The sequence below is a fragment of the Drosophila rhopaloa genome, unplaced genomic scaffold (genome assembly GCF_018152115.1).
Source record: "Drosophila rhopaloa isolate 14029-0021.01 unplaced genomic scaffold, ASM1815211v1 contig_2, whole genome shotgun sequence".
NCBI lineage: Eukaryota > Metazoa > Arthropoda > Insecta > Diptera > Drosophilidae > Drosophila > Drosophila rhopaloa.
In genome coordinates, this window is record NW_025335083.1 from 13,955,797 (window position 1) to 14,238,838 (window position 283,042).

A 283,042-nucleotide genomic window follows, 5' to 3' on the forward strand; every position below is an offset into this window, starting at 1 on the left:
AACATTTATTGTCTAAAGAGGAGCTAAATATATCTACAATATTTGGCTTACTATACTTTTAACCATTATTTAATCAATTATTTTATCTAGTTAGTCAAAATTTGGAATAACCGAAATTTTGGTTCCTACCACGTCCAAATTATCATAAGCTTATTTAATTTCCAAATGATCAGATAAATATATGGTGTCACCTTGCTAACTGCACTGCACTGTCACTGTTAGAACCAGCTTAGAATACATTTTTAAAACTTTTATTTAAAATGATTTATTGGTTTTTGGATTTTTCTCCTGTCGTTTTTTTTTCTTTGAATATAAAAAGGTATCAAATTTCCCATAATTTACGTCCCATATATTTTGGTAGACCCCTTGCAGAGCAATCATTCTTCGACTCGATCAAAGTGCTATTGAAGCTCCTCCCCCTGCATTGTTGTTATTGGCATTTAAGTTGACATTCCCGCCCACGGATGCGCCTTTCCCCCCATCCAAGCTCCACAAAAGAGCGACTGTACAAGGCGCGTGGCTCTAATGGGCCAACTTGTAAGCCTCCAATGCTGCCCCGAGGGCAGTACTTCCCTCCACTTTCGGAAAACCCCAACCTGGAATGGATCCGAACTGCTCTATATAATTGTCACCATGGGTGTCGCTTGTTTCGTTTTTTTTTTTTTTTTTTTGGTTTTTTGGCAGCTGCAGGCGCTGAGTTGAAATGCCAAAACGTTTAAGCGCAAATTGTGGCAATTAAAAAAGCGAGGCTGAGAGCTCTGCAATTGCTTTTCCGGACAGATGCCAACAGGCTGATAAGCACTTGACATGGCCGGTGATGGTGAAAAAATTTGGAAATTATAAGTGGAGGGAAGTTCGGCAAACAAACGATGTCAAAAGCAATTTATATGCAAATCGAGCCACACAGTGTCAATGCCAACTGAGGCGTTGACGGCGAGTCGAGTCAATTGATGGGTTTTCATTGCATTTATTTGGGCATGAAATATCAAATATGTTTCCTGAACCCCCTTCTGCTTAACCCTTTGCTGACCAAGGACCGCAAATTGGGCAGCACTTTTGAATAATGCATAAAATACGAATTTGTGAAAATGAGTTCAAACTTTACAAGAGCATTTGAATATCAAAGCGTTGTAATTTTACAATCTTTTCCACTTTGTTGTTGTACTACATTACTTTTTTGGCACGCTCAAAATTCATTTAAATTATAATCGAAAATTTGTTATCTTTTGATGCTCCAACTGATAAGAGAGAAAATTCTGAAGGTATTACTAAGGCCGATAGGAAATATAATTTGTTTATGTATTTTTATAAAATTCTATTGGCATATTTTTATTAAGTAATTAACAACAACATTTCTGGTAAAGGGTTTGGTTTTGATAACTATTTAAGTATAAGAAACTCAAAATGTTCAACTTCAATTACAACTCAGTTTTTATTAAATTTTTACCTATTCAATTTGTTTATTAATTCGATTTAATAATTATATTAATATAGATCGATTAGAAGCACGGAAATGTTAATAATTTAAGTCACATCAAAAGGGAGAAAAACATTGCAAATGTTGAGAAAAACAAAACAAGCTCGGCCAGTATTCACTCCAAACCTTTCATAAATTCAATTATATTCCATAAATATCTCCCATTCTTTGGGGATCAGCAATGCGACGTATGCTAATAACCAAACTAAAACATGCGATGGGCTTTCCGCAACCATCGACCCTCAATGCCCTACCCCATTTCGATATTGTTCCACCTCGTGGCCATGAAATTGCTTTCCGCTCCCTCCATCCCACACTTTCCGGCTCGAGACGAGGCCAAAGCCGATTCCTAGAGCCACATCAGGATTCATCTGGCTGCCGCATATTATCCTGGATTGTTATCAACGGCAAGCGACCCATATAACTGCAGGCCCTCGGGGTCTCAGCCAAAAAAGAACAGCAGGCCGGGGGCAAAATGAACTCAAACGAAAAAAAGAGCGCAAAAAGAAAAACAAATTTAAAAACCAGAAAAGAAGCTCACTTTAGCTTGCAGAAGTTTATATACCCTTTATAAGATAACAAAATTGATCTTACTTAAAATTGGCCATTTATTGCTCTTCAAATAATTATTAAATAAATAAGGCGATGTGAAAAACAAGATTATAAATATATTATATATTATATATATATATATTTATTTTTTTATATTTTACAGTAAAATAATTATGTATATTCTTTATTTTTATTTTACAATCTTTGTTAATTTTTACTTTTGCTTATCTGCATTGGTATTCCTATTATGTTAGTTTTGTTTACCTGTGTTTCTTTAAATTTATCATTTACATATCCCTTTTAATGTAACAACCATTTAACCAAAGCTTCATTACCCTTAGAAAGGGTATATATACAAGTTTGACTGAATTCGAAAGAGGGGGAGGATTCAGTTTCTGGGTTTGGGGTGCGCTTTCAGGGCCGGCGCCTGCAGATAGGCACAATAATTGTATCAAAAGCATATTTTCCATTCTGGTAGAACGAATTTTATGCTTTTTCAATAAACATTAACCGATTTCGGTATTTGTTCATACATAACGAAAAAAAACGAGAAGAAGTAATGGCAATGAAAACGTTAACTGGCAAGCAGCCGAAAAGTATGCAATCATTCATGCGTTCATTATTTCATATACTGAGCTACGATGGCATACTGTACAGTGTATATTCATTTTTTTTACACAAATATGCAAACAGAGGATTTTCAAGCAATCAATGAGTTGGAAACATTTTCGTTTAACGTTTTGCCATTGGCTTTATTTGTTAGATCCAGCCACTTTTTACTCCCGATTCTTTTCTTTGGGCACTTTTTAATTCACCATAGAATTGTTGGAATTTATATTGAAAGAAATATTAATGCTTTATTTTTTCCACTTTTGAACTCATATTTGATAAATAATTTTAAATTCCAAGAGTTAGCAAATACACTTTTTAGTTCAAATATTTCTTTATTTCTGCATTTATATTAAAAAAACGAGTATTTTGATTACAATTTTTAAGCCTGACAAACAAAATAATGTTCGGTTTCGCAATTGTCATTATACATTAGGGGGCCGAACATATTAACACAGTGCTTCAAATTGCTTAAGTTGTCGGGTTGGTCGGATCTCCAGTTAATAAAGGGCGCCTTCAATCCAGTAGTCAAACTCGAGAACTCGCCTCTCTTCACCAAGTCGCTGATGTCCAGCCAATATCTACCCAGCGTCTGTTTTTCATAAATGGAATTCATCTCAGCTTGATTTTCGATTACCGCCAATTGTGCTCCCATATCTCGGCAGGCCCTGACAGCAGCGAACCAATTCCGCTTGTGTTGCTTCTCAATGTAGAAGTACCGGTCTCCGATCCTTTCGAAATTTTCCAAAGAAACTGATCGCTTCCTCTCGCCTTCAATTTGATTGGGCGGACTAAGGTGGTCACTAGCCGTTTTCTTTACCATTAAGTCCAATGTAAGCATGCAGACTCCTGCGAGTTGTCCCATATGTTCCTTCGATAGACGGGGAATTTCAGGAACACTGCTATCTGGGATAGCGAATCCATATGCCAATTGGCAAGCAACAGCCAAAATTATTACGATCTGATGCATTTCGAGTGCTCACAACAACTGACGGCGAATGTCTTAAATCAACTGAATCCGAATATGCCAGCAGTCTTTCGAGAGCAATGCCTTTGATAAGCTGGACTTATATTTAAGACTGCAGAGCGGAGAAAGTGAGTCAAATTTAAACGATTGGGTTATCAGTATTTACAGTGAGTCATAATAGTTTCGGTTTTTTTTTTAAATATTTCCAGACATAATTGGCAACGCAGAAAAAGGTCGCTAAAAGTATATTTAACAAATTATTATAATTTTTAAAGAAAGTTAACAGCTAACAGTGTGTTTTTTAAGAAGCTATGTTGGGACTTTCTTATATAAAAAGTTTATTTTTAAATGAATATATAACTAATTTTAAAGTTTTGTTATCACTATAACAACGAGTTTATGACCTTTGGTTTTCTTCTTCATTCTACAAATTAAAAGTGATAATTGGCAACGTATCAAGAGGAAGCTCTCTTTTATTTGTATATTATCAGCATGCTTCCGTTTTCAGTTTTAAAATTGTGAACCTTTCTAGCTACATTTTTCATTGGTATATTGTTTTGATTTCTTGCACATTCCTGGTACTCTCATTAGTGACCAGAAAAAACCCAATCTTCTCTCCTTTCCCAACAAATCGAGCCCCATCTTAAAGACCCAGCGAGCATGAAGGTCACAGCGATTGAAGCGACAACATTAGCATTAACATGATGTTGCTGGCCACTTGTTTGACTCAATTAGATTCATTAGGCGAAAATGGCGCAAGTGTCCAATCTAACTTTGACCATTCGAAGGACTAGCCACACAGGACGAGGGAGCAAGTGGGCCAGGGATAGGTCAGCGGAAATAATAAATGTTTGGGTACATTAAATAAATGATTATTACTTAGGGGGATGGTCGTGAATGGGACGACTTCTTGGAACTGAAACTGATAGGAAATAAAAGCGGGGCAAGAATGTATTTTATTTGCACAGGAAATACCCAGTCAAGCTATCTCGCGGAGCAGTGGGAAATAAAAATTATCAACGTGCGAAAATAAAAGTCAAGCCGATATATGTACGGGGTATGTGCAAAAGTTATGATTGCCCTGGCACCCATAAAAACTGATTATGTCACTTGATTAGATGGTTTTTTTTTTCTCAGACATTCCCTTTGGAATGACAATCGCATAAAGCTGAATATTCCATTTAGTTTATTGTTGCACAAACACATCACTCAAATCGCTGAATTTATGATCTGTCGCAATGTCATAAATGTATCGAATTTTTGTCGGTTATTTCTTGGGGCGTTCGTTGCCCTTCCTCAAATTTCCACCCTCGCATTTCCTGTGGCCCATAATTAAAATAATAATTTTCACGAAAAACTTAAGACCTTGTAATTATAATTGTCAGTTGTGCCAACCCCAGAAGATGCTGGGTCCGCGAAGTTCGGGGTTGCTGCTCATTAAACATAATTTTTGTGTAAACAAAGGCGAGTGTAACTTGAGAACAAAATCGATGTCGGGTTTCATTTGCTGCCCCACTGAAGTGAAGTGGGTGGTGCGGGTGGTTTTCCAAAAAGTCTTCCAGTGTATACTTTTGATCGCCGAAAATGAATTTTTCCCCACACCCTAAAAAAATGTTGTTGTATTTTTTAATTGCACATCTCAGAAAATTACTCTGGAACTGGTAGACTGCATATGTAATTATGATAACTAAAATTTGGTTTACTGGGATAGACAAAAAAAAGTCAATTTAACCAAGTATTTACTTTGTTTAATACGTATTTGAACAAAATTTTGTGTTCTTATCATTTTGACGAGCACTGACCTTTAATAATTCAGATTACATATTAAAACTTACTTATATTTCATTTAATTATTCGAAACCATTAATTAAAAAAAGATGAAACGATAGCAGTTGGTTTATATAAATGATAAAGAAAATCTAAATTCAACATCGTTAGCTCTCTTCTTAACTACCTAACCGTAAATTTTAAAGCCACATATTATGTCAACGCGAAATAAGTTTGAAACCTTCAATTATATACACTCATCAGAGGCCTTATTCTTTTGTGACATCTATGCCAACTTAATTGAAAAGTGGAGGTCAACAACTCAATGCCTCAGAACAAGCAACTCATTTGCATGTCAACTAAAGACAGAAGACCGTCAATAAGTGGATAATGGCAGAAAAGAGCAGGGTTCTGAAAAATATAAAGAAAAAACAATTGGCAAATGAAAGTGCTGGCGGGGATGTGAGCTAAACTGGTTAATTATAGTTAACCCCTGGGCGGAATGATGCGGCAGAATAATTTAACCGCATAGAACTTATGTCGTCATCATGTCAACGGCTGTTCCTCCGAGGGTTGGGGTCACCTGATATGAGGGTTTTTGGGTTCTGGTCCTGTTCAGTTGACCGCAAGAGTTGGAATATGCCATTGCTAAATTGAAAAACCAATTTTATTGACCCTCTGGCATCCAGACTGAAAAGCGAAGAGTATTGGAAATGATTGAAATGAAATTGAAATTTGATTGGAAGGAATTGAAAAAGGCCCCAGACTTAAATCAAATAAACATAACTCGGGGGTTATGTAATAACAAATTTTTAAACATCTCCAAAAATAAAAAAATATGTTAAATATTTGTTCGTAATTTAAGAGAAAAGTTGTATAGTTATTTATAATTTATTGCAACACAAATATAACTCATTCTGCATTAACATAGATATATTAAATATAGTTAGTTATAAAAACTTTTAAACGTAAACAAATTTCAATGCAACTTTTTATTTTTATTTTAGAATTTTATTTTTCAAACTGTTCTCAGTTATTTATAAATGATAACAAGGGGGTTGTCATTTTATCTAAAATAATTAAGACAATGGGCTCCAAAATTATTGTTTTGACCAGGCATAATTATAAAGTAAGCTTTTACGAAATACCGAAGACTTTGGGCTGCAATTAAATATACATAAAATGTCAGCGACTTGGCCAAATAATTTCAATAACCAAAATTGGCTGCAAAACAGTTTGTGGGTAGATCGTTATATGGGGAGTGATGCTTGCGGTCGTTTTAAACAAACCGCAGGTGTTGCATACATTTGCCAGCTTTGCATTAATTATGATGTGTGTCTCGGGAAAAAGGGTGGGAAAGGGAAAAGCGAAAGGGGGGCGGTTAGTGTCCAGGGGGCGTGGCGGCAAAACTATTTGCCGCACTTGCGACCAAAAGCTAGGAGCTCGTACGTAAAATTGTACCATACTTATGGGCTAAAGTAATTTTATTGCCATGCACAGGAAGCTGCATAGACGCCGTCGTCCTGCAAGAGGTCCTGCGGAGAAGGAGGCAAAGTACGGATCCCCGTAGAGCTCCTGGCACATCGTGTGACCCGTAAACTTTGCAGTTTCTTTGTTTGGACTTGGCCCAACGTGCCGGCCCCAAGTTTGTTGCCGCTCTTATTATTTTAGTTGGGTAGTTCTCGCTAGTTTCTCCCGTTTGCTGCTGCACAAGCAAAAACTATGTTATTTTACATGATTTAAATTCTATGAGTAAATATAGCATTTGCTTCATGATTAAATTCAAAAATTATTTTAAGACGCAGCCTTGCATTTAGATATATTTTAAGTTAAACCATTAACCTCTCATGTTTTTTATAAAATATTTGAAATATGTGTTTCGCTTATTTTAGCCGAGTAAATACAACAGCTTTATGAATAAAAGACTAAACTTATATTTTAGGATCAATACCTAATATCGTTGTAAAAGGTTTTTTTTATAAAGCTTCATATTACTAAATATTTAAGTCCTCATTGTTTTCTCTGTAGTGTTTTTTCCAACTACCGTGGAGAGTGGATGATGTTGAGATCCTGCGTCTTGGGTATGCGTCCGCACATAAAATGTTATTGCGAAAAACTATTAAATTTCTCTAGAGATGAAAATATGATCAGAAATTTAAATCGATTTATTAAAAGCCGTCGCAGTTGTTCGTTCAAGTGATTGGAGTTGGTTCGTTACTTGGCCAAAAGGGAAAGAGGACTTTCAACGACGAAAAGGAACATGTGTTGCCGTACAAAAGTTTTGTGGCCGACCACCGAAAAGGTTTCCAATGTGAGACGATTCCTGATTGATGGGAGTGGAGTTAATACAGTGGGGTGTTTTCAGAAGTTCTTCTTAACTAAAAGTTTTATAAAAATCTAAATGGGTACTGAGTCTTAACACACATATTGGGAAAAACGAAATATATGTAAATTAAACAATTTGTCGGGGAGTGTAAAAATAAAATGTATTTGGTAGCTAAGAGTAAGCCTATCCAATTAGCCCACTGTGCCGAATGACTTTCCTTAACCCATAGACTTCCTCATTGGCAGTCATATTTCGGTCAAAACTGGGGAAAACAAAATTTACTATGTACACTTAATGTCTAGACAAAGCTTCCCAATTACCTTATCCGATTACACGAAGATTTGCCCCACGAAGTGTTGGACGTTGACTACGAACCCCCCGAACCGAAAGTGTAAACCCGATCCCAAAACCCAGGCCCAAAAGCATTGCTGTTTGGAAACCCTTGACCCGGCATGCCAGGAACTCTTCGAGGGAAATCTTCATATTACTGTTGTACCTTTTTTTAGGATTTCTCCCACCCATCTGGAAAGGAAAATGTTGAAATAATTTGGGCAAAAGAAACGTTCTCACACCTTTCGCAGGGGAACGGACTAAAAAGCACTTAAGTGCCTTGGCCAGGACTCGGGTTTTTAATTGAAGTGCAGTCCAGAGTCCTTGTGTGTGTGTGTGTCGTTTTTCAAGCAGGTGTAAAGTTAAATCATAAAATGAAATTAAAATAAACCAAAGCCAAACGTAATGAAGTACGGAAACACTCCACAAAAAAGGAAAGAAAAGGATTAAGCGTGGGCTAACTCGACATCCCAAAGGGTTTCCGGTTGCTTCCCCTGGTGCCCATAATTAGCTGCAAGTTGGCTAACAAATTTTCCGAGAAATTTTTCTACAATTTTTTTCGACTACATTTTTTTACGAAAGTAACATTTTGTTATTGAAATATTAATGAATCCATGCCTAGAACATTGACACAAGGACTCGATGGGGCAGGACAGAGGCGTGTATTGTAAAATCTTATTTTAGCACAAAGATGTTTGGACGCGTAAAATAATTCATGAATTATATGATTATTGAATTAAACCTACCTTGCAAAAAGATAAAGTAAATAAAAGTATTAATACTTCGCATGTTAATATTTTAAGGAGCTTATAGTATAAACACCATTATTTTAATTATTTATCAATAGTTCCAAGCGTATTAAACTGTCCTGAATCAAAACTCAACCCCTTTTTCAACACATAACGCTTTATAATGCATACGCCACTGCCGACAGTCTGTGCAAACGTTTTGTCATATTACAATATAATTTATTAAAATTCTTATTTGCAGCGCAAAGGACAGCAGGAGAAGGATAGCAAGAGTTGGCCAGAAAGAGACAGCTGAAGAGGACTTGGCTATAAAAACAAAAGCGCCTCGTTAGTGTTGAATTTTTAATAAAAAGCCGCACATGATACCGAGTCAAAAAGCAAATTACAATATTCCTTCTATAATTTGTTATAATGAGGCACATTTCTCGCTATCTCATCCTTCTTTGCATTTTGATATTTTATGTGTGTGTGTAATTGCCTTTCGGTGGGCATTAAATAGATAATAACCCGGCAAGCCTCGGTTTTTGGAGCTGTCCCTTTCACATTTGCATATAGAAAACGCAATCAAAACGCCAGAAAGTCAACAAAACCGCTAAGTAAACTCAAACAGAATGGTCAGTGGAAAGTTGGGAGGAGGGGGCATGGGGGTAGGGGAAAACCCACCTGAAAATCCGAACATTTCATTTCGATGGCGACGCATTTGTTTGAACTCCAGCCAAATGCACACGCCCCCTTACAGAAACACATACGTGCACCCGTATATACACGACATCCGCCGACATTCAGTTCCGGTATTCGGTGTTTGTTTTTGCGGTTACGCCTCCGGAATCGACTGCCGGAATTGGGTGGGTCAGCGCCTATAAATGCTGGGGTCAGCAGATTGCGCATACGACTGATGGGCACATATAAACATTCGTTAATTTTTCAGGGGTATCTCTTCCAAACATAAAAACATTAAAATCAAATTTTCAAATTCCCCATGATTAAATATTTCTAATTATATGTTTTCCCCAGAATTTGATTCTTGATTTGCTGATAAGTAAATCGAAAATACTGTTGTTATCAAATTCCGAAAAATTTCCCATTGGGGAATTAAAAAAAAAAACTAAACGAAACTGGAAACATATCAAGATGTAATTCCACACAAATAACAGAAAAGTGAAGTTAAATATTAAAGCAAAATTATAAACAAGCGAAATTAAAAACTTGTTAGCAAGCAGACAAGAAGTATAAAATCAATGGGCGCATCAATGCAGCAAACACAAAGTAAAAATTAAATTAAATAAAACACAAGAAAGACAAAAAAAAAACTCATTAATAACTTGAATTTTAATAAATAAACAGTTCATAATTAGACTATACAAAATCATGGATTGGGGACTTTTGTGAATGAACTCCCAATTGCCTGGAAGCTAGACAAACTCACGCTTCAAAAAAGCTCTCCCGCTAACAAATTCCACAACAAAATCTAACATACGTAACCCAAAGCGGAAAAAACTAAATGAAACTGCAAACATATCAAGATGGAATTACAAGCAAATCCAAAAAAACAACAAAATAAATGACCCATAAAAGTCAAGTTAAATATTAAAGCGAAATTATGAGCAATCAGAGAACTTTTAAGCAGACACAATATAAACAAGAAAGGAAAGCTAACTTCGGGCGGAGCCGAAGTTGATATACCCTTGCAGAATACTCTGTAAATTATATTCTCCAAAATTATTCATATGATGCATTCTTAATACTCATAAAAAATCCGAACTTCCTAACTTTAACAACAACAAAGTTATGGCATTTCCAATCGTTCAGTTATATGGCAGCTATAGGATATAGTCGGCCGATCCTTATGAAATTTGATAGGTCGGATTGATTGGCCAAAAATAAAATCCATAGAAAATCCCAACTTCCTAACTTTACAAACACCAAAGTTATGGCATTTCCGATCAATCAGTTATATGGCAGCTATAGGATATAGTCGGCCGATCCTTATGAAATTTGGTAGGTCGGATTGATTGGCCAAAAATAAAATCCATAGAAAATCCCAACTTCCTAACTTAACAAACACCAAAGTTATGGCATTTCCGATCATTCAGTTATATGGCAGCTATAGGATATAGTCGGCCGATCCTTATGAAATTTGGTGGGTCGGATTGATTGGCCAAATATAAAACCCATAGAAAATCCCAACTTTCTAACTTTACAAACACCAAAGTTATGGCATTTCCGATCAATCAGTTATATGGCAGCTATAGGATATAGTCGGCCGATCCTTATGAAATTTGGTAGGTTGGATTGATTGGCCAAATATAAAACCCATAGAAAATCCCAACTTCCTAACTTTACAAACACGAAAGTTATGGCATTTCCGATCAATCAGTTATATGGCAGCTATAGGATATAGTCGGCCGATCCCGGCCGTTCCGACTTATATACTGCGTGCAAAGGAAAGAAGGGTGTGTGCAAAGTTTCAATCCGATAGCTTTAAAACTGAGAGACTAGTTTGCGTAGAAACAGACAGACGGACAGACGGACAGACAGACGGACAGACGGACAGACGGACATGGCTATATCAACTCAGGAGGTGATCCTGATCAAGAATATATATACTTTATAGGGTCGGAGATGTCTCCTTCACTGCGTTGCACACTTTTGACCAAAATTATAATACCCTCTGCAAGGGTATAAAAACCAGTGACCACATAAAAGTGAAGTTAAATATTAAAGCGAAATTATAAACAAGCGAAATTAAAAATTTTTTCGCAAGCAGACACGAAGTATAAAATCAATAAGCGCATCAATGCAGCAAACACAAATTACAAATAAAATAAAACACAAGAAAGACACAACAAAAAAAAACAAAAACTCTTTAGCTAGTACCGTAACTTGAATTTTAATAAATAAACAGTTCATAATTAGACCATTTAAAATAATGTACTGACAAATAACTTACTGTCTCGATTGATAATTAAAAATCATTAGTGTTTTGTGCCAAAATGCTAATCCTGCCTTTACAGCTAATTCGAGTCAGAAGAATTTTTCCTATTGTTTTTTCCAATCCAAAGCACAACAATTTCCGCCGAAATCTTTCAAGCTCGAAGAAAATTAGCCCCAACAAATGATGCAGGAAGGAAAAACCGAAATGCCAGGAACAGGCAATTAAAGAGCAACCAATAGAGCAACCCCCACCCAAATCCCAAAATCCCCCGACTTTCGGGACGGGCAGCCAAGCAAACGGAAAATTCATTACAAACAAATTAACAAATAAATCAAATTTCAATACGAAAATTTGTTTGCGAAAACAATTTTGAGACGGGTTGGTAAGTTCATGGGATAAAACTGGGGGGATATATACAAATCGCATGCCACGCCCTAACGCGGAAACCCAGAAAAGAGGGCGGGAATGGGGAAAATGTAGAATCCATTTGACTGACAGGCGGCAAATCGTCTGAAGCCCAGCCAGCGCACTTGAGAAATCATTTATCTAAATTAATTCCTGTCGTTTACATTTGCCAGAAACAAAGAGGGGGTGATTTCAGGATGGGCCGGAGATTTTCTGTGGGGTAAGTTGGTTTTAAATGCGAACGAAAACAAAAATCAAAGATTAAGACAAACATTTACTACTTTGCGGATTGGGGGATTCTGTGGATGAACTGCCAATTGCCTGGAAGCTAGACAAGCTCACGCCTCAAAAATGCTCTCCCACTGATAAATGACATGAATGCGCATTTCCGTCAACATCGCGTTAATAACTCATTTTGAAATTCCACAACAAAATCTAACATACGTAACCCAAAGCGGAAAAAAACCGTAGAAACAATTAAAATTGTTCTTAGTCTGAAATGGCTACATTTTCAACCCTTTCAACGGATCCTAAACTGGGGTTACCCCCGTATTTTAAACGCAACGGGCGGTTTTCGTCTGAGGAAAAGTTTTGATACACCAAAATCGCGAGGGAAACGCGCGGTTTTTGACGTTAAGCTTTCGGAAAGATGAAAAGTTCTACGGAGAAAGAGAGTTAACCCCTTACAACTATATTTAGTACTCGAATGAGAGGTAGAGTGAGAGAGAGTTACAACTGCTGTTGGAATAATTGGATCTGTCAAAAGCAGCAATTATAAGACCTAAGCCTCTCTATAAATGATAAATCAAATGGAATATTTGATTACATATTTCATTTATAAGCCAGTTTAAGTGTTATTATTTAAATGCCTGACAATAGTGTTGAATCACGTTATAGGGTGAATAAAGTTGAATAACATGGAAATAATATAGCTATGTATGTTCACTACGTTCTATAATTTATACGAATTATTTATTACAATATAAAACAAATAATTCAAATGATATGTATAAACAAAATGTATATATAACAAATTCTAGGATATTAAAATTATGTTGAAACATTTCATGGATTTTACAAATCTAAGTGTAATAACATTTCATACGTTTTAATGTTAGCTTTTTATTACTGTATATATGTATTATACATATGTGTGACAACTTCTAGGAACTTTGTATACCTATTAAATATTAAGTTAAGTACATTATTTGGCATTAATAGACTCTGAAAAATTCAATTATCTCTGATTCCTTACTAGGCTAACCAAAACGACTAATTAATTCCCCTTAACATGTTTTGATGTGGCGATTCCAAGAACACCTTATTTACAAATTCTGGAGTCTTGCGAGCATAGGCTACAACCAGTTTATAGGGAGATAAAAACTTTTGATCCTCATTCTTTTCGCCTTGCTGCAAATTCATGGATATCACAATGTCTACGAAATCGTCCAGGAATTCTTCGTGCAATGTGGAAGGCATGCGCTCCAGAAAAGGACAAATGGCTTTCACATTATCTTTAAATCAAAAATATTAAAATTTATTTGACGGCTATGAAATGTTAATATATTTTTTCTCACCTTTTAGAGTCCTGACACCTTCGTAGACAAATACTTCATTCCGGATTTCCACATTGTGTTGTATGAAACCCACATCGTTCAGCAACTTGCTGAATTCCTCGCCGGGATTTACACTATAGTGTAACGGCGATATAAATTGCTCCACATCCTGCATATAAGCCGACCACTTTTCGTTTAATTTAAGAATCTTGTAGACTTCGTAGACTGGATTTGAGGCCAAGAAGGCCAGAAGACAGTCACCTCCTTCGGGTTTGAGAAGATTGTATATATTGCCGAGGGCTCCCTTCAGGTTTTGCACCCAGTGCAGGCAGTAGAACGAGGTGACATGGTCGAATCTGCCACTCAGCTCCTCTGGCAGCCTCTCGCAGCCTATGTCCAGAACTTGGAACCTGGTGCGTTCCTCCCCCTGATAATGCTTGCTGGCATAGCCCACCATCTGGCTGGAGATGTCGGTGCCCACTAGTTGGCCTCGTATCGGGAGCAGGGGCTTTACGAAATCCATGAGCACATTTCCGGATCCTGTACCCACATCCAAGAGGGCATCCTCACCATCGGATCGCCACTGCAAAGTGGATGCAAACTCGTCCAGAATCAATTTGGCATCGTGCCGTTGCACCTGGTTGGCGTGCTGATATAGAGAGGCCTGGTTCATGTCGACAACTGATTGACGATTGGGGCCAATCTCCAGCTTTATATAGGGCTCGGTCGTGATGTCATCAGTCGCAGATTCTAATTTTTTCTCTCTCATAAAATATCTCTCTCCAGTTTATGACGTCGAGCTAATTACGTACCGAGTATTATTTATTTTTAAAGCTTTGTTTCGTGAAGGGGAAAGCGATAAAAAATGAGAGAGCTGTTAACAGCTAGGGTATACACTGGTTCACAAAATTTTTTAACGAAAAATGTGGTATCACATTGAAATATATTTTTTTCAAACTAAGATACTACAGATTTTAAATTGTAAATTTGTTGAATATTAAGGCTTTAAAAATTAAATACTTATTAAAATTTGAATTAAATTTGTATAAATTTCCAAATATTCAGAGTTGTCCAAAAAATCTGTTTCAACCAAATTAAACCAAAAGTCAAATAAAAAGATATCAAAATAAAGTTCAGAGAATAAATTATGATAAAATAAATAAAATGTAATTAATTTTTTTAAAAATTTGTACTGAATTTAAACAAAATGAAAATGTAACATATACACCTAAATTACATTTTTATTTAATTATAAAAATCTATTCAATAATAATAAATTACTTATTTAATTTCATACATACAGTTTTAAGTTAACCAACGCTCCAATAAAAAAATGCCAACAAACCTCGTGCTCATTTTTATCTTCGGAAATCGGGCATGGAAAGCTCAAGTTCTAGGTCAATAGAGCTTAGCTAATGCTTCCTTCATAGAATTATTATGACTTGAAGTACGTAACCAGGCATAGACATGCAAATTGTAAGTGAACTTGAGCACACCCCTGGAAGTAAATTCCACACGAAATTTACATAATTTTCATGACCAGTGTACCAGCCTCCAATTGTACAATGGAGATAAGGCAGAACAAATGAATGAGAATGCCCGAAAAATACTTATAATTTTCGGATAGCCCGAAAGTGCAGAAGTATAATATTTTTGAGGTACATTCAACTCAAAAAAAGAAACATTTCCAAAACTAAAGTTAGTTCAACGACCTACCCTAAGAAAGATTTGAAAATAGTGCCAGAGAAATGACTCTATTTTTGGATATCCTATCAATAATGATATTTCCAACTAGAAATAGACATAGACATTTACTCCGTTTGTGTGGGAGACACCCTTCTCCCCCATATAACGGTAAATATAAATTCATTAAAAACATTCCATTTAGCTGCAAATTACATTTGTGTAATTGCTGCCAGGCCCAGAAAGCGAAGCTCATGATATTTCAAATATTTCACATATGAGCAGAACGGCCGTTTGATGTCCCTGGGATATGAATACATATATTCGACTCCACCTCACGTTCACATTCTGCATTCTCCAACACTCGGCACATCACATCCATATAAATTCATTTGCCAAAAGTGACATCAAAAGCCGTCGCCCGGTTTCTGTTTCTGGCTTAATGTGTGTGGGCGTTACGGCTGGTTAATTGCATTTGTCGCAGACTCTTTTTGGGAATATAGCAAAAGGCAAAAGGGGTTATTCGGCTTGCAATTACCGAGAGCTGTCGATTGGCTCGAGCTGTCACAGAGCCACGGAAATCAATTAAATCGGACGAACCAAACCGAAACGAACGGAGCCGAGGTTTCGGATTTTGTTGGGAGTAGGTTGAGTTTCTTGGCTAAGGGTATTTTAATGCATTTATTGGGCATAATCCAATTATTTTTGATGAGAAGGGAGCAAGAAGTAAAGTTAGAAAGGTATTAACCATATATAAAACGTATTGGTTTGTCAAACGACAATTTATTGTGACATTATCGAATAGTATAGCTCAAAACTGGCAAAAAAACAATATTATTTTTTATTCAATTCTAATCGTTATCAACTTTTGTTTTTTGGGCAAAACCAGCACATTAGAGCACTGTTGCGACGACACTTCTCCCAGAGATTGCGAAATTTAGAACAATGCTTTTTTAATGGCAATTATTTCTTGGGAAAAAATCCCTTATCAAGCAATAAATAAATATTTTAATATTTCGCGTTAAAGGCACGAAATTTCTAATAAAACATATTTTTTCAGAGTAAATTTGTATTATGCAAATCAAATCAAATGTGTAAAATATGAGGAAAAAACTTACTTCTTTGGTAACTACCTTAGGCACTTTACAAAACTTAGCTACGTTCGTATTTTACTAACATCGTACTATAGTAATCTTAAGCCAATTAAGTCAGCTCACGCCAACTTTATCAACCCCCTTTGAGAATAAACAACAGAAGGAATAAAGAACCAAAAAGGTAAAGTAAACAGCATCTTATAGTTTTTTATGTGATTTCTAATGGATTCACGAACACTTTTAAGCCAACCCATCACCCACTGAACATCCCTTAACCTCCAACTCCACCACCTTTGCACTCCTTCCCAGAAAATCATTCGCACACACTTGAAAACTATTTAAAGTTTATCTAACTGAACAGAAGACCGTAGAAGTCGGTTCTGGTTATTTGTACATGTGGTATGGGGGTTGGCAGTAGGAACAAGAACGACTTTTGCATATGTTGAAATATCAAAATAACAAACAAAGCTAGAAAATCTTATCGAGAGGAAAGGGTTAAGAGTGAGATGCGGTTCTTCACGGGTGGGGAAATGAGTTTTTAATGTCCCAAAGGGGAATACTTTGAGAGCTCTAGATAGCCACACATGCACACAAACAAATATTAATATTATTTGATTTAATTTAATTATGCAATTTTTATATTCAATACACCGGTACAATATTTTACAGAACTATCATTTTTAACTTTAAAAAATATAATATTTTTATTGAAGTTTATAGAACTGTATAGAAATCAAAAGAGTAAATTTTTCTGAATTATATTATTTTAATAAAATAATACTTAAAATAGTTTCAAATTGGTAAAAAAAAATTTTGGAAACATGAATTCGTTTGCCTGTTAGTGTTATAGTTGGAAAATCGTAATTTTTTGTACCGAAATGTATAAGAACAAATTATGAAATAAAAATACTTCAGTGCATTTATTATTATTATTATTTATTATTATTATTATTCATTAATTTTTCCAATATTCCATTTACAATCCCAGATTATCTGTAGTTAAAAATCAGCAGTTTCTGTTTAATCCACTCCGCGAACATAGCCACATTTGTGTACGTTCCAGGGACATTTTCCTTGCCGCACTCGATGCCCCAGTTCACGATGCCAACCTGCACGTAGGTATTCGAATTGTGACCTCCGATGGGGCAGAACAAGGCTGATCCGCCGTCGCCGATGCAGGCGTCCTGGTTAAGCTCTGCTCCGGCACAAATTAAACTCTTGGGAAGATTATACTCCCAGCCCAGCTCTTCGGTTTGCTTCAAGCGATGCTCACATGTTCTTGTGTTCACCAGGGGTAAGTTGATTTTCTTCAGAATGGCGGAATTGTTTCGATCCGTGAATTTCGTCCTCCCCCAACCGGCAACAATGCAGCCATATTCTTCGAACGAGCTTTTGATGCTAGGCAAGCAGATAGTTGCGATTTGGTACTTCAACTGGAACTTTGATTTCAAAAAGAGAAGGGCCAAGTTGTTGGCCCCGGTGGTAAAATGGAAATCTTCATGAGACACTATCTTCTCCACAAGGCGCTCTTCATACGGGAACGGTTCTCTTTCTGAGTTCATGTCCCATTCCGCTGCCCTGACTACCATTTTCGTGGCGGACGTATCCATTAAGGGGTCAGCTACTGTAAGGACAACTCCAGGGGCAATCAGGGAACCGCCAACCAAGTATTCTCCTTCGTAGAACACAGCCACAACCCAAGGAAATTCAGCAGGCGTCGCTTGGTTCCCGGTGACCTTCCATTGATTATTTGCATTTCTCATCCCGCACTGTTGATCTTGTTTTTTAGGTTGCTTCGTTGTCGAAGTAGCATTCAAAGATCTATCTATCGCATAAACATTCTGTGAATATTAATAAAATACTTATCATTAAATCTTTCGCACAAAATTGATTTGATGACTTACCTCACTGCGTTTTACGCAACAAATTTTACCGGGAAGGCACTTATTCCCGCGGTAATTAAAATTTGGTGCCCGTTGTAAGCACTCCTGCTCAGAAACACATTGATATGTACAGGCATCACCCAAAAGTACGAATCCTAAGAGAAAAGCTCCGAATGACCAAAATCGTCCCATGATTCAAGAAGATTGACTGGCAAATAATTGCGCTGCCTTAATTTATACCTTCAAATCACTTAAGTACAGGCTTATCAGTTAAAAAGAACAATTAAATTAAACTTGCATTATCAGTTGTGGGTCAATGGTTACATCCTGAGATTACGAAAAAGATGACGATACGTAAGCCAAGCAAAAAGCTATCATACATATATATTATTGAAAAAAAAATACAAAAAATAGGCAAAACTATGGTAAGAGGTTAAATTGCAAACGAATCAAAGAACTTTAAAATATCAAATTTTACTTTATCTTAGCAACCTATATAATTAGTATTGAAAGTGTGTAAAAAAAACTATCCTCTTATTTTTAATATATTTTCAAGATAAAACTATCGTCCTTTTTTTAATATATTTTTAAGATAAAACTATCCTACTATTTTTAAGATTAAAACTATCCTACTATTTTTAAGATTAAAACTTAAAAGTAGATTAAAATTAATAGGGTAGTTTTATTTACACATTTTCAATACTAATTAGATTGTTTGCTAAGATAAATTGAAAATGGATATCTTAACCTTTAATAATTATTGTACTATTTTGAACTGTGTATAAGCTATGCGAGAAGAATGGGCAATGCGGATTTAAAATACAAAGTAAACGGCGATTTGTTGTTATTGATTAGAGCGTGCAGACCCAGACAAACATATGAGCTCATCCTTGGCTTCATCTTCTCGGTTTGCAAAAGGCGATTTTCTTCTCTCCCAAGACGACGATGCCCGCAAACTTGATGAGTATTTAAAAGTTTTCCATTGTGTGTTTGATGAATATTTAATTAAGCATAAAAGAAGCGGAGCAAGAATGGGAAAAACTTCCGCAAAGGGTTGCTTCTGTTTCACTGTGTTTTTCTTTCGTTTTTCATTTCCTTTCGCCGAAAACATCCTTTCCCATTTTCCCCAGCATCGTGTGGCGAGCTTAGAGAGTGCAAAAGAATAAAACAAAATCAATTAACGCTTCCCTGTTCCGTTTTTTTGCTTTTAGCTGGTTGTTATTTTCGAATACTCTTTCTATAAGGAAATAATATTTTTTGGCGAGCAATAAGTTCAACATTTTTTTTTCATTCAAAAATAATGCTTATGAAGTAAAAAAATAATATGCTATACAAATGTAATAGTGAAAATAAAACCAGTCTATTTTTTTTTATACAAAAAACATTTATGAATCGACAAAGCTTAAGATGCCTTTTAAAAATAAATAGACAAATATTAGATATAAGTTTAAAATTAAAACGTAACATATTTGAAGTAAAATAAATTTCTGTTTATTTTCTACCCATTTGTATGTTTGACCTTTTTCTCAGTTTTTTATAAAAAACATTAATAAATCAAGTAAGCTGACTTGCAAAAACATTTAAAATCTCGATTTACCATTAACATTAGAGTACCCAACATTCATGTATCAGCAATTTCAAGGTGCTCTTTGTCTGTTTACATAATATTTATTATAAGTATTTTACAAGTTGTAAGCAAAAGGCCAGGCTCAAAAGAGCAGCGAAAATAATTAAATAGTAAAGAAGGCAGCCCGCCAAAGAAGCCCTCGACCCCCACCCGAAAATCCAGCCCACTCAACCCTTTGTGCCAAACACATTTCTTTTTTTCGAAAGTCGGGGGCCCGAAGAAGCCCACAAATAGCCAAAAGCTAGCGAGTGTTGATGGCAGCCCAACGAAATCCCTCCACATTTTATATATATATGCATATTCCTTCTTATATTAATTTGTTGTTCTTTTTTTTTCGATTTTTTGCGGGCGTTGGGAAAATTAATTAAAAGATAAATGAATGAACGAACGTTGGGATAATGAGCCCCTAAGCTGATTTTGCGCTTAAAAGTATGCAATGGGAAAAAATTGTCGAGCTGCCCGAGCATGGCATTCAATAACAATTTCCACCCCATTGCCACGCCCACCATTGCTATACAGGTATTTCGCCCCCACCGCTCCACAGCAACAAAGAAAGCAAGAACTTGCAATTTTTTTGTCGCATTTTTTTGTTGTTTATATTTTATTTTCGTTTAATATCGACAAAGCGCCAACGGAAAAGAAATCAGAGGGGCGTGGTGAAGCAGTAAAAAGAGCAACAGAGAAAAATGGTAAAATTTTCTTTAACGTAACAAAATATTTTTATAAAATAATCAAGTTTTCCTTTTGCTCTGTTTTGTTTGCTGCAAATTATTTTTAGCTTGGTGGAAAGCGGACGAGGAAGCTGTAGAGCGTTTTATGTGTTCGGGTGTAAATTAAAATCATCCGCATTGCGCTTTTTTATAATAAGCGAATGGTGGATGGTGGAAACTCAATATTGAAAGATAGAAATAAAAATTAATTAATAATGGCAAAATATTTCAATGGTAAGCTCACAAAAGGACAGCAAGAATCGATGATTAAAGAAAACCATTTTGTTGGGTAAGGGAAACCCAAAAGAAATTCGTAAAATGATATTCTCCTCAAATTTTCTTTTGACTCTCTTTTGGAAAAGGTTCATATTTTGATGCAAGCAAATTGGCATTTACCTTAATAGTTAAAAATTAATACATTTTTTAGTAATTAATGGTTATTTCTTTATAGAGGGATTTCCAACTTTTGTATTTCATCTTACAGTTTTTACAGTTCGACCCGTTTTTTAGAATTTCTTTTTTTTAGCTTAAAATTAAATCTTAAACTTAAACTAGTAAACTAGTAAACTGGTAAACTTTACTTAGTAATTTTTTAAGCTCAAGATACGGTTTCAATTACGAATTTGCTTTGTCACAAGCCATGACCTTATCCCAGAGAGACTGAAAGTCAAATTTATTGAAAAGCAACCCCCTAACCGCAAAACATTTTAACTCCCATTCAACGCCAAGTGCTTAACTATATGAATATCTCCCCTTCTTTGAAGAACAAACGAAGACAAGGACAAGAAGAGGGAACACTATCAAAAGTCAATTACAATGCAATTATTGTTTGCCCCTGCCAGTGGAAAAACAGAAAACATTTTCAAAAGCCATTGAAAACTTTAATTGAAAATATCAAATTATTTTCGAGTTAGCGTCAGCATAAAAAAGTCGAAAAACTCGTCTTGAGTTCGATGAGGTTTTAAGGAAAACCTGGGATATACATAACCAAAGATAGACTTGTGTGTATATAAACCATTAATTACGTAGCCAGATTGCAGTGTTCGGGGGAAAGAAAGTTGCCGCAGAGTCAAGAGTCAGGCTAAATTGTAATGAGTTGGCATTTTGTGAAACTCCCTGAGACACAGGCGAACCCCACTGAAATATCTCGTTGTAAAGTAGCTGAAATGACATTAAAAAGGCAAAACCAAGCAGAAAGGATATACACATCCTTATGGACACTAACCAGCCAGAAGAAGGGCACACACACATGGGGTTTAGCCCGAGTTGGGGATAATTCTTCTTCAACCCTCTGCCCATCGTTTCATAGTTTACAATCTTATTATCTTTGCTTGGCATCTCAAGGCCCACACACACACACACATTTTCCTAAGGCAATTAAAAATCTTCACACTGTCGTCGATGTCCTTTTCCTGCTTTTCCTCAGTTTTTGTCTGTTTTGTTATCCCCTTGGCCCAACTTGATTTTGTTTATTAAACATATTTTGCATAAAATTCACTTTATTTGCAGTTTATTTCGTAAGAAAATTATAAGGCTCTTCACTATCCCCCTTTTCGTGTGACACGCTTGATAGTTTTTCCTCTGGGGGAGAATTGTGTTTTAGTGGAGGGATAGTGTACCTTATTCTTTGATTATGTTTGATCACGTTTTGTTGGAAAGTTTATTTGCTGGTAAGAGGGGATTGTTTGCCTTGTATTTTAGTAGTTTGAGGTGCATTTTTAAGACTCGATGAGATATAGTTCGACGATTTTGGTCATGGGTGCACTTTGGGGATTAAAGAAACATCGGTCTTAAATGGATATCTTTCAAGCAATCGTTTTTTATTTGAAGTCTATAATGTTTTATGTTTAATGTTTTAACTATTATAAAATTAAGACAATTGTAAACATCAATTCAGAAGTATTTTTTAATATTTACTGCATACTTTTTCTTGAAGCTTGTCTAAGCAGAAGCTATATTTTTTTAAGCAAATTAACTCCAAAATATTTATCTCCGTAATCCCATCACCCCCGTTCATCAAATATTCCCTTTTTGGCCACCCCGCACCAACATTTCACGCTATTCTTATCTAACACATTCACTTCAACATATTCCTCCAGCACCCCGAATGCAGTCACACATGAAAATCCCATAAAAATTGACAATAATAAGCCACATATCATCATTTCACTCTCCACACATATGCACAGACGTACGTTCCACTCGATAAGAATTCAGCAAGGCCTGCAAATCAACCAGAAATCGAAGGCTACTCCGCAGACACTGCCACCCTTCCGAAACCAAAAGCCGAATGATGAAGAAAATCCCATAAAAAACAGTTCAATGATATAGAAAAATAGATAAAGCTAAATTTGCAAAAATAACAACAAAGGGACTCGAGAAATGACAGGGGAAATGGCAAATGGAAAACGCGTGGCAGCGAATCAACTTTAAACTAAGCCGCACAAGGCACTTGAGAATCTAAAAAAAGAATCGAAGGGCACTCTGATCTCCGTGGTGTTGTCAAGTGAATAATGGGACAAATCCGCAGAGTAAATATGACACGTTGCAAAATGGCATTCGATGATAAAAAAAAGGAATCTCAGGGTTCACAACCACACTCGAAAACATGAACAGAAAATTGGCATAAAAAGGTAATGTACAGACTATATTTTTCAGATATAACATTTCGTAATTGTTTGTTTCTTGTAAAATGTTTTTCCAAATTTTGAATACATCATTAAAAAAAATATGTTTCATCTAGTCAAAAATTATGGTCTTAATATTTAAAATATAAGGCGAAAAGAAAATAAAACCATTATAAGCAACAAGAGATTCCTTCTTTTTTGTTAGTACAAAACAAAAAAAGGCAACCCATAAAAATTGTCAAAAAAATCTTAATATAATAAGTTAAAAATAGCATCGTAAATCATTTTTAAAAACTTTTTATATCAAAATTGAACACAAAAAATCCTCCTTTTTGTGAGTGCACTCACTCATAAAAGCCCCACATCTAGAAGGTTGATGTCCCTGACAGACGCACATCCTTCGGGAAAGGTGTTTTGACAGGGCGTCAGGGCAAGTAAGAAGTGCAGACACAACAACAGGAATAACAACAACCAGAAGCAGTGGCAACAAGGGGTTAATATTTACGCCGCACCCTTACCGTAGCATATCAATAAAAAGATTGCTCCGCTGGGCATACGAAATGTTTGTTTGATAAGACAGTGTGGAGAAGTCTGTGCACTGAACGAATTTACAACAACGAAAAAGAGAGTATTGCTTTTGAAACATTGTTTTCCTTAAGTCAATTATATTAATATTTAAAATATATAAGATTTACCTTTTTTTAAGTTACAACTTTGACTGTGCTAAATTTTAAGACTCACAGCATTTGGTTGGTGCCTTCTAAGAATTTTTTTAAGTGTTGTACATTTTTTCGGGGGGCAGTTTTTTTCCCCACTGAACTTAATACAAATATTACGCCTTTTTATGCTGAAAGCAGAAAGTGCAAGCCAAATGCGGCATAAACATTACTTTTGGAAAAAAGGGTTAGCGTCACCCACAATTTTTTCACTCCCCCCAAGAAGTTATGACTTTGTGTCATTGAATCTTTATGTGTGCATTCGATATGCATTAAAATTCAATAATCATAAAAATAACACACTGAATAAGGGAAAATCCAGCCCCCGACTGGACGACTCCCCCCAATTAACCCTTGAATGTAAGAAAAGGAAATTGTTTGCCTCTGTCTCTCTGTGGCAATATGAACGTCACATAAATCTTGGCAACACTACTACTAAGTCGCTATTAAGTAAAATTGACCACATATTTTATCTCATATGCGCACGCAACGAACGTAGACCAAAAAGGGGAAGGGTCAGGGTTTATCGGGGAGTTGGGCAGTGGGCAGTGCTGGTAGCCAAAACAATAGGCAAGTAAATTAAACCAAAGCTCCAAGAAATCACAAATTAAATACTTTTAGGAAAAAAAAACAAAAGAGAATTTTGGTGTGGAGCAACAATAACACACTATACTTAATAATATTAAAGGACACAACTTTAATTTTGTTATTGAAATATTTAAGGTATTGTAAATATGTTTATAAATATGTATTGTTTATAGCAATCAAAGTTTTGTTAAATATTTTTTGCTTTAAATAAGTTCTGATCAACGCTTTAGTTTAGCAGGGAACAATATGTCGATCATGTACAAAGACAAGTGCGCGACGAAGTACTATTTTCTTTGCCAATCAGGGGAAGAAAATTAATAAAAGTAAATATCCAAAATTAAAATGGAAAAATATTAAACTGTATTATCTTTAAGGGAATGTAGGTACACGGAAAGTCGAGGAAATTATTAAAATAGTTTAGTTATTAAATTTGTTTATTATTTCAAACAAAGGCATTTAACAATTTTAAAATTCCCTCCAAAAGAAAAAGGGACTGCCCACAAATGATTAAGATTTTTTCTCGAATCTGGCAGCTCTATGGTATTTTTTAGTATTATCCAAAAATACCAATAGCTATTAATAAAACATATCGATAGGGCGCTTAAACTTACGGGACATTTTTATTTGCAACAATTTCGTAGACCCTTTGTATTTCTTGCATTTTCAAAATAGATTTTAAAAAAATATTATTTTAAGCAAAAAAACACTGCTTTTCTACCATTTATTTATCTATCAAGCTTTCACTAAAAAACGTAGGACTCTGGTAGTCATTTTAACTGGCAAACTTATTTCGATTAACAAATCTTTAATCTAAATGTGTATTTAAATATATAATTTTTGGTTCGCGCCGTTTTAATCCTAGAGATGGAAAATTTGTTCACGAGGAAGGTTGCTTATCGATAGTCACGACCGCAGCAAAGAGCCCATTGTTTTATCGCGAGTACGCCGCATTCAGTGACGTGTACTCTTTTTTTTAGCAAAATAAAAGCCGCATCGCATCTGTTCTGTACACTTAGTTTAGTTAAAGAAGACAAGCCGCGTTGATTAAGAAATTCGTCAGATAAACCCAGGGCGCCAGAGACACGTAAGCTGCTAAAAGAGAAACAACAACAACAAAGATGAGGCAACTTGGTAAGTTCTATAGCTGAAAATTGTTAATAATAAATTATGTTAATATTACCTATTTCAACGCCCCCACAGCGAGCATATTGTTGCTGGCTTTTGTTGTGGCCAAGGCTAATGCCTTTTATTCGCCCACCGATGGCGTTGTGGAGCTGACGCCCTCGAATTTCGACCGAGAGGTACTGAAAGACGACGCCATCTGGATTGTGGAGTTCTATGCCCCGTGGTGTGGCCATTGCCAAAGTCTAGTTCCCGAGTACAAAAAGTTGGCCAAGGCTCTCAAAGGAGTCGTCAAAGTGGGTTCCGTAAATGCCGATGCGGATAGCACGTTAAGTGGCCAGTTTGGTGTACGTGGCTTTCCCACTATCAAGATCTTTGGAGCCAACAAGAAGTCTCCCACGGATTACAGTGGTCAAAGGACGGCGAAGGCCATTGCTGAGGCGGCTCTCGCGGAGGTCAAGAAGAAGGTGCAGGGTGTCCTGGGCGGCGGTGGATCCTCCGGAGGCTCCAGCAGCTCATCTGGCGATGAGGTCATCGAACTCACCGAAGACAACTTTGACAAACTGGTCCTAAACTCCGACGACATCTGGCTGGTGGAGTTCTTTGCCCCCTGGTGTGGTCACTGCAAGAATCTGGCACCAGAATGGGCCAAGGCCGCCAAGGAACTGAAGGGCAAGGTCAAGTTGGGCGCCCTGGATGCCACCGCCCATCAGAGCAAGGCCGCCGAATACAATGTCCGCGGTTATCCCACCATTAAGTTCTTCCCTGCCGGTTCAAAGCGCGCTAGCGATGCACAGGAGTACGATGGCGGACGCACAGCCTCTGATATTGTGTCCTGGGCCGGGGATAAGCATGTTGCCAATGTGCCAGCACCAGAACTTTTCGAGATTACCAACGAGTCCACTTTTGACACTGCTTGCGAGGGCAAACCGCTGTGCGTGGTCTCTGTGCTGCCACATATCCTGGACTGCGATGCCAAGTGCCGTAACAAGTTCTTGGACACACTCCGCACGCTGGGCGATAAGTTCAAACAGAAACAGTGGGGATGGGCCTGGGCTGAAGGTGGCCAGCAATTGGCTTTGGAGGAGTCCCTCGAAGTGGGCGGTTTCGGCTATCCCGCCATGGCTGTGGTCAACTTCAAGAAGATGAAATTCTCCGTGCTCAAAGGTTCCTTCTCGAAAGACGGCATCAATGAGTTCCTGCGCGACATCTCCTACGGTCGTGGACACACGGCACCAGTTCGCGGAGCCAAAAAACCGGCGATTGTTTCCGTGTCGGCATGGGATGGAAAAGATGGAGAACTGCCCACCGAGGAGGACATCGATCTAAGCGACATCGATCTGGATAAGGATGAGCTGTAAGGCTGTAAGAATGGGAGACCAAGACTGTGCGGCCCAAGCTCAAAATTCTACTTATTAAACTTTTGCATTCTGAATGATATTCATTAGTCAGCCAACGTATCTAAATATAAATAATTCATAGTTATCTATTAGCTTTTTCTACCATCCTCACATAGATCTAAACAAATTGAAACCAGCGAACATATGAACTATGTACCATAAAATGAATAAACTGTGCAACCAATTGTGTGAATTGTGGGCGTGTGTTAATCGCTTTCACGAAAAAGCGCGAGTAGTTGTTAATTGCTCAAATGCAATATTAAAATAGGCAATTCGGGATATATTTCATAATGTATACCATTTTGTTATGCATTTTAACATTTCTATATCAAATATTCATTATACATTTTGCATACTTTTCGAGATTTAAAATGACGCATCACTTTAATGTCTTTATTTTCTCAAAATTTTATAGTAATTCGAATGACTCATAAAAATTATTTTTTTTGTTTAAATTTTCAGTTCCTATTTATATTCCCAAAGTCTGGTTTATTTTAATGCTCATGATGAATACATAATTAACTTCATTCTACAAATCAACAGGTTGATTCAAAATTTACATATAAACCATTTCATATTAATATGTATTTTCTTTTCACCAGTGGTTACGGTAAAATCTTTTATTTTTTGTAAAAAATCGCATAAAAATGTCCAAAAAAGATTTGTATAGATAAAATTTGATAGGCTTAACTCTAGGTAACGTCTAAAAACGTATTTTGACACATTGTATAGAAGGATACTTATTTTCGTCTAAATGCACAAATTGAAAATTGCTTAAATGTATTCGTGGTGGCAGATTGGCGCTTATTCTATGATTGGCATGATATATTTATTAAGTACTTGGTTTCGACTTAAGTACAACCTGTGTGTTTGTAGGGACGGGGGATCGGCAAATTCGCGGCATCACAAAGAGTACGTCTGTTAATTCGATTCTGCATGCAAATTAGGCCGCAAGAGGGTTTACATATAAAAAGATTGCCAAATTCCTTGAGATTTCGAAAAAAACAAACGGGCAACGTGACTCAATTGCCACACTTTGGTTTTGTCCAAAAAAAGAAAACGAAGACAAAGCGGTGTGTAAACGGCTAAAACTACCTGCATAAAAAGAAATAAAAAGGGCCAAAGATGCACGAGGGACAGGGTAAAAAGGGTCGGAGGACAGGCCAAACTTGTTGAGTCTGGGATTAAGAGAAACAACAGATAAAGAAACGGTCGGGGATGCGTAGGAAACCCAATTTACAATTATGAATGATTAATTTCCTTTCCAGCGAACTCCTCAATTGGTTATTTTTATATGTAATACTATAGTCCTAAGTGCAAAAGACAGGAAATATTAAGGTATAAATTATAGAATTTGAGGAATTTTTGAATGAAATGTTTAAAATTTTAAACACATATTAGCAATATAATGGGTAAACTTCTTGTGGTATAAGTATATGCAAAGAGATTGTAACTGTTTGAATCAAGTTTCCTGTGTAAATTAGTTAAATAAATCAAAATTTTCGAGAGATATTTCTTGTCGGTTTCGCTCAGGACTTAAATCTGAATCATACTTATGGATTTTCGTTTCTGGCTGCCATTGAAGTCTTTTTCGAGTTACTAAATAGAAGTTAAACTAAACCACGATCCTTCGGATGGTTAGACCTTAAATCAGGCCAACTGATGGTGGTGTTTCTGGTCGGGATAATTCTCTATGGACTGAATGGAGCGCGAAGTGGCGGCGGTAATAGTCGAGGATACGTCCATAAACCGATATTTCTTCTCATCCCGGCACAGTAAGGGGTAGCAAATGATACCGTAGTAAAATATCAGGCAAAGAACGATAACGGTGAAGATAATGGCGATGATGCCGAAGGTGGAGATTCCAGGCTGACTGTCCAGATATTCCTTGGGCGTCTGGGGTGGCGCGATCGTGGTCGTCGTGGTGGTTGTCTTGTAACCCTTTCCATAACTCCGCGCAGCACTCGCACTAAAAACCAGGCAACTGGCGCCTGTAATAACGAGATTGGTTGGATTTGTAAATCTCTGCTCGCGATTTCCCCATTTTTCTCTTATTTCCCCCACTCACCTAAAAACAGCACACACAGCAGGTACGCACTGTGAGACATTTTTGTATATTATTTCGAATTTAAGATAAAGCACGAACACGGAGCGAAATACGTTCGCTTGCCTTTCTTTCTTTTTAGCCACAAGAACGGGACGCAGACGCAGAACAGATCGCACAAAGCAACAAGACAAAAACCTTTCGCTCTGGCGTAGGTGGTTAGGGATGGCACAACGCGGTGTATCGATAGTTGCGATGGGTAAAAGCCGCAACATATTAAGAGGCAGCCAAAGCCAACAAAAACTGTTACACAAAAAAATTAATATATTAGATAATTCTTACATAACATATTAGTTTTTTCTTTTGTCTTTAATTTCAATATATAAATCTATTCCCAAAATTAATAATTCCATAATAATATTTCGTTTATTTACAGTGTACATTACAAAATGATTTTTATTTTTGTTTTGGAATTTAAATCAATTGTTTTATTGCTTAAGCTTGAGTTATATTTAACAGGCTTGTACTTATTAACCCGTTATCAACCCTCTTAACACAACCAATCCACGACTCACTCACGCACACCTTTAGCAATATAAGTCATCGGTAGCCACCAGTGTTATCGATAACTCGACGAAAAATTGGTTGACGAGCGTGTGGCTCAGTTCGTGTACACTTTATTTTCAATTGGTGAAAATTGTTATAAAACTAACGAGAAAATATGTGAAAATAGGAAAAAGCCCAATCCAACGCTCGAACTGTGTGTGCACAATCGATTTGGTGACGCCCACAACGCGAAAAGCAACTAAAAAGCATAAAAATAACAAAGGCGTTAGCGAAGGGACGACGGGCGAAGTCAAATAGACGCTTCACCGATGGTTCCAATGCAGTTGTGTACATTTAGCCATTGCAACTAATTAATTTGACGCAAGTAAATGCAAGTATGAAATAAAAAAGGCCAACGCAAAGCAAAAGTACAGTGAAAATTGGTCGATTGTCGGCGCACGAAGACGAACACGAATAAGAAGAAGCGAACGAAACAAACGAGAAAGAGAAACGAAACGGCAATTTCGCTGTATGTGTGAGAGTGCGCGCGCGTCAGTGTGTGTGTAGGGTGGAATATAAACAAAAAATTAACAATACAAAAATCAAGAACAATTGCTCTACTTGGCGAAAAGTAAAATGTCACATTTGCCACTGGATGCACGGGCCATTCTACAGTATCTAAATGATTTGGGCTATAGGAATATATCAGCCGAGCAACTCCGTGAATTTTTGAAAGGTAAGCAATCCGTACAAGTGTGATTGTGTGTGTGTTTTTTTGGTTTGTTGTTTTTTATGCTCAATGTTTCTTGGTTGCGGCTTTTCGGCTGAATTTCAAACGATTCGTCACAATTTTTATTTATTTTTTCCCCCACAACGAACGTTCATGCCAAACGCAGGCGAGAGAAAGAGCAGCGGCACAGCCAGAAATACGGTGCAATGGAAAAACAGAAAAAATAAAAACGAGTATTACTCGGAAATTGTGAATAACACACTCGTACAAATGTATATACACATGGCACAGTGGTTGCAGCAGCAACAAAAGCCATTCGGACCACAAATTTAGAAACAATCGAGTATAGACCGGCAACGACGGAAAACGACATTTCCAAAACGCATGTACTATGGAATATATTATTTGCTAAACACATGGCTTTTATGGGGCCCACTGTACAGTGTTTTTGAGTTTTGCTTGTTGTCATAGTTGTTGTTGCTGCCCTGGGCTAGCTTTTATACATGTGTGTGTGTTTGTGTATTTTGGCCTCCACCGCATTGTCAGCTTCATCCGTAACTTCACATAAATTTTTCCACAAACATACACATACAGCTGCGGGAAAAATAGTAGGTAGTCATTCTTGATCATTTTGAGTTGTAAACGTATTAACAAACAACATTTTAATTAGTTGATGAACTTTTATTTTTTGTTAATTAATAGCAAAGATAAAACTTTAAAATCATATTTTAATATTGTGCCAATATGAAAATATTTATTTTAAATATCAGCGTTATTACCTTTACTCCAACTGTATGCTCTTTTGTGTGTGTTTGTCTGTTGCCTACCTTTTTCCCTGTCTCCTCTCCCTTACTCTCTTTTGCGTTTTTTTCGTGTTATTTTTCGCTTACGCCTTGTGTGCTCGTCCTCTTTTTCTTATTTTCTTTTGTTGTTGTTGCTGCTGCCGCATGAGGGTTGCCACTAGGTTCTCTCGCATTTTACTTTGCGCCAACGCTTCGAGCTGTAATGGCGAATAAAAAGTCGGAGACAGCAAAAGTGCCAGCGCAGCGTGCTGATGTGCTCGTTTTTCAGGTTATATTAACGCCCGTCGGTATACATTGGAAGTTGGGCAGATAATTTATTTACGATTGGGTGAGTGCTGTGCGCGGGGGGACTGGCAAGGTTGCCGGACTAAGTGCAAATCTGAGTTTAATATCGGTCATCGGCCGTTATGCCTTTGCCAGCTCATTCGCATTGTTTTTGGTAGACGTAAAAAAATCAAAACAAAAAATATGAATGCGATAAACAACAAATTGCGCAAAGGGAGCGAAGATATTTAAATTATATTTTAATAACAAAAATTTGTAAATGACGAAATGTAAAAAAAAACTTTATGGTCTTTAATTTTTTTTTCTAATTTATGTCAAAACTAAAGCGTTTTTACTTGTGGACAAATACTTTCAAAAAGTCAATATGTGGTTTTACAAAAAAATAAAATGTAGGGAAACAAATATTCCTATAAAATTGTTCACAGTTTTTTCAGATAGAATGTTGATTACACTACAAGATTAAAATTAGTGGTTTACAATGTACTCGGAAACAACTGTATATTATTTTGTTTAATCCCTTGCACGTTTTTATCGGGTCTGTTTGTACCATCAAATTAGAGGTTTACAATGAACTCGGAAACAACTGAATATTTTTTGTTTAATCCCTTGCACGTTTTTATCGGGTCTGTTTGTACCATTCCCAAAAAGAGATTATAAATAAAACTGGTTTTTAATCCAATGCAGCGACTTGGTTAAATGTATCAAATGTGTCATCACTAGTTTTTCGTCGACTTGGCAACACCTGGCCCACCTGGCAACCCTCTGTCATAGCACAGCTGCTGCTTCTTCTTCTTCCACCCGCTTGGGTTGTGTTTCTGTGGTCCCATTTTAGTTTGGAATTAAAATAAATTAACCCACACTCGTCATTTGATGGGCTTTTAGGCTATACATACCGAAATGCATTCGAATGCAGTTATTGATTTGATTTGTGTGTATCCAAATCCAAAATTGCATAACACACGACGCCCACAAGGAGCGCCAAGAAGAAGACCAAGGAGTAGGATTTCCAGGCAGTGATTTATTTGTTTTTTAGTTGATTTTTTCGTGGCAAATAAGTTTTAAATGCGGTTGGTGCTGGTTCTTTAACTACAGTTGAACCTCAATTAGCTCAAATAACATTTGATAATCAAACTTTACAAGATTAAACTGGTATAGTTCGACCCACTAGAATTGGAGGGAAAAATAATATGGCGTTAAATTATTTTCATTCTTCATTGTTTTTTAAATAAATATATATATATATACTTAGTGCAAAAATACTAATCAAGAATTCACAGTAACAAACAAGCTTTGATATCCCTAAAAATTTTATTTTTTAAATCTAGGTTTTAATAGCATAAATATTTTTAAATATTACAATAATCAAAACAACCCAAAATTGCACAGACATTAAAGCCCCCATAATGTTTGCCAAAAAAAATACTTTTTGTGATAAATAATTTGGATTTATCTCTTGAAACCCACATTTTAAATCAAGTTTCGTTTCGTGCCAATGTTATTAAACAATGTTCGAAGTGCACCAAATAAATATCAAACATATATCAGTTTATCTGTTACTTAAATCCTCTCTTAAGTTTTATAAAATTAAATTATTTCCAATTTGGTTTTGAAGTTCGACTGTAGGCTAATCTTTTATGATAACTTGTAATTAATGGCGTTTTCTCCACTCTCTTTTTCTCTCAATTCTGGGTCCTTTGACTGCAGCTAATTTGCGCCAGAAGGTATGCAACCGCAGTCGGACAAACAAAGCGCCAGCAGACTTGCAACAACAACTAGCCACACAACAGCAGCAACTTCCGCAGCAGCAGGCACAGGCACTCCTCCAAAAGTAAAGGTCATCAAGAGCAAACGCCCTCTGTGCCACTTTAAGTTCTATCTGGACATTTGCGATCATCAGCTAGCGAAACGCATTGAGTCCGATATCAAAGCTTTGGGCGGTCATCTCGAGTTCTTTTTGAGCGACAGTATCACACACTTTATCACCGATAAGCCAGAAGCTAGCAGTGGAACACCCGGAACACCAGGCACACCCAGCACACCCACCAATCACTATCATCAGGATGATGGTTCGGCAAGGAAACCGAATCAAAGGCAATCGAGAGCGGATGCTATACTGAGCCGCGTGCGAAGGAGCACGGTTGGGGCAAACAGCAGCAATAGCACGCCTACAACATCCTTAAAGCGAAGCTATACCGTCTGGCAGACAGATTACGCCCAACGCTTCTTTAAGCGCATTCAGACCGAGCTTAAGCAATACCTCGAGGGTAAGAAGGAAGGCGGAGCAGCAGGAGCCTCAGCTAGCCCCCATCACATTCAGCTAAAAAAGCAGTATGTGAAGATTGAATCCGTCAAGCGTAATTATAGACCTTACTACCATCTCATCAAGCAGCCAGACGACTGGCCAAAGATCGATTTAAGCAGCGAAGACTGCGCCTTTCGACTACTAGCGAAGTCGAAGACCAAGGAGAAGGAACAGAGCATGACCCGCAAGTCTTTGGGATCTCGCACATCCCAGAAAGAGAAACCAGTAGCAGGTGAAGAGAAGCCACCCCAGCATCCAGCTTTGCAGCAGCTAAAAAAACAGTCAGCAATCCCGAATAGTCCGCGATCCACTTGTCGCGAGCCCAAGGATTCGAGTGAGAAACAAGGTGGAGTGTGTGAGATCTGCAAATTGGAGTACGATATCCTGAATATCCATTTGCAGAGCAAGGATCACGAACTGTTTGCCAAGAATTCGGAGAATTTTCTGGCTCTAGATACACTAATTCGTAGTTCAGCGAATGTGAATCGGTTCCTGGAAGAGGAGCCCGAAGAGAGTGAACTGGACATGGATGTGGATGAATCGTTGAGTAATGAGGAGCTGCAGAGTCCCCGTCAGAGGCCATCGCCTGCATTGCGCGAAAAATCTAAGAGAATAACCAAGGGAAAACATTCATCGGAGAAGTTTCAAGCTTCAGCAGTTGCCTCACCCCAAACGCCTTCTACTGGTGGTAAAAAGGTTTTGGGAAATCTGCCCGGTAGTCTTTCAGAGCTCCAGCGCCAGGAGCATCCAACAACAGCTGCGGCAACGCCCACAACGAATTCGGGTCGTAGAAAAACTCAGAACTCTGGGCTATCACCGCCAATAAGAGCCATGTTGCCACCTTCTTCGCTTTATAAAGTAGTGGAAACAAGGGAAGAATGTGCAACGCCTCCCCGAGGGCGAGGAAGACCGCCAAGCCAAGTGGACTCTCCATCTTTGATTGTTAAGTTCCAAAAGATCCGGCAAACGGAGTTGCAACGGCTCAATGGGGAGGCGGAGAACTTTATGTTCCCTAGAACAGCAGTAACAACCACGAGGAGCAGCAGTGATTTGCCCACAGATGTGGACCGGCAAACCACCTCAGATGTGAGGGGCAGATACAGCATATCCTCCGCCAGCCTTGACACCAGCACCAGCGAAGCAGAGGCAAAGGAATCTTCAGGATTACCCACGTCTAGCATACGTAAGCGAGCTCAGGCGGTGGGTAGGCGGAGAAAAGTAGGAGGAGCACCTCAGGAGGTACTCCAACGCCAATTGTCCACCGGGAGTAGCAGCAGCAATAGCAACCAGCAGCGCTTTCCGAGCGCCCCCATCCAGCCAGAAGAAGAGCCTCAACCGCAGTCACAGCCGCAGCTAAAGATGAAAATAAAGCAGGAGCAAGTGGTGGCCACCAGGAAAAGCAGTCGCACAGCCACGGCCATTGTGACAGCGGCCACTGCTAGCAGTCATCAGCAGCAGCAACTAAGGCAGACCACCAGCCGGAAAATGGCCAATAAACTGGAGGATCGGATGGGGGAATCAGTAAAGCCCAAGATTAAAGTAAAGAAGGAAGTTATCGAAGTAGAGGAAGAGTTGGAGGATCTGGAAGACCTAGTGGATGATGATTTAGACGAGGAGTTGGTCAGCAGCTTATCGTCTGGCAGCGACGAGGATTACATAGCAGCCAGTCAGCGAAGAGCCACAGCAACCAATCGCAAATCTACAGATACTCGAGAACAGAGAGCAGCTAGGCGGCTTTCCAGATTAACCATAAATCGTAGTGCCGGAGAGCTGGAGTTAGCCGAAACTAAGTCCTCGCCGTCACGAAAAAGTCGTGGAAAGAGCCAGAAACCGTCGAGTCCCTCAAAAAACAAGGTCAAACAACTTAAGGTGGTACCACCAGTGATGGATTTGTTCTTCGATTGTAGCAAAAGTGAAAGGCTTCAAGAAATGCAGTATACTTTTGAATCGCTTCCAAGTGGGGAGCTTTGGAACCGGGTGTTCCTGCGACAGGATGCGGGTGAAGAGAACTACTACACATACTACGGTAGCACTAACTATAGGAAACTGCCCTATGAAATGGGTCCCATACCCATGGCCAGAACATTGCCAGCACACAGTTGTGCTATGTGCCGCGAGGTAAGCGATGGAAAGCAGGAAAAAAAGGAGCAGCTAAAGCAGGAGGATTCAAAGCCAGTTCCCAAAAAGGAAGTTAAGAAGGAGGAGGAACCTCAATCATCATCATCCGCAACCTACAAGAACAAGAAGCTGCATCTACTTCAGCGGTATCAGCAGGAACAAGAACAACTTCAGCAGCTAGAGGGGAATTCCCTAGCCACTGCCATAGCCAAATGTGATAGCAAGGCCAGCACCCCAGAACTGCTGGAAAGGGAGTTTGCGTCGGGTTCGTTGGCAGACCGAGTGCAGTTGATAGAGAGAGTGAGGAGCACCTCCAGTTCCAGTTGCAGCAACAGCCAGCGGAGTGGGATAACCTGCAGGAATAAACAACTGGCGCGGATTGCCGAGTTGCCGCCACGGAAATCTCCGAGAGAACATGCTTCTACACTGGCTTTAGTCAGTTGCATTATAAGGCAGCGTCAAGACTCTCAAAGCAAAACGAACTCTGAAGCGGAAGAGCCACCTCCCCCTGTGGTTGTCCCAAAGCTGAAAACCCCTGTGAAACAGGAATCCATAGCACCTTCATCGCCGCGAACTACTCGTTCCCAAGCTGCCACTCCTGTCGAGGAACTTAGATTCGCCACAGAGATAAGCGAGACGGTCAAGAGGATGAGGCGTGGTCAGAACAAATACGATCATTCCCCGCCAGCACCAGCCCCAAATCCCCCGCCAGAAACTTCATCACCAGCTAGAAGTCGTCGCCTGACGCCTGCCGCACAAAATCTGGGTCAGACTTACTCACGACGTTTGCAGTTCTCAACCAGGGAATCCTCTGCGAGTGCCCTGTTGGGCAAGCGCAGTAGAAGGGCAAACAAATCGGTCGCTGGTACAGTGCGTCCCAATCCTCAGCAAGCTTCCGGAATGGGTGTCTTTCGAGGAGTTCGCAAATTGCCCAGCAAGAAGGGTCTGCTTGAATACGAAATGGAACCGTGTGCTTTTAAAGCTCTGGATCAAGCCGGCCAATATTGTAATCCAGGTTTCGTTGCCTGGCAGTTGGATAAATATCTAGAGCTAGCTGGCAAAGAGTATGATCTGGAAGATGACGAACTGCCAAGTGAGAAGGAGACTGAAATAAGAGAACAAAGGCTTGCCAATAGTCCTCAGACTCCTCCACCCACTGATTGCTTCACCAGCGAATTCGACCTGTGCGATTTGATCCTGGGGAGCGCAGGGAGTGGAGATGACGAAGAAGATTTGGCCAGAGGAAACCGACCGGGCTTCAGTCGACGGATCAACAACCTCAATCTATATGCCAGCTATTATAGAAAGAAAAAGAGCCTAAAATCCAATCGCACGGGTTGGCCAAAAGCTCAAAGAAGGCGCAACGCAGGTGGATTGGGTGGTAGTCGATCCCTGCCAGATGACCGAATTAATTTTCAAAAAATTGGTCTTGCCGAGCTTCATCCGATTAAGCAAGAACCTATGGAAACTGAGGAGGAGCAGACCACTACAACAACCACGACTACATCTGCTACGAGGGAAAAACTGCTGAGCAAAGAAGATGAAGATGATGAAGGTGGCGGGAATACGGGTAAAGGAGATGGCGATGAATCGCCGGACGATGATAAACAGAATTCCCGAGAAGATGCCGTGATGACTCCGCCAGCCACCGATGTTGATGAACAGGTTGAGCAGGAGGCGGATGAAATGGAAAGTCTGCCCGAGGAAGATGAAACTATGGCGGATTCTGTGGATCAGCAGCAGGATGATGAGGCTGAGATCGAAGCAACCGATGCGGATGTCGAAGAGGAGGAAGAAGAAGAAGAGGAGGAGGAGGATGAGGATGTCTTTGAAGATGCGTACGAAGAGCAGGATATGGGCAAGAAGAAAGACGAGGCGCCGGAAAAACGATCACGAATACCCTCCATATCCGTCACCACGCCATCTGAAGAGCACTCTACGCCGGGCAAGAAACTTCTGCTTACTTTGCACAATGGCCAGAGACTGCAGGCAACCTCCACACCAAGTTCCGGGCAGGTCCAACAGCAGCAGAGGAGGACTCCCCAGCTAAACGGTAGCCTTGGCAGCTGCATTTCGCCCAGTGAAAAACTGGGTGATAATTCGGACATCTTCACCGTTTCCTCTGATGGACTGGATACCGATCTGGATCTGAGTAATACCCAGGCGGGCGATTCCCATGATCATTGCACACACCAGACGACGCCGAAGCGCAAGTTCGACATCTCCAAGTATGCGCCACCCAATAATGGCAAAGCGGCGAGCAGTTGCGCCGCCGAGGCGGCCACGGCTGCCGTGAAATCTCTGGCCATCTCGCAGTTCCTGAAGAAGGAGGTGCGTGTCACCTGCCGGCGGCTGAGGGCGCCATTCCGACGCTTTCGATACCGCCGCTGAGCACCTATTGTCATCATTATCATCATCCAGATCAAGATGTGCATCATTCAGCATCAATCACGTTTAGCTTTTAGTGTGTACAGCGACGATGAGTAATAAGTTTCAGTTTTTAGGTATTTTTAGGCCACAAATCCCTCCAAAACCACAAAAAGCGATTCGGTCATCTTTTTAAATTTATTTACCGATTAAATTTGGCGAAATACGCATTGAATGAATAACTATTTGTTCGTTTGAAACTGCCAAAATTGTTCAAAGCAAAATGTATAAAATTGTTTTCGAAGGATTCCTTCCATTTGATCAAAAATTTATTCCGACAAATTTAATCGGTTTGGAAATTAGGAAGATCCAAACACATCCATCAACTAAATGTAGCATAATTTAAACTCGCACACAAACCACACACGAAAATACGTACATAAGTCTTACTTTAATCTTAGTTTAGCTCAAATTCCCTTACCCTCAAAAACTCCTCATCAAAAATTTCGGACTATTCCAAAATCTCTCATTTTCAATATAGCTTTTAAGTAGTCAAGATTCCATTTATCGTTTTTGTTTTTAACTGTGGAAATCACCTATTAAACTGTTTTCATTTTCTTAGCCATGTACTATTATCAAGTCAACGCTCAAGCAAAGTAAAGAAAGAAAAAAGTAAACTATGTAACGGAGATAAATTAAATTTAAACAAAAAACCAAAAGCAAATGTAAAAAAATATTAAAACAAAGAGTAAATTAAATTAAATATTCAATTAAACATCACAGTTTTATTTTATTGAACGCATATCGAAAGGGATGAAATAATGAAGGTTACTAAATTGATAGATGCATTTTAGTGGATTTGGATAGTTGTATTTTCATTTTATTTTAATGATGAGTTCCCTGTACTTTTTTTGTACTTAGTCGTCAAAAAATGTTGATGGGAACTTTAATTTGTTCTTTTAAAGGATGAATGATTTTAAAATATTTTCGAAGTTAAATTTAGTATCTGTAAATAATGCTTAAATAAATATTGAACGGAAGTTAAATACGTACTTATCAATCAAGTAATTTTACTGATCCATTATCGATTTTTAGTTTTGAAGCAAAAACTAGATCGGGTGGCAATATTTCAATACTACCATTTCAGCTAGTCGATTTTATATATTCCTCAAGATGAAAGTCATACCAAATTTAGATTATGCAATTCTTATCCGGAAACATACATTCTGCACCAATCACATGCCAATGACCAACCACCATCCCCATTTCCCTGCTAATGGCCTCTTCTTTGATCCGATTCCCATTCCCATTCCAATTTAGACTTGCGGAAGCTTATCAAATATGAGGAACGTCTGGCGGAGAACGCAAAGGAGGGAAATTTCAGGGGCCTGCATAAACGCGGCACCGTCAGCTCGCGTGCCAAATTAAGTGGAGAAAAGGATAAGGAGAACGCCGCCCCTTTATGTCCATGTTCATCTGCCAAGGAGAATGAGTCCAAGACTGACCAGGATGACGACCAGCAGCAGCGTTCAGGTGGCGGTGCTGGTTTTGCGGACTTAGCTCGCCTTTTCAAAGAGAAACTTCTGTTGGAGGCATCCGTGCCTCCGCCGGCGACTAAGGCTTTACTTCCCGAACAATCTCAGTCTAACGGAAAAAGACGCAGTCGCAGTAAGACTCGCCAGGAAAAGGAACCCCCAGTGTCCAGTGGCGAATCGGAAGGTAATGACCGTCCGATTCAGCGCCGTCGTCGCAGCAAATCGCATCCGCGCAGTGCCGGTAATAAGTCGCATAAAATCATTTATATAGTTATTATGACAGCTTTCTTCTCGTTATCAGTTCGCCGCCGTGGCAAATCCAGACATTGCGATCCAGTGGCATTGTTTCAGTACTACCAGAAGGAATGGGCCCATTTCCGCAGCCAAATCCCCGGCGAAAATGCACACATGCGCCACAAGCTAATGGATCTAAAGAAGTAAAGATATATTACCGATGCAGCTATTACTTACTCAATCCCGTACTTCGACCGATTCCGCTGTTTGCAGTCATTATTCACATTTATAAATCATTATTAAAAAACTTCAAAAGTCGAATAAAATAGAAATTCTAATTTGGTTCTTTACCCAATAATTTTTATGAGAAATTTTTGAAAAGCATTAACTGCTTCAAAACTAAGCATTAATCTTACTCTTTTTTTTAATCTATCAACGAAATTACCCTCAGTTTTTAGGTTACCTGTCAAAATTGTATTTAAAAATTGTAAATATTCACCTTGGCTTGGACAAGTTAAAATTTTTGCCGAGATAGCCATTTTGAAAGACTTTTGAAAATGTTGGAGCGGCGTCGTAGATCCCAGTTAAGACTGGAACCCCTTGTTCCTATTCGAACAGGGACTACCACGATGCGAAGGACTCGTCGAGTGTGCGTTAATATCGAAGCGAATGGCTCCGGGCCTCTTAGATCTCGAAGAAGACGAAGAAGGGAACTACTTAATCCATACTTTATGACCTATCCTCCGATTTATGACCCAATGCAACTGGGACATCAATGGGGCTTTGATTTCTGCCCTAATGAATTGCCCAACAGTTATGGGAGTTTATTTGATTCGTCTAACCGCTTAATTGCGGGAGATCAATATGAATATGATTCGGCTGGATTTCTTCCGCCGAAAGAAACGAACAATACTGTTCATGACCTTAAAGATATTTTGATGGGGTTGGATAGTCATTTGCAAGCGGAAAAGGTCAATCTGTTGGGGCATGATCAGGAAAGGCAAAATTCCAGTGAAAACCATGAAGACCAGAATCCAAATGCCCAGGGATGCCAGCTCACAGTACTAACCGATATAATTTGTGGAACTATTGACAGGTTAAACAACTATTTAGACAATCAGTCCAAGCAACAGGAATTGCCCTCTGCTCTAAATCAAATAAACCCGTGGAGAGGAAGAGCGCCACCTGTCCAGGTCTTTCAGCTACCTGTGCAACCGCTAATTCTACAATCTATGCCTCCCTATCCATCTTGTGATTATTATCCACCATGTGATTCCTGTTTCCAAAAAAAGTCCCATCTTCAACGCTTGCCTTGGTTAAAGGAGAGAAAACGTAAACGTCCATCTAAACCCGCTGCCTATATACATCTGCAAAATCAGGGAAGCAGTACTAATGATTTGGAAATATCGCCAAAGATCTTAGAGGCCTCAAATTCGCCAGAGAGAAGCAGGAAGTTCTCAGTTTCCATGGAATCCCCCAGTCAAAACATGAAGGATGCTGGCACAACCATGTGGTGTTCTATGGAATGTTGTAGGGAATGTTGCGAATCGGTCAGAGGTCAGGATAACTATCCTGCTATGCAGAAAACTCCTCCAGAGGCTTTAGCGTTTCCATTTTCACGTATACGAACTGATGTGTTTCCGCCCCCGTGTATCAAGGCTCCACCACCAAGTATTATATCAGAGGACGAACTGAACGATTCCGAAAAGATTTATCATCCGAGGGGTGAACCCGTTTACCTGCTTGGCTCTCCTCAAACATCTAGTTATAGCTCCAGCTGCGATTATCGTCACGAAGGTGGGAATTTGACATACTCCTATATAGAAGAGGAGGAGGAGGAGGAGCATATGGATGGGGATGACTGGTATCAAAGCGCTAGCGATAAATTAGCTCAGTTAGAAGTGGAGCAGGACTACTTCAAGCAAATGAATAAGCAAAGCGAAATGACCACTGAATATCAAACACTTCAAACTGATATGGAGAGCATCAGTGAAAATAGTTTCATTAACGTAATAGCCACTACCGATGAGGCACTTAGCACCACGGAACTAAATACGCAAAATACCCGAGAACCAATGAAAATTGAAAGGATTTGCAAGAAGTCCTCTTTAAAACAGCGAGACAGGCTTATAAATGGGAGCCAAAAGGGAAATAAAGTAAAGTTTGAAAAAATGCAACACACGGAAGGTGTACAAGCTCAGCCAGAAATTAGAACCATTGGGACCGATCCGATGGGAAAAGAGTCCTTTACCACAGTTCCCAAGGTAAAAATCCACGCTCCCAATGAATCTGTAAAAAATCAGGAGCTTTTAAAGCCTAGAACCAGGAATAATCAGAAACGCTCCGTTAGGCGTTCAAACTGAACGAACAACAACAAATGACTTAAGACAAATTGCCTTAAAGCAATCTTGTATTGCCTAATCAAATTTAAAATTTGAAATTATTTTTCTACACTTTTAGGCTTTCTCACATACATAGCAAAGGGCGGGGTCTCGGATTAAGACATTGGGGTGATGACAACTAGATTATATTATGTTTTGTGACGAGCCTGCGCCAGAGCCGGAGAAGATCATCTGTCGCTGCAAAAACTGTGTACTTCGCCACTCGGATATCCTTCCCTGGCCAGAGCCCCTGGGAGTAATGGCTGAACAGGACGGCAATAAAGATGGTACTGCAAGTCGTCGAATGTCCACCCGTACAGTTCTGTCGGTGGATAGCGAGTACCCCACTCGAGATGGCGATGATAAGCAGAACAAAGATTATACTCCAAATCGTTATGACGCAACTGCCCCTGGCTCTCCTGTTCGGGAAATTATCCATGAGGGATATACTCCAAATCTCAGAGGGGCCAATAGTACTGAACGATTCGGAGACAATACGCCAATGCGGGTTCCAACTCAGGCTCCAGCTCAACCTACTATTCTGCTGATTGTGGTCAAGTAAGTAATGAGTATCTCTAATTTTTGGTCAATTGAGAAATAAATAATTTTTAGCAAGAACGATCCACCACCGTTTCCAGACAGAGGGTATCCGGGCGCAGGAGCAGGCCGGGGATATCACGGTCAAGGACCGGTACCTAGGGGTTTTCCAGGTCAGGGCCGATGTCCACCAAAGTAAGATTAAAATAATTTCAAACTTAATATTCTGGATTATGAAGTTTATTTCTTAATATTTCTAGCTATTATCCACCACCTCCGTCAGGACCTTCAACCAGACCAAGACCAAGACCAAACTACGGCCAAGAGCATTTTCGCTGGTGAGTCATCAGATTAATATTTTTGAGGATATTATAATGTTTTTAAATGTCTGCTTAAAAATATTTAAATACAATTTTGAACTCTTTTTCCCCACAGTGACAACCGGCGATTCAGGTGTGTATAAGATCTATATATTAGATTTGTCCACAAGTATTAATTAAGTCCTCATTATTTACAGCGACGACTACCGGAATAATCGATTTGGGTAGAGTAGCGTATTTAATATTCTTAATAAAAACAACTATAATTTATTTTTGTATGCCATATGTAGATACTACGATGACTGGAGGAGACAGCCAAGAAGGTAATGCGTTTCTCTGCTATGCTAAAATATTTTGATTAAATCTTGAACCAAACCTAATTTTAGATACTCCAACAATGTCTACGCCGACCAACCACGTATTTATCGCCATCCAGAAGCGCGACGCGATTGTCGGTGCCCCAATGTGGAGAAGTCTCAACCGGGAAGTCCGCCAAATAAGATGGATACTGATTATCCCAACGACGATTTCCTTCAAACATTCGGTAATAAAGCAAACAAAAATCGTCTCGTAGGAAGTGGAAACGGAAAGGGCCACTCATGTCATTGTAAGGGATCCGATTCAATGAGACCTCCCAGAAATGAACCAGAAAACGAAAGAGATGAAGAAATGGGAACACCACATAACACAATGGAAAACTTTTTGGAAATGGAAAGCCCGGAGGAGATGCAGGAAGTCATTGTTACCGATGCCAAAAACAAGGCCTACAAATGCATACAGGTCAGGGATAAAATATTGTTAGTTAACCTTATTTAATCGAGGCTTATCCCGAGAACAGGTACCCATTTGCATATCAACAGGAGAAACGAACACCTGTCGCTGTTGCAGATGTGCTCAGGAATCTCCGGATGCTGACGAAGAGGAGTTTGATGACGAGGAGGCTGAGTGTATCTGCAATCCACAGGGCAAATGCACCTGTGTTCCCGGCCAAATGTTCCAGGATGACTTTGGCTGCGAGTGTGATCTTACCAATTTGGAGCGTACTCTGCGGGATCTCATACCCAATGCCGATTGTATTTGCTATTTGAAGAAGAAACGCCGCAAACGACGCAAGAAATGGGCTCCTAAAGTCTACTACGATCGCTTTGCAAATCCTCCGTTTGTTCTCAATCCGAAACCCAGATGTTTAGAATACGGCCGCAGTCCTTATTGCAATCCTTGCTATAATCCTTGCTGCTGTGCACCTCTTGCAAAGAGCTGCTACACCTGTGACTATGGATGTGGAGGGTGTTGTAGGTGTTAGAAACGGATTTCTACTATAACATCTTATCTCTCCGACATATTTAAGATATTCAAATCCTCATTATTTTGTCAGCTTATGCCAGAAAACTTCTTAAAATTAGTTTTCTGACGTTCTCTGACAATTTTTGAGGATCTCATATGAAACAAAACAATTTTTTTTAAGGGGACTATAATGAGATCATTCTATACAGAAAAATAAATTAAATTAAAGCAAAAAGATCTTCTAATGGTTGATATAAATAATTTGTAATATATTTTAACATTTAAGGAACGTGTGTGATAAATGGGCTATTGCTAAACATCTCAGAATTCTAGAAGATGCACAGATACTTATTTTGGGTGCGTTTCCAAACATGTGTGAAAGTCTATGAGTTCATGTTTTTCGGAAACCCAAAAATAAAGTGAATAGTAACATATTTTTAACTGTCAAATTTGACCAGCAATGTAACTTAACCTCTGAGCTGCCTTTCCTGATTTCCGCTCCTTTGAGATGACTGACCTTACCAGAAGACGGCGCACCGCCCAGCAAATCCTCCTGCGACGAGCTTTGAGCAAAAGCGTTGGCAGGTGCCAGGCTGCCACTGAATTGGTCCCGAACAAGGGTGGCATCGTGGTACCTCCTTCTCTGACCAGAGAACCTCAACTGCTTAATCAAATTAGGGAGAGATCGTCGTCGAGAGCGGTAAAGAAAGTGCACAGGTTTTTGGCAGCTAATCCTTTTAGGATTTTGCAAGAGCGGAAGGCGGCAGGGAAACTATCAGGATGTGTGCTTCAGAGGAAAGACTCACTTTCCTGGAGAAAACTGAAGCCAAGTGGTGCGTGAGGGAATGCAGAATATTAACTGAGATGAATACCCATTTCTACTTCTTTCTTTCTAGACGCTGACCCAACCATCAGTGGTCACAATCTTAAAATCAATGAACGTTCTAGGGGCAGCACAAGATCTCGACATAGTTCCTCTACTTATCCATCTACTTGGCAGCTGAATGTGAGTAGAGCCAAAGAGGAACTTCAAGATAATTCTCAAGGATCTCTGGAGGAGATCATCAATTGTTCGATTCTAAATCGAACACCCTATGATCACCAGCTTAGTATGCCCCTCAAGTCGGATAATTCGTGCCAATGCACTATCAATAAGAAATCACGACGAAGGGGTAGGAAAACCAAAACAGTTTCTGTGGCTCAGGCCCAGACCCAGACAATCAGAGAAAGCGGGAAAAAAAGAAGCTTAAGCAAAAGCAGTGAAGTAAGTGTGCAGTTCCAGAGATTAAAGCAGAGGGTGTACAGCGGCGAGGAATTCAGTCAAGAGCGAAAGATTTGCATATCACCATCTAAAATCAGCGGCAACTCTAAGGTGTCTTTCAAGTGTGCGAAAACTTGCCCCGGCAAATCCTATAAAAATTTTGGAGGTTACAGTCCTTCGGAAACGGATATCGAAACAGAAGCGGAATACCATCCGAATCTGCAAGGTCCATCTGCTTATCTAAATAAAATAGAGGAGATAAGCAAACCTGCATCAAATGTTGATATGAAGTGGAGCCATAACATGCCTAGCAAAACGGAAATCCAACAATCTATGGCCAGAGGTAGTCAAGAAAGCGAACGTATGTATAAAGATCAAGATTGGGAAATTCAAAGAAAGATAGCCAAATGTTATTGTACAAATGCACGAACAAAGGAAAACCAAGCTAGAAGTGGTGGAGTCAAAGATATTAAATCTATAAGACATGGTGAACTTCAACAGAGTATACCAAGAATCGGATCCGAAAACAGACGCATGAATAATCCAAACTTTCATGATAATGATCAGAAATTTCAGAGAAAATACTCAAATTGTTTTTGCACGAATCCACGGAGGAGAGATAACTTAGTTGAAAATGCCAGAGCACAAGAAACAATGTCAAAGAAAAGTAGTGTTGATAATTCATTTAATTCTTTAAATGGATATTCAATGCAATCGGAATCTTCGCAAGTTAGCTTATCAACTTCTGAACAATTTGCTTATGAAGCTAGTGAAGATAATTTTAGCCATGATGAATTTAGAGCACAAAATGCTTATCAAAGTAATGTTTATCAAACGAACGAATATTCAACTAAATCAGGTCCTTCCGTTAAAAGCATAATATACTATTCTGATGATTCAGATAGTCAAGAAACAAAACGTGAAGGTCAAACCAATAACAATCAGATGGTTAATGCATCCTCCAAGTCCAAATCTTTTTTAAATCGGGAATTAAGACAAGGTATTGTTACGCTTACGACATAACTTAATCAAGGGCTATTATAACTTATTTACTTTTATCACAGCTAAAGCCTCAAAGCGACCACCTAAAAGAGGTACTCAAAGTTTTAATACTGAGGAATCATCTCCAGGATTCTTGCAAATGAGAACCAGACAAGAAATAAATAGTGGTGGTGTCATGCGCACTGAGGCCATTACGCAGACATCTGAATTATTAATATCAAAAAGAATATATGCAAGCTCCGACAACTCTCAGGGAATGCCTTCAAATAAAGCCAACCAGGTTGAAGAATCGAATCAAGGGCTAAAAAATTCAGTAAAACCAAATCAAGATAATTTCAAGCAAGCTAAAACAGATAAAACAAAATTAATGTCCAAACAAAATCAAGATATGGAGGTTCAAGAACAAAGTAAAGTATTGAAACTAGTACAATCCAACTCACTAATAATTGATTCAGACATAGGGCAATACCAATTAGTACAATCTAACTCGGTAGAACTTAAATCGCTCCCAGAATTTGTTCCAAAAACTAAAAAGGCAAACCCTACTCGGAAACGAAGAAGTAGTCGATCTTGCTGTCGTTGCTGCAGTCGATGTAGTACTCGGAAAAGATCTTTAAAAAAGCCTGTCATTTCTGAAAAAACAAAAAAACGGGTGTGCGAAAATTGTGAATGCAATCCTACAGTTGATAAGAATCAAAAGGTAATCGGAGGAATGCCCAATAGTGGCAAATGTAACGTGAGGGAAATATTAGACATTTTGCAAAAAACTTTGGCAGGACTGGAAAAACAAATAAATATAAAAAAGGGATGTAAAGGCTCGAATAAAAAAAAAACAGTTAAAAGTACGAAACCAAAAAGCAGCAAAGGACATGCTCAACACAACAAGATTCCAAATCAATATGTTAATCAAGTCGGTACCCAAAATATCCCTTACAAGCAAGGTAATTCTCTTTCAGACCACGATCAGCCTTTAGATACTTTTCAAAATCATCCCTACCTACACAATAAAACTGTTCCTGCCAATGTTGGAGCACCAACGAATATATATCAAACTAATGCTTATGGAACAGCAGGTCCCGCCAATGTTGAAAACCCATCGAACATATATCGAAGTAATTCAAATACAAATTTACCGAATTCTCCTTTTTATAAAAATTCAGCAAGTCCAAAAAACGTTGGAGAAAATATTCATCAAAACAACACAATTCAAAGGACAGCCCTGCCCGAAAATGATCCTTTAAAAAATGGATCCAATCCAGCTCCTGTTGAGGTGCCTTTTAAAAATGAAAGAATAACTAGAAGTACTGAAAATAGTTATCGAAATCAGGAAACCTTGAACGAACCCATTAAATATATAAATGAACCCCATGAACAAAGCAATTACTCAAAAGAGGATTATAACAATCAAATATTAAGTCAATCCTTTAATCAAACATACACAACTCCTCAATGCATTAGAAACAATCCTCAAATGGATGGTTTCCAAGAGAGTGCTTTCGCTAGAACACCAATGACGGATTCAGCATACAACCAGGGTTCAAGAGACACAACAAATTCTACAAGCCAGAATTCAAAGAAAATGTGCAAAGGTCCAGAATGCTGTCCATATCGAAGTCTTTATAAAGTAGACGATGGCTTAATAAATCGAGGGGTTGTTACCTTTCAAGACTGCGAAAAAATCTGCAAAGAAAGCTCTAGCCCCAATGACGTGCCCAATAAGGGAACAACAAATCAAGGACCTTTACAAATATGCACAAATTTTGCTTACCCGGAAAATTTAAAACAGTTCAGTTCGTGGGCTAATCAGACCAACTCTATTTCAAACAAAGCTCCATCCTATCCAACGGGAAATGATTCGCCCAGGATCAATCCTGAGTGTGCATGTGGTTATGAGCAAAAGGAGAAAGAAAAAGTATGCAATGGTCCCGAGTATTGTCCGTATCAAAGTAGATTTAGGGCAGATGTCGCACCAAACAGTCGCGGGGGAGTTACTTTCCAGGACTGCGACAAATCCTGTATAGAAATGTCAGGAAGAAATTATGAGGATCCGGTAAAAGTATGCGAAAATTACCCTATCCCAGAAACTATACTATATTTAAAGTCATGGGATAATTCAATTTACCCCATTTTGAACAGGACTCAAGTTTTGCGAAAGAAAAATGCCATAACAGAGTGCGATCCAGAATGCTTTTTTGAACAAAAGCAGCGGCAAGTTCCTTTTCAAAAGGGTGGCACGGCTGATAACTATAAAGACTTTTGTGAAAATCCCTATTGCCCAGAAAACAATTCATTTAAAAATGTTTCAAGATCTGAGAGGGGACAAACTTGTCAAGAACTTAGGAGCTCTAAGTGGGAGAATTCAAACCGTCCAGAAAACGAATTAGTTTACAGGACTTTCACTCATTACCATCAGGAAGAACCACTTTATCAAGAAGAACTGCATGAATCTCCTGAAAGACAAGTTATTTGTGAACTTGGATCCGAAGAAGACTCCAATTATTCAGATGCTCAACAATGCTTTAATAGCTCCAGCTATATAAAACGGTCTTACTCAACAGAAGAGTGCTCACCAAACTGTCCTACAATACCAAAGATGTCAAATCAAGATGATAAAAGGAAAGAAAGTCCCCGAATTACTAAAGTTTCTACTTCCCGAAGAAGCCGGAATTCAGATCGAGTTACAAATAATAGATTACATGGGGCTCCCAAAAAAGACAATTTGTGCAACAATTCTCAATTTGAAAATGGAATTTTTTCAGACAAAAAAAAAACATATAGATATAATGAAAGGCAACCAAAAGTAGGGGACGAAGATGTTTTAGATATATGCCCGCAAGAATGTCTCAATCAAGGCTCCTTTAACTATCTCAAAAGTCGTTATAAGCAATTAGCTTTGGAAATTGTCGATAATTGCAAATGCCCAGATGGATTAAATAGAGTTTCCAGTAAAGATAATTTAGGAAAAAATTCGCAATGGCTCGAAAAAAGAAAAAAGTACAAAACTGAAAGGTATGAAGAACCTGATATCAAAGTTTGTGAGAACCCAAACTGCATCAACCAAAACCGTGTGATTAGGGATCAAAATAAATATCCAACTTATGCCGACAACTCTTATAGAGCCGGACCTAAAAGAAAATACGATAAACAATTGTGTGAAAATCCAAAATGTCCTGATAAAAAAAGTATATATATTGCACGGAACGAAACTGGATATATGAATGTAACCTCGCATAGAGTCCGTTCTGAAAGAAAGTCATCGTACAAGGAAAGCAAACCAATCGCTCAGGGAAAAATTCCAAGTGATATTTCTTATGATCCCAACTGTCTAGAACGGAATGTTGAATACAAGGACATTCAGTCTGAGGAAGATTCAGACTCGTGTCCTGATGATTGTTGTAATTGCCAACGTTATCTTTCTATCACCGATAGAAGTAATCGTGTAAAACAAGAAGATAATGAATTTAAGGCCTGCGTTAATCAAAAATGCCCAGATAGATTAAATACTGTGGATCAAAACAAGTATTATAGAAAAAATGGATATGAAAAACAAGTTCATGGAATTCCAGATTGCCCTGGTGAAACAAATGAAAATGGGAATGCAGCCTATGGCCATAATAGGGTGTGCTCTGAAAAAAATTCAACAAAAATGGAACAAAAATCAATGGATCTAGATGAACCGTATTTATGCTCTGTAGATTGCCCCAATCGTCAAAGAGTTCTCTTCACCGATCTTCGTCGATTTAAAATAAAACAAAGAAATACAAGTCGTCAAAACAGTGGAAGATCAGATGAATATGCAGACGGTAAGATCGTAGCAAAGGCCTGCAATAAATGTAAGAGATATGTCCCTCTTGAAAGCGATCGTCAGGCAATCAAGAAATATTGTAGACCCTGTAAAACTAAAGTAAAAAGAAACACCGGATCGGTAGAAAACATAATGGTATGCATTAGCCCTGGTAAGCAAGCACCTATTTTTGTTAAAAATAGGCCTAATCCACTTGTAATAAACCCCATTTTGAATAGCTACGACAAGCATATTTTGAAAAATTTTCAAAAATTCAAAGCAGAAAAAAATATACGACGGAAATGTTCTGAAGGTTGCCCTTTTATTGGTCATATCGAAGATGAAATCCCATTAAAAAACCACTCGTCCAGCTCTAGAGATAAAAAAGCTCCTCAAGAAAAGCCCAGTCCGTGTTATTGTGAAAGTGAAGAATTGATAGAGTACAAAGATCAAAAAATAAACAAATCCAAAATTTCATTTATTACTTGTGAAAAATCACCGAAAAATGAAAGCAAATCAAAGACAAATTTTGAGTCACCTTCTCGGGAGAAGGAACCCAGCCCTATGGGAAATAATAAATCGAGTGGATTTAGCTGTCTTAAGCAAACGGAAAAATATTCCCAAGAAAAGTCGAAGCCAAACGAGAAAACTCCATCAAAATCAAGTGGATTTGCATGTTTTAAGCAAAAAGACCAAAAAATCCCAGAAAAGAACAAACCAATCGAGAAATCCCATTCAAAATCTAGTGGATTTCTAAGTTTTAAGCAAAAGGGAAAAAATCAACAAGAAAAGCCCAAACCAAATAAGGAAACACCTTCATCAAAATCTAGTGGATTTCTTTGTTTTAAAAAAAAAGAAAAGCCTCCTCAAGAAAATAAACCTGAAATGAATAAAAAATCAGAATATGGAATTATTGAAAAGCCATCAGGTCCAGGGGTCCAATACAGGAAAAAAAAGGACAAGGAAAATAATGCAAAAATCAAAATAGAAGAAAGAAATAAGAAATCCTCGAAGCGTAGCGGATTTTTCAGTTGGTGCAAGAAACATCAGACTGCCAAGGAGTCTAGTCGAAAAGTTGAGAAAGTTCCCTCGAATATAACATGTACTTGTAGTAAATATGCCCAACCAAAAGATCAAGAGATACCCATGCTTAAATCTGAAATGCCTTTTCGCTGTCCATGTGCTCCCGAAGATATCGAGGACGGCGAGGTTAAGGTCCTATATGACTCCAGTTTCCGTTTCCAAAAAGAAAGTAGCAGCTGTGCCGAGGTTGCGAAAAAAGTATATTGCCATAATAATCCACAACAACCTGCGCAAGATACTTCAGATTGGTATGAATCATCGCGTGCAACTTCAACAATATCCTGCCGCCAAAAGTTCGGGGATCAGGAGACCACATACTGTCCATGTGCCAGTGCCAATGGATTCTACAAAATTGTGCGGTAACTATGATTGGGAGTTTCAACAAAAATACCAACATTTTTGGAAAGCTCCCAATCATAAGTACCCAAAGTAGGCAATTCAAACGAGTGGAAAACGTACAGTTAAATCAATGCCAAGGATTCAAAATATCATAATCGAATAACTGTTTTAAAACCCAATTAATTCTAGTAAGATTGCTGACCATCAAACTTATTCCAGTTAAAAAAATTAAATTCTAGATAAAGAATAAAAACCGGTTTTCTTTTAAATATTTTCTGTTTATTATTTTTATTACTTATCCTAATTCAAAATAGAAATATGAAGAAATAAGTTTGTTTATTTGTAATACAGCCCATTTGGTGTCCATATAAAGTATGTTGATATATTATATTATCCATTAAACCCCTCACCTCGGCGGTAAGCTCCTTCGCTGATCTTAAGGGGTACATATTCGATGAGCATTTTTGGATGCTGCAGCCTAAATTGATCGAAACCACCAAATGGGGGAACAGCCGACGAAATGGCAAGCAGAACAAACAAACAGGCAATCTAAATCTAAATTAATTTAAAAATGATTAATAAGCATGAAATGGTTTCTAAAAGTTAATCAGGACTTACCAACAATTTCATTTTGCTACTGTGATTGGCTCCTAATTTTGGAGTACGACTATATGAAAGTTTCTTTAAGGCATTCCTGCAACTAAGCTATTTCCCAGCTTGTCTAGCTATTTACAGCATGCGTTAAGATACATAAGAAATCAACAGTTTGTTACCTACTTCTACATTTTCGAAGAAAACATCTAAGAAAGGATCCTTAATTACCATTTCTACCTAAGTCTGTTCAAATGCAGGAAAGCAGGTAGTTTAAATATTTGCCCAAGATCGCTCGTTCTGAAAAAAATAAAAATCTGAAGGTCATCCCATTCACAAAGGATTTTTATTACAAAGTACAGCTTAGTTATTGGAATTATAAATGTACAATAGCTATTCTATGTTTAAAAGACAGTAATTTAACTTTTGATCAGCATACTTAGCAATATCATAAAAAGTCTATTATAATACAAATATCAAATTTATTTCCTCAAACTATAGTATTCCAATATCGATTAAATTAAAAACCTATTTGGGTATTAATATAAAATGACTGTATCACGACCTACATTTATTTATAGTAAGTGGTCTGTAGGTTTAAACGTTTTATAAGTTGCCTTAGATATATGCCCTGATGAATGTCTCAATCAATCTTTTACACATCTTAGTAGTCGATATTTGCAAATACCCAGATGGATTAAAAACTGTTTCCAGTAAGCAGAATTTGGGCAAAGATGCATAATGGCTTAACAAGAAATGAGATACAAAACTGAAAGGTATGAAGAACCTGATATCAAAGCTTGTGTGGTAAATATGATTGGGAGTTTCAACAAAAATTCCTACACTTTCGAAAAACTCCCAATCATGAGAACCCAAAGTTGGCAATCCAAAATAGAGCAAAACATACAGTTAAATCAATTAGTAAGAAGATACAAACCATCAAATAGAATAACTCCTTAAAAAAACCATACATTCTAGTCAAACTGCAATCACGGCCTTTAATTATAGGCCATCAATCTAATTCCAGTTAAAATTTAGATAAATAATAAAAACCGATTGTCTTTTAAATATTTTCTGTTTATTTGTAATTTTGTTTATTTGTAATACAGCCCATGATGGTGTTCATATAAAGTTTGTTTGCTATATTATCCATAAAACCCATTAAATCGGCTGTTAGTTTCAAGCTCCTGCTGTTGCTGCTGCTATCCAAAATAACCTCCGACATTTTCCTGCTGTTGCTGCTGACCAAAAGGTCCAAAAGGTCCGCCGAAAGCTTCTTGCTGCTGCTGTTCATATCCGCCGAGACTTTCCTGCTGTTGCTGCTGTCCAAAAGATCCAAAAATACCTCCGACATTTTCCTGCTGTTGCTGCTGACCAAAAGATCCACGTCCGTCGAAACTTTGTTGCTGCTGCTGTCCAAGATTTCCAAATCTGCCGAAACGTTCCTGCTGTTGCTGCTGCTGTCCAGATCCACCGTAATTACCCCAGGGACTAAAATGGGGACGCGCCGACGAAATGGCAAGCAGAACAAACAAAAAGGCAATCTAAAGAACAAATGGAATTTTTAATTAGCTTAATAATTTTAAAATAGTTTGAAAAGATTCCCAAATGTTATTCAGGACTTACCAACAATTTCATTTTGCTACTGTGACTGGCTCCTAATTTGGGAGTACGACTATATGAAAGATTCTTGAAGGTATTCTTGCGACTGAGCTCTGTTCCATTGGGTCTAGCTATTTATAGTATGCGTTCGACTACTTTCTAGGGTACTTTACCTGCTTCTAAATTTTCAAAGAAAATATATGAGAAAGAATCCCTAATTACCATTTCTACCTAAGTCTACCTAAGTTAAAATGAAGGAAGCAGGTAGTTTATATAACAGAACTTTTTGCCAAGATCGCTCGTTCTGAAAGAAAATAAAAGGCAGATTTGGTTGCTTCTAATGTACAGTATAGTTATTGGAATTATAACAAGAAAGGAAGCAAACTTCGACAAGCCGAAGTTTATATACCCTTGCAGTTAGAACAAATCGACTGCATTTCGATTTATGTGCCTATATTATTAAAAACAATGAAGCTATGTCGATTTAGCGCTGCATTTTCTCATCGTTTCTCTGGCAGCTATATAAGATTGTTGTCCGATTTTAATTTAATTAAAACCGTAATTCAATAATATTTAAATAATGACAAAATATAATGATTAGAATTGTGCTACGTTTTTATAAAATATTTAAAGTGTTCCGTTAGTTGGTGTAACCATCTCGCTTTGCGGCTGGTATTTTTACCACATTCTTTGCCCACCTTTGATGTCGGTATTTCTCAACTTTTCAGATTCGTTCACACTGAAGCACGCCGCCGGAAAATGTTGAAAAATATTTTGATTAGATCCAGGCAGTTGCTTTATCCCGTGGCCAGGCCTTTTGGTCGAAGCAGCAACCAAGGACATGCGGTAACCGAATCCCCAGAGGCGGTGACCGCTCCTCTGGCGACCAAATCTCCGCTGATTCTGGCGCAAGATTACACGGAGTACTCGCCAGTGAGCAGGAGCACGGCCCGGCAGGCGTGGATCGAGAATACGGATGAGGTCGCCGAGCGGAAGATCGGTCTGATTGAACTGCATCCGGATGTGTTTGCCGCCCAGCCCCGGGTGGACATCATCCAGGAGAATGTGGAGTGGCAGCGCAAGTATCGTTATGTAAGCATGGCACACACGAAAACACGAGCGGAAGTGCGCGGTGGCGGACGGAAGCCATGGCCCCAAAAGGGAGGAGGACGTGCTCGTCATGGCTCCCTCCGTTCGCCCATGCTCAAGGGCGGCGGAGTGGTGCACGGCCCCAGATCGCCCACCACCCACTTTTACATGCTGCCTTTCTACAAAAGGGTCTTAGGACTGACCTCAACGCTAAGCGTTAAGCTGGCCCAGGATGATCTGCACATCATCGATAATGTGGACATACCCACTGGGGATGCACAGTTCCTCAAGGATCTGATCGCCGAACGGAACTGGGGACCCTCTGTCTTGATTGTGGATGAGTGAGTATTATAACCATATCAACAGTGATGGAAAAAGTCGGATTGTACTTAATAACTTTATAATTTTTTGCTCTTGAATGAACTATCTAACAAACCAAATTATGTACCTAATGATACATGTAGTATTTAGGTAATGGAACCAAATACCTTTTCCATAACTGCTTTTATGATTATTTATGTTGATAGCTTAATTCATATATTTTAATCCGTTCCCAGAGACCACATGTTCCCAGCCAACATTTGTCAGGCCAGCGACGATTTGGGCTATGTTAACCTGATGCCATCCTTTAGCCTGAACGTGTATTCCATGCTAAAGCACGACACCCTGGTGCTAACGGTGGCTGCTGTGAAGCATTTAGAGCAGCGTCTACTATATCAACTTCATCGCAACGACGCCGCCAGCAAGGGCGGAAAGTTCAAGCTGGATCAAGTCTAGAAGCTAAGAAAGTTAAATCCTTTAGTATATTTGTAATCTTTACGGATGCCAGAAAATGCATTGTTAAACGATAAAAGGGTTTTTAAATTCACCTGGATAATATGGGTTTGTTGGCAAAATTATATAAAATTAGGTTTAACCGCGAAGAATAAGATGGCAACCAATTGGAATCGGCATTGAGTCACTCCATTTTTGTAAAATGAAAATTTTCTTATTTTTCAAATTGAAAGATCATACGAGGTTTTCGGTTCCCTTTCCCCTACAATTTTAAATAAACAAAAGATATGTAATTCAAATGCTTCAGATTATCTTCCATTTAATGAAAATATAGGGTTCTTATGCTCTCATTTCTAATGTATTTAGGAAAGGTGATAACAAATTGGTCTTCATCTTTATGATCTTTATCAACAAAGTTTGTGGGTTCCTTTTAAGAGATACCCCAAAATTTGAGCAATTTAAAATTAACAATTAAAATGCTTTAGTTTATTGTTTGTAGCAGTCAACAAAAATGCTTTTATCCTTAGTGAAATCATTCGCCACAGTGACCAAAGGATCCTTATCCGCTTCAGATACCAGGATCTCACAAGCTCCATTCAGTGATTCCCCCAGTTTATGTGAGAACACCTTTAGGAAACCCCTCTCCGAGTTGCTGTGATTGCAAAGCAATACGGTGGTATTATTGTGGGTGAATTCCAACAGTTCGTGGTGCGACATTTCTCCAGTGATAATGAGATCCGCTTGGATTCCTTTTAGTAGGGATCCCCCAGAGCCCGCACAAATACCCACGGTTTGGATTAGGGTATTTGGATTGTGACTCACAGCGAGTGCGATATGCACGCTATTCCCTATGTGCTTCTGCAGGGATTCCAGCAGCTTGGAGAGCTCCATTTTGGTTTCTATATATCTACCGGATCCTGTGCCCGGTGGAGCGCCCAATTCCGGTTCCAGGGGGCGGATACTAAGGATATCCACTGCCAGCGATAGCCAATCGTTGACGCCACCACATGCCTTATCCCAAGCCGTGTGGGGTGAATACAAGGCTATATCATTGGCCAAACAGGCGGCAACCACGCGTTCCTTCCAATGCGTCTGCGTAATTCTTGTCAGGGGCTTGAAAATCGGCGGATGATAGCTGATTATAAGCTGCACATCCTTCGCCAACGCTTCGCTCATCACTGGTTCTGTTAAATCATTGGAAATTAGTATTCTCTTTATTAGTTTTTCCCGATGCGGTTCAATCAGGAGTCCCACGTTGTCCCACTTCTCCGCCCATGAAATCGGCGCAAATTTCTCCAGCTCCTTCACCACTGTCACTAATTTTTGACCATTATAAGAGCTCATTCTTTTTAGCATGCCTTGCCGTCCTATTGTTTGTTGAATCTTAGAAAAATGCAGATTAGGTTTTATTTTGAAGTTTGGCCTGCCAACCTATTCTTAGCCGCTTTTACGTAACAGCTGTTATTTACCCCGTTATTACGTAGTTAGTAAGGGCGAAATAAAAAAATTAGTTTATTTAAGGTGAGAACACTAGATCTGATTCTATTCGTTTTTTCAAAAGAAAATAAATTGAATTAAGAAATCGGTGTGACTAAAACTATTTTTCAAGAGAATCGAATTCACACATGTACATATACTTATGTATGTAAATATTTAGGTTGTACGCATGTTATTCTTATCAGTATTTCTTAAAAACCGAAACTTCAACAAGCCATAATTTATTAAGGGAAAAACCTAAATAGGACTTGAACTGTATATTTTTTAAAGTCAATGAATACTTAAAGTTCCATTGTCAAAATAAGCAGATCACAATATTACTGTTAAGATGCTAAAGCATTTGTACAATATTGAATTTTGTAAAGTTTAAGGAAGTGAAAAAAGGTTTTTATTTTTGATTAAGTGTTTCCTCTTTTTAGCAAACCTTTGGTCTTTTAAATGTTTCATATACTAATTCATTAACAGTTTAACTACAAGAAAAAAATCGGTAAGATGGATATGCTATCAAAGACGGCATATCCGAAATAGTCTTATTGACCCATAACGTTGAAAATCCATCGGAAAATAATGTTTCAATGTGACCACATCATCAATCAAGGGGAAGATGAAGTCCTTAGGTCCAGACTGGTCTATCAGATTGCAGAATGTTCTAGTAAAGAAAATGTTCCATTATTGTCAACCGCAATTTTAAGTACGCTCATCTGAGTATAAATCTTCTACTTTACCAATTAAAATAGTAAAAGTTAATTATTAGTAAAGTAAAACTAATTTATTAATCAACGTTAAATTAGTTTCAAATTTGTATAAGAATTTTAAATCTTTTTGTTTTTGTAAAAATATTATTCACTATATTTTATAATAAGTTATGTTAAATGCTTATATCATTAAAAAATGTTCTAAGAAATCAAAATTTCTATATATACAGCTTCATGATGAAAGAAAGTGAAATCCCAAAACCCTAAAAAATAAATGATTAGTCAGCACGATTTTAATCAACTAAATATTTTTCAGCACAATTTAAACGAAAAGTTAAAGCCATAGCTTACATTAAATAACCTTAAAATTTTTATTAAAAAAAGTAAAACCACTTATAAAAACATTTATAATATTTTATAATAAATGTAAAAAAAGATTTATGTCTCTGAATTTATTTGTCTTTATTTACCAGTCCATTGAAAATAACTAATGGAGAAGTCCCCTTACGTGGATTCCATGATGATTTGGCACTATATATTTCTGATTAAATTGAAAACCCAACTTTGAAAGATATTAAGTACGCGTGACCAACACAAAATAACGCCAAAAATTTCTTATCTATACAAGTGATACAAAATTAAAATTTAAAATCTAAAACTTTTAAGAATTTTTAAAGCATGACCAAGTACTCCAAATAACCCATAAAATGCAGCAAATATGCTATTATGGTGGAGAATCAAGTGGTAATTTTATAAAATATATATTTCTAAAAATGTATATTCAATAATTGAAAAAAAGTAAATCCGCAAAGCCTATAAAAACCACTGTTCTTGATAGCAAAGTAGCCAAAAATAAATTTCGCTACACAAGATAAATGCAAGATTCTTATTACTAGTAAATTGAAAAAACAAATTTTATATTTCCACTTTCATTTTTATGACAACAAAGTGTGATGAAATCTGAGTTTCCAAGTGGAGAATTTCCAAAAATGTAGATGATTTAATGCAAAGAAAACCCCTAAATGATGATAAGCATGAAAAAAAACCCTGACAGAGATAGCAATATATAATACAATTTAATGACAATTCTTAATCTATACCTCTCTTATTTTACTGTTTAAATATTTTACGAATAAAATAAATCCCTTATATTATTAATACTTAATTAAATGTAATGCTATAGCATTAAAGAAGCATGATTAAATGTTTAAAAAACCCAAGAGGAGGCCGCATGACAAATCGATCACACGGAAATTCAGCCGAGAAGTTGTGAGCCAATGCCATGTGAAGAACCGAAAGATTGGGAAACCAGGTAGAAATATTCGAGTTTACAGTTTTCGAATTCCAGAGAGTATCCTGCGCAGCAGAGGCAAAACCATTTCCGCTCGGTCACCTTAAAATTAAATTGGTGTTTTTCCTGATGTTTGTTCGCATCGTCGTCATACGCATTTTGTCCACAGAGCCCTGAACACCGCTCGGTAGAACTCGCCGATCAGCAAGTAAAACGTAAATATGTAAATATATTTTAGTAGCGCTACTGTTGTTGCTTTTGTTGCTACTGCGGTTGTTGTTGTGGGATTTAAACTTGGCGCTCAGCTGGCGATCCGGCAACCCTGTTACGGCTCTCTTTTGGCTCTCTCTCCCACTTACACACACCTTCTCTTCAATCGAAACGGGAACTCACCCACACAGTTTTAAAAGGGGGAGCACACACAGCTTAAGCAAATTGTTTTGATACTATATAAAGACTATATACTTCACATTATAACTGGCTACCAAACGTCAATTCGTATCGAAACGTGAAAGAAGCAAGACGTGCACGGCTACTATGCGATTTGCAGAATTACAAATCAACTTGAGTTAAATTCAAAATAACGCGTGTTAAAGCAAACTTTGCAAGACAATATTAGCGAGCAAGGTAGTGAAAAATATTAAATATAGTGACCAAATCTAAAAAACCACCTGAAAAGAATGAGGGAAAAAAGGAAGCTGTGTGAAAAGAGAGATAAAATAAATCTCCCTCTGTATGTTTGTGTGTGTGCGGGTGAAACAAACGTAAAAAGGCAAAAAAATATACAATTGATGTATTTGTATATTTTTTGAAAAATTTATTTTATGAAAATTAAAAATTAACCAAACCAGTGAAACGCTTAGATTTATGTTTATCTGGCTATACTTGTATATAAAATTATAAATTGCTTTAATCTAGAAAATTATTGCGTTTTCACTTGTTCGCTTAGGTCTGTATGTTTGTTTCACTCGCACTTGGAGCAGTTACGTGTGAGCGCCCTCTGTGTGTTTGTGTGTGTGAGAGAGAGACTGAGCTCAAAGCAAAGTTCAAAACGACAAATATATATGTATATAACATATATGTATTTGCAGTCCAACTGAGAGAGTCCGGAAAAGCACGAAAATGTGGAGCCCAACAAAAGCAGCGGAGGCAGCAACAAAGGCAACAGCAACAAGTGACTGCAGCTGCAGCGCTGCCAGTGTTGAGCAGCGTGCCCCCCCAAACGCAGCTAACCCCTCACCCTTACCACCTACTAGCGGTAAATTTGGCGGCAAAACACAAGATCAAACGGCCGCCATTAACAAGCAAAAGGAATTTGCCGTGCCAAACGAAACCAGCGATTCGGGCTTTATTTCTGGCCCCCAATCCTCGCAGATATTCAGCGAGGAGATAACCGACGAATCCGAGGAGCAGCAGGATCTAGAGGATAAGAATCAGAAGGTTTCGGAACCCCATAAGACACAACCCGTTGTCCTCGATTCCGGCATTATCGACGAAGAGGACGATCAGCAACAGGACAAGGAGGAGCACCAGGACATCACCACCGCCGATTCGATGCGTCTCAAAAACAGCGCGGACACAGGCATCCCACAATGGACCGTCGAAAGCAATTTGGCCAGTCGTGGCGAACAGCTCAACAATCTCGGCCAGAGCAGCAAGGTGCAATCCTCCACAGCCACAGCCAACACCAAGAATCCGAATCCCACGGGATCAGGAGCTACCTCATCCGCTCCGCTCAGCAGTATCAGCATCATAAACGCCTGGGAGCAGTTCTTCCAGCAAAACGACGACGGCGACACGTAAGTGCACATGGAACATATCAGTATTTAGGGGGATACAGTCGCAAAAAGATTCGAGTTTCGGGGACTTTAAGTAAACAATTTAATGGTTAATGTTTATATTCTTAACGTCGTTAAACTATAAATTTTAAAGCAACATGTCCGACAAACTAAAATCTATAAAATCTTAAATTTTATCTCAAGATTTATTATATTCTCATTTAAAGTTTTTACAAAAATTTTTAATATTTCTATACTTACTATTTTTAAGCTCAATGGGCTACGAACATTGTCCTTATTTCGCAATAAAATCCGAATCGGAAATTGTTTGGCTTTGATTAGACAGACTTAACACCAAATATTCTTTGAATAACCCACATTATGCAAATACACATTGAACAAGAATTTTTACTAAATTAAAAAGACATATAAATTCTGAAATTTATCTCTAATGAAAACATAAATGAAATAGAATTTAAGTAGAGGATGTATTTTATTTGGGATCCACTTGAAAGTTATCATTCCTTCCAATTATATATCTACAAACAATGACTATCGCTTTGTGGCACAGCCTTTGAATCATTGCTATGTTTTTTGGAACTTGTACGTGCTGTATTTCCGATGAGAATTTCAAAATTTCCCAAAATAACAAAGACGCCGCGAAACTGCACTGACCACCAAGCGAGCTATGGGGAGAGTTTCGTGAATCACTCAAAGACCATTGTATGTCTGAGGCGAGAAACGCGACTGACACATGTGTTTTAGTCAGGCTTCGGGGTTTTCCTGGTATGTGGGCAGGTACGGGAACAGGTTTTTCGGGGCACCTCTTCTTTTTTCACCTTAACTTAACTTACTTGGGTTTTTACGCCGCCACATGACCGACGACAAGTGTACAGGAAGGGAAGAAAGTGCGGGTGCCGGTAGGCAGGTAAATAAACCCACAAATTCATTGTGTATCTTTTGCTTATTTCAGACCTCTGCATCTGGCCTGTATTTCGGGATCCGTGGACGTGGTGACCGCCTTAATTCGCATGGCTCCGCACCCGTGCCTTCTCAACATCCAGAACGATGTTGCCCAAACTCCCCTTCACCTGGCCGCCCTCACTACACAGCCGAATATCATGAGGATGCTGCTGCTGGCCGGAGCAGAGGTAATATTCAGTAGAACTAAGAAGGAAACACTTAGGAAATAGTTCGAAAGTTTCAGGCTAAAAAGGTCAGGTTTACAGAATTGTAAGATAATCATTTTCCACACTTATGTATCTAAAAGAGGTATATTAAACATTGAAATTCAATGTTTACAATCGATGAGCCTTTATAAATTTGGCTTTCAACCTTATTTTGGAAGTAGTTGTTATAAATCGAATGTATAGAATCCAATCTAACGATTTTATTATGCGGAAATTCATTCTTAATTTTCCAAACTTTTTTAATAGCCCCTATAAACGATAAAATATAATAAGTTTAAAATTATTACGTCATAATTACTCATTTCTATAGCCCACGGTCCGCGATCGTCATGGAAATACCGCTCTCCATCTTTCCTGTATCGCCGGGGAGAAGCAATGCGTCCGCGCCTTGACAGAGAAATTTGGAGCCACGGAGATCCATGAGGCCCACCGACAGTACGGACATCGTTCTAATGATAAGGCGGTTAGCTCCCTCAGCTACGCCCGTCTGCCCGCCGATCTGGAGATTCGCAACTATGATGGTATGTTTTTATCTATATTGCTTTGTATATACATTTACAGGAAATACATTTTAGACATCTTAGTATTTTAATGTTAAAAACCCACCACTACTATTTTAAAAACGAGTTAACTACTCTTTATTCAAATTAAATTTTTTGAGCTACTTGCAAAATTATCGGAATTTTTTCGTTCCAAAAGCTAAATGTGGTTTTACAAAATGTATTATTTTTGGCCTAGCATTTGGAGGCATTTATCAAAAATAAATATGAATCTGTGCCAAAAGTGTACACATTATATAGCTATACATATATTTGGTGTCCCGCCAACGGCTAGCCACATTGCGAGACATTGTCGTCTGCCATATAGAATGTATATACGTTATAGACGTACATATGGTTATAGTCTATATAGACGCCTTTGAGCAGATGCCAAAAATACATTGGCCTCCCCGACACAGTTCGCCTGAAAATTTCGCTCGTCAAATGATTAAAGCAACAACCCTTCGCCTTATTTCCATTTTCATTTGCGTTATTGATTAACCAAAATAAACGAAATGCGCAAAGAACATTTGCAAAGTTTCAGACGTCAGCAGAGTATAATAAAAACAATTTATACAAGGATAGGAAAAATGTTTATTTCTTTGTTGGATGAAGAGAACCAGAAAAGCATTTACATAGACGCTTATTGAAAAGGAAATTCAATTGATTTGCTTTGTTTTACTCTCTCGCATTAATTTTGAATATTGTATCAAGGAAATGATATTAAATTCAATTTATTTTCCGCGCGTAAAGGCAGGCGTGTCCCATCATTAACATTTGTTTCCTTATTTGTTTTTACTCTGTATTCGCGGACCTGAAATCGAATTATCGATTTAAAAGCCGATGGTATGTGGGGGTGCCACCCACACACATTGTATAACATGTATTCAAGAAGGGTTCCAAATTCAAATTTCTATTAATAATCCATTTTTTGGAATGCTTGCCAAATTTTCTGTTGCACCAACAGTTTTATTTTGTTTTGTATTATATTTTAAGTAAAGGTTATCTACATTTTATTATTATTGTCGTAAAATAGCAAGTGCTAAACTTAATTTGCTTATTATTTTGAAGAATATTTTAAAATTTTATACTAACTCCAATTTTTTCATTGAACGGAAAGTAAAAGTTTTTTTAACTACCGCTTCAACTCTTTAAAAAGGTTAATAAACTTTTCAGAAAGTATTGCAAAATCAAAGTTATTTGCTTTTAACCTTTCGCTTGTTTAATCGATTTCTATTGGCCTTTTTGCACCTCTGTTTTTTTTTGCTATGTATAACCTTGCCAAAAATAAAATCCGAATTCGTGAGTGGCAAACATTTGGTGAACAAACATTTTTTTTACCCATCGGCCAGCTTTAAGCAGCGCCAACCGGTTTGAAGCTCCACAAAACAGCTGCTCCGCATATTGTGGATATATATGTAAATGCTATATATAACCTGCTCAGATACGGCATATAATGTATTTCGGCTAGCCAAAAGCAAAAGCGCAGACATTTCCGACAAAAACTATTAAAAACCAACAAAGCAAAAAGAAACGAGACGGTCAGACGATTGTGAATATTTCGCCTCTTTGAAATTTCTGGGTTTTCCCACTGCCGCAGCATTAAATTCGAAAGCAATTCAAAATATTCGAGGCGGGACTTCGGGGGCAGTTTTGTGTATACAAGGCAGATTACTAAGTAAACACAGTATATATGGTGCAAAGCGATCTACATCAGCAATGACGTCAGCATCCCTGGGTATAAACACACACACAGAATGTTTTTCTTTTAGAATCTATTAGTAAATACTTCTTAGGAAACATGTTATACCATAATTTGGAGAACAAAGAGCGAAAGCCCTAAAATGTGCTTTAACAATCCGTTTCCTCAACTCTTCCGAACATTTTTAAAATTATCAGTATTTTTTCTCTAAATTTAAAGTCATTCCGTTCCCAATTTAAAATTCTTTACTAAATTAACTTAAATGATTCTTTAAAAGTATTAAAGTGCGAAAAAATGCGCTATATATAGGACACATTTTCCTTTTTGGCCCTGCGCCAAGCAAGAGCAGGCTTTAAAGAATGCAGCTGAAGAAAAACAAATAATACCAATAGAATAATGATAACATTAAGCCGATTATAAGGGCAGACAAAAACGGAAATTGGGAAAGGTTCGTTATCAACGGCACAAAGGTGGAAACTAGAGACCTCCAAAAAATATTTCTGTACAATCTGGAAATCCCCACAATAGTAATTATGGCCAAATGCTTAGGGGCCGACCGCCCGCCTGTAACTTGGTCGTAATCCATTTTTGGGCCTCATTAACGCGACCAACACGCAACTGGGAAATGGATTGCGATTATATAAATAAACGCACGCAAGGCTCTCGAGGACAGCCTCTATAAATAGTATTGGTTTTATTTCTCTCGTTCGGTTCGCTTAACAACATTGTTTGCTTTGCTCTTTAGAAAACCAAGAATGCCAGAAATTCCCATTGTTGATAATAAAGCCCACAAATAGATTGATTGTCATTCACTTATCTGTGAAAATAAACCATTCTCAAATTAAAACTTTTTGGGGATTACCAAGCCGGGTTTTATGGATTTCTAGGGTCAGCTACTAAGGATTCTGCGTATATTCCATTGAATGGTTTAGTTTAGAATTTTCCCCAAGGGTATGGGGGAGGTCAGAAAACGTCTCTTCTTATCGGTCTGAGGGAAGCAATATACAAATGTCGGTTAAACCAAACGAGGGAATTTCAGAACCGCACATTTGTCCTGCATGTGTGGGTTTAGGTATTAATGCATATCTTTATTTAAACGAAGAACCAATGAAATCTGTGGCCTGGCAACTGAAATTACAATTAAGAGCATTCACTCCAGTACTTCCCCGGCTGATAAGCTGGCAAAAAAAAAACAAATGAGATATGTCCAGCGGTGTTCGATCGTCAGCAGACATTGGTAACTGTTATCAGCTGAGGAAAACCCCATAGGTGGTCGTTTACTGTGCGATTATACGACTCTCCACATTCAGCGAGTTGCGCTCTGGAACGTCCTCGCCCCCTTTCGCATTAAAAAAGATAACTGGCTATTATCAGTGTGTAGGTTTTACCCCTGGAACATTACGTTATTTACTGGATCTTAACCATGTGTGCTGTAAATGTCTCGTGTTCTAAAAAAAAAACTCATAGCCGTAGAAACCCGCTGATAAATCATGAGTTAACAGATATTCTGAAAAACCTAAACCATTTTGCGTAGCTTGCAAATTGCCACATAAAAAACAGCTATAAGATAAATAGGAGAGGAATAAGTGCACAATTAACGTGACTGGGATTTCAGAAACAAATCTCTTTAAAATAAAATTAGAATATAAACACCTACCAAATTAATCAAGTTTAGACTTACACCATCGAAAACCTGTTTCAGGCATTCATTATTTATTGACATCTCAAATCTACGACATTCTGGAATCTGTCGACTATCAATGAGTTTTACATCAATGCACATAGTAACGAACACAACAACATATTAGTCATAAACGAACGATTGTCAGAGACACAAGGTTAAATCTGGACTCTCCCGTTTTTGCAGCTGTCTCGAACCAGTCAAGAGTCGGAGCTATGATATACTCTGTTAAAAGATCTTATTTTTCACTCCGCCTAATTCGTTAGCTCACTTCCTTATTCATGATCCGAAGAAAACTTAATCGGCTTTGTTTTTGGTTGAACGAGCTTGGTATTTCCAAGATCCAAGAGTTTATTCACTTTAACGGACAGCGGACAAGGTTAGATCACTTTTAAAACCTAAGCATTTTGTTTCCCTTTTTTATCTGGGAGTTTTGAAAAATGACATTTGCGAGAATCCGAGATTGGTGAGCGGAAATCTTAAAGTTCACTTACTTTAACAGATACTGGACAAGGTTAAATACTTTTTTAAGCGGAAATCTGTACTTCCATTCTTTGTTTTGATTATTTCTTTTCAAACAGTCAGCTGTAAATAAAATTAAATTAAAATTACTTGCTTATTGCTTATTGTATAATTTCCCAAGAGCTCTCTAAATAATAGAGATCTTAAAGATCTAAAACCTTTGAGGAGTAGCTAACATAATACTTCCTCTACTTAGAAGGTAAACAAAACCTGAATGAGTAACATGAGTGAGTAGCGCAGAAACTTACAATGAGCTCATGCTAATTGCAAAAAATAAAAACAATGTGACGGAAGTTAAGTAACGCAATGAATAATACCTGACGTCCGAGGAAAATCCTAACTGCAACTGAGAGTTGAAAAACAAAAAAACCTAAAGCTGATCTCCTTCCAACAATGGTGACCTCTTTGGGATTTCCCCAAATTCCGTTTGCGCCTTAATTGCTGAGCTGTGTTTTCTTTTTTACTTATTTCTTTTATTTAATTTTTTTGTGCAGTCCCACACGTGGCTGACGATCCCCACAGCCGATTTTGGTTGAGTCGGGTGTTATTTGCATTTCGCATTCATAGCTCGAAAGAAAGTCAACAAGGCGAATCCACTGACATAACGATCGAGCGATATAAAGTGGTTCGGGCAGGGGGTGATCATGGGGGAGCAAACTGAGCCCGAGTTGCTTTCAAAACACTTTCATTGCCAAGTCAGTCGTCGTAGTCATGGCTTGGAAAATCCATGGCTTTAATTGTGCTAAATTGTGTTGTTTGTTTTCGCTTCATTTGGCGGCCGGCTGCAGTCAGCTATCTGGGTTTTTCACTTTACTTTAGCTAATTTCCACATTGGGAAAGTTCGAACATAGATGTATGTAGATAAATAGCCCAACGGCGCCGAGAAGTCTTGTGGTAAACAACTTTTAATTTGATATTGTCTTTTCTCCCCACTTTTGATTGTTTATATATATTTTTTTTAGTATATTTGTCTCCCAGTCGTATTTTGACAGTTGGCTTTTATGTCAACGGCCATGTCTTCTGGGTCTTTGTGGGTTTTGGGCCAGGTAGTTCCCCTAATGGCCTGGTAACTTCTTTTGGCACGCGTTTGTGTGGAAAACTCGAAACAGCTTTCAGATAATTCCCGCTCCGATAAATATTACAAATACTCGTGCCTTACGCATAAAGAAATTCCGTAATTGTATAATTATGAATCAATGACCCAAACTGAAGGACAAATAAAGCTGGCAAACCGGGGAATACAAGAAATAAATATTTGAAACAAAAAACCAAAAGTTATAAGCAAAAAAACCCGTTGTAGAAATACCAAAACTCTGCCCCAACAATAAACACAATTAATTAAAATTAAACGAAGACAGCGTTGCGTTTAATATTTGCGCTGTCAATAAATTTATGAACTTTGCTACTTCGGGTGACTTGTGGAGTACTCTTAACTGCGCCGTTGGGTTTTTCTCATAAGGTCGTTGTCGATATCGTTGCCGTTTTTCGCCGCCTGTGTAAATAGTAACAACATCATATCATACAGGTTAATGGGTGTGGGTTGTTGGGGCGTTAAAGGGGGAATCGAGGTTGGAGGAGCGATCGGATCAAGTGGGCGGTGGTGCCATTTGTGAAAGTGTTTAGGCTGTCAAGTGCCGGGCAAATAGAATTTCCCATATTGCGCAGTTCTAAACGATTTCAAAATGGTTATTACTTCCTAAAACTCGAATCTGATTAAAGTTATTACAGCAAAACACATTTTTTCTAAAAATGGTAAGAATATTTGAAAATATTTTTGAAAAATGTTCTAAAAATTCTGAAATTTTGTTATAATTTACTTGTATTATCTGTAGAAAAACAAATTTTACTATCTTTTCCTTGTCTTAATTTAAATACACATAAATATGAATGCTGTGATAAACGGTTCTTTTTAAACCGTGACATCAAGTTTTAAATTATTCAAAGGGCATTGTTGTGAATTTTTGAATTCCAAAGTTTTTATTTTATTTACTTACTTTTTATGTACCCTAATAAAACGCTACAGAAATGGCTAAAAATATTTGTGACGATTGAACCCATTAAAATATTAATTGCTGAAATAAATTTAAACGAAAACGTTCAGATTTTATAACTTTTTGACCGATCAAAATGCGCTGAAGTGTCAGATATATGTACAAGTCTAATTATTGAGCAATCACCGTATTTATTTCTGGTCTAACTGCTTTCTGGAGACGTGTCTTCGACTCAGACTAGCTGGCTAAGACAGCGGATTAAAATCTGTGGGATCTTGTGACGCAGCCCCGTCCGGCGACGGGGGAATTCCCAAAAGCAAAACAAAGTTTGAAACAAACTTTTCTGTTTCATATTTCATGCTTTATACTGCCTGCCCGTTTGTCTATTAATATCTAATATCGTTGAGTATAGCTCTTTAATCGTATGCTAACGATTGGCACGTTGCTGTGCTGAGAAGCCAACAACAATGAGTATTGTCTTTTACTAGCTCATCTGCTTCTCTTTTAGTTAGTCGAGCTTAAAAAAATTCATGTTGTCATCGTTTATTTTTAAAGCTTGTGACACAATTGTTGTTTTTGTACGCTGTCAAAAAAAAAATGGACTGCGCTGCTGACTTTCTTAATCCGCTTTCTTTTGGAAAAAAAAAGATCCCGGCTTTTAATGTCTGTGTGTACTTGGGTTTTAAATTATTGCCAAATAATCTTATGTATTATTTATTGTTTTCCAAAGGCCAATTCTGAGGTTATCTTGCATGTTTTTTTAAGGTTTCTAATCACCTTTGTGTGGAATTTTGTTTGGATTACCACAGGTTGTTCTCGAATTAAAGACATTTTCATAGAGATAATTCTCTTCTGGTCATGTAAATGTGTGTGATTTATGTAAATGTGCCAACTGTTTGTGTGTGAAAGTCAATCAACAGCACGTGTAGCCTAGCGGCAAAAAAAAACTAAAAAAACCCGTGCAAAAAATATGGCAAAAGCAGTATCAACAACAACTACGTCAACTAATCATAAAGCCATAAAAGCGAAGGCATGGAATACAAAAACAAACAGAAACTAAACAATTCACCTTTGTTTTCAGTTTTTTTTTAGTTTTTTAGCCGTACGATCTGTGTGCAAGCAGAGACTCGATCTGAAAATACAAGATTTGATTGAGAAAGAATCTGAAGAATCAAGTAACAAAAAAATAAGATGAGAAAGATACAGTGTTAGAGCTAACTTTTTTTTAAATACATTTTTACTCATTGCATTATCACGTTTAATTTAATTTAATTAAAAGTGTTCGATAAAATGCTTTACTTTTTGGTAAAAATCCATTTATAAAACATACCAGTAATTTAAATTTTATGCTGGAAACTTTTTTGTGTTTATCTCGTAAAAATTCATATTCATATATTTTCCTTTTATGGAACCCATTTAATTATGAATTTTTTCAAAAAGCGTAGAAGGAAGTGCAAACAAAAAGATAAGAACTGAAAAATTATCGAAATTTCCTCGTTTCTTTCCTCAAATGTCAGTTAAATTATTGCACATATTATTATTATTTTCAGACACTTGTATTCGTGTGTCCATATATCAGATTTCTATATGCTCAAACCAATTTGAACTTGAGCAAACTTGTTGCTGAAGCAGAAACCCAAAAGCCAACTTTGTATTTGGTTTGTTAACTTAACTTAACGCCAACTGTTTGAGTTTTATTTTATTTTATTGTATTTTTTTTGCCCGCTTACCTCGTCACTCGCCTTTGTTGTTGTTGGTCGTTGGTATGTTATTGCTGCTGTTTTATTGTGGGAATTTCTTGGGTTTTTCAACGCACACCAGTGCCGGCGATCGGGCTCACAGATACTCGCATGCGAAGTCAACGGGTTGTCATATTGTCTTATAAGGCAAAAGCCTCCACTTGGCACCAGCCCCCCTAAAAACCCCTCTTTTGCCTTCCAACCGGTCATTGTCGTAATCAAAGCTTTTTTCGTTCGCATTATAAAACGCTACTTGTTTTACAACGGACAGCGATCGCGAGGAGAGTAGCAGCTTTTTTCACTGACGAAAAGCTTTGGGGGAAGGGATCGGGTTTCATTCATAAATCCAGCTTTTTCGATCCACAATGGTGGGAAAATATTATACAAATTGAAAATATTTACTGGTGTTCTCATATTCTTTAACACGTTTCTTAATATGATTAACTATCGCGTCATTCTTGTTTATTAGCATGACGAGCATCAATAAGCATTAGCATGATTACCTTTTGGTGCATTAAAGTTGAATACAACCTATTACAATTTTTTTTATTTATTCAAGAATAGATTAACTTACTAACCAAATTCTATTATTTTCTGTAATTCCAGGAGAGCGCTGTGTACACTTGACTGCCGAGGCTGGAAACATCGATATCTTACGCATTTTGGTATCCCATGGAGCCGACATAAACGCTAGGGTAAGTTTAAAGTCGTTACGAATTCTTGAGAAGCCCAACTAATTAGTTGTTTTAATAGGAGGGCAAATCGGGGCGCACACCGCTGCACATTGCGATTGAGGCCTGCAACGAGGATCTGGCCAACTTCCTGCTCGACGAGTGCGAGAAACTCAACCTGGAGACAGCCACCTTTGCCGGATTAACTGCCTACCAGTTCGCGTGCATCATGAACAAGTCGCGCATGCAGAACATACTGGAGAAGCGCGGAGCAGAGACTGTAACGCCACCGGACAGTGATTACGACAGTAGCGATATCGAAGATCTAGACGATACGAAGGTGAGCGTCACTGCTTAAGAAAATGTACCAACAAATGATCATAGAGATCGTAGAGCGTAAGACACAATTTGAAATGGGCCACCACCAGCTTCCAAAATGTTCAAAAACTAAATAAGAATATGAAATCCCACACTGAACTGGTATTCAGTTAGAAAAATTGTTACACTTGAGTAATGAACTATTGTAACATTTATGTATTGTTAACCAAAAAAGAAAAAAAACAAAAGAAAAAGAAAAAAAAAAAAGCAAACAGCAGAAAAGCAGCAAGTAAAGTAAATATCCGCACTTGATCTTTAATAGGGAATCTATGTTTTAGTAGAACCCGTTTAAAACAAACTAAACCAATAAAGTAATGCTAGTTAATGAACAGCTTTACGAACAAACCATAGATAAAAAGAATTGTCGGGCCAACTTTTGTGCGTTTTAAAGTTGAACTTATTTCTATATTCGTAAGGGCAATGCACTGTACCAATTTATATTATATTAAGCTGTCCAATGTATAATTCGATGTCTTTTGCTATTTCTCTCCACTTACATCTATGTACTTGTATACTTGTGTCTGAGTGTTTGTAATTTTTGTATGTGCGTGCGCGTGTGTCTGTATCAACTAACTAATCTATTATTATACAAAATAAAATCATAAATCGTAGTACTAAGCTAGCTAAATCTAATTGATGTTTTCATGTTCTGACTGAATGAAATGATGTTGCAAAATAAATATTTTACTCTACAAAAAATTGACAAAAAAATCCAAACTATAAAACGATGGGTATTGCTAGCCCTGATAAAGTCTTAATAAAATATAACTTTATCATTCCTAGTTAAATTCTCTTATTTCTTTTTAAATTTGATAATGAATGGATCTTAAAAGGTTTGTAATTCTGTTTAAATGTTGAATCTTTCCCATTTTAATCTTAACTTGTTCTTTTTATGTTGTTTGCTTATTTTGTTGCTCGTTGTGGCTTTTGTTAATCGTGTTCCCTAACAATTATTTGTTAATTTCATTTTAACATGCTTTATTTGTGATCCTCTTCTTGTACTTGCAGATGTTTGGTGATCCGCGCTATTTTGTCAGCTACAACGGTGGTAACCCAATGACGGTTGCCTGAATGCCCCACCCAATCTGTACATACGACTTAGACTAAACATATACATGCCTATGATTAACACAACCCGAATTCCCCGACTTGGTTTAATTGCTGTTTCCAAACGCACGCCTCCCTGCCAAAAAATGTATGCAATATTCCATGACACACGTTCACAAAAAACATCCAGGATATGGAACCTATGTACTTACTATCCCCGCAAGTGGCAGACCGAAATGAATTGAATTGCTTGTGTTAACGATAGTATTTAAAGCGAAATAAAGCATACAAGGATGCAGAATGTCAAGCATTTTATTTATACGCACACAAACTTAACTCTAAGAAATAAAATTATTTGACAAAATTTAATTATTCAAATATCGTCGGTGGGGTTACACATTGAAAGAAAAGATTTATCGATAATCACAAAAATACGAAACATGGAACGGGAACTAATAAATTGGGAAAGCATTAAAGTATATTTGTCTAGACTCCACTCTTCAACCACATCATTAAAAAACTAACATTCAAATGGGTAAATAATGCATTCCCAAAGGCAGTTAACTCACTTCTATAAGGGCCTAGTCCTGTTAACGAATGCTCTGCCGGAACACGCTCTGTTTGGCCTTACTATTGGAAACAGCTTTTTTGGCCGCCAGAGGATCGGGAGCAAAGCAGTTCCATAGGCGCAGTGTTTCATCGGCTCCAGCACTGATTACTGTGCTGCCATCCGGAGACATGGCCATCTGTAGGACACGCGAAGTGTGTCCAGTCAAATCAGCTTGCTTCACCATCGTTGGATATTTCCAAATGGTCAGTTGATTGTTAGCAAATCCATGAGCTGATATCAACTCCTTGTAGTGCCGCGAGAACAGCAAAGAGCAGACCTGCGACTTAGAGTCCACTGATTTCATTAGGGTGCCATTGCTTACATTCCAAAACTTGATGCAGCGATCGGCGGTACCACCACCAGAGGCTAAAGTACTCGGCTGCCAGGGACACCAGGCCAAAGCACGCACGGCAGCCTGATGATCGTTGAATTTGTGGAGAGGATCACTGGCAGTTCCCACGCCACTGCTGGCCGCAGACCACACATTCACCAGATTGTCATTGCCTCCGCTGGCCAGGTACTTGAAGTCCGTTGACCACTTCAGTCCGCAAACCTCCTGCGAGTGTCCAGCCAAGGCAGACAGCTTGTGTTCCCGCGCACGCACATCGTGATGGACAATGGTACCATCGCGACTGCCAGAGGAAACCAGGAACGAATTCCAGGCCAGGGATCCCACTCGGGCACTGTGTCCATCCATCACACGCAAACGCTTTACCTTGGAGCAGTCCCACAGTTCCACAGCCCCGGTGCTGTTGCCAATGGCAAGGATCTGACCCTCCTGGATCCACGATAGGGATCCAGCGTAGTCGCCCTCCTCGAATTCGGTAAGCTGCTCGATATTACCGGTCTGAGCGTTCCACAAATAGACACAACTGCCCAAAGCAACGGCCACGATGTTGTCGCCACTCCAATCCATAAGGTTGAGATCTGAAAAAAAAGAAATGAAAATATTAAGAAATGCGAATATATATGATTAATAAGACATATTTCCGTTTTAAAAATTAGGAATTAGGAAATAGGGTTTTAAATTATTCACAAAACTTTCAAATTATTATTAATTTAGAAAATTACAATTTTTGAATCTTTGAAAATAAAAAAAAGAGGTGACAATTTAAAGAGAACTTACAGTAATCATTGATGAAATCAGGTGCATCGAGAATTCTTTCGGATGTGGTTGGTATATAGCGTGATCCGCTCTTCGTGGATATTGGCGTCTTTATGGAGTACACAACTTTCAGAGGATTGTTGTGCGATTCCGGAGCAGCTGGAGCCTTGTTTTGGTAGCATAAAATGCGGCCAGTTTTTGAGTCGCCGACCTGGGCCACATCGGATATGAGTTTTTGCCTCTCGCCCTTGTGAGCCGAAGCCTGAACATTGCTCTCGTTGCTGTTGCTGGTTGTGGCCTTTTCGTTTTCCTCATCAGACTTATCCCCGGAGTCCTTGGTAACCTAAAAAACATATATGGAATTTATTATATAATTAAAATATTATGCAAACAATTATGCTATTGCAGAATGCACTTGCAATAATTGAAGTTTTGTAAAGTAATATAAATCCTGGAATTTCTCCGGGTTTCATGGAAATTTAGAAAGGTTTATTTCTACCCAAATTTTTAAACTAAAATATAATCTGCAGATTAAAAGAGAATACCATTCGAAATCTGGTTAAAATATAGTAGAACTAAGGGTATGATCTTTTATTACAAGCATGGATGGATCTATAAAGCCTTTAAGAAATTTAAATAATTATTAGAAGGAGTTCATATAAAACGTGGAGCGGAAACAGTATAGGGCCAACATAATCCTTACCAGGAAGTGCGCCAACTCAAAATTGGTGGCCGCCCGATTCGGGATGAAGCGATCTCCGCCTCCGGGCGTCTTAGTGGGTGTTATTGTGGACTTCTTGGTCTTGCCCTCGCTGCTCTTTCCCGGGGTCTTTGTGGGCGCCTGAACGCCCGAGAAACTGGTGTTATACGAGACGGATAACACTGATCGCGTGGTATTCGCGCTTCCATTAAGAGACGCCTCCAGCTTCTTCTTCCAGCGCGGTGCAGGTCCGCGCGTCTCCCCATCCATGATCAACGCATTTTGCAAATCGCTTACAAAATTGAACTGCGACATGGTTTCCTGTGGCTTCGGGTGTCAGGTAATTTTTGTATTTATCACACAATTTTCTGGTGATTGCACGTCAGTCGTTTGAAGTTTATAGATCACTCAGATCCGATCTGGAATTTCCTTTTTTCTTTGTAGATGCAATGCAATGGCGGTTCGATTTGGAAATGCAATGTGACCGCAGGCTGGATAGCTGTAAATGGTATTTTTTATGGAAATAAATACCCCTTTTTGGGGTATTTTAAATAATCTGTTAAAAGAATACATTAAAAGTTCTTAAAACTTTTAGAGCTAGTAAGAACACATTAAATAATATATTGTGCTTAAAGGTTGATATTTTTAATATTATTTATTTTAGTTCAAATTGAAATATATTTTTTAGTGTGACCACATAGCAGGTCTAATTAATTTTGTGCATCCCTGGTGCACAGCTGTCATCATCGCCGCCCTTGTAAAAAAAACAAGTAAGTCTTACAATTGGAAGCCGAAATTTTACGTAAATAATTAGCAAGTCTTTTTGTTTAGCACGTTAAAGACGTGGTTTAACGATATTACAAGATGGCCTTCAACTTCACCGCCTTTACGTATATAGTGGCCCTGATCGGCGATGCATTTTTAATATTCTTCGCAATATTTCATGTCATTGCCTTTGACGAGCTAAAAACGGATTACAAAAACCCAATTGATCAGTGCAATAGCCTCAATCCGGTCAGTAAACTTAGTGTTCACACTTAAAGTTCACCATTTAATTGATAATTATTTTATATTTCAGCTGGTTTTACCGGAGTACTTGCTGCACATATTTTTGAATTTGCTATTCTTGTTTTGTGGGGAATGGTTTTCACTTTGTATTAACATACCACTGATTGCCTATCATTTTTGGCGGTAAGTCACTTATAGACCTTGGTATCTACAAAATGATCACTACTTAATGAACCATGACCAAGTGTTCGAAATAGGGACGTAGTTATTGTACCCGAATTTATGCATTACTCATGTTGTTTTTTTTTACCACCTAATTGACTCACTCCCATTTCAGCTACAAAAACCGCCCTGTTATGTCTGGACCAGGGCTTTACGATCCTACCACAGTCTTAAAAACCGACACTTTATCCCGGAATATGCGTGAGGGCTGGATCAAACTGGCCGTCTACTTGATCAGTTTCTTCTACTACATATACGGGTAATTATAATTGATTTCCTGGGTGGCCGGGTCCTCGTTTGTCTAACGATTCTCGCTAATTTTAGCATGGTTTATTCGCTCATCTCGACATAGAGGCATTGGGCAGCTGCCTGGGGATCTCATTGTTGGCGCCAGCGCATCCGCATCGTGTATTAGTTGTCATAACTCAAGTGGAACCCTCCCTTTCTGGGGGAGATTCCCCATCAACTGCGAACAATACTTCACTTGTAAATTCTAGTGTTAATCCATAAAAACATATTGCAGCTTTGTTTTTTATAATTTGTAATCTATTGTCTGCAGTAAGAGATTGTAACGTATTTTATTATTTTTGCATTTCGCATCCTTGGTGTAGTTGGATTTTAAGCATTAAATAAAAGTCAAATCAAAAGAACTAATTTCTATTTTTTTTATATAGCCTAAGGGACAGCGGAATGTTTGACTGAAAACGGGAAACTTCGATCCAACCAGCACTTAAGATAATAAAGATTAGCTTATCAGCAGGGCCAACATAGATATAGTCCGATTTTTTAAATTGTGGCAATAACGATAAGCAAGCACTTTGTATGTATTTTTAAGTTTCTTCCATTACCAACATGAATCAATAAGAAAAAAACTTATATAAAATACATTCATTCATTCAAAGTCACCCTTAGTTTCCAAAATAAATGTTTTTCCTATTTACGTATTTATAACTTTATTTTACAATCGTTCTGGGAGGCCACAGCTTGGAATAAACAATATTGTGATTGAATCTTGGTTAAATTAAAATGCTGTATACATGGGTAGGTACATGGGGCTTTTTATGGGCAATGGGCGTTCGATTACGACATAAAAACAACGAAGAACAGGAAGAAGAATATGAGAACGCCGAATATCTTGATCATGAGCCAACGGTTCTTTGAAACAGACTGAAAGTATTTGAGGATCTCGCCGTGAGCCGCCTCGATATTCAACTCTGCGTCCGCCACGTTCGTGTCAATACGTTCCACGATCTCCTCCTGCTCCTTGACCATATGGGCCAGTTGCTGGAAAATGCCACCTAGTTCAACGATGGTAGATTCTATATTTTGCATGGTTTCCGCCCGCTGTTGGACGTAGTTATCCGAATCGTCGTAGATAGCCATCTGTGTCTGGGTTGTTAGAAGCGGTGTGGTGTCGCTGCTGCCCATGTCTATGCTCACTGCTTGGTTCTCCTCGCTAAGGAGAAGCGATCCCTGCTTGGCTGTCGACGGAGAGACGGTGTGAGCGGCCAAGGGACCTGGTCCCTGGCTAAACTGATCCCGTCGCGTCTTCTGCTGCTTGAGGTTCTCGGTACGCACCTCAAGGATCTGCTTGAAGTCCGTGCTCATGCTGGCCAGCTTTGATTGCAGGGCCAGTACCATGTTGGAGGAATGTGACACCAGGTGTTTTCCGTTAGTGTGACGACGCTGGTCCTTGGAGATGTCCTGCAGTCGAGCAATCTGTTGATTCAACGCATTCAGGTCGCCTTTGATGATGTACGTCAGCTCCTGGATCTCCTGCGGTCTGTCATCGAATAGGCTCTTCTTTTTGGCCACTGAAAAGGAGACCGGGAATGTCATTAGCTGGATAAATTGAAATAAAATTGTTATTCGCCTATTTAAAAAAAAAAAAACTTTTTAAAGAAAATTTCACTTATTCACAAAGGGTTTGTGTTAATAAATCTAAAAATAGGGATAAATCTGGGTAATAAAACAATGGATTAAATATCGAAGACATTCAAAAATCTATAAATTCGCTTATTAAAGCAAACTATTGAAAGTTCCTCGAAATTTAAAGTGACGCACGTGTTGACAACCTTAAATTACTCTTGTTAGCATTTGTCTTTAAGTATAGGAAAATTTAGAAAAAAATTTTAATTGCTTATCTATGATGTGTTAATTTTTTTTTGTGAATTATACCCACAAATTATACCTACTTTTTATTGTATAATAATATTAACACACTAAATTGCACTTAACAAGTTTCCTGTTCAATCCAAACCCACACTTACACATGGTGAGCTTTTCCAGCTTGGCGTAGGTGCTGGCTATGTTCTTGCCGATGAACCTGGCCACCATCATGAACTCCGAGTAACTCTGCACCTGCTTGGCCTTGCGGGGATCACGGATATTGACTGCCCGGGTGATGTTGCGTGCTTGTAGCGATCGAATCGCGTTGGCGAATTCGCCTGTCCGATCACGGGCGGCCATAACGAAGATTTCCGGCTCGGGTTCCGGTTCCTGGTGTTCCTCCTTCGGTTGGTAAAACTGCGAACTGGACTGAATGGAAGCGGGGTAGCTGCCGTAGTTGCTTTGGCTATTATTGTTGATGCCCGGTTGGTTGCCGGTGACCACGGCAGCGGCTGCACTAAGGGTGCGCAGTGCCTGGCCGGAGAAGGCGCGAAGGTTCCACTGGCGGGCCGCCTTGCCGTACTTATCGTCCGAGTAATCGGCTGCAAACGATTCCCCCGTCTGGGTGGTGTCTCCAATGTGGATGGCCGCCTCGTGGGCAATCGGTGGTTGAGCCAGGGACTGTGCTAATAGTCCTACCGATCCGCCAGCTGCTCCCAATCCCCCAGATCCTGCTCCTGCCCCTGCTCCTCCCTGCTGATCCTCTTGAATGGTATAGGTACTGCTGCTGCTGTAATCCTGCTGGTCCGTTTGATGAAGGCGTCTTCGGGTTTGCATCTCATTTCAGATTGCAGCTTGACCCGGGGAGTTGACGTTGCCGTTTTTTCATATGCACACAAACGATCTGTTGGACTTTCCTTGCTGGTGGCGAAATTTTCCCCTTTCTTTTTCGCTTTTAAAGCCCTGGCTTTCCGTTCGGTTTTCCGCTCGGTACTTATTTGGCAATCCTGTGTGTCCTATACAAAGTATAATTTGGTTTTTGTTTAGGCATTTTCTTTTGGTTTTGTCGAAAATTCATAATAATTGTTAAAAAGATTGCAGAAAACTCACTCACACGCACCCAAACACACTCACTCGCACACACACGAACACACCTCACAGATGACAGATGACGATGACGTGTTATATCTTATAACTATCGATAGGCCTAGTATTGGCGGCTAATTTGTTTTCGCGTTATATTTCGAGTGCAAATAAATTTTAAAGACATACAAAATATATGGTAACCTGTTATCTATTCCTAAATTCTCGCACTGTCAGTTTCGTGGTATTTAAATATAAATTAAATTATATATTTACAAAGGTTTTTTAGTAAATTGAATAAATGTATTGACACATAAATGTATATATAGTAATAAATAAATAGACAATTTAAGTTTACATGATTTTGTATTAGTATTAGTCTAAAAAACAAGCCAGTGTCATTTCAAACTGTTTTTTTGCAAAAACTTCAGCTCATGTTTTGTTAGAAATTATCCCGCTAAAACACAGCTAGTTTTGGTTAAGAAATCAGGCCAACACTTTTAGGCACATATCGATAACCAACGGCGAGCAACGCTAGTTTTTTTCTTTTCAACTTTTAATTCTTCTCTTAATTAAGCCAAATAGCCATAGTTTATCAAAGAAAATGACGTTGTATCACTTTGGAAATTGCGTGGCCCTTCTGACGCCGTACTACTTCACCTACAAATACTCTGGCCTGTGAGTTTTCCGCTGTTTTTTGCGAGCTGCCGAGCTCGTAGCGCCAGGTCAAAGAAAATATTTATGAATTGTCCCGGTTTTTCCACAGATCTGAATATGGGGCCTTCTGGAAGTGCGTTCAGGCGGGGGGTATCTATATATTCACTCAACTTTGTAAGATGCTCGTTCTAGCCACATTCTTCTATTCGGACGCTCCATCTTCCTCCAGTGGCGAGTTCAACTTCTTTGCGGTGCGTGTGCTTATCTTTATTTACCTTCACCCAATTATTAAGGTTAAGTTGTGTGCTCTCTGGTTTGCAGGAGATCTTCCGCTGCAGCGTGGACATCGCCGATCTGCTGGGATTCGCCCTCATCCTGAGTCGCATTCCCGGCAAGGGACACTCAAAACTTATTACGGCTGGACTTGGCTGTAGGTTGAACTAAATACCTTAGCTAAATCTTTGGTTATTCTTATGTATTTGATTGAAGTTCCTTTGTCTATCCTTAAATGTACAATTTAGATTATCCATTTCATTAGCTAATCTGAAACCTAATACATTAGTTATATTAATGTAATTAGGTCAGCACCATAGTATAATGATGCGAGTGGTTCTGTACCTTTTGTAATTATGCAAATTAGATTAAACACATTATAATCTTCGCTACAAGGTGGTTTGGTCGGAATCGGAACCTTTTATATCTGTATCAAATTGTTTTAAGAAAATAGTTATAGTTAGTTGATACTAAAAATACGTTTTTATAATCGGTAAAAAAAATAACTTAAAACTAAAGATTTCCTCTTTTTTCGCAGGGGCCACTGCTGAGGTGATTCTTTCACGGGGCATCATGCTGTGGGTGGGAGCACGAGGTACCGAGTTCAGCTGGATCTACATACTCAAGTGTCTGGAGTCGAATGTGCTTCTGGTGCAACACATAACCACGGCCACTCTGATTTGGCTGTTCACCCGTCACGATCTAAATAAGGCGCTGAAACCGCTGGTTAGTCTGCTGCTGGCGGTGACTGTTTTCAAAGGAGTCTGGCTGGAGGGCATGCTCCACATCCTAACTATTGGACCTTGGTTAACGGTGGCTGTGAAAGCACTGGTGGCTGCCGTAATTGGATTTTGCACGCTGCACATCTATTCGGGTCTGGCCCAGCAGATCGGCATTTAAATAATTGTGCCAAACACTTTGTATTCCTTTTGTTTTGTAACTTGTTTATTATTTTTTTGGTGTTGTCACAGAGAGAATGAGATTTTGTAACAAAGACAACAATTACGGTTTAGAGAATCACCCAAAATGTTAATAAATTATAGCTATGGTAAAGTAAAGATTGGTACATGAATTTTAATGGGAACAATGAAACATGGAAATTCTTACCTGGTTTATTAATGTAAAAGTTAAGTTGACGATAATAGCGAAATCTAATATTGATATTTTTTTAAACAAGAAAATTAAAATCTAAAGAAAAAAACAATTTTAACAATAACGACATATCGATAAGTCTATTTTTTACAGACAAAAATTGTTGGCTTAGAAAATTGATTAAGTTATAGCTACGATAATGTAAAAAAAACTTACTATTTTTGATGGGAACAATGCAAAAACCTGTGGAAATCATTGCCCATCCAACAATTACAAAGTTATGGTGATGACCAAAAAAACAATTTTTTATAGACTTTCAAACATTTAGAAAGTCTCGCTCTGGGTTAAATTTTCTATAAGCTTAATTGACTCTTTACCCAGCGTAATTTGATCCATTTCAATGGAATTAGCCTGTTTTGAGATCTCAATAAAATGATCCCGAACTAGATCTGAAATTATTTTTATGTTATTTCTAAATAGCTACATTATTTCAAACTCACATAACAAACAACAGAAAGCTAGCGAAGCTTTGATGCGATCTTCAAACGATTTGATAAAATCTTGGGCATTGATTCCCAAGATCTTTGGATTATTACGCCAACGATTTAGGAGGTCCATCATTACACTGTGGGTATCTGTGATAAATTAAAATATTGATTACGAAAACATTTTTTTTTATCCAGTTTATCTCACCAAAATTATTATTGTCCCTGTCAATACTTTTTTTGAAGAAAATGTTATTATTGCTTTGTTTATTAACGTCTTCAGGAAGTAAAAGAGTTGATAAAATGTCTTGCAGGTCAAGCGGCACGGGGTGGACATCATACACATCCTGATTTCTTGATTGTTCTATGTTTCGTGCCTGAACAAAAATCTCCTTAGCTATGTTTTCCGTAAATTCGTGGCCAAATATGGATTTCAAGGTAATTTCAGATTCGTATTCCATTTCTTCATTTGATAAATTAAAGCCGGTATGATTAATAATATTTGAAACAATTATACTAGAAAGAACAATTCTTGTATTAAATATTACAAAATTACAATTGATTTTCTTACTTCTTATTTAGTTTACACAAAATTTCATTCGGTGTTTTGAGTAGTTCGGATGCCTTTTGCACAAAAACAACTCTGTTCTTAAGCTTATTTATATACTTGCTTCTGTGCTGAATCAGTTGCTCTTGTGAATATTGGATATGTTTGTCTATTATTAGTTTTCTTTTACGAGGATTCTTTGGCTGTCTAAATGAAATATCAACCGGAGGATAAAAAGACGACATCAACGATGGTGTACACACTGGTTCAACGTTATTCAGATAGATTTGGGTCATATTAGCATTGTCAGCTTGAAAAATATTCAATTCATCCAATCTTGGCATTTTATCTGGTAAAATGTCAGTTGGATCCAGGGTTGTTGAGGGCCGCTTTACTACAAATAAATACAAATTAGTTAAACGACTAATATGGGGATTAGAAATTATTTACAGAATTGCCTTGTTGATTTGTTGGGGTAGAGTTCTTCAAAAATGGTTAAATCCAACTCATTACCATCGCCAAAACCTTCAGATGAAATGATAACGCTCTGATCCTCGTGAATTTGTATCTCTTCGGTGATAGTGAAGGCATGATATGAATTTGAGTGCGTAGAGCTTCGAGGCAGTTCAATAGACTATTGATATAATAGTTAAATAAGTTTAAAATAAACCGTTTAAAAAAATCTCAACAGGTCTGTCCTGTCCTATGATTCGTCCGATTTAAAATAATGCAAAAAAACTCTTCTTTATCTTCATTAAATTATCTTTTCTACAAACTTCGAATTTGGACAACATATTTTGATTAACTTTTAACTATCTTCCTAAACTCTTAAGCAATAATCATTACTAACAACAAAATACGCCTAATAAAAAATTTATAAAACTAGTAGGATAGAAACAGAAACACGGAAAGATGATTCTGCGCTGGTGATACTGATCAAAAGTACTTTTTGAAGAATAGCTAGAATAACTATTTTTGTGACCCACATCTTGTAATTCCTTTACCACCTGGTGTGTGGACTCTGACTGCCATAGCTGACATTCAGAAAGCATATTTGCGTAGTACTCCTGAACAGTTTTATTCAAAAGTTCTGACTCCTTCAATCTGGGACGTTTAGAGACGGTCACTTTGGTGTTGTTGGTAATCAAGCACTTCCGTTTGCGATTGACTCGGATCGCCGATTCCTTGACCACTACAGACTTGGTGGTTGTGAGAACAAAGTCCAAGTTGGTACGTTTCATTTGATCCAGCAAATGTTGGGTATCTCCTAAAAGGATGCCAAAAAATTAACATAGATTTCCCAATATTCGAAATAATGCTTACCTAAAAGTATGTTCACCTGACATCTGTAGATATCGGTGACTCCGTATGCCAAGCGTGAAATGTCCTTGTAAGTGACATTTTGCTTCCTTATTGTTGCCAAAACATTCGATCGGCGTATTGTCGATGAGTTTTCCTCTATTAAATCAGTTATTTCCTTACTAAAATATTGCACAAATGGGTTGGGTAAACCGATTAAATTGTAAAATGCTTACATATATACCAACACACATATGTATATATTTACTTACCAACAAGCGACTATATTCACTGCGGCGATCTCATTCCGATCGAATTGGTCAAAAGCCGTTGTCCTAGTGCCGCCCGCTTTCCAACAGAAATCTAAGATGTTGCCCTCATACAACTCCAAGTCCAGCTTAGGTATCGCCATCTTAGCTACTACATTTATATCGACTGATTACCCCGATTAGGTAGTTAAAAAGCTATTGAAAACATGTTTACTTGTTTTCAGGAAAAATGGCGCAAAAACCAACGGTACTTTCTGACAGCTCTGTTTGTATAAAGCTTTAGAGGTCACATAATTGATCTAAAATATCGTATCGGTTGTGAAGGAGCTATATACTTTAAATTAGCTTCTCGAAATAATTTGTTAATCCCTTAAGAATGTTATATATTAAAATTACATAACATATTTTTAAGAAACAAGAGACTTGGGTATTTAAAAACTATAAGTAAAGTGAATTACCTCACATAAACCCTTTTGTAAGCTTGTAAGTAAGTTAAAATATTCCTAAGGTAAAAGGATTTCTCGGACATTTATATAAACATTTATTTATACATGTTCTGCTCAACTATAAATAAATACAATAAAACTATTTTGTATTTCAATTTTGTGATCAACTACAAATTAAATGCAATAAAACTATTTTGAATTCCAATTTTGTTATATTACAAGGTGTATTTTGGATAAATGAATAATTGTTTATTAAGCGACGTACGTTAGAAAACATCCTTAATAATAATTTCACGATATTTTTGTCTCTGTATCTTGGTGTTGTTTATTAAGCGATATATATTAGCAAACATCGTTAATAATAATTTGACGATATTTTTTCTCCGTATCTTAGTGTTTTTTGGCGTTCAGAGAACGGTCGCACTGCAGGTGGAACAACAAAAACTTAAAATAAAAAAGGCCAGATATATTTGAACGTTTACAGGACTAGTGATATTTTATCCCCACGACAACTGCCAAAGAATCTGCAGGCCCATTCCCAAATTTCTCCCAAAACTTCAAAACTAAAGCTATGGTAAGAAGTCGCAGCCAGTTCCGAAAATCAATTAGCAAAATGAAAACATGACTAATGAAGGGAGTGTGGGCGTGTTTTTGTTTGTGTTTTTTTATCGTTGATTGTTGTTTCCAGATATCTCTGGTGATTCCCGTTTATTAATCAATTAAAACGATCTCTTGCAGGGTGATAACAAAATTTGCGACATTAGCAACGAAGTTCTGGAGGAATTGAAGAAGTTTCGATTCAGCAAAAGCAAAAATAATGCGGCTTTGATATGTGAGAATTGATTGCCATGGTAACAAAAGGGTCTCTTCTATAAACCAGCGTTTTTTTTCAGTAAAAGTTGACCGGGAAAAACAATCGGTGGTACTTGATGAATTCATCGACGATATCTCAGTGGACGAACTGCAGGACACCTTGCCAGGACATCAGCCCCGATATGTGATCTATACTTATAAGATGGTGCACGACGATCAGCGCATTTCCTATCCGATGTGCTTTATCTTCTACACTCCAAGGGATAGCCAGGTAAGCAATTAAAAAAAAACATGGACTATATTGATACACTTAGAATAACCAAACAACTTAACATATATAAATTTTTCGAATCTAGATTGAACTACAAATGATGTACGCCTGCACAAAGAGCGCTCTTCAGCGCGAGGTGGATCTCACGCGGGTCTACGAAATTCGCGAACTAGACGAACTGACCGAGGACTGGCTGAGAGCCAAGCTCAAGTAAAGTGGTTTCGATCTCTGGGATCAGTTCCGGGCCGTTGTCAAAAGCAATACTTTATTATAGTGCTTCGATTGATTTCGGAGCATTTTATTGAAATATTCAATGGATCAAAATGGATCAAGCCGATACCAACGATGCATACCAATACCAAACAAACCAATATTGAGATACGACAATTTTTACCTACAGAAAACACAAATCAAGATAAGTTTATACAACATAATGACAATTTTATATAGATTACCGCATGCGACAAGCATGCGGGAGAGTTCTTAGTGATTTTAGTTTTTGTATTTAAGTAATAATCATTATAGAAGCTGTGCTTGCCAAATTTCTACATGTATTTATTGTAAAGATATAAAAGCAAACATGACAAAAATATTCCATTTTATATAGACAAACTAAATAAAAGTGTTCAATATTAAATACGAAGACTGTAAAATGTAATTTACAGAGTAAAAAAATGATAATGTTTGCGGTTCGGAAATATTTTGGGATAAAAAATACTTTATCACACATATATACGTATCATATTTTAAATTAATAGTTTTTTAAGAGCATCTTAAAATTAATTTATTGTAATACTTTAGTAATGCAGTCTCTGAGCCGCCGTGTGGTGAAGCATTGTATAGCGTCCTTCGCTGGGCGTGGGCGGTGGAGGCGGCGGTGGTGCCAGCATGTGAGCCATGGCCGCCATTCCCATTTGTGTAGCGGGATTCGGAGGCCCCAGGTGATGCAGAGCATCGTGGTGGTAGTGATGCGACATAGGTGGTGCAGGTGGCAGCGGTAGGTTCAGTAGATTATTATTAACCCCATGAGTGCGAAAATGAAGGCTTAGATTGTCCGCCGTATCAAAAGCCTTGTCGCAATCTGGGCACTTAAAGTGGGCATGATCCAGGGTGTCCAGACCCACGGGATCAGTGTCTATGGGTTCGTCATCATCATCATCTACTATATCATGACTCGTACTGGATTCCAGAGGATGTAGTTTCAGTTTATGAGATCGCATGTCTCTTCGTCTACTAAACGCTTTGCCACAAACATCGCAATGGTGGTTTTTAATGCCCGTATGGGTTATCATGTGCTTGGATAGATCGCCGGCTGTATAGAAACCTTTTTGACAGACCGAGCATATCTGATCCCTCACACCTAAATGTATCTTCTGATGCGCCTGGAAATTGCCCAGGGCCGAAAACTGTTTGGAACAGATTTCACATTGAAATGGTTTGTCACCCGTGTGAGTCCTTTCGTGTACTTTCAAGTTATATTTCTGGGCGAATCGCTGGATGCAAAAACTGCATTGATAGGGTTTTTCACCGGTATGCGTTCTAATGTGCTGCGTTAGTTGGGCAATGCACTTAAAGCTCTTGTGGCATTCGTAGCAGGTGTGAGGCATCTTGGGCAGAGGTTTGGGTCCCCGTTTCTTGTGCTCCTCTGGAGGTTTCCTTTGATAGCGAGATCGCCTCTTGCCAACTTTGGTGTCCACCGGATCCTCCTCGTCGCTATCACGCTGCGGTTGCGAAGGCTTCTCCGCAAAGTCCGTGTTGGTGGCCGCATCCTGGCGCCACGACTCGAGGATACCCAGATATTGACGGAGGCGCAGATCGCTATTTTCGCATTCCTGTTTGAAGTGAAAGGCGACTCCCAGTCGGTAAATGCAGTTGTTGCAAATGACCGAAGGCAGACCATCTGTTTTGAAAACCTACAATAATAAATGTGTAAAATACATTATTGTGAAGTTTGTTTTTTAATACCCACTCTTATTTTGGCACACTGCATCAACATAACCGAGGGCATCATGGCAAAGTCTGTGCTGTAAATCGAAGTAACTGGATGTAATTCCTCCAGGCAAACGCGACATATTTTATGTATGTTATAATCCATATTTTAATTTGGTACAAATCAACAAACAATTTCTTTACGAGTTATTCTTTCAGCTCCAAACAGCTGATGGCGACCAGGGCTGCTAAAGGTACAGTCAGTGGCATAAATGACAATTTATTGAGTTGATATATGTTTTTGATTGTTGTTTATGGTAAGATTATCAAAATTAAATATTAGTACTTGTTTCGAAAACTATATTTTTTATGGATGTACAGTAGGAAACTTGCAAATTACCAACAATGGGTATGAGTATTTAGCATGAGAACATTTATGATTTAAATGACCATCTATATATTCTACCAATTCATATCATATATTTGTTTAAATAATACAAAATAAATGCCAAAATGAACACTTAAATGCTTTTCAATTTATTAAATACTTCAATTAAAAAAATAAACTAGTGTTAAGCAGTGCTGCCAGACTTGGCAATATGGTGTGACCCTCTTTCGTTTTTGCGCTGACGTGACGTGACAGTTGATTTGTTTGATTAAAATAAATAAGAGAAAAAGCGCATATAAATTGACTTGGAATCAATCAATCCTTTATCGGTAGCCGAAAAAGAATAAGTAATCCGCGAATTGGAAGCATAACTAAGGAGAAGCAATCGGCGGAACGGTCGAGAGAGAGAGAGCGAGAGAAACTGGGAGCTGCACGGGTGAAATTTTGTGGTTTCGGGACCCCCTTGACCCCCACAACACATCCTATCTCTATCACCATTTACCCAGTGGCAAGATGCTGTGTATACAATATTAGCGATTATCGAAAGCAGGCAGCGCATGTGCCGGCATCCGAGAAAACACTATTTAATATTTAAGCTTTTGTAAACAAATTCTGGAGCGGAGACCGAGGTCAAACAAACACAAACTGACGAATACCTGGTGAATAGGTTTCGTTTGGTTTCGCCGAAAGTGCCAGTAGTCCCGTGCAGTTTGCAATGGCCACAGCCACAACTTTGGATAGCCAGCTGTTGCCCAATGGCAGTAATAGGAATGGCAAGAGCAAAAAGGAGGAAGAAGGATCTGGTCTTAGTGCAGGTGCAGATGCTGGAACAGCACTAACAGCACACCCAAACACATCCGGCACCTTTATGAAACTGAAAACCTATCTCCTAGCCCTGCGTCCATGGTCGCTGTCCGCCAGTCTGGTGCCCACGCTGCTCGGCTCGGCCTTGGCCCACCGCTCCCAGTGGGCGTCGGAGTTCTCGCTGGCCACCTTCTTCCTCACCGCCTTCACCGTGGTCACCGTCCACTGCGCCGGCAACGTGGTCAACACCTACTTTGACTTCATCAAGGGCATCGACAAGCAGAAGGCCGACGACCGCACGCTGGTGGACCACATACTCACCAAGGATGAGGTAAGCACTCGATCGGATCGATCATTTAACCCTACAGTGCCCAGGTCTGACAGAGGAGGGACTCCCCTTAAGGCGAAATCAGGCCATTGAGAACATTTATTTGTTTGATATGGAAATTTAAACTTTACATGTCAGAAAAAATGGTTCTTACTCGAAATAATTTGAAAAATGCTAAGATTATGCCTTTTTTATATACCTAATGTAGATAAACAAATATAAAGAATCCAACAAATATGGAATAATTACTGATATTCAAATTATTTTTGTATACTAAATGCCTAATCACACGTTCAAAATAATGTAAATATACTTTGTTCGAAAAACAATTCACTTAATCACTTTTCATGCACAGAGGCGAAAAGCTATAACATATGATTTAGTTATTACGAATAATACTGCATCAATAACTGTAAAACGTGATTTATAAATATTTCAAATACATATTTTCTTAATACTGCATATGTTTTCAGCATTTGTAAAATATAAATTCTAGATGATTTCCCAGTTTTTTCTTTAAATTTGGAAACAGCCGATATTAAATACTTTGGCACAGAAATCGTGCTATTTTTTTAAATATCAAATTCTTTTGACAATTAACAAAGTACTAATTTAAAACAATGGCACACAAACAGAGCGTGATCGAGCAAATACACTTTAAAAATAAGAAAAGTTAAAGACGATTAATACAAGCAAATTATTTAATTTACTTCAGTTAAAGTCTGTCTCTTTTCTTTAATTTGGGTATTAAAGATTTAAATGAATGAATACGTCCGTTTAACTCAGTTAAAATTATATATTTCTTAATTTTCAGGTAGTTTCTCTGGGTGCCATTCTATACATGGCCGGCTGCGGAGGTTTTGTTTTGCTGGCGGTGCTCAGCCCAGCGAAAATGGAGCACCTGGCGCTGATTTACTTCGGTGGACTGTCCTCGAGTTTCCTGTACACGGGAGGCATTGGTTTCAAATACATCGCCCTAGGAGATTTGTTGATACTGATACTGTTTGGACCCATCTCTGTGCTTTTTGCCTTTATGTCACAAACTGGTCACGTGGATTGGACGACAATGGGCTACGCGATTCCATTGGCCCTAAACACAGAGGCCATCCTGCACAGCAATAACACCAGAGATGCGGAGAACGATCGTCGGGCTGGCATCGTAACACTGGCCATTTTAATAGGACGCACTGCCTCGCATGTTTTGTACGCCATGCTGCTCTTCGCACCTTACTCGCTGTTCTTCATATTTGGCTTGAAATACTCCCTGTGGTTCCTGCTGCCACTGGTGACCCTGCCACAAGCCTTCCAGATAGAGAAGCGTTTCCGGAACGAACAGACGATGCACCTGGTGCCACGGCAAACGGCCAAGTTGAACTTCTTCTTTGGCATCCTGTATATCGTGGCCTGCTGTTGTGCGCAGCAGTTGCCTACCTTTGGATTCCGCAAAAATTGATAGACGGGGAGAGTCTACGGATCTGGCAGAAAATCATAATCGGAGAGAAACTGGTGCAATGTTTTTAGGGAATTTCATTAGGTTTTAGTCAATGTGTGTAGTGAGAAGGGAGAACAAAGCTTTGTCAATTTCCCACAGTTTGATGTTGCGCAATTTTCCAATGCCTGCTAGTCGCCCGTTGGAGTCTAAACTTTTGAACTGAACATATCCTAGCCCTAAAGGGTCGATTCATTTGACAGAAAATCTAGGGATAAATATAAGCATTTTGCATTAGAGAGTAATGGCCTAATATCAGCTTAGAAGTTTACTTTTTGAATTCCAAATGATAACTATAATTCTGTCTGTAATTTTTCCAGACCGTTTTAACCATTTAATAGAGCTATAAAGTCTTTAAAAAAAAAGGAATCCATATTAAAAATAAACGATGACAATTTTATTTATAGAAAACAACATTTCGTTTCGAATTCAATTAGATTAAAAGTTGATAATAGACCTTTAGATTCTGAGTCAAAGTCTCTTTAAATTGTCCAAAGATTTGTTCATTTCCTACAATATCGACCCTAAACCTACCTCACTCGTTTTTATTTATTTCACATCGTCACAATCTTAAATCTTAACCAAACAATTACGACTCAATTACATTGATAATCATACTCTTCCTCTCGCGCGTTGGGAATTACGGACCAAGAAAGTTATGTGCAACAGTAACCAGTAATGCTTATGCAGACCCAATTTTATATTATTCTAAAATATATATAGCTCCACATTCATACGGTGCAGATACTTAAGTTCCGCGAATCAAAATGCAGATTTACTTTACGAATATAAGTGCTTGGAAATGCAGCTAAGTTGAAAGTTTTTGGCAATTGGCTGGCTTGCTTTTGGTGTAACAATTGTTAGAGTTTTTACATATATTATATACACGAACACGAGCAAATATTTATATACACATCTAGATCATGTAAGCCCAGTGTCTAGCGGCAGGCTGAGAGTGAGAATATCAAAGGAAAAATCTAAGTTTAACGAAAACAGAACACAAATTTAAATTTTTAAATAACTATATACGTAGATGTCGAGGCGAAGAAACAACAATTGTTTTCCATTAACAATAGCGTGTGCATATAAACAAATAGCTTTAAATATCGAACAGAAGAGGAGAAAGCCAAAACCCATTCGCATTATAATCCATTGTGTAACTGAACATTTTTGTGGCAATATTTATTTGTACGCTAGTTTTTGTATATTCATTCATGCTTTTGTATAATGCATTGAGAAATGCTTCTGTTGGAATCGCTTAGCAGCCGGATTGAATTGAACTAAGTGAAAACTTTGTAGACTACAAATCAACCACAACATGAACAATAATAATTATAATGATATTGATAATTAAATGTTTAATTAGAGAATGTAAACATTAATTGTTTGATATATACTGATATATTATTTTATTGAATGGAAGGGGGGTTTCTTTAACTCTCAAAATGTTGATATCACCCAATCCGTAAGCGGTTGATATTAATCAATTAAAAAAAAACAAATGGAAATCTCTTAACAATTTATTTGAAATTTAAACAAAAATGGTAGCATATTTCATTGACTTTGTACACCTTAATCCATGACGAGGTAAGTTTAAATTAAGAAATTAGGTTTACATTATATCGTTGTTATTCCTCTCTAGCTACCAACATGATGTCATATGGCTTTACTGCAGCAGTGGCTCCTTCGAGAGGTTCTTCCTCCGGCAGCTGACCAGGAATGGACACCATTTTAAAGTTCTGCAGCACTGTGGTCATAAACATAAAAAGATTCTGCCTCCCCAACAAATCTCCCATGCAGCGATGACGTCCAAAACCGAATGGATTGAAAGCTTCCGGTAATTTCAAGTGTCCATCGAAGAGAAATCTTTCAGGATCGAATGCCTCCGGATCAGGAAAGTCCACTGGGTTGATAAGCATTCCCCTGAAGCAGGCTATAACCATGGTGTCCTTAGGAATTTCATATCCCGACAAGCGAGTATCGCAAACAGCACGGTGCGGAATACCGAAAGTGTGGAGCATAAACATCCTGACCGCCTCCAAAGTGATGGCCTCGCAATACGGCAACTTAGAGCGGTCCCTGGACCACTCGGGTATGCGCTCCAGACCTACAACCTCCTTGATTTCCTGGAAGGCCCGCTCCTGGATTTCAGGCTGCAGTACCAAGTGCATGAAACAGAAACCGAGACTTTTATTGGTGGTCTCAGAACCGGCCAAAAACATGTCCAAGCAAATGGCCAACAAGCTCTCATCACTGAACATGCCTTTCTCATCATTCCCCTCCTCCTGGGCACGAAGATAAGAATCCATCAGATCCCTGGGCTCATCGTAGTTCTTGTAAGTCAAACGGTGCAGCTCGATCTCCTTGCTCATAAAGGAATACAAAGATCGATGGCTTTCCACAAAACCATTATATCCAGAAAAGTCCGGAGCAATGAATCGAAGTAGAGGAAAGTGACTGAATAGAGCACCCACCATATCAATGTTTTTAAAGAGCTCAAAAAAGGTCTCCAGTAGTTCCGTGATCTCTGGAGAACCAGGTTCATATCTCCTGCCACTCAGCATGCACCAGAGGGTGTTCAAAACATAAACACTGGTCAGATCGTGCATCTCAATACGCGCCTGCTTTCCTCCAGTCTTTGCCACTTGGTCCTTAAGATCCTGCAGCAAACAGGTCGCCTCATTGTGGACAATATCCATCATGCCACTTCTGGCAAAGCCGAAATTCTTCAAGTGCCTCAGGATAAACCTTCGCTGCTCCACCCACATTTCACCATCGGTTAAAAGAACTCCCAATCGGGAATTGAAGGTCCTTAGGCGATAGAATATACCATCGGGTCGGCCATCGATATCCTCATTAGTCATCATTTCACTAATTGCCAAATTCGTATAGGCTATCACCACCTTATCCTTGCCAATCTTTAGGCCAAAGAAACCATAAGGATTCACATATTGCTTGGCAAATACATCGATCACTTTGCAAAACATTCCAAGACGACACCGCAGCTGCGAAACCTGCAGGGCACTTCCCACTATGGGATACCAACGAGGTCCTGGCGGAAATCTCTTTGGCTTTCGAACTCCTCCAAACAAGATTGCCAAGAGGGTGGCACAGAAAATCCAGATGACCGCATAAAACATGTTTTTTCGGTGCTTTCACTTTTCCCAGTTACGCAATCTTGGCTGACTTTTGAGCTGGAGTTTGTGGCAGGTAAGTTATCCGCAGTTTCCTGGTGGTCCAGTCCACAGTTTGATCCCGCACCTGACGTTCACCCAAATCGACTGAATCCGCTCGGTTGGTTGGACCTGGCTTTTATAGACGTTTCGTTAAAAGCTTTTCCTCTTGTTTGGGTTTTCTTTTTGTGTTAAAGTTTTCACAAGAGTTGGGAGTTTTAAAAAATGAAAATTGATCAATTAGAGATCATTGAGAATAAGGCTTCGTTCCTAAAATTGGCTTCAATATGGCTTATCTAAAACACATTTTGTAATGTTGTTTAATGAAACATTACTTCATAAATCTCAACCAATTGTTTTAATAAGAATCCTAAATTTCTTAATGATAACAAAATATTCTCTTGTGGACGGATCGGAATTTTGAAGGTATTTTTATTTATAAAATATTAATGCACAAGTTATAATATTTTTTTAACAAATGTTTTATTACAAATTAAATTTGAGCAATGTGATTTATCCACCTACAAAAGGTTTTCCATAAAGAATCCCAAAACAATACAAATTTGTATTCTCTGAGAAATCTTTAAGTGATTATTCAAAACGTCCTTAACTCCATTCCTTTTAGCTTCAAAGTCCCGAATCTTCACCCGTCTGACCCACTGCCTTCTGGATAGTTGAACGCATGTTCCGCGGCAAATAATCGCCTCTAACCACCGACTTTAATGGTCATGGACAACAACGCCAAAGTCAAGGAAAACTTGTTGCGTTAAGAAAACCGCGAAAACGCAAATAGAAAAACCCGTTTGCTCCAAATGAAAGGGAAAACAAATGGAGATGTTGGGAAAAAGACGAAGAAGGAGGACGCAGGGGCGGAGCTGCCTGGACAACTCGACTGGATGAGGCTATTATGTCATCGCCATTGCGGAAAGCGGTGGGATGGACTTTGTTAGATGATAACTCCGCTGGTTCCGGTTTCGGTGTTTGGGATTTCGCTGTTTCAGGCGATCAAAGTGGAGCTGCCATCGATTTTCGGCATCCAATTGGGGCTTTAACACGGGCCACACTCGCGGAGATCGCCCATTTGAGGACTGGCACTCGAGCTGCAAAGACGTGACAGGACAGCAGCTTACTTTTAAGGATGGGTTTCAGGTGAGCATAGCGATAAACTGAGAAGGAACTATTTCAACACAAAAGCTTCTAGGAGATATTTTTAAGAAATGTTGAGTGTATTAAGTGCTAGAAATAAAAATGGAATCTATTTAAAGGTTTGCTACAACTCGGTTTTTAAAAGAAACAGCATAATAATTTGTCTAATTAAAAACGGCTCTAAAACTTGTATATCTCTGCTTATACCCAACGTTTTTTATATGTTCCTTTTTCGCTAAACTTGAGAAATTCGACAGTTAAAAATTTCAATAAATTAGGCTATATAAAAAATATCAAAAATTCGGGCTTAAATTCGTTTCCGTAAAACCTCGAATTTACGTTTTTAATGTTTTTATTTTGAAACCCTTAATAGAGTCGTACTGTTGGCTGCCACCGGCCTGGGAGCAATGTATATGATGCATCTGCTGGCCCAGGATTGGGTGAAGATTCGGCCGATACGGGGAATAACGCAACTGGCCGGAATGGCGACTCAACCTCTCCAACAAATTATTGCACCCATCCAGCAGGCCAGTGGTTCCTTGAATTTATTTCGAAGCAGACGAGAGGCGAGCTTAAAAAATGAGCTTGGTTGGGTGCGAAGGACTCAGGACTCGGAAGGAGGAAGTGGGAGAGGTGGCGCTACAGGAAGAGTAGCCGCAATCGATTGGAAGAGGATCCTCTCAAGAGATCCGTTCGAATGCCTGCAGTCCCTTATTTGCCAACTTATGTCCGGTGCTGAAGCGAAAGTTCCGGAGGCAGAGCTGCTCATGGATTATCTGGAATCATCACTGGAGATGGCTCCGGCTAAGATCGGACGGGCCTTTAGTCGAGGATTGGCATTGAGGGGATCCACTGAGCTCTGCTTCAACGAATATCCTTTCTGTCTCTATTCCGCTAAAACGATGTTGCGCATCCTGCGGTGGTTCAGTGAAACGGGGGAAGTCCCCGTGGATGAAGTGGTTTAGTTACATTATATTGGCTTCAATAAACATAAGGAGAGAGTGAAATGAGGAAGTGAAAATGTGAGTTTCATTTTGGTAAAAGGTGTCAGTGCGATTGAAGATTAATTTTGTTGCTGTTTGTATTTCCGAATTTGCAAAATACCAGTATGGGTATTTCCATTTAGGTCATATAGATAAAGAAACTAGTGAAATGGGGGTTTTGAGAAGAAAGTTATGTTATAATTGATGTTAATGAAATAATAATAACGAATTTAAGAATATTTATGAATATATAAGCTTACAATAAAAACTTTCTAGTGCGTGAATTTTTTGTTTATTAATTTAGCACACCATTTCTTTATTAAAGGTGTTTTAATGTTTACTTTAAATTTAAATTAACATTAAATGTTATAAAACGTATTAAAAATTTAAAGAAAAACTCAAAAAAAGGAGCCAAGCATGTTTTCAACTAAGGTGGCAGAAAACTTCTTCCGTATATCCTGCGAACATCGTTGTGACGAGCACGGCGCCTGCAGATCGGACAGCGATGGTACCGCCGGATGGCGGTGTGGATGCAGTTGCTCCCAAACAAATGGCCGCAGCGTAGGGACACCAGGTGATGTCTACCCTGGTCACCCGTCCAGGGCGTCAGGCAGATGGAGCAGGTTATGTCCTGCGACATTCTGTCCAGGCGCTGATTGAGTCCATTTACGCCAGCGCGCAGGTCCGATATGATAAGATTTTCGCCGATGGTCGCGTTTTGCGCCATCTCTATTCGCAACTGGGTCCAGATCCTACGACGCTGAGAATTAATTTGCTTTATCTGCAAATTGATCTCCCTTAGCTTGCGTACCTTCTCCTCCAGGCTAGAATCGGAGTCCTCTGTCGGCTGCTGTTCCACACGCTCTAGCTCGCCTTCTTGTTTCCCGAGTTCTCCTAAAAGAAATTCGATTTTGTTCTGATTTTCCGGCGGCACTTGCTCCGCCGACGACATTTTGTATTGCTATGACAATTAACTTCCGACACCTAGATTATTTGTTAAATGTAGCTTTAAAAAATTATTATAGCAGTAGATGTTTTTAACATTACTTACAACTGTAATCATCTTGAAACGTTTTGATTGATTTATTCCGCGAAATGGAAAAATTTTGCTAAATCATTAAATTCTTCTAAGTTTTATGTAAGTTGACGCTTTATAATAAGGAACGTTTTCCTCGATGAAAATACATAGTAAAAACACCAATAATTTGATTATAGAAAAAGTTTATTCATAACAATAAATTTTCCTTTGTAGTTATCATCAGTATGCAAAAATATTCATATACATTCTATGTTACAAATGATTAATCATAAATAAACGGAATGAAGTAAAGACTCAAAAGCGATTAAGCTTATTCTTTATATTTGAGATTTGGGTTTTGTTGCTTTAAATAACAAATGAGCGAGCGATAATTCAGTAAATAAGCTTTCAAAGCCCCTAGCATTAACGAAAATAAGTTAAGATAAGATGTTTCATTTGTTCAACATATTTTGTACATAAGAGAGAAGGCTGTTGTGAGAGAGCTTCTGTTGCGACTTCAATTTGTGCACATTTTGGGGAGATTCTCGCTTTGATTTGAGAGTAAAAATAACAATTTAAAAATTAGAATAAAATGAGAATAAATTCAAAAATATTGAAGCACATTAGGCCAGTTGGTTAGTTTTGCCACTGAGTGTGACACTCGTAACATCCTTGACAATCATTTCGGCCACTTGCCAGGCTATCTCCTCTTGCACATTGTCCTCGGGCAGATTGACAAGCTTTCGCATTGCATTCTTGATTTTGTTTCCGCTGACACTCAGTGACCATGGTTGCGATTTAAGAGTCACTGCCTCCACGGCCTCAAAGTCCCGCTCATAGCGTCCTAAAGAGTTAACAAACCCGAATTTAAGGGCTCCCACAGGACGCTGCCACAGAAGTTGGGGATTTGTTAACTGCCTGGCGTCGATGTTAAGATTTCCAGACTGATGATTGACCGAAGTTTTCGAGGGCAGCTGATCCATGGAAGCCAGCAGTGTATTGTGCTGCGAAATGTGTGTGCAGTCCGACATGGATAGGGCCTTGCGATGGCGCTGCTGGGCATTGGAAGTTTTCCCAGCTCTCCGCAAGCTCAACTTTTGCTGAATGTTGGAGTGAAGGGTGGAGTTATCTGTAAAATCAGACCTTAGTTTAATACTGGAAATACACTCAATTTAAAAAAAGTACTTACCTCTCTTAACCTTCAGTTCATTCACATAGTTGTCAAAGATGTGGGATTTTAGGAAGCTAGCAAAGTACTTTTGCTCCAGATACTTGGCAGTAACCAAGAGAGCCAAATCAAAGGCTTGCCACTGTTCACCTGGAGCGCAGATGGCTTGTTCCACCCTCGAGCGCAGCTTCTGGGACATCCAGAGACGACATTCGGATTGCAGAGAGAAGTATCTGTCGTATATGATCATCGCATCGCTTTGGGCTGCCTTGCGATCGTCCTCTTTCTCTTCGCCAGAAGCGAAGCTTTTGCGAAAGTTAATGGCTGTTATCCAGAACTCCAGACATTCGCGCTCTTGTCGTTGTTCCAGGTACTCGGTAAAGTAAAATAAAGCCAGTTCGCTGTTCAGCACATCGTAGATATTAATGGAACCGCCTTCGACCAACTCTAAACAGTAGGTGGAGTAGTAGCCACTCTGCAGAAATCCCTGCACATGATCCCGCTCCAGTTGCTCCAACACAAACTCCCTGGCTTCATCAAAGCAGCTGGCTGGGATTGGTTTACTACACTCGGACTTATCCCTTCCACACAGGAGCAGCGATATGTGCGCTAGGATGACAATGGGCAGGTCCACCTGCAGACTGGCATTCACAATCAAATATTTCTGGTAGATGGCTATGGCATCGCTGATGCTGGCCCGGGAAAGTTCGGAGTTCGTGACACATCCCGTCCCAGACTTTTGTCTGTTGATCTGCTTGTTTGTCTCTGCATAAATCCGACTCTTCTCGTCGTCCGTGAGGGGTTTTCGCATGGACAGATCGCATAGCGTCTTTAGTTCAGGTACATATTTGTCATCTTTGTTTGGAGAAGATTGTTCCGCCTTCGTAGGCGGCTCCTCCGGCTCCTCTTTCTCCTGCGTAAGAGCCGCTCGCTTGAAGTTCTCAATGTCCAGATAGAATTTGATCAGCGGCAAGCCCTGTCGGGTATCAAGATACTGCACGAAGAAGCTCAGGCAATTGGGTTCGCTGACGATGGAAGCCAGGTTCATCGAGAGGCGCGAGTTGTAGGTAAAAATGTCTGGGGAAATAAGAGTTTGATTTTAACACAATATTTCATTATAAACGGTCTGAGTTTGATTGTTTTTAGCTATTTGAAAAACAGTGAGCTTATATATATTTATATTTTCTTAAAGACAAAACAACCTTTTTTGAATCAAATAACTAATGTACACATTTTGCAGAAATACATTTTGTTTTACTTCATACTTTTTAATTTTTCAGTTTATGGAAAATTCAGCGCATGTTCATGTAAAAAATTACCAGAAATTTAAAGTATTTGATTGCGAAACTAGAATCTAAAAAAAACCTTTCATTAAGAACCCAATAATTTTTAGGATCCGTCTTTGCGTCAGAAGTAATATAAGGATGTACAATTTTTTGGGTATTGTATAGGGATAATTTTTCCGAGAAAGTTTTTAAATATCTTTGATAATATACCTAAAAAGTTTAAAGGAATCCGATTTTAAAATGTTAAAGCTTTGATTTGCAAATTTTTATGGGAATTCCCACCCTAATCAGATGCGATTCAAAGGTGCGAACGTGATCAGCAATTGAATAATGGGCGGTGAGGTAATTACCATCATTGCTAGAGAGACTGATTCCGTCGGAGGAGGTACCTACTCCGTATCCCGCGCCACCCCCCTCCCCCTCTTCAGCCTCTAGGAACACTTCGTCACAAAAACTGGTTGTGGACCGCAGAGAGTTACGTTTGTGAGCCATGGCTCCATCGATGACGTCCACATCATCGCTTGATTGGACACAATTGGCTTCCGTGGCATCTTGACTGCTGCGACGGCGGCCTAAATAAAAGAAAACATTATTGGTGTCAACAGAAGGGCGAAGAAGAAGAATGGTAAGAGGGCGGGGGTTGGGTGAAAACAATTCCGAAAATCGTTTGATTTTGAGGACTTACTGGCTTGCCTCTTGATGTAATTTAACATCTTTACATTCTCCGGCTTTCGTTACGCGTTGCTAAATAATATAATATGCCGATATATATAAGTAATTGATAAATTAATTTAATGCGACGGAACGGTAAATATTATGAAAATAATTTAAGCCGATAGTTATTAGAGGTGGAGAAACATCCATGCCAACATGGTCATCGATGTTTTCAGAATTATAATTAATATCGATAGCTGTCAGGCCGTCATTCATGCTTTGCCGTTTCTAATAGCCTATTCACACAGGTGGTATTTTTGTAGTACATGTACATGCGAATGTAAATAAATTTGTAAGTGCCATTTTGCAAAACACATGGAACAAGCACCAGCTCTAATAGGTATAATCTTATACGGTACTTACTTAGCTGTGTAAAAGAGTTATGGCCTACAAAACATAAAGAAACCAAAAAAGGAGAAAGGAACGTAAAAAGTAGAATGTTTTGCGCAGCTAATGATTTATCCACTGCTGTTTGCGAATTGGTAAAGGCATTTGAAGTATTCAGAAATCATAAAAATAGCATTCTCTATAACTGACATTAATAATATCCATGACTCCACCTAACGGTATTCACTATCTGCGGAGTATGTCCAAACTATCGGGGGATTAAGTCCCCACTAACTGATACTTAACAGAGCGCCATTAAGAGGTCGAAAACAGTGCTGAAAAACGCACGATGGTAAAAATCTTTTTTCCCCTCCTAACGCGTTGTTACGGTAACTCTGTGGTGCTTGGAAAACATTATCTCCCATTCACGGTCACTCTTAAATTTTTCGCCGAATCGAACGAACGCAAAGCAACGGACGGAAAATCGCATCTCCGATCGGAAATCGTACAGCCCATTCGCCTGCGTACACATATTATCAGTCGCGTGTGTATTAGTGCCAGTGTGGTGCAAAATAAAAAACAGCTGCGAAATACAGAAATCTCAAGAAAAGCTAGTGAAAAGAAAAGGAAAACTTCTCAACGCGTTAAAAGTCGCTCTCTTCCCCTCTTTATTCATTTCTCGGTGTGCCTGTGTGTGTGTAGTGCTAGTGTGTGCGAGTGTGAGTGAGACGGGCAAACAATTTGCCGCTAAATACAAAAAGCAGCTGTGACCAGCTGACACATGTGTGTGTGCGAAATACAATAAAAGCAAAAGGCTATAATACAGGCTATAAATAAATTGCAAATGTTTATGTAGCCGTGTGGCCAAAGCAGCAGCAGCGGCAACAACAAAACGCACGTGGCGCAGACAAATTTTGGCCACGATAGTGAGCAAACACACAAACACGATCAAACATGTCCGCCGTACCGGTTGCCATCAAAACGGAGGAGGTTATTCTAGAGCACGCCGAATACAACAGCGCCGAGGAATTGGATGAGGAATTACAGTAAGTTTACCTATCAAATTACCGAAAATGTTTGTGAACAAAAATCTAAAACAACAACTTGAGTCAACAGCTTGGCTTGCATTTTTATCACGCAAATTATTGATTATTTTTACTACTCTGCTAGTGCGCTCTCTTTGAGGTCTTTCTCTCTTCCCCTCTCTTTCTCTCGTTTGCTTTTTGCCGCCGTTTTGCCGACAAAACAAATACGGCACAAAAACACCACCACCATTAAGGCACTACACACACACACACATCGCATTCCATTCCAGTTCCACTTCCATGCCGTTTTCTTGTTGCTGGAATAAATGTGACGCTTCTTTTTTTCTCCCATCTTTCGTGTCTCTTCTTTCCTCTCTCCCTCTCTCTTTTCCTGTCGTTCTCGTGTTTTCACGCTCGCCTCTCGTCGTCCATATTGTAAAACGGCTGTTTTGACAATTTGTCAGCAACGTCGGCTGACGGAAAACAGTGAAGGCACAAATGATAGTCACGGTCACAGCTGCTGGAATTTTTTTATTTCGGGTCATTTAACTAAATCACATTTCTTAAAATATGAATGCTGTTCCATATAACTTTAATAATAAATAAGTTATTTGTTATGATTTAATTGGTTTATTATATACTAATCATTAGCCAAATTTAAAGAGATTCTATCAAAAAAGTAATTTCTAAGACAGTAAAAATATTTTTAATTTCCCTTTATTTACTGCTTTTTGTGTTTTGATTTCCCCAATTCCTTTCCTCAAATATTTGATCTAATTGTTACAGCTGCTTTTTCTATTTTTTATGCCCGTCGATCGTGTTGGTTCTTCCTCTCCTCTTTCTCTAGCATTCTCTCAGCCTTTCGCACTCAGCTGCCAACTTGCGCTAGCTCACATGTTCGAGTTAACGGAGGTAAAAAAAATCAGCTGCGCACCCGCACCTCCGTCTCCCCTCTCTTTTGCTTCTTCTCCTCGCTTATCGTACGTTGCCTAATCAACATTTATATTTCTACTTTTTTCCTGTTCATAGTTGAAATGAAATCAGCTGTACCGGTATATTCGTATCATCAGATGGTTTTGCTTTGCTTTTATTTACACGCCTCTCCGTTTCCCTTTGTTTTCCCCTTTCTTCTACACAGAAGAAAAAAGGATATGATAAAATGCTCAATTTTATGATGCTTTGAACCGAATATTAACTATTTAAATATATATTTTTCGAACATTTTAATTTGATATTTAAAATTTAAAGTTATACAAATTTGGTTGAACTTTTTGCCCAATATGGCATCTTAAGTAATGTAGAGTTGATATCGATATTTTATTTACTTATACGAGGTTTTTAAAACATAAATATTTATTTAACCTATTCTTTTTTCTGTGCTCCTGAAACACACTCAAACAAGTGGCAAGAAATGTGAAAAATTAATTGCTTGTGAAATGTACAGTTTGAATTTCTTATTTTCTCCCCTGCCTTTCTTTCGATCGTATTCGTTTTGCGAATGGTTGCCATGTATTCGCAGCGAAAGTTTATTTTTCCCTTACCGGCTTATCAGAATCATATGGTTGCGCTTTTCGCCTGTAACACGTCACATGCGGCGCCTTTTCTTATCGCTGCAGCATATGTTTTTTCACAACCACAAAGAGAATTTAAAAATATATATTTGTATGTGTACATATACTAATCCCTTTCAGCTGGCTTTTCAAGGCTTTTACTGTGTTGAATGTGTTTGCTTATATACCGGGTATACCTTAAGCTCGGTACAATACCATATGTTTTAACTGGTAAATTTTCGACACATTTGTTTTTTTATAAAAAACAATAGAATTTATAGAAATTATAGGTCATTGAATCATTAAAGACAATACGAAGTTATTGCATACATATTTGGAAAAACAATTATATTTATTTAAGAGACCTTCTCTATTTTGTATTTAAATAGAAAATGATTTATATAAAAGCTCAAACGTTTCCTCCACTGTTGTAAATGTAATAGTAAATATATTTTAGTAGAATTAGACAACATTTGTACACATGAAAAATAAATGAGTTTAAATTTACTTTAAACTCTGAGTTAAATTTGTAAATATTCCAATTACAGAAACTTTAAAAAGAATATCTTACAAGAAAATTAATTTTAAAAAAGCCGGAACGGCCTTATTCCCATGTATTAAAAGACGAAACCGTACACAACTGTAAGAAAAGCGCCAAAAGCGTAGGTAGCACTGTTATTTTGGACACCAGTGTGGGCGGTATAACAACTGCGTTTTAGCAGCTGCTGTCCGCTTGTTGTTGGTGCTAAAACAAAAGAGCGTGCCTTGGCTAAAAGTCTCCACTTTGCTCCTCTCTTCCCCACTCCTCACTTTTCCACACGTTGCACATTTGCGAATACTACGAAAGCCATGTGTTGCGGCTGTTGTTGTTGTGTGGCGTCATTTCCGTTTTTACCCCACTTGACTGGAAAAGAGGAGCAATCCGAGACAGAGAAGGAGCATCCACAACTCTTTCTCCTTCCGTCTCGTTCTAACTGCAGTTTTATAAGAGCCGCTCCCCAAGTATATAAACGAGAGAGATCCCCTTGGAGTTGCACTCAAAAGCTTGCTGAGCAAGAGAGAGGAAAAGAGCACAAAAGTACAGATGCCGCCACACAAATTTTTTTTACTACCACACACGTTTCATTGAAAAAACATATACACAAAAGCTAAAGCTGAAAACCCGCTGCAAACTTGCGAAAAAAAATAAATGAAATAAAAACTAATACCAACACATGGGTTCAAATCTGCTGCGCAAATTTTTGGGCGATGGCTCCGTGTGTTTCGTTTCGTATGCCAAAACGTTTCATTTTGTTTTTGTTTCGTTTCCACACCGTTTTTCGCATGCGGCATTTATTGGCAACCTGCGAGTGAAAGGGAGGGCACAACAATAGTGTGTGAGTGTGACAGAGACATAGCGCTACGGCTTGTTTATGAAAAACACATGATTTTTGTGTACAACAGTTTTTTGGGCCTGGCAAAAGAGAGGAAGAGGAAGACGAGGGCGAAACTACTACTACAACACCATAGTATACAAAAACGCAATGGTGTTTTGGCAAATATATGATAATGCTGTATTTAAAAAATATTTTATGTGAAGAATATTGGTTTTAATGTTTAAAAAACAAGATTATGAAACACAATCAAAAAACATTTCAACATCGAAAATATTTTCAGCAAAGTTGGCTATAAAAGTATACAAAAGTATACATAGTTTACCAATTCGGTAATATCTCGTGAAAATAACAATATCAAATTTCACGTACTTATTAACTACATACATATATTGTTTTATAAACATTTTTAAATTCTTTGTGCCCTGCTCAACTTATTTATATTGATATCTAAAACCTCTCAAATGTCTGTCCAAGTGTACAAAATTTGTTTTTAGCTCTTATAGATTTCTTTAGAAAACAAACAGCTGGAATTTCTTGACCGTTTTAAGCTCTTGATTATCCCGTTTTTATTTATATTTGCTTTTTCACGTTTGCTTGTTTATATTTTTTTTGCAAATGTGGCGCCAACTGGCAGACACAACTGTAAAATGAGAGATGGGTGGGGAAATGCGAATTCTAATTTGTTCATTAGTTTATGCGCCTCTACATTGTTGCACAAATTACGCAAGTGGCGAACCTTATTGCGTTGCATTTCATTTTTGCCTCGCATTCACAGTCTGTGTCGTAAGTTAGCTACCGACTTTTTCCTAACGATAAGTTTAAATGCAAGATTTCCCATTCGTTTTATTAGTGGTGGGTTTTTTTTAATAGTAATAAATGTTTTTGTTTAGCTCGCTGGATTGGAGCATTCTTGCTATGAGAAGCAAAGTTACAAGTGTTTATAAAGAAAGTTTATTAGTTTTAGTTAGTTTTTTAAAGATATACAATTTTGTTTAAATTTCTTCACCTCATGTTTTTGAATGTGTTTTTCAAATACTTATTTATACAAGGTACTAACAACAACATAACACAAAAGTAACTAAAGTTATTCAAGCTAAAAAAAAGTCATTTGAGCTACATTTTTCAGACTGACAATTGATCTTTGTCAATTGAAAAAAAAATGATTTTACATACATATATACATATTTTGTGGAATATGGTATAAATAACCTAAACTATATTATAATTCCTTAATTCTTCAGTTGGATGCTTCCTTTGAATCCAGTTCACTTGGCTTGCGGTTATTTAATCTTTTTCAATTTCTCAAAACAATCTTAGCTAATCCTTCCGAAATTGTAGACGCATGTTGAACGTCTGATAAGGGACAAATAATGTTGGCAATCATTAGAATCCGGTGTTTGTTGTTTACATTATTTTGTGGGTTATATAACTGCATTTGTATCTCTATAAATTGAATATGCCGACACTATGGGTGGAGTTCCCCTTCCTCTGAAACTTTCTTCGGCCTTCTCACCCATTCTCCCACCTGCCCCTTTCTCCCTTATCTTCACCTGCTGCAGCAGCAATCCGACGAAATTCCAGTGAAATGATGACGTAAGCAGTGACCCAATAAACGTATGTACAATTTATGTGCAAAGTGCAACAACAGCAACAGAAGAGGAGGGGAAGGGGAAGGAGTGGGTGGTTAGGTGGCAGCACAGCACCCGTGACTTCGGCTTTTGTCTCTCTGTCTGTTTATCGCTCGTATATCTGTGTTTTTCTCTCTATGTACTTGCTGGCGAAAAGTGGCCAATGAACTACATTGAACCCTGGCTAAAAAGCAGCGCCGCAACAGCGCCGTCAGCTGTCGTCTTTCATATGTTGTTATTATTATTATATTTATTCATTTATATCCACCTCGAAAAACGCGTAATAGTGAAGAAACTACAACAACCTCAGCTGCGTCTTTAATTAAATCAACATTTGGGTGAACAGCTGTTGCAAGCCCTCAGAATCAACGGAAGAAAGAGTTCTAAAATAGATGCGATTTAAGCACTTAGGTAACTGGAATTTCTAAAATTATCTAAAAGTTACAAAAAATGAAATTACGGCTGATTTGGGCCTTAGTAAGTAGTATTAACACCTTAGATCGGTAAATAGGTTATAAATTTAGTTAGAAAGAGAAATTGAACATGAAGATTATGAAATTATGTATATTTTATATAAAAATCTTTTTAGTGCACAATTTTCTATTGTTTACACTGACTTTTTTCTTACTATAAACATTGCATTGCTGGAACAATGTTGCTGCTATGGGGGCAAATACATACCGCTCCCATCAAAAACAAGAACAGATGTTGCCACCACATGCATCATGCACCAACATTCCCTGCGCGGTTTTCATTCAGCGTTTTTTTCGGCTTTTTATTGTGCAAACAAAAACAAACGAGATGCCAAAAAGCAGACAAGTGCCCAGATCCGAGATCCGAGTCACATTCCTTTGGCCTTTTGCAGAGCAGCTTGCAGTCTTTACGGCCTTTGTGCTTTTCTGGCTGCCACAACATCCGCCTGCTGCTGCTGTTGACCAACTTTGGAGGAATCTCCCCTCTCTTTCGCCAGCCCCATTTGCCGTCTCATTCGCCCACTTGCCGCAGAAATGCTGCCGGAGAAGAACGACCTTTGGATGATGTTGCTAAAAATAACCAAGCTAGCGAGACGATGTCTCTAATACAGTCCAACTTCTATAACCAATTACTAACGCTTTTACAAGGCATTTAAACTGAAGCCATAGATGGATTATTTATCTATTATATACTTTATTATAATTTAGCTCATCAGTTGGAACTGTTAAATTATATTCTTAAAATCATTTTTTATTAATTTAAATTTAGAAAACAGTCAGTATCCAAATTTATAAATCTTTAGTTTTGGAACAACACGTAACAAATTTTGGAATAAGAAATCACTTTACAAATTTGGAATAAGAAATCACTTTATTGATTTGTTAGAGAATTGAAGATTTCGCATTAAAATTTCCAGTATTTTCCGATTCAACTATTTCCAAATGTTATAGCTTCAATAGGTTTTTGGAAATCATTTAAGAAAGTTCGAGATAGAGAAGTGAGACTGTATTTTCTAGCATCGTCTTGGAAAGGAGCGTGATTCTTGTTGTTCGACTGGAATGCGGTGTTGCAACTTTTACACCCCCACCCCCTTCACTACCTGCGTTATTGTTGTTCTTTCTTGTTGAGCATACCATTGTGAAAATTGTTTTCATTAGCCTGCAGCAACAGCAAAACTGTGGCCTGTGGAAAACGTGTTTGCTCTTTTTCGTAGGGTAAAACTAAAACCGGTTCGGAATTCTTGGGTCCTATGCTGCAGCATAGCTCGAAGACCCGACAAGAAGAAGAGCTTCGAAATAATACGAATCGGGGTCCCAAAGCAAACCAAAACGAACCAAATCGAACCGACAAAGCAGAAAGCAGAAAACAACAATCACGGCGACCGGCGATGGTGGCAACAATAACAAAAAGAGGAATGCCCATACTATTGACAGCTGTGCTGGGCTACCTCTCTCTTTCTCTAGCTCGCTCTCCGTCGCTCTTTTACATGTGTAGTGCAGTAGTTGATACCCTACAAACCAGCATAAAGGATTTCTCAAACACTATCATCACTTACTGTTAGATCGAACCTTCTTTAGAATGAGCTTGACGAGAAAGTAATAATAATTGAATACTATAAAATACAAAGCACCTAAAAGAGACCCTTATTGGTTCAAGAAATTTAAAAAAACGTTTAAATGAATGCAAATGTATATGTAGCCTGTAGAACAGTTTAAACAGCAATAAAAATAAATTCAGATCATTTATAGAAACCTTCATTTACAATCAACAATAGTAAAATATAGAAAAGTATTTTTATATATATCTACATTTTTGAGAGCATTATACATTTTTTAAAACAAAATTTCAGTATCACTCAAGATTGTGTTGGGATAGGTTAGGGTATTGATGAACTATAGTATACCCTGACTTTTGCTTTAGTCCGATGCCAATGCTAACGTGACAACAACAGTGTATTGACTGTGTGTGTGTATTTGTTGCCTCTCTCTTGTCTTTGTTGTTATTTTTATTGTTGTGCAGCGTCGGCGGGTTAAACTAAAATTGAATTGAATGGAATTGTAAATTTATGAATGAATGAATTTTTCAGCGCTTTAGTGAGCGGGCATGTTACTTTGTGTGTGAGTGTTGTGAGTTCGTGTAAAAGTTAATTGATTTTTTATACGGAAAGAAGCCATAAATAATACTCTAGATATTAAAAGAATGGTATTTTTGAAACTTATGTTCAGATTTTTAAAACCAATCTACTTCTATAAAATGTAGGACGCATTCAATGTTTTTAAGTAGAAAATTGTAAATGATCATACAAGTATACCAACTACTAGGGTAAACTTTATTTTAAAATCCTAGTAGAAACTATAGCATGTGGTAAAAAATGTGGTAACTGTCAAAAATAAGAAAACAAAATGTAAAATTACTTTCATGAAGAGGATATAACTCTTAAGTAATAGTTATTGCAAACTTTAAATGTTTACCAGCTTACCAGTTCGTGACTCATTGTAAACTTATTTCATTATCTTGCAGATTACAACTAGAGGATTCAGGGGGCGAGAACTATCACATCGAGTACGCCAGCGAGTCGGCCCATCAGGGCTCTCAGCGTCGCCAGTCGAGCATGAGCGGTACGAATACCTCCAAGGGCGGAGGAGGCGGCGGGGGCGGGGCCTTGAGCGATGGAGACGGTTCGGGAAAACCCCTCGTAGACAGCGAAAAGCGGATGCGCCGGGAAATCGCCAACAGCAACGAACGGAGACGCATGCAGAGCATCAACGCCGGCTTCCAGAGTCTGCGATCACTGCTCCCGAGACACGAGGGCGAAAAATTGAGCAAGGTAAGTTACTATACAATCAAGTTTTTTGTAGGCCTTCTTTAAGACTTTATTAAGGGTATTGACAAAATATTTACGCTATCCAATTTTCAAATACCTACACTTGAAATTATACAGATTCTAGACATTTCCATAAAGCCCTACAATATCATTTAAGCGTTGACAAATTGTTGGCCGCATTTGTTCTGTAACTATATTTTTTAGCTGAAAGAATAGCGTGTGTTAAATATCATAAGGGCACCACCATTATAACATAAAGGATCATAAACTGTATACCAATTGGTTATTATTTATTTACTCAACAATCAGATTTCAATGTAATTGTCTGAGGCTTATATTATTATTACCCATGGTCAGTTTTCGATCGGTCAACGTCTTTTTCTTTGTTTGTTGTAAAGCCTGATGATCGACATCAACACCATTATGGGCAGCAATCCTTTGGCCTTCTCCGCCTCAATCTTACCATTTTGTTTTTGTGTTAACGCTTGGCACGCAACTCCAATTACATTTAACCAGAGTCCGAACCCGAACCGTTTCGGTCTGGACCTCAATTACAGGGCCATCCACAAACACATGTTGACAAATTGCCGACGACTCCTGGCGAAAAAGACGCAGGAGAAAAACAAACACACACGCCACTTGGTTAAAAGCTTCCAGCTGAGAAATAAAACGTGAATGGAAATAGGGTTTAGGGGGGCGAATAAAGTGGGGACTAAAGCTTTGAAGGTCCCTTTTCGACATTTAGTCGTCAGGGCAACCGTGTTGGCGTCGTCGTCGTAGTCGTCTCAATTGTTTGTTGTTGGAGGCGTTTCGCTTTTTCTTTTTACACCGCCGCATATATATTTTGTTCAGCGTTTTTCCTTTTTTTTTTTTTAGCATACACATGTTCTCATATTTATGGGATTTTCACCTTGAGACGACATCGATTTGTTGTGACGCGTGTGTTGTAAAAGGTCGGCGAAACGAAAAGCCTTGTTTGTGGGGGAGGATATTAGCCAGTCTTAAAAACAATTTGCGCAGGACAAAGTAAAAGTACTTTGCAGATATTTCCTTAAAATTTGTACCTTTCAATTAAGTTTGTAGACAGTTGTAAATCAACGAAATGGCCTGAACAAAAAAATTATTTCTTTTGTAATTTATGGGTCTGCGGAAAAGTAAAAAAAAATCATGACTGAAGAAATGAACTTTTAAAAGCAATTATATATATTTAATAGTATAGAAAACACGAAGAAGTTTTCTGAAAAAGTTCAGTAAATTAGAATACTCCTAAAAACCCTAAACTTTTCCAATTTGAATTGTAATTTAATAATTTATATTAAAAACTGATTAAAATTAAAGTACTGCTTATTTTTTTTATCTTCATAGCTAAAAAAACGACTCCTTTTCATATTGTCATTTTAACAGAGTTAAAAACTGAAAACTGAACTTCGCAACACTTAAGTTTCAGGTTTACTAAGGTTTTTGAAACCAAGCAGCTATGCTTGTGCCAATTTTGGTTTCCCAATTTTTGAAGGCTTTTTTTATAGCCCTTTTATTTATTGCAAATTGAAAAGTGCCAACTAAAACTACAAGACCCCATAAATCAGTCTTACCCAAAAAAAGGAAGGCGATAACAGGCAAACAAAAGAGAAACAATGTAGTAAGATGGAGCATAAACAAGCAAGGCAAGAAAAGGCAGCCAGAGAGTAATGCAAACAGGAAGAAAAGCGCGTAAATATTAAAAAATACTACATCAGGGAAAAAAGAAAAGGGTATAAACAACAACAACAACGACGGCGCCTGATGAATGACATAATGGGCGTAGACGGAGAGGGAGTGACAGAGAAAGACACAGACCGGGAAAGGGGAGAAAGGAGGTGGTGGGCGGACTAGTGCAAGTAGTTTATGGATTTTTATTCTATGCACTTCGTCAACGTCGACGATTACAAACGATACCACCACGCCTGTCACACATAGTAAACATTGTAGTAAATACGTGTGAAAGAGAAGGACCTATAGCCAGAGAAAGAGAAGGGGCTAGAACTGTGGTGAAAGAGCGTGGGAGAGAGTAACTGGCAAAAGAGGAACCTCCGACAGCTTGACCAAGTTTTTCACACCCGCTTTATAAACGGTTAAGCCTTTAAGCCAGTTTCGACTAAGTGCCGGCTAAAAATAGTTTTAGCTCCTCATAAATTTTACTAATAGAAAAAAGGTTGTAATGAAGAGGAGGAAAGTTCTAAAATCTAAAGAAATTTAGCTTGAAAATTATTAGTGAGAATTATCTAAACCTGTGAATTTAAAAATCGCTAGACGGTTTTACATAGTTTCTAAACTTACATAGTTTCTAAACTTTGCAGTTTTACCTTACATATGTGACTCGCCGATGTTTATATAGGGGAAATTAAAAAAAATTATCAAGCCTCTCATCTCTTTTCAAGGATTCATCTAGAGTAGGAATGTTGAAGTATCTTTTGCTTCTTTCAAAATGTTTTACATTGACAAATAAAATTTAATGGTCATATTTAGTAAATTCAAATTATATGAGAGTTTCGACTGTATTTATATAAAAGATAAAATACATATAATTTTTATGGTTAAAATGGTAGTCATAAACATTTATATAGTAGAAATGGTTAAGGGATTGTACCCAAAAGGTGCTTTTACATGTAACATGACCTAAAACATGATGAAAGCAGATCTTACGCACACAATACATAAACACTGCAACACATAGGCAAGTTTAACACACACATAGATACTAGGAAAAGTGCGAAATAAAATTGCAATGCAGACTGAGGCTGGCTGACAGAAAGCTGCGACGACTGAAATCATTCACAGTTAGGCCCGCACGCACATACCGGTGCATGGCAAAAACACAGACACACATACAGCCACGCCCTAAGGTGGGTGGCATAAAAGAGGTGGAAAAGGGGGGCGTGGAAATGCGAGTGCAAGTTTGTGATTTACTCGCTGCTCTCCTCTCTCTATTTTGCACTCGCCACTCCGCACTCTTCTCGTCCACTGTTTGGCGGGTCATTGAACTTACTCACTAGGTGGCGCTAAAGTGCAAATGTGCAATTGCGTACAGTTGCCCCCATTGTTGTTTTTGTGATTACTTGAAATGCACAGAGCAAAAAAGAGCAGAGCTTTCTATCATAAATTGGAAAAATAAAAATATCGATTTTTAGTTTGGAAATTATATAATAGTTGTGACTCGAAACGTCTTTTTCTCGAACAGAAGATTTTATAGTTACTAGAAACCTATTTTTTAACTCACTAGTAGAAATAATTAAAAATCATTAAATTTAGAGGGAATAGTAAAAAAATCTCAACTGCAATTACAGGATGCTGATAATAGACTTGTTACTGAGAAGTTTCCAGAGAAAAACTACTTCTATCATCAGTTTAAATCCACTTACGCATGCCACGTTTTATTTAATTTTAAAATTCCTTACACATACAATTTAATGAAATTTGTATAACAAAGCTTTTGTAAAATTTCGCACCGTGTGAAGATTTAGGCGCGCCCCAGCTGAACTAACCTACATTACAGTGGATGGGGGTGTTCACTGTACACAGTGCACACCTTGCCCAGACAGCGAACAGAGAGAAAACTGGAAAATTTTCTATATACAATACAATATCGATTCCTTTCCAGTGGCCAACGAAGAAAAGCGCGCGCCAAACGCAAAGTTACCCCCGAAAAGAGATGGGAAACAACGCTATGGTATGGGATTTGGGGGATACACGATACAGGATAGGATATGGGATAGGACAACGGCGCCAACATTTTGTTCGCCTTCTGCTGATGGGAGCCCACACCACTCGCTCAGCTGTGGAAAGTTGTGTGCGTGGGTGAGTGGGTTGGGTTTTCCGGGAGGTTTACGGTTCCCGAGAGTGTTTCATTGCCATTTCATTTCCAACGTTTTGGCGTCTGTCTGGCGCCTGGTAGGCAGCTGTTTTACAGCCGATGACGATTCCGAGTGGAACGATGGGTGGTGGAGCCAGCCCCTACATTAAAATGTCCTAGAAAACCCCCATCTACCTATAATAAAATGGGCATTCAGCCTGGCAGCTGCGCATTGCGACTGTTGGCCCGGCAAAATCCGTTTTTCTTTTTCCCTGATAGCCTTTGAATTTCTTGGACACAGGGGCGTGGCACCGGGCGGGGGTGGTGGTTGGAGGTCGTTGGGTGTGTGGTACAGTGCACTAGGCCATTGGCATCTCGCAACCTTTTGCAGATGCAGAAGCAAAAAGCGGGATTGCAGCTGTAGATTTTGATGCGATGTCAGCTTCTGGGCCACGCCAACACCCAGTTCGGGAAAAAGTACATTAAGTCCAGTACATAAACAGAGCACATATGTATAAGATATATAGAGTTATATAACCCCATCATTTATATAGCGCATTGTGTGTAGCCTGTACTTTCAATTGCATTTCGTAGTAAAAATGTTTGCACTACTAGTCCACACAAAAATGCAAAAGGAAAATCAGGTGTATAGTAGTCGCATATAGAAGCAGCGCAGCCACAAAATGCAATTAATGGAGACACGCAGTTTGTAATTTAAATTTTTTGTATGCTTCAGTTGCTAATTTAATTAAAAACCACAATTATTACCCAATTACTTCAGGTATTTCGTTGTGCTCGTAAAATACGATGAATTATCTCCGGATTATGTTTTAGTCATTTTATAAAAATCAAAGGCAAGTCAGGCAAATATTTCTTGTTTATATACAAAATATCAATCAAAGTTATTTACTCATTTTACTTTAAATGGTTTATTTCCGCATTTAGTAAAAATTTAGAAAGGTTTTGATTAATTCTAAATATTTGTAACTAAACTTAAGACTTAAGTCTTTTCTGATCTCACTGCTTTTTGAATGAGGTGCATTGAAAGCATTCTAGAGATGAAGCAATTGTCGACCGTTAGTCAAAGCGATAACTTATCGATAGTTGGCACTCGACACTTTCGCGGAAGAATGCAGCAGCAAAGAGAAAGCAGTGACAAAAGCAACAACCTAGCCAAAAGCCAAAGCAAAAAAAAAGCATAAGTGCAATGGATCAATTACTTTTCGGGCAGACAGAGCGCGATGGATATTGTCTGTGTGTGTGTAAGTTTTGCAAAAATGTCGGTCGGTCGTTGGTCTCTCTCTATCTCGCTCTTTTCCTCTCTGTCTGGCGTTTTTTTTTCCTGTTGATTACATGGAATGCCGTCTCGCCGGATTTAATGACTTTGTTGCATCGTAACGGTGTTTTTTTCATCAATGACCAAGCCAAGATCGCTGTTCATCTTGCAATTACAATGTCAGCCGCTTTTACTATTAGTGTGTATGGGTGTAAGTTCCGTTTTTTTTATAGATTTATCTTAAGTTGCAGTAAAATAATTTAATAAATATTTAATAATTTAAGATTGTATTCAAGATTATTATTTATGCAAAAATCTCAGAAGATAAACCAAAACTGAAAAGATCACTTCAATTAGTTTTGGACTCTCTAAATTGCAACTATTTCAAATTTTCTATAAAGATTATTGCAGATCATCGCAGTTTAACTCATAAAAATTAATTTTGAGAATTCAATATCAGCTTAATTTCCAGACCCCAATGAGTCAGCGAACAGCTGTGAAATCTTGGCAATAACTCGATAAATTTCAATGAAAATTGCAAAATAATAAATATTAAAAAAAAGAGTACGAAATACAACAATAAAACCAAACAAAAACAAAAGCCAACCGGCATTTTTGCTGCGCAATTTCACGCACACAAATGCTATCACGTGTAAGCGAGACTCAGCTGGTCAAGTAAAAGCAAAACCAACAACCACAGTAAAAAAAAAAACAAGGTTAGAGCGGCGCTGACCGGCAGAAAAGCTCGGTTTCCAAGCGCTCAGCTTTCCCAATTGCGTCGCAAGCTCTTGTCACAAATAAATATCGTATATTCATGTACCTAAACAAAAACAAGAATGAACACTACAGTGGCTCACAGCTTATTTGACCCACACCTAATTTTCAACATTAAACAGGTATAACTCCTGAACCATAAGAGATACGCATAAAAATAAAACGCAGAAAGGTTAACTGTTGTTTTAACTTCAAAAATATGTTTTCATTTATTTATTCTAGCAAGGAACTTATTAATTAAACAATAGAATCTAAAAATAATGCCTTTTTCAATGTCACAGCTTATTTGACCCAGTTCATCAAATTAATTATAAAAAATTGCAAAAAATATTTTTTTAACTTTTAGTATTTGGTATGTCCGCCCTTTTGGTCCACAACCGACTTCAGTCGATTGGGAATAGATTCGACCAATTTTTTTGAGGTTCCTGGGGTGATTTTAGCCCATTCTTCGAGCAAAGCCGTTTTCAAGTCATTTTTATTGGAAATATTGCGCTCCCGAATTTTGGAGTCCAGCAAAGCCCACAAATTCTCAATAACATTAAAATCGGGTGACTGAGCTGGAGATTTCATTATATTGGGACAATTATATCCCAGCCAATATTGAATAATACCCTACTTATGCTTTGGGTCATTGTCTTGGTAGAACCGAAAACCCTGTTTTATTCCCAATTTCTCAGCACTTTAAAGTAAATTATCCTTAAGGATATTAAGATAAACATTTTTATTCATTATGCTTTCAATAAATTTTAGGTTTCCGACTCCTGCTGCGGACTTACAGGCCCAAACCATAACGTGTCCGCCGTCATGCTTAACGGTGGGTTTTAGATGTTTGTCCTGCAGCTCTGTATTGGCTTTACGCCATAGCTAAGAACGTCCTCGGACCAAATATATTAAATTTTGACTCATCAGCGAAAATTACGTAATATTTTTGGGTCTAAATGTATGGCGTAAAGCCAATACAGAGCTGCAGGACAAACATCTAAAACCCACCGTTAAGCATGACGGCGGACACGTTATGGTTTGGGCCTGTAAGTCCGCAGCAGGAGTCGGAAACCTAAAATTTATTGAAAGCATAATGAATAAAAATGTTTATCTTAATATCCTTAAGGATAATTTACTTTAAAGTGCTGAGAAATTGGGAATAAAACAGGGTTTTCGGTTCTACCAAGACAATGACCCAAAGCATAAGTAGGGTATTATTCAATATTGGCTGGGATATAATTGTCCCAATATAATGAAATCTCCAGCTCAGTCACCCGATTTTAATGTTATTGAGAATTTGTGGGCTTTGCTGGACTCCAAAATTCGGGAGCGCAATATTTCCAATAAAAATGACTTGAAAACGGCTTTGCTCGAAGAATGGGCTAAAATCACCCCAGGAACCTCAAAAAAATTGGTCGAATCTATTCCCAATCGACTGAAGTCGGTTGTGGACCAAAAGGGCGGACATACCAAATACTAAAAGTTAAAAAAATATTTTTTTGCAATTTTTTATAATTAATTTGATGAACTGGGTCAAATAAGCTGTGACATTGAAAAAGGCATTATTTTTAGATTCTATTGTTTAATTAATAAGTTCCTTGCTAGAATAAATAAATGAAAACATATTTTTGAAGTTAAAACAACAGTTAACCTTTCTGCGTTTTATTTTTATGCGTATCTCTTATGGTTCAGGAGTTATACCTGTTTAATGTTGAAAATTAGGTGTGGGTCAAATAAGCTGTGAGCCACTGTATATTCGAGTTACCTCTACTATCAAATACCCGTTACAATGTTAACCTATTTCAAAATAAATATGCACATATACCTCCAGCAGATGGCGACACGTGCATTTTTTTTCTAAAAAAAAAACGTTAGTCAATTACAGAATAAGTTTCTAATCTTGAATTTTTGACTACCCAGTGCCACTGTCACTTGCACTTTTGTTTTCTCGAATCAAAACTAGCCCTCCATTAACAAACAGAACCACTTTGAATGCCACCAAAGGTCAATAAAACCTTTAACCCATTGAGTGCCAATGAGGTTAAGCCACGACATGCCATGGGGTTCATAGTTTTATTTTTTGTTGCCACCGGCTAAACAAAGCTCATGGTCAATGAAAGAATTTAATTAACATAAAAAAAACGGTAGACAAAGAGCACGCGAAAATGGATGAAAGTGTGTTGAAAGCGATTTGAATTTGAGCAGCGAAGGAGTGGGGTAGATGGCGGCAGAAAGAGAAAGGGAGAGCAGAATGTGGTTAAATTCTAAGAAATAAACAACATAAATTCACAGAGAGGCAGCTGGCCCTCACACACAGATCAGCTGATCGAATTTCACGTCTACAAAATTAAAGTAAACGCGGCAAACGAACGACAACGCTGGCGGCATTGTATTTATTTTTATCAACGTGCGCTTGTGCTGTTGTTTACCCAAGACAGCTGTTTTAATTAACCCAAATAGCAACAACAGCAGGCGCTGCCAGTGAAAATATATAATTAAATTTACATTGCTGAATGATGACGAAGTCGCTCAAGTTGCAGTGCGAGCCATATGCAGTGGGTGTGGTTTATCATAAGAGGTTTCTTAGTTGTTACAAAAATTGGTTTGAAATGTGATTTTAAATTTTCAAACTTCATTTTTTGTTACTAAACGTAAGAAAAGAACAGCATAACCTCTATCTGACTAGATTGACTAAAGTTTTCGAATTTGTAATTACATGTATTTATCGAAAATTAATTTTAGAGAACATACAAAATATAAACACCAAAACCTTAATTTTGTTTAAATATAAGGCATTGTACTTAATTAATTTAATGTATTTTACGTCATCGAGGGTTTTTCTAAAGGTTTAATTATTATTTCATTACTGCGGCCCGGTTACTGACGTACTTTTTCAATTGTCACGCTTCTCTAACTTTCTTTAATTGCTGCTTTTTATGATTATTGCCTTGGATTAACTTGGGGGCAAATATAAATACGTAAATACATATAGCTGTGAGCTCATCTAACGCACGTGTTTGAATTTAATTAGGTTAGCGTAAAAAGCAAATATTGCTTTTATTTTTTGTACATATATGAATTGAGTCAGCAGCCGCTCGCAACTTGTTAAAAATTAGCTAAAAATGCGAAATAAATTTGCAAATATGAGAATACCGAAAGCTAGAGAAATGTGTGTATGTGTGACAGCTTATAGATGGAATAATTGGTACACAGCTGTTTTTTGTTTGTGGGTGTGAAACTCTCCCTGAACGACCTCGCCCCAGTCTCTCCGGAAATCTTTTTTCTTATGTATTTCCACAGGCCTCTTATATCTCTATATTTACCCGTTTCTTGTAAAATATGAGGGTATAATCAATTCGGTCAAAGGTTTGTACCAATAAGTTATATAGTCAACTAGATGGATTTCCAGATAAAGAAACCACGTCTTCTTTTGCGCCTAAACATCGAATAATTCTGTACCATTCAAACTAGGAATGGGGTTTCCCACAATATACGATTATAGAGCGAAAAAAAGTTTTGATTATTTAAACGCAAACTAAATGTTGTAGAAGGGCAATGACTAAAGTGTATGTCATAGTCGGGTCGAGATTTTAAAACTTTATTTTTCTTATTTTTCCCATTTTTCGATGACGGCATTTCCTCGTGTTCTTTGTATAGCCACTCACTAAATGGGAGATTTTCTCAAAAAAAAAAGTGGCGGAGTGATGTGGTACTATATGATTGTTTAAAAATAACCTCGATGTTGTTGCATTTGGCATGACCGCAAAATACGCGCAATGTTGTCACCCCAAAATTCTCTCCTGGGCCCCACACCCATACATATATGCACATTTAGACAGACGTACATGTGGGAACACATGTTTAGCGCCCCGCAAAAGCAGCTGAGTGGGAGCGGGAGAGCGCGAGAGTGGGCGCAAGAGCAAGTGCGAGTGAACCGAAGGAAATCCCCCCTCTTCTGAGATTGTGTATTATACACATCTCTCATTCTATATCCATATCTCGTCGATATATATATATAGATGTGTTTGTTTGTTGGTGTTTTTAAGTAAGCCGGTAGAAATCGCAGCTGTTTTTGCCTATTTTCACGCTCACACATTTTTTTGCAACGGAAAACAACAATTCTCTAGCGTATTTTATGGCTCGTGCAACTCGTCTCGGGTTCCGTTATGACCAAAAATGTTTTAATGCTAATTTTAGCAGGTCTGCGAAATTAATAAATAGGATATTACGTTTTATGGCTCATCAGAATGCATGCAGATCAATTTACATTTTGCATTACAAGGATTTGTTGGGTTTTAAAAATTACTATTTGTAAATTCTTTTTTGGTAATTTATATGGAAGATTTAAGAAGTATACATCGATACAAGAAACAAAAAATGTTGTGAACAAAGTTATTTTAAACATTTTTTATTTAAATATCTCTTGATTTTTTTTATATTTTTTTATGTGTATCTCAAATTGACGCTTTTTGCTATCTTCAAACTTTACCAATCCAAAAATTTGCACACAAATTAATGTCAGCTGACTTGTTTTGAAGCTCTTCTCTTTTCGTGGCTCTTCGGACACACCTGTCATTATCATCTGCAGGTGAAGAGCCGAAAGATAAGCTAGAACGTAGCGTTAATTGTTTCTTCTTTTCGCTGACGTGCGACGCAATAAAACGGAAAGCAAAAAAAAAATAACCGGCAGATGGTAGATAATAAGAATAAACAATATTATCAGTAAAAAATGGGGGGAAATGTGTTTTTTTTAAGTTTGAATTATAAAAAATGCATATGGCTATTAATATCAAATACATTGGTATTTTGAAGTTTCCCATTTATTTATTTAACTCTGAAGCTTTGTTGAATCTTTCCAAATAACTATCATTAGTAATCAAACATTAGAACAATTTTTTTATTACCGGAATTGGGAAACCAAGTGAAATAAAAAAGAGAAAACAATTTTCATTACCTTGTTTATTGCTTGCTTAGTTCATAAAAATTGTTTGTTTTGGTGCAAGAGAGAAGAAGTTTCGTATTCGTCGAGCTATAGGTTATCAAAAGTATCTTGTTATATGGCAGATAACACGAAGTTCCGTTTTGCTGTTTGTGTTTGGGGCTGGGCAACCAACAAAGTTGTAAAAATAAATTGATTTTTCCTGGTTGTTTTCATTTTAACCACATTTTGCCAAGAAGAGGAAAGCGCTACGCTTAGAAACATGCGTGCACGCACGTAGGCCACAAAAAAAACAAAAAATAATAGAAAATCAAGAAAACAGAAGAAGGGAGGAAGTGAATGTGGTGCATTTTTGGTGGTTGTGCTGCTCTTACACATTAGAAATCAAATCGAGGCATTTGTTTTCCGGCTGTTTTTTCTTCCTCTTTCAATACGCTCCCACTTTACTATCAGAAAACCCATAAAAACAAGTAAACACAGCTACATATACAAGACAGCTGGTATGGGAATTTTGGTGATAATGTATTTAAAAAATATATATTAATAAGAAAACTTAAACTTTAAATACATACAGATCTCAGAACACTAAATGTGTAATTTGTCTGTTTAAACTTATGATAAAAATACATTTTCGTAAGATATGTATAATATACATAGTTTGTTGATGTTTAGTTTACCGCTACGCCTCAAACACAGATATACACCAATATGGACGCTTTTGACTGCCAGCTCAGCTGATGACGAATTCTCTCTTGTGCCGGCGGCGTATTTGCTATTTTTATGCATTTCCTTTTATTCAATCAGCGAAATTTGTTGTAGTGCAAGTTGTAGGGTGGGCAAACAACAACAACCACAACTACAACGAAAACGATGGAAACAGACGCGCCATTTATAGAAGTCAGCTGTCAGAAAGAGAGAGAGAGAGAAAGAGAGCGCGACTTCCAATTGGGAATATCTGGAAAGCTCGACAATGAGAGCACGTGGGAGAGGCTGAAAAAGCTTGGGCCCACATGTTTTTCGCTACGTTTGGTTTCCGTTTCGCGGAACGAACGAAAATGAAACAAAAACCCAACGAAGGCTGTAGCCATCTCGCTCCAACGTCATGCAGTTACCCCTACCTGAAAGAGAGGCATAACCAGAGAGCGGCTCTCTCTAGCAACATTTGTGACGACGGCGCCGGCGAATATTGAAAAACTTTTCGTATTGGAACTGTTGCTGGCTTCCTGTTGGAAAAAAAGTACAGTCACCGCAAAAGCGGCCGTCTGTTGTGTGTTGTTGCTTTGTTGGTTGGCTTGTGTTTGCTTTGAATTGGATTCTTGTTGGACCCGCCAGTTTGATCGTCTTTTTTGTTTTCTTGCTTATGCTTTTGCTTTTGACTTTGCCTTTTGTTTACACACACTGATAAGAAATGGTGGTGGATTTTTCTTTTCGTTTCACTTGCCGGCATTTTTCCAACAAATACAACTATAATTTCGAAGGCAACGACATTTTCTTATTAGCCAAGGCCTCAATTTGCCGGCTAGTAGACGCGAATGGTGGTGAGAGAGTGGAGGATAGTGGTTGGATAGGGGAGCGAGAACCATATGATGCGAGAATGGGTGAAATGACCGTATAGAGTATTGGATTATACTAGTCGGACCCAAGAACAAGTGCATACCTTCTAATAATCCTAATTTTAAAAAAATTATTGCACATGAAATACCTAAAAAATATTGAGAAAATAAGTTACAATTATTATATTACTATTAAGTTTAAGAATTAATTTTGATTTATTTTGGAAGTGAGTTTTTATAAGAATATTTTCTTGCCATAAACATACTTTAAATAGTATCCTCTTTTAGTGTTAATGTATAAGTTAACTTAAAAATTAGTTGTTAATAAAGTCTGTACAAGTTTGTTGGTATACCAACCAAAAATGCTTTGTCTTTGTTAGTTTCAATATTTTATCAGACAAAGCGGCTCCCGCTTCTTCTTATCTTTCCATTAATACCTCTGTCTGCGACTGCGACTACGACTACGATTTCCAATAGACAAGTCAATGAACGACCTTTGTGTGTAACAACAAAAACCACAACTAGAAAACTTAAATATGCAATGTGATTTATTCTCGTTTTTTGTAGTTGCTGTTTTTATAAGATATGCGCACGACATTGCAATGCCGATGTCTGCGATATAAATAGATATAGATAGATGATATGGCGGGATGGGGAGTCGAAGATTGAAAATATCTTGGGTACCAAAAATCCAACAATAATAAAGCCGAGAAAACTGTACACACAACAACATCCTCTCTTTTTCTTCCTCTCTCTCTCTTTGAGTTGGACGAACCACAACTACACAACACAGATGGTGTGCAGTTGAGTGGGAGGGGGTACGAGAGCGGTAAAGAGAGTGAGAGCAGCTGTGATATGCCGGCAGACCCATAAGGTTGTTGTTGTTATTCAGCATGGCTATCTTTTAGTTGTTATTATTGCCTTTTAGTAGTGACCTCCGACAACAAAAACCGAAATCCAAAACAAGTTTTCAACAAAAACAACAAGAATAACTACTTTAAAGCAGCATACGATTTATGGTTTCTTAATCAAAGCCCAAAGAATGCATATGGCATTCCTTTGGTATGTATAGAAATTGTATTTGGAAAAAAATAAAAAAAAATGTCAGGACACTTCTAAGTTTCTTTGTTCCCACACTGAGAATTGCGGTTATTTTAATGGAAATGTCATTCTACCTTGTGGTTTTTCCTGGGAATTGTATTTCTTTCATGCATTTAAATTATTATTTCGAAAATTTAAAATGTCATTATCATGTTAGTTAACTTTGTTTGTTAAGTATTTCGAGGAGTTCTAGGTGAATGTGATAGATAGGAGATAGATAGGAGAAATTATAAATAAAAGTAACCAAGTAGTATTTTCAATTCTTTAAAATTATTAATTTTTTTACGGTTACTGCTATTTTTGTTTTAAGTTTACGATGAAGTTATTATAAATTGAAATGTTTTTTTTTGTTTGGTAACAGATAAAGTTTTACAAAATAAGTGGCTCAACATGTCGCCCACGCTTTGCCACTCTCTAATCCAGATTTCCACCGTTTTTGCATTCAATTCAATTTCCACTTTTACCTTCCCACGCCTTTTTTTTGCTGGCCAGTGTTGCACAAAGTATGAGTTGAAGAGCGCGCGCATTTTGAAGGACACAAGTTCCTTAACCTTTTCGTGAAGCGAGGTTCCCAGCTTTACTACACTATTTACTATAAACATCGCAAAAAGGCAAACAAAAACAGTCAAGGCAAAAGCAACAAGCCAGGCTGTTTATGTGTTGTGTGTTATTGCAATTAAGTCTGCTCTCGGCAATTATGCTTGGTCTTCGTCCTCATCCTCCTTTTCCCGTTTTCTCCCCTTATTTTTGTATGCTCAGCTTAAGATTGCACATGTGTGTCTTCTGAATGACTTTTATTGTGGGGCGAGAAAAAGACAGAGAACGGATAAAGGGTTAATAATTTCCTCATCTTAATGATAACTTATGTGCAAACCCAAAATAAATTCGATTATTTAAAATAATTATGGAAGAAACTGTTTTTAATCACAGTGTGGCAAAGAAAATGAAAAACAAATTATAGTCAATGGGCTTAAAAAAAATCTACGTTAGGTTAAGAATCTTAACTTCCATAATTCTAGGAATTCAACCATTGAAGATTTTAATAGTATTTATTCTAAATTACACATTAAATAGTTTTTATATAATTTTATTATTTACAACTTTATATACATAGGTTAATAGAGAATAGCTTAGAATATCCTTAACCCTTTATGCACCCTAAACATTTCGATTAATCCATGCTCATTTTTATTTCTAGGCTGCCATCCTGCAACAGACCTTCCAATACATCGTGGAGCTGGAGAACCAGAAGACGCAGCTGCTGACACAGAATAGTGAACTGAAGCGCCAGGTGGGCGAGCACGAGGCCGGTGGCGGAGGATCCGGCGAGGGTGGTGCCAACTCTGGCGGAAACTACAACGATTCGAGTGCCAGCGGGGGCAACACAACGGCGGTGGCTATTAAGAAGCGCAAGCTGACCGACAACGTGATCAACATCCAGGCGATTAGCGACAGTTCCGACGAGGGTCTTGGCTCAATGTCACCGGAACCGATGACTCTGCTAACAGCGGGCGGAGCGGCGGCCACCAAACTGAGCAATGCCAGCATTCTGGCGGCCAAGGAACTGCACGAGATGAAGAAGCAGCTGGAGAAGGAGCGCAGCCTGCGGAGACTCCTCGAAGACGAGCTGCAGATGATCAAGCGGCAGCTGTATAGTGTGGCAACAGCACCACCAGGAACTGCAGTGGCAGCCGCTTCAGGCGGAAATAGTGGCGCCTACATTCCACGCGAGGTCATCGAGCACACCGATAACTTTGTGCGCAGCGAGGATTTGGAGGAACTCGGCGGTACTGTCTCCTACGTGGAAATCGATGAGATGACGGGCCAACAGCAGGTGGTCGTTTGCTCCAGCATTGAGGAATTGGAGGCCGATGCCGCTGCCGAAATCATCACCGAGGATCAGGTGCACGAGGAGGTCATCCTGTCATCGAACAGCTCCACGGAGTCTGAAAACGAGGTGAACGTGAATGCAATTGCCAAAGCCTATGCCGAAGGATGCACGTCGAGTGCTGCGATGCTGCAGCCCATTCTGCAGGCGGCCATTAAGGCCACGCCCAAGGTGGAGGTGGAACGAATCCACGAGAAGATTGTCAAGGTGAAGGCGGAGAAGCACGATCTGCCATCGATGCAGACGACCACGCACTATCAGCATCCACATCGTCAGAATCTAGAGACCATTGTCCAGGCCATCAGACATCTGGAGGGCGATCATTTGTTTGCGGACGGCAGTGGCGGCCAAGAGAAGTTTGGCCAACAGCAGAATCTCCAGCAGCATCATCACCAAATGACTGGAGTGCATCACCACCAGCAGCTGCAGCATCATCATCGACTGGGGCAGGATGCCCCACTCGCTCTGACCACCACGGGCAAGCAGCATGCGGCACTGGCGGAGCTGCGACCCTTCCTTCAACTCAAGAGCAGCGGCAACAAGCAGGTGATCATTACGGCCAAGTCGGCGAAGGATGCCGGCGGCTTGGTCTCGACGAGCAGCAGCAGTACTGCGGTCACGCCGACGGCGATCTTCAAGGTGCAAACAACAGGCGGACATGGGAGCAGCAGCCATTTGTCAGCGAGTTCAACGGGGGGCACCATAATCACTGGCAGCAATGGCAGCGGTGGCGCTCAGCAGCTGACCATCACCACAGCCTTGAAACAATGCCGACCGGGCGTAATAGTGGCCAAGCAGCTGCCGTCGTCCTGATTCAATGGCCCCAAAACGGGAGCGGGTTCGGGATATAATGCAGCTGGAGCAAAGGCAGGAGGAAGATGTGGCGCCCAACGTGGGGCAGGAGGTGTAACTGGAGCAAGAGCAAGTATTAAAGGCGCTCGCCAGGACTCGGCAACCACAACCACACCGACAACAACAACAGCAACAACAACCGCAACCACTCAACAATTTACTAAGCAAAATCCTTTTGCTGCCTCCCGGCAACGTAACAGTAACAGTAACAATAGTAGCAGTAACTTTAACCTTATTGTAAGCAGTAAAAATAGTAGCATCATCAGCAGCAGCAGCCACAGAAATGTTAAAGAGACTGTTACCAAACAGAGGCAGAGGCAAAAGAATGTAAATTAGTAGGAGTTTAACAAGAGAAAAAACAAAAGAAAACGAAACAAAAAAGATATACCAAGCAGACCTAAACAAATTTTGTATTTTTGGGATATTTATGATTTAATTTCAAACTCAACCAGACCTCTCTTTCCAAGCTTCAAACGCCAACAAACCACAAAACATATAGCCACTGTAATTAAATGCAAAGAAAAAATACACATAACATTTGTTCATTTATTGGTTAAGAAACTAGAATTAACATAAGAAGAAACAAACAAAATACAACTGAACAATTGATTTACAACAACATAATAGAGCAGCAAACAACAGCATAACGACAAAAGAACGAAACCGAAACAACAAAACAGAGTACAAAAGAAAATGAAAAAAGAAAATAGACATAAAATTTATGAATTTTTGTTTGGTTAATTCGTTTGAATTGCATGCAGTGGAAGGGCGCGAAATTAAATGAACGTTAAGAGATGCCGAAATTGTTTAAGCAAGTTTAATTGATAATTCCTTGAACTCTATAAACACCATCGCATTAATTTTTACCTTTTTTAAATTATTTTTTCATATCTTTAATTTTAACATTTATAGGCGTACATTATATACTTTGAATGGAACTTATTGAGTTTTTGTTGATATATTTGTGTAAAAAATTTTTAAGTCTAATTATATAAGCGAGTGCAGAGCGTGGGTGGTAAACATTAAACAAAACGAAACAAAACAAAAACACAAAAAAATTAAAACAATCTAAAGGAAAAGAAAAAAAATGCAAAACGAAAAACAGAACTAAAAGCAAGTGAAAATCGTTTATTATATAAACTATTATATAAATATATATATATATATAAATATAAATTATATACAAATTACGCATACCTACCACAACATATATAAATAATACATGCAGAGTACATACGAACATAAGTAACGGAACATTACATAATATTACTACTAAACTACAATAAACAAATACTTTGCATACATATTTAATATGCTTTAGTATCATAAGTACGACAAGTTCAGAGAGTTAAACCAAGAATTCCTCGATCCCTTTTCCCCCCACAAAAAAACCCCCTTTAAAAAAGAATGTGCACGTGTGAGCGAAATAGCTTTGCAGCTGTCTTCCTTCGCCAAGCCGCGCCGACGCTGTGCGTTTATTGATTCTTCTGATTTTCCGAAAACGTCTCGTAGATGCCAGCTATGACACCAAGTGTCCCTGCTCGGGCGCCACTCTTGAGACCCGAATTCAAATTCGAATTGAAGAATCATATTCGGTTCGCGCAGCGTTGCCGCGGCTTGGCGTCCCGCATTTCCCCCACAAGGAGAGAGACTATGAGAATGATGAAGAAGGAAACAGCAAATGCATGCAGGCAGCTACACTCTGCCACCCCCGCTCCCTCGCCCACTCGTCCGCATTCGAAATATTTGATTAAGGAAACATTATGCAGGCCGTTCACAGTTAAAGGAAATGAAAACGTAACGAAATTGAAAACATGAAGCATATATAAGCCGATCATACAAAAACAACCAGATATTACTACATACATTCATGCTCTATGAAAACAAAAAAATACAAAAAATTATGTCAAATAAATGGTTTTTCCTTTTTCCCTCAACAAAAAAAACACATTTTTCTTCTGGGGGTATTCACCAACTATTGGTTTTTTTAAAACCTTAAAATGAAAACGGTGCAGAAAATCTGTTTTGAAAACAGTCTTTATCTCAGATGGACCTTGAATGAATACCGGCCAAAAAAAACTCAAAATATTCAGGTATAAAAAATCCGATTTGGGTTTTGGTCGGATGTTTTTACATTTCAAAGTCATGTATATTTGTTATGTTCTTATGTGGAGACTAATTGACTTAAAAAATATTTTTTAACGGCAAAACAATGAAAGTGAGATTTTTTGGAATATAAAATTTGATTTATAAAATTTTCGCAGAACAATTTTTTAGGATATGCTTTTATTTTTAATTTTTTTAACATAAATATGAAAAGTATTCAGCTTTTGTAAAATTTAAGGGTGTCATAACCCCCTACTGAATCGTGACCATGGTTAAGTTTCTAGTTTTTTAAATCTATCACTAGCTTGAACTTGGCTTAATAGAAACTAGAACCTATAACTGCTCCTCTTCGATTTCCAAATCCGTGGAGAAGACGTACATATCCCGTCTCCTGGCGAAAAGCATTTCCTGTCGCTTGGGATGAGTGGCCAAGGAGTGGACCACGCCGCCATTATCACCTTTATAAATAAACCATTAAGTTATTAATTTAAATTGATTATAAAATAAAACATTACTTATTCGGATGCGCTGCAGAACTTTTGTTTCGAGCAGGTCGTAAACAAAGGCATCTCCGTTACTAGATCCAGTGACGATGTGAGCATCGTTAGCCAGTATTCCGCACTCAATGTGGTAGTCGTCGCCGCAGTGGCCCTTGTACTCGGAGAGTAGTCCACCGGTCTCGCAGTCCAGGAGTCGCACTACACTATCCTGACAGCCTGCCACCAGACATTGCTCATCCCTTGTCTGCGCCAGATAGGTGATGGGTTCGCCCACCTTGTCGCAGGTGAGTTCGCCCACTCGAATATCGTAGGTCCTCACACATCCGTCCAAAGAGGCTGCGTAAATCCGATTCTCGTTGGTCGCCACCGTAGTGATGCAATCGCGAGCCTCCTTCATCACCTGCACAGGATCCAGGCGACGCGTTCGAATGTCCCAGCACATTACGGCATTGTCTCTGCCACCGGAAATTGCCACGGAGGAGTCCTCGTTGAAGCAGACGCACCGAACTCCGCCGGCATGGCCACGCAACCGACGAACGGGGGCTCCTAAATTGGATAACATTTCTTGATTAGTACCAACACTTAAATTTTATTTTACAGATATTTCTAGAGATTTAAAAGCTGTAGCTGCTAACGCTATTAGATCCAAATTATTTACTTGGGCAATGATTATAGACACACCGAAACTTTTCCAAGTCAAACAATTATTGCAGAAGTAACTATTAAATAAAGTTAAGAAGACGAAACCAGTCCAAATTAACTAAGAAATAAAGTTAAAAAACGTAATCTGGTCATTATTATCAGCGGCAGCAGGTAAATGTCTACCCCCAGTTGGTGCAGCATCTCTAATTTTCTTCCTTTCCACTAGAATAGAACTTGGCGCCACATGTTGGTGGTAAATTGATTCACTGAGCAACGGGTATCTGACAGTCGAGACACACTTTAGCCTTTTGTCCTGCCAAGTTTGACTTTCTTTTATTATGGCTTTATAGGAGAATTGAAATAGCTTGTGCTCTTTTAACGTAAGATATTACGTTTTTAAACCTCACCTGTGGACACATCCCAATAGATAATGCTTTTATCCAAACTGGCGGAGACAATGTAGCTGCTATCACAGCTTCCCTGCAATGTACAAAAAATTTTAAATTTGAATAATTTAATCAATATATAATATATATAAAGGTATACCGCCGCATCTGTAACTTCGTCTGCATGACCTCCATAAGTCTTGAGAAGTATTCCCGAAACCGGATTCCAGAGTTTTATCTTTTTGTCAGATCCACAGCTCAAGCAATAGGAACCATCAACTAATAATTAAATGTATTGTTAAAGGTTAATAACTTTACTTAGTTTTTTAAATGAACACATCAAAGGACTCACCATTGTAGCGCACAGCCCGTACAGCTCCTTGTTTGCAGTCAATTGTGGTTTTTAAATTAAAATTTTCAAATTCCGGCATATTTCTTAAAAACAAAAAGGTAAACAATAATTTGGTGTGACCAGTTAAATACTTTTCCCGGATTTTTTGGGAATTTATTGCTTGGCATTTATATTTATCGAAATATAAAAATAAAGTAAATAAATTAAAATGTAATAGATTATCATATCGTATCATCTAAAAATATTGAAATTACAAATATAATTATATAATTACATTAATATATAGTTGTAGCATCAATAGCACCTTTTTTCACTACGCATCCGTTAATGGCACTCAAGAAATAATTGTATGGAATAAACAAAAAGGAACGGGCTGAGTTAAGGTTTTTACTTACTTTATTTATAGAAACTCTAGTTCATATTTCTAAATTTTTAGGGAAATAGAAAAAATAAGTTGAGTTTTTGTTAGGAATCTCACGAGATCTTGTCAATATTTTGAATGAAAGACACTTTAAAACATTATGTATACAAATTTAGTTTTCCCAAAACTTTCACTGCTTTCTGAAAGGAAATAAACATTTAATCGGTAAAATGCAAAGACCTCAGAAAAACGCACAACTCAAATTCAAAAATTGAAAGCGCGCCAGTGAACATATGGCGTGGTGAATTGGCGGGTGGTGAGTTCGATCCAGCCCTTGGAATGGGGAGTTGGCAAAGGCGCCAATAAAGTTGACCAGTAAAAGCGAAGGAAAAACGTGATAAAAGTCAAGGACTTGGCCAAAAACCCGCTACCTACGTTGGAACCTACAGCTTGGACTGCCTATTTATAGATAAAGTTGCATTTAGATCAGGGGTAAGAGAAATTAACTTAATACATTGGAAATCCAGCTGATTTTTTCCGTTTACAGCTGATTGCAAATTTTTTTTTTTTTTGCAGATGGCCAGCAAGCGGCTGATGCTCGATGTGGAGGAGGAAGAAGGGGCATGTGGCCAGGAGGATTCCACTTTGGATGCCCACGATGTGGATGTGGAAAACCAGGCCAAGAGACGCAAGTCTGGCGCCACGCAGGAAACGCCGTTGCAAAGGATGCTCAAACGGCATCTTCCCGCCAGTGCCGGCATTCTGTCGCCCATCACCGAATTGGCCCAGAATATGCGCGGTGCCCGTCTGGACGGGACACCCAAGTCCACCCAGCGAACTCAATCCTCCAGGACCTTTAACAGCGTGTCCTCGCGAACCCTAAGCAGCTTTAGCAGCTCCTGCTCCAGCTACGATTCTGGCAACTCCCTGGATGATGAATACATGGCCATGTTTGAGCTGGATTCTGCCGAGGATCACAATGTAGAGCTACCCGATGACCTGGAACTGCTCCTCAGCGGGCAGCTAAAATCAGAAGGCAATCCGGATAAGGAAACAACTAAGCAGACACGCTCACTACGTCGCTGTTTAAGTTTGTTCCCCAGCGATCAACCAGAGGATGAGGAACCAGCGGGTCAGGAGACCAAGTCACCCATCAAGAAGTTGCAAAGGAAGACCCTCTCCATGAACGATGCAGAAATCATGAGCGCTCTGGGCGAGGAACCCCAATTAATTGGGGATCTCAGCAAGCCTTGTGCTTTGCCCTGCTTATTAACAGGCATAAGACATCGTGATCTGAAGACCATCTCCAGTGACACACTGGCCCGTCTAATCCAAGGGGAGTTCGACCAGGAATTGGGAAGCCATGGTGGCTATCAGATTATAGACTGTCGATATCCATACGAGTTCCTGGGTGGTCACATACAAGGAGCCTTGAATCTGTACACACGTGGCCAAATACAGGAATCTTTTCCTTGTTTGACTTCAAACCAGGAGGATCGTCGCATCTATGTGTTCCACTGCGAATTTTCCTCGGAGAGGGGTCCCAAGCTACTACGCTTCCTACGGAGCAACGATAGAAGTCAGCATGCCCACAACTATCCGACACTGGGCTATCCAGAGCTCTACATACTGCACAATGGCTACAAGGAGTTCTTTGGGCTGTACGGTCAGTTATGTGAGCCCAGCCAATATGTGCCCATGCTGGCGCCAGCGCACAATGATGAGTTCCGGTACTTCCGCGCCAAGACCAAATCCTGGCAGTGTGGCGAAGGTGGAGACAGTGGAATCGGCGGTGGAGGCTCTCGGGGCCTCCGGAAGTCGCGATCCCGCCTGCTCTACGCCGAGTAATATTTGAGGTCACTGGAAATAAATCCCAAACCTTCCCGCCTGGTTTAATCCCCACTTAGATCTCATGGAGAACCAATGGTTCCCCATTTTTACCCACAGAACAAAATGAATTTTTTTAGGACGCAAATTTTTAGATTCCTTTTTCGTTGGGTTGTTCAAATGTTGTGAAAGCCCTTTAGATTTATTTGTACATGTTTAATTCCAGTTTAGTTCAGCGTTGTGTGAAAAAGAAGACGAAAACTAAAACAATGGGAACAAGATAAATGGAAATGGATAAATGTTCTCTAGTCAGTGAAAGCTCAAATTTCGAAATTGATTCTAGTTTACTTTTTGTGTTTGGCATTTAATAGTTAACTTTACAAAGTATTTCGTGTTATAGTTTAATAAACAAAATCGATTTAAATATGTAAAGAAAATGTCCCTAATTTTTAAGCATTATAATCTTATCTTTAGATTTAAGAAAATGATGAAATCGAAAAAAATTCTAAAATATTATATTTATGTATAAATACAAACTGTGCCAAAATGATCATTTTTTGATTTGATTTATATCATCTATTATATTAAACTAATAATATGATTTAATAACCATTCATTTAAGGAACTAAAAGAACTAATTTATCAAAGCAGGAGAAATAGGAAAATGCTTCCTTGTAAGTAAACGTTTGAATGTTGAAACTTATTCCAGTTTTATGGTTTTTAATACAATTGAAAAAAATGAATTATATATTTTAAGATAACTCAACCACTTGAAGAACAATGTTATACCTGATATCCAAATAAGAAGATACAAAATTACTATAAGCCAAAGTACAGGTCTTGAAATGAAATAACCCCATTAACGGAAATGGAAGGAACAAGAAAATGATTTCTAGTCAGTAAAACTGAATATTTCGAAATACAACAATGTTTTATTTTGGTTTTACATTTAAATATTTAAAAGAATTGTAACCAAAATCGGTCCAAGCCCACAAAAAAATTACTCCAATTCTATTGAATCTCAGTATTTAATTTGATTTCATATACATTAAGATTGCCAAAGGGAACAACCAAAGAATTCGTCTTTTATTTTTAGTGGGAAGAAAAAAAATTACTAAACCTACCATGGGAAAATGTATTTAAGAATACTATTTTCATTCTTCTTAATATTGATGGTCAAAAATTAGTCTACTTATGTATGTTAGCCAAATTTGTAAGTAGATGATCTCGACAAGCAGCCAAAGGTCCCTGAATAAAATGAACTGCTTTATTTCCGAAACATTAAAACAAATGCTTTTATTTTTATTCAATATTTTTAACAATTCTAACATGTTAAACTACAAGTTATGACAAATGCTTTAACATTTTTTATTCGAGAGATTCCAACCAGCAAAATTGTTTAGTAGAAAAGAAATGTACTTTTATAATCAAGTAATTTAGTCTGTTCTGAGACCTACAGAAATAAATTCAGGTTTTACAAAACATAGTTTTAAAGTTTGGCCTTGTATACGTTTGTTTATCATCTGATATCTCAGATAACCCGTTTCACTCGAAAGGGATGTAAGGAAATAAATCTCAGGTCTGAACACTCTCTGCCTGCGATTTAGAACTTAATCTTCGATAGTTGCTGCAAAGGGAGCCTTGCAACCGGCCTTATCATAGAAGTCCAGCGGCAGGGGATCGTCACTGTCGTAGTAATCGGAATCCCGAGCACAACTTGGACCCAGTTCCAGCTTCACTATCTTCTCGCGCCAAAAGTCAAGGAGCTCCCTCGTAAGAACCTCATCCCTAAGCTTAACAATCCATTCGTTGAAGTCATGCGGCCCATAGAATCCAGCATCGCCCTTGTATTCGCGCAGCAGCTCAGCGGCCTTGTCCTGATCCTCCGACGAAGGTGTGCCATCGAAGAGTAGCTTCCAGATTATCCCCCTAGCGGCGGCCGCCATCTTCTTTATGCTGGCCTGGTGCACGTTGTCCGGAACGATGATTTTGGTAAGGACAAAGCGTTTCATCAGCGTGCGGTATTCCTCAAGAGGATTTTCCTTTGTCAGCACGGCTTCGAATTCTCCAGTCAGGGCAGCGGTATCATCGGCACTTAGTTCACCGGGAGTGGTGGGTACACCAGGTTCTTCCTGCTCCAGTACGGCACGCACTTTGAGACTAGCTGCAAAAGGAGCCGTACAACCGGCATGGGCATAGAACTCCAGCGGCGGCGTATCATCGCTATCGAACAGATCACAATCGCGTGACCAACAAGGCCCCAATTGCTTCTTCACCAGAATTTCGCGCCAAAAGTCTAGGAGTTCACGCTTCAGGACCTCATCCCTTAGTTTGACAATCCATTCGTTGTAGGGCATTGGGTCATAGAAGCAAGCATCGCCGCGATATTCTTCCAGTAATTGGTTGGCCTTCTCTACATTTGATTGCGTGGTATCCGACCCGTCGAATAAGAGCCGCCAGATGACATCACGCGCCGCTGCAGCCGTTCGATCAAAATTCTCCTTGGTGACATCATCGTCCACGATTTCGTCTACCTGAACGCGCGTTTCTATGAGCTTTTGATAATCCTTTACAGGATCCTCCAAACCAATTGTAAAATCATTCTGCAGAGACAAAAACAATAAAATAACTGACATTTGGGGGAAGTTTTTGTTATATTACCTGTGGAACCTTTTCCGCTGTTGCCATCTTGGCTGGTTCTGTGTCCTCGGCCTTTCGCTTGGACATGCCCTGAGGGATTACTCTGAAATGTTTATCTGTACACTGGTATATATAATAATTGGTAATTGTTTGTCACTGCAAGCGGCAATTCGATGACTAATTCTGATAGATCACCGCTTGATTTCGTAGGTATGTGTAATATACTAAATTAAAAAACTAGGGAATGATAGGGTAACTCGACTCGTTTTATTAAGTATTTTTTGGGGTACTCTCGCAAGTGTTAAAATTATATATAACACAGTATAATTTAGTATAAAATCTTAGTAGCTTTGGGAGTTTTTAATCTAACTCTCTCTAAAAAAATGTTCCAAATTATTTTTCTCAAAGCTCTATTATTGTTAAATGTAATCGGTTTTTTCAAAAAAATATCGCATTAGGAATTCTACGCTATGCGAAAACGGTCTCACTGTCAGAGATTTTTTCGAGTGAATTGTTAGCAGGTCGCAACGTCTATTTCGATTGCAGCTAAATTACACCTGAAAATCTGTGAAAACTCATGTTAAATGTGCAATCCAGTGCTGAAAACTACGTAGATTCTTTTACGCCCACGAATTAAGTGAAATTGATTGATTTTTTTCCTATTTGGTTCCGCCCAGCGCTGTCTGCGTGTGTGTGTGAGAGAGAGACTGTGTGCGACAAAGAAATTTGAGGTTAAACTGTAGACGAATTTCGTGTTAATGTCGCCCAAAAACCTACGTTTACCGATCACATTCAATATAAAACACTTTTAACACAATTAACTAAAGACTTGGTCAATTACAATCACAACAAGCGCATTAGTTTTTGGCGAAAAGTACCCATACAAGCCAATTGCATTCGTGGATTTTGTGTCTGTGAGAGTCTCGCGGAGTGACTGTGTGTGTGCGTGTGGACGTGAATTCAATTTTCTCGTGCACGAAAAGCAACGAAAAAGCTTCAAAAGTTATACTCAAATGTGTATGGCAATTGTGGTAAGTGTGGGCGGGGATCCGTTCAAGCCACAAGTATTTCAAATAACCAAATTTTCAATGTAATAAATTCAAAGCCACGGAATTGGTGTGCATGTGTGCGTTGGCATTTACAATGTAATTTTTTTGTTGTACCAAAATTTTACCTCATCCAACTTGCTTGATCTATACACTATAAATAGAGTTGTGGTTAAATCCATAATTAAGTTAAACTAAAAATTTTATGTTTAATATAAATCGAAATTTCGTTATTCTAAAAGTGTTTTTTAAAACCTCTTAGCCCTTTTCAGTACGTATGAAGTTTAGAATTGCAATCCAGACTAAATAAATCTGTATAAAATAATATTGTATTAAAATTATTCTCATAAATTTTATATCTGAAAAATGTTTAATTAAATTCCTCTATATTGGTGCGCCAGTCTTAGTTAACATACAAAAATTTAAGCAAATTCTTTAATATGTCCATAACAGATTTTTTATCAAAACAATGGCAATCATACACTAGATTAAATGTGTAAATTTATGCATTTTACTTTCAATTGGCCCAGTTACCTGGTTAACTGCAGTTGCAAGTTGAAAGTAAATGTCAGCTGACCCAGTTTATAAGCCCAATGAAACTGGGACAGGCCAGGATGTCCCAGTAAAACTTCAAACACTGCTATTACTTTTTTTGGCGGTTTATCTGTGCCATACGTCATTCGCAGTGTATATACGTACACTGAGAGACATCTAATATCTAATCTGGTAAGGCATTTTAAGCACATTTATCATATCAAAGCGAGAGCAAACAAACAGTCAACAAAAGATGTAGCCGAGAGATTCTTTTTGAGCGAAATGGCTAAATCAGTTGCCATTTTATTCTAAGCAATTGTGGACGTAAAAAATCTAGTGGAAAGATTTCCGTCACTGCTCATAACTTATATATTTTCACAATCAGTTATTCAACAAGGTTTGGCTTTGATTTGCTCTTATCTCCAATTGTCGCATTTTTGCTGCTGTTTTTATCTTCATCGCAATGTTTGCTAATCGATATCAGTAAATTGCGTCAATTGGAATTGAAAACAAGAAAGGAAAGCTAACTTCGGGCGGAGCCGAAGTTGATATACCCTTGCAGAATACTCTGTAAATTATATTCTCCAAAATTATTCAAATGATGCATTCTTAATACTCATAAAAAATACCAACTTCCTAACTTTAACAACACCAAAGTTATGACATTTCCAATCGTTCAGTTATATGGCAGCTATAGGATATAGTCGGCCGATCCTTATGAAATTTGGTAGGTCGGATTGGCTGGCCAAATATAACACCCATAGAAAATGCCAACTTCCTAACTTTACAAACACCAAAGTTATGGCATTTCCGATCAATCAGTTATATGGCAGCTATAGGATATAGTCGGCCGATCCTTATGAAATTCGGCATGTCGGATTGATTAGCCAAATTCAAAACCCATAGAAAATCCCAACTTCCTAACTTTACAAACACCAAAGTTATGGCATTTCCGATCGTTCAGTTATATGGCAGCTATAGGATATAGTTGGCCGATCCCGGCCGTTCCGACTTATATACTGCGTGCAAAGGAAAGAAGGGTGTGTGCAAAGTTTCAATTCGATATCTTTAAAACTGAGAGACTAGTTCGCGTAGAAACAGACAGACGGACAGACAGACGGACAGACAGACGGACAGACAGACGGACAGACGGACAGACGGACAGACGGACATGGCTATATCAACTCAGGAGGTGATCCTGATCAAGAATATATATACTTTATAGGGTCGGAGATGTCTCCTTCACTGCGTTGCACACTTTTGACCAAAATTATAATACCCTCTGCAAGGGTATAAAAACGCAGAAAAGAAAACCGCCCAGCAACTTAAACCTAGTGACATTTGAGATACCCACATGGGCTAATTTATTTTCAAACTGGTGGTTAAAAGTTCTACCACGGTCCATTTTTTTAAACCAATTCTCTTGTCAGATTTCTTGTCCACTTTGTTTTATTTCCGTTCGGGGTCTCTTGTCCTTGAATGAGTTCAATGATATTGCCCCGGCCATACAAACAAATATCATTCAGTTTGAGTGTTGATTTTCTTTTATTATTTATTCGTGATAAAATCAAGAACAAAAAAGATAAGCGCATCAAACAAGCATATGAACAATTTAAAAATCCGGTTTTATCAAAAATTTCCCATGCGAGTATATAAAAAGACGTCATCAGTTAACACAACATTTACAAATTCCTGATAATTGAGCTGAGTAAAACAGTCCAAAAAAAGTAATAAAATATAATATAATGAATTCCAAAATTTCTTTATTGTGATTAAAAAAAACTTAAAACATTTGTTTCACCAAAATGTTGAACATTTTTAAATAATTTGTTTAAATAATCTGTTTAGTATTTTTTTTTTGTTATTTATAGAACATTTACTAATCATTTAATTGTATATGTGACACATTAACTTAAAATATAAAATTATTATAATTCTTAGATGACAAAGAGCTTTTTGAAAATAAATATTAGTGTTTTCAAAATTATTTAAAAAGACTTATCTTAAATTTAATTTTCTTATTAAAAATACAATTGCACTCTTATCATGTAGTGTCCGAATCATATGCTTTGCCCGAGAATAAAAATAAAGACAGAAATTACGTATACGAGTGGTATACAGTTTCCTTCTCTCTTTTTTGATTCCAGTCGGTTTAATTTTTTTGTCTGTTGTCTGGGTTTATCTGCTTTTCACCAGATCTTAAATGTTCTATATACTTACTCATACAAGTATGCACTGACATACGTACATCAATTGAATTCTTGGAAATAAATGGCAGAATTTATGATCATTAAAGTGTTGCCACCAATTTGTTGGAGGTCATATTGATTTGTGTGAATTTATTGGGTCTTGGAACGTCTTGAAGTTAGCTTTTTAGGGACCTCAAACTAGCATTTAACTGCGAATTAATTATATACATTATCATATTTGTTGTAAGCACCAGCTAATTAGAACTTGCGAAATACAATGAGAGTTGGAAACTTTCAGACCACTTTTCCTGGTTATATATCATTGTGCTGTATTTTTACTGCTGTCACGTTTTGGCAGCTTGTGTGCAGAATTTCACCAATACATGTCATATCCAAAAATAGACCAAAAACAAACAACAAAGCATGCAATACGATTTACAAACGTCAGTGGGCGGCGAAGGGCGGTGGATAGGGGAAATGGCACCACCCACCGACCACCACCCCATATTCTATATATAGTGCGATAAATGTTGCGCGGTTTGTCCTTAATACTTTGCCCTGCCCTTGGTTAAGGCAAAATACCCAAAACAAACAAGTAAAACGACAGTTTGTAGGTATACTCCACTCCTTGCATGTGAATTAACCTTGAAAGACATGCCATTTGTGCCAGAGACATGCATTTGATAATTGCAATAACAAGAAAATATTGTTTATTTTTTTGTTTTTATCAAAACCAAACAACAACAGCTGTTTCTTAAAACGATGAAAGACGATGACGCATAGGAAGCCGCTTGGTGCGTCAGAAAAAACAGCGACCACTTGGCAACTAAAGGACGGTTGGATTTTACTTCCCCCGTAGCTTCCATTTCCTGCTCATCTCCTGGTCGATGCTCACAGAAAAGCTTCTGGGCAAATTCAAAATTTCCATTATGGCGAAATAACGAAAACAAGGATGGTTATGGCATCCCCCCACTTCCATTAGCAGTCACAAAATCAATAACTCGTAACTTGGACTCAGTCGCATTTTGAGTCGCTTGCGGTGCCCGAAACAAAGCATTGGCGCTCGGATTTTGTTTGCGGACTATTTTCATTTCATGGGTTCCTAATACCTATACTTTCTAGATCTAATAGTGTGTGTGCTTAATGGGTAGTTTATTTGATTAACTAAGGTGAACAAAACTTAACCAACCCTAATGGACGCATTCTCAGAACAGTTATAGAGATTAAGTTAAGTTTTGGAGGAACTTTGTGTGGTTGCTAACTATACTGATGAACTTTCCAACTGGAACTTTTCTAAGTCTTCCTTTACTAACTCGAAATTCCTGTGAAAAGAAATAAATAAGTGCAAATAAGCTTATAAACAATTTATATAATTACAAGTTTTCTTAAAGCAAAATTTGCTTGCGTTTTGAGAAGTTTTCCGTAAGTCTTTTTTTAGAATAACACTTAAAACAGTTTGGTTTCTTAAAACCTTAACAACGCTATACTAAGAATTAAAAACAATTGAACCCACAAAATATTTGTAAATCAGGATTACGTCTCATTTGTTTACATGAGTTTTTTTTGTTTTCGAGAGTTTTTATAACTTTTGTTTAGTCTACCATTTCGCTGATGATTTTTATTGCTATTATTGTAAAAATGTATGAATAACTTGCCCAATCAATTTGATGTTTGTGTACGGTGTGTCTGCGTTTTGTCTGGTCTGTTTCTGTACGTCTCTGGTTTTATTGACACCTGTAGACAGACATTAGTTTAGTAAATTGAGTCTTTAATAGCAGTTACCCTCATCACATTTCCATTTAAAAATTTACAGTTTGTATACAACGCTTTATTGATGCGTTGGTAAAAAAAAACCATTATTCGCGATAATATTGCTCGACTGCTTTGGGGGTCTATGGACAGACGAGTGCAAATACAAAACCTGATAGCTGCCAAAAAAAGGAATCGAATCAAAGTACTTTGAACCCAAATTTAAGCACAGACACGCATTTAATTGTTTATTTGTATACCATTTTGTTTTCTTACCTCTAGATTCCTTAAGTTCCTTCTTGATTTCTTTGTTTCTCCATTGTCTGCCGTGCTGTCTATGTTGTCTGGACCTGTTTTGAGAAAGTCCAATCAACTTTGCGCTCAGACAAAACACATCTGCTACCTTAGAAGGGAAAAAGAAAAAATGACATTCAGACAAATTTACAGCATCGGTCTTTGCTTTTATTGCAAATAATAATTTGTATATATAATAAATGCGATAATAACCAAATAATTATTTCTATTACAAACCAAAAAATATTGTCGTTGTGAAAATTATCGGCTATTAATTACTTTTTTATCTAATAAAAAAAAATTATATCACAAACACCTTATAAAATAAAGAGACAAAGCAGAGGTAATATCAGATTTTCCCTTGATTAATGATTACTTGTACTACTTTAAAAAAATGTATAGAATCTAACGAAACACGCAAATAATACGCGTATTGCTAAGCAGTCAAGTGTAACAAATATAGGTATATATAGCCACAATTACCTATTAGTGTCGTCATGCCATTTGCCTACATCTTGATTAGGTTCAACTGGTTTAAATGTAAGACTATTTTCATATTAAGTTACATGTTTGTGTGCGCTTTAGCCTTCATTAACTGTGCATATAATAAACCGCATTTAGCTTTGTTTATTACCCTTAAATAACAACTGACCTTGGTATCTCTCAAAGTTGTATCTGCCTGCGAAACTTTCTTTAGCTGACTATGCGCACTTAAAATTTGTTTAATTGGATAAAAAAAGATCCAAGATAATTAAAATATCTAAATGAAAAATTGTTCGCAGTACTTATGAAAAAATAACAAGAATATTTGACAAAATTATTTTAGTTTGCGCACTCAAATATTCTAGATTTTATCAGTAATTTATTTATTTGTCACATTTCGAGGCTATATACATTTTTTCAACCAGATAAAAGGCAATATTTCCATGCTGGTCCATATTTATGTGTTTATCCATTCAAAGGACTATAAAATAATGAAAAATTACATTAATTAATGATTCGAATTTGCCATAAATAAAAGCAATTGTTAGGCCATGTCATAACCACAACTTGTTTTCATGTTAAATATTTGACTTTAAAATACTGCTGAGTTCAAAAAATATCGCCACCTCTCTTAATTTTAAGGCTCGTATACTAATAAATTGAACTAATTAAGAACAGCTTTAAACTCTGGTCCTTTAAAGAAAACTTTCGATTCACTCTAGCAAGCAAATAATGATAGTTTAATCTATTCTATAGAAAGAATACCTACCTTCGGGTTTTAATTAGTTCAGTGTTTCGACTGAACACAATCTAATCGCATTTTAACGATCCATTGCGTTTAATTTATTATTTGGTTTCTACAGTGCAGTGGAAATTAAACTAACTATACAATTCTGTTTCTCCCGTTGTTGTATTTGCACAGCAGACCGTTTAAAGAGCTTTAAATATGCAGCAGAGTGTAAAATAATTTTTGTGGCAAGGGGGCGTACAAGGCATCTCTCCGAGTGAGCCATTGGAGAGATGTGCGTCATAGGGAGAGCGTCACCGACTCTCTGCGCTCCCTTCGGCAATGGAGACTTACTGCCGGAGAGTGGGGCGTACAAATGGCCGGCAGTGAGTTGACAATCGCCAGTCGATAGCAAAACATGAGAGATAGCTCATCGCGCAGCAATACGCGTCTACTTAGTGTGGTAATCGTAATCGATCAACGTCTCAGAATCGACACTTGTCGATATTTAATCGAGATCCTATCCCGCCGCATCACAGGCGATTAACGATTGGTAATTTATCTAGTTGCAAGATGAGGAAAATGTTCAGTGGTCTTTAAAATCTGATTTAAGAGAGTGCTCTTTGACTCGCGGATAAAATCGATAAGCGTCTTGGCTGCGACACCTGTCGATATCTAATCGGATTTTCGTATCGCCGCATTACAACAAGCCCTGTCTAGTAATCAGCAAATAATCATAGCTCTTATATTAGCGCATTGATATATATAGCAGTATATATATTTCGTGTTTATTTGTGTGACTTTTCTATTTCGCCAAGACGCAAAATACAAAAAATACATTGCATAAGTCACAAGTAAAAACCGACTGGGAAATAGCATCAACAAAAAGTGTTGTTGTTTAAAGTCTCATGATGAGGTAAACACGCAGACAGTGAAATCTAGTATGTACTAGTATGTACTAGGTGCATACAAACAGCAAGTGAAAGTTTTCAGTTCTAACAACAAAAGTTCCTTCTTCTTTTTTGGCACCCGGTTCTTAATTAGTTCCACGCGTGTTTATACCATTCGCTATTCCATAATGAATTCCCCTATATATATACCATAATTTGAATGCCTTTTCCCGGTAACAATTGTTTGGCGAGTTTCAGTAGAAACTGCTCGCCTACTTTAGGCCAAAAATGCAAAAATAAACATTGTGCGACCAAGCAAGTATCCATAAAAAACGGAATATTTGCTTAGAGTTATCGCATTTGTGTAGATATGCATGCATATATGTGAAATACATATTATACAATCATTATTCTGGTTCTGTCTTTATTTGTGGACCCATTTTAAACATATGATTTTTTCACGTTTAACAACGGAATATAAATAATGTAAATGTTCTTGAAAATAAACTGAAATTATCTTGGATCGCTGGTACAGCTGACGACCGACCCACTTTAAATGTGCCCACAAGTTTTAAAATATCCACTTGAATGATTTTATTAGCTTCTGTTTTCTTTTCTTTCCAAGATAAATGCCAACTGATAAAAGATATTTTTTGGTTACATTTTTAGCGCTGGCTACATATTTGGTAATTTTTGTTTTCGGAAACTACTTTATCTGATCAAATGCGATTATTAAATTAGGCAGAAAATTAGTAAATTGTAATTTTTTCCATTAAATAAATTTATTTATCAACATGACATCTCGTGGATTCTTTCACAATTTGTTTGTTTTTTCGTCTTTAACATGATTTGAAATTTTTGGAAATCAACATTTTAAAACATAATAATTTATATTTTCAAGAAGCTTTGGGCTGAGAAAACTTTCTTGTTTTAAATAAATTTTTCGAAAGTTATACTCTGTTTGTTGTCAATCTCACAGGGATTTTAGTGTCCTCATAGGACAAAGGTCAAACTCTTTTAAGCAACCCAATTAATTTACTCTATGTATACTGTATACTATGGCAAACATTTTGATTTGCTCCTAATATAATTTCTTGTACGAAAATGTAGTTATATTTTCTAAATATTGTCTAATATTTTGTATTTGTTTTTTTTACAGTTGGTTAGACCTGTTCCCACATCTATGGAGTTTCATCTAGACAGTGCAGAATACTGCCAGGCACAGCACAAATAAAAGTGAGTATACATTATTTTTGCAGAGGATCTGGACTTTTTGTTATTAATTGGCTTAAGTTGCGCGGGCTGGCGAGTGGGTGATGATGGAAAGGTCACTTGACTTGACTTAGTGTAAATTAAACGCCATGACCTTTTTGGACAATTGGCGGCTTCACCAGCCCTTAAAAATAAGGGAGCAAGGGAGGAATGGAGAGTGGGAGGCGAAAATGGCGAAAGTCTCAATTATTTCATTGCGTGTAATTGAGCTAAATTGTTTTTTAGTTTCCCACGAATTGTTTTCAATTGAATGAACAAAGAGAAAACTAACAAAGAAACTGGAACCGACTAGCACCAGATTTGTGTGGAATTCAACTCATTCATGTCTCATTCTTTGCAGGTAAGCAATCCTCAAACAAGGCGGTGATAGCCTGAGTGAACGCTGTCACCTCTTCGGAAGTCGACTTCGATAAGTGGTGTGGATCAGATCAGCTAAATAAAGTCAACGGATCAGCTGAAATAGCGACAGCAGAGGCCCCAAATAGCCAAAATCTGTCAATCTATGGGAGAGAAAGAAAAAAACTAAATTTTTAGCATCGCGGTGATCGCCGATCATATCACAGCAAGGATATATTTTAATTTATAACAACGAAACTAAGAAAAAGTTGTAATATTTTCGAAAACAAAACTAAAACTAAACCCAAATCATTTTGTTAGCTTAAAATACGTGTGACACTTAACAGGGAATCATTTTCGGTCACAGAAAATTGATTGATTTTCTTTGTGATAAAAGAAAAATCCAAAATTGTACTTAATTAAAAAGAATACCTTCACTTTTACTTATAAATTACTTTAGGTTTGTGTTTTGGTGTAAAATATTTAAGCGTACGATACGAAAACAGAGTTAATTATACTTATATTTATTTTTTATACATAACTCAAACCTAAACGAAATTCAATTTTAAGCCTCTAACACGCTGAATTTTGTATCTAGAAATCAAACTACTTCCGTTTCAAAACCAATCAAATCTTTGTGAAAACCAAACAAAAACCACACCTTCAGATTGTAAGAAAGTAACAGACTTAACATAAGTGCACACAAGTCAGATTAACTTCTTCAGAACTGCTTTTGTAATTGTTTATGAGCATCACCATGCGTCAAAAAGATCTGCGCCCAGCCCCTGCTCTAATTGAGTACAAGGGCATGAAGTTCCTAATCACCGATCGACCATCAGATATCACAATTAGTCATTACGTTATGGTGAGCCAAACTCTCAATCTCTTGTCTTAATCCGAATCCAAACTAATTTTTAAATTATTCTTGTAGGAGCTAAAAAAGAACAATGTCAACACTGTCGTTCGTGTGTGCGAGCCCAGCTATAATACCGATGAGCTCGAAACACAAGGCATTACTGTCAAGGACCTGGCCTTTGAGGACGGCACCTTCCCGCCTCAACAAGTCGTTGACGAGTGGTTTGAGGTCTTAAAGGATAAGTAAGCACCGTGACAAAGCTTTTGCACTTGCGTAGATTATTTACCTAATTCTATCTTTAAATTGAAATCTCATTTGTTACATTGAGCGTAAGACATTTGTTTAGATTTCACAAACCAACTGGAGCTCTGAACTAATTTACATCAACGTACCGTAGAACTTGTCATATTGAAAACTAATTCTGGATTAGAAAATATTCAATCGCCTTAATTTAAAAACATCTACTAATATTTTGAATCGTTAACTAAACCACTTAGTAAATATAAAATATTAGTGCAATAAAATCACAGCTCCAGTCCAAATAGTTTCATTACTAAACTTAGTTTAGACATATGTATTTATATTGTATTATTTCATTTTAAATATAATTTCCAAGATTTCATAAATTATATTAACTACGCGAATATAAAAAAATGACCTCAAGTGGTTTTTATCAATTTATTCAGTATTATTTATTGCTTTGTGCCACTCAATCGAAAGAAAAACAAGCCTTACTAAATTGAAACGAAAAAAAAGCCAACGAAAATCGAAAAGCTGCGCTAGCCACATATCCAATGAGCTGTTAAAAAAAATAAAATCACACAAATAAAGAAAAGAACATTCAGAAGATGTATAGAACCTCGCTTGTAGTCCCTGCCATAGCCTTAGCTGCTTAACTTTGTTTGATTTCAAATGCTCATCAGTTATAAGTTGCTGTACAGATTTTAGTTAGATCAAAACTTTTGCACATTCCTTCTAACATACTTCTCTCAACGTTTTCGTTTTGTAAAAATTTCTAATTCCACCCATCATAAATAAAATGTAATACCTGTAAACTCTTAAACTTGATCAACGAGAACTTACCTTACCTTCCTATATGATTCGTTTCGTGTGCTATTTTATGATACCGCTGCTGCTGTGCCCTAGTTTTAGAAAGTCCACAAGCGCCACACTATCCTACTACAAACATAAGCGATTCTCGCTCAGACACATACCAAAAACAGTTCCACCAACAACAGCAACTGCAACTGCAATAAGAACTTCAGCAACCAGAGCCAGTCTATCTGCAACATCAGGTCGGGCCACAGATACAATTCCCCTAACAGCCAATGATAATCTCAATGATACTGGCGAGGCAGCATCAGCAATTTATAATAATACTGCATTTGTTGATAATGAAACTTGTCGGTAAGCGTAGATATAGATTTACTGGGCTCAGCCTAAAAAGAAAATGTTGCTTATAATTACAGTAAGAATAGGTAACTTTTTTACCATATTTTAAATAATATTTCCTTGTATTTTTCAGATATCAACAAAATCCGGAGGCTTGCGTCGCCGTTCATTGCGTGGCTGGTCTGGGACGAGCTCCTGTCCTTGTTGCCTTGGCACTGATCGAATTGGGCCTGAAATACGAGGCAGCTGTGGAAATGATTAGGGAGTGAGTACTTTAAAAAAGAAAAATTGTAATATTTACCTAATATTCACATTCTTCTAGTAAACGACGTGGCGCTATCAATGCCAAGCAGCTATCGTTTTTGGAAAAATACAAGCCAAAGGCGCGGCTAAAGCACAAAAATGGCCATAAGAATTCCTGTTCTGTGCAATAGATTTCCAAAACCATATGTATATTCCCACCAGATAAAAAGTGTTCATTTTTTCAAAAACAAAAAAAAAGAAAGCGGACAGAAAAGTAAAGAAAATATGAATTGAAAGGCAACAAAGCGAGAATGGAAATAATCAAGTACCACAGAGAACCCAAAAACATAGACGGAGAAATTGAATCACAGCCCCAGTAATTATTAACCTCAAATCTCAAAATGAAATGTATTGGCAAAAATTGTGTAATTTGTATGTATTAATTAATGTAATTTTATGTTATTTTACGATTTGATTCAGCCGCCCCGTATCAAGCTAAAAAAGAGTTTAATTTTGTACCTTCAGCATATAAAAACAGACTTATACGCATATATTAAATTATGAGCGGCCCATATACCCCATTAAATGGTTGTAGAAGGCTCGTCCAAGTAGTTAAAAGCTGTTGTTCTGGAACAAACTATTCTGGAAGAACCAAAATAATTAAATGTTAAACCAAAAAACAGCAAACAACAAAATATTATGAAATTCTTCAGAGAGCTATCTAGATAAAAGTGTAGGGTGAAGAGAATGAAATATCTACTTAACAGTCATAAGCCTAAACGGGAAAATGTACTTAATCGCATATTAGTTTGGAGCTTAGCCCCCGAAATCTGCTCGATTTATATTTTACTGATTTTTTTTTTTTTTACTGTGGACACTTTTTAGCTATCAACGAAGCAAATCATATATCTAAATAGATATTTGATTTTTAACTTACTTTGTGCAAAATACATTTATTTATATGAGAGCCTTCTTTTTATATGCTAAACACATTGCTTATTTGAACAATACAATACCAATCCGCCTCGCACATGCATGCATGAATACTTATGCATCTATGTGTGACTTAAAGATATAAATCTATACATATATAAGTAAATATATATATGTATAATAGAACTTCAACGTTTTACATTAATGACTACATACATTCAAACTCAACAATTGCAAGCAGTAACCAAGCAAATAAAAAGAATACTTCTAACCAGCAGCAACAAAAAAATAAAAATTGAGAAAATGAACATGAAAAAAAATTAAATCTTATTGTAAACAACAAATTAACAAATTATAGTGTGTGAGAAGGAGATGATGAAGAGGCACGAAGAAAAAACACAAGCCGAAAATAAAAACAAATACAATGCTTACAAAATAATTTATCCAAAATATTGAATTGTAATTTTTTAAAATGTTAGTCATTACAAGGAAATAAAATGATCTATATTAAAATTATTGACCTGTGCATTAAATTTTTTCGAATGAAAGGAAAATAATGATACCTGTTTTTCGGGTAACATAAGAACGCTTTAGTGTTGAATTTATTTGTTCTAGAGAGTTTTCGCCAATAGGTTTATTTTACCGAGTGTTTATTTAGTTTTTGTCAAAGAAAAACGATGAACACGACATTAACATTTTGATCCGATCAGTTGCGGTTTAACCACTTCATCAAAGGTTAATCCATATCAAAGGTGCGACACTTTCTTCTCTGAATAAATCTTCAGGCGTGGTCCATAGATAAGACGTCACCCTTTCCCAAAAATCTATATAAATATGACGGCCAGAATATTATCATATTCCATGTGATCCATGTCGCAGACCTTATTGATATGCTAAACCCATTCTTTCAGAAATAAAGTCAAATTGGTAAGCACCAACATTTTCAAACTTTTACTGGAGGAATTTCATCGTATCTGTTCTCAAAGTCCGCCTAAGCATGTCTAAATATGTAACTGAAGTTAATAATCAATGAGCCATGGTTCTTTTTATGTTTATCGTTAAATAAATGCTAGACATTAAAAAATGTAGCGACGTTCGGTATTGTTTAATGAATGGTTTTTCTTATGGTAGTCTGATGATTAATTTCTAACAAAACTTTAAGACCTTTCCGAATCTTAAAATAGTTCCAGAAATTTTTCACTCACCTTTACACAGGACCAAACCCAAATTGAAAAACTTAAAAATATTTGTCGACGGTTAGTTCATTTATTTTGCTAAGGAAATTTTAAAATGTTTATCGTTTTGTAGTTTAAGTGGACATGTCATATACATTGTGTATACGTGTTGAAGTTTAATAAAATGTGATTAAAAAGAGTCGTTAACTCATAGAGATGAATATTAATTGGATGATGAACTTGTAGCAAATCCACGTATACCATTAAGACTAGATTTTTATGTAATATTTTTTATACATTTTACAACTTTTAAACACTCCAAAAAATAAATGTTGTATTAGTAATTCAGTTTATTTAAAAAATTACATTTAATAGTTAACTGTTTTCTTTCATTTCCTTCCATTCATTCTAGCATCTTATCTCAGCTTTAAAAACGCCGTTTTCATTTTGATTTCATTTCCTTGAAAATAATCTTAATTTAACTTGTTTTCCATATAATGTTACATTTTTGTTTTTTTTTTTTGGTTTCTATGCATAAATTCATAAAGTTCATAAATTGATTCCACATTCGAAATACGATACAAAGGCAATTAGGTTTTGGTATTCTTTTAGGTTTGGTTTTCCGTTCCATCTTCTGTGTAAAACCTGCTAAAGATGTTCGACTAAGAGTAAGGCCTGAAGAGAGCAGTAAATTATAGATGGGTTTTCAAACTCAGCGTTGAACAAGTATTGCATACTTTACAGGTGGTCCTATAATTGGTTTTTATAAATCTGTGCGTTAACTTTGCCGTTTTAAAAACATTATTTCAATAAAATACATTTTACAAAACAAGAAGGAAACATATTAAAAATGTTGCCATGTTAACATTAAATATTATCTGTTGTAAGCCGTCTTTGTTTGTGTACAAAAAGAAAACCATATTCATTCTTTTCGGCTGGGACTAAAGGAAAACATTTTCCTAATAAAAGTAAGTGTTTTGTGTCTTGTTTTTGTTCTTTCATCGTTTCCTCGTATTATTATATTTATACATTTTTATTGTTGTAAAAAATCAACTAAGTTTTATAAAATTACAAAAATAATTGTCATTCGAATTATTTTTGTTCGCATTTACTAATTTTGCTAATTATTCATTTAATATTTGGCATTGGTTGCACCATATTAATCTATCAAAATAGTCAGTGAAACGTTGTTTTTTGTTTATCTATAGGCGTTAGGTATGTATGTATATAAAAAAACGTGGTTTTCTTTAATATTCTAAGAAACGGTTGAAGGAGCAGCTTTGGGACAAGGTAACTCATCGTGTGAAAAGGGGTTACTCCTCTAAAATGGTTGGTCTTTAAGTTGCCTCTTCTGTTAGCAGCAGCCTCCATCGATTCACTACATTTATAAAGTAAAACCAGTTTCATAACTTTTGGCGCAGTTTGTAAGTCTAAAAGTTGAAATTGTTCTTGCTTATAGTGGTTTTTAGTACCGAAGATTGTGCCTGTTTTTGTTTGGTTTGCGTTGTTGTTAAACATTCGACAAGTATTGGACTACGGCATAGTTTAAAATCTATAGAAAACAAAATATATATATATATGTATAAACAACAAACCGATCGTAGTCGCGTATAGTACATAATAGTTGTATAATATATAGTTTTGTGTACATATCCCTTAACGCATAAAGCTGTGCGTTAGGTAAAACATTAAAATTATGGTCAGCGGCAGCAGCTGAAGCGTCAAACCCAGCCGCGAGGCATTGCCGCAATAGGTGTACAGTTCCTCCTAAAAATAAAGGTAAAAATTGGGATTATAAAAATAAAAATTGCAAATTTTCCTCCTTGATTTTGAAGTAGTTAGAGGTTCAAGCGAGAGCAGTGCAGTTCTGGTTAGGAAATTTTAAGAGCGGTTATTGTTAGTCTTAACAATCAATATAAATGAGCCAAAATAAAGAACTAACAAGAGAGAACGCTATAGTCGGGTGCCCCGACTATCAGATACCCGTTACTCAGGTAAAGGGAGTGCGAGGGAGATGGAGATAGAAACTTTGATCACGCATAACTTTTTAACGAATGGTCCGATTTGAAAAATTTCTTCTACATTTCGATAGGTATTGATAAACACAATAAAACTGCATTTTTACTTTTCCGAAATATTTAAATTTTTAAAATCGTATATAAGCGATTGTGGGCGTTAAAGGGGGCGTGGCACCATTTTGAAACAAACTTGCGCTGCGTAGGAACTTCTAAAATCTACATGCAAAATGCCAATCTTCTAGCTTTTATAGTTTCCGAAATCTCAGCGTTCATACGGACAGACAGACAGACAGACAGACAGACAGACGGACAGACAGACGGACAGACGGACAGACGGACATGGCTAGATCGACTCGGCTAGTGATCCTGATCAAGAATATATATACTTTATAGGGTCGGAAACGCTTCCTTCTAGGTGTTACATACTTTTGCACGAATACAATATACCCTTTTACTCTACGAGTAACGGGTATAAAAATTGTAATCCAGATCATCAGAGAACAGAGGTAATACCACTACAATACTCACATCCTCGTGCTCCGTGTAGCACTCTTCGATGCGTCGCCGTTCGTAGAAGCTCATGTTGAGCTTGTAGCAGGGAAATTGATTCGTATATTCCATTCGCTGGGGTTCGGTGGTCAGGCGAACACTGCGCGACGGCATCAGGACATTGACCACCACCAGGACCAGGTTGGAGTTGGGGATCTTCTTGACCAGGAAGGGTCGCGTTGAAGGCGCCTGTACGAAGTCATTGATGCCCACCAAAGCACTGGGCTGCAAGGCGTACAGAGTGGATCGCATGTCGCAGGCCTCGTAAATGGGATCCGGTTCGGGTTCATCGAACATGGCGTTTTCGTCATCACTATCCTCCTTTGGCTTGGAAGCCGAAGCTTTTCCTCCATCGCCCACGGCCACATATTCGTCCTCGATCTCATCCGTGTATTCCATAACTGAGAAGGAATTCATAAAGTTACCTTTTTTTTTTAAAAAATGTCAACCAAAACCTACTCTTTTGTTGATTTTATATAATCTCAACAGCTTAATTTTAATTATATTTTTCAATTATGTTTCATTAAAATCAATAAAAACTAATTGGTTTAAGTTAAGATAATTTTAAATGTTATAATTATAGTATTCTAACATTACAAAATCTTGCGAACCCCAACCATATTAAAATTCCTTAATATAAAATGAAGATTTTACTTTTTCGGGTGAATCAAATTATTTTAAATTTTAAACACTTACATGGTGCTCCATCGGCCCACCACTGAATGCGCTGGTATTGAAAGAAGAGCCTGCCCACTAGCCATTTCCAGCCAAGAGTCAACAGTCTTAGGGGCTTGAGTTGAATCAAATGTAAATTAGATATATCTGGGTATTAAATAAATTGTTTGTGACATACATGCAAAAGACCGTGGCCATAGCTGCCCGCTTTTGGTTCCTCCTTGCACTGTTCCTGATAATCGTAGACTTCAATGCTCAGAAATATGCCTTTTTCGACCATCGCAGCCATCACGTCGCCGTGGAATTCACCAAAGAACTTGCCAGTGGTGTTGATGTTTTGGCCAATCACGATGTACGCATTATTGTCAATGACCACACAATCCACATCGTCGTCCGTGCAAATGGGCAGGCAACTGTCGCACTGAAAATTAAGAGCATTTAGAATTTAGAAATTTTAGAAATATTAGTTTACTTTCTAACTTTAATTCAATAGTATTGTAACTTCACCTATACAAATGTGACAATTTGATTAGAAATAATAAAAATGTTATTTACGTCATTTCTCAAAGCATTACATAATCCAAAAATGTATAATAAAATAACGGCAAAATAAATAGATAGATTTAGATTTAACAGCTTTCTTAATGATAGGAATTACCAATGTTGAACAAATCAAAGATTTTCATGGATTTCTTATTAGTTTTTGTACAACAAAAATTGTGAAATACATATAATTTTAAAGTACATTGTTGGCGGTGGACCCCAATTAAACTAAAAATATGTTGTGAAGGTATTTAATACATACATGATCCACTGCGGTGATGCTGAAGAATCGCTCCCACATGCGGGCGTGGGAGAACTGGAAGCCCACCACGCAGGCGGGCGCCTCCTTGCCGCCGTCCCTTGGAAATATGGCATGCGAGGCGGTGATCTTAACCTCGTTGTTTTCCATGTGATCAGTGTAGTGCTTCACCGAGTAGACGAAGCTCTCCGTTCGGTCTTCATGGTGCTGCAGGATGGCGCTCTTGTACCAGGTTTCATCAATGGCCTTGGTATGGTAGTCCCCGAATTCCCGATCCGTCTCTACCTCAACCTCCCCAAAGATAAACTGCCAGCGCGTCAGGCCGCTCATCGTGGCCACAAATCGCAGATCAGCACCAAATCGCTCTATCAACTGGCGCTCCTCATCGCTCTCAAATCGCCAAACGCCGTAACTGGAATTCGTCACCTTGGCGTCGAAGATGAGCAGGTTCACCAGTTCCTTGTTGCAATAGTAGGCATCGTCACCCAGCGTTTTTCGGCCACAATTTACTGGGAAAGAAAATATTGCATTTTAGTCAGGAGCCTGGAATTTACATATGAGTATTGCCAACTTAATTTCTATTCTAACTGTTCCATTTATATACGGATTTATTGTTGCTGTTCCTCAAAATATTGCATTAAATATATAAATATATATAAATATATTTTTGCATTAACTTGCTCCCAGACTTATTAATACATTTTTGTAAAGTTTTTTTTAATAGTTTGTGACCAAAATTAAAATCCCTAATCTTACAATATGATCATTTATTTAACAGTTGTTGTTTTACTTTAGCCCAAGGATGCACGGGTTTACTTAAGAAAACTATTTTTGTTTTACTGATTTATTTTGTTAATTCATTTAAAAGCGCTTAAAATTAACCATTACCGATTTTTATAAAAATATAATCAAGTTTTTATGAAATGTTTCCATAACAATTCGGATACTTACGATCATCTTTGTCATCCCAATCGGATTCGTCTTCGGCATATTGTTCCGGCCACTTCCAATCATTTGGAACCATCTTGCCCAAAAACTCGCGCAACTCATCCTCAGGTGTTTTAAACTCATGGCCCTCCAAATAGTGGTACTTGCAATACACCCTGTTTAAAATGAATCATATTTATAGTAGTGGACTCTCAGTTAAGAATAATTGTAACACACCAATCAGGATGAACCTTCCAGTTATCACCCATAAAGAAATCCGGTATGTTGATCTTCATGTGCCTATTCTTGTCCACCTCCTCACCCACCTTAATCCAGGTTTTGCCATATTCGCTGGGCATTACGATCCCCAAAGTGAACGGGGTGTTCGGCAAAGGGGCAAAGAAGTAGTCCTGTTTCTCCTCGGAAACACGACGCATTGTGTCGTAGTGAAACTTCACGGATATGTCCTTGAACTCATTGCTCTCGTGTCGCACCATGGCATTGCGGATATTCAGAATGGATTCGCCCGGTTCCCGGGGATTCTTGTCCTCAAAAAGATGCTCAACTTCGGTGAAGTCAATGCTGTTGTAGTTCGGATTCATTTTGCCATTGGTCTGGAGAAAATAAATAAAATAATTACAAATTTTAAACATTTAGAAACTATGAAATTTATAAGCTAAACTTACCCCCAAAGGGCGGAGATCGGGATGCAGTAAAACATATCCATTGTTTGAAACCACAAAGGAGTAGCCATTAACACCCAACTGGAAATTATTGTCATATAGTATGCATTATTTTGGTAAGTATCTCTTAACCCACCTTGTAGGGTAGTGTCAGCTTGTCTATATCTTCAACGGGCACGTCTGTTCCAGCGACGCCCAACAAACGTGCCCTCGGATTCGTAGTATTGGCATGGCGATAGAAGCGATCGAAGGCCGGCACTCCGACAGCTATCATTAAGCGGGGTCGTCGGTCAGTTGAGGTTTTGGGATCGTACTGATTTGGGAAATAAATAGGTAAGGTAATTAGAAATTTATGGTGATCTAATTTAAGTAAAATACATTTTACCCCCTTGACAGTACACAAATAAAACAACATCATCATTTTTGAAACCGTACTAAGTTATTTTAAATCAACAAAGCGGCATTTACAGAAAAAAAATCATTAAAAAAATTTCATGAACAAAAAATTATGAACCTTTGAAAAATATTTTAATGGAATTTCAGAACAAATAAACAAAATTCATATTTACTTAAAACGATTTCCTATTTTGTACGAAAACATATATTATACAATTCTCCACAAATTTTTAGCTAGGGTTGAATATGTTGGTGCCCGAAATTAATTCTTGAAGCTAAAAGTCTGTAGTATTTTGAACAAAATTTATATTGCCACTTTTAATATTGATTGGATAAATATAACGTAACACTTAAACACATTTTACGTAAGTACTTTCTACTTGGAGTTGATAATTTAATAAACAATAATGAACAATGATTTATTATTGCAAAAAAAGTTTTTTTAAATATGTTTTATATAAAGGTTATAAAACGGTAGGATTATCTGTAACTATAACTTACAATGAGTTTAGTCCATTCTATTTATTTTATGCAACTTACCGTCTTGTCGGTGAAGGCGTGCGTCCAGGTGGGCGGATGCTGTTCGTTCTGAAGGACCAGGGGCGTGGCAATGACGTCGACGTACTTGAGCACCTCCTCGTGGACCTCGTCCAAGGTTTGGACATGTGAGTAGTACCCCCGGTTGAGGCAGGCCATCCACTGGATCTCGCGCACCTTGGTGACCTCCTTGCCCAGCAAATACGTGAAAATACGAGTGTTCATCCGCGAGGTGCCGTTCTCGCCATTGCCCCAGTTGTATTTCTGAAAGACATCGGTGGTATTCCCTGCCACACCATCGGTGACCAGCATTATGGCCTGATTGCAGGTGGAATTGGTGCTGCAGTGCCGACTGTCGTAATACTTTCGCAGGAGTTGGAAGGCCGTTTCGTAGGCTAGAGTGAGATTAGCATAATCCTCGGGATCACCCAAGTTGGCGATGGCGTCATTAAAGACCCCTATATTCTCGGGCGTGGCCTGGACGAGGGCTCCGTTAAAGCAGGGTATGATGTCTTCAACCTCCTTCGAGTAACGTAAAATGGTGAAGAAATCATTGTTCGAGAACGTGTCCAATATACTGCGAATGGTGAACTTGGCCACGTGATGCCGGAAACCCGTCATCGAACCCGAATGATCCAGCAGGATGACAATATCCTTCGAGCAGGTGGCCGTCTCAATATACCAGGATCTCTTTCGGCAATCGTAGGTATCGGCATCATCCCTGTTTGAATTGGTGTCCGTCCATTGGGCAGCCGGATAGTGCCGCAGGATACCCGTATCGGAACCGAAATACTGCCAGGATAAGGCCGGATCGGACTGATAATTCTGCCGGAAGACCTCGTCCAGATGCTCGGACCACATGATGGTCTTCAGTACCCGTTTCGAGCGATCCCAAACATTCGAGGGCACATGCACCGAACTGTGCATTGTGTCCACCGGCGAATTGTAGAAGTGCGTGTCCGGATTCAAGTCCATCTCTCGATACATCCAGGCGTACTCGGCCTCATTCGGTTCCAGGGTGTCAAAACTTTTATTGTTGAAGGTCGAATATTTGCTAGATATATAGGTGAAATTCTGCAGGGCATAGGTGCTATTAAACTCAAAGTTCTCGTTCACATATTCCGCCCGTTCCTGGATGCACCGCACCGCCTCCATCTTCCTGGCCAGCATCCTGCCCACGTTTTTCGTGATCGACTTGATCAACTCGGTGCCATTCTTCAGCTCCACGCGGGCATTGTACTCCTTGTACTTCTCCTTGATCTCCTGCGACTTGGTCATTTTCTGGGCCAGCAGGAATAGCTCGTCGCCAAACTGCGTGGCCCATTTGCCAACGCTGTAAATAAGGGGAAAAACTCTGTAAATAACCTTTACTGGGTTATGGGGAAGTCCCACTTAAAAAAAGAGGAATAAAAACCATGGTAAAACATGTTTAGTATAGCCATATATAATGAAAGAATTTTAAAACAGGTACAAGCCTATTTTTATTATTTTTTTTAAAGCAGTAAATATTTATAATCTTCATACGTTTCTAACGCACTGAAGAATAGATCAATCAACGTTATGAAATTAAATGTTAGACATGTGATTTTCGATCATGACTGATTTCCATTTATTTATTTTTCGGTCAAAAATAACCTAATTATTGTAAATAATTGTCAATTGATGAATTTATGGCCAAAGAAAGCAAATGCCTTATTGAAGTATTTCTTTTAAAAATTAAATTTTTTAATAAAACAAAACAAATAATTTTTAAAAGAATTGTTACAAACGTCTAAGCCTTTAAATCCCTAACCATTAATTAATTATTTAATCTCCCACAGTAGCTTGGTTTCTTTGTGGTCAACGGAAACACAGCCCAATTAAAAGCTTTCCTTGTAAAGTGTTTTCCCATTAAAGGAAAAACAGTAAACAACACTTTGTCGACGTCAGAGTTGCGCAAGTGAGATGTCAACCACCTGTCCGAGCTCCACTAATTCAATTAGCGCACATGTTGTGTGTAGGGGAAGTGTTGGGCGGTGGGTGGTGGATTTGGGTTTGTGGGTGGTGGGTGGTGTTTACAGTCGTCGTCGGAAACGCCTTCCTTGCACCTTATACACCTGACCACAAAGAGGTGACAATGCCGTCTTCCTGGCAGCGCAGTCGACGTTTCACCTCGAACAGCTGTTCGATGTTGAGAAATCAACAAGTGGCTGCGCGCGCACCTTCGTTCTCTTCGCCTCTCTTCCATGCCTCTCTTAAAAAAGGATTTCTCTTAAATAGTTGCGTGGTTTCAGGCGATTCCATTAGTTAATGCATGCGATAAGCAATAAAAAGTTTAATGGTTGATTTTAAAAGTTCAGGGGCTAAGCTGTTCAAGAAAACGTCTACATAACGTAGTGGTATAATGTTTTTATTTCTCTTTAAAAGTCTATGTACCGTAATCACTTACTCTAACACCCTTTCATAAACGAAAAGTTACTGCTTGCGCGGATTACGGAAGTAATTAACTGAGATTTAAGGAAATTTATTAAGTATAACCAACACTAAGCTAATTTGTTTTGGCATTTTAGCTCTTAACTCTTCCCAATGTAACTTTAATTTTTACAAATATTACCTTTTAAAACTGATTGGCTAAAAAACACTCACGAAAATGCTGTATCAGTTATGAAATATACAAATTATTTATTTGAAAACACGAAAATGCTGTATCAGTTATGATATATACAAATTATTTATTTGAAAACATAATGTAAAAAATTGTACCTTTTACTTTTGAATTTAAAGAACAATTTTTTAAAATTAGTTTATTTTTGTTTGTTAATTTTTTGGGCAGATTTGGTGTAGTAGACTAAAATCAATTGTTGTGCCAAAGTGGCTCTTTTTGTAGTACATTAATCATTGTTAAATTTATATATATTAAAATAACAATTAAAAGATTTTATCAACCAAATGTTGATAATCCATCCTATGCTGGGACAAATAGATAGCAGCGTTCTTGGTAATAAACCATTGTTATTTATGGACGTTTAGTGTTAGTGGTTAGTGTATTTTAGAGAACCCATGAATATCCGAGCCTGTAGCGCCTAGCTAAATGCACTGGCCTGGCAACTGTTCGCGTGAGAGTTTAGCATTTACTATAAACATTTAAAGGCATCGGGTGCCTGCGCATGACCGCACTATATCATCCAGCTCTTTGGCTCTTTTCGAGTGCGGGAATCTCTTGACGTGGCTTTTGATGTCGCCGACTCTGCCGGCGGCGCTGTTTCGGCCATTTTCATTTCACTTCTGTCGCCGACGTTGCCTTTGACACAGTTATTCCGCCAGCCCCGCGGAGCACCCCAAAGTACCCCTAAAACACCCTCGAACGCACACAGATACCCTCAAGTGTTTTGGCCCGGTCGGCGCTTTGGAAAAATTGTTTTTGTCGCTGGTTGGTAGTTGGCAAATGAATGATGCCTCCTCTCTGGCTTTTATTACGTTCTGGAGTTGTTCTATTAATTTGGCCACATTGCTTTGTCGTATCTCGTCCGTCATTGTTTTAGATGGCCCTTGTTAGCCTCGACCACGGAAAACGGGAAATATGTAACACAATCGCTCGGGGGAAATATATTATTTACCGAAAATAAAATCTCGGTATCACAAAAGCATTGACAAGACACTTAAAGAAAATAATTTTAAGACATGTTCTTGACAAATAACAATTTATTTTAAGGTTCGTATAATAAATTTCGTAAAACAAATCTTGAAATTGATATATTTCCCGTGTCCGCTCAATTTTGTTTATTTTAATTTAAATTCTAAGCACTAAATATACAAATATTCATTATCTTTTAATCTTGAGCTTAGCCTTTCTTTATCCAACTTTTTATCTTTATAAAAGAAAACAATCTGTGTCTTATTTAAAAAATGTAGCAGTGTTTTTTTAAGACATTCGCTAATGATACTACAAGTAAGCGAAGCGTGCCCAAGGACTATACAAAATCAAGCACTATTTCTATTTAAAAACCATAATTATATATCAAATTAGAACTAAACTTTAGACGAGCCTGTCAAAATAAGAAATTTGTGGTGCAAACCGAAACTTTTTATTTCTGTGCATATTTTCCATAAGACTTGCTGAGCTGAACTTTAATGTTTTAAATTTTAGATTGAATTTTTATTACGGTTCCCCCGGGCATAAATAGCCATATTCTAGTAATGCTCAGCATGCTGCAATGCGCCAAAAAACCCAATTTCCCATTAAATATTCTTTGTAATGCGAACGGACATTAAACGATTTTCTGCCTCCGCTCTTGTCCAGCCCACAATTCTGTGGCTATTTAGTAGCGCTAATTTGGTTGGGTAAATTTTATTATGGGGCTTTTTGGTCTTTAATATTTGATTATTTATCATCTCATGATGTAGTTGGCTAATTGGACATTTACTTTATTATAATTTATGCGGCCTTGCTAAACTTTTAATGAGTCATTTCAGTTTTTGGTTGCTGATCTCAGCTGTATGGGGTTTCTTTTAAATCAAGCGTATTTCTTCAAAGGGATATATTTATAAAAGTAAAACTGAATTTAGGTACAATTTTTTTTTTGTACAATCAGACGAAACAAATATACTTATAACGACGCATTTAATTAAATAAAAATATTCCTATATAATGTATTTTGCAAACATTACCCAAAAGGATTTACAATGAAACAGAACAAACTTGGCTTCCCCAGGTCCCCTATTTACTTTAATTAATTGCTTAACTTTTGAAATGATGTTTGGCGGCCCCAAACAGAATGTGCAATAAAATATTCATTTAGCGTAAATAGGCGTCACAGGTTCTACCGACTTTACCTGTTCACGTCATACCCAAAGTCAGCATGTCAGACAAATAATTTTGATGTGATTTTATGAGAAACTTGAGGCACAAAACAAAATTTGCGAAGCGTCGCGACCCTCGAGCAAGGGAAATATCAGGGAGAGAAAAATCTAGAGGAAAGGAATGAGTAACTGTGGGTAAAAAAAAGCTGACGCACAAAGTAGAATAAAAGTGTTCGAAGCAAAAGACAAGTCGCTTAAACACGCAATGCGAAATGGCGCAATAAAAGGGATTTGACTCGACCTTGAGAATACCCAGAAAAAAAGTTAATAATTTAACAAGTGAACACTCTAAATAAAATTGCACCCTTTAATTTATAAAATATCAGAGTAACTGAATATCATACCCAAAATGTGTTCTTGAAATTTTATTTATTTATATAGATTTTTTGGTCAACTTTAATAAAGTATTATTCAATGGAACACAGGTACTGGATTAAACAGCTTTCACAAACATATATATGAAGCACATCAACAACATTTGCATATCTTTCACCTTAAAGCAACGTAAGCTAAATTCTAAGAAGTTAATCAATCACTTGGTCGATTGAGAGTCAGGGAATGAGCGGATTCAAAGGTCAGACTCTGCTGAAAATGAAAATACTAACTCATATGCAATTCACGAGTGACTTCCGAAAGAAATTGCTTTATAAATGTAATGATTGAGCATATAATGACTTTTAACCCACATTGAAGCATAATCATTTTATTTTTTATTATTGATTTAAAGAAAAATCTGGAAAAATCATAATAATTATTTTAAGTAAAGTTTTAATGTTATAAAGTTGTAATTCATAATTTCTCAATTTAATAATATTTTAATAAGTACTTTCTAGGTAACCACTCAACGTATATTTGCTGTGCGTGAACATAAGCCCATTCATAGCCCGCAGTCCAATAAACCCACTTAATGCCTACAGGGAATTCCACGTAGAAGAAAAGAAAAGCGCTCGAGGAGCGGCGGCTGCCAACAAAATTAGCATAAAATGTACGAAAAATTAACGAGCGACGTTGACAACGAGATGAGGGCGGCATGCACGCCCCTAATTGACTGGTTTTCAAAGCCCCCGATTCCGGAATCCTTGCGTGTCCGTTAAATGTAAATACAAAGCTGCTGACCAATTTCCACCTGAAGGGTGGCTGACTTACGCTTCATCCGCCGCCGAGGCCTCCGCCCAGTGGGTGGAGGTCGAGGGGGAGGTGCCGCCATGCGGCCCGCAAATCAGCAACAACAACAGCGGCTGGGAGAGGAAAAATGCGGTCAAAATGACAGCGAAATGTGTCATCAACTTTTCGCATAAACCAAACATTTTTCTCGCATTTTCCTTGTTTTTTTTAAGTAGTTTCTCGGGCGGCGGTTCGATTTGATTTTCACTGGTATCGCTTGTATGGACTATATCGAGACATTTGGCCCCGTTTTGCGGTCAAGCGGGCGACACACTCCGAAAAACCCGTCAAAACCCCTTCAAAATTGATATACAATTTAGGGTGGAGTCGCAACGTCGACTGCGACGCCGGCAGAGCTTTTCTTTTCGCTCTTCACCACGCACACACACACAGACTGACCGACACACGGGGCGTATGCGTAATGCGAATAATAATAACGATAATAACTGCGATTAACGCGACCCCGTGGAAAACGCGATTCTATACATTTGGTTATGCCTCTGAAAAGTGGCCACGATTTTCGTAATTTATTTTCGTATTTTAGTTTCCCTCAAAGCAGCGTGCGTTGAAATTTTCTATATATAAACGGCGGGGCTCCGAACGATTTGATTACACATATGGAACACACCGTCGTCTGTGTATATATTTGGGTGTGTGTGTATGTGGACGGCCGAATTTATAATTTTCCGCGCTTTTCCTTTTTCCGTGCCACGAGCCGACGACGTGGAAGAGCTGTGAGCAACTGAAAAATGGGAAAAACTTAATCGAATTTCTGGCATACCCAAAATGCTTGCTCTTTCTCTTCAATCCTGCCCTCACTCGATTTCTCTCTTAAAAGAGAGTCCTATTTTTAGTGACTCTCCTTGTTTACATTTTGAATGTAGCGAACAGCTGTGCTTGTCGGTTTTCCTTTATCTATTGATTTTGTCACGAGGGAATCCGTTGAATTTCCCACGCGCCTTTCCTTTGTGCCGCATATTCACAACAGAGAGGCGGGTATTCCGCTTATTTTCTGAAGAGTTTCCGAGAAGAGAATTATCGAGATTCTCACACCCCAAGTTTCAGAACTGTTTTTCGATGCCTATGGATATTATTCATAGCTTTGTTGAGATTCTGTTTTTTTTTGGGTAACGGTTTATTTATAGAGGTTTTTGTGTTCTGTGTTTTGGGGCGAGAAGTTGTGAACTCAATTGTTATCGGTATTTCTAGCAAATGAGATGATTAAATGATATATTTTAAGATCTTGGTGTGAATAGCTTTATTACATTTTTATTGTTATTTGTGTGCGAGTTTTATAGCCTGTGTTAAAGTATGAAAACCGTAGGACATCAGGAATTTATTGTGTTGTATCAAACATTTACCAAAGAATTTTCAAGTCTATTTTATTATATTGGCATGTAGAATGAATTCCAAGTAAATCAAATAATTCTATCCCAATATTGCTTTTAATTAAAGAATTTGTTAACATTTTTAAATTTTTGAATAATGTGTTTATTGTTTGCCCCTAAATAAAAACAAATAACTATAATTTCGCAGCATTTAAGAAATCACCATAAGGCATTTAAACAGAACAATATTCGATTCTAATGTTGTATATTAAATAAAATTAAATCCCATTTCATTTAAATTCCCACTTGAGTGGTATCTCACCGGGTGGCTTATTAATTGCCGAGTCACAATCATATGCCGCCTGCATATTTCATGAACCCCAAAAACAGACTTTGGGGGACTATCATCTTGCCATAATCCCGGTTCAACCATCCATCCTGCGTTTAGCAACAAAATCCAATTTCGGTTAGCGCAAAACCGAAAAAAGCACAGGCACACATGCGAAACGACAAAATTCATGCGCGTCTACCGCACATCAGTAGCGGGTCCTCACCGAAACATCCGTGTATACACACACAGGACTTCTGACAAGGACGTGCAGGATGCCAAGCACCAGAAAACGGTCATGGGGAGACAGGGTCAGAGGTTGCCATGATGACGATGACAACGCACTTAGTCAAATTTTTAATGAACTCAACATCGTTTTACTTTTACACAGAACGCCAGTAACAACATTAAGTTTGAGTTGTCCGACTGTACGTTACCCGGCAGTCGCATCTTCCTTTAAATATATATTCCCTTAATCTTTTAATACTGTATTTACACCTCATAGATCAGATTTGTGGAAAATCTTTTACATAAGTTACTATTTACATTGACAACTTTAAAGTTGATTTAAGAATATTGATGTTTAAAAAGATGTAGGATTTAGTTTGCGGTAAATATAAAAATATTCTTATTATTTTCGTCAATATTTTAAATCTATATCGCCAAGACAATATTAAATGGCATTAAAACAAACTTAAAACTGTTTAAACATTTTTAATTATTTAATCTGAGAATATATTTCCGGCCAAAAGCTTTACCAATTAATTACTATATTATGAAAAGTAAAAGGGTAATTAAAACACGTCTGTATATTCGCATATAAGTAGTCTGTGTTTAAACTGGATAACCATAAATTTAACATACCCGCCTACCAATTAAATGCCAGGTGTAAAAACAACAACTAGAGGAGCGTATGATGGAGGGCCCTTTTGGAGTGCAGTTGCCTGCAGTTTGCACTGACAAAGGGTGGAATGCAAAAAAAATTGTTCAGTAGTGGCATTTCAGGTATTTTTTTCCCAAGCTTTGGCTACTGCAAGCTGGCTAAATTATGAGCATACTTTTGAGGGCAACCATCCTCCACAACCTTCCATGATAATGTTCTCGTAATTGTGGCAGCTGTAGAACACGTATCTGCCGGATGAGAAGCTGGAATACTCGTGTGTGGTTAGGTTTACAGTGAACAAAATTGTTTAAAATAGGTTCTTAAAAATACTGATTCCTATTTTGAGGTTGTTGATAACCTAAGATAAATAAATCAGCTTATTAAATTTTAATGGTTGCTATTCTTAAAAACTTAAATAGATATTATTATAGAAATTACATTTTGAAGTGTCATAGCTTGCGTAAATTATTTTTCTCTGTGCAGTTTCCATCCCGTCACGTCTCACGGTCCCTCTTCTTTTAGTGAGGCTCAAGTAGGCACATAGTGAGGCAGAGAAAAACCGCAAAATGTTGGCTGTGCGCATTTCATTTGCATAAAATTATGAGCAGCCCAAAAATTGTGGTACATTTTCCGCTGCTGACTCCTCTTCGATAGCCGGTAGAAGTGTTTGCCGAAGACTTTACACAACTCACGAAAACACACTTAAATTAGAGACAGATAGACCAGAAAAAAATATCCAATCGAGTCGAACGCCTTGAAGCATATAATCAACTTTTGGCAATTCGAAACTTTTCTGCCATCCGAACACCCTTGAGGGCAATTTCTTCGGCAATATTTCGCAACATCAACTTTCGTTTTCTTTTCAATTTTTCCAATACAGGGTGCTAACGTGGTAGTATATTAAATTTATAATTGAATACATTAAATAAAAAATATTTCTTACTACTTTTTTCCTAAAATCATGCACCTTATTTGCTGGGTAATTAAAAATAATTTTTATCTACGCGTACAAGCATTACAAAAAAATTATATTATAATTAAAGCATAAAATAATGTAAAACGATTTTTAATAAAACATATTTGGAATTTAATTTATTTCTCATCACAGGACCCTGTGGCCGTAAATTTCCTAAGAGAAAAACCTATTTTAGGTCGTCCCTTTACCTCCTGCTGCTATTGACTACGGTCACCATTGCGACACCAACAATGAAAATGAAAAAGAAGGAAATAAATAAGAAAAAAAATAGGTTGACATCCAGTGTCAGTTGCCATTTCCATTTTACTATTTGGATTGGTGCCAATTGCGCGAACATTTTACCTTTTGGTCGTTTGCTTTTATCCTTTATGTCAATTTTGAGCACACAATTTTTGGCAGCCTCCTCGTAAATCTTTTATATGTTTATGACATTGTTAACTATGCAGTAAGTTACAAAACGTTGAGCTGAACAAATTCCCAGCTTAGTTTATGAATTTAATTTGTTTTATGATTGTATTCATTGAATAGAATTTATTTTTATTACTATAACTTTTTGCATAACGTAATTTAATATATACAGTTTCATTTAAATATTGCATCAGTTATTATGTTATTGGTCAAAGTTAGTTAGCCAATTAAGTTGCTAGGCATAATACTAGATAAGTAGCATTTAAGTCTTTAAGTTTTAAATACTTTTCCTAGCCTAGTTTAAATAAATGTATCTTTAAAACAAAGCTTTTAAAACTACATATATTTGCCCTTAGTGAGTGAGTTCGGAGGTGTGAATAATTCAACTTGCATAACTAAAATGCCTTTAAATTTCATAGCACCGCTGGGCTCATCGTCCTGTCATTGTTTCCTTGTTTTTCACAGTTGGCTGGCCACATTTTATAGTCCAATAGCACATCAGCTTCATTTCATTTTGACCACAAGCCCGAAATTTTTATTCGTACGGGTATATGGCTGCCCAGTGAGTGTTAATAACAGGCACCCAGAAAAAGGTTTGAACGAGTTAACATGTTTTGAATAATCTATAATGCGGATGTCGCGACTACCGCTTTAGGATTCTATATCATGCCTTTAGCCATCAGAGTCCTTTCACCGACACTAACAAATCGTTGTTAAAGGTGATTTGATTACAGTATAAAATGTAAAATAATTGCATATCAATTTCGCAGAGCGTGTTAAAATACAAAAAAAAAAAAAAGAAAACGTTACGACAAAGCCTGTTCATTAATTATTTCAGATATGGCCAAAAGCCTAAAGGTCAGCAGTTAACTGGGAATCGAGTATCAGATTCAGTTTGGTGTGGGAAGTGGAAGTGCCATAATTTATGGACTGGCGCCCATTTCATGGGCTCTTGTTTCCCGGTAAATTATGGCCCCTGTACGTGTCCTTTTGTGTCCTTGTGTATTTTCTCTGCGACTGACAATGACACTGACACATTTGCTTGTTTTTCCTTTCCCTATTTGTCGCTTTAATGTCAGCATCCATAATGTTTCAGGAGCGAAAATGCTCTCATTAGCTTGCTGTCGGAATTGAATTAATTTATATAGTAGCCAATTCTGCTAATTAGTAATATGCACACTAGCCATACCAATTGTTGGCTTTTGGTGTTGTCGATTTGTGTCGGTTTTGTGGTTGGCTTTGCAATTTTCAAACCACTAATTAGTTGTATGATTTGACAATGAGGTGAACTTTGATTGCCTTTCAGAAATTTTAAATACAATTTTTTTCCATATTACCAATATGTATTCTGGTCAATATTGTAGTTCTGCCTTCGAAAATGTATAAACAATTTGCCCAAATGCTTATCTCTAAATGCTTGTGCACGCAGTGTTGATTGGATTTGTCAAGATTAACACAAAACGTTGTTTGAGACATTGTTTATGTGCCAGCTTAAGTTTTCTTTTTTTTGTGACTTTTTGCTGCAAATTGTCCGGATTCTAGTCGTTTTTTTTACACTTCCGTTTTAATTAGGCGAGAGAGCTTTTGGCCAGATTTTCTATAAGCCCATCGCCCAAGCACTTTACCTAATTTATCTTTTCTATGGGACCCCTTGGCTCGGCCATGTTCAATTAATTTGACCCAATTTCAAAGAAACAAAGAAACTGAGAAACTGAAAATGAGAAAGCTCATGGCCTAACGATTAATTAGAAATTGTTTTCGGCTTCATGTTTCAGGGAACTTTATGGTAAATGCTTCAACGCCTTGGAGCTATGAATAGAGTTCGCCGTTCAAGCAAATCGATAATTGCTTTGGTTAAACCAGAGATTCACAAGCTCAATTACGGGGAAATTAAATTCAATGAACCGCACATTAGTCTCCCAAAATCGATGTTGAACTCGATCTTAAAATGTTGCTTGGGGACTAATGGGAACTGGATCAAAGCTTCATCATTGTCAGACAATTTTGCAATATCTTTAATTAATTCTCTGTGACACAATAGCCGACATCCATGCGATGAGACGTTGACATCTCCAGGAGGAATTCCGAGCGTTTATCCTTGTTGCTAGAAACTTTGACAGACAGGCGCGCCCTACCCGCCCACATCCACCCACATCAGGGGCGTGGCACCACTTGGCCACGTTTTCGCAAGAACTCACGTCCACTGGCCCGCTGACTGATGATGGGCGGCGTATGATTTATGGACCTTGGGCTCCTCTTTCTAACCCGACATGCGAAGAATCCATTCGTTTTTTTTGTCCCAAATTTTTCGTTGACATCGAAAAAACGTTAACTGCAGTTGGCTTATAAACGATGCGAAAAAATTTGCCTTTTTTTCCTTAGTCACCGATGACCTTAAAACCATCTTTGCCAAGCTGGAAATACCAGCGGAAATTGATGGAATGTTGGATCAGGTTTGTGGGGTTTCACCGAAACTGGGCAAATTTGGTTTTAGTTGGAATAGAATAATAGGTGGATAAGTGAAGGGGTAGTGCATAACCGAATATTAAATAATTTTATTACGGGGTTAGCAAGCTATGGTTCACTAAACGTTTAAGAGATTTATTAGGCACCAAGTTTTCACTAATTGTCTAATATTTATTAATAAAAAATGTATTTTTCAGTAGCAAAATTTAACTAAAATTAAAGTTTTCAAAAAAGGAAGTACATTTTTTAAGGTTTTATTTACAATGTTTGTTTTAGGCTTTTGAGCTGATCCATTATTTCCTAACAGTGTAGCTTAAAAAACAACGGAAACCGCCCTGTTTTGTATCTCTACAGACTCAGAAGGCCGATAAAAAAAGGACATCTGACATTTGCACGTCATTTCGATAAGGACGAAAAGAGCATGGGCAACCAAAGAGTTGACAAGTGTCAAGATTCCCTTGCCATTGTGCGCCTAATTAAATAGCAAACAATGCCAGGATGCAACCGAGGTGGCCAGAGTACACGAGTCCTTTAGTTGCAACTGACATTGCATGGCAGGGGTCTGCTTTCATCAGCCGTGCTCCGTTGAGCCCAATTACAATTGCGGTTAGAGCTCGACCTGAGTTGCCATACACAGAAATAAATGAAAAGGATTAAATCAGCAATCTTCTAAATTATAATAATAAATCAGCAATCTTCTAAATTATAATAATATTACTTAAAGTATTATAAATTGTTTGGAATTGCACTTGATTATTGATATTGAAACCTCGTAATAAAATAGATTTTATTAGGAAGGCTATGCAACGTAAATATATTTAATAAATTAACAAATATATTAATTCATAATTATTTATTAAAATATAGTAAACTTTCCAAATAAGTAATTAAGTTGCTTGTTTTTTGTAAAAATTATTCCCAAGAATCTAAACTTCAAAAATGTATTTTAAGTCGCAGGAGAAGAGGATTTATTTTAATACTTAAAAGTTGGATTTTTTTTGCTTTGTGTACATATCTTGTGTTATCCATATCGGCAGGCAATTCGCACGAAAGTGCTTATAAAGACATCCGCTTTTGTGGTGAAGATTGGCACCATTGTCAACACTTGACCAAACAGTTTGCCCTGTCGGTATGCGAATTCCGGCCTGAATATGCATGGGGCAATGTGGTAGACGGAATCTCGTCACTCATGCATTATGCAATCGCTGGCATCATCATCACCATCATCCTCATCTCAATGGCGGCAGTGACAACAATGCCAATGGTGCTGGCTTTGACGGGTTTAACTAGCACAGAAATAAATAGGAAAAAAGTTGGGATTGCAATTTCGAAATTGCACTGAAAGTGGAGCCTTTTGTGTAAAAGTGTGGGTGCTTGCCTTAAATCAATTTGAGACATAATTGAATATAAAATTGATATATAAGGGGAAAATCCGGTAAAAGATTTCCCTTCGAAAAAAGTAAACAAAGAATTGCACTGCATATCCTGTGAAGTAAGAATGGCAGAGGGTTGTCCTTTTTTTTGGAGTGTGACTGTCTATCCTATTGGTTTGCCTAACGAGTGTATTCAAATTGTTTTTATTCTTACTAAAATAGTTTTTAAAAACACTATTTTTTCATAATTTAAATTTTTTTTAAAGTTTTTAATTAAATGGTTTTAACGATAATTTTTATACATTTTTGTTCTTTTCTTATCCTTGGAAAATAACAATTTTAACCACGAAACTTGACACTGCATTCATTTTACATTTTACGTAAATGGTAGGTGCACTTGATGAACTTATGAAAAGCTTTAATTTAAGGAGCACAGGATACCAGCTCTAAATTTTAGTACTATTTTTATAAAAAGGAGCAGGATATATAAAAAGCTGTATTTAAGCTCATAGTTAAACAAGAAAGTTATTGTCAACACTAACACATGTCCTTGTCAAGAAAGCTTTTTTCAAAACATAGTTCTTTAAAAGATAACTTAAAATCCTTGTTTCCCTTTTAATATTTAAAAATAAATCATTATTTCTTTAATTATAAATAAGTTTGTTTATAAGCCTTTTAATATTTCAAATTACATATTACTTTGTTCTTAATGTTAAATAAATTAAAAAAAAAAAACAAAAAAAAATACAATTAAACAAAACGTTTTCAATAATCGAAAAGCGAAAATGAGTTTAACTAATTCGATTAATTACAATTAAATAGCACAAAAGCCAAATGAGAGTTATTATCACCATGGAAAGCTTAATGAAAACCAATCGAGCATGTTTCAAAAGGTTTAAGCGAAAACAGCAACACAAAAGTGGTGGCAGTACCAAAAACAACACAATCACTAGCAGGAACAACAATTTACAAAAATGACCTCAATTTGATTGTTTTCAGGAAGTTCAGCGATGCGTGTGTATGAGTGCACGATTGCATGTGTTGAAGGCCATGTGTTTGCAGGTGAAATGCATGACAAATATTCAATTATTTTCCATTAAAGTAGAATCATTGATATAAATGAAATTCTGGTATGCGTAATTAAATTGCATTTGATAAGTTCTGGTGCAAAAAAAAAGGTTTTTTGTTATCCTAGTATGTCCTTAGAGCCGAAAAATTCTGCAGAGATTTACTCAGTATTAAAATCAAAATAAAACTAAAATTCCCAAAACTTAGGTAAACTGGTAGAAAAAGTCTTAAAATAAAACCTTTGTTAAAAGTAAGTTTAACTAAAACAAATAAAAAATTTTTAATTTTTCGAATTTTAATTGTGACATTGAATTTGGAGCTTTTAATTAAATTTCCGCTTATTTTAGATATTATAGTATAACATTTGTTGTGGTCCGTAAATAATGAACATCAATTAAATATGCACTGCATAATTCAGACTTTAGCCAACATTATCATCAACGCAGAGGAATTTCCATTCATCATAAATTCCTGGGAAAACCCTTACAAAATATTTTACAATAATAAATAGCATTGCAGAAAGCAAGTATGCAGCAACACGTAGTAAAAATAAAACGCCACGACAATGAGAATGGAGGCACAGATGAGGAGGTCAGAGTTAAGGCACATTAGAGTAGTGGTCCAGCCATTGTCGGATCCTGCAAAGTAGTCGGGGAACTGACAGAAAGTCAGTCCCCTGAATGCATGCGGTTCATGGGAGCGGACAAATACCGGGATTATCATTTATTCACAGAAAACACTCACTCACATGCCGCTCCACATTCGTTCGAGTTTCCCCTTTAGGTGAGCAACTTGGCTCCAGAAACTGGCAGCTGGACAAATTCAAGTTGAGGGTTTGAGTGGGGGAAGAACTCTAGTTAATTTCATTAACATAGGTGGATTCATTAAAATGTCTCTAAGTTACTTCAGAACATCCTTAATTTTAAGGAACTTTTCTTTATTTGAGTTACATTTTTCCTATGCATGTGATTGGTGGTTTTATTTTAAAACATAATATTGAGGTAAGATCTGTTGAGGGCATATCTATTTCGAAACTTTTAACAAAATGATATCTGATAGTTGGGAGAAACAACTAAAGCGATTCTTATTGTTTCTCTTTACTAATATGTCACAAACCAAATTTTTGTATAGTTTTTTCCTTAGAAAGTTCAAATGCTTTGACTTTATTCTTTGTTTTTTAAATTTTAGGGACATGTTTTTGTTAGTTATTTTATGTGATTTATTTGATTTTAATATTACAATACTCTTGTCTATTAAAATGCTAATAAAAACATTTTTTATTTTATTAATAAATAATTAATTTAATTATTTGATTAAATAAAATAGCAGAGAATTTAACCAAAGGGTTAACACAAATTATTCAAAAGATAATATCAATTTCGACCATCCGGGACAAGAATTTAAACTCAAATTCTTCAGTGGTCAGCTTTTGGAATTCCCCCTTTTTCCTTGCTTCTTTCTATAGGGGACTTTCGTTTCGAGCATCACGTAGGCTGGGCGCCTCCCAATTACTGCACATACTTTATGGGCATCACCAGTAGTCTACGGACGATGAAAACTTTCTGCCCCAAGCCCGAACATACATACATATTTTATAAAATTTAATGCAGCTGATAATAAAATGTGCACCAAGCGGGACACAAACACACACACGACGAGGAGTGATGTTTGTGCCAAAGTGCAATGCGCATAATTCATGTACTTAAAAGCGTTAAATAGAATGCCGGAGGAGAGTGACCGGAATCGGGGGTAAAATCGGGGCTGATATGGCCGTCCAGTAATAAGCCTAATATGTATGTAAATTGTGGACCAAAGGGGGCCAAAAACTGTGGCAAATTGCCGGCCAAAGCCAACTCGACCAGCCTCCATCTCTGGTGTGTCAAAATTTATGAGGATTGCGTGACCTTCGTGCAGTTGTGCGTGATAAATCAATTTCATTGCAATTTGTAATTGTGTAAAATGTATTTTCAATTGGCCTAGGGCAACGCAGACAGAAATGGCTGCTTTCGTGGGTTTGGGGCGTGATGGGATGGCAACGGGGACGGAAATGCATGATTTTGGTCACATTTCCAATTGTCAATGAGATTTCAAATCTCCGAGATTTATGCGTTGCAGTTTCACCAGCCGCACACACAATGAGCGTTTTGTGCGCTGTGTCAAGCAATTTCTAAGCCATTATATATGCACCACTGCCACGTCTCGGCTGCCCGTTTGTAAATTTCTGTTTTTGGTTTCATGATTTATGCACGGCCGCACCAAAAGCCAAAACCGAGTCGGCCCACAGCCACCCACTTAGCACAAAGACTAATTGCATTTGGTTAAGTTTAATCCAAGAAATTTAGTGGATGAATTGAATCGGCTTGCTGTTTGTCGTTAACACGACTAATTTGATCAAAAGTTAAGCCATGAACGAAGCCGGCTGTGAAATTGTATTAAAACAGCCTATTACCGAGTGGCACAAAGTGTGTTGAATTTACGTTAAGCCCACATTTGATTTTTTTTTATTTAAGCTAGATTTACCTAGCAGCTGAGACTCAATTTTATTCTTGTCTTTGCCATAATTTCTGTTGACAGCTAAACACCTAAAAAATGTGGATAGGGGAATGCTGAAATGTTTTAAAATAAGATGCAAAAGCAGAACAAGATGAATCTTTGTTTCAATTGTAATCAAATAAATTAAAATTTTTACAAACGGTTAGAAAAAGTTTTGACCCTAAGCCAACCAATAATAATAAACATTCGTCAAATATGTAAGAAGAATTTGCTATGGTATTTAAATATGCATATTTACCATAGTTGAACTTATTCAAACAGGTTCATCTCTCAATTCAAATGCTTGTATTTCATGAATTTACCATAATTCAATCCAAAGTTATGCCCAATTCATTATTAATTCATGCAAATTATGTTTAGTCAATGCAAAGCCCTATGGCAATTAAGCTAATATTAAAAACGATAAACGATAAATTCCAAATAACCAAACTAAACAATACAAAAATGAAAACAACAACTAGTGCTAGTCGAGTGATTTAATCTGCATCATTAATCAAGGAGCATATGCTCTGATTATTCCATTGTATTAAACTCACTAAATTTCTAACTAAACAAAAATAAAACGAACACAAGTGCACCTAAACACTCTCGCAATGTTAATTTGCTCAATGGGCTTTGATAAAATCGATAACGCAATAAACGCAAATGAATATAAATACCTGTAATGCCAGTAAATAAACAAGCCAAAAATTGCTCAACTTTAATTAACGAATTTTGTGCACGCCATTGGAATTGCAATAATGACTTTTAAATGCACCATTACATTTCCTGCTATTTAATAACCATTGAATTCAGGCCAAAAATGCATAATTGGGCAACAATAAAATCTTAACGTCAGTTAAGTCAACATATTTATTGCAATAACTTTAAAAGGGAATTTAAAATACTGAAAATGCTTGACGAGTGTCAACTTACCCTCAACAAATTGTCAAAAAAGAGACATTACGCCAACTCACATTAAGAATTCTGAACTTGGAGAAAGTACCTATTATGCATTCATCACAAGATTCAAGTTAAAATAAAAGGTGATCCTTGAAACTCAAAACATTTTAAAGTAGGAATAAAGTTCCTCTAAATTAATTTTTGCGTTGCCTATTTATATTCACATGCTTTGATGCATTTCAAACTTCATAAGATTTTCTTGCTGACTTGCTGCAGCTAAACTTTATCTTTTTTAATATTCATCTCTCACTTGCTTGGTTTGGCAAACAGCAAATAAAATGTTTGAAAAAAATTTGCATAAGTGCTAATTTCCTAATAAAAATTCAAAAGTAAATGCAAATCGTGAGTGGCAGTCAGAAAGAACAAAGTCAAACTGTCAGGGCACAAGTCTCTCGGTCTATTTATGCATGAATGAAATTCAATTTGCATAATTAAATTTAAATGCATGGCAGTAGCTTAGTAAATTCATAAATAATCCAGCGCTGCACAGATTACATCAGATGTGAAACGAGCGAAATCAAATACAATTCAAACAAATAAGCGCCTGATGTTTGCTATGACCAAATTATGCAAACTAAAATCTGATAAAATTGAAATACAAAAATGAAATGTTTGACAAAACTTTTTAATTGAAACTGTGCAATAAAATCTCTTGATTACTCAAAAAAAAAAAATGTATATGACAAATAATATAAGCTTTATAATGTTTCGGGCGCAAGAGTGATTGTCGTTTGCTGGCAAAAGTCAAACCATTTAGTTTGTCTAGCCAGAGTCATTAGGTTTAATGGCCTCCAGGCATGAGTTGGTCGGTAATCCTGTGTCCTATCTACCCACTCCTTATCCCGGCTAAACTTTTCCAGAAGTCAACTGTTTTGGCCAACGAAACTTCACACATTCTACGCACAGTGCTAAAGTCATAAAAGAGTTATTAGGTTTAATGAGACTGTCAGCCGAAAAAAATGAGTTCTTATAACTTGTATCCAACTGTTGAACAATCGAACTTGACACTTGCCATATTCTCGTGAAACAAAACATTCAGTTATCTATTTGTATATGTACATTAAATTGCTTTTAAATTTGTATAGCTCGGTTGCCATTTGTTTGCCGTCCATTGTGCCGTAAAAATCAATTGACCTAATTTTGATGGCTTTGAAATTGCATTTTTTTGCATCACACAAAATGCTATTGTCTGAACAGTATTTAAATAATTTTATGTGACACTTAAAGGATTTGAAAATTGGTTTTTGTTATATTTATCGAAGCTCAATTTGCTTGCCCAAGGCTTTAAATGCATTGAATCGTAATTATTTTAAATATTAGTTCAAGCTTAGTTTAGTGGCCTCGTTGCGCTAGAATATAAGTAAATAAATACTTATAATTATTTTCAATAAATAAATCTCTCACAATAATCATTTCATATTTGACAAACACATTTACACATACGAGATTAAATGAAATTTAATAATTATTATGAATTATAAGTCCAATGCAAAAGTACTTTAATTACACAAAATGACAAAGTCCTTAAACAAAGCGCGGAAAGCATGATGTAAGCTCAATTATTGCATTAAATACTTTGGTGACCAATTAAAAGAGAATCTCAATCTAAGCGGACTTAATCCACTCAAACTTACATAGAGAATATGCAAATATTTATTATGGAATTTGTGCAAGTTCAAAAAGCTATTCATTTAAGTTGATAAGCAGGAATGTGGGTTCTTTTGTAATGAAATTGGCAATTATATATTTAAGCTCGGCATCAGCTCAGTTGGAAATATTTAATTAACCAAAGCGAAATATTAAATGGAAGTATTCTTACTTTAATTGCGCACAAAAGCGATGTGGGACAGATCAATAAAGGAATTGAAAATTTGGCAAGCTTTTTAAGCGATTTAACATGCCATAAAATACTCGTAAATATGATGGTCAATAAATACGATAATAAAATGTTTTTCAGGAAAACACAACTATAACACAAAAAGCTCCCCCGGGTAAGAAAAGGATATTTATATATGCGTGCAGATATGTGGATATATGTGCACAATGGACCCGCATCAAGAAAAGGAAACCATTGAAGCAATCAGGCAGTGGAAGTCCATGACCACAGTTACTGCATTCCGCATTCCGCACACCACCCAAAAAACCCGGCTCCTCTATTCGATTATGATAAAATGCCTTTAGGTGACCACAGCATGCAAAAGTGGGGTGAATCCGGGGACCATGAAGGATATTCGAAGAACCCAAAATAATAATCGTGCGCATAAATAAAACATTTTGAAATCAAGTGGTCGCCCCTTCGCCAAAATCCCCCTCGCATTTGAAACGAAACGAAACGAAACAAATAAACAAACCAGTGAGAAACGAGAAAGGACAAAACCGTTGTGGATGAGGAGAAAAAACTGAAATTGAAAGTCAAGACATGAAATATTTATGTATTGTGGGTTTCCCGGAAAGTTTTGTGGGTGCGTTGCCATCTTGGCATGTTTGCTATTTGTGGTTTATATGCCAATAAATAAAAACCTTTGCCCTTGCCCAAAACAACACATTTTAAAGTGTGTCCGTTTCGATGCCCACTAAACTGTAACCAAGAGGACCCACCAATCAGCCTGGTCTGCTCGGCCACTTCCCAAATGACCCACACTCGGGCAAACAAATTGTTAGTTGAACTTTGGCTCTGGCCAAGTTCCCTCTTGATTGAGCCGTTGGTTTTTAAGGGTATTCATCCACCCCTCACCACTTCACGCTCACCGCCTTGTCAGCAAACTATTTGCACTTGGTTTTGGCCATTAAATTGCATAATAAATGTATCACAAATTCCAGCTCTTGGATATTTGGTTATTTTTAAAATTTGTGGTTGCCGAGCAGGAGATTTAAATGCTAGAAACTTTTATTTTATCCACTTCACACAAGTGGACTAGATTGGATGACTTGTTTGGCATTTTGAAGTGGAAAACTATTTAATATCACTGAAATTTTGTCAGTGTGTAAAACCGTAGTTATAAGTTACAGCGTTAGAAAAAATTATTGTTGTTACCAAATGCTTTACAATAGAATTATTATTAAATTGACCCAAATAATAATATTTTAATTAAGCAAAGCCAAAAAACATATGAAATTTATAAAATTGTTTCCGTTATTAAAACCATATGCATTTTACAAATCGTCTATCCAAAGGATTTCCTGAATAGCCAACTATAAATTCAAAATCCAAAAAAAATTACCATGCGAACAGCAAAGAATTAGCAATAATACATAAGCAATTTCCTGCATCATTTGTCCACCCCGTTAATTCCGTGCCAAAGTGCAAACAGTCTTTGTGAGCTTCGGAACCAAGGTTTCGCAAACACAAAAAGCCGGCCAAAAAGAGCCAAAATTCTTTCCATAGAAAAGTTCTCGGCACAAGGACCCGTTAAGAACTTAATCAGGAGCTGTTGACACAGCCAGGTCTATTCAGGCAGGCCAGACTCTTGGCTTCCATGACACTGGCTTTCTTAAAAAAGATTCCGTGTCCTCGGGGCAAATATGCTAAGTCCAGAATGGCTGCTCAGCCGCTTCGAGATCGAGCGGTAAGTTATTTAATTTAGTATAAAACAGTGCAATATATATTATGTTTATTCATGGCCCCATATACCGTAGCCAGCCGAAACTCATCCTTAACCTCGTCCTCATCACTCTCGTTGGCCATTCTGGTGGCCTTCTGGCCTGAAGGAAATGAAAAAGTTTAGGCCCATCTGCTGCTTCTTGGCCTCCTCGTTCAATTGCCACCGGCATTTCTGGCTTTTGTGCTCCTCTGCTGCTCCTTCGGTGGCGCCTCCACCCTGGGGTCTTTGAGTTTTCACTTAGGCTTTTTGCATAATCAAGATAAACGATAAGTAAATTTATCTTTATTAACAAATCTTTAACGTGGCCCAGTAATTTATTTGCGGTTTCGGCCGGGTCGGCCTCCGTCAGACGAATTTCCACCAGCGGGCCTTTTTCTTATTTGACTGACATTTGAAATTGAGTTTCGGTCTGCGGTCTCACTTCCATTTAAGCCTCCTTCGTAAGGTCAGAAAGTCTGATTTGTCGGTTAGTAATTATAGTTTATTCCGCCGGTCAAGGAGGTAGTTCTCCTTGTTTAGATTAAATGTAACAATTTGTGGCGAATTCTTGTTAATAATGCGAGGACAAATTGCATTTTTCAAATAGTTTAAATAATATTTCTCCCAAGCCAAGGAGCTCACATTTTGAGATAAAAAATAAATACATATTATTGTTTTTAGAAAATCAATCATATCATATAGTTAATAAAAATGTTTAGGATTTTTAATTGTTTTAGAATCTTTAAGTTTTAATGAATTTATTTTTATATATAAAATAGATTCACAATTTTTGATGAACATATTTTAATTTACACAGTTTACCCAGTTTAACATCTAATAAATATGTATTAAATATTGTAATAAATTTATAGTATTGTTAACAACCAAATCAACCGTTAATAAAATGAATCAACTTATTTAAGTTTATTTTGTTTACTTACTAAGTTTTTAGACATGTTTGTAATATACGATATTTAAAAGTATACTATTAATTGACTTATTAATTGATTCATATGTCTGCAGCATGATAAAGTGCTAGAATCATCACCAAATAAATTTATAAATATTTATTGATATTCCCAGAGAATTCGGCCAGTGTCGACTTTCTTGGGTAAAAGTTGATTTCCTTATTCCCTAGTATTTGGTGGAAACTGTTCGGCTGCAAACACGTTTCGCGGAAACAATCATGCTTGCAATAGTTTCCTGCCTGATTGTAAAGCGATTATCTGCCCTATAGGTATGGCTTAAATATGTGTGTGTGTGTCTGGGTATGAGTGTGTGTGTGTGTGTCCGGCAGGAGTCCTTGCTGCTGGCAGGCGACTCCTGGTCGGGACGAAGCTCCAGTTCCCTGCCACGGCATAAAGGATGTGCAGCCGGCACACATGACTTCCGTCTGATGGAAAATAAAGAAAACGAATTGAGTGCAGGACAACGGCAACGTGGTGGGGCAAAAGGAGCCGGAGAATGCGGAGGAGAGGAGCATCCTAGAATGCCACTGATTAAAGTCAGTCGGGGTAAGAAGCTCAAAGAAGCACAAAAAAAAAATGAGGAAACACGGTAAGCGACTAAAATAGCTTTGGTATTGGTTTACTTTGGCTGCACCTATAAAGTAAATAAGGAATTCGAGATGCAGCCGGCTCTGAAAGGAGCTAAAGCTCCTGCTAAAGTACCCATAGCCCAAGCAGCAAAAGCTAAAAAGGCATTAAAGGATTACGTTGTTTGGAATTTACTATAATGGGGACATCGGCAAACTGCTATCTAAATTCTCCGCTTGCTGCAACGCGGAATTTATAAGGTAAAGGTAATTGATCCACAAAAGGAAATTAAAAACGATGCCGATAAGGGACAAGAATGTTTCTATCAATATAAATATTGATTTATTTGCTATTCAAAATAACTTTTCATTGGTTGATTTTTCTTACCCCAATTGTAAGAGTTTTCCATTCTGATCACTGTTTTAAAACAAACGATTTTTACTTTGTTGTGTCAATTATATCCAAACAGAGTTGTCTGTTAATCTCTTTCAACTCCCACAACAAACAGTCAATTTCAACAGCTTAATTGTTTATCGTTATCCACTTATTCGCGGCTCAAACGCCACCTTTTCGTCTGGCAATCAGACAAATAAAACTTCAATTAATTGAATATCAGAAAGTAAAATGCACACGATTCCGGCCAAACAATTTTTGTTGCCTGCAACTTTCGGACGAGTGGGTCGTGAACATAATAGCCGGCTGGAATTCGTCATTCGGGACATGACTTCGCCAGCAATCCGCTCCAGACAAAGTATAAAGTGATAAGACCCCCGGGGAAGGATGGAGGGCGTGGCTCCAACTGGGCAGGAAACAAGCGAATCAAGCCATATAAAAGTTTTTACCAGCACAACAATGATAAGTACCATACAGCCACACGTAAAAAAATAAGTACCATATTTATAAAAAAACATTTATAAATATATATTGTGGTGGTTCTTAAATCAAGAAAACTAAAACTAACTAAGTTTCCATAAGCTTTGATCGTTGATGAGCCATTCTAAAACTTTGATATAAATGTAAATACAGAAAGCATGTTTTTCACATTAAAAAATTTTTTTTTTTAATTTCTCAATGGGTTAGCTCGTAAAAATGGTTAATGGGTCTAGAAATCTGAGTGATCTTTCTGCAAATCAATTTTTCTATGTCTGTTCAAAATAAAATAACCAAACAATTTTTAGAGCTATACCATTCTGAAAAAATCCTTTTTATTTTCTGAGTGCTGTGTATGTGTGTACAGCATGTGGGCCACTTTTATTTGGCCGCAGCTAATTGTTTTTCGTTACGCTACGCATACCAATGCATTTAGCCATCGACCAGGACCATAACTCTCGAGTGTTTTATGGCCTCACGCACGGCAGGAGCAGGACAATATCTTGGGCCCCAACTTCCTTACCCCATCGCTTACACTTGCGCCATAAAATAAAGCATACACGGGATGCCCAGTAGTTGGATATTTATTAATGCCCCGGTCGCCAAACGATAAATGCAATTTCAATTCCACTTTCAGCTCCGATTTCCAATCAAAATTCAATCTGTCAAAAGCTTAAAATCTCATTTAACGCTCTTCGTGGTTCATTGCCGATTTAATTGGCTTCCAATGGCAGATTCAATAAGTGAGCGAAACCAAAACACAATTTAATTAATCGAAAAGTAGTGAGGAGTAGTAGAAAAAGGCCCGCAAATGTAGCCATGTGCTTTTTGGCTCCTCGAAGTAATCCAGAAACAATAGATGACATAATTCACATGTCTTTGTTCAGCCATTGTCCATTACTGGCTGCCGCATGCCTCGTTTACTCCGGCTTCACTTCTTCCATTCTTTTTGGCTTCCTTTGTCCGGAATTTTTTGCCGCTTTTCCATGCTTTTCCCCAACCCATGTGGGTGGCACAAAAATGTTTGTGAAATGAGCCGTAATAAGCTGAAAATGCCTTATGGTTTCAGTCGTTGCGTCCCGGTGAGGATGAGAAATTTGCTTTGTGTGGCTTATTATGAGTTTAACGGAAATTAACTTTATCAACTCGAGTAGTAAATTATGATACTTGGTTACGTATCCCTATTCTCCTTATTTTTCAAGGAATTTAAACCTTGTGACTGCATAAAATTGCAAAATGTTTGGACTTTGTTGCTATGAAATAAATCCGTTTGTTCACATATTATATTTTGTAACCCTTCACATTACCATTAACTGCAATTTTAATGAATTTTTAGGAAAGTTAAACAAAATATATTTAGATGTACTTTTGTATATCAGTTAAGGGCATCTAAAATGGGACATTCTAGGGTTTGTTTCTAAAAAACACCTGGATATTTTCGACGGGTCGACTACCGTTCTGGGTCCGCTCGATCTTGAGATAGGGCAGCTTGAAGCACCAGTAGTTTGAATACTGAAATATTGATAAGTTAATCTTTAAAACATAAATGAATACTTAATGGTCTCAGATTTGTTGGGCTTTAAAGGCAAAAAACATTGGCTGTGATTTTGATCTTGAGCTTAAGTATTTTTTTAAATTATAGTTTGCCAGCTTGGAGTTATTGTAACAAAAAAGAATATCAAATTCATGACATGTTATTCAATAGTAAATGATTCGACAGATTTAAGTAAAATAATCTATTTAAATTATTTGTTACGGCTGCAAGATATTTTAATGTAAAATCCTCTCTTGTGGATAAACCACTCTTTAAGAATGTAAAATTATTTAAAAAGAAAGCACTAACCATGTTCTGATAGACCTCCCTGAGTTCCGTGCACTGACTGAGGATCACGGTGATGGGGTAGTCGAGATTTTCGCTCTTACGGATGCGGTAAATCCCCTGGAGGACCTTCCAGCTCAACTGGGGGCAGTCGATCAGGTAGATCTCGTAGAGACCGGGACACCGGTGCACCATATCCAGCACCTGGTAGTCCTTGATGTCGTGGCAGTTATTCAGTGCGATATATTTCTGAACCCTTGGCAGCGCCAGCTGGCATATCTCGCGATCGCAGAAGTCGCAGTTGGAGAGGACCAATCCTCGCATCCGAATACACCGATCCAAGCCCACATTCTTCATCCAGTTGGGATCCTGAAAGCCACTGCAATCCAATTGGATCAGCTCCACGGAGTCGGGTCGTTGGGACAACACGATTCCCAGGCACTCCAGCGTTACTTGGACATCCTTTTGGCAGTGTGTCAACTCCAGCAGACGAAGATCGTTCAACTTTAACACCAGTTCTTTTTGGCGGGCAAATAGTCCCACGCAAAGTGAGAAGTCCCTCAGCTTGTGACAATTATCGATGGACTTCAAGCTCAAGGTGTCACAGTCGAACTTGAGGAACAGCCTGGTCAATTTCTGACACCGCTCCAGGAGACCCGTGAGGGCAGTTTGTGAGATTACGCCATAGAGCACCAGCAGTTCCAGGTGCTCGAAGTGTCCGATGAAGTGCACCTGGATGTTGCAATGAGCCTTTAGGCGTCGCACATTTCGCATCAGTTTGGGCAGAGCGTGCAGTGGCCACTGGGCCATTACCTTTCCACCGACGGCATCTCCTCCGTCCAGGTGATTAGTGTTCCTCACCTCCGATCCGGATCCCTCATCCATCAGCAGAAGTTCACAGCGTTGCACGGAGTTTAGCGACTTAACACCCGCGCGCTCCAAAGTATTAAGGTTATCCTGTAAATGTAAGGTTACACAAATTATTCCGATTTTATTCCAATCGATTTAACACTGTCACTACCAAACTTGCTTACTCTAAATTACTATTATTGGAATTTATACACCTGAGGTTAGAGAGCAGTTAATTAATGTTGAAAATTATTAAATTATCTTTTGTAAGTGAGAGTGGGTCAATGAGAATGCGGTCAATTATTCAAATTCAGATTCTGTAACCCAGTAACCTCCTTTAAGGAAAAGAAAATCGAATGTCTATATTTTCAAAAAATATTCAAGGTAATCTTTGTGCAATTAATATATTCTAACTGTTTAAACAAACATTTTTAAATGTTGTTTGTTTTTGTTCTAATTTTTCATATAAGACAATATGACATTATAATTTACTCTGCAAGGGTTAAATAAATAATAATAGCTTAAAAAAATGTATATATATTTAACATATTAAAATGGTTTTTAAGATAAACAAGTCTTATTTTAAACAACACATCTTTGCGGTAAATTGAGTAAAATATATACGATATGTGTTATACAAGTATTCTAATACATAATACCGGCCTCACCTGCAGTTTATTGGCCACGAAGTAGACGTACTTGAAGTGCTCCGTCATGTTGATGAGTAGGTGGTTCTGGGCCTCCAAGTTGAGCTCGTTGTGGAGCGTTCGAAAGTCCAGGCGTTTGCGGGTGATGCGCCAGAGGGCGGAGCAGGCGGAGGGCAGGAGGCGGAAGGCGCGGTAGAGGACGATCTGGTCGGTCATGTCCAGTTTCTGGAAGACATTCTTCAGCTGCTGGAACTCGTCGTTTTCCTCCACCTTCAAATGCTCCGATGGGATCACCAAATCGCTGTCTTTGTTTTTGACTTTTGGTGAACTGTTCTTATTGGCTCGCAAGCCATCTCCTATTTGGAACTTAACCTGCCTCTGTCTTCTGTCTGGATTCTTCGGCAATCTGGGACTGGAACTGGACATGGTCGCGTCGACTAAACCTATACACTATACCTATAAAAAAGGAGTAAAAAAATGGAGCCCCTTTGTCTTTAGTGTACTGGTTTTTATCAAACGAAATTTGGTTGAATTATAAATCCCAGTCTCCGTTTTTGACCTATTTTTTTCGGGTAATTTGTTAATAATAATTAACAATTTTGAATGTACTTTAATATTAATTTAAATTAAAATCATGACAATACAAAACAATGCACAAGAAGGCACAATTTCTTTTAATTGGTTATTATAATTACTTGAAAGGGAAATTTTACCAATTAAACTTTCCTTTGCGAGCGCTTAATTGTTGGCGTAAAAACTTTATTGCAATGTTAATTGTGCAAATTATGCTGCAAAAAGGAGCTAACAAAACCCACGCACACACAAACAGACATGTTTGCCGCAACAAGCCCTAAACAAAGGAAAATATCAAAATGCAGAACATCCCAACAACAAGGACGTGGGAATCCTGGCAACAGTAAAAACCACATGCCAACACTTAGTGCCCACCACGTAGAACGGAGGCTGGCGTTCAGGATCTGGCTCATATTATGCTTAATTATAAGCGTATATATGCACAAAAGGCTGCCGCGCTGGCCAACAACAATGTGGCTAGTAGCTGACCTCGCTTAGCTCATATTACACGCCAGTCTAGTCCAAAGTTGGCCAGAACGGAAACAAAAAAAAAACAACAAAAAACACTTACACACACGTCGTGTTTTCGGCCCTGTAGTGTAACTGCATTGACCAAAAGTTTGGCGCACCGAAAACTTTCCGCTTGCCTTGCAGCTTTGTGTCAAAGCGCAAGGCACCACCAACAGGACCAAAATCAGGAGCAGGACTTCTGCCATGTCTTCGGCACAGTCGCACAAAGTTTTGTGGCTTGGCAACGGAGCGCCTTCCTTTCGCCTTCTTATCTGCGTGAAAACACAGCCACCGAGCAAACACCGAAACGCTATTAATGTTTGCTTGTTGATTACTTTCTGGTCACAAACAAAATCGAGCGGACATCTAACTGCGAACTGCGATTCTTACAATGGGGTTTTCATCACCAGTTTGGGATTTTAGAAATAATATAAGTTTAGTGGGACATTTAAAAATTAAGAAAAAAATGTGAAAAATAAACATCTAAAATATGACAATGAAAATGTACGTATACGTTATGATCGAACCAAATTTACGTGTTTTTTAATACCGTAAAGAACAAAAAGACTTAATTAATTTAATTTAATTAAAAATGCCCATAACGTGTTGTAGTTAATTATAAGCTTTATTTTGAATCTTTTTAAGGTATTATTAAAATTTCTTAACTTTAAAATGGTAAGATTGTTGAAAAACGAGTTCTTCAGATCTCTTAAGACTTAGACCCCTTTTAAGTGAAATATTTATCAAAATCATATATGTAATTGCCTTCAATAAATGTTAAGTTTAATGCACTTAATAAGGCCCATTTCCCCACAGGAATATTAGTGCATATGACGAATATTTTATGACGACGCCATTAAAGTTCATTACCGAAGATTTCCCGCATTGTCTGCGTTGCCATTTTGTTGCAGCATGCAAATATATCAAAACTTAAGGCTGTCTATGCTTTAGTTGAATCGTCGCCAGGACACCAGACTGCGGACCCAACTCCTCGAGACTCCCTGCCGATGTTGAAGATTTATTATTTATCAGTGCAGATTGTGCAACCACTTTGTTGCTCCTTCCCCGCCCTTTTTTCCTTTCCTTAAATTCAGTCATGTGTGCAGCATAAGATTCCTTAGTCATACACACACACACACGCAGGTCCTGCAGGCAATGCTTATATCCTTTGGCTGGAAACCTATATGCATTGTCTTGTAGCTGAAAATGCAGATTGTTTACTGATGTTAGATGTTATTTTCAATGGCATCTTGCAGTGCCTCGAATTTCCAATGAGAATTGCCTGGATTTCGTCGGCTGCAAAAAGAGTTGATAGATGAGCAAGGTAACTGGGTAAATAAAGGAAAAAGTTTATAGTTCATCGACAAACAAGTCGAACCAACAACCCTCAAATTTATTCCACTGTAATATTATAGTATCTTTCAAAATGCCCAATTCGAATGAAAACAATGGAATGCCTTATTCTTTGGCATTTTCACATGACCCCAACTTTACTCGGCCTTTCTAAACAATTCAATTACGGGTATAAACAACCAATAAACAAGTAAAATAATAGTGAGAAAAAGTTTCCGGAAACTGCAGGAAAAACTAAATGAAATGAAAATGAAAACTAGACACGCAGACAGAAAACTGAGAATTATCTGAGCATTTCGTGCAAACGAAGGCAGAAAATTCATTTTTTGCCGCAGTCAGCTGACGTTATCTTCCTCTTCCTTGGCTGCATTTAACTAATTGCGATAATTAATTAGGACTAACAACTGGAGTTTTGGGCAAAAGTCTGTGCAAGCTGAACCGCTGCAAGGATAACACAACAGCAGGAACCACAAGACCTCTGGGCACGCAAAGAACGCCTATAAAAGAGGTCCTGAGTCCTGAGTCCTGGCCCTGGATATGTGCTAAGCGCAGGGGATTACCAAATTGATATATAAAGTTCGCCTCCAGGGGTCTTATGCATTATGGTGTTAATGGCTTTGCATGGCTTCCGACACGAGTTTTGCATTCATGTCTGCCAGAGGTTGGCTTAAATAATAATTATGGCTATGCCAAATAATAAACAAAATAAAATGCTTTAGTTTAATTATAAAAAATATGAAACTAGGTTAAGTAAATGTGTGTGTTTGAGTTTTTTTCTGACAGCATTGTTGGATATAAATAATTTATTTTAAATACAACTTAAAATTAACAATTTCTAAAAATTTGATTCAACAAATTATTGACACATATAATATTGGGGCTTAAAAAAGAAAATTGACAAACAAATAATTATGAAAATTAAAAATTATTAGTACAAATAATATTGTGGCTTAAATAAAATAAAAAAAAGGTATTTAAATTTAAAACATTAAAATTCTAGATAGTTTGTTTCTTAAAATAACAAAATTTGTATTGTTTGTTATTTAGTTTAAATGAGGTGGAAATAAACATAATGAAAAAGTTCTGAAATGAAGTGTAATTTATATGAAAGTATGAGGAAAATAGTAACTAAGGACTTAGCTAAGGAAGGAAAAGTCTATAAGGAAGTGTTTTTTTTTCGGCACCGAAATGAATGGCTTGGTTTCATTATTTAATGAACTTTCCGCGGCCTTTCTGTCGCACTCCCCGTTTGACAACAGTGCTCTAGTTAAAAGCCAGTTTCTTTCACTTTGGGCATGCATGAAAAACCAGCAACTTGTTTACTCAATGCCGGCTTTTTCACTTCAACACTTGGGTGAGTTGGCGGCTCGAGGGAGAAATAGACACAACCCTTTTGACTTGCTATTTTTGCATAACAAAGCGGCAAACAGATGGAGGGAAAATCCCGGCGTAGAAACGTGGCATTGCAATTTATTTAATAAAAAACGCAATGTCGACGACCCAAGCAATTGAAACTTTTTCAACCGCAAAATACTAAAGCATACTTCTAGGCAATAACGTAATTCAAATGCTCCGTAGACGACGACACCAACAAACTTTGCACATTTTTTTGAAACCCCTACCATACCCCACCAAAAGGGGTGTGCCATGAGGAAAACTGAACGCACAAGCAGAGGAAAAGTTTTCCAAAAATGGCGTAAATTGTTGGATCCCCCAGAAACAGAACCCTTTGGTTTTTTTTTTTTTTTTGTTTTTTGGGTAAATAGTGAGGAACCACGGGTGACCAAGTGGGAAAGTCAAAGCCTTGCGCGGCATTTACTAAAATATTCATGGCCTGGTGAGTCGACACCCCGTCACCGATGGGAAAGTGGGTGGATTGGGCCGAAAATTCAGTGGGCGGCGGCGGGGGAAGGTCGAACTGCCAACTGGCCTTTGTACTTGAATTGGTTCCGTCGCTCGTCTGCACTTTTTGCTCTTTTTATACCCTTGCAGAGGGTATTATAATTTTGGTCAAAAGTGTGCAACGCAGTGAAGGAGACATCTCCGACCCTATAAAGTATATATATTCTTGATCAGGATCACCTCCTGAGTTGATATAGCCATGTCCGTCTGTCCGTCTGTCCGTCTGTCCGTCTGTCCGTCTGTCCGTCTGTCTGTCCGTCTGTCTGTTTCTACGCGAACTAGTCTCTCAGTTTTAAAGATATCGAATTGAAACTTTGCACACACCCTTCTTTCCTTTGCACGCAGTATATAAGTCGGAACGGCCGGGATCGGCCGACTATATCCTATAGCTGCCATATAACTGAACGATCGGAAATGCCATAACTTTGGTGTTTGTAAAGTTAGGAAGTTGTAATTTTCTATGGGTTTTGTATTTGGCTAATCAATCCGACATGCCGAATTTCATAAGGATCGGCCGACTATATCCTATAGCTTCCATATAACTGATTGATCGGAAATGCCATAACTTTGGTGTTTGTAAAGTTAGAATGTTGGGATTTTCTATGGGTTTTATATTTGGCTAATCAATCCGACATGCCGAATTTCATAAGGATCGGCCGACTATATCCTATAGCTGCCATATAACTGATTGATCGGAAATGCCATAACTTTGGTGATTGTAAAGTTAGGAAGTCGGCATTTTCTATGGGTGTTATATTTGGCCAGCCAATCCGACCTACCAAATTTCATAAGGATCGGCCGATTATATCCTATAGCTGACATATAACTGAACGATTGGAAATGTCATAACTTTGGTGTTTTTAAAGTTAGGAAGTTGGGATTTTTTATGAGTATTAAGAATGCATCATATGAATAATTTTGGAGAATATAATTTACAGAGTATTCTGCAAGGGTATATCAACTTCGGTTCCGCCCGAAGTTAGCTTTCCTTTCTTGTTGTTTATGACACGAATGAGCGAAGTTTTTGATATTTGTTGATTGCTTTTTCGTCTCTGATTGTGGGCGTTAGAGTGGGCATGCTGATGAAGTGGGCGTGGCCAGCTGGGGAGAAACAATTCTATTTGCATTTTGATTTTGTACTGTTGAGAGCCTCAGTATGAATAATTGTTTAATTGTCTTGTCGAGTTAAGAGCCGAGTATTTTCAATAATAAAACAAGTAGTTAAATAAATCAAATGGATTTCAAAATCATTTTATGAATAACAAATATTTTTTAATTTATTAAAGTTGCTTAGTTTATTTATTTCCAAGCAAATAAAAATATATTTTGATATATATTATTTAAACTGAATTGTATGCTTAAATTAAACAAAACTAAGGATAATCGTCAAAAAACCAGTTGAAAATTTATTTAACAAATCTTATATCAAATCTTTAGCACTTATGTATTTATCATCGTATTCTTTCAATCACTTATCTAGATAAGATAAAACCTTCACACTTTTTCCGCCATTAGCGAAAAACTCCATTCAATCAAAACACTTTTGTTTTGCATTTCCCTCTCTTAAGAAAATAAACGGAGACATTTGCAAATGTTTTCATTGCAAGCTGCGTGGGATTGCGATGATGCTGAGCCAGTGATTTCTTTAAGTGGGAAATTCTTTTGTGTATCTTGGATATGCATAATAGAAAGAACAGGTGTCCTTAGTGGGGATAAGGTGCCTAAAGGACGAGTTTAAAGCGAATTTTCCGAATGGTCCTTGAACTTACTTTCTCAGTTTTTTATAAATTTTGCAAAGACAACAAAGCCATAAATTGAAAGAAAACTGAGTTATTCAAGTTAAAACTAGGGCATCTACTTTTAATTCAGCTGTCCAATGATGAGCTTAAGTAATTTCGTATTTCTAGACTTGAGCTCGTGTGAGTTGGTGGCATCAAAAGCAATTTGTCCAACGCTATGCCATAAACTGGCTTTCTAGAATTTTGTAATAGCCCCGATAACAATGGCTTGGCACATCAACAGGACTGGATGCGAGCACTCCTTGAGTGACAGCCAAGGATGCCAAAGGGGGCGGTGAGGGGGCGTGGCAGGGGCCAGGAGGCAGGCGTGACACCGAGATGGCCAAGAATAGCTGGCAGGTTGGATTAACCCCGTTCCCTGGCCGAAGTCACTGGCAGGACACTTGACTGGCGGTTGGTGGAAGTTGAGGTTGCCTGCCAGGCTGCTGTGCAATTGGTTTTGCCAGCCATAAGGACTCGGACGACTCCCTCTTCAAGGCCATAACAACAAATGGCCAAGGAAAATGGATGTCTACAGCAGATGCTGCTCAACGTCATTTGCATCCCCATTTATCCACCAGAGCAATTTCAAATGATGCTATTTGTGGTACATTTTTGATCGATTATTATTATTTATATAAACCGATTAGTGGTTGCGTGTATATTTATGGATTTGTGTGCAAAAAATATACGCCTATAATCTGACGCAATCAATAGCTGCAAAAACTTATAAATATCTGATATATACTGTCAATAAAAATTGATTGACACGAACATAAAAAATAAATACCCACCTTTCCACCGGAAATGAGCAGAAAAAAGATGGCAAATGAATGGATTGGTTATGTAGATGGAATAATGGTTCTGTTTCAGCTATTGCCGGTGTTGTTGTCATTAATGCTTGATTCCCGACTGTTTTTGCTGTACTTCATTGATGTATTTGGGTTCGTTTTGGCCCTTGATTACAATTCGCTTCCGGCGGTCATTAATTTTTATTTAGCACATTTTCGGACTGCCCGAGAAGAGAGCTGGCAACGAGAAAAATCGCTGTTTCCCAGGTAAGAAATATAGCACAAGGACAACGAAAGAGCCAGGAGAATATGAATAAATTATGGCTTCATGTGGGCGTTTGAACCGGGCTTTCTCACTCTGCCGCGCATTTTGGGCGGAAACGGAAAGTGTGTTAATTTCCGACAGCAAAATGTTTACGCTTCTGATGGACGCGAACTGCAATTGATTTCAATCGGATGACAGAATAAAGAAAAAAATGTCTGTTGTCGAATAAGTATAGGTCGCGCAGAGGTGAAAAAACTTTTCATTTCCCTGCGTTGAAAGAACCATTCATATACCTACAAAAATACGATTTATTAAAGCACAAACATATATGAGAGAAAACAAAATATAATAAATGAACCATTAATGCTTTACAAAAGAACGTAAAATTTAAAACTCATGTGTACGTGCTTTTGAAAAACTGTTATTAAAGTTTTTAACATTCGCTTTCATTTCATCTTAGACAATAATATTTTATGTTACTATTTTTTAAATCGTCAGCTAATTGCTCCCATAATGTATTCGATTGATTCATTAAATTCATGATTCACGCTCTTAAGTATATAAATAAAACTGCAAAAGGTTGATTAATACACTTTTAAAGGCAACTACTTGAAGCATAATTACTTAAGTACTTTGCAGTACATTTATTTATGTAAAACTCAAAAAGAATGTACTTTCCCCTTCCTTATGAACCGACTCATTTATTATTCATTCAATATTAATTCATGCATTAAAATTCGATCTTTTCCTCTGCCCGTTTTCAGTATAAAATATTTCATTAAAACGCTTTCGCATTATCCAGACGCCCATATCATGTAGGGCTATCATTGTCCGATTTATTGGCACCAAGGGCTACTTGCTTTTTACTCATTCACTCACGGCTGTGACAAAGGATTTATTCAGAAATTAAGAAAGCCAAGTCGAAGTTTTAATACCCATGAATCGAAGAATTTTTAAATTCAAAAATCATTTGAATCTTTAATGAGTTTGAAATGTTATATGTGGCTCGAATGTCGTAACGTTTTAAAAGATAAACGTTTAGCTTTACAATAGGGGCACTAAAATATTTTATCTGTTATTATTTATATTAATTGATTGACCGCAAAGGTTACCGATCTTTATTAAACTAATGAAATACAATTTTTTTCTGTTATTATTTGGTCCAAACTGTTCTTAATTTGAAGCTATGCAACCTCGTCAACGGGTCGAACTCCTCAGTTGTCCGCAGGCGGGCCGAATTTGCATATGGCGAGCCTTGTTCAGCAGTTTTTTCAACCTACATTTTTGCTCTGCCCTTTTTTCGCAAACACTTTTACTCCATGCCGGGCCATGACCACCGCAGGTCTTTTGTATTCACACGTCCATTTCTGTTTATCATTTTTCCCACCTCTTTTCGGGTTTCCTTACATGAAACATGTAAAATGCATTCGAGCTGAATTTGAAGGCGTTTCTTTTGAAACTTTACCAAAAAATTAGTAGGTGCGTGGCAAATAATTTTATTTTTCTTTATTTAAGTTTATTTATAATTGTATTGGGAATCTATTTAAATAAAAAATACATTTTTGTTTTTTCTACTGCTAAAATGTACAATTTAAAAACCCTATTCACCACTTTTAATAGATAAATGCGGAATTAATAGCTGCGAAAAACAAAGTTTTAAAAGAAGTGAAAGAAATCATTTTTAAATGGGATTTGTGTTAATAAAAATAAATAAATAAGAATAGAAAGAAATTTAGAAATTATAACTCTTCGCTAAAAATTTAAAGTTTACTTTAACAAACTTTTATATCCAAACATATATTTTTGCAACATTTTTTGAACATGAAGGTTTTGTTTATTATTGTTTTATTGTGTTAATAAAGGTACAGGTTCTAAACATGATTGGACTTTTCCATTTTAAATTCTTAAACTTAGTGGTCATATTTTTCCATTTCCATTTTGAAATGTTGCCTGACTAAATATATTTGCGCCCACAATCAACAGGTTTACTTTACTGAGCTGAAGGTAGAGGGTTAAAAAGGTAACAAATTCCCGAGTCTAAGGCCACAAGCATGCAGCGGATGTTAGCTTTCTGGGTAACACTTTATGGCCGGCACTCACTCACACAATCGCACACACACACACACTCGCTTTCACGCACTTAGGCCGCCGTTTCCGTTTCCGCTCACTTAATGTTTCATTTTGTTGCTGCTACTGGCCAAAACCAAGAACCACCGCCTGTCACTCAACGCGAGTGAGTGTGTGTGGGTGTGTGCGGGTGTTGGTGTGGGCCAAGTTAATGTCCAACATGCTTGTCCATGTGTCAGTTAGAGGCGGCCTTTGTGTTGGTTGTGGGCCATGTGTTGGCTTCCGAGACAAAATGGCTTAAGTAGTCACTTTTTGTGCTTAGGCCCGGACTTTGGTTTAATTAATTACGAGATTAATGTGACTGCACGGTGTGTGTGAGTGGTTGTGCGTCTGGTCGAGGCAATTGCTAACCATATATCGCTGGAGGTGGGACATTTGGACGTTTTGGCCAACTGCGTGTGACGCCGTCGTAGATGAGTTCATACTGCACAACATTGGGCCAGTAATTACATTCACACCCCACACATTTGTCATTAACGATGCGGCTGCGGTGTGAGTTGAGTCCTTGTGAGAAGCTGTGGAATGTCCGCATAAATGTTTATGAAGGAATGGCAATTGGGCAAAATTACTAGATCAAGATGACCAAAAAAATGGGAATAAATTAATGAGTAAGTGTAAAGATCGGATTAATTTCATATTTTACAATTTACTTACACAATCCCCTTCACATAAGAGTCGCATTTTTCAACCTTCGCTTCTCTTCTTCAAATTTTATTTAAAATTAATGTAAAATAATGTAAATGCATTTAAAGTTTACATTTAAATACGAAATTCGTTCAATATAAATATAATATTATTTTTAATTTTCTTTAAAAAAAAAGGAAAGGATTCATTTAAATAGATGCTTGATTGTAAACGTTATCTGTTTTCTTATTACTTCCATATATTATATTTATTTTATATTATATTATTATTACTAAAGCCAATCCCTTTGTGAATTGTTAAAAAAATGCTAAGTGTTTCCCATGTACTTAATTTTAAAAATTGAAACAACTCATAATTTTTCAAAATTAAAAATTCTAGTCAGTATTATTTAAAACCTTTTTAAATTGTATTTAATAAGTTCAAGATTGATTGACAATTTGTATTATTATTTATTGCTCTCGTGCTCCTTATTTACAGCATCTCAATTGCTTTTTTCGGTAGATGGCAACATTTTAATTAATCCCCTGAAATGCTCAATTTCATTGCGGTTTTGTCAGTCGGCTTGTTAACAATCATCCAGATAGGGACTGCCATGCCGAATTCCCAGTCACTTTTTTTGGTTTCCCCGCACTTCCTATTAGTGGTTCCATTTTAACTGACATATGTCAACACTCATTAGCTCGGCGCTTTAGTTCAGCAGTGGTATTCCGCGTTGGTATTTTTGTTATTGTATTTGTTTGATGATTGATGGGTCTGTTATTCAAATATGTGACACACACGAAAAACATGACAGGAGAGCTTTAAACTCCATGTTGATGAAAACATACAATTTTCGATATTTTGTGATGGTGAATGGGAGATGGATTGAAATTTCTCTAGAAATCTACTTTACATTCAAATGGCGTGCCAGGTCACAGGCAATAGGAGTTCCTGTTCCCTCCCGAACAGTCACTTTTTTATGTGCGTTAAAGAGCCTTTCAACTTTCAACGATATGTAATCCTTTGATTGATGCTCGCAACGTCAAAGCAGCGTACACCCAAACACAGAACCTCTGCGCCCATCGTCCTTGGTACTTGGGGGTACTGCAGTGGTAGTAGCTACCGAAATCAACGCCTATGCAAATTTACCGAAGGACCAAGGTGAGAGGAGAGTGTTAGAGTGATAGCGGGATGGTTGGATAAACCCAATGGGCGGGCCAACGAGTGAGACGAGTGTTAGACATATGATGACAAAGACGATTTTCGCATTTTTGCTTTTTGATTAGCCTCCACTGCAGTAGTGGCTTGGAAGGCCTTGCAAAGATGGCAAAGTCGATAGAGGCCTGCTTTTGGGCCGAAGTGAAAATTTAGCAAAGTTCAGGTAGCTGTAACTGTAAGCCCAACCGTAAACAGTAGCCACAAAGCAAGGCGTTTGATGTGATTTTCCCCAATTGAAGGTTCGCAGGATGCAGGATGCGGGGTGCACTAGGTGATCCTTACATTGGCGACTACGGCGAAACAAGGCTGCTGATGGACCGGCATAGAAAACCTCAAAATGAAAGCCAGGATACTAGATACGCAGTCAACGGCATAGAAAGTTTTGCCTTTGTTTCTACCTTCTGCTCATTGCCTCTACCAACATTTTTGTTTTGCCACATTTATTTAACTTTTTGCAATTTTTTAAAGCCAGTAAATGTGTTTTAATTTCAGGTAAAATTTTTTTAGGATAACAAAATATTACACTTTTGATAATTATACAATTAATATTAACATTTAAATTCTTTGTGATTTTTTTATTAAATAAAAAAAAAAATTAAATCAAATAATAAAATGTTTTAGTTTCTTACTAAACAAATAGTTTATATAATTTTAAATAATTAGTTTTAATAAGTTTGAAATTGTATCACTAAATTTTATTAAAATTCAATAGAATTTCTTTTTGAAGAATTTTTAATTAATCGGCTTTAAGAGGTATAATTTTTGTGAAAAAATTAATATATTAATTTAAAGTGAATACATGTCAGTTTATTAAAACAAATACATTTTTATAATTGAATTGACACACCTAGCGACCGACAAAAAGTCATTCTTAGAGCAGGTAATCCAACCACATTTTGATATCTGCAAAAAGCCACTCGACGTTGTCCCAGAAAGCCACGAAATGCAAATTGAAATCAATTAGCTAATTATGGTGCATTGCAACCGCAATCCAAAAGTGGGTTGGGGAGGCGCTGAATTTAAAGTTGATGTTAAATTTTGTATCGATTAAATGGGCTTAGTTCAAACTTGACCGCAGTCAGCCCAGATGCACTTGAAGTTCATAGGTTAATCTGGCTCAGTCGATATGTATTTTCCGCCCAGCGCCGTTTCTATTATGCAAATTTGCCACTCCTTCCTCGTTTAAATGATTTGGCCGATGAGCTGCATCGCGAGTTTCTATTTTCCCCACCTGTTGGGTAATTGAAAATCAGGCAGTCGCGGTAAATGGGTGAATGGGGGAATGGGGGAACGGGGTAAACAGGTGCGATCAGGTGGGTCTAACTTTGCACTCTGGCGAAAATATTATTGAAGGATTAAAGTTTAAACTTTTAAGTGCAAAAACACTTCAATTCAATTGTGTAGGTGTGTTTGGCTGTGCGTCGCTGTTTGTTAGTTAGTTAGGAGAGCCTGCGAAGGCGTGTGGCCAGGCGCACTTTAAGCCAGGAGTGGTCTGAAAACTTTTCGTTGCGGTTGTGTTTGTACCTTGGCCACAAAGTTGCATTTGTGCCAGGTTGAAATGCTAAGCACAATGGGTTCGCCTTAGCTTTTTTACAGTGCACAAAACGGGCCAAGTAACCATCGTAAACATAAAAAGATAATATAAATATATAAAATCCTTCTAAACATTATCTGTGTATTTTTGGTTTGAAATTAGTTTATCCTATTCAATTAAATAGTTTCTTTTTATCGGGAAATATTCCAAATACAAATTGTTAGAAAAAAATATATTTTTAAAGTTATTATTAAGTAAAAGTAATAATATATTAAGGAATAATTTTTTGAGGCTCTAAATGCCGCCTTTTTGCCGATCAGTTATTATTTTAAGACTGGTAAGTTGTTAGTAATATGCTGTGTATGTTGGCACAAGTTATTCCGATCACTTATTGATGATTGATTTTTTTCTATACACTGTGTTACTTTTGACAACTTTCTCTAATAATTTCTTAAAACATAAATATTCCACTATTTCTCCCCATTTATTTTTCTTTAAACCAAAAAAAAGAGACACAAGCAGCATAATCGGAGGGTCACTGGCTGTATTTCACGAAGGGGAGCCCGGAGCCAGTTCTACTAACCTCTTTCCATTCCATCATTGACAAGTGGCCTTTAAATGAAGTGAAGAAGCCAAAGCTGTTGCCGTCTTTTGCAGCTGACGACATCGTCGATGGCTAAAAGGTGGTGTCTGCATGGGGGGAAATATAGGGGTTTTGGTAACGGCCTGGCCCAGAACGCCGTCCTTGAACATTAGTTGTCAGGCTGTAAGGGCCCCGTTTTCTTCTTTTCGCCGGTCCTTGTTCCTGTGCTATTTTCCCTTCGTTGTCTTTCGACACGTTGAAGGAATGCCGAGCATGGCCATTTCTCCTGCAACTTCGCGTTCAACAATTTAGTGTGCATTTTCCTATTCTACTTCTTTTGCTTCTTTCCACTTCTTTGAAGTTTTTCCCGCGACTTTTGTTTGAGTGCCAGGGGGCGGGCCGCGTTTAAGTGATAATCCTGACTTATGCTGCGAATAATGTTGCTAAACTGTTGACTGCACTTTCACTTTAACTTTCTTTCTCACTTTTCCTTCCTTAAAGTCGTGCTAAAAATCTTTTACTAACTAAGATGAAAAGAGTTTATTTGGAAAATTGTCTATAATTTTTTTTTAAATAATACCGTTTGTGTGCATAAATATGAATGTTCATAAAATGGTTTAATATATATTTTTTTATTCAATTTTTAATATACGATTTTAATACTGAAATTAAAAAGTTTATTTATTTATTTATTGTCATTTTTTATATAACAAATTAAAAAATTTATCTTAATTAGTACTTGGTATTCACATCTTAATGTACTTAAAAGTTGTCTAAAGGTTTTGCGGGTTATAACTAACAATATGAGAATATAGTTTCGAAATTCTTTGTAAGCATTGTGCTCTTTACGTTTTATTTATTTCCAAATAACACGGTATAGACACGCATTTGCCTTCGACTGCTGACATTTCGGGGCCACGAATGCCAGTTGCTTAAATTCCAGAAATACTTTGACTCTTCCTTCCTTCCGGCATTTCCCTGCTCCTGCCACTCCTTGTGGCTTTTCCCCGTTGGGCTTATGCAACTGAAGGAAAAACGTTGCTCACGTTTTGGTGAATTGATTTGCGAGCGTTTTTGCGGCGAAGTTCGGGTACAGGGGTCACAGGTCACCCCTTTGGCCTTTGCCTTGTCTTCGGCTCCTCATTCATAATGAATAATTTCCGCACGAATTGAATTCAATGGCCAAATGGTTTTGCCGGCTTGTGCCGTTCCTGCCTAATGGCCATTATTATTATTAGGATTATTATGATTACGATTACAACCGAGCATATTATCGCATATTTCGTTGCCTCTTTTTTGTACTGTTCAATAGTTTTCCATCACGAGTTTTTCGTAGCTTGGTTTCCATTTCATTAGATTGATGTTCGATGGCAAAACCTCCATTTAATGTTAATTCATGATTTATGGCGATTTTAATTATTGTGTAAGGTACCACAAAATGGAAATATCGGGGTTAGTCTATATAATATGCAAAGTGGTATTCGAGTAAAATAAGGTTCAATGCAAGGTCGAACCTATTAAATAACGATAAGGAATTACCGCCACCGCTGAAGTATAATTGAAAATCCTTACTGAAACATTTATTGAAATGGCACTTAAACCTTTTCCCAAGAGCAGAAAATTCACAAAAAAATCTTAAAATCCCACCAATTCCAAATGGCTCTCATTTAAAGCAATTTGGCAAACAATATTTTTATTAATTGGCAAACAAAAACAATTCAAAAAATCAACATGAAAGAAAATGCGAAATCATTGACTGCCGTGTTAAATTGGAATGCGTAAAGGCAGTGGAAAAAAGAGGATCGAAACACCAAATGGGAATTATCAAAAAGGCAAAGTCCGAACCAAAAGCTTTTATGTACTATATGAAAATCTTGTTGCAAAAACAAACTGCAAAAGTAAACAATCGAAATAGCACACATACATGGAAAAATTAAGCCAACTGCAATCAAATTTGGCCAACAAAAACTTGGGCAATAATAACTGCATTTCGCCATTGAATGTTATTGCATTAGTTTGTCGGCAAAAAAAGGAAAAAAAACAGCAACAGCAAATGTGAAAAAAGGAAACGCTGAGAATGTGCAAAATCACATTCGATCGAAAAGTTTTTACTAAATGACACTATGGCATAACAATTGCATTATCCCCTTTGATCAGATTGGTTTTCTTCCACTTTTGTGGCTATCACTATTTGTTCCATCTTTTGTTCGGTATAATAAAATGCCAATTAAGGCAAAGTGCCATCAAATAATTATGTTTCCTTTTGCTGTTTATTGATAAATTATTCTATAATAAAAATAAAAATTTGCATTTTTTGGAGAATTGTCTTTTTAAAAAGTAGCACCCGAAACTAACTAAACATAAATACTAATACAGTTACTACAATAAAAATAACAAACCACCAATAAAGCATAAATGTAGAGCACACGTAACCCTTTCGTGACATCGAAAAAGTAATTTAATTTCTAAACTTAAATCGCACCAAATTCTGTGTAAATCTTTGCATAATTTTGGTTCGTCTGATTCGCTTGTTTGGTTTTGGCTTTGATTTTACTTCTATCCTTTCTAATTCCTTTTGTTGGGGGAACTGCAGCGCTAACCATGATGACGATGGTAACCGAATTCCGGCCACGAAGTGACAAACGCATTGAGCAAATAAATTTGTTGGCCAACAAAAATGTTTGACACGAATTGGACGCTTTTCTCTCTCGAGATTGCCTTTACTCAAGCATGCGCATTAATGGGTTTTCCGAAAGTAGAACACGAGAGGAAAACTGCAATTCACCATGGAAGATCAACAAGTGGTTGCCGGTTTAAAAAAACAGTGTGGTGTTGATGGGGAAAAATTGGGGTGTACTTTTAAAACTGCTTGCTCGCTGAAGGGGAAATACCAAAGTTGAGGGATGTGTTGAATTAACTTTTAGTGACTGCTTTACCGACCATAATGCTACCATAGAATTCCCCAACGAATACCTAATGGGGAAATCCTTTTAAGAAGACCTGCATAGCAAGCAGTTAATTTGTTATAGAGTGTAAAAATCAAATTAAAATTTTAATTGGTTGCATATTTTACTTAAAAGTTGGGATTGTTTCCCTTCCCAAAAGGTCTTTAAGCTAGGGTAATATCAAAACCAAATCATAGACTAAATTTTATTATTTAAATAGTGTTCCTTAAGTTTTAAAGTTTCCCTAAAATATGTAACCAATATCATTCCTTAGTCCATGTGAGCAATAAACGAGTTCAATTTTAAATCACTTAAACAAAAATGATTTAGTGCACGCACTTCAAGAGTATGACAAGCATCTGTAAAATGTCCATTTCGAGGAGTTATTTTTCAAGTTCTACAAGTTGTTATGCGACACTTCATCCAGTAAATTCTCGCCGCAAATCTAAAAACAATTCAAACGCTGGGCACGTGAAAAAGCCGTAACCTCTTGGTGGCAAGTCACGTGAAAAATGAATAGTAAAAAAAAGGGAAATGCGAAGCCCTTTGCGAGTGGCATATAGTTAGGAGTTAAAGTAGCTGCGTGCGAAAGTTTTGCGAAATGTAGCGCATATAATTGCGTAAGATGAGCATGAAAGCGAAAAACTTGTTGCATACTGCAAGGCGTTTGTGGCTTTCTGATTGCGTGTCAAGTTTGTGCGGGTATATGTAAGGGCTTGGGAATATAAAATGCACCATTTCGATGATATAACGTTTTAAAAGGCTATGCAAAACGCTCTCCTAGGAACGCATTTAATGGAAGCCATTTTGTGATGAGCTGGGCTTAAACGTTGGAAGAGTAAAATATATAAAACAAAATGTATCCGCACGGACAGAACTAAATTATTTTTCAAAAAAGATGTTCCCAGCAGAATGCATACTTAGATTCTCAAAAAACAAAACAAATATAACGGCAGTAAAAACTATATTTTAATAATAAACAAATGTAGAAAATATAAATCTATCTTCAAAAATAGAGAGCTTCAAAAAGTCCAACACTGACAGCGAACATATTGTTCATTTTACTCCAGACATATGGTCAGAAAGGGGAAGAGATATATGCAAATCTACATATTTATTGTGACAACAATTTCTAAACTAATTTAAAATGTCCTGCCCAAAATTTTGCACTCTCTTAGCCCCTCTCGGCCTACAGACTTGCAACATAAAATGTATGCAAAACAGAAGGAAAACAAAACAGAACTGGAAACTAACCGAACGGAAACACAAACCCTGCCCAGAAACTTTTGTCATCATATAGTTGTGACCATAAATGTTCAAACACACAATGCCGCAGTACCAATTCATGCCAAAATCTAACCGAATATGATCCATGAACCCAAAAGTGTGCAGCCGAAATGGCAAATAATTAGCAATTCAGGCACAGAGGAAAATTCGGGGAGGTAATTTGAATGTGCTTGGTTTTCATTGACACATAAATATTGCCAAAATGCAAGAGAAACATCTCTAATCATTGCCTTCGCATTGAGTAAATATTTATGCTTTGGTACCTGAGTTAATTGACGACTATATTCCCAATCATGTCTGTTAATTGGCTCACTTAATAAATATTTATAAGTAATTAGGCAACGACAAAAGTGATAGGGCAATGCATTTTATGCTTAATAGTTAAGACCTTAATAATTATATTATCAAAATGTTTTAATCCCCTTGAGGTTGCTAATCGTCGGGCAAAAAACATCACCTATTTTCTTTTTATAATCAGTAAAAACTATGTATTCTATGATGTAATCCAGTTTCGGCTAAAAGCATCTAAACTTCAATGAGATTCTGGGAAACGCTCATTTCCATGTCGAGAATGAATTGTGCCAAAAATAAGCTTCCTTCATAATTTAACCATTTGAATTGGCATTTGCATTAAGTGCTTATTTCAACAAACGGGAAGGCAGGTGCAGGAAAAGCTTGAACTTTGAACCCCAATTGTATGATATGTGAGACTTCAACTTAAAACAGTTGTAAGTGCATCCTAAGTGCCAACAATTGTACTTACTTGCACATCTGTCAGGTCAGAATTCCGGACGCAGGAAGCACTTCATAAATTCCAAACAATTGTTGGCGTCTTGGTCGAATGCGAACAAAAGGCACCCATCAACATTGTTTGTGTCTGAGTGCTTAGATGATAAAGCCGGGTCAATGGTCTCCAGGCCAAGTTGGTCGAACTTTACATGATCTCTGCAACCGTACATCATAATTACCTAAATGCACCAGTCATCCAACTCTCGGCTGGTTGAGTGCAAATCAAATCACAAATCAAAGTACGCAGAAACACAACATACAAATTTAGTTCTGGGAAAAAGAGATGATGATGACCCGGACATGGAAATGGACATCGAGGCCGAATCTGGTGACCAAAACCCGAACTGAATGGACATGGACTGGCGACATGTTTGTAATTAGTACTTCACCATTGGCGTGCTGATGGAATGTCCTCCGGCCATGACAAATTTGAAGGGAGTTCGACTCCGTCCGTCTTTTACTGCTGGGCCGAAATATTTGGGCTGGCTTGCTACAATTGCGTGGCGAAAACAGCAAAATTAGTCCAAAATTTCGCACATACCTGTCAAAAGCCGGAAAATTACGTTAGACCAATTAAAGCCGAGCGAATGTAAATCACAGAGTATGGCAACATTATGGTGGGGAAACCGAAATAGTAGCTTGTTAGAAAGGCATTCTGGCATTTGAGTAAGATAAATTAATCAACTACTGGTTCAAATTAACAATTCATTTAATCCAGATAAGTATTTAACAATATTTATACATTTGCAAAATGTATATATAGTTAATTGGTATATCAAAAGCTTAAAAGTTTCGCCTTCTTTATCCTTCCTGAAGAAATTTTAGTAGCAGGAAAATGTTTCTTCAGCTTTATTACCTCCATTTGGAGAAATTACATCTCATGGCAATCAAAAATTCTGTTCTGAAAAAATTGAATTTGCCTTTACCTTTGATTTCGCATGAACCAAGCCGACAGATAAATTTAAGATGACTTCCAAAAATCTGTTTTCCTGCGACTTTTAAATCACCTCACGTTCCGACGCAAAATGAATTTGCTAACGAGTAAAAAAGACAGAAAAACCTCTGAGAAAATCCCAAAAGGAATTTGTTTTAATGCAGTCAACCAGTGAGTAGTTTTCTTCTTTAAAGAAATGGGGATTAATGAAATGAGAAATAACGAAATCAAATTAACATAAATCAGACCGAAACTTCATTAAGTATGTACGTTTGAGGTTCGACAACAACTATTGGAGGGCACAAACTTGATTATCTCCCTTTAACAAGAAATCAAATCTATCCATAGCAGGAAAATTGATTTATCGCGTAGGCAGTCAATCTGCAGCAATCGCTGGATTGCGATAAACACTCTTTAGAGTGGAACTCAGATCCTTGGCCGTAATGTGACAGTCAAGACTTTTTGATGCTATTTAGTTGCAGTTTAAGCAAGCCTGTATTTTCTTTTTTTTCACATAAGAGAAATTAATGTCTGTATGAAACAAGATATACCCATTTTAATTAAAATTTCACAAATAAATAATAACAAATAAATCAAAACTAATAAATAAGATAAGATATATAAATTACTAACTTACGGCGTTCTTAGACATATACATACATATTTCTAATTGCAGGAAACCAAGTTTTATCTTATTGCTTGGTGTTTCAGTATACAACAAAATATTTTTATTTTATTTTATTTTTGAGCCTAATCTTTTTTTAAATTATTTTATTGTTTGAATAAAATTTATAAATGAATAAAATTTATCTCTTTATTCTTTAGTACAACCTTTTTTGAACCTCAGTATAAAATTAAATAACTTAATAATAGAATTTGATTGAATGTTATTTCTTTAAATTGTTATAAATTTTTTGTTACATTTTTGAGTGTTTGCTGAGTAGTTCTTGCATTTACATTGAAAGGCAATAATTTTTCATTGAAGACAGTTCATCAAGAAATAATACAAATACCGGGTATCTGACTGCCGTAAAAGTAACTTTCCTGCCAGTATTGGCTTTTTAGTTACCATCTCAGCCACCGCCGGCTTACAACTTTGCATCATTCTTTTTCATTTCGCATGAGTACATAGATGAATGAAATGAATGGATTGTTGTGCCGGCTTCTGCCGTTGGCTGAGTGCCTGCTTCTGGTCCTGCTGTTGGTAGTACTGGTTTTGGCCTGGTCTGGATGGAGACGAGAAATCAAGCAGTCAGTTGGCGGCCTGTTAAAGCGGATTTGTGCTATTCCTGGCTCCGATGCCCTGCACTTTGCCCTGCCATTCCCTCCTTGCCACCGGGTCTCCAGGATACTGCAGCCTGAATGGCCGACCCGGTGGCGTCAACAGCTTACATTATTTATTTTGTTTTATTTTTCATCTGTTTTCAGTCTGCCAAGGGCGGCTTGTGGGTGGAGACTGGGGGTCACAGAATGATGATAGATCAAGTATTTATAGAATGTCGTTTTGCATTCCTCTGACTATTGATTTTTGTTTAAGGTTTTGCTTTTATTCAAAAGTTTAAAATGATTTGCTTGTTCTGTAAGCGAGTTAGGTTGTTGGCAGTTTTAATATTAGCTGCGGGCCAGAAAGTTTTAAGAATATTATAAAATCGTTTGATCTTTGTTCTTGTGAATTGATTTATAATTCTATCTGAAATATTATTTTAATTGTTTTTTAGGCAAGACAGCTTAATTTCTTGCCTTTCAATTACTTTTCTAAATTCAAACTTAAACTAGTAGCACAAATTCCACTTCGATTACAATAGCAGTCTGAAGGGATTTGTGTGCCCTCGAGCGGAAATGGAACCTAAGTTACAATGATGCCACCGATGATTAGCTAAAATCCCGTGCAATACCTGTTTGCTTGGAGACTTTGGGACTGTCGCAATTATTGGCGATTTCACAGCTTCCACTTCCTGCTTCCCATGGAAACAACTACTGAATTTTTAATCCGCTGGTTTGATACACATAACTTTTAAAGTGTTTTAAATCTGCATTGAAGAGGAAATTTTAAAGGTTTTGATTAACCAGTGTTCTAATTTCTCTATTTTCACTAAACAAAACTTAGCAGTAACTTACTTGCTAAAGCACTTGCACAGTTTTAGCCATTAAAACCGCTCCATAAAATTATTAAGCACACTAATCGTGGTAGTAAGCTGATATTACGAACTGCAATTTATTATTCAAGTCGTCAAAATAACTTTTATTAATATTTCTTTTAGATCATTTCTTTATTGCCAAAGCTGTAAACGTTGAAAAAAATGGAACAATATTTCTGGCCAATAGCATTACTCGGGCATAAAGGCGGCAACAGATGAGACTGCAGGGGTCTTCGGAAAGTGGGATGATGGGCAGGGGAATCACATTTAATAAAGGACACAGAGATCCACGCTTAAGCCGCCTCTTGTGAAAACTGCTGGGCGGTTTGCCACCCGTCGCTGTGTCGTCATTTTGAAAGCATTTTTTCACTTCCCATCCTGATGAAACGCGGAGTTCACTTCGTTGTTCTATACATGCTTGTATATTCCCTCCTTTTTTTTATCTGTCAAGCAGGATATTACACCTCGGATTTTGGCGCTGTCTTTCACTTTCGCCTGCTGTGACATATTTCTATGGCCATTTCCCTCCTTTGGCCTGCTGCGTGTTAAGTTTCAGCCAGCCAGACAGACACATTTTCTGTGGCTTATTCGCAACCGGTCTTGTCATTTTTTTTTTGTATTTTTTGTTTTAATCTTATAAACAATGTCAGCGTGTGCTCATGCCACAAATTGTTGCATATATCATCCCAGAGCGCTTTATTGTTTTAATATGTTAAATCGTAAGTTTTTCTGAATTTACATTCTTTAATATGTGAAAGTTATGAGAACGTTATGTATAAAATGTAAAATACCTATTAAGAATTTTGTGAAAAGAAAATGTATTCATACACAGAAACATTTTTTTGATATTTCTTGGTGTACAACATTTCCATTGAAAATGTTGAAATATAAATTAGTGCCCAAATTGTATGAATAGTTTAAGATTAAGTTACACACATTATTCCTTCTAAATAGAAGTTAAAATATCTTCGGTTTTATAAATTTCCTAACATGTATTTATCTAATAAACTATCCTGTGTGTAATACTTTCAGGAATTACAATTATATATTTGGTTTTATTGATAATCTGTTTAAATTATCATTGACCAAGCAATTGGAAAGTACACGTGTCTACTTATTCTTGAGTCCTTTATCCAGAAATTCTTCTAATTGACATTCCTTTGGCGGCGTCTAACTAATTTTCATACATTTATCAACACTTTTTGCGGCCCTCCGGCAAATGTAATTTATATTTCTGTGCGGTGGCTGCATGTTTTTTTTTTGTTTCTCCTTGATTTTTTCACTGAACATCCGGCGGGTAAATAAGTATTTGCACCGAAGCCGAGAACCAAATTAGCCGTTTTCTAATGAAACACGAGGATTCGTTTGGGTTGTGTATATTTGGGTCTGTCTGCGCTGATAAAAGCACAAAAGATAACGCCAGTGGCAATTTTTCCGACTCACACTCCTTGGGTTCTTACTCCACATATCATACTCGTACATAACTCACCGTTGATTTTGGAGCACGATTTTCCCCTTTGAGCGTTTTTTTTTTCTGTATTTGTTTGGATTTAACCCACGCTTTGTTTGTAGTTATGTTCTACGTGCGGTTAATCGCAAATGAGCAGAGCTATTCCTTGTAACCATAATGAGCCCAATTAGGCTTGAGGCAAAAACTAAATGCCGTGTGCAGTTTGTGTAATGGGCCGCCTAACTATGCGTAGTGGGGTTGGTCTACTCCCAAATTTTGCGCCCTTTTTGGCACAATTACGGATGGGCAAACGGCTTTACATCTTGTGCGATATCCCATCGGGGCATCCATGAGCTTTAAGTTGCTCCTTGTCAGTCATTTGCCGCTCGGATTATGCTGATGTTTTGCAGACTTCCTGGCGGCGGCAACTGCAATTGGAACTGCAGCATTTTATGGCTCCATTTGGATTGGAAGTTTGCTCTGGCGAATGCCATTCGAATGGCTTAAGTTATTTTTACGCTTTATAACTTGTCTTCGTTCAAACTTTTTTTGACAGTGGTCCACATTATGTTGGCAATTTCGTGTGCTTTTGTTATTGTGGTAATATTGGGTTATGTGCAGAAGAAAAGTTTGTGAAATATAAAAAATTTAAATTTTAAGATCCGAAAGGCATAAGCTCAAATTAATATTCATGTTTGTAACTATTTTTCAGTAAGATTTTTAAGTGCTTGTAAAAAAACTTGTTATATAACTAGCCCATTAAAGCCATTGTTATTAACTTTGAAATCTCTTCTTGTGATTTACAATTTCCCTCAGTAGGATGCAGTTGTGAAGGAATATTAAAAAATGTCGAATTTCAAACTAATATGGTTTTTATCACTATTTTTTAAAATATATATTTTTATTTGTGGATAACGAAAAATATTATTTTTGTTCCAAATAAAACTTTATTGAATTTTGTAAAACTTAAAGATTTTTTAAATCGTTTATTCACTTAAGTTGAGCTTATCCTGATCCTAGAACATTACCATGTGCCATTTGTTTTTAGCTCCTAGTCAACTTCAGTAGCAAGTCGTGCTAAACTCGGCTTAAAGTAAATTCTAGTCCTCAACATGCGACCACTTACGTGATAAAAGATTTCCGCACATACAGAGACAATGCATTTGCAAGATATTTGCACGGAAATCGCCAGAGAGCATGTGAAATATTTATGGAGGGGCATTGTGGATGTCATGATGATTAGTTGCATATTCTCTTAACCCACCAATGCCCGAGGAGTTGGTTCGCAGCCTGCGAGGCTCTGTGTCCGATTTGGACCGGGCAAATATTTAATTTAAGAACATTTTCTTGCGTTATCCTCGACCATGGGACGTGGGCCACAGCTTGGCGTGTCCTGTCCTGTCCAGTGCTGTCCTGTCTTTGGAAATCTCAGTTGGATACCACCCACTTGCGGCCCCCTAACTTTTTTTGTGTTCTTCCTCCTTCGATTGCAGCTGAGGCTCAGTCATACTCGTATTAGCCCAAGTCAAACAATGGCATTGGCAAACCGAAGAGCAGCGCCAAATTGCAACGTGCAGAAGCCAACGGAGTGCAAAGAATGGAGCTGCAAAGAATGGGGGGACTGGGCAAGTGTTGTTAAGAAAATGCCCCAGACAGAAAATCGATGGCAAAATGGTAGCTACTTGCTGCTACTCCTGCTCCTTCTCTGTTTATTTGTTTATTTTTTATTGTTTCATGTGGGGGAGGCACTCTAAATCCTTTGTGTGGCAGATTAACACGTGCGCGCTCTCGGGAATCTGCGAAAAACAGAAAAGTCGGAAGGTCACTTTCAAATGGCTTGCATACCGACAAATATATTTATACTGCGATTTCCAAACAACAAATATTTCTCGGTGATATTTTTCCATAAAATTGAACGCTTTTCGATGTGTCCGGCTCAGTCTTTCAAATCGATTAAAAAATGCAAGCGAAATCAATTTGCACTTTTTTAATTAAACTCGTGTTTCCTCCTCTTCTCATTTTTTTTCAAACATTTTATTGCTGCTTGTTTTTGCTCCTTTATTTTTTTGTAGCAAAGTACTGGCTTCAATTTGTCAATTGCTTGATAACAGCTTAATATTATCAATTGAAGTAATCAAATAGGATGAAATATGCCAAAACACTTACCTTTTAAATTTCTAGTAAGAATGCAACTTTTAATTTGTTCACATTTTTCTGGTTTTTATTGTAAAAATTCAATCATAACAATTAAAATTCAGTTTACATTAATTTTATAAAGGGATTCGGTCTCTCTTTCATTTTGAAATTATGCTATTACATTTATGAATTTTATACATATATGTCTGCTACATATATAGTAAACAATTACTATTAATTATCATTAATTGTTCGTTTATTAAATACTTAAAAAATAAAATGCGTCTAAATCGAAATAGGTAATTACACTGTCGCTCAATAATGTAATGTTACTGTATAATTATTTGTTTTAAGTGTTGGTGATTATTACCTAATCAATTATATTGGTGTGTTATTATTTCATTTTTTTTTCCGTTTTGATTTGTAGTTCTAATTACAAGTTAAACATTATCAGTTTAGGTTTTGTTTTTCTTTGTTTTCCAAAAATATACATTTTTTCTTAATTTGTTCAGTTTAGTTTTTTGGTTTGTGGCTCGTTAGAGGACGAATGCCAACGATAGATTTCTCAAAAAGGCAAAAACATTATTATTTTTATACAATTACAATTAGCTGATTTTCTTTATACAAGTTATACAAGTTTCTTTGTTTGGTTCTGGCTTGCGAACAATTCAAATATAATATAATAATTCCCAATGCTAAGACTAAAGTGTTTTTTCTCCGCTAAAATTATACATTAATAAACCATGCAACTTCGATTCCGGCTAGATATACACTTAAAATTCCATCAAGAAGACATTCTGTACGTGTAGCTGAAAATGTGGGTGCTATGAGGAGAAATTCTGATTCCCCTGACCTCTTTGTGGCGATTGTGCAGTTGGTGACATGTTCATTTGGCTATTGGCATTAGCTCTTCTATTGAGACTACTCGAATTGTTTTGGCTAAGTTGGGACTTATTGTTATTGTTTGTGGTCGTGACAGTGGCAACACGTCTCAGACGATTATCCGGAATCGGTGGTGAGTTCAGAGTGCCCGAATACGGTTGATGTTGTGGCGACATCGACGACGGACCACTTCCGCTTCCGCCGAAGGCGTTGCGAATGCTGCTGCCGCCACCCCCCGCCCCCACAAGGCCACTGGCCGATCCGCCGAAGATGCTGCCGTTGCTGCTGCCAATCAGGCTCAGCGAGTGCTCGTTCGAGAGGATCTGGTGGGCGGCCAGGTTCATTTCCTCCGGCGTCATGTCCAGCGCCTCCCGCATCTCCCGCGCTGCAGTCCCCACGAACTCGGAGTCGCAGTATTTGCCCAATCCCTCAGCGGCGAGTACCTGAAATTATGGATTTACAATTGCAAAAATTGGGTTTTAACAAAAGATATTCATTTAAAAAATATACCGAACTATATACTGAACTATTGTAATGAAAATATAGCATATTAAACAAGAAAGAAAGCAAAGTTTGAAAGGAAAGGAAGAAAGCAAGCCGTAAAGTTTAAACAAAAATTCAAAAAATCTATATTTCGATTTCGCTGTTTAAAACAATGAAACTAGGTATATTTTTCATTATATTTTCTGATCATTCTTATGGATGCTATCGATTTTTATAAAAGTGAAACCGTAATTTTGAAATGGTTTCCAATGATTATATTTTATAAGTATATGGGCTATTTTAAGGAACAACGAAGTTATAAATTGATATTTATTTTATTTTTATAGACTATTTTTATAGAATTTTTGCCATTTAATTAACAAATGTTGTATAAATCGTTACTTACCCCTCCAATCAATGATTCGGCCAGGCCGTTCATATCAGATGAAGTTGGTAAACGACGCTGATCGTAGGGACTAGCTGGTGTCGATTGGATCATGCGTTCGTGGCCAGGAATAGCACCATTGGGTGCGTAGACTGCATGTGCGTATAAAATAAGACAGTTTGGAGGATTTTTATTACAAATTTCTTATCGTTTGTTATTCATTTACACGCTTTGTTCGAGCTTGATGATCCAGAAGCTATTTTTATCTAATATTATACACTTTATTTTTGTCTAGGTTGGTCTATTTAATGTAGTTATTTTACACTGACCTAAGTTATATTTACAAGAGAAGAAGGGAGTAAAAACATTTTACTATTCATAATTTTAAACATGACTTTATGTGAAAAACAATCTAATTGGTATTCTAACAAAGTTATAATCAGCAGGTTACACTTAAGTCTCAAATGTCTTGAACCTATAAAAGTTATAAAAACAATTTATATATATGGGATATTTTAGTAGCGCTATAATAAGTGTATAGGTAATTACCTACAAAGAATTATATTTTTAAGATGACTCTTTATCGTTACGAAATATTTTTTCACTTCTCTGTTCAAAAAGGATCATCAAGCTTTGATTTATAAGATATTATTACAGTTAATGGTTAGTTAAGCATTCGATATTACAAGCTTGTTAAACACGATTTTCAAGCATTGTTACAACCTGGGTTATAACCCTTAAAATAAATGTTAGTATTATAAGCACAAATGAAATGATAATTTTTCTAAATTAAGCAAGCAGTTATTGGTATAAAAGGGCAAAGCAATATTCTCCAGAAATGCTAGGCAACACTTATACGGATTTTAATGCTAGGCGTTCTATAAACAATGCAGGCGGCGGATCTAAGCATCTATAGTAGGTTTTTATATTTCTGAGGTGTGTTTGTATTCACAGTGTTTAAATGTTTGTGAAGTGGATGTGAAACCCGGAGGCCCCAATCCATGTGACAATAATTCCCACACAAAAGAAAATAGAAAGCGACGACAATACAACACTGAAAGATAATAGTAAATTTTGGAATACTTTTGCTGGCTGATTTGGGCATAGCATAGGAAAACAAATACATATATTTTTTTATAACAATAACAACGAAGACAACGTTCAGATTCTCAGCTTGAGTATTTGGTTTGGTTAGTAGTATATATATTGGATGTCGTTTATGTGGTTTATATGGTCGCAAGGCACACATTATTGTAAGGGATATACGGCTCAATAAAGCCAAGGCCAAGGCTTATGAGTAGATGGGCACAACATCACGGCTTGTTTATATATATATATAAGAAATTTTATATATATAGAATATATAGACATCGATATCGGGTTTGCTTTGGGTTTGCTTTTAATTACGTTCTCTCTTGTTGCTGTTGTTGCGTGTTAAACGATTGTTGTTGTTAAAGTTGTTTCTGGTACTTGTTGTAGTTTGTTGTTCTTGTTGTAGGTGTTATGTCTTTAAATCCACATTGTTATCAGGGATCTCTCAATTCGGTTACACGAAAATGGTATAATCTTTACCGACAACGGAATGTTTCAATTGATTCTTTTTTTTTGCATTTAAAACTTAACAGAAAATAATGAAATTAAACATAAACGTTTTGGAACGATCCCCATATGAAAAGGGAAACCAGTCTTGCTTCGAACTCTTTGAAGACTCTTTTTGGACACCCAAGATTTTTGTGTCAGATTTCGAAACTCAGCACTCGGTGGTTTTTAAACTCGAATCACTTATGCTATAATAAAGATTTTTGTAAGAAAAAGTTATAAGAACAAATTACTTTAGCAGACACAATTGACTGATTTTTAAGTTATCTTTTTTTTTGTGAATTTGTTGTTCTTCAAAATTGATGATTTTTTATGCGTTATATCCGTTGATTAGTTTGTAATTAACAAAAGGAGCCACATACGCTTTGGTTAATGGTATTAAATTGATTTAATAGGAAGTTATATTATCGAAGTGGTTATTTATGTTAGGTTTAAATGTGGTTAGCACAATCGTAATGGAAGGTAGGTTGAGAGAAGAGTTTGGTATCGATAGTATTTTAGATAGATCTGCCAATTTAAAAATCGAATTGACTTGAATGACTTTCTGCATCGTTGTATTAAAGCAAAAAAAATTGTTTTAGTAACAATAAATAAAAAAAGAAAAATATTTTCAAGATTATAAATTCTTTAAATTTAAGACAAATATTTTAAAATAATATCCCTTAAACTGTTTTATAACGAATTATCCCGACTTTACTAAATTTTGAATGCTAGGAATCTCTAATCATTTATTTTACGTTTAAAACATATTGTACGACTTTACCTGTAAGATTGCTGTTCTGAAATTAAAATATTCTCAAATATATATGCTTTATGTATTGAAATGTGTTGTTGTGTGTTTGGCTAAATTTTAACTATAATGCAGCAAAAGCGTTTCTAATTGTTAGCTGTAAAATAAAGCTGCACTCAAATATTTCTAGACTACGAGTTTGTTCTACAATAACTAGTCTATTTAATATTTAGTTCAGAAATAAGATCTAATGAATGTGTTCTACAAATGTTGTGAGCCATAATTTAAATTTGTTTTATTCAATTCACTTATTTTTAATTTGGTCCCGATTAATAAACAGCCAGGAAATTACAATAAGAACAAAAAACATTTGGCCGCCTCATCTGATTAGTTTGTGATTTTTGCAGTTGAATTGAAGAGTCGTATTCAACATTTTTACATGCCGCAGGCAATAACAAATCTTAGAACGCAGTGGGCGAGAATCTGTACATAATTTTTATTTTGCAATATGTTTAATAGGAATGCAGCAGCTACAATAATCGGATATGAAACAAAACAAATTAATGGGTAAACAATTAGATCGGTGTAATAATAAATTTTTTTTTGCGTTTTTGTTAGGGTCAAATTTTTGAGTGTATGAAAACAACAAACGAACCAATTTGATCGGAATTTTTTTTAGAATTTTATCCGGTTAAAAAGGAATAAAGTATAATATAAACACAGTAAATAATGTTAATAAATTGTAGTGCATTTTGTTGTTGCTGTTGCAATTACTGCTGTATTGGTTTGTTATGTTTTTATTTGTTTTAATTTTATTATTGCAATTTGCAGCATTTTAGGCTTACCATTGTTATATGGATGCAATAAAATACCACGATTGCGGTTGCTGAAATTAATGTTCGGGGATTGAGTAAAAGTTTGGTTTATGTTGGTTTTTTTTTCTCAATAAGTATGTTCTTTTTTTTTGTATCATTTGTTTTAAAATCCACTAGTTTATGTGGCAACAAGTATGCATTTAAAGGTATTTTGTGATTGCAACTAAGTTTGCTAAGTCAACTAATTTAAAACTCGTATTTGTTTTGGTGGTGCCAAGACAGTTGAGCTTGGCTCGGCTCCTTTTGTCCATTACAAACTTTAGGGCGCTCTTCACTAGGTGACCAAACAAAATGCCACAAAACAGAAAACGATAATTGTTGGCAATAAGAATATATGGATCAACTCACTAAACAGCAAGCCATAGTAACAAGTATTATGGTAATGGAGCTTCTTGTGTTCATAATAATTTTTTTGTTTTTTTTTTTTTGTCTAGGTGAAAACTCCAAAGGTTGCCTACTGACCGCTCCTCCACCTCCACCAGCAACCGCCCCCGCATACTCACTCATAGTTAATGGCATTGGCCTCGGGCGGCAGCGTTCCGGCCACAGTGGCCGCTCCGCCCCCGTTTTTGGCCAGCGGTCGCATCGAAATGCTCTCGCCAAAGGTCCTCAGCTCTCCTCCACTTCCCGTCGCCTGCAGTTCGTCCTGCAGCTTCCCAGCCGCCGCCAATCGGGCCTGCATTATGTTCCGCGTTATATTGTTCACTCCATCGGCCACACTGCGATTCAGGGTGTCGTACAGGTAATCCCCGCCAGCGGGATCCGCACTGCCCAGCACCAGCGTACTACCGCCCACGCCCATTGCCGCGGAGGCGGATCCGCCGATCGCCAGAGCACCGTTGCTCTGCGAGGCCGTCGCCTTGGCGCTCCGCCGAAAGGTACCGTTCCCATGCCGGCGGATCGACGACCACACACTGCCAAAAAGTGTGTGGTGGCGCTGAAAGAATTATAATAGAAAAACATGAAAAACACTCTAAGAGTTTCAAATAAACAAAATATTATTAAAAATACATTAAGAAACAATATTTAGCTTTTCTGATTTTAAGTGTTCAATGGTCATTACTCATACGACAAGTAAGGCAACAGTACGTATGAGTGATAAACTTAAATTTCAAGGCGCAGATTCCAAAACATTTTTTAGTTAATAGTATTAAATAAACAAAATATTATTAAAAATACATTAAGAAACAATATTTAGCTTTTCTGATTTTAAGTGTTCAATGGTCATTACTCATACGACAAGTAAGGCAACAGTACGTATGAGTGATAAACTTAAGTGCGGCGCTTTTAGAAATATAATAGAAAAACATGTATATAAATAACTCTAAGACTTGCAAAAAACCAAATATTATTACATTATTATTTTAAGTGTTGCGCACGTAGTGTCATGTAAAAACAAAAATTTGATAAAAGGCAACAGTGCGTATAAGTGATAAACTTAAAAGCTTTGACTTTTACAAAATGACAGATTACAAAATGTTTTTTGGTTAATAGTATCACATATACATTGAAGTCTAGATCTCTCATGTAAGAACAAATATTTGATAAAAGACAACGTTACGTATGAGTGATAATTTTAAAAGGGAAAGCGCTGATTAATATACAAATATACATTAAAGTGTAGATCTAACACGTCATTTGGAATTTAGATACTTTAAAAAATATCGCCCAAGTGGGTTTTGGTTGCCCAAGTGGGTTTTGGTTGCCCATAATAATATTTAAATTTATTCTAAGAACAACCGGTATGAGTACGGCTTTTAATTAAATGTGAATATGACCATCACTGTAGACTTACCCGATGCATGGGCTCCGGCTCCTGGTCCAGCTCATCGAGATTACCGGAAATGGCCCTCTTGAGAGCCGGGGACACCTCGTGCAGGGTTCGCAGACCGGCCTGCAGAGTGACCGTGTTGCTGTCCGGATGGCCCTCCTTGCCCTCTTGCTCCTTGCGCTTCTTGAACCGCCGGAAGTAGTCCTGAATCAGATATGTGGCGTAGAATTTACCCACGGTCACCTCGTCATCGTTGCCCGGCGGTGGAACAACCTGATCCAGGAGCTTCGGATTGGTGCGCTTCCAGATTTGCTTTATCGTAGCTCGCAGCTCGGAATTGGCATCATCGATATTGCCGTCAGTTTTGATGCTCAGCGAGGTGCGAACCACAGCGAATAGTGTGGCATTGAACAGAACAGTTCCATCTGAGTTGAGGGGCATGTTCATGGAAACTAGCCTCTTGCAGGCCATTCGATGGGGACAAAGTTTGCCAAAACCCAGTGGCGGGGATATCTTTCTCAGCAATGTGACCACATCCAAGTGTTTGATGCGCCCCTTGGCATCCGGATCGTACTCGCTCCAAAGGCGAATGAACTCGTCCAGATGATGGGGTCCCAAAATTGACCAATCGCGCGTCAGATAGTCAAAGTTGTCCATAATGACGGCCACGAAGAGATTGATGATCTGAAAAGGTAAATTATTGTATATTTTCAAAGGAAATTTTTGTTCAAAACAGAAGGTTTTATTGTATTTATGGCATTAGAAATTGATTTTTGGCTACAAGAATTATTTAAAAATTCCAAACATTTTTAAAGGCAACTGCAAAAATCAATTTGTTATTTTGAATAACTTGCAATTCATTAATTATGATTTCATTTTTAGTTTACTTACCAAAAACGAGCAGAGCACATAAAAGGATATGAAGTAGGGATAGGCTATTGAGGAGCCGCACTGCTCATCTGGGGTATCCGAGTTCTTATCGCACCTTACATCCGGTTGGGCCGAGCAGGACATCATGATCTCCTGCCAGGCTTCTCCGGTGGCCGATCTGAACAGTACCAGAACAGCCTGCTGGAAAGTCTGGAAATTGTTATTGGCCGTTATGGCGTTACCACCATCCAGTGCAATTTTTCCAAAAACCTTCAAAAATTAATACGCCTTAGAAAACTTATCAAGAATGTTGTGAGCCAAGGACCTACTTGCATTCCCACCACAGCATAGATAAAGAATAGAAGTACAATGAGCAGTGCTACATAGGGTAGAGCTTGAAAAGATTTTATAAAAGTCCAGAGTAGAGTACGAATGCCTTCGCCTTTGCTCAGAAGTTTCACAAGTCGCATCACACGAAACAGGCGGAAGAAGTTGATGGATATGAGATTTGAACCAGCCTAAAATAAAAATGTTTTTCAATCATATACATTTGGAATATCAGAAAGAAACTCACAGATTTCTTCTGGGCCTTACAGCCCTCGATAATATCACACTGTGATGCCTGAGAAGTGTCTTTGCTCTGCAAATATTCAAGTGTTAGATTCAATAGTTATCTGGCAATAGCATTTAAAACCTTAATTTCAGAGTAGACAATGTCAATGAAACTGCCCAAAACAATGATGAAATCGAACACGTTCCAGGCATCACCAAAGTAGTTCTGAAAAGTAATATGTAAATAAGATATTATTTGATTTCTTATCAGATCATATGTCTTTCCTACCTTAAATCGAAATGCGGCTAGTTTGAATACAAATTCCAGGGCAAACACCGCTGTAAATATCATATTCAAGGCGTCTAGAAGTTCCGTGTACCACAAAGGCTGATTGTAGAACTTCATGGCCAAAGTAACCGTGTTTATCATAATCAGTATGAAAATGGTATACTCAAAGGACGACGATGTGACGAACCACCAGACCTTATATTGTATACCATGCTTGGGTATATAGCGCCTTACTGGTTTCGCTTTCAAAGCGAACTCTATGCAATTACGCTGATTCTTATCCAGATCACAATTTTTGTATTCCTGTTCACCCTCGTTTTGGAAAGTGACAATAACGAAACCGACGAATATGTTCACCATGAAGAAGGCAATAATAATAATATAGATTATATAGTAGGCAGCTACGATCGGACGGAAGTTGTGTATTGGTCCGCCGTTTTCCTTATTCGAATCAATCGAAACGTACAGCAATCTGAAATTTAAAATAGAAGAGCTTTTTGAAAAGAGAAATATAAAAAGAAGGAGAAACTTACCCTGGCCAGCCCTCAAAAGTGGATACCGTGAAAAGGGTCAACATGCCCTTGGCCACATCGTCGAAGTGGAACCGATTGTTACTCCATTCCCGTTCCTTCAGTCGCGGCTTATGGACATCACCATCGTCATAGACCAAATAAGTGCCACTAAAATAATTTAAATCTTTACAACTAAACCTTTTGGTTATCAGGACAAAACTTACTAGCATTCATCTTGAGTCATTTTGGAACCATCAGTGCACTTGAAAAATTTACCCTACATATTGGAGTGTTGTGAAATGTGAAGGGACGTCGCGGGATGACAAGATAGTAATCGAATTAGCATATTTCAGAGTTACGGTGAAATGTTATGGATAGCAATCTCAACGTGAAATAATCTTCACTTGAGCTTGCTTTCCCAGGAATTACAAACATTTAAACTGCTTTACTGTACGGACTATTAACTAATACCTAATTCAGAAATAGCTTTGAGCAGACTATCTAGCTCTACATATTTGCTTAAATGTATGCACACAATATACAGGGTGTCTTTCATATGCAAACACATTTACATACACTGCTCAAAATTGTTGGATGGACGACAACGGTTTTAGTTTTTTTTTTTTGGACAGAGCTATATTTACAGACGGGACAACAAAAAGTGTTACTGGGTTGAAAACAGTGTTACGTACATGGGAAGATATAGAAATATATTACATTGGGTTAGCAGGGGAGCGAGCTAACTTTGAAACTTAGAGGTTAGTTTCGAGAAGATTAAAAACGGAACCAAGCTGAATGGTAAATTTTGAGAATATTTTGTTTGGTTTACCAAGCTCTTGCAAAGCGAATGTTTTTTTTGTTACGAAGAAAAGGGGCAAAAAATAAGCAAAGGCTTTGGAAAACGACTTCTTTGTAGTCAAATTCAAAGATATAACATTGAGAATAGTTACCTTCCAATAAAAATTACCCTAAACACCATTACCAAGATGAAAAGAAACTACAAAATTCAAAGCACACATAGAAAAAGCTGCATTTTTTATTCATTTGTAGTTTTTCCTTTCAAAAAAAAAAAAAGAAGCGCACACTTAAAGCCGTCTGAAGATACCCTTCACCAATGACTTTTCATATATAATTCAAAAGAAATTACCTTAAAGAGTTGTACTCCAATAACAGCGAACATGAATTGTAACAAATATGTCACCAACATGATATTACCAATGGTTTTGATTGCGACTACAACGCACTTGACCACATACTGCAGAAGTTTAATGTTTTATCAGTGTTGGCCAATTGGTTGGTTGTTTGAATTTATGACGAATGAATGACAATTAGAATTTTATTTTTATTTTCAATTCAAGTTTTTGTGTGGTTTGTCAGCATCAATTAGAGGGTTATTTTTTTATTTGGTGGCCACATTTTGATATGATGTTATTAAAAGGTTTGGCATTGTTTCAAAATTAATTTTACAACATTTGTTGGGTTTGCAAAATTCAATTCAAAATAACCGAAACACGAGAGGAGAGAAAAAAGGGAAGAAAATACGTTTAAAATATGGGACATTCTTTTGTGAGAAGTTTTGGTTTTTGATATTTAAAATTCTAAGAATAGGATTTAAGTTTATTTTTGTACAATTACATTAATAATAAATAAAAAAAGAAAAGTAAAAATACAAATAAAGTCAAAATTAAAGGGTTTAGCTTAGGAAGGTAAATATAAAAAATAATGAAATGAAAACCTAATACGTTTGAAAATAAAAGTTTATAAGTCCACAGTAAAAGTTATTCGTTGATATTTACGTTTTTTAAACTATATATGTTTCTTGAATTACACAAGTTAAAGCATTTTATTCAATGGGAGCGTTCTTCTGTTTTTCACAGAACTCGTTTTATGTATTATAAATATTCTTCATGTATTATATATATAAAAAAACCTTATATTTTTTTACGATAGATGAAAGTCGATTTTACTGTGGACTTATTCAAATTTGTTCTAATTAACACAGTTGTGAGTTTTTGTTATTGATGGGTCTGCAATTGTTGGGGTTCTTTACACCTGGAAGGATTATTTTCTAGAGGGCTGGATTGGCCTTGATGCTAGGGTGCAAGGTAGATTGTTGATTTCTTGCTAAAGGTTAAAACCCAAAGTTCATGTGCTGATGTGTGTGCTTTTAAATATTGTATATAGCGTATATACTGTATGTGTGGGTGTGCTCATGATCGCTTATCGATATCTATTGTGAATTTGTTGCATTTAGACGTGTACAAACGCAGAAAATGGGTGTGGAATATATAATAGTTGATATTACAATATATGTTTAATGTGTTTTAAGTCGTGTGAGTTGTGTTAGGATCGGTGTAATCGCCTAAATTAATGGTTAAAAATACGTAAAAGTAAATTTCAAAAAGTTTTAAATTTGTTCCGATTTTTATTGAGAAACCCATTTTATTGCTTTGTTGATGGCTATTTGCTGATATATCTTTGATACCGACTTGTTCTTATATATTATGCTGAGCATTAATAAGCAATACTAGCTAGCAAAAATTGGTATTATTTACAGTTGCTAGTCGTTCGGATTTGAATGATATTGGTTGATTTGGCATTGGATTTTGTTTGATTTAGTTATAAGTAAAACCAATTATGCTACACAAAATTAGTCAACATGTTTTGAAACCATAACAAAATAAATAAGCTTTTAACAATATTAGTAAATGCAATTTCAAACAAAAAAAAAGAATTTTAAACAACAACAATATGTTAGGAAGGTTTTTGGAAATTGCAAGTGTTTACACCCAAACTCAACCTAATGAAATATAATTTTTTATTAACTATTTTTTGTATTTTTTAGCATAACAAAATTAAGCTTTCCCGGTACAGATTTCTATTCCTAAAACGTAATTATGGTTCCATGCAGTTGTATAGTCCAGTAGTTTGTACATCATTTTTTATTTGGTTCTAAAATAATATTTTACAGATCCTTAAGTTCTAATTATTTAATACCCTTGTTACTATTTGCTATTATTTGGTACACACTTTCAAGGGTATTAAATTGATGTTCCTAATATTTTTTAATGCAATTATCCCTACAATCTTAGACTTCCGTACTTAAAAGAAGGGGAGAGAAACCAAGTGGGAGCTTAAAAATAAAATCATACCTTAAACAATTGGACTCCTATAACGGCAAACATGAACTGCAGTAGGCATGTGACGAGCACAATATTTCCGATAGTCTTAACAGCGACTATGACACATTGAACAACATGCTGTATGTGATACGACGATATATAGTTATAATAATACTCTATTTAATATATAAAACTAATCATAAATCAAGGCATATTTGGTTTCTGACTTCCTTTGTTTGCGCGAACAGTTTGCTGGTCATTTGTTTAGTATCAGGGGTTATTACATAGATTTCACTATGCCCAAGCCACGCCCATACATTTCTATTCCACGCCCATTTTCGTTAGGGTGTTACGAGTAAAGCTCAAAATTAAAAAATTGTTTTGTCAGCTGTGTATAGCTTATAAATATACTTTTTGTGGCTTAATTTTTTGTTTTATAACTTTATTGTGGTGCACCCTACACCCAGCATTTCAAGGTTTTTTGTTTGGCATACTCTAAAGTTAATTAAAGGCCCAAGACCTCTTTATTGAGGTTTTCAATTTTCATAAAATTTAAATTGCTTATTAGTTGAAAATAAAAATTGTATTTTGATTTGTGCTTTTCGTAATTAAATAAAAATCAAAATAATAAAACTGAAACTTAAAAAATAAGTGTAACCATTTTTAATTGAAGCATTTATTTATGTGTCAGAAAAGGAAATTGCGAGATAGGAAGGGCTTTGGATGGATTCTTACCTTGAGACCCTTGGCACGATTAATGGCTCTGAGTGGCCTTAAAACACGGAGCACACGTAGAATTTTCACGACTGAAATCGCATTCGAACTGCAGTTGAAATCGACGTTATTGTTTATGTTCCAGAAGTAATTAGTATCACAACTACTGGGTTAGAGTAGTTATATGGATTATCGTTTACCTGGACACTAGAGATATCAAAGACACGCAGACCACAAGTAAATCTAATAGATTAAATGCGGATCTGCAAAAGGCTCCGTCGTGTAATACGAAACCGTATGAAATCAATTTCAGAATCAGTTCTATTGTGAAAACTGCCGTGAAAAAATAATCAAATTTATTGAGCACCTGCAAAAATAAATGAACAGTGAAGGACATCGAATGAAAAGTGTTTCTAGTGTAAAGCAAATAAGATATCGGCTCTTAGCAAGCTTCAATCGTAACTTACAAGTTATTAATATCAGTTGACGTTGTTTTTTTTTTTGGTTCGGAACAGGAGCTACTTACTTTATTCAACTCATCGTTGGCCCTCAGAGGATTTTCTGCAGCCAACATAGCCGATGAAAACATAATGCAACACAGGATTATGTTGCCGAAATTGCTGTGATTGCAAAGCCAATGGCAGAAGACTCGGAATCTGTTAAAATAATGTTTATTTCATTGTTAACGAAAGAGTGCCAAACATATTCATGATCACAAAAAATAGAATCACAAACCAATGTTTATATCATGCAGTTAGGGTTTTCACAAAAAAAGTTAAAAACAAAATAATAGTTTAAAAAGCAGCTAGGAATTAAGAATCTAAATAATTTTGGACTACTACAAATGAGTTTCTATAATCTAATCAAACTAAAAATTAATTCGGGATGTTTTCGACCAAGGACAATATACAAAAAAAGGTTAAACAAAAGGACAAATACATGATTATTGATATTATGTTTTTAAAAAACATAATTTACATACACACACACACACGAATTGCACACAGATATGCTTAATATATATTGTATTTTCGGAGATTTGTGATATTCGGGGGAAAATAAAACTCAAACATAAAAACCTGTTCGTTTGTGAGAAAAGAAAAAATGATGTGCCCGGCGGTATGGGTAGAATTTTCGTTGCCGTATTAACCTCAGACATACGTCGGGGGCGTGCTGTAATCATGCCTTCTTCATCCACTATATGCAATACAAATTTTTATCATATATTACGTATATATATGTAAGTTGCCAATTTGGAAAAAATAATAAACACATTTATAAGAATTTGTCCAAAAAACCATTTATACAATTAAACTACAAATACCTTAAAAATAATCTTAGGTTCTTACAAAAAATATATATATAAATTGCAGTTTGATTTCTACATATACCTATTATACCTTCATTAAAAAGAAAGTGATGAAAAAATATGAAAATACTTAAAATTGGCCAACCTTAACAGCAAAATGCAAAAACCAATAAAAATGTAATAAATCAAAATGATTATCAGTGTCGTATTGGTTTTTTTTTTATAAAAAGAATAAAGTTATATACATTCGCAAATACGCATTAAATACAGCTCGATAAGGAATTATAATCGATTGTTTGTCACATGCGAACGACAAACGGCTGAACCAGTGTAAAATAAAGTAACTCCAATCACAAGACACATGGACCATATTAAAGAGTGTGCGAGTGTTTTTGGTAGGATGTCGATCGGTGGTGGATCGGTTGATTGAATTACCTGTTCGTGTAACTGAAAATGAAAAAGGCACTGCCTCGCGGGATGGGCTTTTTAGTCTTCTTCATGCTGACTTCAGATAATCGTCGGGGTCGTGCAGTGACACGTGCTGATACTTCGGAATTGGAGTCTTTCGATTAATATTTGCGAGTGTGTTTTTGTGTTTTTGTTTGTTGATTTTGGTTGGTTGTTTTATTTTTGGGTGCGTGGTTTCCATAAAAAATAGCAGCAGTTGATGAAGGCGTCGGCGGCATTGTTTTAGGAAATATTTTTGATTCGGTTTTGATAGGTGTTAGTTTTGAGTAATTCTAAGCATAAGCTAAAATACTTAAGTTTGTAGTTCTATGATTATATATATAATTCTTACACTGAGCTTAGTCGAGAAGTTGGTTAATAAAATGCGACATGACATACCTTCCTCTTCCTCCTCGCACATTTCACGGACTTCCTCATCGGACAGAGTTTCATGGTCCCTGAATAAAAAATATTCAAATTAGTGACAGGATTTAGCATGGATTGAAAGGACGTTATCAGGTTTCTACTAAATTAAAACAGGTCAATAAAACCCTCTCTATTTTCCTACATTTTGTCTTCATCATCCAGTTCATGCTGCTCCATATCAATATCTATGCTTAGATGATCATCCATGCCATCAATTGTTGGAGTGGGACTGTGAGACTTTTTCTGAGCTGATTCATCATGCTAGAAAGCGGTAGAGAATTACAATTTTGAACTTTAAATACAGCAAATTAAAAGCTTACAGGCTCCTCTTCCTTTTCCACCTCGGACAGCGAGTCGGCATCGGCCAAATTATCCACAGCGATGGCCAAGAACACGTTTAGCAATATGTAGTTACCGCATATAAACAAAATGATAAAGTAAATACAGGCCAAGGCACCATAGGAGGACACACCTCCGTAGGCATTGATGCCCACATACATCACAGCATTCCAATCCTCACCAGTCATGATCTGGAACCAAATTAATTTAACAATTCCATAAAAATCATTTATTTTAGAAAAAACTTACCTGAAAGACTGTGAGCAGGGCTTGCCAGAAGCAGTCGAAATTCATTCGATACTTCTCATTTTTGCCATCGAAATTAAATTTACCACCAAAGACTTGCATACCCAGCAGAGCAAATATCACAATAAATAGGAAGAGCAGTAACAAAAGCGAAGCAATCGATTGTATAGAGTTCAATAGGGAAGCAACGAGATTTGATAGAGATCGCCAGTACCTATAATTAAAGGAGGTATTTGTGGTATATAACTTATACTTCATGATGAGAAGGACATTCACTTACTTGGTTACTTTAAAGACTCTCAGTAGTCGGACACATCGTAACACGGAAACGCCCAAAGGAGGCATCATTCCGGTATTGGTCAACAAGGTCTCTGTTATACTGCCAATCACCACGAAACAATCGAAGCGATTGAACAGCGAAACGAAGTAGCCCTGAAAGCCCAGACTGTACATCTTCAGCAACATTTCGCAGGTGAAAAGCCCGATAAAGAACATGTTGGTGTACTCTGAAAAAAGGGTTAACAAAATATTATTTTCAAATTCATTATAAAAAGCCCAATCAACCAAATTAACTTAAACAAGAAAGGAAGACAACTTCGGCAAACCGAAGCTTATATATCCTTACAGCTACATTTCATTTATTCAAAAAACAATTATGCTATGTCAATTTTGCGCCCCTATTCGGCTTAAATTTGGTAAAGTTAAACGTCCAATTTGTAGTCACTCTATTACAAGACATCGGAAAATTGGAAATTACTAACATGAAAATGGGTCCAAAATTTGATCGACGGTAAATTGAAAATTTTGAATGCAGATTTTCAGAGAATCAAATCACAAGTCTTTAGAGGTATGCCACTTTGGAATCGGATTAAATTTGGTAAAGTTATGGACTCTTGAAGTCCAATTTTGAGTCACTCTATTACAAGACATCGGAAAATGAGAAATAACTAACATGAAAATGGGTCCAAAATTTGATCGACGGTAAATTGAAAATTTTGAATGCAGATTTTCAGAGAATCAAATCACAAGTCTTTAGAGGTATGCCACTTTGGAATCGGATTAAATTTGGTAAAGTTATGGACTCTTGAAGTCCAATTTTGAGTCACTCTATTACAAGACATCGGAAAATGAGAAATAACTAACATGAAAATGGGTCCAAAATTTGATCGACGGTAAATTGAAAATTTTGAATGCAGATTTTCAGAGGATAAAATCACAAGTCTTTAGAGGTATGCCACTTTGGAATCGGATTAAGTTTGGTAAAGTTATGAACTCTTGAAGCCCAATTTCGAGTCACTCTCTTGACTGAAATTAAAATACCCTTGCAAGGGCATAAAAAGGGACAATATTAAAGAGTTGTGATAAAAACCTGTGTTTGTTTTGAATCTCAAACATTTTTAATAATTAAAAAAAACCATTGACACTAACGAATAAAAATGGTGTTTTATTTAAAGATTGTCTAAGCTTACCCTGGAAGTTGTCTAGCCAATCAAGTTGGCCATAGTGCTCCGTGGCCAGGACGCCAGTATTGAGGAACACCAGAACAATGATGAGCCAGTAGAATGCCTGGGATTTGACGGCCTTGCGACAGGCTCGTCGCATTCGGCGATTCACCCGGTCAAAGTCCTTTTTCATTTTGCGCCAACGCGACTCAGTCAACTGAACCTCGGGCATTTCCTCGCCCATATTCTCCGTGGAGTCCATTTCATTGGGCTGCTTGCCCTTGCCATCGGATATCAGACCACCCACGGCATCGGGCTCGATGTCCTCGGCCTGGGTGATCCAGTCGAGGTAGCCACGCAGATCCTCTTCGATCTGTTGCTTTTCGCGCAGCTTCTGGAAGTCACCGCGATTCTTGGCCTTGTTTCGCTCTTTGGAGAACTCACCGGACAACACACCGAGAATCAGGTTCATCACGAAGAAGGCGCCCAGAATGACCATGGAAATGAAGTACATCCACTGCCAATCGCTGCCCATTGCATCTTGGATCTGAAAAAGATAATCTCGTTAATCTATAGCAATACATTTCTTTTTATTAAAAAGGTATATTTATTTACCAGAATTTTCTTTAAGGTAAAGTTTCTGATTGATGCAGTTCTATCCATAAGCTAACAAAACTCTAAACGCGAATTCTTTAGTATTACAGTAATTTTTGTATTCTTCAATTTTATGTATCTATTTTTATTTTATTAGACACTTAAATATATGATTAAATATACTTGTTAGACTATAAATTAAAAATAAATGTTTTAATAGACAGGATCCCATTTAGGGACTAATTTATTTCAATTAATTTCTTAGAGCAAAAGTAAAATAGAGTAAACTTTTGATACAAAAGCATTAGTTTAGTTCATTTAATCATCCGATTTTGTTAAATATGTTTGGTAATTATCAATTAAATCATTTTTGGCACCACTTACGCTGTATAAGACATCGGTCCAGCCCTCGAGGGTGACGCACTGGAACACCGTCAACATGGCCAGGCCAAAGTTGTCGAAGTTGGTGATGCCGTCGTTTGGTCCATCCCAGCCACCAAAGCACTTCATGCCAGGGGGACATTTATAGCCAACTCCGCAGGGCCGGATATTTTCCTCGTATTCACCTAGATTCCGATTCGTTGGAGTTTGTTTCGTTTAGGATTCATGCATTAGTGATGTAGTGAAATGGAATGTGTGGATGAGGTGATATCTCTAAAATACGATTGTGTTGTGGTAGTTCGTGGAGTGCCATTTGGATATTTTTTGTGGAGTGTCGTTTGCGGAATATGCCGCATCTTTGGCATATTTTGACTGGTCCCAAAATAATTGATAACTTCAATCAGTTTTATTGACTAGCAGATTAGGCGGAAATCGAGGCGTTATTTTAATGTATTCTTGTGGGTTTCTCTTTGTGTTAGGGTAACATGGATATGTTTGCCGACGATTTCCAGACACACTAATCTACTAGTGATAGAACCTTTTGGACGCTGATTTTGAAATGCGACATATCTGGTGGCATTCAAGACTATTGAATGATATTCGTACAACGTATAAATATTGTACGATTCGATGTTGGAAGAATCTCCGCTTACCTGTGACCTCATCACGACACGCCTTGTGCAATTTGCCCGAGAAGAGCTCTAGGCCAATGATCGCATAGATTATGATTACGAATATGACCAGGAGTGCAATGTGAAACAGTGGCACCATGGCCTTTAAAATTGAATTCAGCACAACCTGTAGACCTGTAGAATAGCGTTATGAATTGCCAATATTCGATTGGGTTTATTTGGGGTTATCATTAGCATGGTTCGGCGGGTAAATATCTAGTGCAAGCAATCAAAGCTAAGCAGAAAACACGGCACAGAATTACTAAGTGCTTTTAAATTAGAATTGAAGGCAAAGTGATCAAAAATAATATTTGAACATTAAGTGAGAAAACATTTTTAAATAGGTTTGAAAGAAAAATACCAATACTTTCAAAAATCATTTAGAATTTCATGGACTTGAAATATGAACATAGTCTACCGGAAAATAAAGGCCTAAATAATAGACAGCTATTAGCTATTAGAGAAATGAGGTAAAATTAGTTAGTTATTCTTTGAATTAAATTAAATTAAATTCTAAAAAAAATGACAAAAGCTTTTTTATAAACAATTATTAAGTATGAGCTTAGTTTTTGCATAAATCTGTGCTGTATTTTAACTACGGATCAGTCCGTGGTTGCTAGAATTTCGCTTTACCAGGCCTGAGGATTTGGTTTTTGGTAATTTGTTTTTAATTTTTCATCGGTAGTGGAATGAAGCTCTTACTTGGAACACCCGAAACAAGTCGCAGTGGACGTAGCACACGAAAGGCACGTAGGGCCTTCACATCAAAGGCGTCTTTCATCAAATGGGAGAGTGCTGTACTTATCGCTCTGTAAAAATGTACGGCATACAAAGTTCATACGTGTCTCAGTCTTGGCATGATTTCTTTTCGATAATTTTGTTTCTTAATTTCATATTTCGTTTTACGATTTTCTGATTTGGTCAATTTCGATTGAATTGGATATAAGGTAACATAGAAAATGGTTAAAACGAGGCCGCAGAGGGCCTGGGCGCTAAGCGCTTTTAACTGGAATATTTTGTATGCTTACCCTATAACTACAATTGTAAAATCTAATAAATTCCATCCATTTCTTAGATATGCACCATTATGTAACACAAAACCATATGCTAAAATTTTCATAACACATTCCGCTGTGAATATTACTAGGAATATATATTCAACTTTTTCCTGTGTTTCGGTGTTGGTTTTTGTTTTTGTTTCGGTTTTGGAGTGCATGTGTTTTATTTTTTTTTGTGCGGATCAGGGATCAAGGATCGTATCGTTGGTGCATTTATGAGTTTATTGGATGTGTGATTTGGATGCGGATGAGGTGAATGCAAGAGATACATGAAAGAAATTCATATTCATTAGTAAGCCATAGTAAATATCTTGTACATTTAAATATATCCTCGATTTGGGCAGGACTTACCAAAGTTTGATTCGTTACATTCGAATCGCTGCCCGGATAAGGCGTATAAACAGCCAAGGCAATACAATTGGCAAATATGGTTAACAATATAAGGAACTCAAATGGTCTAGAAAGGATAATGTGTTAAGGAAAGCCAAAAAAGCGAGTTTTCTTCATTTCAAAGAACTAGTTCAAATCCGTTTTTCAATTTGGAAGTTTTTATACCCGTTACTCGTAGAGTAAAAGGGTATATTGTATTCGTGCAAAAGTATGTAACAGCTAGAAGGAAGCGTTTCCGACCCTATAAAGTATATATATTCTTGATCAGGGTCACTAGCCGAGTCGATATAGCCATGTCCGTCTGTCCGTCTGTCCGTCTGTCCGTCTGTCTGTCCGTCTGTCTGTCTGTCTGTCTGTCCGTATGAACGCTGAGATCTCGGAAACTATAAAAGCTAGAAGATTGACATTTTGCATGCAGATTCTAGGAGTTCCTACGCAGCGCAAGTTTGTTTCAAAAATGTGCCACGCCCCCTTTAACGCCCAAAATCGCTTATATACGATTTTAAAAATTTAAATATTTCGGAAAAGTAAAAATGCAGTTTTATTGTGTTTATCAATACCTATCGAAATGTTGAAGAAATTTTTCAAATCGGACCATTCATTAAAAAGTTATGCGTGATCAAAGTTTCTATCTCCATCTCCCTCGCACTCTCTTTACTTGAGTAACGGGTATCTGATAGTCGGGGCATCCGACTATAGCGTTCTCTCTTGTTTTAGTTAGAATTATGATTTTCTTTTTGTAAATTAGAGTAACAGTAACTAGCTACTTTACTTTGATCACTTAGCATATCTTCTGCTTTAAAACAGTTGAACTAGTTCAATGCCACAAAACTCAAATGAGATTTTTCTTTGGTATGTGGTTAGTTATGAAAAGGATACTTCCACTCTACAATGCGAATGCAGAGGGCACGCAAAGGATTCTTGACGCTGAGGCAAAAAGGGCTCTTTGCGGTCGATCTGGCTGCGGTTTGCCACGCCGCTGTTGTCTCTTTTGGCCGGCTGCACTTGCGGCAGCACCCGCTTTCTGGCCACCAATTCCACTTGGTCCAATTGTGGTGCCGTTCATTGTTTCCGGAATGTTTGCAATGCCCATAGAATCGATGCCTTCAAGCGGATGAAAGGGATTTTTTAGTAAGTGGAAAAATTATTTCAAATCAGAGTCTAACTGATCACAACTAGAGTTTTAATACGTTTTCCAACCATGTTTTTCCTTATCTTGATGTACCCTTTTAATCAAACTATACCCGACATTCATAATTATTTTAGACTTTTTGTAAAGATTGAAAAATAAATTTGCTAGTACAAAACCAAAAAGACCTAAAAAGAAATACCCTTTAAAATGAGCCTTGGTCTTATAAACCATTTGCCTTCTGAAACTTTCATTCAAGAAGTTTTAATCAAAATCCCTTAAGATGATGAATTGAAAAAATTTAAGGAAGTCCAAATCATGACATTAATTTATCTATGATTCCTTATTAAAATATTACATTTATATTTTTTAAAGGCTTTAACAAAATTTATCTTCAAAGTGTAATTGATCACTTTGTTTGATTTGAAAACAAATTTTTTCAGATAGAAGACAGTTAGTGAGGCTGTCTACTCACCCATGATGTTGTTGCCGCCGCCCAGATCCCCCTCCCCGGAATCGTATCTGGCCGCCCGGGAGTTGTCGCCGCTGCCGGGTCCGCCATTGCCGTTCGGGGAAAAGCCGCCGCCGCCGGAGTCGCCTCGCTCGAAGTCCATGATGTTGAAGAACTTACCAGCACCGCCGCCGAAATTGTCTATTAGTTCTGCGGAACTGGAGTAGAATGGCGAAAAGGCCTGGGTGTCGTCCTCCTCCTCCTCGAAATACTCGTCGACGTCCTCGTCGTCCTCGTCCTCAGCGGATTCGTCGTGCTCCTGCTGCTGTTGTTCCTGTTCATCAATGTCTATGGTGGTGCCCTCGGGCTCCTCGTCATCCACCTCTTGATCCTCCTGATTGCCAAAGTCAACGTCGTCCTCGTCGTCGTCCTCCTCGGTGATCCTGCATGTCCGCCTAATGGAAGGGCGATTCCTCGAATTCTTTCTCACCACAACGTCGGCGTTGTCGTCCACCTCGCCGACGTCTTCGAGTGAGTCGTTGTTGTTGGTATTACCACCGCTTTCCTGGATGATTCGGACACCCTCATCCGCATCCTGGCGCCGATCGCTAAAGCTATCGCAGTCGGCTAGCGATTGCTCCTGGGCCTGTTCCTTGGCAGCGGCAGCAACTGCCGCTACAATGGCCGCTGTGCGAAGGGTTTGCGAACTGAGATCGGGATTATCAAGGTCGTTCTCCTCGTCGTCCTCGTTATCGTCGCAATCGGCGATAAAACTACTAACGTCCCCAACGCCAAAACCATGCAACGTGCTGTTGTCGCCGGTAATGTCGCAGTTGCAACTATTGCTGCTGCTGCTGTCGCCGCCGACAGCACTGTAGCTACTATCGTCGTCGCGTCCGCCGCCGCTGCTGTAACTACTATTTGTGCTACCGGCACTTGTCACACTGTTCTGCGGTTGCAGTTGCCACGCCTCCTCGGGCGTTAACCTTGGGGGCGGGGCACTGATACCCCCTCCGCCGCAGGATGTGCAACTGGACTTGCGACGCTTAACGCTGCTCGAAGGTCCTGCCGCTGCGCCCGGACTTGTCGCCGATCCTGTTGCTAATCCTGTCAAGGATCCCGATCCTGCCGCCGGTTCACTGGGACCAACAACAACACCACCACTAACACCACCTCCACCGTTGTTGCTTTTGTGCCGACGTTGTTTAAAATCTAACTTGTAGGTGGCGTTGTTCACAATCTGACTGGTGACGTTGCTGAGCGCGAGTTCGGTGCTGGTGGGTCGCCTCCTGGTTCCACTGGCTTGGTTTGGATCCTCCAAAGGCTCAAGGGCACTGCAACTATTGGGGTAAGAAAAACAACAAATTATTATTTCATCTTTATATATAGTTATCGGGTTGCACTTGCCATCAACCATTTATTCTACAGGGTGGGGTGTGGCCATATAGTGTACATTACTGAATCAAAATTAACTTAATTTACCCTGATTTATATTTTAAATTACAAATTTATTGTAGCCTTTAATCTTAAAGTGTTCCGTTGACAGAATTATTAAAATATTTATTGGTATTTTTGAATATATTTGGGTTTATCCGTTTCAAAAACACCAATCGATTCACTTCCATTTTTAATTTTAAGATATTAAAAGTATGACTCAATTTATTCTATTTGCAGAAGTATTGTGTTTTCAAGTATAAAATTGAGAATAAAATTCTTAAAATTTACATTGACTCATATTGATTATATTTTTGTTTATAATTAAGAAAACTGAAATTGTTTCTAAGATTCTCAAAATGAGTCAATGTGAATTTTAGGAATTCGATACTTATGTATGTAAGAAATTTTATACTCAATAAATAACAATCTTTTAAATGAGAATTTTTGTAATTTTGGAGAAGTTATATTAATTTAGCCCAAGAAATAGCAATTCATGTTTGGTATCTTCAGGTGTGCCAATATACTCGTAGATGTATTTAGCTGTAAACTAATTTTCCTGGCTTAAAAATATATAACAGAATCTTAACCAATAACTATACAAATTTTCAGGAGGAAACATAATTTGGATACACATCTTATTTCTTAAATGTACCTGTATTTTCCAAATTTTATTTTACGCTTGTTTCTGCTATTGAAAACTGACATTTTGAATTTAAAATTTGAATGAGAATTAAAATACTGAGGTGTAATCACTCCTCAGACAGATGTTTTGTGTTCTATTGTTTATGGTGGTGATAAACTACAAAAGTTTCTTACGATTTCGTGAATAAACAAACTAACTTTTGTATGGCTAAATTTATGGCAGATATGTTAAATTGATTATGACTTAACTTGTCAGATTAATTCAAAGTCACCATAAACAAAATGAAAGGTGGGTGCCAAGATTTTGCTAAGCAAATCATTAAGATTTTATGACCTTTGAAACAAAACTCTTGAAAAATATATTTATAAACAAAATTTATAAATATAGCTTTAATTATTTATATACTTTTAAAAAATCTTTATACTAAACCCATTTTGAAAGCGTTTAAAATAGGATTACAATAATTTGGTGAGCCAGCCACTTAGATGGCAACTATAATTGGCACACTAATTACTGGGCATGCGATTTCAGACAAACGAGACACACAATAAGACGACGAGCACAAGGGACAACATTGAGTCACGATAGGAGTACGATAGTTAATTGTGGGGTCTGGTTCCGACTTACTATGCCCTAGAACGCCTAGTTTGTTCCATGAAATCAAACTCTTGTATTGCATGGAAAATGTATTTCTTTTCGTGCTCCAGCTGGAGTTGTATGTACCTTTGTTGCAGGACCGTTCCCGTGGCAGTTCCCAATCCTGCTCCCAATCCTGCTCCCAATCCCGCTCCCGTTGGCGTGGTGCCCGCCGATGCGGAAGTGGTTAGTGGATTGGCCGGTACCGGAAGCGTTATCGTTGGAGATCGATGGTGTTCAGGCTTGACGACGACCACTTCCAAATCACTTTTGCCCGCCACCGATGCCGCAGCCGATGTTTTGCGATTATACTTTCGACTGCCACGCGTCGGAGTTTCGGCCTTCAGATAACGCCGGGAAGTGGACGGGGAGGTGGGCGAGGGCTTCCTCTCGATGACCAGGGTGTTGTCATCGTAGGCTATACAGTTCACCAGCTCCCCGCCGCCCATCACAGTGGTTGTGGTCGAGGTGGAGGTTGAGGCAGAGGTTGAGGCAGAGGCGGAGGCAGAGGCAGAAACTGAGGTCGAGGTCGAAGGCTCCCCGTCTCCGCGGTCATAAAGTTTGGCCTCCTTTTGTCTCTGGAATTGCAATTGCCGGCGGCGCTGCGATGAGGAGGTGGCTCCCGCACCGGATCCACTTCGTGGCACCACGCTCGACGACTCTAACGGCGGTTGCCTTTGACTTTTCAAGGGGCATGATTCATCGACGATGACAACACTGGCCGGCAATAAATCTCTGCCCGCCTCCCAATTCTTATCGCTAGTTGTATCCTTATCCTTATCGTTATTGTGTTTATGATTTAGTTTATTGTTAGCACTAGAACTATCCAAGGCATCGTGTCGGGTAATTGGTGGCTGTGGCTCTGACTGCTGCGGCGATTGTTGCTGTTGCGGTGTTAACGAGGCTTGTTCCTTACGGTCTCCTTTGCGGATGGTTAGTGGGGTGTTAATAAGAGGTTAGTAAAATTGGCAATCAAAATTTGAAGTGCTGGAGAATTTTCATAACTTGAGACTGGCATAATCAATTGGGGTATTGAGCTGGCTCTTTAAGATTGTTTTGATAATTAAAATAAATGGCGGCACTTAGAGTTGGAATTCTTATAATGAAAAAATTGATTTAATAGATTTAACATTTAATGGATTGACAAGCTGAAAATAACATCATGAATTTATAAAAAATGGCCTTCACTAATTATAATTATTATTATGAACGTCCATGTATATAATATCAGTTCCTGTAAAGCCAAATCACTATTTAAATCAAATTCATATTAAATAAAAAAAAAAATTTACAGAAATTTTTTAAAACTTTATTCAACTTATCAAAGCCCAATGTTTAATTTTTGTTTTCTCATTTAATATACAATTAAAAGATCAGCAAACAAAGGTGACAAATAAAGTTCCAACCAAAGAAGATAAGAAATGGCTATGCTCATTTATATTCTTTTTAGATGATAATAATTGTTTAAAGCCCTTGTACCTGTATTCATATTTGAAGTTTCATTCGGACGCACAGTATTGATTTGCCTGTCGTTTGAAATGCGGTTTAAAAGAGCGCTTTCCTCGGAAAATTGTGCTTGCCAAATGCCAAATGGGGAAATGCGGTCAAAGCATTGCAGCAACAGGTGTGTTTGGTCTCAGTCGCCACACAGACATGCACACTTTAATCAGACTCACTTAAATACGGGAAAAGCTTTTTATTTTGTTTAGAAAACGGTTTTCAGTTGTAGAAATTCGACGGTGGTGACTTATTATTTTGTTGTGTTTTAATGGTCATTTATTTGGACGAGTTTGAAGCGGCGATTTGTAAAAATTTGGCATATATTGTTAGTCTGTAGTAGAATTTCGTTTGAGGATTGTAGATCTAAATCGTAGGTTTTATTGGGTGGTATTACAAAAATTACTTAAAGTCCACCAAAAAACTGTCTTCAAAACAACTTTTTCTAGGTATTCCAAAACCCCCAAAACCTTTACATTGGGAACCAGCCGCCTTTAAAATTTCTAGAAAATTGATACCATACCCTGATGATTAAGCAATTAGTATTTGGAACATATTTTCGGTTAACTCATGCTATCAGAGCACTTTATTGGATTTTGCTTAATTCCATTTGAGTGCACAGACAACGAATTTTCATTGGAGATGATAACTTATCGGCTTTTCCTGGCACTACCTATATATAACCCACTTTTGCGATTGTGTGTGAGAGGGAGAGAGCATCAAAACAAAAACACGCGCAATGTTTACATTTTCCCTTTGTTGTCGCAACGTTTTTTTTTTGTCAAATGGGCAATCAACTTTGGCTGAGAGAAAGCAACTTTCTCTCTCTCACTGGCAAGCTCCTTCTGCAGCCGAGCTTTTGGCCTTTGCAGCAAACAAAATACAACTTTCATTAAATTACCAAAAAAAGACTTAAATTTACTTTTTTGGTCACATTTTGTTACTAAACTTGGTTTGCATTGGGAGGTTTCATATATTACTAACCAAAAAAGGTAGTATGCGGGTAAAAGTCATTTCGGGGAAATGGGGGAACTACCACAAAAACCCTATAGACGGAAATGGGGTCAAGAGCGCGCTTTTGGCAGTAAAAACTAATTTGCTCATGGTCTTTTGATGGCCCGCCTGGGAAATGCTGTATGGATACTTTTGTGCCTTGTTGGCTTATTAATTACATTAAGTATTTCAGGGCATAACTAGAGTTTTTAGCTGTTGAGAGGTTCAAGCTGACCGATTGACCTACCCACGCATATGTAATAGACCACATACACTCACACACACACACACCAGTTCACTCCGCACCAACACATGTGAATATGTGAAAAATTTCAAAGGCTCACTGCGAAGAAAGTGAAAGCAGCTTCCCTTCATATCCCTCTAATATGTTAATAGTACCCCCTTTCAGAATATCAACATTGCAATTTACTATTTCCGTGTTATGGCTCTAATTTGTTAGATTTTTCTGACTTTTCAGTGTTGTATTTTATTGTATTTTTCACACGCGACCATTAGCAACGCGAACGAGTTTAAGGAATCAGCCACAAAAGCACACTGTGCAGGAAAATTCAGCTTTTCGCAGAGGCAACCGTGAAAATGTTGACGTTTGCCCAAGAAAAGCTTAGGATTCGGAGCTTGCTTATCGATTGTTGTAAGGTTGTGAAATCGGAAAAGTTCCGTGTTGGTGTAATAAGTTTTTCCGAGAGTCATAAAACGGTTTTAATTTAAATCATAGTTGTTCAAAATTATAAAAAGATGTTGAAAGCCTTTGCATATTTATAGTATTAATACCCCTTTTGAAATATTTAATATTTTGGTTTTTATTGAGTTTGAGATATATTAATATATATATAATATCCTAAAAAAGGATCGCATTGGTTATGTATAATATGTTGTGGTAGTTATTACATTATATTTGGTAAATATAAATAAATTGTTAATACAATTTTTAAATTTTAATATTGGTTTTCTGGTATTAACGTCAGAATACATATCAATTTTGTTTATTCAGTTTGAAATTATACTAAGAACTTAAATAAAATAGAAACAAATTTAAAATAAACCTTAATAATTTATTAATTGTATTTGTAACAAATTATAATTAACATTCAGAAAGAGAAGGCAGTGGCACTCTTTATATAAATATTTAATAAATCGCTTGTAAGGCGGGAAATCCTAGAGTTATTGTTTAACCCTAAAAGTCGAACCGCTGTGTTTACAAACAAATCGAATTTGGAACGTTCATGTGCCAACAAATGAATGCGGGAACCAAACATTTATGCTTTGCCTATTTGTGTTAATTTGTTCTCTGCTTGCTCTCACCCATGCTAAAGATATTTTTATCGGAAGCTAAAACTAATATTATGAAAAGATCGGGAGATATTCCCGATGTTGAGTATCTATGTCCCGCTTGCACTCACATTTGTTGTCAAACAGCTGATGTTGTTGAACGCAGGCGCAGAGGAAAATGTTTGACAGTTGGCGAGAGACCGGGAAATTCTTGAGAGATATTGAAGAGCGAATGTCAAATAATGAAAATGCCCACTTTCCCCGCAATGCTTTTTCTTCCGCCACTGAACTTCACTTACACAGCGGGTTGCCTGAGTCATCGCGAAATACTTTCTGACGCTCGGCCATATATCATATCTTATAATATAAATTTGGTTTTCCCATGGGTGTGTTTTTCGATGAGGTATACAATTTGGCTAATGATAAATTTCCGGCTGAAAGTGGCTTTGTGATTTGTTGGCATCTTAGAGCATGCTATGGAAATAAATGTTCACAAATTGTCGTTTGACTAAAAAAATGTCATCTAACCAATTCTGACACCTTTCCAAATTTCGGATTCTAAAAATGTATATATAAATAAACGCATAATCTTTGATCACTATTTAATGATTTGTTTACTTTTGTACGCGATTTTCATGAGTTTCTGTCTGATTATTTTTTTTCGGTTTTATAAACAATTGAAAGCCATCAAATGACCAGAAATACTTAAATTTTTTTTATAATAATTTGATTGTACTAAAATTGTTCCTGCCCTAATTGATTTCAATTCACTTTTTTGTTTGTCTTTAAAATTTTCAACAAAAATATTTTAGTGAAGGTCAAAATAGCAGAATTGTTCAATGTGCCTTCTCTCTACAGTGGCTTTAATTATTTTTGACTATAAAACTGAAATATGCCGCACCAACCAAAAATTAGTTTTCATCGTGTCCAATGAGAAATGTGCGGGAAAATATTTTTTAAAACAACAGAAAAACGTCAGAGGGTAAAGAGGTTGGGGCGTGTTGGGTATAGTGTAGGATCGGCAATTCGTCGGTCATTTTCTTTGGGCCAGAAGACGATTTTGCCGGTCTAAAATTAGATCAAGCACACGTAGTTGGATCTGTCGATGCGGCAATGTTGTTAGTGCTCCTGTTGTAGCCCCCAATTTAAAAGAGAAACAACAATAGCGATCGGCAGGCAATAAAATTAAATTTAGCCTAATTGCATTGCCTTATACTTAAATCAAATTAAATTGCTTATTGAAATATGGCAATGCTACGGTCTGAACAACATGGAACACTTTTAAAAGGCTATTTTTAAACGGCTAAGTCGATGCATATAATATATATATATACTTGATCTAGTTAATTGCGGGGCTGCTTGTTCAACATTTCACTTACATGCTGATCCCTCGGCGATTCCCTCGCGTGGCAACAATAAAAACACGCTGCGATTTTTATTTGTTGAGGGGCAGTCGTGCGTACCAAAAATCCGAGCCAAGAAGCCAAAGGCAACATACGTGGCGCTGATATTTTTAAACTTTTTGGGAGATATCTTCTCTTTTGCTTAGTACATATTTTTCATTTGGCTGGGAAATCGTCTATCTCCCAACGATATTAGGCCTTAAAATAATGAATGGTTACTACTTCCACCGCGCTGTTGAATTGAAAATATTTTAAATCATTTTATGCACTCATTTTCTTATGTATTTTTATATATAGCTGCTCAAAGTGTGCCAGCCCAATGTATAATATAGATTTATTTCGCTCATTATACATATATTTTCCATATATATTTTCACTTTAAACTCTTTTACACTATTAACCGTTTTTAAAACAGGTTTTTCACTTAATCTGATTAGTGTTACGGGTGCAAAGCCAAAAAGAAATGGGAGAAAACCACAGAAATATTGAAAATTGACTTCACCCGAACAGAAAAGTATTTTCTGCGTGCAGCTTAAAAATAAATCTGAACACACACGGTCGCTGGCGCGAGGAACCGAACCAAACCAATTCACGCCAACGATCAGCCGAGAACTGTCAGATTGGTGAGATCTCAGCGGCCTCCCTTGCCAGTTGGTGAATATTTTGGTATATCTTCAATCGATTCTTTCGCCATTTTTAGGATATTTTTAAGATTTCGATATTCAAGTTTTTTATCGGTGAATTTATTTGGTTGTCTAGCTAATTGATTAAAACTAAGGGAGTTAAGAGAGTTAGTTAGCAGTCATTAAATTTCCGCACACCAAATGTTTAAATCTAATCTTTTGTTGTATTGTTATACTTATTGAAATTAATTTCTTAATTATGTTATTTTTGTTAATGCATTTTATATAATTATTTTATTTAATTAAATTATTTTGTAAATTGCTTATAGAAAACAGAAATTTTGTTATCGTTTATATATGTTATAAAAGTATTATATTTTATTAAAATAGTATATTAATAATAAGAAAGTGTAAGAGTATTCTGTGTTTCTGCTTTATTCTTATCTAAAATAATAAAGCTTCTTTGCTGCAAATGAACATTGAAAGCTTTTAAAAGTTTAGCCCGTACAGCATGTTAAACCAAATTGGTCTTCATCCAAAACATATTAACCCAACTATCTTAGTTAATTTACCTAGAATGGAATATGGTATTAATAGGTATTAAATTTGTAATATCATTGCAAAAGGCTACGGGTAAAAAAGTTATGGTAATTACATACTACAACAGGACTAACGTTAAAAACCTAAATTACAATAATCAAAAACATGCTTACAAAACACTAACACACATAAAAATAATATTTATACATGTGATTATGTCGGTGGAATACCGGAGGCAAGAGCAACTTTTGTTTGTTTGTTCGTTTGGCAGACGTAACATATTTACAGGAGACCAACTTGGAAGCAAAACAGGAACAGGAAGAGCCGCTCAGATTGTCCTTGTGCAATGGATATGGTAGGGAGGATGTGAACAAACAGTACGCAGCCGGCATAAACATATGTACATGTTTTAATGCCCATAATTAAGGGCAAGTTGAATAAAATTTGCACTGGTAAAATATTTCTACACTCTTTCTATTCATATCCATTTGTAATATTGGAAAAAGTACTTATTCCCCTTATTTAAGACTTAAAAACTATTCAATTCTTTTAAGAATACATAGTATTTAAAAGTTTTATATAAACATAAAAGTCATAAAAAACAAAATGATTTTTCTTAACAAATTTAAAAAGGAAACTTTTAAAATCTAATAAAACTATTTTAGCCATTGGCTTTGCTGATGTGTATATATTGTTAAAACAAAATTCTTTCTTTGGTTTCAAAAATATTCCATAAACTTCTGTAATATTTTCAGTACTTTTCTTATCCTCTTGCAAAATTCCTAAAGGTTGACCCTGTAAGTTCTTTTATAATAAAATATCAGAGATATCAGAAAACCCATACTGTGAATGTTCTCGAGAGATGTTCATTGGTTCAACGTTGCGTATGCACGTTATTAACTTGTATGGCTAATTAAAAGTTTTTTACAGCTTGTTATCAGGATTTTTACCAGCAGAAACATATTCAAAAATTTTCCATTGCTTTCTGTTGAACCGCAGACACACTTTTGCACTCACAATTGGTAAGATAATTACATTAAAATAACTGAGAGAGATTCTCGGAGTGCCTCGTCCTCGAGGACTTCATTATAAGTTGGCGTCTGTGGCAGCAAAAATCCAACCAAGTAAGTAAACTGGGCAACTATATTTCCTATCTTTCACAGCAGGACGAGCCAAAAAAGCAACAAAATGTTGAAGTTGATAATTTTCTGGACATTTTAACTGTAAAGTGACATTTCATACTTTTGCGACCTTTCTGGTTTTCGGGGGCCGTTGCTGAGGGCAGTTAGGGGAACAATATACATAAACGTTACTGCAGCAAGGACGCCAACTCACAGGACACTCGATAAAGTTGCGCAGAAGGCAAATCTCAAAGGAAATTAATTTGTGTTGCAATGTGAAAATTGTACTGAAAATGAGGTTTTTACTGTGTTTTCTTCGTATTAATGCGAAAGCACTCAAAACTCGAACGAAACTTTTGGTGAGTGTAATTTTGTATAGTCTTTAAAGATGTAAATATCATATGTTAAAGAAAAAAGTATCTTTAATAAAATTAATAAAAAATAATAAAAAATTTGCGGAATTTTTTATTAAATGGAACTAAATATAAGCATTGGTAACAGTGGATTTTCCAACTGTTCTGAAATCATATATATCACCTTTTGAGAAATAATTTGAGAAGAATTTATTGGTCATTTTTACTCAATTTCATATGGCCATCGCTTTTCATATTTACAATCGGAATATTTGCACTCATGTCCTTTAATATTGCTTTCATGGAAACAGAAAAAATGGTGGAAGAAGAAATTAAGAAAAGTACAAACACAGTTTAAGCTGCTGTATTCGTTTTTTTGAAAAGGGAAATACAGAAAAGCAGGAAATGGTGGAGGAGAAAATTCAGTCTTGCAGACGGACATAACGATAGGAGCTCAGACCGAAAAACTGGTATTTAACCATTTTTATACCCATTTTGTTTGTTATTAAATACAAGGGAATATGTACTTCGCCTGGTATATTTCATAGTCTCACCGGATCAGAAAAACATAATCTTTGGATGTATTGCATTTTTTGAATCCTCCGATTGCATTTATATTTGCATGTCTCTCTTTCAAATGTTTTGGTTAATATAAATTCAATGTGACCTTTTTATTATTTTTTGGAAATATATATAAATGGTCTTTCAGGAAATGCAAATTAATAGTTAGTTTTGTATCTGGCGTTATAAGAAAATTTATGTGGAATTCAAATGTTAGATGTTAGTTTTATCAATATCATAATATAAATCAAATGTTAATAAATTTACCTCAACACGTTAAATAGAAATTATATAAAGGAGCTTGTCTTCATTGTTATTGTTTCCTATCTTTATTTCCAAGGTTTTAAATTCAACTAATAGCTTCCTGAGGAGATGGCACGTTCTGCTTCACATTCCGCTTTGGTCACTTTAAGCCCCAGTTGGGCCAACATTTGTGTGGCAGGCGGGGGCTAAATATTGGTAGCCACACCATCTTCTATGGCACTCCTCTATCTGCTGCGACTTGCACTTTTTTTCTGGGCCCGCTGGATGCGTCACATCTGTCTTTGCCGCTGCCTGGTTCTTTGGTTCTACTCGTTTTGGCCAGTTCCTTTGGCCATAGTTTTCCCCTCGGACTTTTATTGACACTGATAAGTGTGCCCAGAGCATGGCAAAAAGGTAAGCAAAGCTGGCAATTTAAATTGAAATTGTTTGCCGCATCGCAACAGCAGGCAGTAAAACCAAAAAACGACTATAGGAAAAAAACCAGTGCCACGGATAACCGGAGCAAAAAATAAAATGAAAGAAAGCAAAAATAGACGAGCAAAAAATTAAGTGAGACAAAGTGTTTTGCGACAATGCAGAGGACTTGCAGGTGGGCATGGTGTGGGCGGGGGGCAGTTGGCGGTGGGCGTGGCAGCGGAATGCAAGCCTGAGATTCGTTTGCAGCAGCTGGTGATCTGGTCGAGTGCGTGCTAATTCCATTTGGGCAGTATTTTTATTGACTAACCACACAGAGGAGTCCATTCCCCATTGAGCGAGTGTCTTGATTGTTTTGTTTAACATGTCCAACGGCCTGGGTGCCAAGATACACAAAGGCATGGAGACACAGATGTAGAGATGGACGCATTACGGGGTCCATTTATACGGTCCTTGAGCCATCAACTGCACTCCTAACCAGACGGCAGGAAAAACACTTCATTGCACGCACCCCAGGAATAGATTTGTTTTCCTGCCGGCAGTTATTTCCCACTGACTTTGTTTGTCGGCTCTTTTCGAGTATTTGACAGCTTTATTTTATTAAAATTTGCTTTTGTATCAAATCAAATATACAAAATAAATTCGTACTTCCATTTTCATTTTGATCAAAGTGGTTTTAAAATGGAAAATTCGCAATCGAGGTCTGTCAAAATATGTGACTAAATAGACAAATGAAACGCCATAAGGAAACCGGATTTTGACACACAAATTTGAAAATGTATTATTTTCCATTGGTTTTTATTTTAAAATCCCTAAAAAGAAAGGTTAATGAAATCGAACAAAATAATAACTTCAAGTAATTACTTATTATTAAGAAAAAATATATTAAACTATAGATTTAAATATACTTAAGAAAGATAAAATAAAAAATGTGATTATTTTTCATTGAATTTTATTTTTACAATGCGGTGTACTTTGACTATTGAGTACACCTTGACTTCCTTTCTTCTCCATTAATTTTTGCCTTTATTTTCCACCTTCACCGCCATTAAATATTCTCTTTTCGTGTGGTAACTAAGTGACTAGGATTTTTGATCCATATTGGCATATTGTAAAAATAATAAGAAGCCACAGAGTTGAAAATTTGAAGAGAAACTTAAATTTTTCCCCCACAATTCCAATTGAACTCGCTGGCCAGCCCAGTAAAGTCCCTTGAGGGCCTCGAAAAGTTTGCCAATAAATACATGCATCCCTGCACTCATCCGGGACTTGCACATCCATTCCTCGCGTTACCTTTCTTGGCGAACAAAAGTTCGAAGCACAAAATAATATCGTACACAACGTATATTTTTCGGTCCTGCAGCAAGGACCTTTCCCATGTCCATGGTGAGTGGTAAGGATACGGAAGTGAAGAAGTTGCAGCCAAAAAGAAAATGGCGCGCGCAAAAAGCGGAAGTGCACATTAGTTGTATGCAAAAAGTTTTCTGTAAAAGGGGAGCACAACTTATGTACAACAGCGCTGGCAAACAAATAGGAATTTGTGGATGGTTTTGCCCTGTCAGCTGAGCAGAAAACTCTCTGCCCAACTAAGGAACTGCCAAAGCAACTGAAAAGGTGCGAACAATTTTTGTGCACACCTGGGCAAAAAATGCTTTCAAAAACTTTCATATTTCTCTCTTGTAAAAGTACATGTTATTTTAAAAATAATAATATTCCACACTCAAAGTTAGCAGAATTTCAATTTTCGCAGTTCTCTTTTTTTTTATTATTTCTTTTATTAAATTTTCTAGCTGGAGAGCAAAGTTTAATATATGCATGTCAAATATATGAATACGGTAGCCCAGTCACGATTTTTAAGTAGAACATCAGGCAAAGCATCCGGGAGCAGCAGGAGCATCTAAAATGCAGCCAGCCCGTCTAGGAATGTTGCCCCGCTCGCTTGTCTGTCCAAAGAATTGCAATAGATTTATTATTTACAAGTCGAGGGAGAAGGAGCATTTGATGCCACTTTTAGGGGCAGGCGAAACACTCTCATATATATGTACAAAACTCAGCAAAGTGAATGAAAGCAATGCCAAATTTGATATTGTCACTAGCCTGTATTATATTTTATGAATCACCTACACTCTTCTATTTGTATGTAAGCCAATTTATTTTTGAGTGCTTCGCAGCTGTTGAGAAAAAAAAAATATATAAATTTATATATATTGTTAAAAGTATGAATTTGTAAAAATAAGTGAATTTTTGTAATACGATTTTAAACAAACAGATTAGATTAAATCCTAAAGAAGGTTATGTCATAACAAAACTTTACTTTATATAAATTTCCCATGCTTGTAACCGTTTTAGCTGTTTTATCAAAAAAGGATATTATACTGTTGAAATTATTAAGGCCACGACCTCTTTCGCCACCGCAAACACCAAATGCAACAGTCCCAAAATTTCGTTTGTTAAATAAATGTTTTTTTTGGGCGAAATCTCTTTGTGTTGTCAATATCCACAAACATACAAATAATGTTGTTAGTTTTAAAAAATATTACCATTTTTGTGTAATGCAATACATTATTTGGTTGATACTCTTTTGTTGATATTGAATATACCAAATATTTGTAAATGCCAGAGTCCGTCTGTTTAAGTCCCCCATTCACGTCTGCTCAGGGTGTACCTTTAAATTGAAAATTTCACCGGCTGTTTCAGCATCGCACCCGAAATTTCTTGCGACAAGTTTATTATCGTCAGCATCATTGCCATTCAACAGCATGCCACGCCCACGCAACAGTTGGTGCTGACATTGCAGGTCGGAGTTTTTGGAGGAAAATCAAATGGAATTTATGGTCTGCACACTGCCTCGCCTCGGACTCTTCTTGAGGCATTCGCAGAGGAACCGAACCTGCTGTCATCTATTATAGAATCCTATAAATCCTGCCAGACGGCGACAAAGGGGCGGTAATGGGTGTCATTAAATTAACGCTAATTTGTTTAGTGGTGTCTTGGGAGACATTCGCTTAGAAGAAAGGTCCGCTGAAAAGTGCCCATTGAGGGGTATCAAGTGGCTTTGGTACCTTCACTCACTGACTCTGTGATTTACACACAGCAAAGTTTGGCTTAAATTTCCATTTAAGCGTCGCTTATGAATGATTCATTTGAGTGAATTGTAATTGCCAATTGATGCACTATCGGTCGACTATCAATCTGAAATGTGTTTTGTAATGCGCATTGTTACCTCAGGAAGCAATAATTACGTCAGCTCTGTAATCTAATATCCTTCGATGAGGAGGGCAAACTGAGTTTCGGGCGGTAATAGGTGCGTGTTGGGCGTGGCAAGGGCCATAATGTGTGTAACATGAATTGTCATTGTTAAAGTGCTAATGAATTTTCAGCATGCAAATCTCTGCCGTAATGTGTGCCACTACAATACCCATTGCTGTTGTTTATTTTCTGTCACTGGGTTTATGTTGGGTTACATTAATATGTTTAGTGATTGGTTATTGATTTTTAAATATATAGAAGGAGATTAAAGGATTTTAGCAACCAAAACTAAGTTTTTTATGTACTGAAATAATATTTTAAGGAATGTAAACTTTTATTCATAATATCAAAAATAGGGAAATTTATTTACAAATCAATCTTAAGTGATTCCAATTACTTAATGGACTAATTTTCCAACTTAAATAGAAATTGAAAAAAATATACAGCATCTTAAATCTAATTCACAAATTTAATGTGGACTTCGCCTGAAAATTGATACCAAATAAATTCGTTTATTATTTCTTTGAAGAGAACAATAAAATAAGACTACGAAAGCTAAAGCCCATTGTTGAAGACAAGCCAATTATTTATGTTTTTTACAACCACACGTAACCGCAAAGTACTTGTAAATACTCATACCGTTGTTGGCTTTCTCTCCCTCGGCAATGCCAATTTTATTGTTATTTACAATAACAGTCAGTTTTATTTTTTTGTACACCAGTGCAGCGCCTACACCTATGCGCATATGGGTGTACGGATCGGCTAAAGCCTGGTTGTTTCTGTATAAAATTGCAATTTATGCTGCGTACAAAACAATTTTCCAGCGCCTCAGATACACCAGGAAAAACAATGCGGCAGCCGCTGCTTCCGAAAAGGCAGTGAATGAAAATTTATGTTGGATGCGTGACCGTACATGCTGTGTGCGTGATAAATCAATTTTCATTGCACACACCACGATTCTGTAATTCTGTGCAATTTAAGGGGGCGGGAAAGTGGGCGCCGCCATGTTCGTATGCAATTTTAAGTATTTATGCAATCGAGCAGCAGAGTTTTGCATTTGGATTTTTGCTCCCATCCCATTCCCCCGGTGAAGGAAATATTTGCGGGATTTCGGTAATTGTAATCCATTCAATTGACAATTGGCTTGCGAGATTGACATCTACCTCCCATTTTACCAGCCCTTCCCAAATACACCCAATCGTATATATAATACACAAACTCTGGCCGTAAATGTCTGATTATTATGTGATTTATGCATTGCAATTTGAACCCCATACGGATATGTGTCTGTGCAAACGAGCATGGCCGATTTCAATTTCCACTCAGGTTAATTTCAATTAAAAGTTGCATTTGTGTATTAATTAACACGCACATACGTATATGAAGATTTATATTCCCTCTGCTAATTATGTCTTTTAAATTATGACTTTTACATCTTCAATCGATGGTTTAAGATTTAAAAAGAAATTAACAATGGGGGAGTGAGCTTTATGTATCAGTTAAGACAATTGTTGAAATACTTGCACCGAACATCTTAAATTGTTACCTACCGTGTTCTGCCTTGATTTTTCTTGGAATTTATAAATTATAATTAATTGCCCTTGAAGATGACAAATATTTATACTTCCCTGTGTCTATGTTTCGTGCTACTTACCCTAAACGAACCGTAAGTGAGTGTGCCTTAAAACACAGACCCACATGAACCCCGACGTGTGACCTCAATCCCCCAGAAACTCCTCCCCCATTTGCCACTCTTGACTTTTAATGCCCCAGCTATAAATGTCAAGTCCCGTGGGGGCGACACGCCCTCCGCCCCCAAAAAAGGAAATGACAAAGAGAGGGCGGAATAAAAACCACTGCAGTGCACAAAGCGACAAACAAAAAAATAACAAACAAAATGAAAAACAACAACAGAGTGACAAACCCACACATACATATGTGCGCCCAACACAAACAGCCAAGTAAACATTAAGAAATTTGTAGGAAGCGAATGCGTTTTATTTAATTTTTATTACCGTCGCCGTTGCTGTGGGCCAATTTGCGAGATTGAGTGTGAGCTGGGGTGTGGCCAAATGGGGGCTTGTGTTTGGGTAATAAAGCATTTAAGAATTATGAGCCAGGCAAGCAACAAGCTTCGAAACAATTAGCTTCGCGGCCACACAAAAGTATGCCACAAATAAGAAACAAGGTCCTTTCGATGGAAGAAAACGGACACTTAATACTCTAAGTCTAGATAAATGATTAAGTTAATTCAAATTATATTGACTTGTTCAATTTGGAAGAAATTCCTTAACAATTGAAAATACAAGAAAGGAAAACTAGCTTGGTAAGTTGGGATACCGAAATACATTTAGCAAACATCGCCAGATTTTATACGATCCTTTAAATCATTACTACCCATTATAATAATATTTAAAACTGTGGTACCATTAATTAAATCCAAAAAAAGGTATTGTTAGCTTTAATTAATTTATTTCAATTTTACAAAATAAAATTGAACGACGACTTTAATGGCTAACTATTATATTTTTGGCATATTTTAATTCCAAAAAGTATATATCCACCATTCCGCTTCGCAGTGTATCTGCTTATGAGTGGAAAGTTTGCTCTCATATTCGAGCAAACCAAGTGAAAGAAATTGAGATGGTCGACGTGATGCCATTAAAGTTGTACAATCGTGACCGGACCACATAGCCATATGCCCAACCCAAAACATCGTTCCGCCATCTTATGATTAATGCTTTAATGAGCCACAAACATCGAGGGCGAGGAAAGAATGGTGGGCGTTTTGGGAATTAGAGGAAAGTGGAAAGTATGTTTGGAGAACAACGACAACAGCAGCAAACCGCACAGGATGCAGATGCAGAGCAGATGGTGGGAAATGCTGCCAAAGTTTTCCAGCAATAACAACAAGTGCCAAACGCACGGCTGCCCCACACATATTCGCTAGTGTTGTCGACTACAGATTAGGAAATCTAGCTACAACTAGCATTCAAAAATGTCTGGTACTTAATTCTTTAAAAGAGCTAATATTGTATCGTATTAATAAATAAGTTATCTACTGATAGACCTTGATGTTGCTCGATATTAACCATTTTTGTAAAAATAAACCAGTCTCAATATTATCAGGGATGTATTCTAGTCTTCAAATATGGAAAATAAAATAGACAAGTTGGCCACACTGACGCTTACACTCTAGCAGGCTGACCAGTGTGACCGTTGCAGCGCTCGAAATTAAAGGCCAAAACTTTGCCGTGTCCTTCGGTCATTTCAGTTCGTCCGTGAGTTATGCAAGTGAAGTTTTCTGGCCACCACAAAAGGCTGTAATAACAACAACTATTCGGCAGCAACAATGTCCTTTACCGGACAAGGGGGCGTATACGTGTTGTTTTGGCTTTTGGGCAGTGTTGAAGCGCTTTGTTTGTCTGCTTGCTTATAATTAAGCCTAATGTGCGCTTCGTCGACATTTTAAGCATCTAACATTGTTGTGGCTGGTTTTTGCCTAGTAATTGGCAACGGCGGCATGGGAATCCCTCTATTTTTCCCAGGATTTAGCAGCGGGTTGGGGTCCATTGCCTCCAAACAATTATCGCAGACGAATTTAAGGCTTGTGTTGATCCAAAAAACTTTTTGCGCAGAATAATTGCATTACAACAAACCGATTAATTTGTACCTGGAAATGCAAACAGCGAAATAGTTATATAAGCCTTTTAAATACTCTTCATAGAAAATAAATACATGTTATTAAGCTTAAGTTGGCAAGGCCGATATTTGTTAATTTTATTACTTAATTTTCAATATAAAAAGAGCTATTCCCATAAAACTTTGTCATCTTTTAAAATCGTTCAATGAAACCCCTTTTTAATTGCCTTCCGGATTATTTATTCATTTTCATTTTATTTATATTTAATATTTACTTTTTAACACGGTGAGCTTCGCGCCGCTTCCTCTTAAATTGCTTATTGAATAATGCCGTCAAACGTGACATGCTTTGCATATTAAAAAACATTTATTTTTCTTCTCATTTTGTCAATAAAAACTGGCCGGCTTTGAACCATGTCGGGCGCATAAAAATTAAACGCCAGAGCAGCGAAATTTGGAGGGGAAAAAATGGGTAAAATATTGGGAAAAATGTATTTAAGGTTAGTCATAAACGGAAATCAAGTGAAAAGGTCAAAAACGCTAGGGGCTCGCAATTTGCCTGGCGCTCATAAAAATCCGAAACGCAAAGCCCCCACCTCAATCCCCCTGCCCTTCCATCAGCAGTGTTAATTTATTTGTCGGTTGATTACAGCGCGCTTCCGGCAGCCTGACGACGGCAAAAGCAAATTAATTTTTATGTCTCTTTGTCCGGAGCAAAGCGGCAAAAACACATTTTGAGTAATGCGATGGGAGACCCAAAAACGGAAGTGTATTAATTTCCGACAAGAGACAGGAGCCAGGATGTTTAGGGATGTCAAGGTGAAGGTTGATCTGCCATGAGTGTGTTTTTTGGGTATTTCAATATTGGGAATCCTTTACTGTACATATCCTATAATCTGTCCAAATTTAAGTGGAAAATAATACTTATTTTTGTTTTATTTGAAATTAAGTAATTTGACTGTTTTAAATAAATATAATAAGTCCACATTTTGAAACTAGAACTGATTAGAAAATGGCTTATGTGAAGCTTAAGATTTTGCGGTTATAAAAATTAGACAAAAATGTAATTTATTGTGGGCCTAACTTATCCGTTTAATAAAATCATTTATTTTAATTAAATTTCATTATTTATATTGAACACAGATAAATGATCCAACCAAACAAGCCAAAATAGAAGCCAGTGCTAAATACATTTGGCTTTGATTTATCATAATAAATTCATGCTGGCATATGGAAAATGTATGCGTGCTTAAGTTGAATCATATTAAGTGCACAGCTATCCATACTAGGCTTTGTCATCAGCCGGGTCTTAAAATATCTAGCAAATTTAAACATAGTTGAGCATTAAATCCTTTCAGCTGACACATTTGCAAGTCCGACTAATGTCAAGACAAACAATGGAAAGGCAAAAGCATTTATCGTCGTTCTCTTTAGCTGCTTAGCCAATTATCAGTTTCGCATTTCATTGTCTAATCACGACGGTGGCCTTCTCGTATGTCAGAGAGTCCGAAAGGAAGCCAACTCGGGCGGAATAAACCCGGCTGAGTCGCCGGCCTTGCGGCGAAAGTCGGTCAGTTGTCAGATGGCTTTTGCGGTCGGCCGGGGTGTGGAGTGTTGTCTTTGGCCGGGCAATGCATTTGCAATTAATTGCCATAATTAATTAGGTTTAAGCGAAACTTCGCCCCGACAAGCAGCCAGTGTGCACTCACAACATACAACCTGGTGTCGTGTCCTTATCGGCTTGCGTGCACCGGTTAAGACGATTGGGGCCGGATTGCTGGCCAAAGAATGGCATGGGCTCATCAATTTCAGTGATATGCCCGCGTCCCAGGACATTGTAATTAATCCTTAAAGCCCTTGACTTGACTTTAAATTCAATTAAGCTTTAATCAATTGCCAGGCAACAACAGCTTCAGCTACAGCTACAGCTATAGCAACATATCCGGGCTGCACTCGTCCTCATTCGCTGTCCGACATCATAACGACAGCCACAAATAACCGCAGGATAACTTCATTTGCATGAGCCAAGAGGAGAGGCCATGGGTTTGGGGCCCTGGGTCCTTCACTTCACGTCCAGGACGAACGGATGGGGGCGTGATCGAGTGGGCGGGTCTGGCTTTTGTGCGTGGCCGCAGAAATGTAAAAATTGCAACGACGTACATTTGGGCTGCCCACATATAATATACATTTTTCCCATATATGTACAATGTATAGCATACCCTTGTATGCATATGCGCATTTTTATTATGTCGCCCGCCTGTTTTCGCATTAAAGAATTTTATTTTTGTCGTATCTACCGGCTGCCGAGCTGGATCTGTTGTTCTCAGCTTGTATTACATGCATGGGAAGCTTCTTACATTAACAGATATGTAGTTAACAAAAAATGTGTAAATATTTAACACTTGCTATGAAGTTGCGGAAATACTCTTCAATAAAAAAGGTTATTCAATACTATGAACTATATTTTAATCATAAGATTACCACATCCATAAATACATTTAATATTTAATAAAGATAAATTTACACCTCACAAATAAACATGTTTTAAAAATTGAAAATACGTAAAGGAATATATTTATTTATATATTTAGAAAAGCTAATATATTAAAGCTTAACCATTTGGGTCAAATACCTAAAGTAGCCAAAAGCACAAATCAATAAGTTAAAACACATTTAGATTTGTATTTATTTGTTAATTTCTTAATGCAGCTCAATATCTTATTTAATTTATTACCCGAAATTGCCCCACATATAATTAATCCCCCTCTTTGCAGAGCACTTATATCCATAATATACGATCCAACTCAATCGCCCATACCACATGCTCCATTTCGCGGTGAGTTTCTTCATTTATGTGTTGTCATAGCAATGCAATAAACCGCTTGCCATATGAATAAATAAAGGCAAATTAAATAAAAATTGTAAAGTTTCGCAATAACGAAAGTGCATAATTGTCGTAAAATGTCGTTTCAATGGAATGTTGATACTTGCAGGATTCCCGCGAAGTTCATAATTTATCCAATAGTCTGTCAGGGACACTTAAAAACGGTCAATATTCGGGGTTGCCGAGGGTCAAACCAATTTGCATGGGAAAGTCATTAACATGGCTAACTGCGGGTTGCCCATTTTGCATTTTCAACGTAAACACCTCCCAAGAAAATGTCAAATAAAGAAATCCCTTCGCCAGACGATTTAAAGCCGATGGGAGAGGGCTTTATGCCCATTTGCCAGTCGGACGGGATGACACATCATTATCGGCATAAACAACAAAAAGCACTTTATTGGCATCATCAACGGCAGGCAGCCGGAGATGATTGCAGATTGGTAGTCTCCCAGTCTCGAATGGAGCTGCATTTGGCAACCCTATCGGCCCCCCATTATCCGGGCCACGACGACCTTTTCGGCCTGGCCAACACGGGCACCATCACCTGCACAATGGCCTATCTGCCTTCCTGTTGATAGATTGCTGTGGACGGCTGGGACACGCCATGCAACATTACACTGATAATATTTGCCACCATATCTCCGCCCGGCCACAGCACGTAAATGGGGGTCCGATCTGGTTTGGGCCTGAAGATGGTGGTTCGTTGGCCATTAAGTGGTGCGGTGGGTGACTTAAAGGTTGATTAAGACTGGCGGGGAAATGAATTTGTTTTGTCTTATGTCTCATAAACTGATACGGTTCATTGGTTATTTCCTATTTAAATTATTATTACCTGAAGCGCTAGAAAAAAAAGTCCTTCAGTTCGAATACTTATATTAATTATATTTTATTCTGATCAGTAATTTGTGCTCATGTATACATGCAGAAGAGTTTTTTTTACAACGAAACTTTTAAAAATGTTTTTAAGAAAAAACCATATCAAATTTAAAAAACAAATATTTTTCCAAAACTAAAACCTTTTTAAACTTATTTATTTAAAACTAAATAAAAAATGTACAAAATCTTATAAATATAAAGCTGGAACGATCGAAAAATGTATAGTTGTTTTAAAGCATGGAAATTTAGAATATTTAATTATTCTAACCACTGCACTGAAAGCGTATTTAAGCTTTGACTTTCCGTAGTTTGCTGCCTTTCTTGTTTAAGATTATAGTAAATATCTAAAAATTTGTTTTCAAAATAATACAACAAATTTTTGTTTACTTTTTAAACAGATTTCTTTAACGGTTTTTGCCATGGTAATTCAAGGTAAAGTGCAAGCATCAATTTCATCGAATTATCTTAACAGACCCATTTACACTTGTAAAGTATCAAATGCAAGCAAAAAGTGGAATACCTCAGACATTTATCAAACGAAAAGTCTTAACGTATTTTTTTTTTGATCCTTCATGACAAGGCTAGCAAGTTTTTTGAACGATAAATCGAAGGACAAAAACCAAGGCCGACCAGTAATGGGTATCCTTTCTACGATGTGAAAAAAGTTATCCTTCTTGTCGATGGTCTAGCTTGTCCATCGGTATAATATGGCTTTGTTAAATTTTTTGTTGTGGCTTTGTGACTTTGCAGCAATAATTTTTTTTTAATTTTCTAGCTTGGTATTGTTTCTTTGCACTATGCGAGGTTTTTTCGCTGGCTGCCTGACTTTCACTTGAGCCTGTCTCTTTGTCTGGCTTTCACTTCGTCCTTTCTTAGCTTGATGTGATAATCCAGCCTTGTGCCATGTGAATAATGATGCTCCAGATAATAAGGACAAGCAGTTTAAGGATTTTTCTATCTTTTCGTAGCAGCTTTCGTGCCTTTTTTCAATGTCGCAGACGACGGGAACGCCGCGTGCTGATGACAGTTGAATAATAATTTTATAAGCGTTGAAAAACATGAGCGAAATTGTTTATTATATATAAAAATATTTTCCACACCAAGTTTGTTGAATGAGTTTACAAAAAAGATTATACAGCTAAACCGTTTCAATTCAGTAAAATATTAAAGCTTCACAATTGATTTTAAGGACAATGTATTTAGCAAATTGCATTTTTCATTACCAAACATATTTTCAATTAAATTAAAATCAAACATTTTCCAATTTATTTATTCCTTTTTGCAAACGTTTACAATCGGTGTAAAGTTTTTGTTAAGGGCAGAAATATTTTTAACTATGAACCCGTTTTATACATGATATAACAATAACGAAAACACATGCTATGTAATTAAATGCAATAATTTTTTGGCCCAGCAGGGCGCCTTTTGCATTGCAAATGCAAATAAATGCACTTTTCATATGAAATTAACAATTTTGTGTGTGCCCGAAGGGAAAGAAGGACAATTGGGTAATAAATGTTTTCACTGAAATAACAGAAAGAGCAAACTTTAAACACACAAGGCTTGCCTTAATGGCCAGCAGAAATTAAAGGCAACCGACTGGCCTGCAGTAAACATAAAATGAATTAATGTCATAAATGAGGTGATTCAAATGTCGCAGAAAGTCTAACGTTCCTTTAAAACGAAAAACAGTTCATTAACTTTCATACAAAACGGAATAAAAGAGTTTAAAATAAAATATTTATTTGAATTTTAAATTATAATTTCGGTCATTTAAATAATTACCCAATACTCTATGCTCCATATAATTCTTATTATAATTTATTTCACTCGAATTAATCCTTTCGCTCTATACCTTTTGAACTCATTATATATAGGGTGTTTTCGGTGTACGAACATTTTGTGCTGCACAAAAGACAAAGCCGCAACAGTTTACAATAATTTGCATATAATTAAAAAAGTAAAATAAAACGAAACCGCCGACTGGCAACGAACCATTCTCAGACAATTAACTCGAAATGACTTTCGCTCTTTCAGTTCGGCCGTTGAAAGGTTCGCGTCCTGTTCACAAATATTTACGGTATTTTAACTTAACTCATTAATAATAGTTGTCAAACGAAATTCATTTAATAAAAGAATTTAAGTTTGGTTCCAAGCATAAAAATAAACAGGAAAACTCTTGTATAAAGTGTACATAAATAAATAAATAACAATTTATTAAATTACACTAGCCTACAAATTCGAATCGACAAATTGCTTGTTTGACTACCTGACTAAGGCATAGTTTTTTCAGCTTAGAAAATAAATAGCGTTTTCGCTTTGTTAAAGTTTTATTTCGATTATTATTTTTGGTTTTTACCATTTATGGTGGCGGCTCTACAATTTTTCTAACTTTTTTTAAGTTTAACGATCTCCATAGTTAAAATATTCAGGTTGTAATCGGTCGACCCCAAATCGAGATAGAAATAAAAGAGGATTAAAAAAATGTAAACAAAAAGTAAGACCCATTTTTCATAAAAATAATTTTGGTTTCCATTTTCATCATCGAAAAATCAAACTTGGATTTATTTAGCATTTTGTCGATATAGCTTTGTAAGCTAGTGTTAAGGGCCCACCCCAAATATAGCATTTTCATTTATTTATGCAGCAGCCAGCAATCAACTGACCAAATTCAAACTGGTTGGCCAAATTTTAAAACAAACACAGCATGTTGAAAATATTTACATATGAACTTTCGTTTGACTTACATTTTTGGTTGATGTTGTTTTTACAGTTGCTCATGAATAATATGTTTGCTAGTTACGAGATGGTTATACAGCTAAAAGCTGTGGCTTGCAATCGCTTGCAAACTCTAGGGAGTATTTGAATGCAAGGAGCTGCCGGTCCCATAATTAGTGTCAATCTCGAGGCCCTGCAGCATCCACTCCCATTCCACTGGGTTCCTTAACCCTGGCATATGTTCTGTCTCTGAAGACTTTGCCCACTTAAGTATGCAGCACAAAATTCTCGTACGCTGGATGCGTACCAAAAGGAGCAAAACCATGGCTTCTTGTTTGCGCTAGTGTTGGCATTGTGTTTGTGTTAGCCGTCTGTGCTATTTACTTGGCCAAAACGTGCGTAAAGTTTTAATTATAAACTTTTTTTTGCGACTCCTTTAGCGCAAGTTGTCCACTCTTATAAAGTTTCATCCCAAAATGGAATTTAACGACACTTTAAAGAGGCAATTTATTAGATTTATTAGTATAGGTGCAAACATCTGGTCTAGTAACTCAAATTAAGATTAATTGCTTGATTTATGCGCACATTTTTCATCTGCCCTCAATGGTCAATAACCAAAAATTTAAATTCACTCTATGCAAACACTTAAAATCGACTTTGTTTACATATTGCACAGCAAAACCTTTTTGTATAATTGCAAAATATCTGGGCAGTGGAGAAAATAAATTCCATTTGCTGATTGGCAAAAAAAAATAAATTTAATTTCTATGTGTGTTCATATGAAGAAGAGTGCAAATCAGATCAAATATCAAAGAGGAAATGAATAAAAGTAGTGAGCGGTGTATTGAAAGCTCTTTAGGCATCAGGTCAAATTAATAATTACTGGTCCTATGTTTTTAATAAAATTGAATTTATAAATGGATTGCCATCTATTTAAAGGTCCAAAAAATTTAATGTTTTCTGTATTTAATTCACCCAAAAAAATATTATAAGCCAGAATCTTTAATCCCTTGAGCCATTTTAATGCAATGATTTACCTTTCACGAGGAGATGAAGAGAAGTAATTGCTTAATTTTGACTAATACCACTTAATTAGGCCCTTCTAAGATTACTCAATCGGATTCTGGCTCGCTTCTCTCTCAATAGGAATAAGGTGCAGATATAATAGTGCTCTTTAGCTGCCGAAACCAAACAATATGAACTTAGCACACACAAATGCATATTTCCTCGGGAACGGATGAATGGCTATAGACAAACTCCATTTGGGCGTATAATTGCTGGCATCGGTTTATAAATCCACAAACGTCTTCACATCGCCGGGGTTTTTGTGCTCTGACTGATTGATTCAGTAAGTGATTGAGCAGTTGTTTGGTTGTGCACTTCAGCAAAACATTCAATGCATAACTACAATGGGCATGAGTTATGCTTCGCTGCAGAAATCGAAATCCCAATAGAGAGAGTTAAAGGCGGAGTTCACTTGACTCGCTCTAATTCCCCCACAACCATAACCATGTTGTTAATGCCGATGTAAGGATTGGCGTACATACAGATATGGCATCATGATCCACCGACTGACTCAGACAGCATCCATTATGTCTGGCTGCGTGAGCTTTGTCAATATATCCACATCCCTGATTTATTCAGGCAGTCCAGTGACCACAAACAGCTCTACTTGGATGGTAAATTACATATTTATTAACATTTATCCATTTACTATGATATGCTTCTTTAATACATTTATTTAATTCCTGAATTGCGAATTTATTTCATTTATAATAATCCGATTTTAAAGGAATGCAAGAACGTAAAAATGTAACTAATATAAATTAATCGTTGAATATTAATTAAGATCAATTTAAATGTAACCTTATTTCTATCAGAGAAAATGTATTTATTACAACATTGTCCCATATATAACGTAGTTTAAAGTACCTGTTGCATTCCTAATAAAATACACAAAAAATGGAATAAATAAATATTTTAGCCCTAATTTATAGTGTAATTATGCAGTATTAGGTAAATTATAAATTTTAATGGAGTTTTCTTCCTCCCTTAAGCTGTAACGTACAAATAAATAAATCAAAAACATAAGCAAGGGAACAAAAAACTTATCGCCCTAAAACTTCCGCTGCACGGACGCTTGGAAAATGGGGGACATTGAACTTCTCAGCACGCTGCAACAAAGGCATTGCTGTAAACTGTGAAAATACCAGAAAAGAAGCCGAAAATAATAACAAAAAAGCCACATCAACACGAAACATTAAGCTTCACAGTCACAACATATTCGACTCTCTGATGCCTTTCCTTTAAAGTCGCCACAGAGTTCAAATCGAATGGGAGCGCACGCGCCTGCAAGTATGCAATGCTGTAATACGAGACCAGCACGCGATTTAGATGATGTTGGGATATGGGTACTTATGGGGTATTGGGGCCTCTGAATCGGAACAAAAAATAAGCTCAACCATCCAGCCAGTTGGTTGTTTACGAAGAGCGGAAGGGCCTTAATTTAATTTTGTTAATCTGATAAAGTTTGGCTGGTTTTTTCAATATTTAAATCGATAGACTGATAGGTTACATTCCTGTTTGCATGCAGATTTTCATTCATAGGAATTGTTAGTGCAACGAAAATAAAGAAAAACTTACAAATACATGGATTATAAAAATTCACTTTACAGAATATCTTATTAATCACAAATTACAGAGATCAGAATTGAGATTAATTTTAGTTAGGCATTATTAGATCATCATAGAAATACTTTTCCGCTGTTTTATTAACCATCTCTACAGTTATTCAAGCTGTGATTTCACTTTAAATTAAAATTAAGGAATTCATTCATAAACATTATTTGATTGAATCAATTCATATAATTTGTGCGTACATATCGACTGGCACCCGGATTGTAAGCGATAACGTGAGAAATGTTGAAGTAATCGACTCAATTAGCTATTGTATAAGCACTTTCCACACTCCCACGCCAGCCAAACAAACTGAAAATTCAATTAGATGCCATAACTAAATAATCACAAACACATTTACGCCGACAAGAGCTCTTTCGGTTGAAGCCTGGTTGCCGACCAAGAAACGTGGCAACAAAAATACAGAAAAGCGGGTCAACAGCAGAAACAACATGAGCAACAATTTTGAAACAATGAAATGACGACAACGACAGGAGCGGCAAAGCATGCCTGGAAAATTGCTCGAAATGCTCAGAAGCCAGTGAGGGAAAAAGGGGCGCCTCGGAAAAGTGGTTTTCCACCAGGGGGAGGGGGTGGCATTCCAGCATGTGACGCACGTGACAAAACTTGTCAAGTGACTTTACTTCACTTTGACTGCGAATCCCGACTCTGTCTCTGTTGTCCGTAAACAAGAAGACGGAATCCCGGCTGAGAAGAAAAATAGGTTTGTGTGCATTGCCCCACACAAAATGCTTAAGAAAACTCTGCTCTCGGTAAAACAATAAAAGCGAGGCAAAAAGGAAAAATCAGTGGCGGGCTTTTCCAACTTGTTGCGCCTTTGGCTAAATTATGACATCGAAAGTTAGAGGGAATGAATGAGGAGCCCTACGAAGACGCACTGAAAGTATTTTAAGAGGAGCAATGAAGTGGAATTTCATTGGATTCACGGCCTGTCGAGAGCAGCTTTAAGAATTTTACGACTTCGTCTTATATCATAAGTAATGTGAATTAAGCGACAAATTTTAAGTATGCCATGAAAATGCAACCTAGAAGGCCATGAAATCAGAGTAAAAAATGTTAAGCCTAGTTTTCCAAGTGAGGGGTTAGAGCTCATTCTCGTTTGGGTTCTCTTACAGAAAACATCTTTTTGGACGACTACCAAATTTCTTGGGCTAAAAATCCTACTTCCGTAAACAGGCTAATGTGAGTTTGTAAAGTGAAATTATAAATATTTATTTTGTATATTTTTTTGAATTGTAAATTTTATTAGCAAACCAAGATGTGCAATCCAGGAATGTGTACGATGCCCGGCACCTGCTGCGGACCGACTGGTGGACTGGGACCCTGTATGCTGTGCGGACCCTACAATGGCCAGTGGTTCCGGTCGATCAACCACTGTTGCGGTCCTTGCGGACCCTACGGCTGCTGCTCGTGCTACGGGCCCTATGGAGGACATTGCTAGCCTGCTTAGAAGGAAAGTAGGATTTATCCATCCACAATCCAGAGAAGGAACTCGAAACAATGCTTCATTGAAGCCTCATTCAGAATGAAGGGCCATTTAGAAAAGTTAGCAAGCAATGTGGAGCCGAAAATTTGTGTGTGCCGAAAATTGTTGGGATGAATCTTGTTGGGAATCTAGCGAGGGCCTCCCAGTTTAATCCAACAGCAATAGATGTTAATAAATTTTGCGTATATTTTAAAAATTATTGTTTTAAGTTTTTTTTTCATTATCAATCGTGGAATGCTTGGAATTTTGGGTATTTCTTAGCTTCAATCACTTATTCAAAAGCAAGAAAAGGCAAAGTAAATATTTAAAAGAAATGTGTGTAACTGTATATTCTCAATTAATACTTGCCAACTAATAATTAAATGTGCATTTTGAGTTCATGCCCGTCGAACTTAGGACAGTTTTTGGTTTTGCTCACAGTCCACCGGGTGCATTTAGGACTAAAACCGATTTGATTGTAAATATTTGGCTCGTTTACAGCTAACGACACATCGGGGAGTACCCAAAAAGTCGTGTAATGCTAATGGGCCTGTTGAGTGCAAATTTGTTTACGAGTAAAGAACCACAAAACAGAGGGGATAGCGGTATGCTTTCATTTTTATTGGAGCGAGTCTCCGCACCCGAACTCCCACACAAAACAAATTGATCGTAGTAAACTTCGAACTGGAAAGAACATTAAAAGTAGCAAATTCGGTTACTTGGTGCGTTTGCATATTTTGGAACCAGTCAGGCTGGGAAAATATTCGGGACTATTGAGATCGGGGGCTTGGGGTTTTCCCGACATCTTCGTTGGGGTGTTGGTGTTGCGCAGGCGGTTTTCCGCCTGATGGCGCCGATTGAAGTCACCTTGGCTCTGACGCAGAGCAGGTGGTATGTAGACTTGGCGCTTGATCTCGATCAAATTCTCCTGCTTTTCCGGCTCCATCTCGTCCTTCTGATCCCTAGGCGCCATCTGATACTTCGGGGCCTCTAGGAAATGGCTTTCCAACTTCTGCCAGGGACAACAGGTATTGGACATACCATCATCATGTCCCTGACCCACGTCTATGCCATCGCCTCCGGTGTCCCGCTGCTCCGACTCCTTGACCTTGACCTCGCCACCGGAAAATGGAGCCAGAATCGTGGAGCTAAGGCTCATCTGGATGCTGCGTCGTAGGCTAGTGTAGTGCATGCGATTCTCCTCTGTGAAATCACACCATTCGTCCTCCCCGTCAACGGTTTCTTCCGCGAATCGATTGCCGAATTCCAGCTGTTTCATAGTCGATCCAAAGGATCCCATGGGGACTTCCACTGGAGCCTCGTTGCCTGGACTTTTATCGGGATCACTGCCACCCTCTGTTATCTGCTTGGCGGATTCCTCCAGCGTTTTGTACAACTCATTGGTGGCCAAGTAATTTGACTTTTTTTTTTTGACTTTTTGTTGTCCTTTTTGGCAAAGAAATCATCAAGATTGGACATTTTTGAAATAGTTCTGTTCAGCTATGTCCAGTACAAAATCACAATTTGGTGTTGATCTTTATGATTCCAAAATTTGTTTGAGAGTGGCTTGAAGTGGACATTGCTTAACAAGGCCTGTGCTGGTTTGGTCAAGGCCTACTTTGGACTTAACAATATTAATGTAAGTCTTTTCAAAATGTAATAAAACTTTTGTCCGAAAATTTTTTAAAGTTTAAAGAAATTATATATAATGAGGGTATATGTAATTGGGTCAGCCTTCTGAATTAAAAATAGTATAACTTTTTAAAGGGTCTTACTTTATTAAGAAGCTTGATTATTAATTTATAATAATTGTTTAGCAGTACCTTCCTGTACCAATAACCCAATTCAAATCCCATTTTAACTTTTATAACACATTTTGCTATAGATTTTTGCGAAAAGGCCTCCAAAGGTTGACTTTATTTTTTCCCGCAGCCATGGTAATATAATCTAGGCGCTCAAAAGGCGTAATAACATAATTTGAGACATGGACTATGCACTGGGTACTGTGGCCATGCTATCTGCTATCTGGTGGCATATGCCACTAATTAGAATTATGTGCGCGTAATGCCCTGGCCACGCCCCTTCTATGCAGCCACTGCACACGCCCACTTCTCTCTGTGTGTGTGTATTTGTGTGTGTGTTGGAGTGGTGTGAGTGGAGTGAGCCTTTTTACGCCACTGTGCCGTGTCACGAGTAGTCACATATGTTCATTATGTTTGCCAGCCGACAAGTGGGTGGTTTGTTCGTAGTGGGGAGAAGGATGAGGAGGAGGTCCTTCTCGAATCGTCGACGTCTGCTTGAGTAATTACCAGAAACAGGAACGCAACGTGAATGCAGTGGCGGGATGTAAGTGCAGGTCGTCCTTGTCGTCATGGCAAAAGCTTTTTATGAAATGACGATGACATAAAACAAATGCGCTGGTCAAAAGACACAACTACTACGAAACGCCATGAACATGTCTCTACTTAAATTTATTATTTAATTAGTGCGACTATATGAGTGTGTCTGTATGGGTGATGTCGGTATTAAGCATGAAGAAGGAAGTAAAAACAAAAGTCCCTTTATAACTTTCTTCTTTGAAATTTAAAAAAGACTTTAATTAAGTTTTATAAATTATTGGTCATAAAATTTATATACTAATTTATATTACGAAATGAAGTTATTATTAGGTTTTTAAGGAAAAAAAGGGGATGGTGATCAATAATATATATACTGTATAGGGTCGGAAATGTCTTCTTTACTTAAGTTAAAAGCTTCTGATATTAAAATTCTTTGTAAGCCCCAGAGGTACCTCAATTTGCCTATGCATACAGCTAGTCACATAAAAGGGTGAACGATCGCACCTGCAATTGTCAGACTTTAATTAACTATTAATCAATTAACACCAGACGCCAATTAAAAGTTCAAAGTGAATTAAAACTTGGCCAAAAACCGCAGGTCTAAAAAATATAGGTAACAAAACAATGGAATGGAGAAACAATTTCTTTATTGTACCTACACCTCCTTAGATTTTCAATTAAAAATTTCGATTGCCCTCAAGGGAATGAAAATTCTGATTGAAAAAGCTGCCTGGATTCGAAGAAAATATTCTTGTTTACATTTAAGGTAAATAAAGTTATGTACATCAGGACTTTAATATGTTATGGTACATGAGTCACAAGGGCCAAATAAAAAGCACACACTTGCCGGCAATGCATAAAAGTTGAGGGGCCAACTGTGAAAACTATCGGAGAAAAGCCCCAAACCAGAGTCATCAAAAAGCCATGACAACTCAGACGGAACAGCACAAACAGAGGAGAGATGAAAAGCCGATGGGGTGGGGTGAGGGGGGGTTGGTTTTTCCGGGCTGATTGGTTGGGGGAGGTAATCAACCCTGATCCGGAAGCGAGACAGCTAAAAATATTGGCGCCACTTTGGCGGGACGTCTGGCCGGAGAGTTGGCGACGTCTGCGGCAGATCTCTCAACTCTCAACTCCCCTGTTATTGTTATTGATTTCGGGGAGTTTTGTGTTGTGTGTCCTCGACCGGGGGATTCAGCCACCAGGATGCATAATTCGGGAACATCCTTGCGTGGCGTTGATGACATCATCATCGGTAGTGCCATCAGTGGCAGTGGCAAACGGTTTTCAGTTCCACAACTTTTCCATTTCAGTTTTATTTTATTTCTCCCCCTCTGCTCTGCCTTGGTACTTTGTAAGCTTATATGGGCATTATATTTTGTGCTTATTATGCGACTCGATTACTTTAAAGCTGTTTATCACCCTCAGTCGCAGCGCAGTTAACATTTTTTTTTTACTGACAATGAGTCAGTTACTGGCGGCCACAGACCGACAATTTGTAGTGGCCACACAAGTTACAACCATTAAAGCAAAGTGTTACAACACATATTTAAATTATAGACTTTTCCGCATCACGCACGTCCTGCCGACTTTTACACATGCTCGCGCTTTTCGCACCGCTCGCCTGCCTGCGTGCCATGAAAATTGTTTGTGAAATTACAAAGTTCTTCTGGAAAACTTGGCATCACGTTTCCCGAAACTAACTGCAAAGATGCAAGAAAGGGGTATTAATAATACTGATACGCGGCATTCGGATGGGAAGCTCGGAAAAATACTTATCTGTGTATAATACACCAATTTTGTATATAAATATTAGCATGATGAACTTTGTTAACACTGATATTTCCTTAGAATCTTGTTATAATTTTATAGTACACACATTTTGTATCTAATTGTTTGCAGGATTAACTTTTTGGAATGCAGAGTTGGTTAAAAATTGTTCCCCTATTACATTTATTTAAATTTCTATATAACATTGTTTAAAATACAACTTTTATTACTAAACGGAATCTTTTACAGGCTTTTACATTTTATCAAATTATTTTGAATATTATAATAAACGAAGTCTATCAAAACATTTTCCATTTACCTTGGCATTTGAGGTATGCAAAAATATGTTCGCATTGACGAACTAAAATTGTTGTATTGCCTTTATCCAATTTTCTTATTTGCCTTCGTTTTATTTGATTTAATCAATGTGCAACGCCATTTTCCGGCACACATTTTCCTCGCTTCCGTTGGTACAGCTCCCCCTTCCCCCTCACCTATTTTCTTTGGCGCTCCTCTTTCTCTTTAACGCTTTATTTGTTTGTGTTTGACTTTCGCTGCGTGGGCGTAAAACGACGCGAAGGAAGCCAGAAAGGCAAATACAATTACACTGAGTGCTCCTGCTCTGGTTTTTCCGAACTCACCTTCGTCTATTGGCCAACAGCAGGGAAAAGCAGATAAAAGCAAATACCTAGGCAAACAAATCATTTGGAAAACATTTTTGCGCACAAATCACATCAAGGTGCAAAAATTATTTACGAATATTATTTTGGCAAACCCAGTGCGGCAAACGAAGCGTTGAAGAGGAGCAAAGTGCACAGAAAAGTTCGACGGATGGATGGATGGATGGATGTATAGATGGATACAGATAAAGCGATAAAGCGAGATAGCGAAGTGCAAAAAATGAGCAAGTGGAAAGTCAGTCGAAACGTGAAAAGCGTGAAAAGTGTAAATATTGCCACTGCCATAATATTTGTGCAGAAATGTTTTTTTTCCATTCCTCCGTCTCAATTTTGTTGATGAGTGTAAGCTTCAATGATTTTAAGCAATGACGATGAAGTTGTTGACTGACTGGATAATCTAGACTCTAGATACTAGAGAGTTGATAATGTATAAAAAAGTTAAATTTAAATAGACTTTTTTTTTATTACAAAAAGTAAGAAAAATAGGTAATAATAATTTTGAGTTTGTTGAAATCGAATATTTATTTAATTGCAGATAAAGAAATTTTAATTAATTTGTCCTTTACATACAAATGTAAAGCTTGAGGAAATCATTGAGGTACATTTTTTATAACATTAGTTTTCCATATTAATAATGATTTTTAAAAACTAAACAAGATCCCCTTACGAATATACGTATCTTACGAGCCAACATAATTACAGGAATAATAAGGCTCTCATGCAATGCACGAAAACATGTACGCTAATATGTATGTGGAAATAAGAAAGGTATTTTATCCAAACCAAAAGCGAGTGGGAAAGTTGGCAGTCACTTGCACTTCCTGCTTACAAGTGTTGCCTTTGGGAGTGCTGGCACAGATTATTATAATAAAACAAATAAATAAGCCGGAAAGAAGCGATGGCTGGGAAAATTCTGGTTCACCTTACATGGAGAATATTTGTATTTATGGCAAAAAGTTGTTTGCGGTGGAAAATACGCTAGAATAACAATGCTCCCAACAAGTTCGCAAGATTTCTGTGAAATGCAAAAAGAGTCTATGTGCTTTTTTAGTGTTTGTGCTAGTGCGATTGTGACCCACATACGCTAATAATGTTTTCGCAGCACTCTGAACAATAATTTCTTCTGTCGGTTTGTGCTATTTTCTTTCCGCCTCTTCAAATAATAATTAGTATTGTGGATATGAAATCAGCCAGTTTATTGTGAGGTTCGAGCAATGTAGGGTTGAAGTTGCCAAAGCAACTTTATTTATATCGCAGAATAGTGTAGATACATTGGATATATACAGATTACTGCAAGAAACACAGGACTTGTACTTTGAAAAGAAATTGCTTTTGACTATAAGACAATTAAAGCTTAACTGTACCTAAAAGACTAAATTTTCTAAAAATAAATAATCCTATATTTATTGGTAGAAAGTTTGTGTTGTCTTTTTATTAAAATGAAGTAATTTTTCACGTTTTAGACATCATGAATGAAGAACTTTACCATTGGACTCTGACAATCTCTAACATCTTGCAGTTCAGTCAATTAAAGGACAATTAGAAGGTCCACTTGACTTACTAAAATTGAACCCGATAACCCCGAATTCGACCCACGAAATGTGCAGTTGCCTCTGGCAAATATCTCTCCCTTCATCAGCCAAATTGCCGACCAACCCAAATGAGTGCCTTAATTCGGTGACCTTTGTGAGTCGGATTTTCTGGTGGACTCGGCGATGTTCCGAGCCCTCGACTTGCTGCACTTCTAGCTGCAAAATTCCCTCCAATCGAGGCATTAATTGTGAGAGGAAGGCCTTTTGCAATTTTCACTGGTTCCGGCTGCAAAAGTTCATTTGGATAATCAGCTATCTTCGCTCTGAATCCTTGTTGGCTTTGTATGTGCCCGTATGTGGGTGAGTCAGCAGCTCTCTAAAACTTTTCTGACTGTGGAAAATTTATGATGTTTTCATAGTTTTCTTTTTCGCCCCCAACATGGATGTGGAAAATTGTCGATCCTGCATATTTGAGTTTTTATCCTGTGGTTTATATCATTCGCAAAAACGACCAGGGGGAATGCCACATAGCGGGGGCAGCGGAATTTCGGGGCTCTGAGACAGCGTTTGCGGCTTATTAATATTTTTGACTGCCTCGATTTGCTGCCACTGTCTGTGGCTTTGACTTTCACAAAAGTTTGCAGACGCCCTTGTGGGGTGGCCATGGGATTGGGTTTTTGATTGAGGTTTAGCTGTGTCTGAACTAGGAATAGACTGAATATTTTTGGCATTTATTTATATTTTTATACAGAATCCCTTGTTGTTAAAAAAAGCTTATATACTAGAAGAACAACAAAATAGCCATTAAACCTTGGCTTTACAAAATTTAATAAGTTGAGAAAGCATAAAAATACTAAAATGAAATTCCACAAATAATTTCTAGTAGACTAATAAATTGTAAAAAAATTGTTAAGCAATTTACAAAATATTTTTACTTAAGTTTGCAACCTGTAAAGAGAAAACCTCAAAATATTTTCCATTTTCTAAGGTTACCCGGTCGAGTTCAAGTAGAACACAATAAAGAGTCTGCAAAACTTCACAGTCTAGAAATAAATATTTGAGGAAAACTATATCTATTGTGGGATTTGAATGTAACAAAAGTTTGAAATGTTTTCTTTCTCTATTATGTGCGAATTTAACTCGAGCTGCAAAACGCAGACGAAGGCATTTCCTCAGAGACCTTATGCCAAAGTTCGCATGTGGGCGTAATAGCATTTAATGCAGTTATAAAATATCCTTATCATTGTGTGTGTAAGAAAGTTAAACTTTTTGTCGCTTTCCGCTTTTTGCAACACTTTTTGGCGAAATATGAGTACAACAGTTTTGCCAGCAACTGTTCCAAAAAAAAAAAGACCTTACTTAGTTTTCAAAGAGGATGTGTGAATATTGTTAAAGGGTATTAATGTTTTTAAGGATGGGTGTGAGAGCGACAAAGTTTTATTTCCGCAAACAACATTTAATTTTATAAATTTGTGAATAGACTAACACTTGATGGAGATCCTGAATAAAATTTCTGGATTATTATACTATTAATTTTATAAATATTTGAATGGACTAACACTTGATAAAGTTTCGTAACAGCATTTCCGGACTTTAATACTCGGTTGTTGTTATGCTATTAAAAAGGATTTTAAGTGAATCATGTAAAGTATATTTTTTCTTTATTGAAATAATCAGGAATTTGATGATTACAAATAAATATAAATAAGGCATGCAAAAGATCATATTTACTAGATTAGCGTTTCCATATAGATTGCCATCTGGCCATTTAAATGTTCACTTGTAATGGCAGTATACTTCACACCAGACACATTCAGCATTTAAGCACTTGCCACACCTTAACGCCCCCGCACACCCCAACCAAACCGAGGCGATTGTCTGCTGCCCCGCCCACTTGGTTCTCCGCCCTCGACTATATAGCAGCTAATAAACGGTAAATATTGAAACATTTACGCGCACGCAACACGCAGACAGGACTCAAGTGAGACAGGACTCGTCGGTGGCAACTCAAGTGTAATTTCCATTGTTTGCGCTCACAGATACAAACTCGCATGGGTAAACGTATATGTATAGGCAATAATTATAATGCAGCGATGACAGAAGTTCAGTGTCCGCGGGGAGATTTCAGCATTTCAAAAGGGAAAGGAGAAACCGAAAATTACCCGCAATGCAGTTGTTTTTTAAGTAGGTTCTTATAGCGGATAAAATGTAATTGTATTCTGTTTTTTAAAATTATATAAGAACAATTATTTGCATAAAAAAATGAAACAACCATTTACTTTTTATAATAAACTTTTACCCAGGACGTTTTTCTCGTATTTATTTTTAGATGAAAGTAGGATTTAAAATGAAAATATATGATTTCTGAAGAAATACATTAATTTTTTCAGTTTAAGATTTTTTTTGGATAACAATTTAAAAGAGAATATGTTTGTCTTCATTTCGTTACTGTTATCTGGAACTATTTTCTACCTCGACAACATATCCTTTTTCACCAAAACTCTTTAACACAAACCCATTTATACTCGCTATCATGTAAGCAATTAAAGCTTGATGTTTTTATTAAAAGAACCAAACTACTTTTCGCTCCTCTCTGCGTATGTTTAAAACTGTTTGTTGTTTCTTCGCTTTCGTTGTTTGTTTGTTGCTCTTCGACAATGTGTTATTTTGTTTGAAGTTGGTTGTTGCTTGTTGTTTGTTGTTTGGCGCCCGCAGCTTTTGCGCTGGCCTTTTGGCGTTAGTCGCTCAGCCGGCGCGTAATTGTTGCCACTTTCGAAGTTTGTTGATGGTCTCTGGGGACCAGTTTGATATGGTAGTTTGTGGCTTAAGGACTTACATGGCTGTGGTGGGTCAACGTGTAATATCAGTCAACAAGACACAAATGTTCATATGTGCTTAAGTTGATAAGCCGCGACGAGCAAGTATTTATATAAAAACTTGATCGCAAAATTATAACTGTTACAATAAAAAAACATAATTACCTTAATTTAAGAAGTTTTTAGGTAATTTTATAGTTTTTGGATGTTCTTGAAGAGTCTAAAGTACTTATTATTATGAATTAAATATTGAATTATTTACGTGGAATTCCTTGCAATTAAAAACTGCTATTCATCTCTATTAAAAGCTTGTAAGTAATCGGAGAAACTCCTTTAAGATATCTACCCGTTCTGTTTCTTAAATGTTATGTCTTGAATAACCAAAAATGTAAGTTGCATGACGTTTAATTTTTGGGGAGAGAAAGGAAGTAACTGTGGTTGAGTCGTTGACATCGTTAGTGGTTAAACTACATCTTCTAATTACTTACAGACAAACTAAAATTTCACCGTCAATTTTCGAGGTTGGCTTGCTTTCCGTTTATTTTTGGTATAGCGAAATATCAGAGCCCTGGAAAACTGTTAAGGAGCATGGCTTTGACATGGCTAATACCGACATCCTGGTTTGGTTTTATCCCCACTCCTTTCGTTTGCTACTGTCTCAGCTGCGTTTGGCTCACTTTCAAATCAATTTGTTGTCTTTTCCTGGACAATGCAAATGACTTTGTTTGTGTGTTTTGTTATTGTTTTGTTTTCATGTGTTTTTTCTAACATTTCCCAGAGAATTTTATACTGGAAGTGAAAGCCACTGACCATGAAATTGAATGACAAGCTGAATCAGTCAACCAACGAAATTAAATGCCACATTCACAAGGACACGAAGGGAAAGTTGTCGGTGTGCGTGTGTGTGGGCCATTTGCAACTATTTTGCGTACTGCCTCAACATCATTTGTTGTGAATTCCCTTCGTTCCTCATCTGTATGTGGCGGAGCAATCAAAGCAAACATCAAATCAAAATAATGCCATCATTTATTTTCAATGAACTTTAACGCCACTTTCGCTGCGAATTGCAAGCAAACATGCAGAATTCTCAGTCCCGGATTTCCACTCAATCCGCTCCAGCAGCCTCAATCCCTGCCAGTCATTGATTACATAACAATGGATAAACATTCTATGCCCATGGCGACGAACAATGAGCGGGGAACAACAGCGAGAGACCTCAGCTGGAAGCTAAAGCATTTCACATCAAAATAGTAATGAAAGTCATTCATATGTTCGGTTTTTCTATTTTCCGTTTCCTTTCCCGGCTGTTGTTTTCATGATTTTCCTGTTGTTTTTTTTTGGTTGATGGGTTTTTCTGCAGGTCGCGTGGTAGGCTTGGAATTTATTGCATACTTTTAGGCGTTGCATAGTAAATTCTACGGATATGGAGTGTCGGGGGCTGTTGTTCTTCGTTTAGCAATTAAAGTGAATGGGATTTCGTTGTTCAGCCGAGGGAAGTCGATTTAAGTTTTAATAGCTTGGCCAGCCAGGATTGAGATGTGTTCTTAGCCCCCTTGATGAATGGCGGAAAACTGATGGAAAGAGGATTAAAGTGGCGCTTGGAATCATTTCCTCTTGGGAAATGGTTAGATCTTTGGGGCTGGAAAAAACGTGTTTTCTGCTTTGTTTATCATACAAATTCTTTACAATTTCTTAACTCATCTCTGCACTGAACACCACCAATTTTTAAGCTTTAAACGCATCAGGTTGCATTGAATCCGTGTTCCCAGCGTGAAGTCAAACTTTTGTCTTAAATTTGAGTTTGAAAGGGGTATCAAAACAAAGCCTTTGTATTGCTTAAAAACAATGGTCTTTTGTTTAGTATTTTAATACTACAAAATCATCTTTATGTTTTTGGAAAATCCAAGGCGAACTGTTTCAACTGGAACTGAAGCTCCCCCATATTCCAGATGTACTTTAACCATTGCTGGGCAGCAACTTTCTGGACTCTCTATGCAATACTTGACTTATGGCTGTCCAGTTCGGTTGAAATTTGACAAGCGCACATTACTCAAATCGCGCTCCACGGGTGCAGCCACAAAATGGGGAAAATTGAGGGTCCTCTCGAGGATGCTCTTGCCACCTGCAAGGGCACGCACAGACACATACTGACAGTTTAACTGTCATTAATAAAGAGCACCAGGCAACGGGCACACTCGCACATACACACATGTGCGGAGACTCCGCATAATTGATGTGTTTTTGTGAGTTATGTCTGAGCTCGTCGACCCGGCTCACTGCTGACTTGCCAACTTTCTGGGCGTCCTGGGCGCCTCACTCATGACCTGCTGTCCTACGTGAATACTTGGAAAAATCTATGACCCGAAAACGCTAGATTTCCCAGCAATTGGGGAACAACTCACTGAATCCCCTACAAAGAAATATTGAAATTTTATTTAACTTAAGTTTAAAGAGCTTAAAGACTTCCATGAAACATATTGTAAGAAAACACAGAAATTTCTAGAAGACTTAAACCTTTTTAAAATATCTCTTTCAGTCTGCAGTAAACTTGCCACCGTAGTTACAAGCACTTTTTTAAGTGATTTTAAATCTTTAGAGATTTCTGTGGCCCCCGGATAAAAAGTTTTTTCAATCATTAACTTCATTTAAAATAAACTAAAAAGCAATAAAAATACGTACAATTTTTATATATTCTATAACCATTATTAGCATTGTAATACCAGTTTTAATTTGGGTTACTTTAGCAAAGCAAGAAGAAATCAATCCTTAATTTTTGCAGTGTTAAAGTGTGCGGCGTTCGTGTTATCAGTGCGACGGGGTGCTTAGAGCGTTTCCGGTTCCGGCTCGACCACCAACTGCCGGCTGTTGTTTGTCCGTGCTGAGTGATGACTTCAAATTGGCCATCTCTGATGATGACGGCATATACGTGTAGTCCTTTGTATTCGATTGCCCCTTAACATGCTGAAACACATGTGCGATTGTATGAATTTAGCTGAACGCGAAGGAAGTTTTTCATTTTCATAGATTTTTTTTTGTCTGACGTGATTGCTGCAGAGAATGGGAATGCCCGTTGTTATTATTGATAAAGGCTAGGGAAATAACTTGATAAGGGAGTCTTACTTAACTCTTAATAAAAACCTTTGGTAATAGTTTTGAATAAAATAAAATATATTTTTTGTGAATTCAATTTTTAAATCAATTTAACCCAAAAATAATTTTTAAAATGGTTATTTGTAAAGTAACTACTTAATTGAAACATCCTTAAACTAATGATTAAATAAGCAAACAAATTCTTAATGGGTTATAAACGGTTTTTAAAAATCAGTTACCAGAGGACTTTTTTTTATAAGAAATCCCTTGCTACTAACCAATTAGAATTAGTTCTTGGGGACTTAAATTGATTGCAGGGCACGGTTCTGGTCGTTTTACCTTCGTTAATTCAACCTATCTGCCTGTTATTCATGAATTCCACACCATTACCAATTTCTCAGGTGTGCTCCGTCCTGACCATTTGACACCCTGAACACTCTGATACACACAATCGCGCCCACCTCGAATTCACACACCCACTCCATACTGCGGCTTTCAGCTCGACTTGATAAATGATGCGCCATTTGTAGGCGCAGCTTTGTTAATAGAAACAAATTGCCGGCCTTTAGTGCAGCCAGGTGGGCCGAGGGGAGGGGGGGAGGTGCGACGATTAGTGTTGCTTATTTATAAAAATTATTCTCCTACAGTTGCTGGCAAATTAATTAAAATTGATTAAAGGTGTGTGCGTGTATGTGTGTGCGTATTGCAATTGGATTCCAGACAAATGAATAGCGAGTTTAGCATTGCTTCACAAAAGGAAACTGAAATAGTTCCAACATTTTTAGTTCAAAACAAGAAAGGAAAGCTAACTTCGGGCGGAGCCGAAGTTGATATACCCTTGCAGAATATTCTGTAAATTATATTTTCCAAGACTATTCATATGATGCATTCTTAATAGTCATAAAAAATCCCAACTTTCTAACTTTAAAAACACCAAAGTTATGTCATTTCCAATCGTTCAGTTATATGGCAGCTGTAGGATATAGTCGGCCGATCCTTATGCAATTTGGTAGGTCGGATTGATTGGCCAAATATAAAACCCATAGGAAATCCCAGCTTCCTAACTTTACAAACACCAAAGTTATGGCATTTCCGATCAATCAGTTATATGGCAGCTATAGGATATAGTCGGCCGATCCTTATGAAATTTGGTAGGTCGGATTGATTGGCCAAATATAAAACCCATAGGAAATCCCAGCTTCGTATCTTTACAAACTCCAAGGTTATGGCATTTCCGATCAATCAGTTATATGGCAGCTATAGGATATAGTCGGCCGATCCCGGCCGTTCCGACTTATATACTGCGTGCAAAGGAAAGAAGAGTGTGTGCAAAGTTTCAATTCGATATCTTTAAAACTGAGAGACTAGTTCGCGTAGAAACAGACAGACGGACAGACAGACGGACAGACAGACGGACAGACAGACGGACAGACAGACGGACAGACAGACGGACAGACAGACGGACAGACGGACATGGCTATATCAACTCAGGAGGTGATCCTGATCAAGAATATATATACTTTATAGGGTCGGAGATGTCTCCTTCACTGCGTTGCACACTTTTGACCAAAATTATAATACCCTCTGCAAGGGTATAAAAATTACAAATCATGGTTTCAATGCAGATTTGTAGGTAAATAGCACACGAGCTTTTTAAGACTTCCCATTTAAAATCGGACTTCAGTTATGGACCTTGAAGTGCAGGTTTTGGATAATTTTTCTGCAAGGCCGTTGTTTGAAAATTTGGAGAGGGGCTTACATCATTGAAAATTACGAAAAATGGACCCAAAAATAAAAAAAAAAGTGAGAACGCAGATTTTTAGAGAATCAAACCACAATTATTTTGAGGTATGCCACTTTGAAATCGGATGTCTGTAAGAAAAGTTATGAGCTTAGACGTGCCAGTTTTGTACAATTTTCTGCAAAGCCACTTTTCGAAAATTTTGATTGCTAAAATTATGAAATTTGAATGCAGATTTTTAGGTAGTTAGCACACAAGCTTTTTAAGACATACCATTTTAAAATCGGACGTCAGTTAGAACAGTTATGGACCTTGAAGTGCAGGTTTTTGGGTAATTTTTCTGCCGTTTTTCGAATAGTATGAAAGGGGTCACGACATGATAATGTAAAAAAAATCGGCCAAAATTACAAACAAAAATCACTGCAAATTTTTAGGTAATTAGCATGATTGGCCTTGCTAAGTGTTTAAGATTTCACTACTTTTTTATCAGACCGCTAAAACTTTACTACAAATAAATGAATTTACTTTGAACTTTGTTAGGAAATATTTCTTTTGAAAGTTCACACATGATTATGTTTTCGTTCTGTGCATTTTAATTAAAATATATAGTTTCTTTGGGCTCATCGTCTAGTTTCTGCCTTTCATTCTGTTGCTGCATTTAATTTCATTTAATTTTCAGCCACGCCCCACATAGCATCACTTCGTGCTAGTCATTTTGGCAATCCACCACTGATCCCAGCGCCCTGCCACGCCCCCTTTTTCCAGCGCCATCATCTTCTGGTGGCTGTTGCACTGCACGCTTTTCACTTTTCATGAATAATAAAGTGAAAGTCTAGTTGGTTTGGCGTTTTTCAGCTCACTACTCGACGGCGGCTTCCTGGCGGAAAACTCTGGTTCGGGTTCTGGCCTTGTCACGCCCACCGCGCCCCCTTTTCCACTGCCGCCCCCGCTCACCTCACCAACACTGCACCGTACATTTGTAATTTCGTTGCATACTTTGGCGAGCATAAAAACTCTGAAAAGGCGGCACCTCGCAATTGTTCGCCAGAATAGAGGGATAAAGAAAGGTTGGGGGGCTTTTCCAGTAAGTTTTTCATTTCCTTGTTCCTTGTTCCTCTGGCTGCACTTTCCCCATTGTTGTTTCTCGCCTTATTGTGTTCCGTATTTAATGAATAATTTTTAATAGCTTCCCTATTGCTTCGGGCATCACTTGCTGCTTGTTGGAGCAATGGGGCATAACGGAAACTATTGGCCCTAGAAGTGGATTAATTTGCCGGCCAAACTTTCCCGGGAATGATGAAACGAAATTAAGTTTGGATTAAATCATTGCAAGAAGTTGCTCGAGTTGCCTGTCTGTTTGTGATTGTTTCCGTGTTCAATTAAATCGAACTTTTCAAGTGATAACAAAATGTTTCTTTAGCTTTTTCACTCCGTGGTTCTAGGTTAAATAAAAATCTCTTAAGCACTAAAACTTAAAAAAGAGATATGGAAATGTAAATGTGTTTATTTTAGATTGTGAATATAGAAATAAATAATTTCAAACTATAATTATATAGTTTTCTTCTAAAACTCAAAAAAATTATGTGTTTGTTGTCTGAGGCCTTATATCTTATTATTCTTTAACAATATTTTCAATTTTTGAACTCTATTAAATCGACCCATCCCTCAAACAATCACTATAACATCTCTCATTTTTACTCCCTCTCGTTTTATGTCCACTTGCATTTTCCACTCATAAAATTCAATTATGTGCACTTGCCGCATAAATTCCTTGAGGTGCGCATTTATTCCTATTAGGTTTTATGCACCCCCCAGACCCGCAACCATGCCGCTCACCCCATTTCTTATGCCACTGCAATTGTTGCATAAATCAAGGCGAGTTTCACGCATATAAACAGTGCAAAGTGTGCGTAACGAGCGTTTCAATTTAAGAGCTAGACTTTCATTTTTCCCTTTTGGTTTTCTTCCTAAACTTTTTTTTTTTTGTGTGTTTTTGAATGGATGAGGGTGAGCCAGGCAACAAATTCAATTTTTCATTTTGAGAGCAGTCAGATTGCTGGCACTCGTGCCCTCGGCAGCTCCATTCCGACAGTTTGAAAACACTAAAGTTGAATTACAATTGCAATTTTTTCTCCCTCGCACTCTGGTAGATTTTGTTTGCTTCATTTTTGCCGTCGACTTGGTGTTAAGAGATTTTTATGTGCCTACGTATTTGAAATGCTAAAATGATGTATGGCACCCGGGCCAGACTAAAACTCTTTCCCCCCTTTTTTTTTTTGTTTTATTTCTGTTCCTGTGTGTGTAAAGGGAGGGAGCTATAAAATGTCCATTAAGCTTTTCGAGGAAACCTGCTGAAATGCACTTTTCGCATTCTAAACTGCCAACAGGTTCACTTCACGAAGGCCAAAAGGAGTGACTGGAAGTTGGCTTTGAAGAATGGTTCGCGGCCACTTAAGTATTTTCTAGGTGAGGGAAAGTAGGCTTTATAAGGAAAGTGTTTGTGAAAAGGTATTCCAAAATGCCAACTTTTGTAATAATTACATTTAATCAAATATAAAATGGTTTTATAAGTCATTTATTTTTTACATTTAGTTAAAAAATACAAATTTAATACTATTAAATACATTGCGTGAAATTTTAAATTAACTTATATTAAATGTTACCTTGTTATTTTAATCGGTCTTAAAGACAATATTTCCTTACTCTTTTATTTAGAGAATCAATTGACAAACAAAACTGGGATAAGATATTTATTTTTAAGCTTTCTGTGTAAAACTCTATCTTTAATTTAAGTTATTGAAAAGTAATTGAAATCTTTTTCATTCGTTATATCGTTTCAAGTTTGTTTTTTTTTTGTTTTCCGGCAATTTCTCAAGTCACGCTCTCCTTGTGGACTAATAAAAATTTATTTATTTCCCTCTTGTAAATCACAATTATGCTGTCATCTATTAGTTATTAATATAGATGTGTTTGGTCCATTTATTATAAGCGTATAAACACATAGTTCCCCCTCGAAGATTAATGATAGCAAAGTATTCCACATAATCAAGTGATTTGGGTTTTTCCTTTGTTGTCGTCCCATTTGGCTTAGGGACTTGTTTTGTGAGTGGGCGGGACTCCTTGTTGTTGTCGAATTGGCCGAGGGGAGTGACCTAAGCAGACACAAAAACATCTTGATTTGTCAATATTTTATTTATTGCTTATTGTGTGTAATTAGAGCAGGCGTTTTATCGTTGATTCTCCTTGTCAGAAGGGGATTACTTTGTGGCCTCCGGCGATTTTTTGTGCCTGCTAGTTTGTTTGTATGATTGTGCTAACCGCAATTTGTGATGAATATAAAAGGGATTTTGTTTATCTGAAAATTGCTAATCCTCAAAGAACTGGGATGTGGCTTCATTAATAAACCAATTGTTAATAAAATATTTACCCGGAAGCAAAATTAAGATTAAACATTGTATGTTGAGTAAATTTTAATATTTATTTAAGAAAATTAAAATAAGATTTTATTTAAGCGTTATATTATCTAATATTTTGCCAATACAATAAGTTTTATTACGTTAAGTAATACCTTTCTCAGGATTATATTAGGCAACATTTTATTTTCTGTCTGTCTTATACGCAGAAATAGAAATTAGCTCTCCAGACTAAACAAAAAAAAAACAGTATCAGTTACCTGTTATCAAAGAGTTTTTTCATTGTCCTAGCATCAATTTCGCTATTCTCGGAACAACAGTCATAACAAAAGACAATCATAATCGGCTGGCGGGAGGGCAATGAATAAAACAAGAGCCAAAACACAAAACGCAATCTAGCGAATCGCCGCGGGATGGGGCGACCTTTGACCAGACAACCGAGCCATAACCAGACGCGTTCAGCTTGATGACCCCAATAGAAATAAAATGCATACTTTTTGCAACATTTGCCTGTTCTGTTCAGCCATCGTCCCCCGTTTCCCGCCACTAAAAAATGCTGCCCCCTCGGACTATTGAAACAAACGTAGCGCGCTTGAAAAGGACATTCGCTGCAAGTGTCGCGCATCGCAACCGGGCTCACTTTATCCTGGCTTGGACATTGTCCTCCTGTCCTCCAACTGCAGATCCTTCTCCCCCCATTCCACTCCTCTAGCACTCTGTCTGCCGGCACATAGTTGTGGCTTTTTATTGTTTTATTTTGGTTATCCTTTGACTACGTTGTTTTCATTCGCCTTTATTGCTGGCTTTGTTTTTCGGTTGATTGTGCGCGGTTGTTTCGGCTCTGTCTTAATTTCTGGGTTGCAATTGGTACCGGGGCAACAATGCATAAATGTCTATAAATTTAACACCAACATTATAGTTACTGGGTCCTCCTATCTGCCGGATTTTTCCATCCAACGGAATGGGGGGTTACAATTCAATTTCGGACGATAACGTGACAGTGGGACAGCGACACAATTGCATTTCTCCCTCAATCCCAAGTGAGTTGGCCAAAGGCTACGTCGCTTCTCGCCAGCAAATTGACTTGGCTATAAATTATACGACAGACAGTGGAGTAGACTCCGAGGGGTCTTTTTAAGAGTTTTGATTATGTGGCGCATTTCAAAATGACAGCAATAAAGCAAAACAAATCTTTATTTGTCCATCAATGGCTCGCAAATTCTTTAGCTTCATATTGTGATTTTCCTAAAATACAAGAAATTTTATGACTTATGATATTAAATACCCCATAATTGAATTAATAGTTTAATAAACCAACAAAGTATTTGTGTGTATTTCTAAGACTCGCGAATTCTTGAGCATAATTTAGTAATTTTCCGAAAATACAAGGAGTTTTATAACATATTATATTAAACATGTTGTGATTATATTAATTAAAATTAATTAATAAAGCAACTAAACCTTTGTGTGTTCATCTATGACTCACAAATTCTTTATCTTAATTTTGCATATTAAATATGTTATGATTCTATTAATAGTTTACCATTATATAATATTAATCCAAGTAGAACCCCATTCAAATAATTATGCCTGCACCCTTTTTTTCATTTCTATATTGTAACTGCATTGCCAATTGTTGGCGACCAGGTATGTGTGAAACATTTGCACGCATGCAGACTAATTTGCGAAATCTGAATTGTCGTATCAACAGATGGAACCGAGCACCGAATGGAGCTGAGATTGCACCTTCAGCTCCCCTTCTGACCCGTCTCATGGCGCCTTACGTTAATTGCATTGAATTGGGACAGGTTGGACGCCTTCGTTTCGGATGGAGGCAGATCCCCTTCTCCAAAGTACCTCCCTTCCCCCCTCACCATCGCATCGGCGGTGTAGGACCCTTGACTGAAACTGTCTAATATGCTAATTACACTGCAGGCAACAATGCTGAGAGGGCTTCGCCTCCATTCCCCCATTTATTCCCCCTCTTCCCCATCGGTGTCTGTGACTGCAATGCGTTTTGGTCGTTCATTTGGTTCGGGATTTGAACAGATTGAGGGACATATAGGGCATATAGAGTTGGTCCTTCTGTTTCCATGCCTCACACTCTCTCCCTCTCTCTTTCGTTCTGGCTTCTCTGTCTCTGTCTGCGACTAAGCCGCTTTAGTGAAGTGCCCTTTATTGAAGTATGTGTACCGAGAGAAACAAAGTTGCTACTTTCTACTTGCCAAGAAATTGGTTACTACTTATTAAAAAAATTCTTGTACCAAGAAATGTATTATTAACTTGTTTTTAGTACAGAAAATACTATTCTGAGCTTGACATAAAAATCTATTAAACTTATTAAAAAAATGTGAAGGAAAAGTGTTCATTTAAATATTTCATTGGATTTGATGGATTTGGCTGGATTGCTAATTGGGTAAGCCATAGTTGATTTGATTTATATGCTCGAATTTTTATAAGTTGTTTAAATTTTCTGCTTCAGCTTACGGTTCGATTTTATTTAAGGCTACTATGTATCTTTAAAACTCTTTCTCGTTAATTACGCTAGGTTAAGTTCAGAAGGCACTGAACAGATTGCAGTGAATAAATAAAAATAAATAAAAAAAAAAGGTTCGATTGACAATTTGCATCCAAATTATTATGCTAAGAAAAATAAAATAAAAATCCCTTTATCCGTTTCTGTGCTACTTCCAAGAAATTTTCCGTTGATTAGGTGCTTACATTAAGAATGATTAGATGACACGCAATTACTCATTTCTCATACATTTGTTCAATTAAAGTGAAATTTTTCTTTCTGTACAAATGTGTGTGCTCGACTCCATTCTCCGCTCCCTCGCACTGCGTCTGTCTAATTAATTATACTTTTCAATTGTATCGCAAACAATGACAATGACATTTGCCGGAGCCGCCCCTTTCAGTGCCTTCCGTCGCTCTTTACCCATTTCAGTTAGCTGGTTTCGGTGCGGTTCGCTTATCTATGTGGCATACTTTTTCGAGCTTTTCGCTTTTCGCCTTTCGACGCTGCAGTCAAAAGTTTTCGGCGTGTGGGTGTAAAGTTAAGGGGGGAAATTTGCATGCGCCATAGATAAATGTTTGTTAGAGTCGCTTATCGCGATTTCCCATTCCGCCGCTGTCACCAAAGAAAGAGACAGAAGAACGCCAGCGCTCATTGCGAAATTAGTTAAGTTTTTCGCCAAAAAGATTATAGACTTTATAAATTAGTTTGCTGGAGCATATCGCATGGGGAGAATTTTTATAATATTTTTTGTTTAAGTCTTTTATTCTGTATTGTAATGTTATTTTATAAAGTCACAACCAGGCATTATCTTCGTTAAGTCGATTTAAATGCGGAGTGAAATTAAATGATTTATTGTTATGTGTATTCAAAATACCTCTTAAATTAAAATAAATTATTAAAAATTTGGTCATTCATATTTTTTAATCACCTCCGACTAATATGCAGCTAATAATTAAAGCTACGTATTTTTTCATAAATTTAAAGTACATTAAACAAAAATCTCCCCTTTGGTCCTAAAAATGCAAGCCTCTAATTAAAGTATAATCTGTACTTTTTGCAATCATTATTATCTCTAATAAGCCTCCCTTTATTTACGCAATGATTAACCCGAAAACCAATCTCTTCCGCACACAACTATTGGCTTTTATATTCATTATCCATTTAAGTGCAATAAACAAATGCCGAATGGATTGGGTATTTACCGCACATCTAAATTAGAGATCCCGAACTGAATCAACCATTGACAGCCACTACACTTCCGTTGACGCTATTCCACTCCACCTCGTGTAACCAAATAGGCCGATTGTTTGTTTTTGGGCCAATATATGTTTATAACCAGCCACTGAACGATAAATGCAATTCTGATATGTGATGCCGCAGCTGTCAATGACGGAATAATATTTTCAATAATTTTAAAACGCTGCTACCCAACCAAATAAATTAATCGAAAATGCCAAAAATGGGAGCGAGCACTGGCAAACCAAATGAATGCAAATGAAATTATGGCATCATTTATTTTCATTACCATATATTAAAAAAGCACATATTTTATGCTAGATAAATTATAACGCGTCGGGTTTGAAATCCGCTTAAGCCGATATGGATTTCGAATTGTTTTTGATGAGATTAGCTTTTGGACCTCAAAGATACATTATTGCTTGTCACTATCTTTTTTAAAATTTTATGAATGGAGTAAGACAATCATCCTTTATTATCTTGGAGTTTTATTTTAATAATAATAAATAATAACCATACAGCCAAGAAAAGATTGGTTTAAATCACTTAAAACATTAAATTGCTGAAAACAATAAGTATTTTCAGGATTTTGAGAAAAAATTGTATTAGAACAAGCCTGAAGTCTTACAGAAGTTGAGATTTAATTCATTTTATGAAAGCTAAGATCCCCTTTGCATTGAAAGAAGCCCCGGCTGCCAAAGTCGACGAAACAATGTGAGCCATAAGCCGAGCACATAAATGAAATCGTGCGTAAAATGCGAACAAAAGAAAACCCGTTTGTCGTTCCATATTGGAGCGAATATTATTGCAAAAAAAAAAAAACAAAAGTCAATTCGTATGAACGTATGAATATGAAAATTGATGTATGAGAAAATGGCAAAGGACACGCAAAGCATTTTGTATTGGCGAACTGACTGATTGAGGGCTGGTAGCAAATTGCGAACTTCGAATTGACATTCTGATTCAGATGGAAGGTAGTCGTTTCTCGGGAGGAGTATAAATTCTTTGAGTGGCAGGGGCTGACAATCCGGACAAAATGAGCTTTGATTTTGGGCACATGCCAAAGGACCAGCAGTAATAAAATGTTGAATGCCTTTGCAACTTTATGGGCTTACTGCTTGGCAGGTACTTTGAGCATTTGCAAATTTCGTCTCTTTTTTCTACTTTGCATAACTAATTGTTGCTGGCAGAAGCAGAGAAACAGAAGTTGATGCTGAATTGGTTGCATAATCCCAGGCATTTCCTTATCAAATTACACATGTTCAATTTCAACATATTATTGAATGATTTGCATATTGACTTGAAGGCATACATTATGCTGGAGATGCTTGAATAATCTCAAAAATTTTATTGAGCTTAAAATGTAGGCAAGTTGAAAAATATTTATCTTGAATATTTATTCATAGCTTAATGCTAAACTAACTTTTCGTTTTACGCATGAAAAACTCTTCAGTTTTTGGTAAGTGTCTTTCAAAATGACACATAATTGTTCTTTGCAAATGTTACTTGCTACTTCTTGGTAAAACAAACCCATTAACCAAATCAACAACTAAAGGAGACTGTTCCTTACGAACTTCTGGAGTCTTCTTATAGTCTTTTCGTGCACTGTTTTAAGTACTGCAAATTTTAATTAAAATTTGAGACCCACTTTTTTGTGTCTCCAACGTTTCCCATCTGTATTTTCGTATGGCAAATTGTCACATAATTTTTCTAGTGTTATTTAAAATGCATTTTCTAGTAAATGATGTGCGGCATTTTAATTAGCTCTCCTTCTCCAGCAAAACTAATTCAATTTGCACTTGGCAAGCAAGCAGAAGCACAAACAGAGAAAAAACCATCTAACATGAAATTTGGCTGCGTTTTCTTGTTATTTTTTTTGCTTTTTTTGAGACTTCAAAGACAAGCCAAGACGGTTGGTTCTTCGCCTGGTTGAAACGACCTAACGACTTCTGCTGCCTAGCATACAAATTAGTTTTTTTCGCCCACAGAACGCAGGAAATGTAGAGTAAAGAAAATTTCGCTTGAACGTTTTTTTATTTTATTTAACTTTTTTTGGTTAACCGAAAAAATTAAAACATCATCATTTGGTGCACTCAGCCAAAAAGTCAAGTCTACTTGAGTCAAGTCAAGTCAAGTCAACTCATCTCATCTCAACTCAGTCTCTGGGCGGTGTGTCTGCTGAATTTCAATTTCGCTGCCTTGTCACCCAAAAAGGCCGGAGTTCATATGAAAAACATTACGCATACGCACGGTTGCACAATTTTAAATGGCACGCGCACAACAAATTTTCGCCACCGAGCAAAATCAAACCGAGTTAAGATTTTTCTTTATCTTCTCTGTTTGACTAACCAGCCGTGTTTTCTGAGCAGCGGATTAGTTAACTACTTGAAAACACCATCCAACTCCCCCATGAGTCTTCACTTTGAATCAAAGTTTTCCCATGGGAGACTGGGTAGACTTTGTCTCATGTGACGCTGTTGGCCAACATGGAAAACATTTGTTGCCTCCGTGTGACTCGTCTTCTTCAGGTGATTCGCAAATAATCAAGAAAGTTTTCGTATTAATTTGAGAGAATCTTTTCCCCGTGTTGTTGTCTCTTATTGACCCCAATTTATTCAGACCACGTTGGCTTCTTGCTTGGTTGAGGAAACACCAAATTTGTCAAGGATATATCAGCAAAATTGCGACGGTCTTTGCAATAAGATAAAAAAATATTTTCAAGGTGGAATTTGTTGAGCTTTTATAATATGGATTCTTATTATTGCTTTCTTTGGTTTTAAAATACCCTCAAAAAAAGGTTTCTAAGACCTCTATTCTTAAATGCATTTCTTTTTTTTATTTTTTTTTATCTTATACTGATTTTTGTATACTTCGTGGAATTATTATATTTTTTATTTTGTAAGTAGTCTTAAAGTCTTAAATAATAACTATTTCAAACAGAAAAAATGTTTTTGACAGCAAAACATTATTAGTTTTCCAATATTTTTGATATCTCATACAATAAATGGTAATTATGTGCTGCTTAAAATAGACATAGCTTGATATAAAATATGCCATTGCATTGATTTTTGATATTTTTGGTTCAGAGTAGAAATACGCATCAAACTTTCTCTTTTATTGGAATCCATTTCTATTTTCGGTGCATCTATCCTGGGTCGGTATCTCAATCAAAATCAATTA

The 283,042-nt window shown here is 37.3% G+C and overlaps 36 protein-coding genes across 45 annotated transcripts; 18 read left to right on the forward strand and 18 right to left on the reverse strand.

Moving 5' to 3' along the window:
- Positions 1-13,084: 13,084 nt before the first annotated feature.
- Positions 13,085-14,346, reverse strand: LOC108046018 (juvenile hormone acid O-methyltransferase). The gene is made up of 2 exons (XM_017125570.2): positions 13,695-14,346; positions 13,085-13,631 (listed from the first exon to the last, which is right to left on the reverse strand). The coding sequence occupies exons 1-2, from the start codon at positions 14,344-14,346 to the stop codon at positions 13,390-13,392; spliced, it is 894 nt and encodes a 297-aa protein (XP_016981059.1). The 3' UTR covers positions 13,085-13,389.
- A 3,093-nt stretch (positions 14,347-17,439) lies between these two features.
- Positions 17,440-18,213, reverse strand: LOC108046016 (phenoloxidase-activating factor 2-like). Its single transcript, XM_017125569.2, has one exon. The coding sequence runs from the start codon at positions 18,211-18,213 to the stop codon at positions 17,440-17,442; it is 774 nt and encodes a 257-aa protein (XP_016981058.2).
- Positions 18,214-25,516: 7,303 nt separating this feature from the next.
- On the forward strand, positions 25,517-27,316 carry LOC108046041 (protein disulfide-isomerase A6 homolog). Its single transcript, XM_017125591.2, has 2 exons — positions 25,517-25,732; positions 25,802-27,316. The coding sequence occupies exons 1-2, from the start codon at positions 25,720-25,722 to the stop codon at positions 27,082-27,084; spliced, it is 1,296 nt and encodes a 431-aa protein (XP_016981080.2). The 5' UTR covers positions 25,517-25,719; the 3' UTR covers positions 27,085-27,316.
- Positions 27,317-27,700: 384 nt separating this feature from the next.
- LOC108046042 lies at positions 27,701-29,387 on the reverse strand. The gene is made up of 2 exons (XM_017125592.2): positions 29,192-29,387; positions 27,701-29,114 (listed from the first exon to the last, which is right to left on the reverse strand). Exons 1-2 carry the CDS (start codon positions 29,229-29,231, stop codon positions 28,774-28,776), a joined length of 381 nt encoding a protein of 126 aa, XP_016981081.1. The 5' UTR covers positions 29,232-29,387; the 3' UTR covers positions 27,701-28,773.
- A 388-nt stretch (positions 29,388-29,775) lies between these two features.
- On the forward strand, positions 29,776-40,437 carry LOC108046035. The gene is made up of 3 exons (XM_017125584.2): positions 29,776-30,449; positions 39,639-40,094; positions 40,155-40,437. Exons 1-3 carry the CDS (start codon positions 30,350-30,352, stop codon positions 40,292-40,294), a joined length of 696 nt encoding a protein of 231 aa, XP_016981073.1. The 5' UTR covers positions 29,776-30,349; the 3' UTR covers positions 40,295-40,437.
- On the forward strand, positions 32,306-39,364 carry LOC108046032 (protein chiffon). The gene is made up of 2 exons (XM_044460495.1): positions 32,306-32,598; positions 33,236-39,364. The coding sequence occupies exon 2, from the start codon at positions 33,255-33,257 to the stop codon at positions 38,340-38,342; it is 5,088 nt and encodes a 1,695-aa protein (XP_044316430.1). The 5' UTR covers positions 32,306-32,598; positions 33,236-33,254; the 3' UTR covers positions 38,343-39,364.
- Positions 40,438-40,516: 79 nt separating the features above from the next.
- On the forward strand, positions 40,517-42,615 carry LOC108046033. The gene is made up of 2 exons (XM_017125581.2): positions 40,517-42,351; positions 42,548-42,615. Exons 1-2 carry the CDS (start codon positions 40,645-40,647, stop codon positions 42,563-42,565), a joined length of 1,725 nt encoding a protein of 574 aa, XP_016981070.2. The 5' UTR covers positions 40,517-40,644; the 3' UTR covers positions 42,566-42,615.
- On the forward strand, positions 42,501-44,867 carry LOC108046034 (uncharacterized protein CG42266). Its single transcript, XM_017125583.2, has 8 exons — positions 42,501-43,026; positions 43,081-43,200; positions 43,266-43,343; positions 43,441-43,458; positions 43,523-43,549; positions 43,616-43,648; positions 43,712-44,105; positions 44,164-44,867. Exons 1-8 carry the CDS (start codon positions 42,620-42,622, stop codon positions 44,626-44,628), a joined length of 1,542 nt encoding a protein of 513 aa, XP_016981072.2. The 5' UTR covers positions 42,501-42,619; the 3' UTR covers positions 44,629-44,867.
- Positions 44,868-45,083: 216 nt separating this feature from the next.
- LOC108046043 lies at positions 45,084-52,347 on the forward strand. Of its 2 annotated transcripts, XM_017125594.2 has the most exons (3): positions 45,084-45,442; positions 45,506-46,870; positions 46,935-52,347. In XM_017125594.2, exons 1-3 carry the CDS (start codon positions 45,118-45,120, stop codon positions 52,100-52,102), a joined length of 6,858 nt encoding a protein of 2,285 aa, XP_016981083.2. In that variant the 5' UTR covers positions 45,084-45,117; the 3' UTR covers positions 52,103-52,347. The 2 variants fall into 2 exon arrangements, with proteins under 2 accessions (XP_016981083.2, XP_016981084.2); XM_017125595.2 differs by lacking the exon at positions 46,935-52,347 and having other exon boundaries at positions 45,506-46,927.
- A 1,378-nt stretch (positions 52,348-53,725) lies between these two features.
- LOC108046031 (sex-determining region Y protein) lies at positions 53,726-54,406 on the reverse strand. 2 transcript variants are annotated; one of them, XM_044460402.1, is made up of 3 exons: positions 54,296-54,406; positions 54,028-54,213; positions 53,726-53,979 (listed from the first exon to the last, which is right to left on the reverse strand). In XM_044460402.1, the coding sequence occupies exons 1-3, from the start codon at positions 54,305-54,307 to the stop codon at positions 53,872-53,874; spliced, it is 306 nt and encodes a 101-aa protein (XP_044316337.1). In that variant the 5' UTR covers positions 54,308-54,406; the 3' UTR covers positions 53,726-53,871. The 2 variants fall into 2 exon arrangements, with proteins under 2 accessions (XP_044316337.1, XP_016981068.2); XM_017125579.2 differs by having other exon boundaries at positions 53,726-54,213.
- Positions 54,407-54,985: 579 nt separating this feature from the next.
- LOC108046028 (39S ribosomal protein L4, mitochondrial) lies at positions 54,986-56,213 on the forward strand. The gene is made up of 2 exons (XM_017125577.2): positions 54,986-55,701; positions 55,918-56,213. Exons 1-2 carry the CDS (start codon positions 55,031-55,033, stop codon positions 56,135-56,137), a joined length of 891 nt encoding a protein of 296 aa, XP_016981066.1. The 5' UTR covers positions 54,986-55,030; the 3' UTR covers positions 56,138-56,213.
- A 209-nt stretch (positions 56,214-56,422) lies between these two features.
- LOC108046029 (NIF3-like protein 1) lies at positions 56,423-57,633 on the reverse strand. The gene has a single exon (XM_017125578.2). It carries the CDS (start codon positions 57,488-57,490, stop codon positions 56,621-56,623), a length of 870 nt encoding a protein of 289 aa, XP_016981067.2. The 5' UTR covers positions 57,491-57,633; the 3' UTR covers positions 56,423-56,620.
- A 2,459-nt stretch (positions 57,634-60,092) lies between these two features.
- On the forward strand, positions 60,093-73,156 carry LOC108046027 (NF-kappa-B inhibitor cactus). Its single transcript, XM_017125576.2, has 7 exons — positions 60,093-60,244; positions 60,709-61,416; positions 62,369-62,546; positions 62,896-63,106; positions 71,366-71,454; positions 71,513-71,770; positions 72,817-73,156. Exons 2-7 carry the CDS (start codon positions 60,740-60,742, stop codon positions 72,877-72,879), a joined length of 1,476 nt encoding a protein of 491 aa, XP_016981065.1. The 5' UTR covers positions 60,093-60,244; positions 60,709-60,739; the 3' UTR covers positions 72,880-73,156.
- On the reverse strand, positions 73,150-75,749 carry LOC108046026 (cell division cycle protein 20 homolog). Its single transcript, XM_017125575.2, has 3 exons — positions 75,274-75,749; positions 74,592-74,913; positions 73,150-74,392 (listed from the first exon to the last, which is right to left on the reverse strand). The coding sequence occupies exons 1-3, from the start codon at positions 75,583-75,585 to the stop codon at positions 73,446-73,448; spliced, it is 1,581 nt and encodes a 526-aa protein (XP_016981064.1). The 5' UTR covers positions 75,586-75,749; the 3' UTR covers positions 73,150-73,445.
- Positions 75,750-75,984: 235 nt separating this feature from the next.
- LOC108046046 (protein cornichon) lies at positions 75,985-77,154 on the forward strand. Of its 2 annotated transcripts, XM_017125599.1 has the most exons (5): positions 75,985-76,040; positions 76,102-76,284; positions 76,349-76,461; positions 76,616-76,759; positions 76,825-77,154. In XM_017125599.1, the coding sequence occupies exons 2-5, from the start codon at positions 76,135-76,137 to the stop codon at positions 76,850-76,852; spliced, it is 435 nt and encodes a 144-aa protein (XP_016981088.1). In that variant the 5' UTR covers positions 75,985-76,040; positions 76,102-76,134; the 3' UTR covers positions 76,853-77,154. The 2 variants fall into 2 exon arrangements, with proteins under 2 accessions (XP_016981088.1, XP_016981089.1); XM_017125600.1 differs by lacking the exon at positions 75,985-76,040 and having other exon boundaries at positions 76,048-76,284.
- Positions 77,155-77,427: 273 nt separating this feature from the next.
- LOC108046045 (syntaxin-5) lies at positions 77,428-79,788 on the reverse strand. 2 transcript variants are annotated; one of them, XM_017125597.2, is made up of 3 exons: positions 79,720-79,788; positions 78,771-79,625; positions 77,428-78,314 (listed from the first exon to the last, which is right to left on the reverse strand). In XM_017125597.2, the coding sequence occupies exons 2-3, from the start codon at positions 79,444-79,446 to the stop codon at positions 77,581-77,583; spliced, it is 1,410 nt and encodes a 469-aa protein (XP_016981086.1). In that variant the 5' UTR covers positions 79,447-79,625; positions 79,720-79,788; the 3' UTR covers positions 77,428-77,580. The 2 variants fall into 2 exon arrangements, with proteins under 2 accessions (XP_016981086.1, XP_016981087.1); XM_017125598.2 differs by having other exon boundaries at positions 79,724-79,763.
- Positions 79,789-80,209: 421 nt separating this feature from the next.
- LOC108046049 (transmembrane protein 147) lies at positions 80,210-81,680 on the forward strand. The gene is made up of 4 exons (XM_017125604.2): positions 80,210-80,370; positions 80,459-80,600; positions 80,671-80,779; positions 81,161-81,680. The coding sequence occupies exons 1-4, from the start codon at positions 80,297-80,299 to the stop codon at positions 81,520-81,522; spliced, it is 687 nt and encodes a 228-aa protein (XP_016981093.1). The 5' UTR covers positions 80,210-80,296; the 3' UTR covers positions 81,523-81,680.
- Positions 81,681-81,826: 146 nt separating this feature from the next.
- LOC108046047 lies at positions 81,827-84,564 on the reverse strand. 3 transcript variants are annotated; one of them, XM_017125603.2, is made up of 8 exons: positions 84,318-84,564; positions 84,070-84,227; positions 83,751-84,013; positions 83,197-83,380; positions 82,771-83,140; positions 82,408-82,715; positions 82,215-82,349; positions 81,827-82,163 (listed from the first exon to the last, which is right to left on the reverse strand). In XM_017125603.2, the coding sequence occupies exons 1-8, from the start codon at positions 84,455-84,457 to the stop codon at positions 82,039-82,041; spliced, it is 1,683 nt and encodes a 560-aa protein (XP_016981092.2). In that variant the 5' UTR covers positions 84,458-84,564; the 3' UTR covers positions 81,827-82,038. The 3 variants fall into 3 exon arrangements, with proteins under 3 accessions (XP_016981092.2, XP_016981091.2, XP_016981090.2); XM_017125602.2 differs by having other exon boundaries at positions 81,827-82,157; positions 83,733-84,013; XM_017125601.2 differs by having other exon boundaries at positions 83,733-84,013.
- Positions 84,565-85,167: 603 nt separating this feature from the next.
- On the forward strand, positions 85,168-86,481 carry LOC108046051 (glia maturation factor beta). The gene is made up of 4 exons (XM_017125607.1): positions 85,168-85,334; positions 85,499-85,592; positions 85,654-85,844; positions 85,930-86,481. Exons 1-4 carry the CDS (start codon positions 85,332-85,334, stop codon positions 86,056-86,058), a joined length of 417 nt encoding a protein of 138 aa, XP_016981096.1. The 5' UTR covers positions 85,168-85,331; the 3' UTR covers positions 86,059-86,481.
- Positions 86,482-86,590: 109 nt separating this feature from the next.
- LOC108046050 (zinc finger protein OZF) lies at positions 86,591-88,018 on the reverse strand. The gene is made up of 2 exons (XM_017125605.2): positions 87,814-88,018; positions 86,591-87,757 (listed from the first exon to the last, which is right to left on the reverse strand). The coding sequence occupies exons 1-2, from the start codon at positions 87,937-87,939 to the stop codon at positions 86,642-86,644; spliced, it is 1,242 nt and encodes a 413-aa protein (XP_016981094.1). The 5' UTR covers positions 87,940-88,018; the 3' UTR covers positions 86,591-86,641.
- A 373-nt stretch (positions 88,019-88,391) lies between these two features.
- Positions 88,392-92,158, forward strand: LOC108046040 (ubiA prenyltransferase domain-containing protein 1 homolog). The gene is made up of 2 exons (XM_017125590.2): positions 88,392-89,296; positions 90,108-92,158. Exons 1-2 carry the CDS (start codon positions 88,877-88,879, stop codon positions 90,744-90,746), a joined length of 1,059 nt encoding a protein of 352 aa, XP_016981079.1. The 5' UTR covers positions 88,392-88,876; the 3' UTR covers positions 90,747-92,158.
- Positions 92,159-92,255: 97 nt separating this feature from the next.
- Positions 92,256-93,971, reverse strand: LOC108046038 (probable cytochrome P450 303a1). The gene has a single exon (XM_017125589.2). It carries the CDS (start codon positions 93,920-93,922, stop codon positions 92,411-92,413), a length of 1,512 nt encoding a protein of 503 aa, XP_016981078.2. The 5' UTR covers positions 93,923-93,971; the 3' UTR covers positions 92,256-92,410.
- On the forward strand, positions 93,904-96,170 carry LOC108053193. The gene is made up of 3 exons (XM_044459787.1): positions 93,904-93,992; positions 94,581-95,104; positions 95,475-96,170. The coding sequence occupies exons 2-3, from the start codon at positions 95,094-95,096 to the stop codon at positions 96,064-96,066; spliced, it is 603 nt and encodes a 200-aa protein (XP_044315722.1). The 5' UTR covers positions 93,904-93,992; positions 94,581-95,093; the 3' UTR covers positions 96,067-96,170.
- Positions 96,171-96,406: 236 nt separating this feature from the next.
- LOC108046037 (E3 ubiquitin-protein ligase RFWD3) lies at positions 96,407-97,140 on the reverse strand. 3 transcript variants are annotated; one of them, XM_017125587.2, is made up of 2 exons: positions 96,896-97,140; positions 96,407-96,844 (listed from the first exon to the last, which is right to left on the reverse strand). In XM_017125587.2, exons 1-2 carry the CDS (start codon positions 97,034-97,036, stop codon positions 96,512-96,514), a joined length of 474 nt encoding a protein of 157 aa, XP_016981076.1. In that variant the 5' UTR covers positions 97,037-97,140; the 3' UTR covers positions 96,407-96,511. The 3 variants fall into 3 exon arrangements, with proteins under 3 accessions (XP_016981076.1, XP_016981077.1, XP_016981075.1); XM_017125588.1 differs by having other exon boundaries at positions 96,407-96,836; positions 96,896-97,009; XM_017125586.2 differs by having other exon boundaries at positions 96,407-97,134.
- A 148-nt stretch (positions 97,141-97,288) lies between these two features.
- Positions 97,289-100,401, reverse strand: LOC108046036 (A-kinase anchor protein 10, mitochondrial). The gene is made up of 4 exons (XM_017125585.2): positions 100,242-100,401; positions 99,907-100,128; positions 98,292-99,347; positions 97,289-98,231 (listed from the first exon to the last, which is right to left on the reverse strand). Exons 1-4 carry the CDS (start codon positions 100,267-100,269, stop codon positions 97,726-97,728), a joined length of 1,812 nt encoding a protein of 603 aa, XP_016981074.2. The 5' UTR covers positions 100,270-100,401; the 3' UTR covers positions 97,289-97,725.
- Positions 100,402-101,013: 612 nt separating this feature from the next.
- Positions 101,014-125,640, forward strand: LOC108047471. Its single transcript, XM_044460481.1, has 3 exons — positions 101,014-101,643; positions 109,171-109,477; positions 124,127-125,640. The coding sequence occupies exons 1-3, from the start codon at positions 101,552-101,554 to the stop codon at positions 125,627-125,629; spliced, it is 1,902 nt and encodes a 633-aa protein (XP_044316416.1). The 5' UTR covers positions 101,014-101,551; the 3' UTR covers positions 125,630-125,640.
- LOC108047467 (merozoite surface antigen 2, allelic form 2-like) lies at positions 125,633-126,196 on the forward strand (the record flags this gene model as incomplete). The annotated part of the gene is made up of 1 exon (XM_017127662.1): positions 125,633-126,196. A coding segment is annotated over one exon (372 nt), but the record flags the coding sequence as incomplete, so codon positions are not given.
- A 1,741-nt stretch (positions 126,197-127,937) lies between these two features.
- On the reverse strand, positions 127,938-129,757 carry LOC108047469 (WD repeat domain-containing protein 83). The gene is made up of 5 exons (XM_017127667.2): positions 129,655-129,757; positions 129,463-129,581; positions 129,324-129,396; positions 128,290-128,820; positions 127,938-128,232 (listed from the first exon to the last, which is right to left on the reverse strand). The coding sequence occupies exons 1-5, from the start codon at positions 129,731-129,733 to the stop codon at positions 128,108-128,110; spliced, it is 927 nt and encodes a 308-aa protein (XP_016983156.1). The 5' UTR covers positions 129,734-129,757; the 3' UTR covers positions 127,938-128,107.
- A 431-nt stretch (positions 129,758-130,188) lies between these two features.
- LOC108047472 (cdc25-like protein phosphatase twine) lies at positions 130,189-132,545 on the forward strand. 2 transcript variants are annotated; one of them, XM_017127670.2, is made up of 2 exons: positions 130,189-130,507; positions 130,563-132,545. In XM_017127670.2, the coding sequence occupies exon 2, from the start codon at positions 130,592-130,594 to the stop codon at positions 131,861-131,863; it is 1,272 nt and encodes a 423-aa protein (XP_016983159.1). In that variant the 5' UTR covers positions 130,189-130,507; positions 130,563-130,591; the 3' UTR covers positions 131,864-132,545. The 2 variants fall into 2 exon arrangements, with proteins under 2 accessions (XP_016983159.1, XP_016983158.1); XM_017127669.2 differs by having other exon boundaries at positions 130,190-130,507; positions 130,592-132,545.
- Positions 132,546-132,730: 185 nt separating this feature from the next.
- LOC108047473 lies at positions 132,731-134,710 on the reverse strand. Its single transcript, XM_017127671.2, has 2 exons — positions 134,504-134,710; positions 132,731-134,445 (listed from the first exon to the last, which is right to left on the reverse strand). The coding sequence occupies exons 1-2, from the start codon at positions 134,567-134,569 to the stop codon at positions 133,453-133,455; spliced, it is 1,059 nt and encodes a 352-aa protein (XP_016983160.2). The 5' UTR covers positions 134,570-134,710; the 3' UTR covers positions 132,731-133,452.
- A 7,182-nt stretch (positions 134,711-141,892) lies between these two features.
- Positions 141,893-144,041, forward strand: LOC123037828. The gene is made up of 3 exons (XM_044460469.1): positions 141,893-142,057; positions 143,554-143,630; positions 144,007-144,041. The coding sequence occupies exon 1, from the start codon at positions 141,923-141,925 to the stop codon at positions 142,049-142,051; it is 129 nt and encodes a 42-aa protein (XP_044316404.1). The 5' UTR covers positions 141,893-141,922; the 3' UTR covers positions 142,052-142,057; positions 143,554-143,630; positions 144,007-144,041.
- Positions 144,042-144,746: 705 nt separating this feature from the next.
- Positions 144,747-147,865, forward strand: LOC108047468 (protein tyrosine phosphatase type IVA 1). Its single transcript, XM_017127666.2, has 4 exons — positions 144,747-144,867; positions 144,934-145,100; positions 146,384-146,515; positions 146,573-147,865. The coding sequence occupies exons 1-4, from the start codon at positions 144,748-144,750 to the stop codon at positions 146,682-146,684; spliced, it is 531 nt and encodes a 176-aa protein (XP_016983155.1). The 5' UTR covers position 144,747; the 3' UTR covers positions 146,685-147,865.
- Positions 147,866-148,670: 805 nt separating this feature from the next.
- Positions 148,671-161,920, reverse strand: LOC108038449 (voltage-dependent calcium channel subunit alpha-2/delta-3). The gene is made up of 11 exons (XM_044460468.1): positions 161,174-161,920; positions 155,192-156,521; positions 154,392-154,568; positions 154,259-154,336; positions 153,810-154,186; positions 153,597-153,748; positions 152,649-153,154; positions 152,022-152,264; positions 151,865-151,958; positions 151,148-151,569; positions 148,671-150,368 (listed from the first exon to the last, which is right to left on the reverse strand). The coding sequence occupies exons 1-11, from the start codon at positions 161,332-161,334 to the stop codon at positions 150,258-150,260; spliced, it is 3,651 nt and encodes a 1,216-aa protein (XP_044316403.1). The 5' UTR covers positions 161,335-161,920; the 3' UTR covers positions 148,671-150,257.
- Positions 161,921-180,831: 18,911 nt separating this feature from the next.
- LOC108038447 lies at positions 180,832-183,329 on the reverse strand. Its single transcript, XM_044460099.1, has 3 exons — positions 182,839-183,329; positions 181,346-182,278; positions 180,832-181,014 (listed from the first exon to the last, which is right to left on the reverse strand). Exons 1-3 carry the CDS (start codon positions 183,241-183,243, stop codon positions 180,907-180,909), a joined length of 1,446 nt encoding a protein of 481 aa, XP_044316034.1. The 5' UTR covers positions 183,244-183,329; the 3' UTR covers positions 180,832-180,906.
- A 24,986-nt stretch (positions 183,330-208,315) lies between these two features.
- Positions 208,316-234,296, reverse strand: LOC108038762 (voltage-dependent calcium channel type D subunit alpha-1). The gene is given in 33 exon segments (XM_044460326.1): positions 208,316-209,079; positions 209,526-209,656; positions 212,679-212,719; positions 213,212-213,645; positions 214,504-215,163; positions 215,371-215,619; positions 215,679-215,867; positions 215,924-215,989; positions 216,044-216,127; positions 216,191-216,662; positions 216,724-216,870; positions 216,927-216,979; positions 219,855-219,962; positions 220,560-220,647; positions 220,739-220,905; positions 221,065-221,194; positions 222,283-222,409; positions 222,694-222,752; positions 222,863-222,981; positions 223,041-223,250; positions 223,309-223,519; positions 223,586-223,811; positions 224,775-225,294; positions 225,726-225,907; positions 226,376-226,528; positions 227,096-227,202; positions 227,422-227,561; positions 227,803-227,908; positions 228,721-228,781; positions 228,784-228,945; positions 229,446-230,761; positions 232,129-233,059; positions 233,617-234,296. Coding segments are annotated over 33 exon segments (8,160 nt in total). The 5' UTR covers positions 233,627-234,296; the 3' UTR covers positions 208,316-208,578.
- Positions 234,297-259,372: 25,076 nt separating this feature from the next.
- Positions 259,373-260,269, reverse strand: LOC108037522 (protein CDV3 homolog). Its single transcript, XM_017114098.2, is given in 2 exon segments — positions 259,373-260,161; positions 260,164-260,269. Coding segments are annotated over 2 exon segments (762 nt in total). The 5' UTR covers positions 260,207-260,269; the 3' UTR covers positions 259,373-259,442.
- Between the last annotated feature and the right edge of the window lie 22,773 nt (positions 260,270-283,042).

Bases quoted from the DNA above. Each gene is read 5' to 3' on its own strand.
- LOC108046018 (XM_017125570.2), bottom strand. From the start codon at position 14,346: ATGAACCAGGCCTCTCTATATCAGCACGCCAACCAGGTGCAACGGCAC. The intron at 13,632-13,694 runs GTGAGAAAAAAT...TTTGATTTAAAG, and splicing joins AGGTGTCAGGACTCTAAAAG to ATAATGTGAAAGCCATTTGT.
- LOC108046027 (XM_017125576.2), top strand. From the start codon at position 60,740: ATGTGGAGCCCAACAAAAGCAGCGGAGGCAGCAACAAAGGCAACAGCA. The intron at 62,547-62,895 runs GTAATATTCAGT...TCATTTCTATAG, and splicing joins TGCTGCTGGCCGGAGCAGAG to CCCACGGTCCGCGATCGTCA. The intron at 63,107-71,365 runs GTATGTTTTTAT...CTGTAATTCCAG, and splicing joins GGAGATTCGCAACTATGATG to GAGAGCGCTGTGTACACTTG.
- LOC108046040 (XM_017125590.2), top strand. From the start codon at position 88,877: ATGGCCACAGCCACAACTTTGGATAGCCAGCTGTTGCCCAATGGCAGT. The intron at 89,297-90,107 runs GTAAGCACTCGA...CTTAATTTTCAG, and splicing joins ACATACTCACCAAGGATGAG to GTAGTTTCTCTGGGTGCCAT.
- LOC108046036 (XM_017125585.2), bottom strand. From the start codon at position 100,269: ATGTTAAATTACATCAAGAGGCAAGCCA. The intron at 100,129-100,241 runs GTAAGTCCTCAA...TCTTTTATTTAG, and splicing joins TTACATCAAGAGGCAAGCCA to GCCGCCGTCGCAGCAGTCAA. The intron at 98,232-98,291 runs GTAAGTACTTTT...CTGATTTTACAG, and splicing joins TGAACTGAAGGTTAAGAGAG to ATAACTCCACCCTTCACTCC.
- LOC108046037 (XM_017125586.2), bottom strand. From the start codon at position 97,036: ATGTCGTCGGCGGAGCAAGTGCCGCCGGAAAATCAGAACAAAATCGAA.
- LOC108046046 (XM_017125599.1), top strand. From the start codon at position 76,135: ATGGCCTTCAACTTCACCGCCTTTACGTATATAGTGGCCCTGATCGGC. The intron at 76,285-76,348 runs GTCAGTAAACTT...TTTATATTTCAG, and splicing joins AGTGCAATAGCCTCAATCCG to CTGGTTTTACCGGAGTACTT. The intron at 76,760-76,824 runs GTAATTATAATT...CGCTAATTTTAG, and splicing joins TTCTTCTACTACATATACGG to CATGGTTTATTCGCTCATCT.
- LOC108047468 (XM_017127666.2), top strand. From the start codon at position 144,748: ATGAGCATCACCATGCGTCAAAAAGATCTGCGCCCAGCCCCTGCTCTA. The intron at 144,868-144,933 runs GTGAGCCAAACT...TTATTCTTGTAG, and splicing joins CAATTAGTCATTACGTTATG to GAGCTAAAAAAGAACAATGT. The intron at 145,101-146,383 runs GTAAGCACCGTG...TGTATTTTTCAG, and splicing joins TTTGAGGTCTTAAAGGATAA to ATATCAACAAAATCCGGAGG.
- LOC108046034 (XM_017125583.2), top strand. From the start codon at position 42,620: ATGTTTTGTGACGAGCCTGCGCCAGAGCCGGAGAAGATCATCTGTCGC. The intron at 43,649-43,711 runs GTAATGCGTTTC...ACCTAATTTTAG, and splicing joins TGGAGGAGACAGCCAAGAAG to ATACTCCAACAATGTCTACG. The intron at 44,106-44,163 runs GTCAGGGATAAA...TCCCGAGAACAG, and splicing joins AGGCCTACAAATGCATACAG to GTACCCATTTGCATATCAAC.
- LOC108046043 (XM_017125594.2), top strand. From the start codon at position 45,118: ATGACTGACCTTACCAGAAGACGGCGCACCGCCCAGCAAATCCTCCTG. The intron at 45,443-45,505 runs GTGCGTGAGGGA...CTTTCTTTCTAG, and splicing joins GAGAAAACTGAAGCCAAGTG to ACGCTGACCCAACCATCAGT. The intron at 46,871-46,934 runs GTATTGTTACGC...CTTTTATCACAG, and splicing joins AAATCGGGAATTAAGACAAG to CTAAAGCCTCAAAGCGACCA.
- LOC108046038 (XM_017125589.2), bottom strand. From the start codon at position 93,922: ATGTTTTATGCGGTCATCTGGATTTTCTGTGCCACCCTCTTGGCAATC.
- LOC108046028 (XM_017125577.2), top strand. From the start codon at position 55,031: ATGTTGAAAAATATTTTGATTAGATCCAGGCAGTTGCTTTATCCCGTG. The intron at 55,702-55,917 runs GTGAGTATTATA...ATCCGTTCCCAG, and splicing joins TCTGTCTTGATTGTGGATGA to AGACCACATGTTCCCAGCCA.
- LOC123037828 (XM_044460469.1), top strand. From the start codon at position 141,923: ATGAGAGATAGCTCATCGCGCAGCAATACGCGTCTACTTAGTGTGGTA.
- LOC108046029 (XM_017125578.2), bottom strand. From the start codon at position 57,490: ATGCTAAAAAGAATGAGCTCTTATAATGGTCAAAAATTAGTGACAGTG.
- LOC108047471 (XM_044460481.1), top strand. From the start codon at position 101,552: ATGTCCGCCGTACCGGTTGCCATCAAAACGGAGGAGGTTATTCTAGAG. The intron at 101,644-109,170 runs GTAAGTTTACCT...ATTATCTTGCAG, and splicing joins GAATTGGATGAGGAATTACA to ATTACAACTAGAGGATTCAG. The intron at 109,478-124,126 runs GTAAGTTACTAT...TTTTATTTCTAG, and splicing joins AGGGCGAAAAATTGAGCAAG to GCTGCCATCCTGCAACAGAC.
- LOC108046045 (XM_017125597.2), bottom strand. From the start codon at position 79,446: ATGCAAACCCGAAGACGCCTTCATCAAACGGACCAGCAGGATTACAGC. The intron at 78,315-78,770 runs GTAAGTGTGGGT...TCTCCTTTTCAG, and splicing joins GCTGGAAAAGCTCACCATGT to TGGCCAAAAAGAAGAGCCTA.
- LOC108046033 (XM_017125581.2), top strand. From the start codon at position 40,645: ATGTTGGAGCGGCGTCGTAGATCCCAGTTAAGACTGGAACCCCTTGTT.
- LOC108046047 (XM_017125601.2), bottom strand. From the start codon at position 84,457: ATGGCGATACCTAAGCTGGACTTGGAGTTGTATGAGGGCAACATCTTA. The intron at 83,381-83,732 runs GTGGGTCACAAA...TTATATCAATAG, and splicing joins TGGTAAAGGAATTACAAGAT to TCTATTGAACTGCCTCGAAG. The intron at 83,141-83,196 runs GTAAATAATTTC...ATTTATTTGTAG, and splicing joins CAAATCAACAAGGCAATTCT to TAAAGCGGCCCTCAACAACC.
- LOC108046049 (XM_017125604.2), top strand. From the start codon at position 80,297: ATGACGTTGTATCACTTTGGAAATTGCGTGGCCCTTCTGACGCCGTAC. The intron at 80,371-80,458 runs GTGAGTTTTCCG...GTTTTTCCACAG, and splicing joins ACCTACAAATACTCTGGCCT to ATCTGAATATGGGGCCTTCT. The intron at 80,780-81,160 runs GTAGGTTGAACT...CTTTTTTCGCAG, and splicing joins TATTACGGCTGGACTTGGCT to GGGCCACTGCTGAGGTGATT.
- LOC108038449 (XM_044460468.1), bottom strand. From the start codon at position 161,334: ATGTTTGGTTTATGCGAAAAGTTGATGACACATTTCGCTGTCATTTTG. The intron at 154,187-154,258 runs GTAAGTTTAGCT...TATTTTCTCCAG, and splicing joins CCGATCTCCGCCCTTTGGGG to ACCAATGGCAAAATGAATCC. The intron at 151,959-152,021 runs GTATGTCACAAA...ATTCAACTCAAG, and splicing joins ATGGCCACGGTCTTTTGCAT to CCCCTAAGACTGTTGACTCT.
- LOC108047472 (XM_017127670.2), top strand. From the start codon at position 130,592: ATGGCCAGCAAGCGGCTGATGCTCGATGTGGAGGAGGAAGAAGGGGCA.
- LOC108046016 (XM_017125569.2), bottom strand. From the start codon at position 18,213: ATGAGAAATGCAAATAATCAATGGAAGGTCACCGGGAACCAAGCGACG.
- LOC108046026 (XM_017125575.2), bottom strand. From the start codon at position 75,585: ATGTCGCAGTTCAATTTTGTAAGCGATTTGCAAAATGCGTTGATCATG. The intron at 74,914-75,273 runs GTAAGGATTATG...TATGTTTTTTAG, and splicing joins TTGAGTTGGCGCACTTCCTG to GTTACCAAGGACTCCGGGGA. The intron at 74,393-74,591 runs GTAAGTTCTCTT...CTTTTTTTTCAG, and splicing joins TGATTTCATCAATGATTACT to ATCTCAACCTTATGGATTGG.
- LOC108046042 (XM_017125592.2), bottom strand. From the start codon at position 29,231: ATGTCTCACAGTGCGTACCTGCTGTGTGTGCTGTTTTTAG. The intron at 29,115-29,191 runs GTGAGTGGGGGA...TCGTTATTACAG, and splicing joins GCTGTGTGTGCTGTTTTTAG to GCGCCAGTTGCCTGGTTTTT.
- LOC108047469 (XM_017127667.2), bottom strand. From the start codon at position 129,733: ATGCCGGAATTTGAAAATTTTAATTTAAAAACCACAATTGACTGCAAA. The intron at 129,397-129,462 runs GTATACCTTTAT...TGTACATTGCAG, and splicing joins ACGAAGTTACAGATGCGGCG to GGAAGCTGTGATAGCAGCTA. The intron at 128,821-129,323 runs GTGAGGTTTAAA...TATCCAATTTAG, and splicing joins CTATTGGGATGTGTCCACAG to GAGCCCCCGTTCGTCGGTTG.
- LOC108046051 (XM_017125607.1), top strand. The intron at 85,593-85,653 runs GTGAGAATTGAT...GTTTTTTTTCAG, and splicing joins AAATAATGCGGCTTTGATAT to TAAAAGTTGACCGGGAAAAA. The intron at 85,845-85,929 runs GTAAGCAATTAA...TTTCGAATCTAG, and splicing joins ACACTCCAAGGGATAGCCAG to ATTGAACTACAAATGATGTA.
- LOC108046050 (XM_017125605.2), bottom strand. From the start codon at position 87,939: ATGGATTATAACATACATAAAATATGTCGCGTTTGCCTGGAGGAATTA. The intron at 87,758-87,813 runs GTGGGTATTAAA...TTATTATTGTAG, and splicing joins TGCAGTGTGCCAAAATAAGA to GTTTTCAAAACAGATGGTCT.
- LOC108046032 (XM_044460495.1), top strand. From the start codon at position 33,255: ATGCAACCGCAGTCGGACAAACAAAGCGCCAGCAGACTTGCAACAACA.
- LOC108038447 (XM_044460099.1), bottom strand. From the start codon at position 183,243: ATGTCCAGTTCCAGTCCCAGATTGCCGAAGAATCCAGACAGAAGACAG. The intron at 182,279-182,838 runs GTGAGGCCGGTA...TTACATTTACAG, and splicing joins TCGTGGCCAATAAACTGCAG to GATAACCTTAATACTTTGGA. The intron at 181,015-181,345 runs GTTAGTGCTTTC...TCAATATTTCAG, and splicing joins GGGAGGTCTATCAGAACATG to TATTCAAACTACTGGTGCTT.
- LOC108047473 (XM_017127671.2), bottom strand. From the start codon at position 134,569: ATGTCCAAGCGAAAGGCCGAGGACACAGAACCAGCCAAGATGGCAACA. The intron at 134,446-134,503 runs GTAATATAACAA...TTGTCTCTGCAG, and splicing joins CAGCGGAAAAGGTTCCACAG to AATGATTTTACAATTGGTTT.
- LOC108046035 (XM_017125584.2), top strand. From the start codon at position 30,350: ATGTCACATTTGCCACTGGATGCACGGGCCATTCTACAGTATCTAAAT. The intron at 30,450-39,638 runs GTAAGCAATCCG...ATTCCAATTTAG, and splicing joins ACTCCGTGAATTTTTGAAAG to ACTTGCGGAAGCTTATCAAA. The intron at 40,095-40,154 runs GTAATAAGTCGC...TCTCGTTATCAG, and splicing joins ATCGCATCCGCGCAGTGCCG to TTCGCCGCCGTGGCAAATCC.